The 288,358-nt window shown below is 32.7% G+C and overlaps 3 protein-coding genes across 3 annotated transcripts; 2 read left to right on the top strand and 1 right to left on the bottom strand.

Annotated features, from left to right (window-relative positions):
- Positions 1-77,596: 77,596 nt before the first annotated feature.
- Positions 77,597-189,675, top strand: LOC129224991 (centromere protein F-like). The gene is made up of 37 exons (XM_054859538.1): positions 77,597-77,758; positions 83,573-83,749; positions 85,079-85,262; positions 93,410-93,534; positions 95,072-95,219; positions 97,651-97,774; positions 98,939-99,242; positions 100,375-100,521; positions 103,656-103,823; positions 103,988-104,134; positions 105,866-106,063; positions 108,354-108,500; positions 117,461-117,658; positions 117,774-117,920; positions 118,889-119,086; positions 119,243-119,389; positions 122,986-123,183; positions 128,326-128,523; positions 128,668-128,814; positions 129,492-129,689; positions 132,209-132,355; positions 134,877-135,098; positions 135,653-135,787; positions 137,529-137,726; positions 141,585-141,782; positions 141,943-142,089; positions 146,359-146,556; positions 148,418-148,564; positions 149,325-149,471; positions 153,236-153,379; positions 156,158-156,215; positions 169,116-173,458; positions 174,158-174,451; positions 179,643-179,831; positions 184,211-184,348; positions 185,680-185,924; positions 189,606-189,675. Exons 1-36 carry the CDS (start codon positions 77,597-77,599, stop codon positions 185,896-185,898), a joined length of 10,386 nt encoding a protein of 3,461 aa, XP_054715513.1. The 3' UTR covers positions 185,899-185,924; positions 189,606-189,675.
- A 14,699-nt stretch (positions 189,676-204,374) lies between these two features.
- On the top strand, positions 204,375-218,253 carry LOC129225079 (indolethylamine N-methyltransferase-like). Its single transcript, XM_054859633.1, has 3 exons — positions 204,375-204,573; positions 215,121-215,328; positions 217,777-218,253. The coding sequence occupies exons 1-3, from the start codon at positions 204,420-204,422 to the stop codon at positions 218,207-218,209; spliced, it is 795 nt and encodes a 264-aa protein (XP_054715608.1). The 5' UTR covers positions 204,375-204,419; the 3' UTR covers positions 218,210-218,253.
- Positions 218,254-260,825: 42,572 nt separating this feature from the next.
- On the bottom strand, positions 260,826-288,103 carry LOC129224989 (uncharacterized). The gene is made up of 16 exons (XM_054859537.1): positions 288,081-288,103; positions 286,415-286,545; positions 281,486-281,693; positions 277,136-277,218; positions 276,944-277,020; positions 275,761-275,838; positions 275,562-275,667; positions 275,394-275,448; positions 275,187-275,298; positions 271,689-271,804; positions 269,047-269,134; positions 264,558-264,602; positions 264,425-264,441; positions 263,995-264,157; positions 262,270-263,065; positions 260,826-260,950 (listed from the first exon to the last, which is right to left on the bottom strand). The coding sequence occupies exons 1-16, from the start codon at positions 288,101-288,103 to the stop codon at positions 260,826-260,828; spliced, it is 2,223 nt and encodes a 740-aa protein (XP_054715512.1).
- Positions 288,104-288,358: the final 255 nt, after the last annotated feature.

Raw genomic sequence — 288,358 nt, 5'->3', positions numbered from 1 at the left:
CGTGGGAGGGGCCCCAAGCCTCTCCTTTGCCAAACATTACCAAATATCGTCTAAAACAGCTTTTTAGAACTATAATTTGAAAAAACTTCCGGGGGAGGGCAGCGGATCCCCCTTCCTAACATTACTAAACCTTTGTCTAAAACTGCATTGTTGGAGTTCGAATTTCGAAAAATTGCCACGGAAGAGAAACGGAAGATTTTGATATCTCTAACATTACTAAAGGTTGTCTAAAACTGCATTTTTAGAACTACAATTTCAAAACAGTTCCGAAGCAGTCACTGGCCACCCTTTTCCTGACATAATCGAAGCAATTTACAATTGTGTTTTTAGAATTTCAGTTTCAAAAAATTTCCACGGGAGGGTCACCAAGCCTCTCCTCTCCCTAAAATTAAAAAAGATCGAAAAAACTGCAAATTCGTAAATTTTTCGGGGAAGAAAACCCAGAAACCATTATTTTTGAGTCAATATTATACTTACTATGGGGGTCGTATTGCTTACATTGAGTGATGATTCCCACGCTAATCAAAAGCTGAATCCCCCCCTCTCTCTCTGTGTATTAAAAAATATATTAAGGGGAAAAAAGGGGGGATGAGAGCTAGCTAAAACTCATACCCTTTCCCTTTAGATTTTTTTAAACTGGCGACGGCTATGAAAAATTGAATGTTATCATTTTAACTGGGGCTTGTACATAAATTACAAATGTAGCTAAACTAATTTTAGTATTAGCCTCGATTATTCGCAAGATCCTAAATTTTTTACAAAAAACTACTGCTTGCACTTTTAATTGCAGTTGTAAATGTAAGCAGTTTGTTTTCGCATCTGTTGTAACTTTTTTTTTTTTAAATCTCAAGCAACTTGATTTTGTTGAATTGGATTGCAAATGATGCAAATTTAACTGACAATGTGTGACTCTTAAAAGTGTTATGTTTCACCTAATTTAAAAGAAAGAGAGCAGTGAAATTTGGGGGGGGGGGGTGATTTTGCGCCATTGAGCTTCGGGGGGATGGGCACCCCTGTTTGAGTTATGACTTATGAGAGATACATACGTACATCCAGCCGCAAGAAACAACGCAATAATTAACATGTTTGGTACCTGAATGCAGTATTAAAAACTCTTTCAGGGGTGACTAAAATAGAAATTCATACTGAAATTTAAGTAAACAATTTTATATGAAAACAATAACTCCCTTTACTTTGTATTAAAAAGTAAAACAACTAAGGTCCTTATTTTTCAAAAACATCGGCCAATTCCATCGACTTTCCGATGTTTTATTAGGCCGATGGGCCGATGTTTCCTGCAAGTTAGCATCGGCCGCCGATGCCGATGCCGATGGCTAAATTGTTGAACCATCGGCGCCGATGCATCGGCCAGGCCGATACATCGGTCGAGTCCTAAAATACATGTAATGAATTACTCCAAAATTATTTCTGTATGATACAAAACTTTGCCATTACAAGAATTTTTATTAAATTTTAATTAATAAAATAATATAAACTTAGACATTTGTATAATTATGAATTTTATTTAACATAATGAGACGTTTTCAGTATCTAATCTTAAGTGTTAATAGTTATTGCTTATTGTGATATTATACTACCTAGTACACAGCATGCACCAAGTCATCCACCTCCGAATAAGGGACACCTCTATTTAAGGGACAAAATGTCTGGTCCCCTTAGTGTCCCTTATTGAGAGGTTCTACTGTATATATATATATATACCCCTCCCCCCTTTTTTTTCCTTATTTTCCGCAAATTTTTTAAATACAAAAAGTGAAAAAGTGTACTTGAAACTTCACTAGGGAAAAGAACTTGCTTCTTCTCGTTCTGAAAGGAATGAGATCCCAACTTCTCAACACAACTTAGTGAAATTCTCTTATATATATAATAGCAAATTCACTGATCGAGTAACGCTCTGACGTCATAAACAATGAAACTGGAGCCATAGCATGATGATTTGATAATATTTTTGGTAATCTTTGACATGTAGATAAATGCTTTATTGTGACAAGGTTGAACTCGATCCGGTAACTTAACTGTTTTACTGGTAAGACTGCTTTTAGGGCCGCCTGGCTTGTCTAGTAGTCAGAGAAGTCTGACTGTGACAGGAAGGTTCGGGTTCGAATCCCGGTTCGGGCATGGACGTACTTTCTCTTTCCTGTTCTTGTCCTTTTTATGAGTGAATGTGTTGTTGCGCTGTGAATGGTTGCCTACCCTATTAACGGGCTCTTACGGCATGTGTGTACTGTAGAAGTCGGACTTCACACCAAATTACGGTACAGTTGGAAAAATGGAGCAGCGCACCCCAAATTGCCAACCTAGTAGCACACGACAACAACAACAACTGATTTTAGGTGAATGAAGAATAAAAAAAGTGGTCAGCAATGAATGCTACCTACGGAAGTTTAGGGTAAATTCACTGGAGTTAGGGTTAAAATTTTACGCATCGACATATCACTAAAATTGGTTCGTTGAAATGTAGAAGCAATTTTCACCCGTCATACCTTGACGGGCGATTTTCTAGTAGTGAGAAATAACTATGTCTAATTCGCACAAAATTGCAGATTGCACTTCTTAGTGGCTTTTAATGCTGCCATCTAGCGAGAGTTGTTTTACATAAGATGTATTATTTTATTGAAAAACCACTTCCGAGGGAACGATCTGAACTTGTTTTTGGAAAAACGATGTAAAGTAAGTAATATATAAGTATTTATAAGTAATAAGTAATTTTACACTATTCATTCTTTCTAAAAACGAGTAAAAAACAGCTCATAATACTTTTTTTATCTTCCAGACGCAAATGAAATAGGATCCCTACCGCGCGATTTCTAATCTTAAATATAGATTTGGAAAGTATTATGCGAGAATGGGCTTGACCGCTCCCCCCCCCCCCCAAAGTAAGGGTATTCAGAGATTTTTTCCAACCCCCTCCCCCTCGTGATTCTTACGTAATTAATGAATGGTTCCTTAATATGTAGGCGCACCAAATGACTAATTTTTTACTACGGGCAACGGGCAAAGCCGTGCGGGTACCGCTAGTACCTAATGAAACCAAATTTTATTTAATTTTTTGTTTAAATTGTATTCAAATTATTTTAGAAGCAGGAAAAAAAAATCGCCACGCTATCTACAGCACATTATATAAATATCCCTAACGACTTAAAAGGTGTAGGTCGAGTTTGAAACACTAACGCTAAATATTTGTGTTGCACTGTAGTTGATAAAAATAATGAATTATTGTTTAACAATTTCGCAAATTTAATCTTTCATCCAGTTGAACATGTCTAGTTTGATTTATGCTTAATTGATTCCCTTAAGCAAAAAAAAAAAAAAAAAATCTTCGACTTCTTGCACATAATCATTAATTTTCAGAGTAGAACTATTTTTGATAAAAATATGTTCCCTAATATTTTGAGTTGCAGTAAAAATAAATAAGAGCGAGTTGCTGCCGTTTTCATTCCCAATATTCAATTAATCGCTTTTAGAATATTTCCATCCTAAATGGCTTGTTTTTTACTTAACGGATTGTCTTACATTTTTGTGCAGGGTTCAAACTGGGGAGCAGGATTTTACGATTGCCCCCAACTTTTTTCTAAAATCCCATTCAATAAAGATCCCTTTACGTGCTGTTCTTGCAATTCACAATTGGCGGACATAGGTTAAAAATGTAGCAATATTTCTCATCTTTGATTTTTCTAGTTTCCATATTTATTTTAAGAAGAATGCGACCAGTATACATGAAATGACTTGAGATAATTTTCAACTGCCATCTTAATATTAACAATGAACAGAAAATTTAGTAATTTAGCCACAAAGAAACAGGAAGAAAATATTGAGAACATCTTTATTCTTTGTATTTGATTGAAATGATGGTTTTAAATTATCGAATTTATATTGACCTTGCATGTGCATTAAATTAGCTGTGTTTTTTAATGCTCAATGATCGTTAAAATGCGGAACACATTGTTTTTGTGAAGTTGCGAAGTTTTTTTTTAATTAAGTATAGCCAGGTGCGTATCCCGAAGGTGGTTGGTTATGATGCCCTATCACTGTTTCTTCCCCTTTAAAAGAGACCAAAAATAACCCAAAACTGCGTTTTGAGGCCTTATTTTTCCAAAAAAAAAATCGCTCCAAATTATTTGTGAGAGAAAAACCGCATATGAGGCAGTGAGAAGCAAAGGGGTGTAAGTGCCAAAATTAAAAATTTGGAGATAACCAGCAAAAATTGAAGGAGAGCCTCTCTTCTATTTTGGGGCAACCTTTAGAACTAGTAGCCCTGGTAAGGTGCTGCTATACTGCATGATTTAGAAGAAACAAAGCAATAAAAGGCTACTTAGGACCACAACTTTTAACGCATTTTTCTCAAAACTTGAAAATGTCTTCCATTGATTTATATGACCTCCCCTCCCCCCACCCTCTATTTCCGATATTGACCTCCTCTCTCCCACGAAAAAAAAACTGAACCCGCCTTTGAGTGGGCCTGAACATGCAGAAAGATAAAAGTTTTTCCTTCAAAGTATATACTTTCTGAAAAAATAAACAAGAGTACCGTGCGAAAAAAGAAATTATTACTTATTCAATGAAAACTTAAAATATTATTTAGCACAATGGAATCATTGGTTTTAGGTGCTTAGCACAATGCATAAAGATTTCTGCCATGATTATCATTAAGTTTTTAATGAGTAATGAACAGAACTTGTTGCATTTATCATTCTAATGATCAGTCCTCAGTATCAAATCTAAAAAAATGATTGGAATCAAGTCAAAACATAAGATGGTTGCAAAACCATCAATTTCTGCCGTTTAAAGTATAGAACATTGAAACATTTTTTCCGGAAAAATGTTGGCGGTTATTTTATCTTTAATTTTTATAATTGTTGTTTTACTCAACATTATACATAACACTGAAAAGTAGCTCTGTTGAAAACTCTTCTTTGGTGCTTACCTGAGAATCACACGAAATGTTCAGCAATGAAAATTTCTTAAATAGGTAGCGATTGAAAGAGCATATATATATATATATATATATATGTAAAAATTATTTGCCCTCGTGCCTCCTCGAGATATAAGGTCTTAAAGCCTGCCGAAATTGATGAAAAGCGTCAAACTAAGGATTTCGTGGGAAATGGATCACACAATTTCAGTCTGCATGAGGCAAGACATGCATCTACAAAACGTCCCCACGAAAGATGTCATCCATTACTCATTGACACTCGCTAAATTTGGCAATTGGCAACTTCTTTTAAAGTTTCGGCTGACTTTAAAAACTGTTATTTCGATAACGGGGACACGAGGGCAAATAGTTTATGCGTCCAGAAACATGCTCTTTCGATTGCTACTTATTTATTTATTTTACTACACTATCGTATAGTTTTCTGGTCTCAGAAATTTCAAAATTTATATTCACAGGAAAGTAATGATATCTTTTAAAAATTCAGTTGCCAACTACACTGTTCTTGCACACTATTTGTCATGTTCTTAAAGAAGTTGTTTTTATTTCAGCTCTAAAGTAGAACATTTCGCTCAAATTCAAATCCTAGACCACTAATGAAATAAATGGAAAAACAGTTTAAGAAATACTTTTTTTTTTCGATTCCTAAATCCAGTTTTAATGATAGTTTAAAACTCCTCATTATCGCAACTGTAAAATATTTTCAAAGCTTTTAATTCCATGAAAACTGCTATTCAATAGATGCTTTAATAAATCACATCTCTTAATTTATTTAAACACAGTAAATGTATTTTCCATACACAATGCAATATTTTTCATACATTTTCCAATGAAAATACATCTTCAACAACAAAAAAAAAATTTACAAAAGTTTATTTCAAGGTATCCTTTGGAAATTACCTAATAGTTTTTTAATACTTGAAGGTCAAAAATACGTTAGATGCACCATGCAATTGTAGTAAATTTATTCAAAATTTACGATCCATCGAGATCAAATATATTTGAAGTTGAAACTTGCAATCGTTTGTATTGTATATACATTTTAAATGTTCGTGATCCATTAGGCTTAAGAGCTTTAATGACACTATATACACAAATTTAAAATACGTAAAATATTTAATTCTTTTTTTATTTAGTCTTATTTTACAAAGATTAAAATTATATTGGTATGTGAACGCACACAAATTTTCATTAACATTTTTGAAAACAATGTTAAACACACAGTTAAAAACCTTTTAATAAAGTTCAATAGAAAACTAAAACTCGTTTTAAATTTAGAATAATGGTGAAAGTAATTCAAATAATTCCATTTAAATACTAAATGAATGGGAAAATCTCCTGGAAAAAAGGAGCTGAAATTCTTATAACTGTTCATTGGCTATTTAAAGTTCTAATTTATTCCTACAATTGCTTTTTGTCACCATAGCCAGAAAACAAGTAATAAGGGATTTTGGAATTTATCAATGCTTTTATAAATTATGTGTGTGTGTGCACACTTTTACAAATAGATTATTTTTTAACTGTTTAATCGTTGTGTGACATTTTCATTTTAGTGCACAGTAAAATGTCTGGCTGAGGATCGATTTCAAGAACCTTTTTTTTTCTCAATACAAAGGACTTAAACATGTAGGTTTTGAATAAAATAAGTACAATTCACAGAAATTCAACAGAAAAAATAAATATTCAAGAAAATAAACTGTCCAGAGTGTATGTATCTGAAACAACCCACATACACTCTGGACAGTTTGGCTATTTAATATACATAACAGAGCTAAATTTAGAAGATTTTTTACATGATAATATTTTAAAAAAGTATGAAATGCTTGTGATATAATTCATAACTTCTTTACACAAATAAGAGCAATGTTAATAAAATTTAACAAAAGCACTTATTAAAACAGGAAGTTTTTGACAGTATGTTTTTGCGAAAAAGTTGACATTCATATACCAATTGTAAGATCTATTACCATTATGGCATAATACATGTAACTTTATGCCATGATAAGTTTGTAAAAATGCCCAGAAGAGTTTTCTCAGGAAATGTTTTTTTTGATTAAGAATTGTGTAGAAGAGCAAAAGATCAAAAACCTTTATTCGAACAAAGATTCTGGAAAAGTTTTTTTCATGTGGACTTCAAGAAATCGCAAAAAAACAATGTACTTGAGATCACACAGCTCCTATTTAAACTAAGTATTTATCTTCTAGATGTTACGTTGCATCTCTGCTAATTAAATCGGCACCTGAAACAGTGTGAAAAATATTATCAGTTTCAAAAGAAACAATTATATAGAAAAAAAAAACAAAAAACAGAAAATAAACTTTGAACCAGGGACACTCGTTTCTCTTAATTCTAATGCCTTTTGCTAGATTATACTTTCTATATTCTTGAATTCTGATTCCTCATCTTTTTTAAGGATCATGACCACTAAGAGTATCAAACTATTTAAAAAGCTTTCATGGAAATCAGTTCCTAATCTCAAAAGAATTTTAAATCTAAATATGTTTTATTCTACTCTTGATTCTGGTAGCATTTGCGAACAAAAATACTTACAAAGGGCTTTACTGCACAAGCACGATCGTTGCAAGGAAACAAAACTTACAACAAAAAGAATTGAAAGAATCGAAGAGCAGCAAACTAGGGAAAAAATAGTTTCAGTATTTTAAATGATTTTTGCTTTTTTTTTTAAAGATTAAGTTCCTACAGTTAATTTTATTTGGCTTCATGGATTTTTCAATGAAATTTTTTTCCCTCTCATGTACACAAAGGTATTAAAGAAGAGATTTATATCACACTTCCGTTTTCGTATACATACTATTTAAATTCAAAACAAAAATTAAACATATAGTTACTTGAATTCTTAGAATGTTTTCCATATGTGTTAGTTTTCATGCTTTTCGAGTTTTATGATATATTCTTTTTTGGAATATCGCCCATTTCACAACATTAAGGCAAAAGAGCACCACGTACGCCGAATTTTTAAGGAGGTGAATATCAAAAATCAGAAATGCGTAATTTTTATTCTAGTTGAGGATTTGGAGTCTCACAGTGTGGAATTTGTGAACAAGATATTTCAAATCGGCTTTACTGCAACAAGCACAAACCTAGCAAAAAAAAACTTACAGTAAAGGGAGCAAAAGTATAGAAACGTCAGTGGTTGGAGGAGGGAACCTGGTTTAAATAGCTTTTATGAATATTATTATTAGCGTTAATTTTCTTCAACAAAATACACCTGAGAAAATTTTTACTTGCATACTTTTATTCCATCGAAAAAAAAAAGTTTTGTGTGGGGCTTTAATTCTGCTCAAATAGTGTACCTTGAAACTTTTAGCTCTAGCATCATTTTCGGTACAACTTCAATTTTAAAATTATCCTATTCATAAATTTAGATAGTACTTGTATTATAGCAGTTAATTTAAATTTTCAGCACAGCATAAAAAAGTTATTAACTCACTAAAATGGAATTTAATTTTCGTCGAGCAAAAAGAGAAAAAGTATAGACTCTTAATGCAAAAAAAAAAAAAAAATTCAAATTAAAAGAAAAAACCATTTAAAGACAAAAGAGCAAACATAGCAAATTGTTCTTTACTATTTGCTCTTCAGAAAAATATATACCTTATTAATACTCTTAATTCACTTATGTGAAAATAAGTAAAGTTATTTTGAATTTTTGAAATTTTATTTATTTATTTATTTTTTTGAAAATAAGTAAAGTTATTTTCCAAACATGTAAAGTAATGAATGTAAATCAAACATTGGCTTTATTGTGCTTGTAATTTTTTGTTCCTTCAATTATTAGCCTTTCCATAAAATTTTATTTTACATTATGGTGACAATAATTTACTTGATACTGCGAAGCTTGAAAATTCTCACCATAAAAATTTTAATATTAACGATAACTGTACAGAGCTACTTACAGAATCAAAATATGACTATCCAGTTTAAATAGAGATTCTGCACATCCCAAGCATTTAAATTTTTTTTCAATGGGATTTCGTCCCTGTTGTATGGGACATTTCTTGACTATAAAACACTCTTCAAGTTTTGATTTCTTTGTGTCCTCAACTTTCTCACACATATTTAAATTTCAGGCAAAATGTTGAAAACTATTCAAGCAAACGTTGATCTGAAAAGGAAAAGTAAAATTAAATTTCAGATGCTTATTAATTTAATACTACAAATAGTCGAACTAAAACATCTTAAAGTTGATCCTGTGTGACCTACCAATAGAATGAAATGATGAAGATCAAGAACTGGAGATCAACATATTTTTGAAAATGAATCTCTTGAAGAATGATTTGATGCTCTCAAATTGAACTTATCCATAACATCCGTTTCCCTTTTCATCAAGGAGAGCATATGCTACCGTAGAACCAGGAAAAGTTTTGTTTACTTAATGATATATTTCCCTACACCAACAGCCTACGAAAAGGAGTTTAAAATTAATTAGTAATAATTAATTGTAAACTCTTTAATTAATTATAATTAGTTTATAATTAATTAAAAAAAGCATTATTCAATTTGAAACAAGTGCATTGTATTTTGAACTAGCACATTAAATAAAAACATACTGAAAACTGAAAAATGTATACAGCTCTTGAAAAGGTACTGTTTTTCCATTAGTGCAGGAAACAACTTTTGTCTAGTGGTAGGACTGTGAGTGAAGTGTAGCTCCTGGGGTTGGACGATAAATTATTTCTTCTACATAACTGCTGAGTTGCTGCAGGAAGACTTTAAAACACTGAACACCAAAGATTTTTCACATCACTTGTCATCATTCTAACCAACTGGCAAGATCTTCAACAGATAATCAAAACAACTAGATAACTATTGTAAGAATGCAAGTTTTAAAATGGAGAAGATTAAGCAACAAAGAACCATTGAAAAAATGTTTTCATGGATAACTGAAAATATACTATACGGGCCGGCCCATAAAGAAGTAAATAAAAGTGGTAATTCTCATACATGAATAGTAGCCATCTTGAACAACAGAGAAAAAAAACAATAAATGAAGACAGAACATTAAATGAAATTTATATAGGATTATTATATTAGGATTATTATATTATATTAGGATTATATAGGATTATTATATAGAATTATTATGCATGAAATTTATATAGGAAAATTTGAATAAAAATACAAATTGAAAAAAAAGTGTGCCTATCTATTTTCAACCCAAAACAGTATTAGAAAATAGACTTTGAAAAATAAATAACCTTAATACATATTTAATTGGATCTGAGTGAATGAAATTTTTAATATAGTAAGTAATTCAAAATACATCAATGAGCAGAGAAAAACAATAAAATACCAATGTGACACTGATTGCTACCAATAAAATACCATTAATTCATATGCATAAAACCATTTTATTTCAGAAATTAAAGCTTATAAAAATCTGATGACAAAAACTTTACACTAGATGAGACAGGTAATACTTTCAATGGAAAGAGTTGTATGATTGAGAACTAAACATCATATTATTAATGAGCGAAGCGTGACACAATTGATTACTGACTTTAGCAATACTAACAGGAATATAACTAAATATTAGTCACCAGAGCAAATACACTGTGTACTGTTTTAATAGCTACACATTACAAAGAGCCAACTATCTTTTGATAATACACGAAACAAATATTTCCAAACCAATCATCTCTTTAAGCACTTACGCATGAGAAAATAGTGTGCAGGCTTCAAAAGAAAACTATCATGTCTCTTCAACTTAAACATTTCTGAAGTATAACTGAGTGAAATGAACATAAACAAATAACAAACAAGAATAGGATCAATTGTATAAGGAAAAAACAAGTACTAAATGTGTTGCTGATATCAAAAAGTACTAATTATGCAGCAAATAACCATTAACAGCAAAATTATATTCAGCAAATATGCAACAAACAATGGCACTTCTTAGCACAGACGAATGTACTACACTAAATTTTCATTACAGGTAAATCATGAATCCTTCTCTTAATGTTTTTTTGAGTGTCAGGGAGCACTTAAGTAAGACTATAAAATATATACTTCAAATTACCAAAGAGAACTTACTTAAATTAAATTAATGTCAGAAAATTAACCAACACTAAATTTTAGTCATACTGAGAAACAAAATATTTTAGGCATAAAAGAAACAAGTTAAATACAACATGTTAATAAAAGCAAGAACAATTAATTACATAACAGTCATTAGTAACAACACTTTTCAGAAAACAACAGAATACAAAATTCATATATTAGAACCTAATTCATATGTTACACTTCAATTACACTAATTTAATAAACTGTTTCCAAAATATCTTTGAAAGGATATAGAAGAGTATGTTTTGAGATACTAAAAAAAAACTGGTCTCCAAACAGAGATTAATTAGATTAAATAAATGTTAGAAGGTTAACCAACACTTACTTTTAGTTATACTAAGAAGAAAAGTGTTTTAGGCAGAAAAACAAAGCATGTTAATAAAAGCAAGGATTATTAGTTGAATAAATATCATTAGTAATAACACTTTTGAGATAACTACAGATAACAAAACTTACAATTTAGCAACTGATTCATATGTTACATTCTATTTATGCTAAGTTAAGAAACTCTTTCCTGAAAACTAAAACAAAATATTTTAGGAACAAAAGAAACAAATTCAACATAGAATGTTAATGAAAGCAAGGAGTATTAATTAAATAAGTCATTAGTAACAACACTTTAAAAAAACAGCAGGCAATAAAACCTATAATTTAGCACCTAATTCATAAGCTACATTTCTTTTAGCTAAGTTATTAAACTCTTTCCTGAAAATTGTAAAAAAATTATTTTAGCCATAAAAGAAACAAATTAAGCATAGCATGTTAATGAAAGCAAGGCGTATTAATTGCATAACAGTCAACACTAACAACACTTTTTTTGAAAACAACAGACAATAAAACTAATATTAGCACCTGATTCATATGTTACACATCATTTACACTAATTTATTAAACTGTTTCCAAAATACCTTTGAGAGGTAACAGAATAGTATTTTTTGACACCAAAAAGATTACTGCTACAGTCACTGAAGAGAGCTCAATTAGATTAAATAAATGTTAGCAGGTTAACCAGCACTTAATCTTAGTTTTACTGAGAAACAAAATGCTCTATGCACAAAAGAAGCACATCATGTTAATGAAAACAAGGAATATTAATTACACAACAATCATTAGTAACAACACTTTTTAGAAAACTACAGAAAATAAAATTTATAATTTAGCATTAGCACCTGACTCATAAGTTACACTTCATATATGTTACATTACAAACTATTTCCATAAAACTAAAACAAAATATTTTAGGCATAAAAAAAAACAAATTAAACACAGCATGTTAATAAAAGCAAGGAGTATTAATTGAATAACAGTCATTAATAACACTTTTAAGAAAGTACACAAATTAAAACTTATGATTTGGCACCTGATTCATCTGTTACATTTCATTACACTAATTTATTAAACTGTTTCCTGAATACCTTGGAGAGGATGTTGAATAGAATGTATGAGATATCAAAAATAACTCTGCTACAGTCACCAAAGAGAGCTTAATTAGATTAAATAAATGTTAGAAGGTTAACTGATTCTTACTTTCTTTTATACTGAGAAGAAAAATATTTTAGGTACAAAAGAAACACATTAAGTTAATGAAAGGAAGGATTATTAGATGGATAATAATCATTAGTAATAACACTTTTGAGAAAAGTACGGAAAATAAAACCTGTAATTTTGCACCTAGACATAAGTTACATTTCATTTATGCTAAGTTATGAAACTCTTTTCTGAAAATTGTAAAACAAAAAAAAATTTAGGAACAAAAGAAACAAATTCAACACAGCATATTAATGAAAGCAAGGAGTATTAGTAATAAATCATTAGTAGCAACACTTTAAAAACTACAGGCAATAAAACCTATAATTTAGCACCTAGATCATAAGTTACATATCATTTGTGCTAGGTTATCAAAACTCTTTCCTGAAAAATGTACAACAAAATAGACCTAATACATAAGTTACATTTCATTTATATTAAGTTATGAAACTCTTTCTTGAAAATTGTAAAAAAAATATATTAGGCAGAAATGAAACAAATTAAACACAGCATGTTATTGAAAGAAAGGATTACTAGTTGAATTATTATCTTTAATAATAACACTTCTTAGAAAACTACAGACCTAATACACAAGTTACATTTCATTTATATTAAGTTATGAAACAATGTCCTGAAAATTGTAAAACAAAATATTTTAGGCAGAAATGAAACAAATTAAACACAGCATGTTAATGAAAGGAAGGATTATTAGTTGAATTATAACCATTTATAATAACACTTTTAAGAAAACTACAGACCTAATACAAAAGTTACATTTCATTTATGTTAAGTTATGAAACTCTTTCCTGAAAATTGTAAATCAAAATATATTAAGCACAAAAGAAACAAATTAATTACAACATGTGAATGAAAGCGAGGAGTATTAATTGCATAAAAGTCAAAACTAACACTTTTTTAGAAAACAACAGACACTAACATTCATATATTCGCACCTGATTCATATGTTACTCTTCATTTACACTAATTAATTAACTGTTTCCAAAATACCTTTGAGAGGATGTAGAATAGTATGTTTCGAGATACCAAAAAATTACTGATACAGTCACCGAAGAGTGCTTAATTAGATTAAATAAATGTTAGAAGGTTAACCGATTCTTACTTTCTGTTATACTGAGAAGAAAAATATTTTAGGTACAAAAGAAACGCATTAAACACATCAAGTTAATGAAAGGAAGGGTTATTAGTTGAATTATAATCATTAATAATAACACTTTTGAGAAAACTACAGACCTAATACATAAGTTACATTTCATTTGTGTTAAGTTATGAAACTCTTTCCTGAAAATTGTAAAACAAAATATATTACGCACAAAAGAAACAAACTAAACACAACATGTTAATGAAAGCAAGGAGTATTAATTGCATAACAGTCGATAGTAACCACAATTCTTTAGAAACCAACAGACAATAAAACTCCTATTAGCACATGATTCGTATGTTACACTTCATTTACACTAATTTATTAAACTGTTTCCAAAATACCTTTGAGAGGATGTAGAATAGTATGTTTTGAGACACCAAGAAGATTACTGATACAGTCACCAAAGAGAGCTCAATTAGATTAAATAAAGTTTGAAGGTTAACCAACACTTACTTTTAGTTACACTGGGAAGAAAAATGTTTAAAGGCACTTAAACACAGCATGTTAATGAAAGCAAGGATTATTAGTTGAATAATAATCATGAGTAATAATACTTTTTAGAACACTATAGACAATAAAACATTGATTTTAGCAACTGAATCATATGTTACATTTCATTTATGCTATGGTATTAAATTCTTTCATGATAATTTTTTAAAAAAATATTTTAGGCAGAAATGAAACAAATTAAACACAGCATGTTAATGAAAGGAAGGATTATTAGTTGAATTATAATCATTTATAATAACACTTTTAAGAAAACTACAGACCTAATACATAAGTTACATTTGATTTAATTTAAGTTATGAAACTCTTTCCTGAAAATTGTAAAACAAAATATATTACGCACAAAAGAAACAAACTAAACACAACATGTTAATAAAAGCAAGGAGTATTAATTGCATAACAGTCAATAGTAACCACAATTCTTTAGAAACCAACAGACAATAAAACTCCTATTAGCACATGATTCGTATGTTACACTTCATTTACACTAATTTATTAAACTGTTTCCAAAATACCTTTGAGAGGATGTAGAATAGTATGTTTTGAGACACCAAGAAGATTACTGATACAGTCACCGAAGAGTGCTTAATTAGATTAAATAAATGTTAGAAGGTTAACCGATTCTTACTTTCTGTTATACTGAGAAGAAAAATATTTTAGGTACAAAAGAAACGCATTAAACACATCAAGTTAATGAAAGGAAGGGTTATTAGTTGAATTATAATCATTAATAATAACACTTTTGAGAAAACTACAGACCTAATACATAAGTTACATTTCATTTGTGTTAAGTTATGAAACTCTTTCCTGAAAATTGTAAAACAAAATATATTACGCACAAAAGAAACAAACTAAACACAACATGTTAATGAAAGCAAGGAGTATTAATTGCATAACAGTCAATAGTAACCACAATTCTTTAGAAAACAGCAGACAATAAAACTCATATTAGCACATGATTCGTATGTTACACTTCATTTACACTAATTTATTAAACTGTTTCCAAAATACCTTTGAGAGGATGTAGAATAGTATGTTTTGAGATACCAAGAAGATTACTGATACAGTCACCGAAGAGTGCTTAATTAGATTAAATAAATGTTAGAAGGTTAACCGATTCTTACTTTCTGTTATACTGAGAAGAAAAATATTTTAGGTACAAAAGAAACGCATTAAACACATCAAGTTAATGAAAGGAAGGGTTATTAGTTGAATTATAATCATTAATAATAACACTTTTGAGAAAACTACAGACCTAATACATAAGTTACATTTCATTTGTGTTAAGTTATGAAACTCTTTCCTGAAAATTGTAAAACAAAATATATTACGCACAAAAGAAACAAACTAAACACAACATGTTAATGAAAGCAAGGAGTATTAATTGCATAACAGTCGATAGTAACCACAATTCTTTAGAAACCAACAGACAATAAAACTCCTATTAGCACATGATTCGTATGTTACACTTCATTTACACTAATTTATTAAACTGTTTCCAAAATACCTTTGAGAGGATGTAGAATAGTATGTTTTGAGATACCAAGAAGATTACTGATACTGTCACCGAAGAGTGCTTAATTAGATTAAATAAATGTTAGAAGGTTAACCGATTCTTACTTTCTGTTATACTGAGAAGAAAAATATTTTAGGTACAAAAGAAACGCATTAAACACATCAAGTTAATGAAAGGAAGGGTTATTAGTTGAATTATAATCATTAATAATAACACTTTTGAGAAAACTACAGACCTAATACATAAGTTACATTTCATTTGTGTTAAGTTATGAAACTCTTTCCTGAAAATTGTAAAACAAAATATATTACGCACAAAAGAAACAAACTAAACACAACATGTTAATGAAAGCAAGGAGTATTAATTGCATAACAGTCGATAGTAACCACAATTCTTTAGAAACCAACAGACAATAAAACTCCTATTAGCACATGATTCGTATGTTACACTTCATTTACACTAATTTATTAAACTGTTTCCAAAATACCTTTGAGAGGATGTAGAATAGTATGTTTTGAGACACCAAGAAGATTACTGATACAGTCACCAAAGAGAGCTCAATTAGATTAAATAAAGTTTGAAGGTTAACCAACACTTACTTTTAGTTACACTGGGAAGAAAAATGTTTAAAGGCACTAAAACACAGCATGTTAATGAAAGCAAGGATTATTAGTTGAATAATAATCATGAGTAATAATACTTTTTAGAACACTATAGACAATAAAACATTGATTTTAGCAACTGAATCATATGTTACATTTCATTTATGCTATGGTATTAAATTCTTTCATGATAATTTTTTAAAAAAATATTTTAGGCAGAAATGAAACAAATTAAACACAGCATGTTAATGAAAGGAAGGATTATTAGTTGAATTATAATCATTTATAATAACACTTTTAAGAAAACTACAGACCTAATACATAAGTTACATTTGATTTAATTTAAGTTATGAAACTCTTTCCTAAAAATTCTAAAACAAAATATATTACGCACAAAACAAACAAACTAAACACAACATGTTAATGAAAGCAAGGAGTATTAATTGCATAACAGTCGATAGTAACCACAATTCTTTAGAAACCAACAGACAATAAAACTCATATTAGCACATGATTCGTATGTTACACTTCATTTACACTAATTTATTAAACTGTTTCCAAAATACCTTTGAGAGGATGTAGAATAGTATGTTTTGAGATACCAAGAAGATTACTGATACTGTCACCGAAGAGTGCTTAATTAGATTAAATAAATGTTAGAAGGTTAACCGATTCTTACTTTCTGTTATACTGAGAAGAAAAATATTTTAGGTACAAAAGAAACGCATTAAACACATCAAGTTAATGAAAGGAAGGGTTATTAGTTGAATTATAATCATTAATAATAACACTTTTGAGAAAACTACAGACCTAATACATAAGTTACATTTCATTTGTGTTAAGTTATGAAACTCTTTCCTGAAAATTGTAAAACAAAATATATTACGCACAAAAGAAACAAACTAAATACAACATGTTAATGAAAGCAAGGAGTATGAATTGCATAACAGTCGATAGTAACCACAATTCTTTAGAAACCAACAGACAATAAAACTCATATTAGCACATGATTCGTATGTTACACTTCATTTACACTAATTTATTAAACTGTTTCCAAAATACCTTTGAGAGGATGTAGAATAGTATGTTTTGAGACACCAAGAAGATTACTGATACAGTCACCAAAGAGAGCTCAATTAGATTAAATAAAGTTTGAAGGTTAACCAACACTTACTTTTAGTTACACTGGGAAGAAAAATGTTTAAAGGCACTTAAACACAGCATGTTAATGAAAGCAAGGATTATTAGTTGAATAATAATCATGAGTAATAATACTTTTTAGAACACTATAGACAATAAAACATTGATTTTAGCAACTGAATCATATGTTACATTTCATTTATGCTATGGTATTAAATTCTTTCATGATAATTTTTTAAAAAAATATTTTAGGCAGAAATAAAACAAATTAAACACAGCATGTTAATGAAAGGAAGGATTATTAGTTGGAAAATAATCATTAATAATAACACTTTTGAGAAAAGTACAGACAATAAAACCTGTAATTTAGCACCTAAGACATAGGCTACATATAATTTATGCTAAGTTATGAAACTCCTTCCTGAAAATTGTAAAACAAAATATTTTAGGAACAAAAGAAACAAATTCAACACAGCATATTAATGAAAGCAAGGAGTATTAGTAATAAATCATTAGTAGCAACATTTTAAAACTACAGGCAATAAAACCTATAATTTAGCACCTAATTCATAAGTTACATATCATTTGTGCTAGGTTATCAAAACTCTTTCCTGAAAAATGTACAACAAAATAGATCTAATACATAAGTTACATTTCATTTATGTTAAGTTATGAAACTCTTTCTTGAAAATTGTAAAAAAAATATATTAGGCAGAAATGAAACAAATTAAACACAGCATGTTACTGAAAGAAAGGATTACTAGTTGAATTATTATCTTTAATAATAACACTTCTTAGAAAACTGCAGACCTAATACACAAGTTACATTTCATTTATATTAAGTTTTAAAACACTGTCCTGAAAATTGTAAAACAAAATATTTTAGGCAGAAATGAAACAAATTAAACACAGCATGTTAATGAAAGGAAGGATTATTAGTTGAATTATAATCATTTATAATAACACTTTTAAGAAAACTACAGACCTAATACATAAGTTACATTTGATTTAATTTAAGTTATGAAACTCTTTCCTAAAAATTCTAAAACAAAATATATTACGCACAAAACAAACAAACTAAACACAACATGTTAATGAAAGCAAGGAGTATTAATTGCATAACAGTCGATAGTAACCACAATTCTTTAGAAACCAACAGACAATAAAACTCATATTAGCACATGATTCGTATGTTACACTTCATTTACACTAATTTATTAAACTGTTTCCAAAATACCTTTGAGAGGATGTAGAATAGTATGTTTTGAGATACCAAGAAGATTACTGATACTGTCACCGAAGAGTGCTTAATTATATTAAATAAATGTTAGAAGGTTAACCGATTCTTACTTTCTGTTATACTGAGAAGAAAAATATTTTAGGTACAAAAGAAACGCATTAAACACATCAAGTTAATGAAAGGAAGGGTTATTAGTTGAATTATAATCATTAATAATAACACTTTTGAGAAAACTACAGACCTAATACATAAGTTACATTTCATTTGTGTTAAGTTATGAAACTCTTTCCTGAAAATTGTAAAACAAAATATATTACGCACAAAAGAAACAAACTAAACACAACATGTTAATGAAAGCAAGGAGTATTAATTGCATAACAGTCGATAGTAACCACAATTCTTTAGAAACCAACAGACAATAAAACTCCTATTAGCACATGATTCGTATGTTACACTTCATTTACACTAATTTATTAAACTGTTTCCAAAATACCTTTGAGAGGATGTAGAATAGTATGTTTTGAGACACCAAGAAGATTACTGATACAGTCACCAAAGAGAGCTCAATTAGATTAAATAAAGTTTGAAGGTTAACCAACACTTACTTTTAGTTACACTGGGAAGAAAAATGTTTAAAGGCACTAAAACACAGCATGTTAATGAAAGCAAGGATTATTAGTTGAATAATAATCATGAGTAATAATACTTTTTAGAACACTATAGACAATAAAACATTGATTTTAGCAACTGAATCATATGTTACATTTCATTTATGCTATGGTATTAAATTCTTTCATGATAATTTTTTAAAAAAATATTTTAGGCAGAAATAAAACAAATTAAACACAGCATGTTAATGAAAGGAAGGATTATTAGTTGGAAAATAATCATTAATAATAACACTTTTGAGAAAAGTACAGACAATAAAACCTGTAATTTAGCACCTAAGACATAGGCTACATATAATTTATGCTAAGTTATGAAACTCCTTCCTGAAAATTGTAAAACAAAATATTTTAGGAACAAAAGAAACAAATTCAACACAGCATATTAATGAAAGCAAGGAGTATTAGTAATAAATCATTAGTAGCAACATTTTAAAACTACAGGCAATAAAACCTATAATTTAGCACCTAATTCATAAGTTACATATCATTTGTGCTAGGTTATCAAAACTCTTTCCTGAAAAATGTACAACAAAATAGATCTAATACATAAGTTACATTTCATTTATGTTAAGTTATGAAACTCTTTCTTGAAAATTGTAAAAAAAATATATTAGGCAGAAATGAAACAAATTAAACACAGCATGTTACTGAAAGAAAGGATTACTAGTTGAATTATTATCTTTAATAATAACACTTCTTAGAAAACTGCAGACCTAATACACAAGTTACATTTCATTTATATTAAGTTTTAAAACACTGTCCTGAAAATTGTAAAACAAAATATTTTAGGCAGAAATGAAACAAATTAAACACAGCATGTTAATGAAAGGAAGGATTATTAGTTGAATTATAATCATTTATAATAACACTTTTAAGAAAACTACAGACCTAATACATAAGTTACATTTGATTTAATTTAAGTTATGAAACTCTTTCCTAAAAATTCTAAAACAAAATATATTACGCACAAAACAAACAAACTAAACACAACATGTTAATGAAAGCAAGGAGTATTAATTGCATAACAGTCGATAGTAACCACAATTCTTTAGAAACCAACAGACAATAAAACTCATATTAGCACATGATTCGTATGTTACACTTCATTTACACTAATTTATTAAACTGTTTCCAAAATACCTTTGAGAGGATGTAGAATAGTATGTTTTGAGATACCAAGAAGATTACTGATACTGTCACCGAAGAGTGCTTAATTAGATTAAATAAATGTTAGAAGGTTAACCGATTCTTACTTTCTGTTATACTGAGAAGAAAAATATTTTAGGTACAAAAGAAACGCATTAAACACATCAAGTTAATGAAAGGAAGGGTTATTAGTTGAATTATAATCATTAATAATAACACTTTTGAGAAAACTACAGACCTAATACATAAGTTACATTTCATTTGTGTTAAGTTATGAAACTCTTTCCTGAAAATTGTAAAACAAAATATATTACGCACAAAAGAAACAAACTAAACACAACATGTTAATGAAAGCAAGGAGTATTAATTGCATAACAGTCGATAGTAACCACAATTCTTTAGAAACCAACAGACAATAAAACTCCTATTAGCACATGATTCGTATGTTACACTTCATTTACACTAATTTATTAAACTGTTTCCAAAATACCTTTGAGAGGATGTAGAATAGTATGTTTTGAGACACCAAGAAGATTACTGATACAGTCACCAAAGAGAGCTCAATTAGATTAAATAAAGTTTGAAGGTTAACCAACACTTACTTTTAGTTACACTGGGAAGAAAAATGTTTAAAGGCACTAAAACACAGCATGTTAATGAAAGCAAGGATTATTAGTTGAATAATAATCATGAGTAATAATACTTTTTAGAACACTATAGACAATAAAACATTGATTTTAGCAACTGAATCATATGTTACATTTCATTTATGCTATGGTATTAAATTCTTTCATGATAATTTTTTAAAAAAATATTTTAGGCAGAAATGAAACAAATTAAACACAGCATGTTAATGAAAGGAAGGATTATTAGTTGAATTATAATCATTTATAATAACACTTTTAAGAAAACTACAGACCTAATACATAAGTTACATTTGATTTAATTTAAGTTTTGAAACTCTTTCCTAAAAATTCTAAAACAAAATATATTACGCACAAAACAAACAAACTAAACACAACATGTTAATGAAAGCAAGGAGTATTAATTGCATAACAGTCGATAGTAACCACAATTCTTTAGAAACCAACAGACAATAAAACTCATATTAGCACATGATTCGTATGTTACACTTCATTTACACTAATTTATTAAACTGTTTCCAAAATACCTTTGAGAGGATGTAGAATAGTATGTTTTGAGATACCAAGAAGATTACTGATACAGTCACCGAAGAGTGCTTAATTAGATTAAATAAATGTTAGAAGGTTAACCGATTCTTACTTTCTGTTATACTGAGAAGAAAAATATTTTAGGTACAAAAGAAACGCATTAAACACATCAAGTTAATGAAAGGAAGGGTTATTAGTTGAATTATAATCATTAATAATAACACTTTTGAGAAAACTACAGACCTAATACATAAGTTACATTTCATTTGTGTTAAGTTATGAAACTCTTTCCTGAAAATTGTAAAACAAAATATATTACGCACAAAAGAAACAAACTAAACACAACATGTTAATGAAAGCAAGGAGTATTAATTGCATAACAGTCGATAGTAACCACAATTCTTTAGAAACCAACAGACAATAAAACTCCTATTAGCACATGATTCGTATGTTACACTTCATTTACACTAATTTATTAAACTGTTTCCAAAATACCTTTGAGAGGATGTAGAATAGTATGTTTTGAGACACCAAGAAGATTACTGATACAGTCACCAAAGAGAGCTCAATTAGATTAAATAAAGTTTGAAGGTTAACCAACACTTACTTTTAGTTACACTGGGAAGAAAAATGTTTAAAGGCACTAAAACACAGCATGTTAATGAAAGCAAGGATTATTAGTTGAATAATAATCATGAGTAATAATACTTTTTAGAACACTATAGACAATAAAACATTGATTTTAGCAACTGAATCATATGTTACATTTCATTTATGCTATGGTATTAAATTCTTTCATGATAATTTTTAAAAAAAATATTTTAGGCAGAAATGAAACAAATTAAACACAGCATGTTAATGAAAGGAAGGATTATTAGTTGAATAATAATCATGAGTAATAATACTTTTTAGAACACTATAGACAATAAAACATTGATTTTAGCAACTGAATCATATGTTACATTTCATTTATGCTATGGTATTAAATTCTTTCATGATAATTTTTTAAAAAAATATTTTAGGCAGAAATGAAACAAATTAAACACAGCATGTTAATGAAAGGAAGGATTATTAGTTGAATTATAATCATTTATAATAACACTTTTAAGAAAACTACAGACCTATTACATAAGTTACATTTGATTTAATTTAAGTTATGAAACTCTTTCCTAAAAATTCTAAAACAAAATATATTACGCACAAAACAAACAAACTAAACACAACATGTTAATGAAAGCAAGGAGTATTAATTGCATAACAGTCGATAGTAACCACAATTCTTTAGAAACCAACAGACAATAAAACTCATATTAGCACATGATTCGTATGTTACACTTCATTTACACTAATTTATTAAACTGTTTCCAAAATACCTTTGAGAGGATGTAGAATAGTATGTTTTGAGATACCAAGAAGATTACTGATACAGTCACCGAAGAGTGCTTAATTAGATTAAATAAATGTTAGAAGGTTAACCGATTCTTACTTTCTGTTATACTGAGAAGAAAAATATTTTAGGTACAAAAGAAACGCATTAAACACATCAAGTTAATGAAAGGAAGGGCTATTAGTTGAATTATAATCATTAATAATAACACTTTTGAGAAAACTACAGACCTAATACATGAGTTACATTTCATTTATGTTAAGTTATGAAACTGTTTCCTGAAAATTGTAAAACAAAATATATTACGCACAAAAGAAACAAACTAAACACAACATGTTAATGAAAGCAAGAAGTATTAATTGCATAACAGTCGGTAGTAACCACAATTCTTTAGAAACCAACAGACAATAAAACTCATATTAGCACATGATTCGTATGTTACACTTCATTTACACTAATGTATTAAACTGTTTCCAAAATACCTTTGAGAGGATGTAGAATAGTATGTTTTGAGATACCAAGAAGATTACTGATACAGTCACCAAAGAGAGCTCAATTGAATTAAATAAAGTTTGAAGGTTAACCAACACTTACTTTTAGTTACACTGGGAAGAAAAAGGTTTAAAGGCACTAAAACACAGCATGTTAATGAAAGCAAGGATTATTAGTTGAATAATAATCATGAGTAATAATACTTTTTAGAACACTATAGACAATAAAACATCGATTTTAGCAACTGAATCATATGTTACATTTCATTTATGCTATGGTATTAAATTCTTTCATGATAATTTTTTTAAAATATATTTTAGGCAGAAATGAAACAAATTAAACACAGCATGTTAATGAAAGGAAGGATTATTAGTTGGATAATAATCATTAGTAATAACACTTTTGAGAAAAGTACAGACAATAAAACCTGTAATTTAGCACCTCAGACATAAGTTACATTTAATTTATGCTAAGTTATGAAACTCTTTTCTGAAAATTGTAAAACAAAAAAAATTTTAGGAACAAAAGAAACAAATTCAACACAGCATATTAATGAAAGCAAGGGGTATTAATAATAAGTCATTAGTAGCAACACTTTAAAAACTACAGGCAATAAAACCTATAATTTAGTACCTAATTCATAAGCTACATATCATTTGTGCAAGGTTATCAAAGCTCTTTCCTGAAAATTGTACAACAAAATAGACCTAATACATATGTTACATTTTATTTATGTTAAGTTATGAAACTCTTTCTTGAAAATTGTAAAAAAAATATATTAGGCAGAAATGAAACAAATTAAACACAGCATTTTAATGAAAGGAAGGATTATTAGTTGAATTATAATCATTTATAATAACACTTTTGAGAAGACTGCAGACCTAATACATAAGTTACATTTGATTTAATTTAAGTTATGAAACTCTTCCCTAAAAATTGTAAAACAATATATATTACGCACAAAAGAAACAAACTAAACACAACATGTTAATGAAAGCAAGGAGTATTAATTGCATAACAGTCAATACTAACAACAATTCTTTAGAAAACAGCAGACAATAAAACTCCTATTAGCACATGATTCGTATGTTACACTTCATTTACACTAATTTATTAAACTGTTTCCAAAATACCTTTGAGAGGATGTAGAATAGTATGTTTTGAGACACCAAGAAGATTACTGATACAGTCACCAAAGAGAGCTCAATTAGATTAAATAAAGTTTGAAGGTTAACCAACACTTATCTTTAGTTATACTGGGAAGAAAAATGTTTAAGGCACAAAAACATAGCATGTTAATGAACGCAAGGATTATTAGTGTAAGAATAATCATTAGTAATAACACTTTTTAGAACGCTATAGAGAATAAAACGTTGATTTTAGCAACTGATTCATATGTTGCATTTCATTCATGCTAAGTTATTAAACTCTTTCATGAAAATTGTAAAACAAAATATTTTAGGCAGAAGTGAAACAAATTAAACACAGCATGTTAATGAAAGGAAGGATTATTAGTTGGATAATAATCATTAGTAATAACACTTTTGAGAAAAGTACAGACAATAAAACCTGTAATTTAGCACCTCAGACATAAGTTACATTTAATTTATGCTAAGTTATGAAACTCTTTCCTGAAAATTGTAAAACAAAATATTTTAGGAATAAAAGAAACAAATTCAACACAGCATATTAATGAAAGTAAGGAGTATTAATAATAAGTCATTAGTAGCAACACTTTAAAAACTACAGGCAATAAAACCTATAATTTAGCACCTAATTCATAAGCTACATATCATTTGCGCTAGGTCATCAAAACTCTTTCCTGAAAATTGTACAACAAAATAGACCTAATACATAAGTTACATTTCATTTATGTTAAGGTATGAAATGCTTTCTTGAAAATTGTAAAAAAAAAAAATATATTAGGCAGATATGAAACAAATTAAACACAGCATGTTATAGAAAGAAAGGATTACTAGTTGAATTATTATCTTTAATAATAACACTTCTTAGAAAACTACAGACCTAATACACAAGTTACATTTCATTTATATTAAGTTATGAAACACTGTCCTGAAAATTGTAAAACAAAATATTTTAGGCAGAAATGAAACAAATTAAACACAGCATTTTAATGAAAGGAAGGATAATTAGTTGAATTATAATCATTAATAATAACACTTTTGAGAAAACTACAGACGTAATACATAAGTTACATTTCATTTATGTTAAGTTATGAAACACTGTCCTCAAAATTGTAAAACAAAATATTTTAGGCAGAAATGAACTAAATTAAACACAGCATGTTAATGAAAGGCAGGATTATTAGTTGAATTATAATCATTAATAATAACACTTTTGAGAAAACTACAGACCTAATACATAAGTTACATTTGATTTAATTTAAGTTATGAAACTCTTTCCTAAAAGTTGTAAAACAAAATATATTACGCATAAAAGAAACAAACTAAACACACCATGTTAATGAAAGCAAGGAGTATTAATTGCATAACAGGCAATACTAACAACAATTCTTTAGAAAACAACAGACAATAAAATCCATATTAGCACCTGATTCATATGTTACACTTCATTTACACTAATTTATTAAACTGTTACCAAAATACCTTTGAGAGGATATAGAATAGTATGTTTTGAGATACCAAGAAGATTACTGATACAGTCACCAAAGAGAGCTCAATTAGATTAAATAAAGTTTGAAGGTTAACCAACACTTACCTTTAGTTATACTGGGAAGAAAAATGTTTAAGGCACAAAAACATAGCATGTTAATGAAAGCAAGGATTATTAGTTGAATAAATATCATGAGTAATAACACTTTTTAGAACACTATAGACAATAAAACGTTGATTTTAGCAACTGATTCATATGTTACATTTCATTTATGCTAAGTTATTAAACTCGTTCATGAAAATTGTAAAAAAAAATATTTTAGGCAGAAATGAAACAAATTAAACACAGCATGTTAATGAAAGGAAGGATTATTAGTTGAATTATAATCATTTATAATAACACTTTTGAGAAAACAACAGACCTAATACATAAGTTACATTTGATTTGTGCTTCTTCTAACGTTGTTTTGTCTTACCTTAAACACAACATGTTAATGAAAACAAGAAGTATTAATTGAATAACAGTCAATACTAACAACTATTCTTTAGAAAACAACAGACAATAAAACTCATATTAGCACCTGATTCATATGTTACACTTCATTTACACTAATTTATTAAACTGTTTCCAAAATGCCTTTGAGAGGATGTAGCTTAGTATGTTTTGAGATACCAAGAAGATTACTGATTTAATTTATGATAAGTTATTAAACTCTTTCATGAAAGTTGTAAAAAAAAAAAGAAATACATTAGGCAGAAATGAAACAAATTAAACACAGCATGTTAATGAAAGGAAGGATTATTAGTTGAATTATAATCATTAATAATAACACTTTTGAGAAAACTACAGACCTAATACATAAGTTACATTTCCTTTATGTTAAGTTATGAAACTCTTTTCTGAAAATTGTAAAACTAAATATTTTAAGCACAAAAGAAACAATTTAAACACAGTATGTAAATGAAAGCAAGGAGAATGAATTGCATAACAGACAATACTAACAACACTTTTTTTAGAAAATAACAGACAATAAAACTCATCTGTTCTCACCTGATTCATAAGTTACACTTCGTATATACTAATTTCTTTAACTGTTTCTTGAATATCTTTGAGAGGATAAAGGAGAGTATTTTTTGAGATACCAAAAAGAATACTATTATGCTGTAAATGACCATTTATAGCAACAAATCTGTTTAGAAACTACAGATTACAAATTACACAGTTTACTTCTTTGTACATTAACTATGCTTCATTCGCACACTAACCACTCAAAAACCTTCTCTGATTACTTTTTATTCAGCCCCCTAGAGAAAATACCCTAATGTACCATAGAAGTGCACTAATACAGACACTAAAAGGGACCTGCATGTATTTAATAAAATTTAGAAGATTATGAAACAACCTGAATTTTATTAATTATCCTGAAAACCAAAAAGATAGAAGTAACATTCAATGCAAGATTGTCTAATGATGAAGGCAGAAAATGCAAATTACCATGCCTTAAAGTTGACAAGAACTAACCTTTACTTATTCTATATATTTTTGAAATTCTTATAATAAAAGCACCCAGCTTAACCCTTTTAATTTAACTACATGTGAACTTAAACCTACTTTCCTGGAAGAATTGGGCAGGTTTTTTGTCTTGGAAAATTACACACTATAAAAGTAGTTAAGCGCCAGTTAATATTAACTAAACTTCATTTAACTTGAAACCTCATATCCTTCTCTGAAGATCTTTCAGAACCTCAGTGGGAGTGCCTGGTATACCAGAAAGGTGAAGTGGTATCATCACAAATTCAAGCATGCATGTGTTGGACACAAATTAGAATACTATAAAGGAACCAAAATTTAAAACATTTTCTTTATAATCAGAAACAAAAAATATAAGCAAAGCAAGAAAATTTAAAGCTGTACGGTAGTTAAGGAAATGAGTATTAATTACGCAATAAATTATCATTAATTACAACAGGAAAAATACGATGAAACACACAGTTCAAAACCTGCTGCATTCGCTTAACTTCGGTCACTCTATTCTCTCAAATCCTTCTCTGAATACCTTTGAGAGAATCAAGGAGAGCTCCTGGTGTACCAGGAAAACAAATCTTCTAGTCATCAACGAACTAAAGAGCCCCTAGTAAAAAAATGAAATTCAGAAGATAAACAATCAACATTTAGTGAATTTTGTTACAGTGTAAAACCACAAATTAGACATGAACAAAAGAATATAATTTAAGGTTGCATGTTTAAAAAGAAAAGAGTGCTGAATTTAAAAAAAGTATAACTGCTGATCATGAAGTTATACATTCATTTTTAAAACTCACACTATAGAATCATGGACACAGTACAGGTGAATTAGTTGCCCTTCATTTGCACTAATCCTCAAACTCTTCTCTGGTTGTCATTGAGATCAGAGAATTGAGTCACTCTTGGGTTAGAAAATTACTATCTCATATTGAATCAATTTTCATTATGCTGAAAAAAAAAGGCATGTAGAAAAAAAATTTAAGTAATGAACAATTTTAACAAAATTAAAAAAAAATTGATTTGAACAAAAACCACGTTACATTGCAAGCATTTAAACACATTAATGAAAACATTTTCAACATTATTAGGTATTATAATGTATCTCTTACTACTCAACTAAATTTATTTACATATACTTACAAATAAACAATACACCCCCTCCCCCCCTGATGTGCAAACTTGGCATCAAGAAGTCATACTTCAAAACTCCAATTCTTGGAAGCACAATCTCATCTTGTTCGTCAAGGAAACTTTCAACCTTTCATATGATCTTCAAAATGGAAAATATGCCTATCTAGTGGAAAAGAAAGAAGCAGAAATCATTTTTTGCAATAAAAAAAACCTTCTGGGTCCAACAAAAGATCCATGTATAGCATTAACATTTTTTTTAAAGGGAAAACCTATTAATGTTTGATAATGAAATTTTTCTACTTTAGGACGAAAAACTAGTAATTTGAAAAGTAAACCCAATTAAAATTGATGGTATTTAGAACAAAAACCACCTCTTGTAGACAACTAACAAAACTATTTCTCTTTGCAATTTCCCTCGAATCAGAGCTCTTTTTTTTTTTTTTTTTTCAAAACAGCTGCCTTCAGAAAGCTTGAAATGGTAAGTCTCAGACTTGAGCTAGTTGAAACCTGTAATTGTTAAAACTTAGAGCATGTAAATATAAAAAAAATCAGCATATCAATTTTTTCAATTAAAATATGAGAAAAACATAAATTTAATGCCAAACATATAAGAGGAATAAATGGAATAGGCTCTGATCATAAAGAGAAATGTACAATAAAATATGAACATTCAAAAGAAAATATTCTTAATTATCAGTAAGACAGCTACATGTTATTATTGATTATTATTATTATCCACAGAACTTTGAAAAGGCGTGATTTCTTCAAATGTTATCATATATTAAGATGTTCAAATAATTATTTATTCGCCAACTGCAGAAAATTTTATACTATCTACACTTTAGCCAAAAAAGATTGAAGTTAATAATTCACATTTTAATTCTACTTGTAAACATACCTGCTATATATTCTACTCTATCTTCCACTTACTCTCTAATAATCGTCCCTTAATAGAATTGTTAATAGAAACGTTGAAATATCACATGCTTATTGAAGATTATCAACGTTGAAGAAACTGATCAAGTCACTAAAAAGATTACAAAAAGTAAACATTAAAATTTCGAAAAAATAACTACTTTTTATAGCAAGAGTTTTGATACTTGGCTAACAGCAGCAATTCTCTATCTGACTTTAAGTAAGGCGCCAATTCCTTTTCTAAAATGAATCTTCACAAATGCTTCCTTTTGACCCCGAGATATCGTTTGTTAGTAGAAAAATCTAAAAAGATGAAATGATTAAAAAGTAAAACATGAAAAACGCACAAAATTTTGGAAAATATATTCGGTAAGAGGTTTCATATTGAGTTTTTTCCTCCAAGATTCTCTTTCTGAATCTGAATACTAACTTAAGTAAGCCGATTTCCCTCATGAGATGGAACTTCAAAACATTTTCGCATTGACTGCATTATATCATGTGCTGATATGAAGATAATCTAAAATGATTAAGTCACTAAAAAGAGAAGACAAAAAAAGCATAGAATTTAGAGAGAAAAATTACTTTAAAAGTAAGAGATTTGGTACGTAGTCATTTAAGATTCACTTTCTGAATACTATAAGTAAGGCCATATTTCTTTATAAGATGAAATTTCATAAAATCTTCCCATCGACTATGGGATATTACTTGTAATTTAAAATTGTTCATCGTTAAAAAAAATTATTTTATTCTATATAAGTAAATTTTCCAGAGACCCATTCCAAGCCCGTTAACCTAAAAAAATTGGAAGGCCTCTGGGATGCTAATTCTATGGGATATCACGTGCTGATCTAAAATTAATTAAAGCTATAAATTCACAAAAATAAAAAAAAATCAAAACCTTCCGGAACAAAATATAAATACTTTAAAAATAAAGATTTGATACTTGGCTATTTTCGCATTGACTGCGGGATATTGCGTGTTGAAGATAACCTGAAATTAAAAAGTCAAGACCACTTAAAAAAGTGCATTATTTTCGAAAAAAAAAAGCATAAATTTGCAAAATGAAGTTTATATTTAGCTAATAATAATTCCTTTCTGAATGCTGCCGCATAAGTAAAGTTCGACTTATAAAAAAAATATTTAAAAAAATCCTTCCATTGAACAAAGGATACGATGAGCTACTAAGTTTCAAAAATAATCAGTTAACTGACAAGAAGACAGAAAGTACACAATACAATTTTGAAAAAAAAAAAGTTTTTTATACATATAAGCAGTTGGTAACTCAGCTGTCTTCTAAAATAGTCCATCTGAATATCATCGTATGTAAAGCTCGACTCCTTTACAAAATGACACTTGATACTTTCTTCATGTTTATTGTTGGATATCATTTCCTGCTGGTCTAAAATTATCTAGTCACTAAATAAAGAAAGCATGAAAAGTACAAAATTTTTTTGGAAAAAATAGAAGCAAAAGGTTCGATACTTAACAATCTTGCAAGATTCTCTCTCTCAATACCATCACATGCAAAGACATTCCTTTACAAAATATCATACTTCAAAAAATCTTGCTATTGAATACATAATATCATCGCGTTCTGGTCTGAAATTATCTAAAATTTAACAAGTCATTTAAAAGAAAAAACTTAATACAAAAATATTTGAAAATAAATAAAATATTTGATACTTAGCAATCTTCCAAGATTCTTCCTGTAAATACCATCGTATCTTAAAGCGATCCTTTACAAAAGGACACTTCATTGAAACTTCGTATTGACTGCAGGATATCGTCGCGTGCTGGTCTGAAATTGTCTAAAATTTACTAGGTCATTAAAAAAAAAGAGAAAAAGTTCAAAAATATTTGAAATAAATAAATAAGCAAAATATTTGATACTTAGCAATTTTCCCAGATGTTTCCTTTGAATACCATCTATTTTAAAGCACTCCTTTACAAAAGGACACTTTATAAAATCTTTCTTTTGACTGCGTGGTTTCGTCACGTGCTGGTCTGAAATTATCTAAAATTTACCAAGTCATTGAAAAGAGAAAGCGTAAAATACAAAAATATTTAAAAATAAATAAATGAAATATTTGATACTGAGCAATCTTCCAAGATTCTTCCTGTGAATACCATCGTATCTTAAAGCCCTCTTTTACAAAAGGACACTTTATAAAATCTTCCTATTGACTACAGGGTATCGTCGAGTGATGGTCTGAAATTATCTAAATCTTACCAAACCATTGAAAAGAGAAAACGTAAAATACAAACATTTAAAAATAAATAAGTAAATAACTAAATAAAATATTTGGCACTTAGCAATCTTCCAAGATTCTTTCTGTGAATACCATCGTATCTTAAAGCACTCTTTTACAAAAGTAAACTTTATAAAATCTTCCTATTGACTGCAGGATATCGTCGCGTGCTGCTATAGAAATTATCTAAAATTTACTAAGTCATTAAAAAGAGAAAACGTAAAAAATACAAAAATATTTGAAATAAATAAATAAGCAAAATATTTGATACTTCGCAATCTTCCAAAATTCTTCCTCCGAATACCATCGCATCTTAAGGCACTCCTTTACAAAAGGGCACTTTATAAAATCTTCCTATTGACTGCAGGGTATCGTCGAATGCTGGTTTGAAATTATCTAAAACTTACCAAGTCATTAAGAAGAGAAAACATAAAAAATACAAAAATATTTGGAAAAAAAAAAGATTCTTAGCAATCTTTCAAGATTCTTCCTCTGAATACCATCGCATTTAAAGGACTCCTTTACATATGGGCACTTTATAAAATCTTCCCGTTGACTGCAGGTTACCGTTGAGTGCGGGTCTGAAATTATCTAAAGCTTACCAGGTCATTAAAAAGAGAAAACATAAAAAATACAAAAATATTTGAAATAAACAAATAAGCAAAATATTTGATACTTAACAATCTTCCAAGATTCTTCCTTTGAATACCATCTATCTTAAAGCACTCCTTTACAAAAGGCACTTTATAAAATCTTCCTTTCGACTGTAGGATATCGTCGCGTGCTGGTCGGAAAATATCTAAAATTTACCAAGTCATTAAAAAGAAGAAACATAAAAAATACAAAAATATTTGAAAAAAAAAGGTAAAAGGTTTAACACTTAGCAATCTTCCAAGATTCTTGACCATACTAGGATTTGAACTATGACTTTGAAACAGCTCGGTCTGGGGGGCGGGGACCTCCAAACCCCCTCTTTGCATTACTGGCTGCTTCATCATAGCATAGTTATCGTGTATGCGCGTTATCTACTTGCTTAAAGCTCCTCAACTCATTCTTTTTGGTTCATGTTGCAGTCTAACATATTCAAAATATTTTTCTCTTATTCCCTTCATTAGGCTCATACTTCAAATATTTAAAATATAAAGTCCAATTTCAAGTTTCACTTTCAGAATTTCTTCCACAGTAAGAAAACTTCAATGTATCTGTAGAGATGAGGCTGATACTTGCCGGACACTAATTTCATCTGCCTCGACAAGCGAAAGGCAGTATAATTCTGATTTAAATTAAGAAACCGCAGAAAGACTGACTTTTTTTCCTCCAATCTCTCTCTGAAAGGACATTTAAAGTCAACTCAAAGGGCACCCTTTTATGGATTTTTTTTTTCGGTCGTTTGCTCTATTTAGAAATGTAATGCCCTGTAACGCCGTTCCTCGCAACCCTACCTTTTACAATTAGATTATCTCGCCATAGCGGCAAAAGTTAGACTATTACAAAAAGAAAATTAAGATATAATTTTTCGTCCTGGCAGCAGAAACCGCGCGACGCTGTGACGCCCGTCGCAGTTTTTTGAGGTGGTCTGCAGACTATTTCTAAATTGAAAATATTTTTTTTTCTTCGTTTTCTGCAATAATTTCTGAAATTCAAAGCAGAAAGTAGAGTTCAATTTAAAAAAAAAAGAAAAAAAAAAAAGCCCCTTAAATCTATGCAGGAGTCCTCAGTGGCCAAGAGATAAAAAGCACTTGCTCCCGCAGCTACCTGTGCCTCGTTTTTATATTTTCTTTTGAAGCTTTTTAGCCTTTGTTTTACTTGTAATTTTTTAATTTAGCATTTTATTTTCAATCATTCCTTTTTTGCTAACGCATAGTAAGTGTTACAACTAATCTAATGCTGGTCTACTTCGCGAACTACTTTTATATTTTTTAAACTCTCAATTGCAGATTACTGAAAAAATTCTAATACCAGGTTATTAACTACTGAATTTGTCGTGATGACGTCAGGATTTAATTCGACTTGCTTCATCCAAGAAATAACAGAATTAAAAAAAAAAAAAACTTCGAGAGACTATTTTAAAAAAAGTTCTTTTGTTCCTTTGAGTGCATTATGTAACTTACTAAGCATTTTGTAAAAAAAGGTTTTTATTTTTCATTTTTTTCCAGACGGCGTTTGCGCTGAGCTATTGTTTCTTCAGTTTTGCCCATTTTGATCAAAATAATACTTTTAGAATTTCAATTTTTAGCGTTAAGTTGTACCTTAAAATTAAACAAATCATTTAGTGAAATCTCGAAGTCTCTAAGTAGTCTAGTTGCTGAGATATAAGCAAAAGCACGTCTTTAGAATTTCCGTGACAAGCATTGAAGGTATGTAAAAAGTGCTTTAAAACTTCGGAAATAACTTTTCCAAAAATAAGCATCGGCGATGGAGCGGTAAGTATAAATGGGCAAAAAATGTGCTTTAAAAATTATAATCCTTTTGAACGTTTCAATCTGCGTAGGGGTTTCAGAAAAGGCTGAAAGGTGCATTTTATAGGACAACAAAAAAGCATCCAAAAAGTCGAATGTCAGAACAAGATGGAAATCTACACCGCTGCAGTAATGTCCAAAGACAAATCAAACAGTTGATTTCACACGATGTGATATAAGATACGCGAGTGATGACGAAGACGAATTTTCCTGATTTAAAAAAAACGAGCTGATGTGTGCATCACATGTCTTCCTATTACTCCAATTTAATGTCATTTTCTCACTATTTGCAGTTTTAATATGATTCAATAGTTTACTCTCTAAATATCACCAACAATGGCCAAATTGAAACCAGATTTTAAAAAATAATAATTTTTTTAAAAAACGCCTAATTTATCGACAAGTTGGCGACAAAACTTTGCGACCAAAAGACTGTATATCGCCAAGTGTCCGCCATATTATAACACCACTTGAGTTTACATCGAATTTAACAATGATTCCCCCCCCCCAAGGGGCAAGACTCCCTTTGGAGCATCCGAATGCAACCAAAACAGAAGGTGCACAACTAGACCCCACTAGGAGTCTACGTACCAAATTTCAACTTTCTAGGACATTCCGTTCCTGAGTTATGCGACATACATACACATACGTGCATACAGACGTCACGAGAAAACTCGTTGTAATTAACTCGGGGATCGTTAAAATGGATATTTCGGGTGTCTGTACATTCCTAGGCACATATCCACGTATGGTCGGGTGGAAAAAACTCAACATTCATTTGGAGATGAGCAAAATGGAAATTAATGCCGATTTTTGGGTGAAAATTTTTTCGCGAATACAATACTTCCTTTTTTGTAAAAGGAAGTAAAACCATGATGTGCGTCGGAATTAGAGAGAATGTTTCAAAAAAAAAAAAAAAAAAATGTGTTGTTGCTTTTCATGGCACTTGGGAGACAAGCCCAATTCGCTTATTGAGTACAGGTTTCCTGGTAGAAGAGGGTGGCTCACGTGATAGCGAGGGTCTCATATAAGGAGGAGTCCAGAAGTGAAAGGTGGAAGTACCACCACCCCCATAATTCAAACATAGTTCTGAAAGAGAGAGAAACTCTCCTGGAACTCTGCACTCATGATGACTGCTAGCTGCGTTATGACTTTCCGATCCACTGATTTAGAGAGCATGCCCTTGCGGCAGCATCGGGCTCCGCACCCGAAATCCTCCAATTCCAAATCTTATATCCTCTCCGTAAGAATACTCGTGGCCTCTGTTAAGAGGAAATTTATGCTAAACAAATAGTAAGTGGGGCAGGAAATGTATGCTCAAAAGTCATCGAGTGACTCATCATAATTTGACGTATCTAATTAAATGTTGCGATGTGCAACCAAATTTGAAATCATTTAATTTTACTCAATGTTTAAAAGCACAGCAAATGCGTAGAACTGATATCAGGAGACACTGCTGCTTTTATTAATTTCTCAAAAATTAGTAAAAGGGTACGCGAATATCATTTTGACTTTACTTAGTGCTTGAAAAAACACCAAATGTGTCATTTAATGTCGAAAGAATTATAAAAATTAATAAATAAAAAAATATGAAATAAAATGTAAAAAAAATTAAAAAACAAGATTTGAAAAATATATATATATTAGCTGCCAAAAAAAAAAGGAAAAAAATAAGTAAATAAAACTAACATTAATCAAATGTGAAAATAGTATTTATCATTTGCAAAAAAAAAAAAATAAATAAATAAAAATAAATGAAAACAAAATTAAAAAAAAGAAAAGATAACACATACAAATTGATCACGTAACTTGCAATCTACCACTGGTGCGGCAACACATGGTTTGATTCAAACTACACTCAACATATAAAGCAAAGGATCAAAAGAAAATCAAGTTAGAAACGCCTAGCCATGGCAAAGTGAAATCAATAAGACATCTTCCTTGCTCTATAACAGAAAAAAAAAAAAAAGAACGAAATCGTATCCTCCATAGACTAGGTGAAAATAAAAAGGGTGGTGGCTTCAGAATAATGAATATTGTTAGATAGACATTTCATCAGAACCTTAAAATGAATTAGAATGCACTGTAGCACACATGTAACTGAGATACTAAAAGGACGAGTAAAATTCGTCAATAAGAAAAAAAGAAAGTCACAGTTAATATCATAAGTCATTTACTATCATAAATGATGTAAAATGTAATAAAACATTTAGAATAATGTTTAATTTAATGATAAGGAATTATAAAGAGTTATCGCATCATACTAGATGTTGTGAAATAACAATGAGATGAGAAACAATCACAATCATCCTTCGAAATAACACCAATCGTCATGGGGTTTTGATATTTTTTCGTGAAAAAATTGAAATGTAGGGACAGTAAGAAACTGTAAAAATTACATTATTTCTTCAGACAAAGTCAAGAAAACTCGTTTCAAATTTGTACAACTCAAAAAACGCCATCACTTTCTTATGACGTAACAGAACAAACTAGCCATATTCAGGCAAAGCAACACATTCTGCAATAGTGCTCGCAAAAATCAAATAATTCAAAAGACTTTCCAGACCACTTTCTTTTGTCAAAAGAATTAATCCAATTTCATAGTAAAGGAAGCAATTTTCAATAACCGACTTCAAAGAAAACTTGTTCGACCACTAAAGTCAAGAACAATACAACTGATTGACGAAGAATATATTTGATATAATCCATACGTAATTGCTTTTACAGCAAAACAAGAAACTGTTGAATGGAACAATTCCGCTATTCAATCTTTAAACAGAAAAAAAAAAAAAAAACTTAAAAACTTGATTTTCCGTCCCAAACTCTTAAAATAAATTTTCTACTCCGCAAGGAAACCAGTCTTAACGAAAACTTATCGATAAAATTTCGAATTTTTTTTGACAGCTCAAAGCCTTAGTTGATACAAATGAATATTCATTAGTATTCAGATGAGAAATTTGGTTTCAGATGCAATGTATGGCAAAGACTCAAAAGTAAACGACATACTAATAAACATGAAATAGCCACTTTTACAACACTAACACAATAACGATGTTTGAACGATTGAAACAATTACTAAATCAACTACACCATTTCGTTCAATCAATAATTCTGAAACAAACGTTCCCACTGGAACATTGCCGAATTTGATGCTGCAAGAGATCCACAGAAACTAATTCAGTGAATCAACCTCTAATTCTAGTCGTTAAGACAATTCAAAAGCCTAAACGAAAGCTAATTTCAGTCAAATCGTCAAAGCGTAGTAATTTTCTAAAGAAATCTTCATAGAACTGAAGGAATCTGTAACAGAAAAAGCAAAGTTAAACAGCTTATAAGCATTCAAAAGGTTCCATTACACAAGTTTAAAATAAATTCAGTTTAAATTTCCACACATTTATTGAATGTTTTAATACTAGATGTTACTTTGCTACCGGGGAAAAAAAGGTCAAAGGCAATAATGCATAAGAAAACAGCCTGTTTTAACTTTTAAACATGGCTTAGCCTACAAACAAAACAAAAAAAAGTCCAAGGATGCAAAAATGCCAGTCCGTTTTCCTTCAGGTAGTATCGAAGTTGGTGTCGAACTTCGGTTCCCGTTACCATGAGATGTAGTAGTGGGAGTCGTAACAGGTGTTCCAAGTGCACGACCAAATTCAGCATCAAATCTGCAAGAAACAAGAAATCAGAATCCCCCACTTTAGAAACGATTAAATGCAAAAAGTTAATACCTACGAAAATTTACTTACCTAACACGAAGCTATCTTGTCTTCGCTTCTTGGAAAGGTAACGACACCGGTTAGCGCAGACCATTATCGTTACACAGGAGGATAAGCTAATCAAATTACTAACAAAACTTATGACGTAAAGGAGGATTTTCGGAAAGATAACAATTTTCCAAACAATACATGGTAATGACAAAATCGGCATCATAATACTTGGTGCCCCTCACCAAGGCTCAAGAATCCCAAGGAAGAAAAAAAGAACTCGGACACGTTTGAAACGTACACCCTGTAGAAATTTTTCAGAGTTTACGTCGCAAAAGAATCCAAGCTGAAAGCCAAAGGCATGAAAACGACGTACGTCCACTGACATTCATTGCAGTAGGCATACGGGCGTTAACACCCCTTTAATAACTAATTTCACGCAGAACAACGAAACGACAGTTTGCTTGGCACCCCACCAAGTCTTACAAAACCCAAAAGATTTTATGTTTAATAAAATCGGTAGGACATAAGCAAAAAAAAAAAATTTTTTTTCGCGCCTGACAACTAAAGAAATTGTTTGATTTCGCATTTCGTACGCGATATTTTCAGGGGTGCCCACGATGAGGGGGGGGGGGTTGAGCCCGAGTCATCTAAATGTTTAGGAGGGTGTTTTGGGGGGTATTTCGTTTTCCGAGGTTTCATTATAGAGGTTGCTACGTAGACAACGTGTACGTAGCAATTAGTCATTCTTAGAAGAGGGAAGAGGGCACCCCTGGCACTAAAATAACATTTGCGTACGAGAATTTAGCAGAACTTTTGTGATTTTCTTCATCTGTCATACCTGCTTTATCACACGGCAGCCGTTTCTAAACTTCAATATACACTTCAACTGTATCCTCCACCTATAGCTTAAAACCTCGCCCCAATATAGTGGTTTAACCACTATATTTAAACCGTTTAATTTTTAAAAATTCAACGCTTGAAGCATAATATATTCTTAGATAAGCATTTTTTTTCTTTCGCGTACGTGTCGGCTGCCATCTGATTTGAGGGAAGAGGCTTCGAGGGGATAATTAGATCCTTTTTTTTTTAAAATTCAAGTATATCATTCAGTAGCACAAACAACCCATTTGAATCCTTTAAGGTAAAAGTTCAACAAAACACTTCATTGCATGAAATTAACAAAATAATGACTGCATAACAAAATAATGCATAAAAAGTTAATTGTGGGAACTTGCAGCATCCTCCCCCCTCCCCTAGCTAAAGAAGTTTCAGTTTTACTACCAATTAATGCTTGTTTGCAATCACGAATTACAACATTTTAAGCAAATTTTTTTTGCTAAAATTCTCAACACACGGTTGAAAGTTCAAGTTCCCACAATTACCTTTGAAATACACTTCTTACTATCCATTTGCGCCACGGGTCTCCAGCTGAAATCAAAGCAGTCATCCAAAGGGGGGCGTTAATCCCTCCTCCCTGTCTGCGTAGTGTAGTGTGTGGCCCACGCCATCCCCCACAGGGCTTAATTTTCATGGGAGCTAGCGAGAAATCAGCTCCTGTTCTTTATACCTAAGAGACTTTGTACATGTAGAACCCGTTTACATTGACCAAAAAAGCAGACGCACTGGAGATATTTTCTGCCCGCAATAAGAAAACTCCTAGTACCAAGGGTAAAAAGCTGATCATTGCGGGTAGAATTCTTAACCCACTCCTTGGCAGGAGGAAAACTGGTTAGTTCAAAGTAGTATATGAGAACTGCAGGTCATTATGTAAACGGGAGTTATCGGAAATCTATCTTCCCGGCTTTAAACCGGTTTATCGCATTATTAATGCAAACGGTCCAGAACTTCATCCAAACTAACAAATTACGGCAGATATTGAACTATTTTCTAACTAATTAGATATTAGAACATAATATATTTATATAAAGCCTAAAGAAGGTAAGGCTATTGCCTTTTATTTCTGATTAAAAACTAAGCCCTGTTTCCCCTCCGGAATGACAAACTTTGTTGACTCACATGAAGAGGCGATCCCGCTCGACGTGGCGCAAGTCAGCCAACAGGAACCCTGGAAATTTCTACAAAAACATTTGCATTCTACATTTACAGAGATACTCTATCAAAACAAGTAAATTTTTCCTACTAAATACAAAATATAAGCATTCATTTTTCTCCTAGTAAGTATCATTATGATTTTTATTAACTTAAAGGCTTTATTTTTTTAAATGAGCCTAATGGCCTTGAAATTAACATTAAAAATATTTTCTTCACTTTATCTCTTTTAGCTGAATATTAAGTTCGTTGGTACTCATCAGCAGGACTGAATTTTCAACATAACAGACAAATATCACATTTCACACATTGGTATATTTTGAAACTGATTGCAATGAAGGTTTGGAAGGAACGAAGTAACCCCAGAAGCCAAAAGCATAACATACATACAGTTAATCATATATATACTCATAACATACAGACAGTTAATTATATAAACACATAGCATACATTTAAATGCATATAAAAGGCACGAAATGCAATTATTTCAATTACAAGAAAAATTTTCATTCTAACTACCCTAACAACAAAAAAATTTGAAGTATCATTAAGCTAGAGCAGTAATAGAACTGACAAAAAGAGAAGATAATTTTGACTGTTCTATGGATAATGATACTCCAGATTTTTTGCTTTTAAAGCTGTTACAAGCGGTATTGCGTTGACTGGCAGTCTCCAAATTATTTTATAAGACAGTATAAACAACCTTTTTAAAAAGTAACAGCTTTTCTCAATATCTAAGACTATTTAAGAGGAAATAAAAGGTTTTGTTTAAAAACTCACGGCTACCACCAAGGAGCTTGCATCAGATAGGAGTTAAAAGTCTAAGAGTTTTTCGAGATTAAAGTCTGCTTGGTAATGAATATTTATACGTCCATTTATCTTCATTTCTTGAAATTCAATGTAGAGTCAATATATTTGTCGAGTCTTATTGGACGTCATGTTCATATTTCAGAGGCACTAACTCTTAAATATCTCATACATATTTCTCAAATGCGTTTTTTTTTCTTTTTTAGGAACACTATAGCTTCTAACTTCATGAGTAAGGCATCATCCTCGTATATATAATAGCGAATTCACTGCTCGAATAACGCTCCTGACGTCGTCAGCAATGAAACTCGCTCCACGGCATGATAATTTCATAATATTTTTTGGTAACGTTTGACGTGCAGGGATATGCTTTACTTTGACTAGGATCAACTGGATTCGATAACTTAGCTATTTTACCGGTAAGGCTGCCATTTTAGGAGAACGAAGAAACGAAAAAGTGGTCAACAATGAACGCTATCTTCTGGGGTTAATCCACTGGAGTTAAAATGTCAATTATAAAACTATCACCTAATAGGCAATGTCTTCGTTCAAATGTAGAACCAATTTTCACCCATCATACATCGATTTTCCAGTTTGAAAGATTTTTTCACCGCTTTCTGAGAAAAATAAACTCATTTAAACGATTTTTCGAAAAAAAATCGATTTTTTTTTCTGTTTTTCATAGCACTTTTCGAAGGAGATCGTATTAGCTCAGTTAGTTAGAACGTTACTTAAGTAACGAGATAGTCAAGAGTTAGATCTCCAACGGGCCGAGTTATGTCATTTTGAGTGACTTATTTTCCTCCGCAGGAATATGATCCAAATTTCCAAAAAACAGGCAAGTTGAGGATATTGATTGATTTGCTTCTAGATAATATTATCTTCTGAAGGAGCAGAGTTAAATGTCTTTCCTAAAAAGAAAAAAAAATTGTAAAGCAAAGTTGTAGTTTACTTTTATTAGCAGAAATAATACATGATGAAATGAGCTTAGTGAACGCAGAGATGGCAGTAACATTGAATATAGATAGGCAGGAGGCTCATCCGTCAATAGAAAAAAAGTTCGTTGTGATCTTCGGAGTGTAAGCATTTGATTTTTTTTTAACACTCCGAAGCCGCAACTAATTCATTGATTAAAGGGTTTCCTGTCAATCGCAAATGACAAGACTTTTTTTTACATTCATTTTCTATTTTATCGACTAAAATATTAAACTTTGTTTTTAAATAGGAAAAAATAAATCCTTCACAGAAATCAACCATTTAACTGATTTGGAACTTCTGAAAAGGGAAAATCTTAGATTTAAAAAAAAGGAACAAGAAAACAGTAACGGAGAAATAGCATTAAAAACCTTTATCATTATAATTAATCGGTCAAATATCTTTTACCAATGAATCGGTAATCTGCCAATTCGCTTATCGGTGCATCCCTATGTACAACAGTAATTGTTTTTGTAGCAGTAAGTCTTTCTGATTCTGTACATGGGCATAGCCAGGATTTTCGTTAGAGAGGGCAAGCGTATGCGCAACAGGATTTGTTCTCCCCCCCCCCCCAGTTCTCGGATTTTCCCTCTAGTTGAGGCTAGAGTGCCTTGAGAACAGAGTGGCGACAACAGCGGTGTTTTTTTCCCCCGGTCAAGCGCGGTCGCAACTTTCGTCCAGATGCGAAGAGAAAATTTTGACCGTTTGGCGATTTGCCACCAAGCGTGAATCGTTATCGCGGTTTTGGCAGCAGACGTGACTTCAGTTTCTGAATCATTTGGCAGAGGCTATGAGTTTCTCTCCATTCTTTCTTTTCACTTATCCGCCAAAAACAAATACATACATAAGATTTCTAAGAAAAACGAATTGAAAATGACAAGCGACATCACCATTTTCTTTACATATTATGTATGCGTGAATGAAAACAAAGTAAATGACAAATTTTAATTTTCTCAAGAGAAACGAATCAGAAAAGACCATTACTTTAAAAATTAAAAATTAAAAATTTTAAAAACCCCCGACTGAGTCGCAACTGTAGAATCAAGAGGGAAAATTGAAAAACCTTTTAAAAGCCTTATATTATTAAGAATCATTGTCAAGTATTTTATTTGCTATTGAATAGAAACTGGCAACATACTAAATTTCCTTGTCGACCAACAATGAATTCGTTTATCAATCGCGTGAATAAAGGCTTAATCGTTATTAAAATCTTCTTTTAAAAAACGTAATAATTCGAATTCTATGAAATATGGAAGTTCCAAACACATTCTATCAGACGCGGAAAAAAATTCTCTTTATTTTGGTATTAAATTAAAAAAAAATTAACTATGTTTTCACTGCACAAATTGCGAAAAAACTTTTAGACGGGTTTAATTAATATCTTCCTTAATTAATGTGATCCAAAGATGCAACCTAGCTAAGAACACTCTCGATCAGTTCTCCTTTCGAACATTTTTTTTTTCAAAATCGGTCCATCCGTTTAGGCGCCAGAGTGTCTCAGACAGATACACAAATACACAGACACGTCAAACTTATAACCCCCTTCCATTGTTTTTCGGGTGTTAAAAATGAGTCTTCTTGAAAAAAAAAAAAAAGCTATGATAATTGTTTTTCAACGAGAGAAAGTTCCTCTCGAAGCAAATTGGGAAACATAATATATCTGTAGCTGGGCGGTTCAAGGCAAATCACCTGATTCAAGATCGAGACTTTTGCACTATCTTACTCAACATTTTAAACTCTATTTAGAAGTACAAGAAGAAGTATCTGCTAAGATTTCAATGAACTAATTTTCATTCTATAAGCTCATATATGGCAATCCCATCGAGTAATAAAAATTATCAGAAAAGAAAAATTTCTAACTCGTCTCTTGACTTTATTTTTGTGACTAAATTCCCTTTCCCTCCCAGGTACAGATACATGCATACGAATAAGTTTAATTAATTTCTGCTATATCCAATTTTTACGAGAATAAGCGTTGAAAAAATCAAAACAAACTATTAGCTATAGATAACTGAAATGTACCTACTGTTTTAAAAATGTTGAATTGAGCAATCTTGATAAAATAATTCAATTATAGTTTCTCACTGTATAAATGCAGACAATTTCTAAACAAAATAAAAAATTCACTTTTCGAATGGTTATCGCAACGTATATTAAAAAAAAAAAAAAAAAAAAAAAAAAAAAAAAAACTTCAAGGAATTTTAAAAAAAAAAGTATATCGTCAGCTGAATGCTACAACTAGGTAACTGCAAATTTGCGTAAAGTTGAATGTTTTACGAAATGGTGGTTTAATGATATATTAATTTCGTGAAAAGATACTAATTCCTTGAGTTTTTTTTCGAAACAGTATGAAAAATTCTGATACTTGCGTACTTTACACTATGAATATGAATGATTTAAATTAATTTTAAACTTATTTAATTTTGAACATTCATACTGAGTTATTGGAATTGAGTTTCACATCCCCCCCCCCTTATGGTTTATGTGTGTAAACAATAAAAATGTGCACTAGTTTCAATTTTCTCTATACTGAATCATAAATAATAAGCAGCTTCATAGAATAAACTTTAAATAGCTTCCATATAATAACTAATATATATTTCTTTTTCTTACAAACAAGATGCATTTTATTCTCAGATAATTATTTCATTTGAGTAAAAATATTACGGGATGAAACCCATTTACAAGCAAAACTAACTTCTAAAACCCGAAAATCAAACGCTCCTGAAGCGGAGAATGGTTGCCGCAACGTTAGTGAAGCCAAAAAGTCTGCCAACACTATCGAAATCCAAAATCCCAAGATCAATGCTCTATAATTAAATCAATTTCTCGCTTAGAGTTCCAAAAATGATAAAAACTGATAGTCCATACATTTATGCACTTGAGACATAAGGTGAAATGTCAGTACAAAACTGATTATTCACAAAAAAAGCGTTTTTCTGAAACCTATCCAATCTTCCTATGTTAAGTCTACGAGACTTTCGTCAAGATGCCCTCCGGCGGACAGAGGCGCTTCCCCGCTTCTCAGGGGGGTGTGCTTGTCGTCACTCTGATCATTCAAGGCACTCTAGTTGAGGCGAAGTCCTAAAACTGCTGCCGTTGCTATTTTTCTTCTAGATCCTAAATAAAATATAAGTTTAATACTGAGAAATTCTGAATTTAATTTTTTGTCTTGAAGGAAAAAATACAGAATGTTATCAAGTCCTAAAAACAGTTTTAGAGTCTTTGATAACATCAAAGGAAGGAGGGAGGTATGGGGCCCGGGGAACCTTCCCGGGAAATTGTTCTAAATTGAAGTCTGTTTCAGGATCTACCTCCAAGTTAATTTTTAAACTTTCTGTCAAATTTCAATTTTTCTAAAAGGGGTATGAGGTACCTTATCAGCACTTTTTTTTTTGTTTAATTGAAATCGCTTTTATTTAATTTTTGGTGAAGACAAAGGACCTGTGCTTCTTGTAAGAAGATTTCTGAAATTGAAGCTTTAAAAACTCAATTTTAGGCTATATTTAATGATTTGTGACATTAAGGGAATCGAGAAAATTCAGGGATTCTCTGGAAGTTTTTCGGATTTCGGAACAAGCTCTGCAATTTCGTTTTAGGAGAGCTTTGATGATGTTAGTACATTGGTCAGAATTTAGGAGCTATTGACAGCAATTTTCTGACATTGGGGTTTTAGAAATGTAATTTTAAGCTATCTGGTGAGAGGTTCGTACGGAATAGACTATCATTGGAGGCTTCTTCCTCAGCACTTTTTCGAAATTTAAGGGCTAAAAATGCATATCTTTGTTGGTGTTAAGAGAGGGGGTTAGAGAAATTAGAAGTTGTTAACAATAAAAAGTTTTCATATCTTTGGGGAATTTACGCATGGGAAGTGGGAGGAGGGGGAGGATCCGACCAAAGTTCCAAAAAATCAATTAATCCTATTTTTAGTCAGACAAGGAGGAAGAGGCAGTTTAAGTTTTCTGGAGAAACAGGTATTTCTTACAGAAACATTAAATCCCTAAATGCAATGTTTCATCATCTTTGATGACATTAGGGGAGGAGCGTAAATATCAGAGACTCTCCGCTAGGGGGGAGGGGAGCTCACCGGTGATTCCGTACATCTTAGTAGCGTATTATTAGAACTTACAGAATACAGTAAAACCTCGATTTATACGTATTCACAGTTTAAAAAAGACAACTACTTCTTAACTACATTAATATAAGCAAAAACTAATTTGTGCAGTAAATGTTACACAAGTCAGAAAAAACACTGTATTTGGTAAGACAGAATAGAGTTAACTAATCTTCATTGTGTTGTTATTAATATTCTGTTACTGGGGCATTCCACGGTATTTTTGACATTTATGTAGAGTCCGTAACGTGACCTTTTTTGCCATAACTTTTTAATTTACTGTTTGATTAGCATATTATTTTATTTTGATCTTTTCCTACCAATACACCAGCTCAAATTGAAATAATTTGCAAATCGAACGGTAAATTAAAAAGTTATGGCAAAAAAGGTCACGTTACGGACTCTACATAAATGTCAAAAATACCTTGGAATGCCCCTACTGCATTACAGGTAACTGTTTTCTGTTCTTTAGCTTCCAATGGGGATCAAGAATTTAAAAAACTGCTTTTAGTTTATTTCCTTTTTCCTTGGCAAGTTTTAGTTTTTATATATATTTTTATTAATTCATTTGTATAACATGTGGGAGGATGAGAAAAAGTATATAGTGTATGGAAGTATATAGTGTATAGTAAATTAAATATTTTTTACTCAAACCTTTTAAATATGTTTTTAATGGAAATAGGTGGTGTAAGTCTAAATTTTTACACTGCGAGTTCTCAGTCTAATTTTTACACGAGTTCTGAAGGGTTAAAAGATAATTACTTAATAAAATACATGTTTTTCTAAACATACTATCGCTTTTGAATTTATGGCATTTCGCAATAATAGTAATAATAATTAATTAATAGTAGAATTATTCAGTGCTTCAAAAAATATTGGTTGTTTTGAAAGAAGCAGAAAGGATAAATGTATGATCATTTTGTGTCTGAAAAAGAAACAGCTGTTTCCGGTGACTTTTTGCTACTAAAAAAATTAACAGAATTTCAGTAAACGACACCGGTCGAACGAGATGCCGGTTCAAATACTTTCGTATAATCAAGGTTCTACTATACATGTAAAATAAATTTGAAATCGCTAATCATAACATCAAAGCATAGCAGAAATGAGACAATTATTTATTAAAGAAAATTATGTGTGTTTGCAGGCATCAGTAATTCAACTGTAAAGTTGAAAAGCCGAAAATGTATTCCGGTACCGACGTGTTGCTGCACAAACATTGAAAACTTATCGTAAACAACGAGCAGATGTTAAGTGATTTCATTTGTGGAGTTTTGATGTTGCTTCCCCCCCCCCCTCTCATCGGAAGAGTCGGATGCATAAATATACAGCTAAAATTTAGAATATATCTATTCATATTAAAATGTAAGAAATAAAAAACCCCGATAGAGCTCTTAACATTCTATTCTTCCCATTAAGTTTTTTTAAAAAAGAGTTTACATTTGCTTTTCTCTTTACTAATAAGAAAAAATTACTCAAATAGTAAAGATTTAATTTCTTAAAATGCGTCGTTCAGTGTAAAAATGGTTTATTTCCTTGTCAATGATTTTACCATGACCAGGGTTGGGTTTTGAAAGTCAGAAACTGGTTTTGGACAGGAGGTGATTTTTTACCGTCCAAAACTGTCTAAAAATTTCCAAAAGTGTCTTAAACTGTCCAAAAATATACTGAAGCTAAAGGGGTCGGATCTATTCAATTCATATTGACTGCAATGTCCTTAATGATAAATATAAAAATAAATAAGTTTTAATTATTGAGTAGACGAAACTATTTCTCTCTGAAATGCTCATTTTAAAAACAATTTTTCGAAACAAATTATTGACATTTTTCTAAAGTAGATTGGTTTTAATAAATATAGTTTTAGATCATAAAACTTCCCCATGGTCAAAAGAAAAAAAAATCTACATAAACTGTAAAAGCATTTATATTTTTACCTAAGTTCAATAAATTGTCATTTACAGCATTTAAATCAATATTGCACTATATTTTAAACATTTTCATTCGCAAGTAATGAATAAATATGGGAAAATTTGGTTACTATTATTTTTTTTTAATATTCAAGCTCATGCATACGAATTGAAATTTTTAATGAAGAATTCAATTTCTATTTAACTAGGTTAGAATCAGCTGCATAAATAAGTTATATGTATACTTAAATATTCACATTGAATAAATATTGAATATATAAAAAATTACTTTGATACATTTTATTCCATTTTTAATACATTTTCGCATAATACAATTTCCCTAAAATTATAGTTTTGGACTCGTTCGGACAGTTTTGGACCGGACGGTAAAAGCCATGGTTTTTGTCTTATTGAAAATTTTTGCCCAGGGGAAAAAATAAAGTATTCAGTTAATAGTAACTACGATTTAATCATTAGATCTATTACAATTTATCTTTCGAACTGTGCTTTACATCGCTTTTATTCCAAAAGGCGTAATTAAATGTTAGTCCATTTAGCAAACAAATGTGCATTTTTAAATTATGAAGGTATACTACTTTTACAATGAACAACACATTTATGTTGCAAAATGAAGCAAATGTGAAAAGTGCCGCGAAAGAAATGCACTTGTGCTATTGAAATATTTACTGACAAAAATAAGCACTAAAATGATGAAATAATGTTTTAAAAATATTTCAATGCAAAAGGAAAGGTGAAGATCAGACCCTTTTTTTTGGTCACCAAAGTCAGATAGACTGTTTAAGAATTCCACACAGATTTTTATTAAAGACATATAAACAATTGTTTTACAGCAAGAGAAATGCTGCAATACATTTTTATTTCGTTTTTTTATATATATTACAAGTATTACAAGTGTAATTAACTACTTTCATTGAAGCAGAATGGAACACTATTTTCCATTAAATTCGAAAATTTTGACTGAACCATTCAAAGCCTAAATTAAAAGCAATATGACCACAGATCTCCGAAAATTTGGAGCTCGTTACACCTTTTTCACAAATAATTCAAACCACTAGTGCAGCCAGAATTAATCGACAATGTATCAGAAATGTATCAGAACACCAAGTGCTCCGGAGGTTTGACTCCCCCTCCCCCGCTGCGCCACCGACTAACACCATCTGAATTTCAAAATTGAAGAATTCATACAACAATTTTAAATTTCAAAAATTACGTGCTTCTAAATTTGGGTTTTCATATAATAATGACTTGTGTGATAGCCGAATTCAAAAATTCAGCAACGTTGGAAAGAATTTTGAAAATGAAACTTAAGTCGAACTATCGAACTTTGTTGCATAGAATTTTAAAGTACGGCTTGACGTACAACATTTTCAACAGTGGACTGCAAGTGCTTTCTTTTCTTTTGAAATGCTCTCAAATAAACGCAATTCCAAACAAATACCAAGTAGGCAAATAGTAAGTATAGTCTGCCAGCATAGAAGCTAATAACAGAAAAATAATTTTGTGAAAATAAATAAACGACTTTACTAGCATACATTCAATTTTTTTTCTTTTAAAAATATTATTTTTCAAGTGTCTACAAACGAAGCCATAATTTACCTTCTGTGTGTGTGGGTGGGCGGGGGGGGGGAGCATAATAATTTTTAAATGTATAGAACTGACAATAGTGCTGAAACCAAGAGTTCTGGGTGCTTGACCTATAAAAAGCGTCTTTTCGCCGTTGCGCCTTTGCAAGTATCATTTATAACTAAAACCGAAAAATTCTTCGTAAAAATATAAAACTTTAGATTTTAAAAATAATTTTAAAGTTTTGGGGAAAAAAAGAAACTTGTTTCAATTCAATGCAAAAAAAAAAAAAAAAAAAAATTGCTTTTATGAAACGTTCTAAAACTCACTTTGTTTTGAAAAGATTTAGGACATTGAAACATTTACTAAAATTCATGTTTTGGTAACACTTTTGAACAAAAAAAAGAATATACTAATAATAAAATGTATGAAATTAACACGTTTTAAAAACAACGAATAATTTGGTTTGAAAAATTTAAATTTCATCTATATACAATTCTAAAGTAGAATTGTCCGGAATTATTTTAATCGATTTTTGTGATAAAATGCAAACGGTAAATTAAAACAATCTACTACATAACACCTTTCATTAAAATATTTTCATCAAAAGAACAATTTACACGAACATAATTTACTCATTGAAATGCTATGTAATTGTTCTATTCAATATGAATTCTAAAAATTTAATATTTTATTTAAGCTAAAAGTGTAATAACATATAAATGAGATTATGTTAATGTTTTATAAATTATAAAACTGAATTCAATATTATTTGGAACGTACTTACCTCATTCCAAACTTGACTAACCAAATGACACCCGCGTACGCATCTACAAACTAAACTAAAATGGCAGAATGGAACGATGCGGCAGTTTATATACTCGGCGCTATCACAACAATTTTGTAACTGCGGGTAGCAAACGATTTCAATGTTTAAAAAACAGGAACGACCCAATATTTTATGCTTTCAAAGAGCATTTTTAATAAAATGGAAATGATTATATATTTTATATATTCTTCCATTTTTAATCATTGGAACTTTCACAAATTTTTATATCTATTGCTTAAAAGATTTAGTTTAATTCAACAATTAAACATATTCCAGCTGTTACTTTAAAAAAATAATGGAAAGCTAAAATGTGTTTTTGTTATTCTTTCGTTTGCGTTTTTCCCCCTCTACAAACAGATGCGTTTGGCATCAAATTTTGCTTCTGAAGGGTTATTCCATCTGTCAAAAGATTTAATATTTGCAATACACATATTGAATTTTAAACAAACGAACATATTTGCAAAAATGTTTTACGAATTTTTCTTCGCATTCTAACGTCTCAAATGTAATGAAAAATGATGTTCCAAATAACAAGAAGTTCCGTCTAGGACTAGACGAGCCTACTTTCCCGTATACCCATACTACTTTCAAGTACCTGATCAATATTCTCAAAAATAGCTAAAATCGCAAATTTTTTCAAACATATTTTTTTTAATATTTTAAGCTGATTTCTAGGAATAAAATATTCCTTACTTTTCTTCAAAAAAACGAACAAATAAAATAGCAGCACCTTTTAAACAAAGCAGCTAATACACTTCTTTCCATAAAAATTTTTTTTTAACAGCTTTCAAAACGAAAAATAATAATAATAAGTTCATTAAAATAAATACATCATATAAAAAAAAAATCGTTTCTTTTTCCCCTGTTGCCAAAAGTAATTTTTTAAACGAATTAATGCACTTACCAAAATTAAAAAAAAAACAATAAAATGTCAACTTAAAGAAATAATTTTAATTGTCAAAAAAAAAAAAAATCGTCTGCACATATTTTTCGAGTTTATTCACCGAAAACTAAGTACCTAAATTAAAACTTTAGCGTGAAAATAAAAACAAATCATATCAACAATAATTATTTCACAGTTAAAACCACAGCAGCGGAGTCGGAGTCGGAGTCAATCTCATTTTGGGATAAAAGAGTCGGAGTCGAATATCCAAGAATCGGAGTCAGTCATTTGTCCTCCGTGTATAAATGTTTGCCAAAGCTACGAAGTCAGAGTCGAAGTCGGGGAGTCGGAGTCCGATTAATTGTCGGGAACAGGAGTCAGAGTCAGTGTCAGGTGCCCCTAAATTCTCGGAGTCGGAGTCGGGAGTAGGTCGTCAAGAGCTATTTCCAACAAAGTTTGTTTGAAGTAAATCCGCCTTTAAGTTCGGAATCTATATTGACTTTCAGTTTCCCCTTAGGCGCTAATGTTAAGAGATTTGAACTGTTCAAAATTGAACGAAAACTTGTTCAAATCAAAAAGATATTTTCGATACATGTTTTTTATCAAAAGTTTTTCCCTACAAAGTTTGTTTAAAGCCACTTCGCTTCTAAGTTCAAGATTTATTTTTGATTTGAATTTCCCCGTAGGCGCTAATGTTAAGTTTTTTTGAACTGTTCAAAATTGAACGAAAAATTGTTCAAATCAAAAAAATGAATTATGGGAATGAGATGTCCTCGCCGAGATCTTTCTAACAAAAAAAAATTTGTTCGAATCGGACTATTCATTCAAAAGTTATTAGGGGGGGGGGGACAGACAGACAGACCGACAGACATTTTTCCCCATCTCAATACCCTACATTCCAATTTTTAATTTTTAAATATTTATCTAACTATTTTATTTATTTTTGCCTTTTTTTTTGTTTTTCGGGATATTTTTAAGATGTATTAAGCCTTCTTTCATGCTTTTTTCCTCTTTCTCTGATTTTTACTGGGAAAGTAGGCTAAAAAGTCGTTTCTCTACCAAGAAAGTTGAATGAGCCACCGACTCTGCGGTACTTCTCAATGTAAACCACACGCCTCCATGAGGGCATCTCTTAGGGGGACAGTAATAAAATGAATTATTAACTTTTTGTTTTGATTGTGAGAGTGATTACTTTTTATCACATGATGAATCAATTTTGGTTCTTGGTTCGTTTACAGACGAACTCATTTATAGTAACATCGCTATAAAAGACTAATTGGCTATAACTATTCTTGTCAGACGTCCCGCTTTTGAGACAAAATCTCGGTGTCCCGTCCGGTTTACTTCACGTCCCGGTAAAAGATAAATTTGATAATTAATGACCAACACAATCTGAAAATAATTAACAGTGAAGGATTATTTCATTTAATTACTTAGTCATTTGTGACATTGACATGAAAAATTATTATCGGTTAGCTTGTGAAGATTTTTACTACAGAAATACTTTATGTAAAAAACTCGGGAGGTTTGATCTATAGGGAGACTTGACCCATGAGGATTTTTTCCATGAAAAAGGTTAGGGAAAATTTTAGTCATATCACTGGTTGCCCAGTCACACAGCAGTATTTTGCAGGGACAAACCATTTCAGAATTATCAGTGGTTTTTGAAAAATTCAGTGTTAAATAATACTGCACCCTTCAAGTAGAATATGAAGATTTTGGAAGTTTTTAGATTTCAACCTAAAATTTTGAGAGAAATGAATTTTAAAAGTATAAATGATTTAATCACTTTTCTAGCTATGTATTGATATGCAATAGTTTTATATCTTTAATCTAAGTTGTTAAAATTTTAAGGTAAAAAAGAAAACTACCCAAGGAGCTTTGACCCAAGCTAACTAGGGAGGCTTGACCCAAAGACTAATTTGATGTTTTTGTTTGGTATGATGTTTTTTTAATGAATTTTTATTTTTGAGTAGATAAAATGCAGTAATTTAGGCCGAATGACTTGATTTTATTCATGCCGCAATAACTTTAATATTGTGAATAATAAGGTCTGATTTTTTTTTTTAATGAATAACTATATTATATGATATTTTGGTCTAAAAAAATTGTTTTTATTTAACAAATAACTAAAATGCTAATAATCTTTAAGAAACCCAATAAGTTGTTACTTAGTCAAATGACTGAAATATTGCTTAGGTCTGATCTGATAAAGTTTTGCATTCGACTTTTGCTTTCCTGCTGATTTAGAGTAAGATTAATTAAAAAAATATGTAAATAACACCTCACCCCCCACCCCACAAAAGAGTGAAAATTTTGTATATTCACTCCAAGTATCACTTATTAAAACAAAAAACACTCTCAAACCTGCGTTTTTGATTTCAATCTCTATGAGTTTTCCTACTGATATGGCGTAAGATTAATTCATATATATATATATATATATATATATATATATATATATATATATATATATATATATATATATATATATATATATATGTGTGTGTGTGTGTGGGTGTGTGTGTGTGTGTGTGTGTAACATTTCACCTAAAGAGTGAATATTTTGTACATTCACTTCAAGTATCACTTTTTAAAACAAAAAACACCATCAAACATTGCGTTTTTGATTTCACTATCTGTGAGTCTTTTTACATTCATGAGGTGCTTCATGTTTCCCGAAGTGTTGGGTCAAGTCTTTAAGGACACTAGGGTGGTTCAAAAATACGTGTAAAAAAAGTTTCTCCTCGATACCGGGACACCCCTCAATACTTTTAGATTTGTGACTAGAAATATACTGGAAGAATTTTATCTTCCTATTTCAGCTGAAAGAGGATGCTCAACCCCATCCCACAAACTTCAATAGTATGGGGAGGGGGTTGAAAGATGCATCGAACTGAAAAAACAATGCTACATATTATAATATACACTATAAATATGCATATACATTGAACAAAAACAATTATTTATATTAAAAAAAAACGCCTGGGGAAATTAAATATTTCTCAATTCGTGGCATTTTCTATGCTACGGCTAATGTTAAATGAAGGGGTCGTTGAGCACTGTCTTAAAATTTGAGTAAGAAGCTAAAACTTTTACAGTATAATACTTTTAGTAAGTGTAAAAAAAGTAGGGGGTGTCTTGGACTCCAGCTGAAAAAAAGTTTTTTTGAACCACCCTAAGGGCACTTGACCCATAAGCATTGAGGATCATAATTTTTTGTACCATCTATACTTAGAATTATTCTATTAGTTTTAACCATAATAATGTGCAAAACGGCAAACTATTTTTTTTTTCCTAATTCGTTCTAACTATTCTACAAAAAAAAGGGGGGGGGGGTCAAGTCTAACTAGTTTCCCCTATGTAGGGTAGGTGTTGATAGTAAACTTCCGCAACTTATAGTTATTGTAACATTGTGGTCAATCAGTCAACATTGTGTTTGTAACGTGTTGTGGTCAACATTGTGCGGTCACTTTCGCGCTATATTAAATTGGAGTCAAAAATGGGTTGTTACCTATGACCCATACAAATTTTTGGTTTTTCTGATTAGTAATTACCGATAGATTTGCAATTTAGCTGATAAAAATAATTGCTGGGTTTTACGCTATTTAAGATATATACGGATAAGGACAGGTGAGTACTTTTTGAAAACACTTGGCAAACTTTTTCATATCATTGGTTTGTTGTTGTCAAATTTCTCAGTCGTATTGAACTTAAATCTCTCTTAAATTTAAGCATAAAACTTAAACTAGTATAAAAATACGAGTTTCCTCTCCACTAAAGGATGATTAGTAGGGTTGCTTAGGGGAAAATGACAGCCTAATTTTGAAGAATTGATTTAGTTGATTGAGGTTTCGCTACGATTGAGGTTGGCTGTCTGAGTTAGGGGCCATTCATTAATTACGTAAGGATGATTTTGGCAATTTTTGAACCCCCCCCCACTCTATGTAAGGGTATGTAAGATTTTTCAAACCCCTCCCCACAGTTTTTAAGTAAGATTCTATTTTGTTTTCAATAAAATGTTATTAGTAAAAGGATCAGTTACAGTAGAACTCCCAGTTTGACGTAAATCAAAGATTTTTATTTTTCAACAGACGAGTTATAATATTTTATTGCTGTCAACAACATAGTTACTTAAATATATCAGCGAATCATATAATTAATAGAAATAACTTACCAGGAACCGTTAAAATGTGAATTGCAAAATAATCTTTTAAATGAAAAAAAAAGGAGAAAACTAAATGTCAAGAGTCCTCAATGTTGAAAAATATCGCATTGAAAGCCTTAACAGATCCAAAAATTTGAAGGATGAAACCAAAGATTTAACTTGATAAAAAGATTGAAGTTCATGCATTTTATTTTCACTTATACAAATATTAAATGATCTGTAAGTCTGTGTATGGGTCTCGGTGTGAGTCCGATGTGCGGATGAATGTTGAATGTTTACAGTCAGGAATTTTGAAAAACGGGTAGTCTGAAATCTGAAAGGTAGAAGTTGCTCTTTGAAGGTCCTCTAGAAAAATATTTTATATTTTCTCCTTGTTTTGCAGATTTTCTGCTATTGTTTTTATAACCTCTGCTGAGTGCAGAAAAAAGTCAATGCACGATCAGAAAGAGCTCATTAAAAAGAAGTGCTTTGATTTCCTATCGTAATATTACACATTTTTCTATTATAATATTTTATTTTTCGCAACATTTTGAAGTAAATAATGCAAAAATTTACTCTCATTTGAAAAAAGAAATGTCAAAAAATATATGACTTAGTGTGAGGGCACCAGTAACAGACAAGGGTCCAGTAACAGACAGTCATAAGTTTGGATGAAAATAATAAGAATTATAGGCGGATTAAACTGATGTTGCTGTGGACCAATGAATACGGTGCAGTCATCTAGTGTTATCAGAGTGAATTTCATGAGTCAGTATGTATTAACAAGGCATTAGTGGAAGGTTATGAACAGCTACCTCGAGGTTAGCTGGTGTTTCATGCTGCAGCTAGCTGTTTACGTTAAGAAGGTGAGTGTTTTCAACCATCATTTTGCAATAAAATCTCGACATGAGTGCATGCTGGAGGTATTTTTAATGTTTGAACTATGCTCTTATAAGTTTTCTCATCATTTTCCACGTACAATCACTTCTAATGTGAGTTTTATCTATGTCTCTTACTCATCCCCAGAAAACTCACTTTTCTAGTATATCAGACACCCATGTCTATTGTTGGTCCTTGAAGCCTTTTTTATTTTCATCTTTTTTTTCGCTTCAGATGAGGTTATTCATTGATTTGATTATGCCTACAGGTTCAATATTGAAAATCGAACAACGTGACTAGTCAGGGGTGCCCAAGGGGGGGGGGGGATTTTTTTTCCAGATCTTTTTTTTTTCTTTAGAACATGTAATTTTTGAATTTTGGAAAGAAAAAATATTTAAACTTATTCAACAAAAAATAGATGCATTAATAATACTTTTTTCACGTACTCTTCAGGGCCGTCGCCAAGAAGGGGGGGGGTGCTCTATACCCCCCAGTTTTTCAGAAGTGGGGCTGCCAATTTCATTTTAGTGATGAAATCAAACGAAGAGAAAGGAAAACTCTTCATTGTTTTAAAAGATTAAAATAGTAATTATAAATGAACAATTGAAATAATAGTGACAAAAAGTATTTTTTCTGTAAAATTTGAATAGGAAATGTAATCATAAAATACAATTTGGGAACATCTATGATTCTCTTTTATTGAGAGTCGCGGAAATGTACGCTTCAAACATTTTTATTAACCAAAAAAAAAAGCATTCAGTACAGTACACTCTTCACTAGGCCGCAGAATAGGTATGTCTGCCTAGTCGAAAACTATGGGCTCGACTCAAATTAAAGTATTGTGCATAGAGTAAAATTAGCATAATGGGAGGGAGGAAAGGCGACAAAACTAACATGGTGCACGCCTAGTCTCTCCGCAGCAATGGTTATACAAAACTATGCTTCATGGTTCTTCAGTTTAAAAAAAAAAAAAAAAAAACATAAATAGATAGGACAGCTTTATTGGAACAGCCCATAGAATAGGTATCCTATTCTAAACATTCCTATATGTTTTTTTTTTTTTGATGAAAAATATTGTCCTGAAAATCATTGCTAAGTGGAGAAAAATGTATGGGACGCCGAAATAAATTAGAAATAGAGAGAAAAAAAGAATAATAACAGTTAAATGCAAATAGAGATTCAAGGTATTGTAATGATTACTTACACCAAAAGTTCTAAATTTTTGAATGTAAAAATTGTAAATAGATCACAGCTTAATCAAGAAATGCAGGTGGCATATTTAAAATAAAATGAAGTGGAATAGAGACCTAAGGTATCGCAGAAAATGACCACATCTTTTCAAAATGTTCAAAGTCCTTTTTCTAAGGCCGCAAACGCTTCTATTGCCAAGAAAGCAAAAATATTAAGGGGAAAATTGAAAGTTTTATCATGGAAAATCCAAGCAAATAATCGTGTTTGGCAAAGGAAAATTAGAAGAAAATATTACCACAATATGTTTATCAGTAATTAAAATTGACAATGAAGATAGGAAGGACGTAGCCAAACTGAAAAGAAGAGTGGGGAACTCCAAACCCTTCTTTTTGCGCCCCCAACGCTGGCCTGGAAGTGAGTTTTTAAAATTTAGGTTTCGAAAAAAATCCCGGAAAAATGTTCTCAAATCCCATCCTTTAGCCTAACGTCCTTAAAGATGACCTACACCTGAGTATTTAGGACTGCAATTTCGAAAAACCATGAGAGTGCTCCCGACGTAACCTCCGAGAAACGCCCTCTCTATTAATACCGACGTTACCTCCGAGAAACGCCCTCTCTATTAATCATTCATCCTGAAGGTCGAATAAATTTCGTCTTTTGAACTTTAATTTAAAAAAAAACTCCCTGAGTTGTCCCGAAACTGTCGTCCTCCAAATATTACCGAAGATCCTCAAAAATTTCATTGTTAAGGCGTCAATTTAGAAAATTTTTCAGAGGAGAGATCTCCAAAACCTTCTACCCCTAAAACAGTATTAAAAAATCGTCTACGATTGCTTTAATTGAATTTCAATTTTGAAAATTTGCCAGGAGAGGACTCCGAATCTCTCCACCCATTAACATTAACAAAAATCTTCTAAAACTGCGGTTTCTACGGATCGAAATTTTTTTCCAGGGAATGCCTCTCTCTTTCGCCAACTTCATCGAAAAATGTCTTAAATCTCGCTTTTAGTGCTTCAATTACGAAACATTTCTGGTCACGAGCCCCTTCACCCCCCCCCTTTCATCGAAGGTTGGGTTTAATTACGTTTTCGGAGCTTTGATTTCAAGAAACTGGCGGTGCACTAAATTTTAACAAAAAGGTCTACAATCGCGTTTTTAAGACTTCAAAATTTCAAAAAATTTCGATGGGGGTGGGGCACTTCTCTCATCCCCTTAATATCACCATAAATCGTCTAAAACTGCATTTTTCGACCTACAATTCTCAAATTTTTCACGGGGAGAGCCCCCAGACCCCGCTTTACGTGTCACAATCAGAAATAATTCACAATTGGGAATGCGTGCTTGAAGTTTGCATTTTGAAAAATTATAGAACGATGACCTCGAGTCTCTTCTTCCTTTAACATCACCACAGATCGTCTAAAACTGTGTTTTTCAAATAACAGTCGTCAAAATTCCCGAGGGAGAGCCCTTGGACCCCCTCTTCGGAACATAAATAAATATAATGTACGATTGTGTTGGGAACTTAAATTTGGAAAAATTATCGGGAGACTCGATTCTGGAACTCCTTTTCCCTTTCTCCCAAACTTAAAATATAGTTTAAAACTGCGTTTTTATGTCTTCAAATTGCGAAATAATGCAAGGAGGTAGCCCACCGACACCCCCTAATTGTGACTGAATATTATCCTTACGATTATTTATATTGCTAGTGCGAAGGTCTATTAATATGACTATCCCCGGCTAAACCAGAAGCCAAATCTTCTCTCTCTCTGCACATTCGAACATGCGTTTAAAAAAAATTAAGGGGCCGCCAAAAGCGTACCCCCCTCTCCAATTTTTTGAAATAGCAACGGCCCTAGTACTCTGTCCAAAATTTAATGACCGTGTCTCTTTTTCAATGAAAGGAGCATCACAGACGGCATGACGGCATGGAGTTGGTGTCCATTTCAAAGATGGATCAGAAGATTTGATTTCTTTTTAATATCTTATAAATTTTCTGGAAGTAGCACAATTCTGGGTGATGAATACGTGTGATAGTGATGAAAGGGAGGGAGGTCAAAAATGTTTTATTGTTTGTAATAATTATGACCAGTATGCTCTAGTCTTTCATTGATTCATTTGCACCTTGACAATCGTTAAGAACTAGTTTTGAAGTCCCTCCAATCGACAATTAATATATTTTCTTCATTAACTAGCTTAAACTTATGAAGAATTTTTCTCTCTCTCATTTTACTTTACTCTCATCTTCTCTACCATTTTTAAACTGATTGTTTCAATTTATCATTAGATAATTTTTATTAAAACTTTCAGTGATGTTGGTTTCCGCTGATGAAGTAGAAGAGTGTTCTTAAGGTGTTAAATTATTTTTCGTAAATCATGTTTACTTTTTTCCATATCTGATATGTATAGAAGGATATTTGATTCGTTAAAATTCTCGAGTTCTGATTTTCGATGTATGCAGAACAGTTGAATCCATTTTTGAGGATTTCTGAAAAATATCTGTCATGGTGTGTGTGATCCATCTTTTTTTGGCTATGCGACTTCAATTTTGGAAAACTTCCAGGAGAGCGCCCCCACTGTAACGCCAGAATGACACCCTCTTTATTATCAAGAGTCGTCAAAATTAGCGTTTCTCGTAGTGTAATTTTGAAAAATTTATAGAAGAGAGCCTCTGATTCCCCCCTCTTTCCTTAACACGATCAAAGACAAGCCTAGAATTGCGTTTTTAGAGTATCAATTTCAAAAAATTGCCGGGGGAATGGCACCGAAATTCACCTTCCACTATAACATTATAAAGATATATCAAAACTGCCTTTCTAAAGCTACAAGTTCGGAAATTTAAGTGGAGCGCCCTCTCCCTCCTCCCCTTTCTCGTCAACATTATTAAAAAGTCGTCTTAATTTGGTTTTTAAGGCTTCAATAGCGAGAAAATTCTGGGAGAGCTTCCGAAAACACCCTCTTTGTCATTAAGAGTAATCTAAAACTGCGGTTGTAGTACTGCAATTTTGAAAATTTTTTAGGAGAGATCCCCTGATTACCCCCTCTTTTCTTAACACGATTAAAGACAATTGAAGAATTGCGTTTTTGGTGTATCAATTTCAAACATTTGCCGGGGGAATGGCACCGAAATTCAATTCCCACTAATATTATCGAGATCTATCAAAACTGCGTTTTAAAAGTTACAAGTTCGAAAATTTAAGCGGAGCACCCCTCTCCCCCTCCCCCCTCCATTCTGGTCAACATTATTAAAAAATCATGTTAAATTTGATTTTCAGGGCTTCAATTTCGAGAAAATCCTGGAAGAGCTCCCGAAAACTCTTTTTCTTAACGCCACAAAGGTGGCTACAATTGCGATTTTAGAACTTCAATTTCAGAAAACTGCTTGTCCTCCAACCATAGATAGCGTTTTTAAGACTTTAATTTTGAAAATAATCCAGGGGCGAGCCTTAGGATTTCTTCTTTCCTTAACATTACCACAGATAGTCTAAAACTGCGTTTTTAGAACTACAATTTTGAAAACAAAGGAAAGCCCTCCTTAACACAACGGTAGACTATTTACAATTGCGCTTTGAAAGTTTCAATATTGAAAAATTACCGGGAAGGGGGCCACCAAACCTTTTATTCTTTTAACATCATCAGAGATTATGTAAAATTGTGGTTTTAAAATTACAATTTCAAAAATTTTCTGGGAGAGAAACTCCCCAGACCCCCTATCTAATTGACAATAAATTTCCGTTTCACGATTCATATTGTATACATCTAATAATGACTCCATCGCAAACCAGAAAGTTGTCCCTGTAATTATTCATACGTTTGAAGAAAAAAAAAGTGTTGCAAAATTCAGGGGTACCCAAAACTTGTTTACTCAAGGTCCACGTTTCAAAATTAGGGAAGGCAAGGCGGGTCAACAATCCAACAACCTTTCAGTTCAAATGGTATTTGTTAGCGCTACCCCCTCCCCCCCCCCCCCCCCCGTGAATTTGACTTGAAATTAAACACTTTAAAAACTGTTATGTTTAACGCAATTCGAAAGCGGGACAATTTTTTTTTTGGGGGGGGGAATTTGCGTCATTGAGCTTGGGGGGGATGGGCACCCCTGTGACTAGTGTCAGACAGGGTGTCTGTTACTGGTACAAAAAGGTGTCTGTTACTCATGCCATAATTTTTTGGAACCTCAGAATAGTGAATAAATCTCTTTTTTTTCTTCAGTTCAGGATGCTCCCCCCCCCCCCCGCCAGGAAGTTTTCTTACAGTGAAGAACAGATGCAAGCTGCCTTATTGGATGTAAATAGTAATGGTATGAGTGTTGCCGCTTCAGAAAGGAAAAATAGAGCCCCACGAGTAACACTTTTGAACGAAGTGAAAGGGGTTTATACTAGCACAAGAAGGATAGGTCCAGACCTAGTGCTTTCAAAGGAGGAGGAGAAAATACTCGTACTCTGGATGGCCTCATCATCTAAAGCAGGGTTTCCGATATTAAAAGAAGAAGTTTTAGACAGTGTGTAGCTGCTCTTGAAGGAATTGGGGAGAAATAATTCTTTTATTGATAGAAGATCTGGGAAATCATGGTAGAATGGTTTTCGTTAACGAAACCCTTCAGTCGCTCATAGGATCAGTGAAAACCTCACATTATCCCGTTCAAAAGTAATTACAGAAAGCTCTAGGCAACCGGTTCAAGACCGTTTACAACTATTCAAAAGACAACAATCATCTTGGCACTTTAGAAAATCCAAATTAAATTTTTAATTGCGACAAAACTGCTTTTTGTTTTTTAACCCAACGATATCCCGAGTGCTTGCAATGAAAGGTGACAAAAATGTATACCAAGTTGTGAACTATGATGAAAAAGAATGTGTCACTGTTTTATTCGCTGCAAACGCTGCTGGGCATCTTCTACCACCACCAGTGATCCATAAATACGTAAGAATCCCAGATAGCATTAAGTTGGGGACAAGGGCGGATACAGAAAATGTTCAAGGAGGGGGCGATCGTTTTTTACTGTTCACTCTTTGGAACTTCAATCTCTTAAAACTTTCGAAGGAGTGTACTGAACACCATCGCTTATCCTTATGTAAACAAAGGTGTCCTATAGTTGTGTTTCTTTCAAAACATATCCAGGGTGAGCCTTTCAACCTATCTCTAATTATCATCTAAGATCGTCTAAAATTGAGATTTTCGAACTTCAATTTCAAAAAAAATCCTATTGAAAGTTCTAGTCCCCATCCCCAGAGTAATAGGAGATGGGCTACGATTGCGTTTTCAAAACTTCAATTCCGGAATAGCTCCCTTTCTTCTAATACCATCGAAGATTATGTAAAATTGCGTTTTTGGAACTTTAATATCGAAAATATACTTGAAGAAAGTACTAGTTTCTCGGCTCAAGGAGGGCGCGATCGCCCCCATCGCCCCTCCCTTGTATCCGCCCTTGGTTGGGGATTAGAAAAGTCGGATTCTGGGTGGATGACAAACAAGTCGTAGTTCGAATTTTTGGCCAATGTATTTCAGTCATGGTAAAAAACTCAAAGACTGGATTCAGTTGAGCAATCATGAATTGTTTATTGTTTTCATTTGACCTTTTAATGACGTTCCCATCATTTTATCCCCCCCCCGCCTTCCTCTGCAGCGTCACCGTCTCCCGGCCCCTCCCGATGCTGCTCCTTTAGCGAAAACCATCTCCAGTCCATATCCTACACACACGCATACATACACGCACGCATGCCTACACACATGAATTCCTACCCACTGTCGCATACATATATACACACACACAAACAAACGCGCGCGTACATACACACACGCACACGCCTACGCAAAGACACACGCCATCATACACACACACGCACACGCCTATATACATACACACACACACGCTCGTGATTGAGAAAAACATAACTTAAATTTAAATGAACAAAAATTCTTTTTTTTTTTTTTTTTGTGATGAAAATTTTCTAGTTGGGTAGGTATTCAATTACTGTTCATTTGAATTTGTACTAGAAACAAAGAGCATTTTCAAATTTTTAAGAGAAAAAAAGAATTTTGTCTATTACTCACCCTGTCTGTTACTCATCCTTTTAGCCTGTCTGTTACTGGGTATCATCAGATTTTTCGGTGTCTGTTACTGGGGTTCGGAGCTTTCTTCGAAATTTAGCAAATAAAAATAGAATTGGCTAATTCAGAGGATCTAGAAGCAGCCAAACGTTAGATGAGATGTTGTTGCATGGGAGAAAAATAGTTTTAAAAATCTAATTGCAGTTAAAGGGTCAGAAACTTGAGTTAACCTGAGAGCGATGTCTTAAGCATGTCTGTTACTGGTGCCGTTACCCTAAATGGCTACTAATCATTTTAAAATAAATTTAAATTAAAAAATGCTCCTAAACTTGCCTGCTGACCACATGCTGCCCCTATTTTTTTTTTTTAATTTCCATGTCTAGTTAACATGATGTGATTTTATTAACATTAATTTGAACATTGGCTGAAAGAAACTGCATGAAGTTTTGAAGTTATTTTTGGAAAATTAGGAAAGAGGAGAAAAATCGTCTCTCAGTTATCTAAAGTCAAAAAAAAAAAAAAAAAAGAAAGAAAAGAAAAAGAAAAAGGAAAAAAAAGGAACGGAGGAATTGGTAGCATTAAAGCAATCATTGTGATCCTTGATCGGCTAGAGTCGATTATCAATAGCCGATTAATCGGTAATCGGTAATCGGCCAATTTGCTTATCGGTGCATCCTTAATCCTCATATAAATAATAGCTAATGATCGAGTAACCCGCGTGTTTCAACAATCAAACTCGTTCCACGGTATGATAATTTGATAATATGTTTTAATAATGTTTAACATGCAGGGAAAGGCTTTATTCTGACAAGGCTGAACTCGGTCCGGTAACTTAACTGTTTTACTGGTAAGACTCATTTTAAGAGAATGAAGAAACGTAAAAGTGATCCACAACGCTATCTACTGGAGTTTACAGTTTAGGGCACTGGCTGTAGTTGAGATTACAATTTCAACCATCAAAATATCACCAAACAGGCAATTGCTTCGTTCAAATGTAGAAGAGTAGAAGCAATTTTCACCAATCATACCTTGTGACGGGTGACTTTCTAGTAATAACAATAATAATAATAATAATAATAATAAATAAGTAAATAAATAATAAAAAAGCAAGTAAACAAACTTGAATAAATGGGTTAAAAATTTGAACAGAAGTATTGCAGCAGCTAAGAACAAAAAATAATCACTCGTTTCTAAAATCTTTATGGGGCGGGGGAGCAAAATTTGTCGATCTTAATCTGTATAAATTCACAAATAAATAATGAAAGAAAGAATAAAATAAATAAATAAATAAATAAATAAATATCGTCTCTCCAGAAATGATGAAACAGGGATCCCATTTTCGTGACGCTTCCAAGTAGGCTGAAGTTAACGTTCAAGTTCACTAAACTCTCGAAAAGACATATCCATGTTAGACATTCTAAACTCCTTCGAAAAGCATGAAAGAGAAGTATTCTTTTGAAAAGAAGAGACCCTATCACGGTGTAACAACGGTCCATTTAACTTTTCGTCAGAGAGTATTTTTTATTCAGTGTCAGTAATACAGTAATGCTATAGAAAGTTTTTTTTTTTAATTTTTTTTATTTAACTGGAGGGCTCCATTACCTGCTCGCTGCCGCTCACCAACCCCCGAAGATTGCTGCGCAAATCTTATTTGATTCGCACAGATTTAAACCGTCTAGTTGAAATAATCAGATTAAAAAATGCTTTGTGAGTTCCGTTTCGAAAAAAAAAAAAAAAAATCCCCCTCTCCCTCTCGTAGAAAATGAAATTTAAGTAAAGAGCTACTAATTAGAACACAATCCCGCTCCCCAGAAGACAAAAAGAACTTGACTGAAATATGCATAATGGAGGTATTAAAAAGAAAAAAAAGCAAAGCGCTTTGAAAAGCACCCCTTTCCCGGGTTCCGAACTAACTTGTTCCAACTTGCACAGCAGCTATGAGTGCTATGGAGCTCCTGATCATTGCAAAACGGTAGTTTTGGACGCTTGAAAAACTGCTTTCGAATTCGTGGTCTCTAGTGTATTGCTCTTTAGCTCCGGGCTCGAATTAAAGGGGTCTAAAGACCTTTAACCTTCAAAATTTTTGATTTTCTGGAAAATTATATGTTATGCATAATTTAATTCTGAACAATTTGATACCTTGTTTATTACCTTACGCCAAAAACTTTTCAAGTTATCGTATAAATGCGTAAACTTTTCCCGTAGAGATTTATGTTAACAGCAGCTGTTTAAGTCCCTTTTTCACAGGTGCCGGTTTCTTCGGTTTTCTCGTTTTGCGCGCATGATATATTTCAGAAAGTTTCTTATATATTTCTGTTAAACTTTTCATGCATGTTTAACTGGTATAGTTTTATGATCTAAACCTAAATTTTAACAAAAAATGAAGGTTAATATTTAAACAAAAAATATTTTTGCCCAAAATTTTGGAAATTTTCGATTTTATAAAGTTTCAAAAAAAGAAATAAATAATTTTTAAAAAAATAAATAAATTTAGGTTCAGGTCATAAATATAAACCAGATAAACATACATTAAAAGTTTTACGGCAATATATAACAAACTTTCTGAAATATCATGCGCGCAAAACGAGAAAACCGAAGAAACCGGCACCTGAGAAAAAGACGCTTAAACAGCTGCTGTTAACATAAATCTCCATGGGGAGAGTTCACGCATTTTTACGATAACTTGAAAAGTTTTTTGTGTATGGCAATAAATAAGGTATCAAATTGTTCGGAATTAAAGTATGCATAACATATATTTTTTCCGGAAAGTCGAAAATTTTGAAGGTTAAAGGTCCTTACACCCCTAAGTTGAGCCTGGGGCTTTCCGCTAAAATCAACACCATTATATCTGCTGTTCTAATCAATTGGGAAAATTGGAACAAGCTTCTTTTGATGCAGAAAAAATCTCCTTTGAACGATATCGAAAAGTTAAGGGGTGTGGTATATCTTTCGCTTCTTTAGTAGGCAAACCGCCTGGGGTTCGAAGTAGTTTTGTACAAAATTTCAAGGCTGTAGGTGTTGTAGGGTGTCCTGGACGCAGGCCCGCCACAGACTTCCTAACATCATTTCTTTGATGTTACTTTTTTAACATATAGATATAATCCCTGGATTTTATTTACATATGATGAATTTTTTTTAACGTTGTTTAACTATCAGACATGGGCGGAGTTAGACTTTTGTCTCTAGGAGGGTGGCTAAGCCCCAGGGCCCTCATTTGGGGAATCAGGGGGAGCTAATTACCACCCCCCCCCCACCGGATTTCATGAACATGTTGAACATACATTTGGTTATGTATTTTGTTGCTTTCTTCCTATGATCTGTATTGAGTATGTACCATGATCCCCCCTCCCCCGTGGAAACCTTTGAAATGACAGGCCTGCTAAGCCCCCAACCAAAAATAGCGCTAAAATTAAAAGATGAAACAAATGTGTGCGACAAGTTTGGAAGGACGATGAAAACTTTAAACATTGAAACTGGCCCCGTTTCCCATCGTCCCTCAAGTTTTATATCTTTTTTTTTACAGAAAAAAAGAAATCGGATGAATTTATAAAGAGTAAGATGATTTTAATGCGAAAATTTTATGTGCTATTTATTGCTTAGTGAAAGGATACCCTAAGTGACGTGAAAGGAAGGATGGAGGGCGTGTTAGATCCATCACTCCTTGGAAAATTTTCAAAATTGAAGTCTTCAAATCGCAGTTGTATTCAATCTTTGGTGTTGTTTGGAGCATAGGCGGATTTAGGCCGAAAATTTTGGGGGTGCAACAATAACAAGAATCTGGGGGTGGGGGAGGGGGTTTCATGGGACATGGGGACATTCATCTGACAACAAAGCAGTGGCGAAATCAAAAAATAATTTTATGGCGGGATGCACTTTTAATTCTAAAAAACATGATGTAAACAATATTTAGTAACTATAGGGGATCAGCAACTCTTAACACTTCAAACTGCAGAAAAAGTCTTAAACGAAAGTCGGTGTTGTTTGAAGCAAAGGGCGAATACAGCTTCTGGTTTGGAAGGGGATTCACGCCCCAGAAAAAATTTGCAATAGTAGTTTTGAAAACGCTGTTTTAGAGTTCTTGGTGATATTTTAAGAAGAAAGGTACATAGTGCTGCAAGGCTATTTTTAGAAATTTAAGTCTTATAAATGGATTATAGTCCATATTGATATTTTGGTTTATAAATGAGACTCACGGACTGTCCCCAATCAATTTTTTGAAAAACAGATAGAAATATGTACCCCCTCCCCCCACACTACCTCTTTAATTTTTCATAATTGAAGTTCCAAAAACGCTATGGTGGACAATTTTTGATGCTGTTACCTGATGGGGGTGTTCTGGAGCTTTCTCCTGGAAAAGTTTCGAAATTGAAGTCCTAAAAACGAAGTTCTTATGCAATATACTCCATGGTATTAAACGAGGATTTCAAAGGCTGCTGTCCCAAAAGATTTTCAGTTAAATGTTACAAAATGGTAGTTTTCAAAATCAAAATATTTACAATCTTTGATGATATTAGAGAAAGGAGGACGGAGGCCCTTGTTTGAATATTTTCCAAAATTAAAATCTTAAACACATGAGTGTAAGACCATATTTCGTAACGTTAAGGACACTGCAGTATTTCAAAACTGAAGCTCCAAAAACGCAATTTTAAACGCTTTTCGATGTTTTTAGGTGATTGGAGGATCTTCCTTGGAAATTTTGCGAAAGGGAAGTCCAAGAAACGAAATTTGAGATACTCCGTAATAACTTTGGCTGGAGAGAGGGCTTCCGAGAGGAAAAATTTTGAGGACTCATAGAAAAAATAAAACGAAATCGAAAAATAAAAAAAAAGGGGGGGGGAGTAGGAAAGAAGAGAGGATTGTGCGAGGAGGGGGGGGGGAGGCACACAATTCGCCGCCAAAAATCTGAAGCTATTGAAAATTTTAAATGTCAATATTTCTTTTTGGAGGAAATTAACACTTTTTCCCAATATTACTTATTTTTTTCTTCTTAAAATAACTGCATTTTCCCAAAATGAGATCTTTTCTTCTCTTCAATAATGAAGAATATTTTTTAAAAAACATCAACTCAGGATTTTTTGGGGAGGGTCACCAGCATTGTGACGGTTCCCCCTGAATGCACCACTGCAGCAAGAAGTCCGGGAGTCCTCCTTCAAAATTTTTTGAAAATTTACCTTAAAAATGTTGGTTTTTATTTGATTTCGGAGTAGATTTTATTGATAAAGTTCGTTGCAATACTCATGTTTTTTTTTTTTTTTTTTGGACTTGATTGGCCATAGTTGTTTCAAAATAGAAGAATTGGTATTGATATACCAATAAATACCCAATTACAGAGCATACAATTATTCTATTCTACTACACAACACTGAACAATAAATTTTTCCAGAAATTTCTTTATTTGCATGAAATTATTTATTACTTTTTTTTTTTTAATGGATAAAATTACTTTAATTCTTACTGTGAGCAGTTTTGAGCTCGCTCACTGTTTTTTCTCGCACTAGCGACGTGTGGTGATACAATGGCTTTGTTTCAAGTAAATTTACTAGTATAGCAGCTATTAAATCCCCCCCCCCTACAACTGCGTTTCTGGGTGAAATATACTGAATTATCTTTTTTTTTTAACCCAACCAAAAATTTTGGGGGTGCGGCGCACCCCCTGGCACCTCCATAAATCCGCCTATGGTTTGGAGAAGAAGTAGGGGGAGGGGGAATCAGGAAAGTTTCAAAATTTACATTAGAAATCACACTTTCAGTCACCTTTTGGTAACATTAGGGAGGTTCCCTTGTAATTTTTTTTTTTCAAAATTAAAGTCAATTTTAAGTTACCTTTGGTGACTTAAGAGAGCTGGGGGCTTCTCCTGAAATTTCTCCGCTGTAGGAATATGCCTAAAAAGCTTAACTGTAGGCTGTGGGCTATCTTTGGGGGAGACGTTATGCTAGTTGGAACGAAGTGGGAGGCAATGATGCAACGAGTAGTGGTTTGGCTGAATACCGAATACTCAGTCATAATAAAAGCCGAAATTTGTCTACTCGGCTGCCGAACAGTCAATAATTTCTATTTTTGTCAAAAGGAAAAACGCAGGTTGCTTTTAAAGCAGTTTTGTGTGATTAATAGTTAAATATGCATTATAAAAGGTTAATAACAAGGATTTGAAGCACATTTTTAAAAATTTGCTACTATAAGTTTAAACTGGCCATATTCCGCCGAAAAATTAACAAAAAGGGGAAGATATTTCCTACGCAACAATTTTTACTGACGAAAGTTCTAGATTTAAGCTTAAAAATAATAATTTTCTATATTAGCATTATTTCATAAAGCTTCTCAATTAAACAAGAAAGAGAATTTAAATAAACTGAAATGATTCGGCATGTGGAATTGCATCTCATAAATTTCTATCCTTATACACATGTACCAAAATTAGCGGTTACAAACAAATTTCCCTACTAGAAAATTTAATTTCCTGAGGTAATATAATAGAAGAAAAAAATTATGCTTAGTTAAATCTGCAGACAAATTTGGTGTATGTGCTATGAAAAGCTCCCTTGGACAAAATTTGGAGACACACTCTTTAAAAATTAAAGACCACGAGCGCTATATTACAGTGCAACTGTTTTTGATACCAGATTCACATTGCTCTTCAATAAATTCAAGCGAAGGACAGAGCAGTAATGTAAAATAATAAATACAAAATTACTTGTTGGGATATTTTAACGAAATTGCAAAGCAGCCACAAAGTGAAGCGTCGACATAAACATCTGCCCTAAATGAAATGAGAGAAATCGATTATTATGCTTCTTAGAATCGTTATTGGACAGAACAAAATGGTCTTTAAATAAATATAAACATAAATGACAAATGAAGTGGTGAGAATAAATTCCCTAACCTATCCCAATCGGCCAGAAGTACAGGTGTTCACTACGTGCACCAAGAATAGTCCCAAAATCTTTTTTTTTTTTTTTTTTAATGGAGGGGGGAAAAAAAAGAAAATAAAGACATATCTACTGAAAATTCTTTTTTTCAATTTTTGCCATTTTTTTTTATCATAAACTGTGTTTGTACAGAAAAAATTTTGCTCTATGAGCTACATAACAGTTAACATTTCATAGATTATTTTTGAAAATGCCATGTAACAAAAATTTTAATGATAATTTTTGTGTTATAAATCGTTATATTTAATAAGAAGATAAGATAAGGTAAGATAAAATTTATTAACAAACAAAATACACATACATAACAGTAAGCAAAATTAAAAAAAAGTAAAGTTAAAAAACTTACAAATTATAAAACATAAATTACAAACTTCATAACAAAACATTAAGAAAATCTTAACTATAGTTCAACACGAGTTAGTATTAAATTCAACACTAAAGAGCGCCAAAGGCACTGTCCGCAGTGTTTTTTAATTGATTTAAAATTGATTGAAAAAAATAATGATTGAATTTAAGAAAAAAAAACATTTTTAATTTTTATGCATATTTTACTGTGAGAGAGAAAAGCTAGTCTTTGCCTCATGTATGATTTATAGTTGTATTTTATCTACTGAAATTCTTGATAAATTGTAATTATATTTTCCAAAGATAAAAGGAATGTCAACATTCTTTATATGTGAGGAAAAAAAAGAAAAAATAACAGATTAAAAAAAAAAAGAAATCATAAGCATTTTTCACAATGCACTTAAAAGGACAAAATTACTTTTCTGGGTTTGAAAGGACAATTTAACTATTCCTGTAGATTTTAAATATTCTAAAGAAATGACACCACAAACGAAGAAAAGTGCGGTCAAGTCATGTTGAGAATTATCATCATCATCTAGCTTTCAATCATAAAGTTGAGTGTTGAAACATGCATAATTTTCTTAATGGAAAGGTTTAGTTTGTAATGACTTGAGCCGCACTTTTCTTCGTTTGTGGTGTCATTTTCTGGGAATAATTGAAAACTACAGTAATACTGAAGTGGTCCTTTCCGACCCAGAAAAGTTATTTTGTCCTTTTGAATGCATTATGAAAAATGCTTAGTATGTTTAAGAAAATCTGTTCTTTTATTATTTTTTTGAATGTTTAGGAGCTCTAATCAGAAGTTTTTGGAATTTGAGCCTCTGAAAGCACAATTCCAAAAATATCTTTGGGGATACTAAGGAAAGGGGTTGTAGATTCTGAAGCTCTAAAAGCATTAATCCTGATAGCACATGTTAAAGTTCTCCCTGGTAATGTTAAGAAAGATAATTTTTAGTCATCTTACTCTTTTTGAAATTGCTAGGAGAGTATTATTTTTTTTTTAAAAGAAAAGAAAAGTGTCTTTTAACCTTGTTTGTAATTGTACTTTTTTATTTAGGGGGGGCTAATGAATTGTCAAGGGGGCTTTGGACTTAGCCCCCTTAAGCCCCCCCCCCCTCAACTCCGCCCATGCTATCAGATAACTCAACTAAATAGGAAAACAAAGTACTTACTACTATGAAAAAAATATCTATCTTGAAAAATAAAATCATATGAAATTAAGAAAACTTTGATTTTGTGTGATGAAATGATGTCTGGAACTCAGCTGATTTATTGTATTGCAAACGAATACGTACTTTTGAACCTTATTACTCACGTGACGGAAAGGGGTTAGACATAGGCGGATTTAGGACTGAGTTCCTAAGGGGGGGGGGACAGGATTTTTTTTTTGTGGAGCAACATTTTTAATTGCCCTCCCCCCCCCCCCTCTCCCACGTTTCTGTCTCTTTTCTGTGATGCATAAGGCCATTCTTTACTTTTTTATGTGTCATTTTCATTACTGTGTGTAATCATGCTATCCTTTTTGAATTGACCTTAAAAGAGCTGGTATTAAGAGAGTGACGCAGGGCTCCCTTTTAAGAGGGATATAGAATATCTCTAATTTTAGGGGGCCCGGATGTTACTCCCCCAGAGGAAATTATATAAAATGGATATAAAATTCTACATTTTGATGTCTTAAGAGGGTTAATTGGAAATAATAGGCAAATATTTTTTTAAAAAAGTTTTATGCTTTAAAAGTGCTTTGTGATTCAAGTTAATACTTTAAAAGAAATGAGATTTAGAGAATAGGTATCAAGAGAGTAACTACCCATTTGAACAAATCTTAATTTATACACTTGATAAGAAATAAAATTGAAGCACACTTTGCTTAGGAGTTTTAAAGACTTGTCTAATTATTTTCAAGTTTTGGTTGGTTAAATTGGGTTTTTGGCTCAAAAGCCCTGGTAGGCTGGCTATACTGCGCCATTTCTTTTCAGGGTTTTTAGAACCTATCAATAATTTGCACTTTCCAGTCTCTGGAATTGAGTAGTAGATTATACAGTTGTACAGTATTGTTCTTTGTAAGAAACGGCTATTTTAAATTTAAAAGAAAAAATTAATTTTTTTTAAATTTCTCATCACAACTTTTTTTTAATTATAAGTAGTATAGAAAACGAAAAGGAATAGGGGTAGTGTATCATTTTTTTCCCGGGCTAAACAGATTAACAATACGCAGTAAAGGTAAGATAAAAGCAATCAATACAAAAGAATTTCCAAAATTCTGCTTTCGGGATTAAATAAATAGCAAGAAGCATGTGAGTCACAAAAATTTATTTCAAGTAATATGTTACAAACGCGAGAACCATGATTTTTACATTTTTGATGCAGGATGTAGCAAGGAGCTGAATTTGACACATTTTGGCGTTCCTTCCCCTACAATTTGTTAGAAAATTTAAAATTTAAGGTTTGTAGCCACACGTTTCCAAATATTCAAGATTTTCAAGTACTTGAAAATGAAATTAGTTTTTCAAACACTTTCCATTTTTTTAAGGAACGAATCACAATTTTTTGGGAGTTAGGGGCCCACTTCAAAGCAGGGGCCCTAAGTTATAGCTTGTTTATCTTATAGGCAAATCCGGCCCTGCATGTAATTCACTCTTACCTGCAGATTTTTGTTTGATTTTTTGTAATTAAACGAAAATTCGTCAGTTTTTACAGTTAAAGGATTTTTACGATGTTACCAATCTGTGTAAGGTTTTTATCGGTTTTTATCAAATTTCAGCAAATTTTTCCAAAAGTTTTGATGACTGAATTACTCATATTTCAATAATGACAATAATAACTGTCTCATTTAGACTTAGATGATTATGACTTATCTTAATTTTTAAACAGTATTTAGAAAGTAAGGAAAATGGTACTTTCCCTCTAAGTAAAAAGATTCAATTAATCAGAATGTTCAGATAACTGAAGTTTATTCAGTTTGCGATAGTATTTATTTTTCTTTCTCAAAAAAAAAAAAAAAAAAAAAAAGAAAAAAAGACAAGCCGAAAATTTTTCCAAGCGCATGAAGTACAGTTCTAACTATTAGTTTCATATATACAAATTTTTTCCTTTAAAAAATAAAAACACAGTTATAAAAACATTTCATCAGGTAATAATGCGATCTTACAAGAGTTGTGCTACGGTGTTTACTGTTACATTTGATAGTATTTTGCTGTACAAAAACCTTTTAGCTATGTACTTCTTTTGCAATAGCATACATTTCAAATGAGCCAATTTCATTTGAACGTGTGAATCCAGAAGGTTCTTCAAAATCTTTCGTCTGTAATAACTCAAAACATCTAGTTTTTGAAATCACGCAAATTGAAAATAAACATCCTGAAAAGAGAGAAAACAAATCGTAACGAGTAGATCTCTCTGTTAGCACAAATTAGGGAGGGGGGAGGGAGGGTCAACGTCAATTATTATAAGTGTTGCAGCTGAATGCATAGCTCGTTTAGCCTATATTTTCATTCATATACTTGCCCAAACGGTTTTCAGTCCAAAATAGTGAATTTAGACCAATTTTCAGTACCCCAGTGACAGCTGTACTGTATTTATTTGTATTTAACGTTCGGTTTTTTTCTTTTTCTTTATTTCTCCTTTCAGAAAAGGACATTCGATATTCTCTTCATTTTAATTGAACTATTCAAAAAAGAAACGAGCTGATGTGTGCATCACATGACTTCCTTTTACTCCAATTTAATGTCATTTCCCCATTATTCGCTATTTTAATGTGATTCAATATTTATTCTCTAAATATCACCAACAATGGCCAAATTGAAACCAAAAAAAAAAAACTCCGCCAAATTTGTCGCCAAGTTGGCGACAAAACTTGGCGACCAAAAGACTGGCGATATATCGCCAAGTGTCCGACAAATTATAACGCCACTTGAGTTTACATCGAAATTAACAATGATTTCCCCCCAAAAAGGTGCAAAAGACCCCCTTAGGAACATCCGAAAGCAACCAAAAGGGGAGGTGCACAACTAGACCCCACTACGAGTCTATGTACCAAATTTCAACTTTCTAGGACATACCATTTTTGAGTTATGCGAGATACATACGCACATACGCACATACGCACATACACACATACGCACATACATACAGACGTCACGAGAAAAGTCGTTGTAATTACCTCGGTGATGGTCAAAATGGATATTTCGCGTGTCTATACATTCTTAGGCACTTTTCCGCATGTGGTCGAATCGAAAAAAAAACTCAACATTCATTTGGGGGTGAGCAAAATGGAAATTAAGGGCGATTTTTGAGTGAAATTTTTTTCGCGAATACAATACTTCCTTTTTTGTAAAAGGAAGTAAAAATCATGATTTTTTGTTATAAGATTTTGGAAGATAAGTTGTTACTGTATCAACTCCTCCCAAAACTGGGGGGCATTGCCCCTTTTGCCCCCCCCCCCCATAAATCCACCCATGCTCTTCTGAACTATTCAAAATAGAAAAAAAAAAGATTTTTTTTTCTTAATTTTTGGAAGATGTGTTGTTACTTACATAAAGTCCTCCCAAAACTGGGGGGGGGCATTGCCCCCCTCTGCCCCCCATAAATCTAGCCCATGGGGTTAGACATAAACAAATGAGTATCATGTTTTGGTTGATTGTTTGCATTATCCCAATACCAAAGTTTGGAATTTTGAACATGACTTTTGTACACCTGACTAGAACTAATCGAAACATTGTTCGCAGTCGTTTTATGCAGGGGTGGATCCAACTTCTTGTTTTGCAGGGGGTCATAAAAAATATGAGAGCACAACTCAGAGGCTCCCCTCCCCAGTCCATGACGTAAACTGAGCGATTGAAATTTTTAGGGGGAGGGGTACACCACAGCATTTAAGGCTGAGGGAAGGGGGTGCACCATTGCCCTTGGGGGGCATTATATTGCCCCTCCCCCTCCTTACGATTGTCACCCGTTGCTGATTGCCCCTCCATACACACTCATTATGACGTTGTTTTGTTACATACTGCATCCTCTGCTGCAAAGCATTTTGTTTTATTTAATATGAATACGCTAGGGTTCCATTTGGGACTTTAAAATGAATGCAAGCAATAACATAAAAATATTTCCTGGCATTAGAGTGAAAGGAGAAGGTGCTTTTAACTTCAAACTTTCATCAGTTTCATATGCGTCGATGTCTAATATACTGTAACGTATTTTGAATTTGAAATTTGCGTTTGGCAACAAATAGTTTCAAAATTTTTAACCAATCGTTTAAGCGAATGAAAATTGTGTATAATTTGACTGTGGTGATGTCGATGTTTTGTTAAAGTGTTTTTAAATGTTTCACTCATTTTAAATATTTATGTATATATATTTACTCTGTTGATTTGATAGGATATTTAAAGTAAACTGAATGTGTTCTTGTGAGTTCTAAGCTTTGTATTGCAAAAGCTGTCCAAAAATGTAAGTTGCGCGTTGCAAATTAGTTGAAAACGTCAAAAAATGTCATATAGCTTTTTATTAATGAAATATATTGTTGTTTGATATGAAATTGATTTATTTACGCATTTTAAATGTTTTAAGCTCTTATGTAAAAAAATTTTATGTCATTTTTGAGAAATGCTGGTTTTTTTTTTTTTAAATCTCACCTTGGATTTCATGATGTTCTCGATGCATAGCATGTACTCGGAAAAATCTTGATTTTTCTGAATACTACAGTCTTAATTTTGTTCATATCATATTCTCTAAGGCGAGCTGACTGGGATACCATCCATTTTTACTGTTGTCTTGTATGGCAAAGTAAGGTGAGAGAAAAGAAAAAAAGGGAGAGAAAATATAAATATTTCTGGAGGCGTGAGTCACAACCTTGGCAATGTCAATGGCTCTATCTGAGTACAAAGTTTCCATATTGCAGTCATAGCTAGATAATATAGACGCACTCCGTGCGCGGACTCATTTGATGCTGTGCGGACATATTTGCTGTAGATATGTTCATTGATGAAAATTGTTAATAATATCCATACTAAACACTGCTTTAGCTTTAAAATTTGAAATTAAATTAATAAAAAATGTTCATTATTGCTTTCACGAATACATGATGAAAGCAAAAGGCATTTTCTTACTAAAAATTTTATCTGCCGACTGCATGTTGATTTTCATTCTTACTGATAGTTTTGAGCTATGTGTGCAGACACTTTATATTTTCATCTTACCATGGTGTCTGCTTTCCTCATATGTCCTGGAACCATCTGGCAGGATCTTCGTACCCTTATATTGTTGTTCTAATTACTCTGCTGTAATTCAGTTCTTTAACCGAGGATTTTTTCTTTGGGTTTGGACAAGGTTTTTGTTTTACGACTACGTTGGCATCAAAAACTGTCGTAGATGAAGTTACAGGCTGAAGTGTTCTGGCTTCATTGGCAAGGGAATCGGCCACCTTGTTCCCTTCAATGTCATCATGGGCTGTGATCTAATCCAATGTTATTCTTCCTCACTAGTTAAAGATTCTCTTCTAAGGTTAAAAATTCTAGGTTATTGGGAATGCATGGGCAGCAGGTTACCCCTTCAGAGGTTTTTTTAATTTTTATGCAGGGTTTCCTTTGTTTTGCGAAGGTGTGACCAAATTTCCTGGATTGGCTTGTGTTATCAAGTTCTGAGACTCTGCGACAATGCTGTATTTCATTTTAAAAAAAGTGCCTTGTATGAATGAAACTTTTTTTTTCTCAGTGCAATGGACTGGGCCTACTCTCAGTGGAAGCAGGAGCTTTCGTCTACAGCTCTGCAGAAAGTGAATGCCCTGGAGGAAAAGGTAGAAAAGCTACAGAAAGAGAAACAGCAGAAGCAATTTCAGTGTGAACATTTGGAGCTATCACTTAGTAAAGAGAAGCACAAGGTATTTTATTGCTTATCATTTTAAATTGTTATGGTCACAAGGTGAGATAAATTAGGTATTTATTTTAATCGACACTTGATTTTTATTTCGGAGCCGTCTCCCCCATCAGCAGAGGCCCTCATCCCAAAACAAGATTATAAATTTTGCTTCAGATATTGAAAGGGAAAAATAGGAAATTAAATCGCTCAACTGCTGTATTTTACTTATGTTAAAGATTTAGGATTCTTTTAACTCAAAGTGAAAAAAGTCATGACTATTTGTGCTAACTAAATACAGTTGAACCTGTTTATCTTAAACCTGCCTACCTCAAAAATCTCTCTATGTCGAAAATTTTCATTTTCCCTGTGTTTATGGCATTAATTAAATGTTTCCCCCCATACTTATGTCTAATGAAAGTTTCCAAAAACCTTTATGTTTCGAATCCCGACTACATTTTTTTTGAATTAGATCCCCAGTGAAGTGATCTTTATCAACTGTGGGACTTGGAGACAAGTAGCAATTTACCTGTATAAGTGGTCATAAAATCCTCTAAGTCTTGTGAGACATGTAGCTCAAGGAAAACTATATTGTACAGCAAGCTAATTTTCCAGCAATTCTATCCACTCAGAAACTGAGAGGAAGGGGGCATTGTTGAACAGTGAAAATGCTTCCTGAGTTTTACCTTCAAGTCATTGATACCGGTAAAATATTTGTTATCTGAGTTTATATCCTTTTAAATGTTCTCATTTGAATTTGAGGAAAAAGTAAAATTTTCAACATTTTTGAATGGTCATCATTGAAAGATAATTTTTGTCCTTAAAGGTATACGTAAACTTGCCATCAATATAAACATGAAATTTTTGTAAGACGGTGTAATCAGGGCCGGATTTGGAAGTGGAGGCCCCGGGACAACGAAGGAGTGGAGGCTCCTAATCACGGTTAGAAAAGATTATCATATTTTCGAAAATATCCGATACTTTGATATATATCCGAATATTTTGATATATATATGTATATATCCCATATTTTCAACCCATGAAAGTTAGGATATTTCGTAAAAATTTTATTGTGGGGGCCCCTTTGTTGTGGAGGCTCAGGGGCAGGTGCCCCGCCTGCCCTCCCCTAAATCCGGCCCTGGGTGTAATCAAAACATGTATTAATATAGAATGTTGAGCAATATCAATGCAAAACAATATGTTAACTCTTTGACCTTGTTCCAAATGCTTATTTGCATGACTTTTATCAGAACCTATGTATCTCAAAAAATCCATATCTCGAATTTTTCTTCTGTCCCGGGAAATTTCAGATAGACTGGTTCGACTGTATTGGGGGAAAATTTAAAAATGTCTGTCCAATTAAAAAATGTATTTATATGATATGGAACCAGTCTAACTCTGATGACTTTTCAACCATCCAAAAGTAAAGCCATTGAAAAGTACTCTTCTTTTGCTTCTGGGAAAGAATGTTTGATCAAAAAGAAGTAGAAATCTATCATTTGTTGAGCGAAACTGCTTAATCTTCTATAATCAAACCTCTATTTTCATCATTTTATTTGGTTCAATGGTGTCCTACCTTTTTTTACGCGAGAGCCACATCTCTTTTTAAGATTCTTATTGGCCAGAGCACATATAAAATTTAAAAATTCTAAAAGAGTAAACTAATTAATAGTGGGGGACACGAAAAACGAAAGAAAATAATAAACCAAGAATTGTTGCTATTTACTTGATGCTTATTTTAGGAATGCGAAGCTTGAATCTTTTCCACAAAATAATTTTAGATTATTTGAGTCCAAGTTTGAAATTAAGGATAATTGTGGATTTTGATTTGTAAAGTTGAACAACATAAAGGGCCTCATAGATTAGTTTTGCAGACTGCATGTTTCCCATGGGCCGTAGGTTGGACCCCGCCAGTTAAGTTTAATCTATACTGAAGCAGATTTGTTGAAAAGTTCTGAACCTTGTTTTTTAAATTTAGATAATTAAATATATGAGTTCAAAAAACTTAATATTTAGTTTTTGTATTTCATATGTCTAATGTTATTCATTCGTCAAAGCAGAAGAGTGCCAAAAAAAATTTGTAATTTGTTAAAAAAATTATTGATTTTATATAATGTTAGTAGATTTTTAATTCTGAAGGCAGATATTTGTTTATCTGCCTTTTTTTATCCATTTATGTATTCATTAACTGCACAGTGAACATATATTATTTGTTTTATTGTTTAAATCAACTTTAAGCAATAAATTATTGAGTTTCAAAGTACATTATTATTGTTGCATTAGGTTCATCATCATTTCAGAAATTTCTGTTATTGTAAAAGATAAAAGGTTTTAAGGGGACACTGGACGTTCAAAAAAAAGAAATTTTTGTCAAATTTTTGAAATTTTTATTTTTTGAATTTATTTGAATATGAGGACAATTTTGTGAGTTTTGTTTTATTTATTATAGTATAGAGAATGACTTAAAATAAGTTTCAGTGTTGTGAAATCAAAATAATTACGCAAGGGACTTTTCAAAGTTTTGTTAATTATCATTAAGGTTATTTACATTTTTTTAAATAATTGGGTTTCTAATTAAAATTTTTTTATGAAATTTTATAATTAAGCTTGTACTAGTGTTTAAAGTATATGGTTAAAATTTCAGACAAATCCGTCAATAATTAAAAAAGTTTGTTTTCAAGGTCCAGTGTCCCCTTAATTAGTGAAGTTCTGGATATCCAAGGGAAAATAAGGATCTGTGTCCATATCCGTTACTTTTTCGACGGATCTTAAACACATCTTTTCTATTCTGAAAATTCTTTAATATTTGAAGAAAAGGCTGTTAGATTCCATTTAAATTGGGTTTTATTCCCTATTTAAATTATAAAGTATCATTTCCGAAACCAATTTGTATCCTCCTCCCCCTGTTGCAGAAAGAAAGGGGGATTAGTTTTAAAATTGTGTATCTGTGTCTATTTGTGGCATTGTAGCTCCTAAACAGATGAACCGATTTTGATTATTCTTTTTTTCATTCAAAAGGCGAGTTGATCAAAAGTGTTCTCAGCTTGGCCTCGTTTTTGTAGAACTTTAATTACCAGAGACATTAATTAAAAGTCGACCAAATCTTTTTATAATAGGGAAGTTTTTGATTTTTCAATTTTCTTTTTATATGATAGAGTAACAGGTATGAATATCATAGGCAGACTTAGATAAAATGAAAAGCTTTCTGCGAACACAAATCTTAACTGGAAAATTTTCTGCAAATAATTATTTTGCCTAACTCGCCCTTGAGTAAAAAATTAAATTTATATTCAAATAAGAAAGAGACAAAAAAAAAGTGCTTTAAATCATTTAATTTTTTTTATAATAACATATAGTTTGCTTATTTTTCACCAACTGAAGAAAACTGCCAAAGCCATTATTTTTTTTACACGTGTGCTTTAAAAGGCTTTTGGAGAAAGGCTTTTACAGAAACAAACTCTGGGATTTTCTTAAAAATTCCCTTTAAAAAAGAATTTTTTTTTTTAAATTAACGTTAGCAATTTGAAAAAAAATTTCTGCAGAGCCAAAAATTTTTCTGCGAACGCCGTTCGCGCGTTCGTCTATATTATGCAAGACTGATCATAGGTGAAAAAACTTTTGCGGTACGATAAGTAGTTTTTTTTTTAAAATAATTTTTTAAGTTCAAGCGATTGTGACGTCAAATGGCACCGGAAGTGACGTCATGCGCTCTTCCGCCGCGGGAGAAGCCGAAGGACATGTAGTTGGCTTCGAAGACGAAATGTAAGGCTTATCTCCTCGCATTTAACTCCTCGCGTTTCTGGAACATTAAATCTCTCATCCTCTCGGAAATATTCGAATACCATCATTGATGTTACTTGAGGAAGATTATTAGATTGTGTTTTAATGAACCCGGCCTCCATAATATGTTTAAAAGGATTATTGAATTTCTAAAAAATTAAAAATATCAGTGCGCTCAAAATGTCCATAGCGAAAACAAAGGATCTTCGGCAAAAGGCTGCCCATTAGTGCCCTGTGATGTAATCTCGTGACGTTTCAGAAGAGCGCACTTCTGCGCATGGATTTTTAAAAATTCATTAAAAATCAATCATGGTGTTTTAAAATTTGGCGATGGTGAATTTTTTAGTTTTGAGGGTCAATTAACAATATCCAATAGTCAAAATAGGAACATTTAATAGGTTGCAACTTCCCTATTATGGTAGTAAAAACTTACCTGTGCGTTAGAAATATTGGCTCTAATTGAAAGGACGAAGTTTTCTGCATTTGATATTTGTTTGGAACTTCCAAGTTATGTACAGGAGGACAAGCTAGAATCTTGTTAAGTAAATTTTAAATGCAAATCTAAGCCTTTATATGCGTGATTGGTAGCAATTTCATAGTTGAAAGATAAGGAGAAAAGGCTCAATGATTTAAAATTTCTATCTGCTAACTGTTCATATTTGTTGACAATGTGTGTTCTGACCTGCAAAATTCATCTTCATATGAGGTCAGCCCTCTGGGACATGTTTTTTTTTCTTTAAATTTTTTAATTCAATATTGGTTTTTGTTATTGATTTGGAGTTCGTGTTATTCTTCATTTTCGTTTTTCTCGTTATCCTTCAAAAAAAAAAAAAAAAAAACTAAAATCTCTATGTACTCTTTGTAAAGGTGTTCCCGGCTCTCTTATCTCGTCAGTTGGTCTAAGTTGGGTGGAATGGGTCAACACTGGTTTTATGCTGAAATAAAACGCAAAAAATTATTTCTAGCCTGTCCAGAAGCAGCTTCACACTCTTGCTCCTGTATCCTACATCTATCGAGCAAGCTAAAAATAATTTTTCACATTCTATCTAAGTGTTAATGCAAAGCTGACCCATTCCTTCCAACTCTCCTTCAATTTTAACAGACATTTTTTTAAAGAGTAAACCTTAGTCTTGATTATATTTTCGCTGTAGATGACATTTTTTTTGAAAAAACAGTGCCAGTACCCTGACGGGAATACCTTCGGTAGCAAATTTTACACTTGTGTAGTTGATTTTGGTAAAAAAGTTTTGAGATCCGTATCCGCGGATCCTGCATTAATGATCCGAATCCGTAAGTGCGGATCTACTTTTTTAACAATCCGGCACATCACTAATTTTAATACATACTTATGAATAGTTAATAAGAAAAGCACTAATAAAATAATATAAGTGTACAATAATAGGACTACTATTATCATTTAAAATTAGCAATTTTTGTTTTATACATTTCCAGTTTAATATTTGTATTTAAAATTTGATCTAAATCTAAAAAATTTAACGTAAATTTAAACAAAATTGATTTTTTCCTACCCTTCTATGCATTATACAACTTTCTAATCTATAAAAAAAAAGAAAATATATCTATAGACTACAATCTTTTTAAAATTGTTATTTCCTAAACTTGTTAACTCTCTACTTAAGTCTCTTATTTGTGAAATGTATGTTTGCATTTGACTTACCAACCAAATGAAACATATTTCCTTAGATATGCAGTCAAGACCTATTTTTTTTTCCTTTATTGACGGAAGAATATTTGCTTGAAAATGCCCAAACTACTTCATTATATAATTTTTACTTACTTTTTATGATATTGAACTAATTTTTCGTTTTGTTACTCATTGATGTTTTCTTTTTTTTTCTTAAATTTGTGGTTTTACTGAAAGTAATTAAAAATTTACAAAAGGATAAAAAAAAATGATCCTAAGCAGACGTATTTTGACCCAAGATGGTAGGAAAATCAGTCAGTGTTAAACAATTTAAAATGTAGGTTCTTTTCTTGCATCTGTTTATTATTACTTTAAAAATCTTGGTCTGGGCAGTTAAAAAGATGTTTTTAATAGGTAGAAGATGTGAAACAGCAAGTAGCTCAATTGGAACGTGAAGTACAGTCCCTTGCCGACCAATGCAAATTCAATGAGCAGAAGAACCAGAAATTGCTGACTGATGTGCAGAACAGGGATCAACGCATCAACAACTTGGAAGGTCAACTCTGCCAAGCAAAGAAACAGACTAGTCGGGTAAGACTATCTTTGAACTTCAATAGCAATCTGAGCTACCCTGGAAAAAAATACATTTCACATTGTGTTTGTATGTCCTCATTTTTAAGGATTTTAGGCAAATGAAACTATTATTGCATAATGCAGTCCTTGGAAAAAGTCACCTGCACACAGTGTTATAAATAAGAATTTTAATCTAGGCATCATGATGACTCCTAGTATGACACATCAATTCCGAAAATTTTCTGTGGCTTATAATCTTGTATTGGCAAAAAGTCATTTCTTCTACAGAGAATGCATTTAAAAAAAAAAAAAAAAAAAAAACAGCAAGACTGAATTTAGTCTGTTTAATAATGCATTTGAAATAAAACTATATCAGTGTTTAGGTCTTTCAGTTTAACTGCAAAACATGTTAGGAGGAGTTGGAACACGTTAAACCAGTTTCAAATTTTTTTATTGATATTTTTTATTTTAACTTATGATCAACCAATTTCCGTTTAGTCCTGCTGAGCCTGTAACAAAATCACAGGGAACAAATATAGTGAACAAATTTTATTGCTTTTTTTTTTTTTTTTGTTTTTTTTTTTTTGTTTTTTTGCTGCTGAGTCATTTTTATGAGTCTGCTACTTTATTTTTTTCAAATGAATTTAATGATGAATAAAGTAATAAATTGATTTTTTAATTCTCCTGAAGTAAGTTCTTTTAAGGTCATAATTATTTGTAGTTTCTTTATTTTTTGGAGTAAAGAAAATTATGACAGCATTTCTTCAGACCAAGAAACCAAGTTGTTCCACTTTTAGAAAACCTGCAAAAACCGAAAACTTTTAAAAGAATAAGAAAGGCAAAATTCTAGTAATAGTAACAGTGAAGTTGACGAAGACCCAGGTTGTGCTGATTCTTGAGAAAATGTTGATGGTTCAATCATAAATAGCGGAAAAGAAGTTTTTCAATTTTTTATTTTAATATCTTATATAAATTTTTCCCCCATGCTTAACATACGCACACCCACAAAAAAAAAAAAAAAAAAAAGCTAGTTACAGTGATTGATAATATTTATCATTGAAATTGTTTTGAACTTGTTTACATACTGCAGACCACATACCTTATGCTGTGGCACAATAGTCTGCTTCACAAAGCTTTGTTAAAAAAGGAATGTAAAAAAGTTAATGAATTGAACATTTTCAGTAAAAATCTGGGATGATGGGAAATATTTGATGAAAGTCATGGTAGAAAATCAAGTTGCTCAATTAATTTTTAGATGAGATAAGAATGTGAAGTAGAAAAGCAGAGCTATGTGCTCCATCTCCATTTAAGCTTTTTGTCATGCTATATCTTTGCAAAATGTTACAGTTGCATCAGATGGAGAAAGACCTGGAAGATCTACAGCAGTTGCGAGAATCGGCCAATGAAGAGAAACTCAAACGAGAGCAGAGTTTGATAGGAAAGCATGCTGATGTTATTTCCAAACTGGAATGCCAGATAAAAGTGTTGCAAGATAAATCTAATTGTAGCAATAAAGAAAATACTACTAATGGTAATTAGAAAATTTTGCTCTTTTTAAACTTCCTGATTAAATATATTGTCAATTTTATTGTATCAACATATACATACAGTGGGATACAGCAGGCAGCTATGATCCTCTATACTGGCATTTGCCGAGCAAAGGGTGTTTTTTTAGAGGTATAGAACTTTAGGTTCAAATAAAACACCGTAAAATGATGTAAATCACCATGAGTTTGGCTTTATTCGAAAGATGATTCTTTGCCATTTTTATTTAAATGTGATTTCTGGTATATGGCCACTTTGGCTGGCTTGGAGAAAGTCTAATCAGGAAGTCCTATTTTCTATCACTATTTGCAGCAATGGGGGCCGTATGTGAGTGATATGTGGCGAATGTTCTCGTCCTAGGCGTCAATCGTCTGTGGCTTATTGGTGTAGACTTGAGACTTCACACAGCCCCACAAAAAATAGTCCAGAGTAGTTAAATCGCATGATCTTGCAGACCAATTCACGGGTTCATTAAGCGAAATTATTCGTTCACCGAAAGTTTCTTTCAATAAATCAATTGTGACACGCACTGTGTGGCATATTGCACCGTCCTGTTGTCTATTCATGATGAAATGGCAAACTAAACTAAACACAAAACAAGTGACAACTATCAAAATGGCCCACAGATCAAACAGTGTTCTCGACTTCAAGTTCTATACCTCTAAAAAAAGCACCCTTTATGTTTCCTAGCGGCCTAAGATTCCGCAGAATATTGCAAAGATTTTCACAAGACATAAGGGGGCATGTCTTGCGAAAAGCTTTTAATTGTATAACATGCATAATTATAAAATGAAATATTTTCCCCCCGACTTAGAACTGTATTCTGGTTGGGAGGGAATAGGAAGCAGGTATGACTGACAAGAATCTAGTCTAGAGTCTCTAAATGGGGGTTACAAATTTTAAGGGAAGGGCACGAAGTGTTAAATAAATTTATGGGATAACTGATAAACCTCTGGGCTAATGTAATGAAATTTTTATTGATGCTTTGTTCTTTTGGATTTGGTTGACTAAGCTGCTAGTTCGATTAAGAGAATTTCACTGTATTACTAGCTTTAGATTCCTCATTTTCAATCCATTTTACTAAATTTTCTCATTTATAAGCCATATTTGGAGCCTCATCTGTTTTTAAATTTAAAAAGTTGAACCAAAAAGTGATTCTATAAGTCAACGTAACTATCTCAACAAATCTATATTTTTGAGCTAAACTCAATCACCCCTGCCTGAAAACTGGAGGAATAAGTCTGGAAATACCCTTCTTATGCAGTTATTATAGTATCAATTGTTCATTGTGTTAGAGCTAAGAGGCTAGTTCTGTATTGTGCCTTTTATTAGACATTTTCTTGTGTGCAACCACTGTTTAAAGAATGCTTCCTAACGAAAGTTTGTTAATTGGTTTTAGGAGATATTTCTACAACCTTGTCAAATGATATAATAGCCTTGAAGGAAAAAAATTTGCAACAAGAAACTATTATTCAAGAACTCAAAGCAAAGGTAACTAAATTCTGTTTGTACCTGGGTGTTTCAAAGATTTAGAATTTCTCTTTATTAGATTGTCAATTAATGTGATAACAATTTTTCATGAATTGATCTTTGCCAGCTGTTATTACTTGCTGTATTAATCTAATAGGCTAATACAGTCAACCCTCGTTTATTGCGGTTAATTCGTTCCAGGCTTTACTGCGATAACTGAATTTCCGCAAAGTAGGATTCTGTATTTATAAATCGAATATTTTCCTAACTAGAGCGCATAAACTTACTTAGGACAATTTAAATAGGTTTTTAACATAGTTTGAGCCCTCTAGACATGAAACAGCACCCTTAGCCCCCATTACATTTGCGTTACTTAATATATTACACAAAATATGAGAAAATGAGATATATTAGACGTAATAGATATCACATAGTTATTATTGGGAAATAAAACTACATACACACATGCATTTCTTACACACTACTAATAATCTATGAAAATAGTTTAACTTGTTCGATGAAGATTTAATTGCAAGTTAGTAACCGTATGTGCCCCCGTTTTTCTACATTTATCCTCATTAAAGGTATTGCGCATATAACTTAAAAGACTAGTGCACTGTTGAACACCATTTGCAGATTTATTTATCCTCTAGTGATTTATACTTTCCAGTTATAGTGTTTAACGGGTTAAATGAAATAGTGATTCGCTACACTTTCTTCGGCGATTTTATACCTCCACTCTCTCAACCAGTATAACTACAGCCCCTCAGAGGAGCTTACCTTTCTTGAAAGACATACTTTGTTATTCTTTTGTCGGAAAAAGTTTATACGAGTGCATAAAAAAGGCTAATTACTATATTTGAGGGGGAAAAAAACGAAAAATCGCGATGTAGTGAAGTTGCGAAAGTCGAAGCGCGGAGTAGCAAGGAACGACTGTACACAATATTCATCATTGTCACCTCTTTAATGTTATTTTCACTGCAAAAAGTGATACAAATTGTCATTATAGTGTGTTAAAACATACGATTCAGAGTTTTTTTTTTTCTTTCGCTTATATTAAAAAAATGATAATAACAAATAAAAATCAGTTATTTAAGGATAACCATGAATTTGCTAAATGCTTCAAAATTTAATATGTTGAAAATTACAACATGTATCGCAGAACAACATCTGTATTATTGAATACTTTTTAAGTTACTTTGTACAAATAAAGTCTTTGCTGTTCAAAAACACCTTACTCCAATAGATGCTATGAAAAGGAATGTTAACACTTTAAGGTCTATGCCCGAGCGTCACTTGGGTTGCCATTTTCGGCGAAGTGAACTAAGCCTGAGATCCTCTCGGGGTCAGATTTCAACTGTCTTAGCTATAAAAGTACGAGTTATATACCTTTCTAGCCTTTTTGGTTATTTTAAAAAAAGATAAACCTACGAGAATTTGCAAAGTTTGCAGCAAAAAATAAAAAGTACAAACTGGAAAAAGAATAAGGAAAGAAACTCGAACTTATTGTGAACCTTGTGGTATTGCTCTTTGTGCTAACCCATGCTTTGAAATGTATCATACTAAAGCAAATTTTACCAAATAATGTTTTTTCGCAAATAAAACCTTTTCTTAGATATTTGTTCAAGATTTAGGTAAGTTTTTAATTAAGTCTATGCAAACTTTTATGGTTAAAAATGTTTTCCTATGTGGAACTTTTTTAAGTTTCAAACATGGTTTTTTTCGATAATTTCTTATTGATGATTGATTGTCATTTCATTCAAATAGTTCCTTTATTATGAAAGAAAACATCTGAAAGTATGTAGTAAAAAAAATTACTTAAATACACATCTTCCAAGTATTTTTAAAAAAATCAAGCAAAACGCCAAAAACCCCCAGTTCGGAGGGAGATACGCTTTCGAAATAGCTCAGACCTGAAAGTGTTAAAGGAAAATTAGTATAGTTAAGATAACTTTCTTTTTACAAAACGAACAAATTGGAAGTTTGTTTTGAAAATCAGAGTACATAATGAAAGAACAATACTTAAAGTGAAACTTGCATAAAAATTCTATTTTTCATTTTTGGCAGAAAATTTATCTTTAAACAAGCTTATGTGTACATCACATGACTTACTTTTACTCCAATTTAATGTCATTTTCTCATTATTGGCAGTTTTAATGTGATTCAATAGTTTACTCTCTCAATATCACCAACAGTGGATAAATAGAAACCAGATTTAAAAAAAAAAAATCACTAAGTTGGCGACAAAACTTGGCGACCAAAAGACTGGTGATATATTGCCAAGTGTCCACCAAAGTATAACACCACTTGAGTTTACATCAAAATTAACAATGATTTCCCCCAAAAAAGGGCAAAAGACCCATTTTGGAGCATGTGAATGCAACCAGAGAGGGAGGTGCACAACTAGACCCCACTAGCAGTCTACATACCAAATTTCAACTTTCTAGGACATTAAGTTTTTGAGTTATGCAACATACATACGCACATACATACATACATACATACAGACGTCACGAGCAAACTCTTTTTTTTTCTCGGGAATCGTGAAAATGGTTATTTCGCGTGTCTATACCTTCTTAGGCACTTGTCCACGTGTGGTCGAGTCGAAAAAAAAAAAACTCAGCATTCATTTGGGGGTGAGCAAAATTCAAATTAAGGTCAATTTTTGAGTGAAAATGTTTTTGCAAATACAATACTTCCTTTTTTGTAAAAGGAAGTACAAAGGTGGAAAACTTTAGCTTTTTTTGTTTGTACTTATTAAACTAAAATTAAAAGAACATTGTCAATGTATAAAAATAAGGAAAATTGACTGAACTTTATCTGGCTCTTTTATTAGCCATATTTTACTTAAATAGATTTTACAAACAAAAAGAGAATAGCTAGAAGTGAAAACAAAAGGAAGTTAAACTACTAAAAATAACTTTTATCTGTGTAGATATTGTGGTTCTAGGCTCTGGGGTAGAGCAGACAATTTTTACTCTCTTATGTTTTTCTTTTCATTCTCAGGTTGTTATATTTTTTCATGAATGAATATTACTATAGCTCGACCACAAAAAAAAGGACGATGACCTTGAACCAAATACATCATTTCTATCATTTGTAATAGATTGTTTGTTATTATTTTGGAATAGATAGGAATAGCGAGACCATGCCTCCTACTGTTCGGTGCTTTCTGGCCGATTCTACCTATTACAAAAGATACAAATGATGTTTCGCTTCGAGGTCATCCACCTTTTCGTGGTCAAGTTTTACTTATAAAACAAACTTCAATTCTTGTGTAAAATCATTTTTAGCGCATTCTGTTTCACAATAAATTTTTTGCAGCTTGTTGAATATTACATGTTCTGACTCTCTTTCCCCTCTATATGTATATAAATCTGTATGGAAAATGTGACTAGTGCTTACTGTAGTTGGGGAGATGAGAAGATAGAATGCTGCCATTCCCAGAAAAATTTGGTTTGTTAGAGTAAAACAATGCAAATTCAATTTAAGTTAGTTTCAACTGATTCAAATTGATCTTGTTTAGCCTACCATAGTATCTATCCCATAAAAAAGTGTGTTCCACTAAAGATGCTTTCTCCAACTACAACAATAAATATAATGCTGAAAAATAAATGCATGATTCATTAGCAAAAACCTGAAGCAAACAAAAATTGGCTAAAACTTGTAAAATGAACAAAATACATGAATTGAGTGCATATCAAGAGCTTGTATTTTTAGAATAGTTTTATTAGGTATCATTTTTTGTTTTCTTTCAGGTATTTTTATTGTAAACAATGGTGATAATTTTGCAGTGTAACATTGAAAAATGTGAAAACAAGTCAGTGACTTGAAAATAAATAAATTATCTAGTACCAAGCTGTAGGGATAAGACATTTGACCAATGTAAACCAATATTTTACATATGGGTACACCTCTACCCATACATTACATATTATGGATAAGTTTTTTGGAAACTAAACCAGAGGCCTAATTTATTTTTAAGTTTTAGGAAATATTAATACATTTCTTATACTTTTCAGTATTTTAGTAATTTTTTTTCTTTTTTATACTTTTTCTCCAAAATTATACTTACTGTGCATATATTGTAATGAATTTTTTTCGATTTACATAATTTTTAGATTAATGGAAATCTCTTGAATGTCTCTTCTACTGTGAACTCGATGGATACCTTTCAGACTCCTTCCAGGGGAAGCAATCTTCAAAGAAATAGTAAGACATTGGAAAATAAAAATCATGACTTTTGATTTAAGTATTTCTGCCCATGTGATTAAATTTACAACAATCTTTGACTATTAATTGCAACCTGAAATTAACCATTAGCTGCTTTTTTACTTTTTTATTAAATAGCTCATTTCGGACATTAAACATCAACCAGCCAATAACCAATTTTTATTTAAAATTGAAAGCAACAAGCCTCTGTCTTTATGTGCCCTTTTTATAGTGCTGAAATGATTTAAACATTAAGCATTTTATTTTATAGTATACATTTCACAAACTTATAAGAAAATCAATTACTTTATACCATTTCACTAAATGATTAGAACAGGCATGGCTTATTGAAAAATATATATAAATAAATAAATAAAAATGACTATTAAGCCAGGGTTTGATTCAGAGTTTTTTAAGGGTCTGAATTTTGTGGATATATACAGATGGGTGACAAAATAATACAAACACCTATGAAATAAGAAAAAAGCTGTATTAGTAAGTAGCTGGACCACCTTTGACTTCAGGAGGGAAACCAGCTTAGACGGGAGAAGAAATCCACTTTTTTTTTATGTCATAAAATGTTGGTGAAACTATTCAAGAATATGTTGCTGAAATTAGAAAAACAAATTCTGATTAGTTCCGATACTATGAGCAATTAAGTGACTGTGGAGATTTGAAAATGTTCACAGCAGTTTTTTTGAGCAATCACATTGATTATTGTTTTCATTTGGTCTTTGAATGACGTTCCTTTGATTTTATCCCCCCCCCTCTGCAGCACCACCGTCGACCGGCCCCTCCCGATGCTGCTCCTCTTACGAAAACCGTCTCTAGGTTGCGTCCATATCCTACACACACATACGCATCCACAAATACCCATACAATCATGCCTGCACACAAACACATACACACACACACAATCACAATTGCAAAAAACATAATTTGAATTCAAGATGTCAAAATTCAAATTAATTTTATAATTTTTTTTTCAAATGTGTGTGTTTTTTTTTGAAGCAACTTTTTTTCAACTGTGTTTACTTTAACTGGGAAGAGTTATTGACTAATTGTTCTGAAAATTTGTGTGAATTTTCTGCACTCCATTATAATCTATATACAGTGTAACTTCGATTTAATGATTTCCTCAATTTAATGATACATTTCACTGGTCCAGATTTGACTGCATGGAATGTCTATGCTCCCCGAATTACAATATCCTTGATTTAACAATAATTTTTTTCAGTCCCTTGACAATCATAAAATTGGAATTATACTGTGTATGAAACTAATTCGGGGATGATATTATTAATAAAAATATTTTTTTTAATACAAGAAATGTGAAAAAAAAAAAAAAAAAAAATGATAGAAAAACATTTATTGCAATCAAACGTCTCAAAAACATGTAATTTTCAACTTTTTTGATCACAATTAGGTTTATATTCTTAGAAAATATGTTAACAAGAAAGAAAAATTGTAATGATTACAGATAAAAATTGTGACTTCCGTAAAGCGCATCAGCAACAAGCTCTGATGGAATTGCTCAAACGTTCAGAATTGTTAAGTTAATCCAATTCAGAAATTTCTTTCATTTTAGTCTTTCTGAAAATTTTAGCTGTCATATCAATTAATTTAATTCTTAAATGTTGAATATTATTAATAATATAGATCTAAAATATTTTTGGTAAAGACAATTTCCTGTTTTCCAATTTTTCATATTTTTGCATATATTTGGAAATGCAGATATCTTTTTACATCCTCTTAAAATTTTATTTTATTGTTTATTTTTTCACTTAGAATATTAATTATGAGGAGATTTAGAGAAAATGCCTCTTTTTTAGTTTTCATTAAATATCCAATAAGAGAATGTTTTTGAAATCCAAAGATTGTCCAGATTAAATTTAAAATAGTGAAAAAAAAACTAGAGCTTTTGATAACCCTTCTTCTTGATCTTAAAATGTAATGCACCTATTAATTAAATATTGTCATTAAAAGTTTAGTATTTATTTATGTTTTGTTAAAAAGTGTATAAATATAAATATGTTTTAGCATTTTTGTGTTAATTTTCTTTTTCTTTTCATGGTTATTTCTTTATGTTCGTTAAGCATCAAGCGATCTCCCCTTTGCTCATTGCTTAGCACTATTTAATCTGTTTTCCATACAGTGATTGTGTACCTTGCTATCTATTTTCCCCTTCACTTGCTCAACACAACATGCCTTATTCATTAATATTTATATTAGTTTTTTAATATTGATTGCTTCTAACTAACTCCTATTAGCATCTATATATATATATTTTATGTAGCTTTGTTTTTTTAACCACAAATGGTGAAATATATTGACAAAAAAAAAAATCACTTGCAAAATAAAATCCATGTCAGAAAGGGTTAATTATATAGGGTTAGTCTGCAAAATGGAACAGATATGCAAATAGTATGAGAGTGATTGTTTTACTTTCAGGCACTCCTGCATCAGCCGGGAAATCATCTCTTAGCTTATGGAATAACTTTGTGACTCCGATGAAAGACAAAAGCTATAGACATCGCAGTGAGTCTGATGGTTTTGAAAACACCACAAGTGATAAGGTAAATTTTTTTCAAAACAGTTCTTGCCCCAAAGACGCTTATCTCGTACTCAAACCAATGTAATGCTCATCCAATCTGAAAACTCTTGAACATAGGTAATCCAGCTACCTGATAAACATAGAAATGAATGACTAATGTAAGACAATAATTAATTAATAATTACACTAAAACCAGAGGAATACGACACTTCAAAGGGAACAGAATGCATTTTGACTTCAGCGGATATCGACTTACTGAGGTGCCACGTTTCAGTAAGTTAATACACACGTTCTACGGTACGTATGGCTGGGTTGTAGAAAAGACTGCTTTTTCTAAAAAATAAAATAAAAATAAAAAAAGCCAGACTGGCCTCTGGAAAATCTTTATTGACTTTTTTAAAATTATATACTTCGCTAATCACCTATGTATTTCAAATCAAATTAGGATGACCGTCAGTAAACAACCAGAGTTTATTCAAAATTTATTTAATTTTCCTATTAAAGTCTCAGGAAAAAATTGGAAACTTGCCTAAACATCAATCAATACGTCAGGATTAACACTAATTTAACATTTTTCTGTATTATTTATTAAGGGGGGGAGGGCTGGGTAAGGCTTGGAAGAGCTTTAAATTATAGTTAAATTTGGCGAAATCTATGTCAACTTTATTAATAGGAGGTTAGCAGTCATAGTATTGACCTCTGTAGACTTCATTTCCACCCTGGATTCTGTGAGATTTGTAAAACATGTATAATTTTTTTATTGATTTGCTTTCTTTTTCTCACTTTTGAGGCTATAATACATGTTCAACATGAGCAACTGTTCAAATAGTATGTATACCATTTAATAGCATGTCTTATAAAAAACAAACGGCTTTCGATTTCCTCAAAAACAATTTTCATCTAGACGTGAAGCAGTCAAAAAGCATACTTATGGGCATAATGTTTATGATCCCACTCTTGCTTCCCCCGGATTCCAATTTTCAAAAGTTGTTTCAAATGCTTCATTAGAATCACTCAATGAAAATCAAGTAATTATATCAAGGTGTAAAAAATGAAAATAGTCCCCAGATGTGAAAAGCAAGTAGTTGATTTAGAGTCGTAGTAAAAAAATGTAAATTGCAAGATATGAGTGAAGTGAGGTTAAGGAAAAGACTTGACAGTTTTTGGAAGAGATAAAATACCAACTAAACAGCTCAAGGAGGCTCGTTAACAGCATGTTGATACGATTGTGCACACACTATGTTTTAATGTCTCTTGAATGTTTCTATCACTTTAGTAGCTTTTAATAAATGTTTTTTTTTTTTTTTTTTTTTTTTTTTTTTTTTTTTTTCAAAGTTGTTTATTTCAGGTATTGGATTTTCAATCTTGCCTTAAAAAATTTTCGAATTCCTAATTCAAATGTTTGTTGTTGCTCTAAACTAAACATGACGAGCATACTTTTTAAACATCATTCATTTAAAAACTATTTAGAAAATTTGATTTTAGGTGTGCATGTGTTTTTTTTTCTTCATTTATTTAACTTATAAAAAATCCGCTGCTGCATGTTGATATTTCCTTAGGAACAAGCTCTTCAGAAGCGCTTGAAACAGATCAGTCAAGAATTGGACTGCCAAAGGCATAATTTTGAAGCAGCAAAATCCACTATGGAACAAAAATTTAAGGATACAGAAAACTCTTTGAAAGCAGACCTGAAGAACCAATCACAAGGTATGTAATAAATTGGAATTTATACTCTTAAAATGGTTTCAATTTATACCACAAAGTTCACCCTAAGGAAAAAAATAAAAGCGAGAAATCCCACCCTCACCACCATTTTAAGTAGGATTTTTGAAAATGGAAGTGAGAGCAGCCCCCTCTCCCCCCAGCTTATTTTATTGTTTGAATATTTTAGATAAGTATTGAGTTGAATGTTTGTATTTAATAAGCATTGCAACAAAAGAAAAAGTTCAGTTTGTTTGCTAGAACAGCGTTTTATTAAATAACAATCTGCAGAACCCCAGTCTTCCATGGAGATCATTTGGGTTTTATACATCTTACCTGGATTCTATGTCCTTATTTAAATTGAAGCGTTAAAAAAATCAATAAAAGTAAGGTTTGAGCGAAGCTTTCCCCCAGTCTTTTCTGAATGAATTGCAGAAAAATATCAAAACAAATGGTGGATTGATAACTCATATACTGCCAATATATGATTTAAACTTTGTCATTTGTTATCTTAATATATAAAAATCTTCTGTGCGGACATTTGTCACCATAAGGCTTTTAAATGGCTGGACCGATTTTGATCAAATTTTTTGTGTGTAATTAAGTTGTGGCAAGCATGGTTTCGAAACGCGATGGATCGGATCGGAAACGTTTTTGTTAGTTAATTAATTAATTTAAACATTGGATGGTTATATCTCCCAAATGATCAATATTTATTTTAACATATTGTTGAGCGAGAACTGAAATAAATATTTAACCCGTTGCCAAAGGACAATAAGAAAGTCAGCTCTGCTTTTTGTAGTGAAATTTCCTACTGTGAAAGGTCAATTGAGAATAGATAAGACGTAGAAAGAGAGAGAGAGAAACCTTCATTTCTTGAAAGCTACGATTTAGGTCCGATGATATATTTTAAAGTAAGTACTGGAAGGGTTTCACGCAAAACGTGTATTCTGTCGTCGTAGTTGAACCATGTGACCAGATCGGTGCTTTAGGTTTTCCTAACCAAATGATCAGAAAGTACCATACCTAGCAACATTTGTTTCTCGGCTGAAATCTATCTGAGTTTCGCACCAATGTCAAGAATACTTTAAGGATTATCTAACTAATCAGTACATTATTAAAGGAAAAGATGATGGAATTTAAAGACGAAACAAATTTTATTTTCGTCCAGATAAATTACAACAGGGTAGTTCTGTACACAAAAGATCAGTGCAGTGGAAGATTTTTATCTTTGGTGGAAATAACTAAGTAGGCAAGTTATCTATGAAGTTCCAAAAGTTTTCGTTCAAAAGATCAGACTGCTAATCGGTCGGAGTTGGCTTCGCTCACTGATCGGTTGAATTACAGTAACGTGGTGGCTTGGCGACTTTGGCTATAAATAATAGAGTTGCGTGATCATTTGTTTACATTTTGAAGCTACTGTTAATGTAATTTATTGTATTTTTTTGTTAATTTGGTGAAATATTTCAAATTTCAAAGAATTAATTTTTGTTTTTAAAGAGTGTTTAGTCATTTTAGTTGACGAATGTTTATTTTACATCGGGAATAGGGGAGGGATGAGTGATTTTCGCTTATTCAAAGAACTATTTTTACCTTTATCATTTTTTAAACGATATCCTTTCGATTGTTTTATTCCTTTTCATACGTGGGATGTTGCAGCGAGATTTTCCGTTTGTTCTAGATGGGTAGTTAGCTTTTTACACTTAATATCTGAGGCCGCTTTTTATCCTTTGAGTATGGCTGAAGGAACCAACCATGAAGAACGGGAGAAAAAATAGTTTATTAAACAACTGCTCAGTGGGCAATAGATAAATCAAGTTGTAATGAATATATGCATTCTGACACCAAGCAGCTTAAAACATTTTCTTTTTACTTATTTTCACCAACAAAACTTGATAGTTTATAGAGATTTTTTAACTTTTCAATTTACAAAGTTTGAACAGAACAATGTCTGTCGGGTCCTCTAGTAGAATATAAAACTTCAATTGAAACAACATTTGATTCATCTTTGAAACATACATTTAAATCATTGTTGCGATTCTGGAGCAGTTTAAAAGATGAATATTTTCCAATTGTCACAAAAATTGCTGTTGGCACTTTTACCTTTCTGTAACTACAACTGTTTTACCAATTCTGTATTATAAACGATATTCTCAACTTGTGTGTCAATAACAATAAAAAATAATTAAATACAGTAACAGAGTTTACTTAACCTAACATAAGAATTCAACTTTCATCCGTTAAGGCCTAATATTGAGTTCATCTGCAGATGATAAAATCAGTACACATTTATAGTTACAAAACAAGACTAACGACTGCTAATTTTGGTCAAGGTATATCCTGTATTTGCTTTTATGATTTTTCTTGTCTGTTATAGAGTTTTTTCTTACATAAATATATTTGATCTATTTAATTGTTCTCACTGATGTCTTTGCAGTTATTGCCGATCTGGATAAGGAATTGAAAGAAACAAAAAACAAATATTTACAGGAAGTGAACCATAATAGTAAGAAGTTGGATATTACAAATCTTCAATTACAGAAAGCCATAGAATTGAAAACGTAAGTAAAATTCTGTTTTTTTCCTTCAAATTTTTGTCGTTATTAGTATAGGCCATGACTAAATAAAGAAGGGCACAATAAGTGAGACACCATAATCAAAAGTATTGTTCCATGTCCCATTTGTATGAGTTGAAATCAACTCGATAGCAGTGACTGGTTTACCGTGTCACTATTGCGAGGGGCCCTCGCAACGAAGGAACTCCTAAGATGATCATTATACCTGCTTTTCAAACTCTTTGATTTCAAAAGTAATGAACTGTGGGGCCCCCAAAAATACAGCGTGATGGTCTATCAAACCAGCTAATCCTCAATATGGAAAAAATCAATTGTGTATTCATGTGTAGTAAGCAAATTATCTGAGCTAGGAAGTCATAACTACTTGTTGTCTGAGCTCTCATTGATACTGTTATAAATTTTTACATTAATATTGCCTGCAAATGTTACGCATTAACCCTTTTTAGACAAGATGCCTTGATATGTATGGCAAACTGCAAATATTCTCACAACTAAGAGTGACAGATATGAATTGTTATTCAATTGACTCTCAGGACATGGTGGTCCGTGGAAAAAATTTTTAGTCTGTAAAACCTTATTAAGTAATACCGTCATCTCCGGAGAGTACTACTATATAATATCATATTTAAAAAAAAAAAAATACAAGTAAAATATTTGCTTCTTGGATTGTCTTACTGCTTTCTACAGCCATTGCATTAAATTTTAGTTTTCTTTATCCTTAGACTCTAAAAGTATTAAGTAAAAGTTTTTTTTTATTATTAATTTCAAAATTCGTTAAATATCTTAAAGGTTTATAAAAGTATGAATGGTTTCGGACAAATTATACATCGATAAGATATCTGCAATTGTGATGTCAGTTTCTAAAACATCTGAGCCTTCCTATTTTAGATTCCTATTCCTATTAAGCTTAAAGAAAGTACATGTTTCTAATAGTTAAAAGTATATTATTTGAGCTGTTGGATAAGGTAACAGTTGCGTATTATAATATAGTTAAACTGTTCTCTTTTGGAATTTATTTTAGAAAGTACTAGGAAATATTTAGTTTTAGATGGGTTTTTAAAATTTTAAAATGTTTTTTTCCATGTGTATAAAAAAATAATTAGTTATTCAAAATGCTTTTTGTGATCATACATCTTTCCATCTTTACAGACAACTTGAAAAAGATCTAAAAAGTTTCGAGTCAAAATTCAGTGCCCAAGAAAGCCGCCTCATTAGCAATGATGAAGAACTGGCTCGTCTCAAATCGGCCTGTGAGGCTTCTGCAGCAGAAAAAACAAGACTGGAAAAGGAGTTGCGAACACTGAATACACGCAATGCTTCGCTGCTGGAAGAAATGAAAACGCTTCAGGTACAACTTGAGGGAAGTACAAATCTGGTCAAGGAGAAAGAGACTTCCTTAATAAACACTTGCAATGACCTGAAGGCTGCCGTTAAGAAACAAGAGGAATTAACGGTAAGATTTCTCTTTTGAATGAATGCAAAATGTCTTGAGAACAATACGTTCAATATCCGTGTTTGACCTGTTACACAATGATATTAAAGTCACACAAGCTGTTAAAAAATATATTGTTTATAAAATGCCATTAATTTTGAACACTATTTTTTTATTAGTTGGTAACAGTATCATTTTTCAGAATGATGCAGCATTTTTATTTTTGTTTTCCATACACACTGACACTTTCAGTAGCCTTTCGTTTGCAGTTTGGTCAAGATTGTTTTTGGTTGGGAATGTAAAACCATTTTCAGTAAAAAATACTTTGATAATTTCTTTCTTTTCATTCCACTGCATAGCCAAGCTACAGCAACACCAAGGGCATGGATTCTCAAAGTAGTTAATACTGACCCCTGGTGTTTATCAAGTTTTCAAGGGGGTTAATGAAACTCTAGAGGTGTATGAATCTTTAGTGATCAAATGTTACTTTTCAGTTCAGTTTGGATAATTGCCCTTCAACTTTGAATTATTCAAGTTGCGCTCTGCATCAGTTAACAGAGTTTGCTTGAAAGAAAGAAAGGAAAAAAAAAAAGCATCTAGCCAAACACTCTACATACTTGCATCAAATAAGGAAATTGTCTTGCAAACTTCTTTTTACGTGCATTTTGTTCCATTTATGACATATTTTCCATGCTATCCATCATCAAAAATTGGAAAGGTTTTTTCAATCCACCCTAATGCATAATAGTTGAAAAACTTATGTCTTGGCCACTTTATTAGCTGCATTCTGTTGGAAAGAGTTATTGAAAAAAATTATTTAGACATAATTTTTATTTCTTTAGCTTTAAATCTGATGAAACATGGATTCTTGATTTCTATACATAATGAAGGAAGGAATTAACTATTAATCTTTCACCACTATTAAAGACTGAAGGGGGAAAAATATAGCAGCTAATTTTCTTTTATGATTCTCCCCATTTTTTAACAGCGCTGGTTGAGGGGGGGGAAAAACTTTGTTTTTATCAGTTTTTTTTTTAAATTTGGGTTTCTCTGTTCTTTCAAACTTTGCATCGAATTTGTGCAAAAAAAAGAGAAGAAAAAAATCACAACTATTCCAGAATGGCAAAAATTAATGTTTCTTTTTTAATTTCAGAGACTAGTTTCAGCTCAAGAGCAAACTATTTACACTATTCAGAGTGAAAAAGCTGCATTTGAAGATGCACACAACAAGTCGCAGTCTCTAATTGAGGAACATAAAATTACAATGAAGAGAATGGAAACTGACAGTGAAGCACTGGAGGTAATATTTGAAAATGGAATCATGTAAATATTTATTAATAACAGCAATTTTTACTACCATTAAAAAAAACGTGTTTAAAAAGATTTCTAGTTAAGTTTAAGCATTTTTCTTTTTCTAATTTAATCTATAGTTAAATTGAGGAATTGGTTCTTTCCTTTATCCTTTGTAATATGGAAATATTTTAAAGACTTAATTGTGGGAAAAACATATATTTCTACTGAGTCATTCCCCGAATCAAACAAAACAATGCCATACACAGCAAGGATGTTACAAGCTTCCTTCATATTATCACCCTTTTTGGCTTGTTCGATCCCCTGATTTGTCGCAAATCGAGCATATCTGGGATTACTTGGGTGGTTCTTAGACAGCCTATGGCCTCATACATTCGCTTTACAGGTGCCCCAACAAAGTTTTAAAAACTTGATTCATTTGAGATTTTTTTTCTCTAATAAATGATCAGTTTGGTTACATTTTGTAATCATTCTTACATTAATGCTTTCTTTACATGCATAAGTTTTAAGAAGAAAAAATACAAGAATTAACCAAAAAACCACTATTTAAAAAAAGAACCTTTTGTATTTTTGCTCAATATGCTTTATATTAGCCCACTGTCAAAGAAATAATAAGTAATATTGAAAACCAATAGTAGATTTTTACAGGCTGCTGTAAAATAATGTAAGCCCAGTTTGCCATGTACAAGAGAAATAATCCATAAATTCTTTTCAATGGAGTATATTTTTGCATCTTGCTCAAGAATCATGTTTTTTTCATTTCCATGATTTTTTAAGTTTTGTAAGCAAATAAATTTTCGTTTATTTTCATTCAGTTTTAGTTTGAAAATACAGATGAGGCCATATGTTTCATGAATGGCTAATAAATCATTTAAACAACTGTAATAAAACATTTTCGAAGAGGAAGCAGTTTCAATAAGTTATCTGATGATGAAAAAAAAACTGGTATTCTTTCAAAACTTGTTTATTATTCTAGAGTTGAAAATTTAATGAATAAAATCATTTTTTGCTTACTAGTGGAATTTCACCCTTTAGCTTCATGGACTTTGGCAAAAAACTTTCAACTTTTTTTGTTTTTGGTTAATTGCATGTGTGGTTCTGGCAACTCATTCTAGGTCTGTCTTTTTTTTTTTTTTAATGTAAAAGAATGTTATATTGTATTACATCAGTATTGTTAATTAATTATTTAATTTTTCAGTTTTTAGAACTTGCACTAGTAATGGTTAATTCCTTTGCTACATCAAATATACATATACTCTATTTTGGTGATTTGTAAATTTGAATGACCTTTCTATCATGCCGAATGTTTAATGTTGGTTAAAATCAATTTCAGGTGATTATAAATTTTTTATTGATTTGAAGTTTCTAAAGTATTTAGCATTAAATAACATTTAAAAAAAGTTTTTAAAAAGCATAGTAACCAATTAGCCCTTTTACTTTTTCTGTATCTAACCATGTGATACTATTTCTTGTAGAAATGGCATCTCTTTTTACTTTCTTCTATATCTAATATATAGAAGAAAGTATTGGATTCGTGCAAATTTTCGAATTTCGAATTTTGACGGATTCGAACATTTTGAGGTGTATTGAGTCCATTTCGACTATTTTTGGAAAATGTCTGTCTGTCTGTGTGTGTATATGTGTCACGTCTGTGTGTGACCAGTTTTTTGTGGCCGCTCTACAGCAAAAACTACCGCATGAAATCAAACGAAATTTGGTACACATATGTGCCGCTATGTGAACTTGTGCCCATTGGTTTTTGGCCCGTATTCCTCCAAGGGGGGTGGAGCAATGGGAGGTTTTTTGAGTTGCGCGTGCTTGCTGTTCCTCAGGAAGTAACTGGCAGAACAAACAAAATTTGGTCCATATGTTGCCAGTAACAGGAACAGGTGCTGATTCAATTTTGGTGTCAATAACTCAAACGGGGGCTGAGCTATAGAATGTTTTTTGTCATCAATTGTGACTGCTGTATCTCAAGAAATAATGAACGGAATGAAAGAAAAATTTATCAGCAAGTAGCCCTTAGTGGGTATAAGAGCTGATTTTATTTTGGTGTCAACAGCTAAAAAAGGGATCGCGCAATCGCCCGTTCTTTTTTTCTATTGTGAGTGCCCTATCTCAAGAAGTAATGCTACGTTTTGGTTGAAATTTGGAATATATGTGAATCCATATGTAAACAGGCTTTGGTTCAATTTTGACGCCAATCGCTGCAAGAGGTGTTGATTTTTTTTTCGAATAAAAATAGCTTTATTGATGCAACAATAAGAAAGATTAATCGTAATAGATTGTCGTCTGCGTTTTTCTCGTGATTTTAATTGTATGGAAATGATCGGAAATATTATCTCAATGATTTAAAATTTTTAACTGTTGCCATCTTATGTTTGTTAACAAATAAAATATTTGTAATTAATTCAAGCAAGGCTTTAGAAATAACTTTCAATTTTCACTCTTTGCTTTGCTGTTGCAATAATTCAGACATTGGGATGGTCGTCAAGTTTTTGCATGTGTAATTTTGTTTTTGTTGGGAATATTTCTTCCTCGTCGAGCATGCTGAGGGATCAGAAAAAAAAAAGAAAAATATAGAAGAAAGTTTCGTGATGGCCACAACATACTAGTTTATTCTTGTTCTCTCAATCTACTCCAATCTGATAACTGCTGATTTTCCCTTTATTTCCTCCTTAGTATTCTCCTCCTACCTTCCTGTAGGTATTTTGGTTAAAATCACTGTCATTTGACCTTATTTTCAGCTTAATATTTTCACATTATATCGCATTTTACAACTTCTTTCTTTGCTAATGTTTGAACTCTTTGCATATGTTTTAATTTGGGAAATTTATTGCTTCTGTTGGTGCAACAATGTTTGATTATTTTTATTTTAGTTTAACCATATATTTATTTATTTATTTTGTGGATAGGAGGGATATATCTCTATTTAATGTTCGACATTTTTTCAAATCTCTGTAGGCTTTTATTTCTTCCTCTTTTTTTTGGTGTAAACTTCATAAAAGATATTATATTTTGGAAAAGTATGGATTCCTAAGTTATTAGAATGAGCATCAGTATTAAACAAATTTTTTTGCTTGACAATACACAAAACAAAATCAAGTACCTTTTCTGTTTTAGGCAAAGCTAAAAGAAAAGGAGTGCTTGATTTTCAACCTTGAGCAGAACCTTAATGACATGGCCCTGAAAGAGACTTCACTTGCAAAGGAACTTGGAAAGATGGAGAACGAGAAGAAAGCCTTGGAAGAGAAATTAAGTGAAGAAAAAGAATATAACCAGTCTTTACAAGTGCAGCTAGATAGTTTACAAGCATTGAAAGTAAGCGATGGGATAATTTTCATTGTTTTTTTTTAGGTGGCTTTTCCTAATATATTATATGCTGTCTAATGTGTGGAAGAGAGTATAAATCACTAATACTGCTGTTGTAAACTCACGATTTCCTTTCATTTCAGAAGCAAACTTTTACCCAAGGGCAAACTATTTCAACTTTAGAAAATGAAAAAGCGGCTTTAGAAGAAGCACTTAGCAAATCGCAAACTAGAATTGAAGAAAATGAAATTACAATCAAAAAAATGGAAACTGACAGTGAAGCACTTGAGGTACGATTTGAAACTGCAATGTCTTTCTTTTTGGTTGCCATGAAAACTTTTGTTAATAACAGCTACTTTTGCTTTTACCATTACTAATAAACATAGGTGGAAGTTAAATTAGATGCCGAAAATTATGCTAATTTGTTTTTAAAAAAATTTCAGCAAGAAATTTGTTTTGTTTTTTATATGTCACAGTTGAATGAAGAAATTGGATGTTTAAACCAATAACCAACCTTTAATTTTTTTTTTAATTACAATAATTTCATTTGAATAGAAAATTATTAGACACCATATCACTCGTTTAGAAGAAGAGTGCCATAATACGAAATTTTTAATTTTCTTTTTTTTCTCTCTCTTAAAGGCCTTCAAAATAGGTTATCTTCTTTGGAAAATGACAGATTTTTTGTTTGAATATTGACCACAGGAGAGCACAGCAAACTTACTTTTCTTAATGTAAAGTGCCTGAAGAGTTCAACTTCAAACGCTTCCCCTGTAAAATTTCATTTCTTCGTATTGTGGCACTCTTCTTCCAAATGAGCGAAATGTATTTTCAATGAATTCTAAAATTATCTTTTTATAAGAAGGGATTTAAAAAAACTTAAAAGTGCCATTCCAGGAAAAAGTAAACCCATTGTCCCGCATTTGATGGTTCATTCAAATACCTGTATTTCATTAAAAAGTAATAATTTTAAATGTTAATGACAACATTTTTTGCTTATGAAATCACATATAAGTTTGTAATTCGGTAAGCAGAAAAATTGTTCATTAATATTTTAAAGTATTTTTAATAAAAAATATAAGTCATTACGTACAGGATAAAAATGACCGTTCTCCATGGAATGGCCCTTTAGTTTTGCATCATTGAAGTTGAAGAAATATTGCTATTGAAAATAATGTTTAATTTCATGCATAAAATATAAGTGATGAAAGTCAACATTATTAAAGTGCAAAATCGCTAATGCCTAAGCAGTAGTCACAAGAAAAGCTGCTTTGCATCAGAAGCTGAAGACATTTTCTGTGTTGAGAAAGTTTTACCTTCTGAAGCATGAACTGACTCTAAATTTGACATGCAGTATTTTTGATGCTTCGTGTTTTATAGAAGTTAATTATATTGTTTCAACAAAGGCATTTAAAAAAAGAAATTTAATATTTCAATTATATTTATAAGTTTTTCATACAATAACTAATATCAGCAATATACCAGGACATTAATTTCTCAAAACTGAAGCAGGAGGAGGCATTTGCCCCTTTCTGCGCGCCCTAGATAGGGCCGTTTCCATGGACACTATCAATCCCGGAAAAAACCTGCTTTTCAACGCATTCCAGTTATTTGCGGGATATATGTGGAATTTCTCTATTCCTGTTAGCTACTGGAGTGAAAGCGGAGTTTTTACCCAGAATGCATTACACGAAACAAGTTCGTCTATTAGCTGCTAAGGATGCTGGGTAAAACCGTTTTCTGGAAAAACCTCTTTTTGTATGGAAACGGGGAATTTTTCAATCTTTTTTTTTTTTTTTTGCGGAGCCAGAGTGGGGGTTTACCGGGTCGAAAAGTTTGTTGTGAACGCGGCTAATAAGGGACCTGCATAGGGCTCTCCACTGGAGCTTCTGTAATGCAAGTGACCCTTCATTGAAGAAGGGTTTGCACCCCTTCTACAATTATGGAATTAAGCTTTAGAAAGTTAATCAAACTTTTTTCCTTAGCAATGTGTTTAATCAAAAGTGCTTTTTCTGTTTTAGGCAAAGATAAAAGAACAGGAAATCTCCATGCTTAACCTCGAAAAAGACTTGAATGATATGATCATGAAGGATATTTCTCACACAAGTGAGTTCCAAAAAATGGAAGTGTTGAACAAAGCACTGGAAAAGGAACTGAAAGAGCAAAAAGAATGCAATTCTTCATTTCAAGCACAACTAGAAAATATAGAAACTCTGAAGGTAATCACTGTACTATTTTTCTTTATATGCATTCAAAACTACCATGGGGGGGGGGGGCAACAAAACCATATGCTTTAAACACAAGTTTGCCAATTGCTCCACGTTTTGCGGAGTTGCTCCGTAAAAATAGCAAAACTCTGCAGCTCCGCAAAGAAGTTACTTTCCTCCGCATTTTTTCTTTGGTCTTAATTGGCCAGGCTTATTAATGATTTTAATAAAATTAAATTTATTATATTTTGCTAGGTTATTATGACAGGCATGTAAATATGGGAAATTAAAGATGCTTATACTCAAAGCATAACATAGTGTTTAAAGCTGTTTTATTTATTTAAAAAAAAATAATTTTTGTTCTTTTACTTGAAATGATTATCAAAGCTCAAAAAAAAAAAAATAAATAAATAAATAAAATAAAAATAAGCGGTTTGATTTTTTTATATTGATTTTTATATAAAATTTTGAGCTGCTCCGCAAAATTTCAAAATGTTCCTCAAAATCACCACAGATGCTCCTCAAATAGTTTTTCTAAGGTTGGCAACCCTGTAAACAACTTAGAAGTCGTCTTACACACTGAAGAGATGCACCAAATATATTTGGCTGGTGTTCAGTATACTTTCAGTGTCTATTTAGTATTGATAGACAAACTGAATAATTGATTCCTCCAAATACTTAAATATTCGGCAATTGAATAGTATACAAATTTAAATATTCCACAATTAGTAAACAAACACAACTTTTTTTTAATGCAATGAATAGAAGTTACAGTATAGTACCATAGTTCACAATTCAATTTACTACTTACTAGTTTTATCACATTCCTAGTAATTTTAATTTGAAAAAAGCATTAGACTTATATTAAATTTTTTACTTTTTAATTTTTCTTCAATCTTATGACCCACACATAAAACTTGCTTTTCTAACTCATTTAAATATGAAACAATAAACAGAAAAAAAGCTTAATATTAAATTAAAATTCAATTAACTGCAATTGTTTTATAAAATATGCAGCTAAAAAAATATTATTTCACACATGTTTAAAAAGGTGATTAATAATACATTTTAAAGGAAAAATTCTGATGATAAATTTTGCTTTATTTTAATTTAAGAAGTTTTACACCATATGAACTATTAAGTATTGTTTAAAAACAATTTAATTAAATAAATCTTTGTGATCACAGTTTAATAACAGTACATTACTGTGCAGGAACATTGGGTGTTCTGCCTTTTCAGGTTGTAATTTTTTATATTGTACAGTAATGGAAATGTTCTGTTTTATGATTTATTTTCTAACACAAGCCGTTTACTTTTCCTTTTCTATGCTTTCTCATGTTATCTAGAAAAAAATTAAATGCATTTAAAATTTATGTGTTCCAACTCGTGTGATTCATCTTATTATGCAGTGTCAGACTTTAGCTGTTTTTATTTATTTATTTATTTTCAATTTTTAATGTAATGTTAATTTTGTTTATTTTTTTTTTATTTAAATCATGAGTGGGGAAAATCTTAAACTTAATCAGCAATTTTCAAGTGGTATCTCTTTTTCATAGAAATTTATATCAACGCATGGATATTCTGCTGTTTGCTATTTTGTTTTTGCTATGGTAAATAAATCAAGCAAAATTTTATTTTGAAAAGTCTAAATAAACAACTCATTTTATTTCAAAGTAACTTCTTTTCAAAGAAATTTGCATAAGTAAGAAGTGCCTTGAAGTATTGCTGTAACAGGATTTCACTGTATTTAATTATTTATCTCTTGGCTATACATCACACATGTGGTAGTTTTTACAAAATCATCAAATCAGTATATTACCTGACCCCCCTCCCCCCCATTCAACTTCGAAAAAAGGCCTGTACACAGAAATATGCAGTAGATACTAATATGTAAAATAAATTGGTGCTTCTGTTTTTTTTTTTTTTTTTTTGTATTCATAATTGTATGGAGTATGGATTCTTGTATTATATCCTTGCTTTTATTATTCTGCTGAAAAATGAAAGAAGGTATTAGTATTTCGCTCTTCTAAAACTCTCACAAGCATGTTAATATCACCTTCTTTTTGTAATGTTAGTCAAAAACATTTTATCACTTTATTTTTGGCATTTTTCCCTCAATTTTTTAAATGATGCATTTATTATTTGTGGAGGGGGGGGGGAATCACGATAATTAGGGCAAGCTTAACCTTGCAGCGTCGTAGTGCTGTGGTTAGGATCTGCATAGCCTTCACAATGCTGCCAAGTTAGGTTTGCCCAAACTATAGTATAGCAGTCAAAAACTATTGACTCCTTTTCATTTCAGACCCAAGTTTTAGCCCAAGAGCAAACTATTTCTTCTTTTGAAAAAGAAAATGCTGCTTTAGAGGAAGCACTCTGTCAGTTACGAACTCAAATGGAAGAAAATGAAATTTCGCTCAAGAAAATGGAAGCTGACTGTGAAGCATATGAAGTAAGGTTTGAAGGTCTTCCTTTCTGATTTGTTGTTAAACATTTTTTAGTTACTGTTACTTTTCCCAATGAAATCTTTTAAAAAAGAGATGAAAAAGACTCAAAGAAGAATGTTGTACAATAATGGCCTTTTTTAGAACAGGAGTCTTGAAACTAAGGCCTGTGGACTGAATGTGGCCCACTTGCATTTAAAATCTGGCCTGTGGTTGCGTGGGCAGCCATTCCTTGGGAATGAATGAATACTGCATTTCAGGTTGTTTATAAGAAAAAAATAATAGTTAAAATAACTAAAAAAACACGCTTTCGTAGCAAAATGAACTAAAAATTGAAAAATAATCTTTGGATGATAGTAGATGACCAATCACTTAATTTTAATGCAATACAAAAAACCGTGGGGTGCTGTCTATTTACATTTTTGCTTAGACAACAAATGGTAGAAATTCAAGACAACTGATAAGAAGCCCACCACGCTTTTATGTATTACATTTGAAATTAAGTGATTGGTCAACTACTACAGGGTGGCGACAGATCAGGGAGATCAGGGAAAAGTCAGGGAAATATCATGGAATTTTGAAAAAATAACAAAAAATCAGGGAAAATTGATTTTTTTGAAGAATTTTTTTTTTTTTTGCTTTACAAAATTAAGTACTCTTAATTCCCTACGCATTTTCCGCCAATTATCTGTTCAAAAAAAAAGTAAAATTAATGAGGTGCGATTATACACTGCCGCATATTTGTGCATCTTTTTTCCTCAACGTCAAAGTATTGAATCTTACTTATTAACCACAGGATGAACTTCCTAAGATTGCTTTTGTGTCTGTTAGGTTGTTTATTTTACCTAGCTTGAAATTTCCTTTTACGCTTTCAATGCTACGTAAAATAAACAACCATACAGGCAAAGAGGAAGCCTTCAATTATGCCTTAGCTCCTTTGCCTTTATTCCATTGTCTCAAAGTAATTAGCGTACTATAATCACGATTTCAAGAAGAAATCTTTGATTTTTGAATTAATACTATAAAAGCTTAAGAGTTATTACTTCACGTTTTTAATTTAATTTCTAAAATTGAACTTTCAATTAAAAAAACTTTGTTTTTTGCCGTTATACTATTTGTTGTCACCGTAGGTTTTCTTTTCTTCAGACTTTAGTGATTCCTTAATTTTATAACCAAGTTGTATTCTTCTTTTATATATTTTGAAATTAACTAATTGCTTTTTTTTTCCTCTTTTTCCCTTGCATTTCAAAGTAGTTTGTTACAAAAGCAATCTAAGATTTTTTCTCATTACATACTGAAATCATTTGAAATAGAGTTAACTTGTGTACTTAAGAAAATATCTTTATTCTTTTATTGTTAAAATGCTGTATTCATTCATTAAAACCTATGTTCATGATTAGAGAAAAGCTCCCTATGAATGGTTCTCAAATGGTTTCATCTGTTTTGCATAAATATGTTAATTAGTTATATAAGAATAACTGCATTACTTCTATTCTTTCACTATTACTTGTTATTCTTGCAACAATTATTATACTGTTTGAAAACTTAGAACTGAAAAGTAATTGAAATTATTTTGAACAATCTTAAATACACATGTTTTTAAAAGTAATTTTAACAGTTTCTTGAATTCTTATGCTAAGTGGTTTCTGGAAGTAAAGTTTTTTTTTTTTATTTTCTGTAATCTTTCCATTGTATAAAAATTTAACCCATTAAGCGCCAAGTCTCCCATTTTGGGAACCTTCCATTAAGATTTTTTTCTTCATCAAGTAATTAAGATATCCTTTTGAAATTTTTTAAAATGAATGATAGAGAACCAAACTTTACTGGTAATTTTTTCAAAAAGGTTTGGAATGTAAATTCTTTTTTGAAAAATTTTCAAATTTTGCGAAAATTTCTTGTTTTTGCATTATTCGGGGAAAAAATTCCCTAAAAATAATAAATGTAAATGCAGGAAATTAGGAACATGGAATATGAAGCTCAATAGACCTTTTTTCAAATCACAACAAACAGCGGTCAAGAAAAATAATTTAAAGGAGTTTTAGAGGACTTTATTTACTGAAGTCCCAAAATGGGAGACTTGGCGTGTTCTGATTAGCAGAGCAAGTCTTGCCCAGTAGAAATCGTCTTCACCCATTTTGCATGAATGAATTCTCCCCTTTTTTCCCACAGCCCCCTTTGTAGTTTCTCATTGTAAACACTCTTTTGTTGTACAAGGTCAAGAGCAAGTGCTTTTATCAAAACAAGTAACATTCCATTCGTTTAGAAGAAAGTTCTGAAAAAACAGGGGTGCCAATCCTCCCTAAGGAGGATGACGCATCTCTCTGAATTTCTACAGATCATGAAAGAGATTTCCGTAAAAGGAGTTCAAATTCCCTTTAAAACTATTCCTCCCCCCTCTATAAAAATATTTTGTATCTCAGTCAGCTCCATGCTCCCCTCCCCCTTGAGGGCGCTCCCCCTTCAATTAAGGAGGTTGAATTTGAATAGAGAAATTTCTTCACTTGTTTTTTTGAAATCAAAAATGTAGTAAGAACTTTTGACTTTGCTACGAGCTGCAAATACTATTAAAATAATATATTTTAGTTCAAAACAAGATGTGTGCAGTATCACTTGTTTGTGAATCGCCAAATTCTTTTCAGATAGTTGAGAGAAAAAAAAAACTTTAATCGAAATCGTTTAGATCACATATAATGCGATAACTGTCTCACTCTACATTATTACCATTTATCGTAATTTGTTGGATGAAATCGGAGAAACTATGACCGTTGATAATTCCTCAATGCGAAGCATGCTAGACATTTATATCTAAAAACATTATGATGATGAATAAATCATGTCATCAAACATGTTGCGAAGCAACCGAAATGTTGACTGCAAAAAAACCCTTGCCTATAATAACACAATTACACCATCAGGGAGCCCAAAAATATCTTAGTTCCATTTTATAAGATACATTTTATATAGTGAGTGCTTCATGTCATTGTCATTTACCATTCCTCGATCCCCCTACATGGTTAATAGAAAAAAGCTACCTCTTCTCTTTTTGTGTATGAAAATCCTAAGGCTTTTTGCTAAAAGGTAGTAAAATGTGTGGGAAAAGTTCAGTTTTGTACAAAAATGTATAAGAAGAAGGAATGCAACAAGAATGAAAACCAGACACGGAGTGATGTACGGGCAGAGGGAGGGGGGGGGGAGACGTTCTTAAAGGCTCCAACGGCTCAAGAAATTTGAAATAACTAGCATACTAATACTTATTAATGTTGCAAATATACACTGCTAGCCTCTGGGGCTGGCCTCCACAGCTTTTGTTGCAAGGGGGCCCAAGTTGTATAGCTTTGGATGTCATGAAAACTTAAAAGTTCTACATTTTAAAGCTTGAATATGTTAAATATGTACATAAAGTACCAATACCTAGCCATATTAATTACATAAAAACGATTTTAGGGCTTTCTAATTGGATTTAGCCAGAAATTATTCAAGTGTCAACATAGTGGCAGTCATATGTATGTTGTCCCCATTAAACGCCAAGTCTCCCATTTTGGGACCATACCATATCTCCTAACCAAATAAATATTTTTGTGAAATTTCAGCTATACTTGATTAGAGATGTGTATTGAATACCAAAACACATGAAAACTTAAGCGTTTTCAATGTGGTTCATATAGCGGCGCTTAATGGGTTAATATACTGTTTTGTTGGTCATCCCCCCCCCCCCAAAAAAAAATTGGCTTTTTTTTAAAACCATTTTATTGAAAAAAGTAGCATCTTTTAAAAATCCTTATATATTATTTCTGTAGCCTGTTTTTGGTTTCTACGCCAAATTTCCCTCAATTCTTGATCGATTTCTTTGATTTACGGCTAATTTTATAGCTTATGGTGCTGGCTACTGACGAAAAATAGACCCAAGGTCTAAAAATTGTTTCTTTTAGCCGAAAAACCTGTTTTAAAGGACCAGAATAAGGTTTTCGGTCAAACTTATAACTTTAATTTGCGCCGTGACCGACAGAGCTGAGTAGCTTGATCGGCAGAGCGTTCTCTTCGTAACCAGGAGATTACGTGTTCGGACCCACGTCTGAACAATCTGCAACAAAAAGGTAGAGAAATATCGCGCATTACATGAACACTGAATTTAATGAATAACTACTATGAGGGAATAGAATAAATGAGAAGGAAATGCTCCTTGCTGATATGAAAACATTCAGTGATTTTGTGCTAAACTACTTCGAAACTGCACGTGTTTTTTTTTTTTTTTTTTTGAAGCTTTGGCTCTGGAAAGAAAATTAAAGCATAATGTAAGCGAAAATATAAGTAACAGGTTTAAGATTTCAGACTACAATAGAATTGTTTTTTGTTCAGAAAAAAATAATAAATCGTATATTGAAATATATATACTTCTAATGAGTTTTTGACTCTTTGTACAAATAAAAAAAATTACTATCTCAATTTGAAGGGTAAAACATATATTTTTTCTTCTTTTTGCAAAAAAAACAAATAGCTTATCACATTTTTACTACATTCGAAAAGCTACGCTTAAAAAAGAGCATAGTTCAATTTATTTTGTATTTTAACCGTGCTGTTAAATGATGAACACGTGCTGCCATCTAAGTCATAACGGTTCAAGCAGCCTGCGGTAAGAAATTGTAAAAACTTTCAAGAATAAAAAAATGTTTCTTCAATATCTTATCTTTTATATTATACCCTTCTCATTTTAAAACTTATCAGGCTGGCTAATGAAGAAAAATAGACTTACGGTCGAAAAATCAAGTTTTCGAAAACGCCCCTTGCTGTTTCGAAACCTTGATGCTGCCTGTAGTTCTTATGCATTTTTTAAAAGCAAAGTTCTAAAGCAGTTTTCCATTTTTTACGTCGCTTTCCGCAAAAAAAGAGAAAAAAAAGAAAATTAATTTGAATTCTGAAATTTTGAATTCAATTTATGTTTTTCGCAATCACGAGTTGCGACAGGACCTGGTTATTTCCCTACTCACTTGTTTCTGACACGGCTCCTGTCCCTCCAAGTTTACCTCTCCTCTTGAACGGAGACGTGGGTATTATATGTGTATGTGTAGGCTTTTGTGTGTGCGTAGACCTGTGTGTATGCACGTTGGCGTGTGTGTATGTGTGTAAAAGCGCTGTGTGTATCTGTGTGAGTGCATATGTGTATGAGCGTGCATGTGTTTAGGACGCCACCGACTAGGAGCGGCTACCGGGGGACGGGGTCGCACCTGCAGGTGACGGTGAGGACTGAAAAAGGCACGGACACCAAAGACGGTCAAATGAAAACAACAAGCAATCGTGATTGCTCAAAAAAAAAAAGCCTGTGTGTGTGTTCATATTTTAATAAAGCTTAAAAGCACTGGACTTAGTTGTTCGGTTAAATTGATAAGTTTTTTTCGGCAGAGCGTTCGGCTATAAACTATCTGAGCTTTGGGCAAGTTTGGGCTGTCCGAAAGAATATCAAATTTATATTAGTATTACGCATTACATGTACTCATAACATACAAACGTAATAAAATAAATGCAGTGGGAATGCTACTTGGTGTTTCGACTCCTTTATGCAGGCTACAGTTATCATTCGGATAAGTTGACTGTTAATCGAAGAGTGTTTTCCCTTTTTTTTAAATTTTTGACTACATCCAGACCACTCAGCATAATGTAAGCATAAAAAAGTATTAGATTTACCTAAAGGAAATATTTTTTGTGCAGAAAAACATTTTCATTGTATGCTGAAATGTAGATGTTTCTAATAGCAGTGTTCGACCTTTTGTACAAATGAAAAAATACTACGCCAAATTAAAACTACAAGTTTCACCCAGTAAACCTTTAATTTTTTATTCGCGCGAGTACGATATAAAGCATTAAAATTATTATCAACTTCATTAGCAAGAAATCATTTTCTACTCCTCTGCTTTCTGCTGAAAAAAAATACATTTTGTCCACGTTCGAAAAATTACACTTAAAAAACGGACTCAGTTCAACTGGTTTTGGTTTTGAATTTTAAGTGTTCGATTAAAAGAGAAACATGTGCAGGCATTTAAGCCGTAACTCATAAAGCAACCTTCTATGTGAAATAGTTCAATATTCAAAGATAAAAACACTTATTTTCAGTCTAATTTATTACTTCTCTAGAATGTTCATTTCAACCGCTACGTGAGATCTTCGTCATTCTTTAATCAAATTCCATGCTTTTCGAATAATTTTAAGTCGTATCATGCTGGTTAATGACAAAACATAGAAGCATGATCTTATTATTATTATTATTATTTTGTCAAAATGCTTTTTTGCTGTTTTTTACTACGCATTCCTTCAATGAATAGCTTTCGAAAAGGAAGGCGCAATTGCTAGGTTTGTTGGGGTGTCGGGCTGTTAATCAGAATGGCGCCAATCCGAATCCGTGCCAATAAATATCTCTTTAATATTTCTTTTTTTTTCCCGTCAGATGCTCACATGGGCAGGACTGTATTTGCCACAACCTGTTTTTTTACATGCACAATTATTGCTTTTTCACGAGTCACTGCTCAGCCACACTTTTAATGATATTTATGTTTGAATTGAAAATATGTACGACCAAAAGATGAGCGATGATCAAATTATCACAACGTTGTATTTAACGAGGTTTTGTTACTGATGTCTTTACATTACATGCCTTCTCTTCTGCGCTTACTTTTTTTTCGATTCTTCTTCATAATGTTCTTCCTTTGAAATTCTTAAAGAGCGAAATACTTTATGAAACGATTCGAAGCACAGTGCGGAGTTCCGCACGGGTCGACTAGTATATCTTTAGTTCAACAACTTTACATAACTTAAAACGTTTAAAATACTGCATTTTATACAAACAAACAATGGATTTCAAGTAAAGCAAAGAAAGAAAACCATTATCATTGGTAACGTAAATCAGGGAAATTTGGTGAACTTAATCGGGGAAATCAGGGAAAAGTCAGGGACCTTTTTTGCACAGTTCCTGTTGCCACCCTGTACTATCATCCAAAGACAAATTTTCACTTTTTAGTTCATTTTGCTACGAAAGCGTGTTTTTTTAGTTTTTTAAACTATTATTTTATTTTCTTCTTTTTAGTTTAACTTGTTTCACGAAAAAAAAATATTCATTTCAACATTGTTCAAAATCTTTTATATGCATGAAATTTGCCCAAAAAAAGCGACTAAAGGTCTTGGGTGGCATTCGAAACGTGGTCTCTCGAACTCCAAAAAGAGCAACTGTACCCCTTATAGTATAAAAGCCGAGATCTAAAAACATTCAACTTCGCTGATAAATTGTCTGTGGTGTAATTGTCTGATCCAGCTAACCCATCTCAGTCATCGATGTATGTGTGAGGAAATCATATCTACATTACTTTTAAAATTTGAGATGCATTTGAATAAAAGTTTTGTTCAACAATGGTCTGATCAGCAATGAATTTCCAATTAAAGGCTCACCTAAATTTTGGCATGATATTAGTTTAAAACAATTATATTTCATGTTCTAATTACCTTGGAACATTGGAACAAATTTTGTCTGATGCAAAAAAAATTGAAGGTTTTTGTAGATATTAAATAATTTTTGTGAGCATTTTTTAATGTATTTTTTAAATTTTTCCTTTTTTCACATTGTTGGATTTATGCCAAAATATTGATTAAAATTGGAGGAAACTAACAATTAAAAGAGTTAATTAATTAATTTGATTATAGAATATTGCATTGTCATCGGGTCTGAGGTCACGTGCCAAATTTCAAAAGAATCCGATAGCAGGAAGTGGGCAAAATTTGAGCTGCAAGATTCCGTTACAAGATACATACATACATACAGGTGAAGTTAATAAAAGCGTGTTAATAATAAAAATGAAGGATTCTGTCAGAGATCTTGAACTAGAGTGTTTGTTTTAGGACGCGTTTGACTAATCTGAGCGTCTAAGATTTTTTAGTTTCAAATCTATAATGGTATTCTTTAGAATAGTCATTCAATTTTCCCCTAATAAATGTGCTTAAAGCAGTAAAAGTATACTTTTGAAATGTTCAAGGGTACTATGACTTATCCTATTTTGAGAATAGATCTTGTTCCTTTGCACCTAGCACTAAGTTCCTGTATACAGTCTTAACATTAAAAATTTTGACACTTTGACCATTTGGAGATCCCTGGTTTGGAATACATTTGTAAGATAACAGTGAATGGTTTCAGGGACAATGATGTCAACCACTTAGCAAAGGATTAGTCACATTGAAATGTTTGAAAAATAAGCCAATTAAAATTGAAATAGAAATAAAAGGCAAAATTGCCCTATCTGAGTAGGTTATCGAAACCATCTCGAGTTTTTCCTCTTTATGAATGAATAAGTATGATTTGATTAATTATAGCAAAAATGAATTTCAATCAAAAACGAACAGTTGTATAAAGACTCATGACTTTGATAAAGATTTGAACTAAGATTGCATTTATTATTCAGTTATTCATGTGTTAATTATGTGCATACGCTTAAATTTCAGCAATTTTATTGCTTTTATTTAGTAGGTAAAAGCGCTTCATTGCATTAATTTTAAAATGCCCTTTTTATATATTTTTTTCATACAAAGATGGATCTACTTTTACTGTATGTTTGAACTTTATTTAGAGCTTTGTAATCATGTGGTGTTCCCTTTTTTGGTGGGGGGAGGAGGGCATCATTAAAAACCTTTTTTTTTTTTTTTTTTTGAAAAGTATTGGCTTTTAAGTCATTGAGTTAAATTACAAAGTGCACCAGATTATGGTTCAAAATTTTTGCTTGACATACACCAAAGCAATATAAAGTACATTTTCTGTTTTAGGCAAAGCTTTTTTTTTTTTTTTTTTTTTTGGTGAAAACGTCATCAAAGGCATTTTATTTTGAAAAGTATTGGCTCCTAAGTAATTAAGGAGAAATTGAAATGTGCATCAACGTATGATTCAACATTTTTCCTTGACAACGCACCAAAGCAAAATAAAGGACATTTTCTGTTTTAGGCAAAGCTGAGGGATAAGGAGTGCTCGATCTGCAACCTTGAGCAGAATTTGAAAGACATGGTCTTGAAAGAGGCTTCACATGCAAGTGAACTTGAAAAAATGGAAAGCGAGAAGAAGACCTTGGAAGAGAACTTGAGGGAAGAAAAGGAAAATAATCAATCTTTACAAGTGCAGCTGGAGATTTTTGAGACACTAAAGGTAAGCAATGTTTGTATTTTTCCATGCATTTTTAAGTGCAATCCCTGATTTGTGGAGGAAATTGTGATCAATTATATTACTGTTGAAAACTCCTGATTATTGCCTTTTATTTCAGAGCCAAGTTTTAGCCCAAGAACGAGCTATTTCATCTTTTGAAAGAGAAAAGGCTGCTTTAGAAGAAGCACTGTGCAGGTCACGAACTCAAATTGAAGAAAATGAAATTTCTATTAAACAAATGGAAGTTTACAATGAATCTTACGAAGTGAGGTTTAAAAAGGGCTATCTTTTAAATTATTCATTAAAAAAAAAAATTTTTAGTAACTATTACTCGTACTAAAATAAAATTAAAAAAAATCTGATAATGCATTTAGAAAATGTGAGTAAAAATGAATGCTTTCTGAGACATTGGTTTTAGCACCTTAGCAAAAAGTAATTAGTCACATGTAGTTCAAAAATTAAAATGTTTTAAAACAAGCCAATTAAAATTTAAATGAAAATAAAAGGCAGGAGTGTACAAACTGAGAATGTGATCCAAACTGTCTCAGAATTTTATTCTTTTTAAATAAAATTGACATATTTTGCTTATTTATTTACTAGTTTGTGTGAGCCATAATTTAGATAAAATTTCACACTAAGATTGCATTTGTTCATTTTTAAGTAATATATATATATATAGATTTAAATGTTAGCATGTTTGTTACTTTAGGAAGTGCATCAAAATTTTAACTGCATTAATTTTAATCTGCCAGTATTTTGTTCCCTTGTAAGATGGGTCTTTACTGTGTGTTTGAACTTTATTTGCTTCGTAAGTGTTTATATGAGGCAGTGAGAAGCAAAGTGGTGTCAGTGGACATTTTCAAGTTTTGAGTACAACACTTTTAAAAATAACGTCCTAGGTAGGCTTTTATTGATATTTTTTTTTTTTTTTTTTGTAAATCATGCAGTATAGCAGCACCTACCAAGGCAACTAGTACTATCTCTTACCCAAGACAAAGGAGAGGTTCACCTACCATGCATACTGGTTATCTTCAAATTTTTAATTTTGTCACTTACATTCCTTCGCTTCTCTCTGCCTCATATGTTGTTTTGTTTTTTGGTAAAAATGCCATTAAAGGCAATTTATTTTGAAAAGTATTGGCTCCTAAGTAATTGAAATGAGCATGAAAATATCAATCAAATGTTTGCATCATTATGCACCAAAAGCAGAATAAAGTACCTGTTCTGTTTTAGGCAAAGCTAAGAGATAAGGAGTGCTCCATCTGCAACCTTGAGCAGAACTTAAATGATATGCTCCTGAAAGAGGGCTCACATGCAAGTGAACTGGAAAAGATGGAGAGCGAGAAAAAAGTCTTGGAAGAGAAATTGGGGGAAGAAAAGGAGTGGAACCAATCTTTACAACTGCAGCTGGAGAATTTAGAGACTCTAAAAGTAAGTAATGAGATAATTATCTTCTCTCTCTCTCTTTTTTTTTTTTTTTTTTTTTTTAATTTTCAAAATATTTTCAGTGCAATGTCTGATTTGTGGAGAAGGTGGTGGTCACTTTTATTTTTGTTGAAAGTTCATGATTATCGCCCTTTTTTTTAGAGCCAAGTTTTAGCTCAAGAGCAAGATATTTCAACTATCAAAAATGAAAAGGAGGCTTTAGAGGAAGCCCTATGCAGGTTACGAACTCAAATTGAAGATTACGAAATTGCAATAAAGAAAATGGAAGCTGACACTGAGGCATATGAAGTAAGGTTTAAAAGTGGAATATCTTTCAAATTTGTCACGAAATTCTTTTTTAAATATAACACTTATTTTTACTATTTAAAAACATTACATTAGAGATGAAAAGGGCTTTAAGAAGAAATGTGTGCAAATGGGTTTCAAAAATGTAAGTAAATCTGAGTGCTTTTTGGGACCTTGATTTCAGACCCTTAGCACTAGGAAAAATCACATGTGTTTAAAATTCGGCTTTTGTAATCAAATTATATTAATAATATATCAAATTATATAAATTAGTGTATCAAAATTTATTCGATTGTATTAATTTCAGGTCTTATTATCTTCCTACTTTACCTCCTTTTAGCTTAAATCTCTCCTCCTGTTTGTGTACCTTGCTACTTTTTTTTTTTTTTTTGCCTTTCATTAAATTGAACGCATCATGTCTCATTCATTAATATTTTTTTATGTAGCGCATCCAAAAAAGTAACTTCAGCTTGAGAAATAAATGTTAAAAGGAAAGCTATTTATTTCTTTAAAAAATGGGAAAAGTGAGTGGAGAGTTGGTTTGAAAAGACTGTTCAGAATAATGAATTAAAATAGTGATTTTTTTTTCTCCTTTGCATATCTCTTTGTTGTGAGGCCAAAAGCATAAATTTTTCTTTTTTATATGTTTTTTTTTTTGAATACTAGTTCCACACTTTTCTGCAAAAATATCCCTTGTAGTTATGCTTATTGTTTTTTAGTTCCTTTATCTTCTTCCTCTCTAAAATGGATCTATCTTTACTGTGTGTTTTAACTTTATTTAGAGCTTTGTCAGGGTTCGTACGCCCTTGAAAAACCTTGAAAAGTGCTTGAAAAAAAAGAGTTCATTTTCAAGTGCTTGAAAACCTTGAAAAAGTTTTAAAACCTTGAAAAAGTTTCTTAGTGCTTAAATTCTCTCAAAAATCAACGAATTGTGCCTAGAAGTTTTAAAAAAGTATTTCACCAATGCAATTTTCTGAACATGTGTTCAGTATGCAACATCGCGAAAAATTGCGTCCGTGTTTGGGATTACAATCCTTTTGCATCTTGTAAATATTTTGATGTTTTTTACAACCGAAAGATATTTTGACATATGGTACCTTAGATTAGTTTATTTTTTGTTTAATTTCATTAATTAACAAAGAAATTAATTTGGAAACCATGACAACATTGAACTTACTCGGGTTTCGCGGAAAATTGCTCTTGTGTTTGAAATTTCAATCTTTTTGCATCCTGCAAATATTTAAATATTTTGGCTAATCAAATGTTAGTTTCGCATATGCTACCTTAGATTAGTATATTTTTTGTTTAATTTTAATAAAAAAACAAATTTATTTCATGGGAAACATGCCACGTCGAACGAGCTCAGACTTTGCGAAAAATTGCTTCTCGTGTTTGAAATTTCAATCTTTTTGCATCTTGCAAATATTTAAATATATTCACTAATCGGATGTTATTTTCATATTTGCTACCGTAGATTAGCATATTTTATGTTTAATTTCAGTAAAATATAAGTTTATTTTATGGGAAACATGACAACATTAAACTTAATTCGCGAAAATTTGCTTCCCTTGTTTGAGATTTCAATCCCTTTGCATTTTGTAAATATTTTTATGTTTTTGGCAATTAGTAGTTATTTTGACACTGCTACATCAGATTAGTTTATTTTGTTTTTTATTTTAATAACTAAAGAGTTAAAGAATTTATTACCTTGGTCTTGTTTAATTATTTGCTTATTTATTTTTGCAATTTTGAATGATTATCTTTACCTAATTTTTGGTCATAACATATTTAAAAAAAAAAAAATTTAAATTTCAGCAGTTGAGCACCTAACAAATTAACTTAAAGTTTGTATTTTAAATATAAAGTTGATTTATATAATTTTATTTATAAGTACATCATTTTTTTATGTCTGCTAAAATAAATAAGGTGTATAACAGGGGTGGTTGTGTTATGATTATTCACATGAAATCCAGTAGTGCTCGTTTTTATGCTTTTACCTCCCTATATCTCCAATTTTCCCCTTTTCCTCAAATGTTCAAAATTACTACTTTATTAAGGTTGTGGGTACTTGGAGCTTACTGAAAGAGGCTTTAATCAGCAAAGGGGTAGATAGCTTAAGGAGGGTCATTCATCTTCATTTGGATCTAATAAATTGACCAGTACCAGCCTAGCTAGGCCCAGTGCCTGCTGCTGGTTATCAACAGGCACTGGGCATGGTATTTCTATGCAGAATATTTTGACTTAATAAACTATTTTATGAATTGTATGCATAGCAAAAGTTATTGTTGTACATATGTATATTCAAGTAACAGGGTCTTAGTTTTAAAAATTATTCCCCCCCCCCCCTTGCCCCATTTTGCTCTTTGAAACTTTCAGGTAATTTTTTATGAACTCACAAATTACAATTACACCTGAATATTATTGCCTTTCTAAATTTAAATTCTAATTTCAACAATAACCCTTTTTTCCCCCAAAATAAAACTACTTTTGTCATAATATATGTCAACTTCTTGTGAATCTTTTCAATTTTGAAATATGGCTCTATAAATCTGAACTTGCACATTTATTGTTTATTGCAAGTTTATCAATGAAAGCTGAATAGGCTCAAGTTTGCATTCACAGTATTTATCACTGCTTAAGCTGCTTTTGTATATTTTGAGGTGTAGAGACTGGACTGTGGACTTTCATCAACTTATCTTACTTCCTAATTTTTAAATTTACTCGAGGACAGTTGAAATGCCTTATTGGCTGAACAGCTAATAAATACATACGAATAATTGATTTGCATACTTATAAATGATTTGCAAACCTAATATTTTTAGAACTTAATAGTGCAAACTGAAATAACTTTCTAGTTAGTGTTTTTGTCCTAACCGCCCTCATATTGTAATAAACCACTTTATAGCTATTGGAAATAAATGTTGAAACCGGGGGGCGGGGGGGGGGGAGTGACTTCAAAAACTCCTCTCTGGCAATGCCATTGAACTTGGGTATTTTAGTTTCTTCCCATAAAAGTTAAAAGCACTTATGAAAGGTTTTTTTTTAAGTATTAATTTGTTGATTCTAGAAAATATACAAACCTCTGACTGCTGCAACCTTTGAAAAACCTCAAAATTAAACCTCTTGGTATCTGCTTCTCTTTATGACCAAACTTTTCAAACATTTTCAGAAAAACTTTCAACGCAGTAGATCTTTCATCAAAGCGTCTCTCGTTGTAGAAAAAGCAATTTTGTTTTCCTATACTTTTTTGTATTATTGCCTTATTTCTATGTGTTTGTAGTAAATGAAATCTGCATACAATATTTTTAGTACAAATTTATGATATTGCCTTGAAAACAAAATTTTTTACCTTGAAAAGTACTTGAAAAGTGCTTGAATTTTTTTCTGCCTAAAGGGTATGAACCCTGTTTGTAAGCCTATATGTGTTGTTTTTTTCTTTTTTATCTTTTTTGGGGGGGCGGGGGGGGGGACAGCTTTATTAAAGGCATTTTATTTTGAAAAGTATTGGCTCCTAAATAATGAAATGAGCATCAGAGTATGGGTCAAAATTTATGAATCACAATATATCAAACCAAAATAAAATATATTTTCTGTTTTAGGCAAAGCTAAAAGATAAGGAGTGCTCCATCTGCAACCTTGAGCAGAACTTAAATGATATGCTCCTGAAAGAGGCCTCACATGCAAGTGAACTGGAAAAGATGGAGAGCGAGAAAAAAGTCTTGGAAGAGAAATTGGGGGAAGAAAAGGAGTACAACCAATCTTTACAACTGCAGCTGGAGAATTTAGAGACTCTAAAAGTAAGTAATGAGATAATTCTCTTCTCTCTCTCTCTCTCTCTCTCTTTTTTTTTTTTTTTAAATTTTCAAAATATTTTCAGTGCAATGTCAAAAAAAACCCTTCAGAAGGTATTTTTAATTTTAAAAAAACCCACCAAATGGTAGTTTTCATCAAAAAAAAAAAAAAAATCCAGTGTGGATTATTGATTAAAAAAAAAAACCTCCAGAAGGTATTTCTGGCTGCGCTAGTGCCCAAGCTCAAACTATTTCAACTTTTGAGAAGGAAAGAGTGGCTTTAGAGGAAGCAATAAGCAAGCCAAAAAATCAAATTAGACCACATACAATTTCTATCAAGAAAAGGGAATCTGACTGAAGCATAAGGTTTGAAAGTGCAGATTTTTTTTTTTTAAACTACTTTTACTGAAGTAGAACATCAAAATTCCAAACTCTTTGCGACCCCTGCCTTACATGGGGGGTTACGTTCCACGATAAAGCAATGTAAATCAAAATTGCTTAAATTAAGACTGTAATGTTTAAATGGGGTATGGTTCCATAGATTAAAAAAAAGCTACATTCTAGTGGTTAATAAATATATAATAAATTAAATGTATAATTATTTCAATAACTATGTTAGATGTGTATAAAGAAAACATGAATAAACTTACTGTAAGTAAAAATTGTTGATTCTGATAGTCTGTTAGGAGTCTATCATTTTTCTCTAAAGTTCTTTGTTGGGCCTTAATTCATCCATGATTCTTGGGTCTCTTCCTTAACAAGATCTTCCCTCTCCCTCAGATAAAAAAAAAAAAATTGCCATTGTCAAGGAATGACTCAAAACTTTCAAAAAAACTTTTGGTTGTGTGTCATCAATGTCAGTATCCTCATTGGTTTTGTCCATTTTTGTCACTTTCAAAAACTCTTCTTTAGTGAGCTCTGAATTGTGTGAGCTTAATTACTAAACTTCTGGACGGAAAGTGTTCTAAAATCAATCGCAAAAAAAGTCTCCAGTTACCCAAGTTCCCTTATTAGCATGTTAAAATGCAGTTGATTGGATGTTATTTAATCTCAGGCATTCAGATTTTAGAGAAGAAAATTTTAACTGTTTGCAATGCTGCTTCGTTGTAAAACCAAAACTCATACACATAGAACAAAACTAATGCATCAAACCTTGAACCGTGTACATTCAAAACTGGGTAAAATAAACATGCATAAAATAAGGGTCTATTGTACAGGGTGTTTCAAAATGAATAGCGGGGTTTTAACATGTTGTAATATTTATTACACCAAACTTACAGCCACAAGTGATATATCAAATGAAAGAAAAACTCAAACAGTTTTTTACATAATAGCCTACAAGTGTTCAATGTGAGCACCATTCGTCACTCGGCACACGTCAAGAAAAAAAGTATGGTGAAACAAAAGAAATTTCCTCATATATAATGCAGATATTACTAGATTCTAAAATACATGAAAAAATGAAAATTTGACCAACATTTAAACTTGCTTTGTTATACATGCATATGATGCATGTATGACCATGTTACTTTTATACGGTCTGTTAAATCAGGAAATTGGGAATTACACATTTCTTCATTCGAAGATTTCGTTCCCTATTTCTTTGCTTTGAATTTAACAAATTATGCAAGTATGATATCATGGTACTTGACTAATATGAAGCGTCTTAAAGTAAAGAAACAAAATCTTCGATATGAATTCATGGAAGGCAATTGGGCTGTTTTGTGCTTTAGGGTCAGACGAAGTTTTGGAGCAAGAGAAAATGAGTATGAAAGTAATTGGTAGAATAGAAAATACATAACTCAATAGAAAAATAGTTTAGCGTTAAAGAATAAACATTATCATTTGACAGGTTCAAGAGGAAAGCGACTACATGAAGATGTGCAATGTATATATAGTGCCATCAGAGAATCAACAAGCCCTATAATATATGAAGGAAGTGAACTTATTAACACAAAAAAGTCTGAACATAATGAAGCCATACAAACAGATGTATTTAAGGCATTTTAAGAAAGGCGGTGACATGTACGCCACTTTCAACCGAGAGAGAATTAAAACTAAAAACACAAATTTCTGGGCCCCGATGAAAAAAGAAAAGCTAAATCTATGTAAAAATAGCACGAAGAAAGTCGCAACAAATATAGCTGGCACTGTTCTACAGTTAAAATCCATTCGTTATTTAAACTTCTGCTAGTTGTATCGAGGAGTGGAACAGATATCGATTTAAAAACAGCATATGAATTTTAGACTGTTCCACAGTCTACGTTTAATCTGGATGGGTAGGTAAAATTGTCCCAAAACAAATTAAAGTTAAAGAAGGTTTTAGAAGAATGTGGCTGAGGAAAAGTAGACAGCAGCATCGAAAATTCTTTGCCAAACTCCATGAAAGACACAAGCATACCGAAGCAAATGAAAAGAAAATCTTACAGTGTTGCTGTTCTTTATGGAATGGCACAGCTACAATCATAGAAGAAACCAAAGTAAGTGAAATCATGTAATGATTTTGCTGCAGAATTTAATAATAAGATCAAGGAAATTCTTTTAAATTATGATGAAACACACTTAATGTTTGACATACGTATATATTGAAAACTCGCTAAAATCTGCCAATTTGCCATGCGGTAAAAGGAAGTACATTAACACACATTGAGTTCAAAATAAACGATTGTACTAATATTAAAAACGTACACATGAAGACCCTACTTTCTCATGTAAAAACAAAGGATAACTTAACAGCTTATATGGCGGATAAATCGTTAATACACACACGCAGCATTGAAAAAAACCTCATCGTTAGGCTGGAGAAATGAAGCTAAATCATCATTAAAAAGTGATGTGACTGCACTGCAAAGCTGTCATGGAGAGGCGGTAGTTAAAATAGTACTGGACTATTTTCATGCTTCTAGAGAAAGAGCAACCAGTACTCATATATATATATTCGCCTGACACCAATGTATTTTTGCTAGCATTGTTCTGGTTAAAATCATGTCACTGTCCATGCACACTTTTGACTGGTAGATAGCAAACGAAGAATGACCAGCATTAAGACCGCATTATTAGGGCGAGATAAAACAAGAGGAATATTATGACTCTATGCTCTGTCAGGAAGTAATATAACAAGCTCACTTGTTTGGAAGGGAAAACCTTCTTTTTGGAAAATTTATAAGATGGCTGACAAAGATACTCTCGACGCTCTGACTCATCTGGGAGTCAACTGAAGAATTCGGTACAAATGATAAAATTGTTATTGAAAGAAGGCTTTATTTGTTCTGTATATGTGCCGCTGACAAAGATTTCTGATATTGGAAAATTTCTTTGGTTCATGTTTTCCAAGCAGGAGACTCAAAATGAAACTTTGCCTCTGCAAGAGCATCTTTGTTTCGTTACATTTTAAGAGCGTATTATCAGGTATTGAAACGGCGACTTGCTGACCATCAGCACCCGAATTCAACATCACCGTCAAGAGAAAGAAAACTTCTATGTTCCAGTTATGTGTAAAATTTTTTGTGCTCCTGCGTCCATTTTGAAACTAGTTCGATGCAGCTGCATATGTTTCATGTAAATGCAAATCTCAAAATATTTTATGCACTGAACTTTGTATGTGAAGATGATGAGGACTTATGTGAAAATCATAGACAACAAAGCGATATTGATAACTCTTCAGATGAAGATATTTAAGTAAGAACTGTTTGTTTGCCTTTAAATCTATATTTTGAATTAAAATCAGAGTTTAGATAATGAAATCACTCATTCATTATTTGAGCATATAAATAAAATTATCATTATATCTAATATTAAGTAACGGAAGTTGTAATTTTTTTCTGCATTGAAAAAAAAATGCTTCTTATAACCCCAAAACGCATGTATGCAGATTATTTTACAGGTTTTTTGGAATAATAAATTTGATTTTATCGTACAAGCTTTCAAAAATATTTTTTTAACTGTTACTGGTTACTAAAAATCTGCATCTAAACAAAAAAAAAAAACTTAAATGAATAACTTATTTTAAATTGGCAATTAGTTTTCAAATTTGAAATATAATAGTATTAAAATATTAAATATACAAGATAAGTTGAAAAAAGGGCATAAATCAGTATGCCTCAAAAATCAGTTAAAACCGATAATTTTTGATCAATATCTAGTGCAGCCGCCATTTTGGATTCATGACGTCACACAGGCCATCTGACACAAGTTCAAGAAAAACACCCGGTGAGGCATAGTTATGTAGGCCATAAGGAATGTGTTACGATTGGTCTCACAATTTCCTCGCGAAATTTCCCACGGAGTGTCTTTTTCCTTAAGTATGCAACTGGACTAATATCGTTTTAACGTGTGCCGAGTGACGAATGGTGCTCACATTGAACACTTGTAGGCTATTATGTAAAACTGTTTGAGTTTCTCTTTCATTTGATATATCACTTGTGGCTGTAAGTTTGGTGTAATAAATATTATAACAAGTTAAAACCCCGCTATTCATATTGAAACACCCTGTATCATGCTCCACCTTGATTACATATATACTTTGTTTCATTTCTTGAATCATTGTATTCAAATATTTATTTTACAAAATGTATTTATTTATATTTGAGCAGTTCATTATGGATCATTCTTCATAGGAGTGCGTTCAGATTTTTGATCTTCTGATTTTTGCATTCCACTGTAATTAAAAAATTTAAATTAGAGATGAAAATGACTAAAAAGAAAAAAGATGCGCAGATGCATTTCATATATTTAAGTAAATCTGAATGTTTTCTAGGTCCCTTAATTATTTACTAGTTTTGATAAATTTTTGCATTAAAGTTACATTTATAGTTCATTTCTTCCTCTTTGAATTGTATACATATGTTCAAATTTCAGCAAGCTTTTTGTGTTTATAAGTGTCAAAATTTGATTGTTTTAATTTTATGCTCAATCTTTTTTCTTGTACTATGGTTCTGTCTTTACTGTATACTTTAACTTTATTTAGAACTTTGCAAGTGTATATGTTTTTTTTTTTTTTTTTGGTGAAAACGTCATCAAAGGCATTTTATTTTGAAAAGTATTAGCTCCTAAGTAATTAAGGAGAAATTGAAATGTGCATCAAAGTATGATTCAACATTTTTCCTTGACAACGCACCAAAGCAAAATAAAGGACACTTTCTGTTTTAGGCAAAGCTGAGGGATAAGGAGAGCTCAATCTGCATCCTTGAGCGGAACCTAAATGATATGGTCCTGAAAGAGGCTTCACATGCAAGTGAGCTTGAAAAGATAGAGAGCGAGAAGAAGGCCTTGGAAGAGAAATTGAGGGAAGAAAACGAATACAATCAGTCTTTACAAGTGCAGCTGGAGAATTTTGAGACACTGAAGGTGAGCAATGCTATATTCTATTTGTATGTTTTTTTTTTTTTTTCAATTTTCCATGTATTTTAAGTGCATTGTCTAATTTGTAGAGAGTATGGTGATCAATATTATTACTGTTTGAAAACTCATGATTATTGCGTTTCATTTCAGAGCCAAGTTTTAGCCCAAGAGCAAGATATTTCAACTATCAAAAATGAAAAAGTAGCTTTAGAGGAAGCACTATGCAGATTACAAACTCAAATTGAAGAATACGAAATTGCAATAAAGAAAATGGTAGCTGACAGTGAAGCATATGAAGTAAGGTTTGAAGGTGGAATGTGTTCCGGTGTGTCATGATTTTTTTTTTTGTATTATTAGTTTATTTTGTATTATTTTAAATTAGATATGAAAATGACTTAAAGCAGAAATCTGCTGATACATATGGAAAAAGTGCTCAAAAGTGAATGGTTTCGAGGACATTGGTTTTAGCCCCTAGGCAAAAGCATTACTTCACATTTAGTTCTAAAAATTCAAATGTTTCAAAAGCCAATTGAAATTTAAATGAAAGTAAAAAATAAGAGTGGCCCCAATTGAGTATGTGCTGCACTGTCTCAAATTCCCACTCTTTTTAAATGAAAATGAAGTGTTTTGCTTAGTTATTTTCTAGTTTGTGTAGCCATAATTTAGATAAAAATTTTGTAATAAGATTGCATTTGTTCAGTTTGTATCCTTAGCTAAGTGTATAAAAATTTATTTAACTGCATTAATTTTAATGTGCAACTTTTTTTCTTGTAAGATGGGTCTTTACTGTATGTTCAAACTTTATTAACTTTGTAAGCGTATACATGTTGTTTTTCTTTTCTTGAAAAACGTCATTAGAGGCAATTTATTTTGAAAAGTATTGGCTCCTAAGTAATTAAAATGAGCATCCGAGTATCAATCAAAAATTCTTTTTAGCAAAGCACCAAATTAAAATCGAGTATTTTCTCTTTTAGGCAAAGCTAAAAGAAAAGGAGTGCTTGATCTATGACCTTAAGCAAAACTTAAATGATATGGTACTGAAAGAGGCCTCACGTGCAAGTGAACTGGAAAAGATGGAGAATGAGAAGAAGGTCTTAGAAGAGAAATTGAAGGGAGAAAATGAATATAATCTGTCTTTACAAGTGCAGCTGGAGAATTTAGAGACACTGGAGGTAAGCATTGGAATAATTTTCTTTGTACGTATGTATTTACAGGCGTCCCTCGTATAACACAGTTAATTCGTTCCGTGTGGTATCGAAACCATGTTATACCAGACTTTTTCAAAAATAGCTTTTAAGCTTATTTTGTACGTTAATTAATTATGTATATAATCATGCCAATATGTATCGTGTTGTATCGAAACGTGTTTCGTGTTATATTGAACCCTTGTTATCTGAAACTTAAAAATAATGTAAATCAAGGAACAGTAGTTGTTCGTGGGAGGGGCCAGAGAGGGCCCCTCGCTTTTTTCAGACAATTTATAACTTTTTATTTATTTTCCTTTTTTTTCGAGCGTACGTGCTTGAAATAAAAAAAGGGGGACTGTACCGTATTTTCCTGCGTATAATCCGCAGAATATCTGTTTAAAAAATTTTAAAAGTTATCTGCATTTTTTCCTTTAACACCAATGCATTGAACCTCAATATTTACAGTTGGATTCACAGAGACCGTGACCTTGCCTGTATTTTGTTTATTTTACACAGCTTGAATGTTCTTCTTACGTGATTCAGGCTGTGTAAAATAAACAACATACCGTAAAAGAAGCCTTCATATGCATAACATTAGCCGTATTGCTCCTTTCTTAACTTTGTCTTTAAGTAATTAGTGTACTATAACAATTTAGAGAAGACATCATTATTTTTTATATAAATTTGAAAAACTTTAAAGGTATTGTTTCTCGTTTTTAATTTGGCTGCTAAAATTTCATGTTAAATCAAAACCTCATTTTTTTGCATTGTATTATCCGCGGATTATACGAAGATTTTTTTTTTAGACCGATTTTAATACTTCAATTTTGATAGCAAATCTAGGGCAGAGCTCCAGAACCCTTTCCTGTAAAAATCTTTAAAGTTTGACTACAATTATATTTTTTGGAATTGCAATTTCGAAAAATTGAGAAGCGGGAGGAGGAATTAATCTCGATTTATTTTTTAAAAAAAAGAAAAGTTCAAAATTGAGATATTTGATGAGAAAATCAATCAGATTGATGAGTTTTTTTTCCCTATTGTGCCCCCATCCCCATAAAAAATATTTTCTAGTTGCGCTACTGTGTGTGACGTGCATCTACGTATAGTTACAAGAAAAAAATTTTAATTCGAAAAATGTCTTCCCATTGTCACACAAAAATTATGACTTGTTTTAAATTACTGCTCATGTTGTGTTAATGAAAATGTGACAAGTTATCAATAATTTGAAGAAGGGGGGGGGGGGAGAAAATAATAAAAAAGATATTTTTTCTCTTTGTCTGGATAAAAAATCTGAGTCTGCCCTATGGGCGTCGGCAGATTCATATGCAGAAGGTTACACCCACATGTAAATCCCTAAGGATTTTTTTTTACTAGTTTTTTAATTTATTTATTTTTAGTTTTTTAAAATTTAGTTTACCTATTTTTATTTCATTAATTTTAAAGCTTTCATCTTTGTTAAAGTTAACTAAATTTTTTCATATTTCTCTAATAACATTTTTGCACTTTTGTAATTTGGCCTTGCCTAAAATAAAATTAATTTTACTCATTCAAAATAATTAGTTTTTAAAAGATTAAAAATAATATTTTTATTAAATATATTAGATTAATATTGCTTTTTAAAATTTATTTTGAACAGAAGGGGGGGGGGGTGATCCCCCCTCCCTTCCTTCTCCGAACTCCTCACTTGCAGCCTCTTACCAGTGCTGCAAGGGAGGTGTACTGCAGCGCCGGAAAGTGTACTGGACATAAATGTGAGATTAATAATTTTCTTGATGCATTTTGTAGCTTTTCCCTATCGGATTAATTAAATTTTATTTTTGAGAGTCAGGGAGTGAGAGTGCACCCTGCCGGCAATCATGGACATAAACATGATACTAAAAATATCTATCGTGATTTACTTAGTAGTTTAAGTATTTTGTAACTTATCCTGTGTTTAAAATGAATTTAATTTTATTACTTTAACAGAAATAATTATTTTAAGAAAGAATAATTATTTTAAGAAAGTTTATATAAAAAAAAAAATATTTTTAAGAAAAATTCTTTTTTTTTTTCAAAAATCAGAAGAAGGGGGGGGGGGAGGGGGGTTGAGTGCACCCATGATCTGGCCCCCTCACTTTTTCAAAGCACGAGCCGCCACTGTCAAGGAGTGTGTACTGTATTATATCAAAACCAAGTTTCATAAAAGCCAAGTAAAAACTTATTAGAGTTATCAAACATTAACAGAATGTATTAAACAAAAATGAAATTCCATCTTTTTTTAACGATAACATTCGCGTTACATCAAAAACATGAAGTATTAGTTTCATACCGTGTAAGATCGAATCCGCGTTATAATAATGGCAAATTTGGCACCGTGTAATATCGAAACTGTGTTGTATAAGCACTGTGTTATACCAGGGATGCCTGTATTTGTTTTTTCCAAATATTTTATGTGCAATGTCTAATTTGTGGAGAATTTTGTAGTCACTATTTTTGTAAAACCTCACGATTGCCTTTCATTTCAGAGCCAAGTTTTCTTGCAAGAGCAAACTATTTCAACTATCGAAAATGAAAAAGCAGCTTTAGAGGAAGCGCTCTGTAAGTCACGAACTCAAATTGATGAAAATGAAATTTCTATCAAGAAAATGGAAGCTGATAGTGAAGTATATGAAGTAAGGTTCAATAGTGGAATGTTTTTCAGATTTGTTGAAGAATTATTTTTTAGTAAGAGCTACTTTTACTAATTAAAAAGTTTGTAATAGAGATGAAAACAACTTAAAGAGCAGAAATTTTTGCAAATGTGTTGGGAAAATGTAATTAAAAGTAAATGCTTTCTGGGACATTGGTTTTGGCTCCTTAGCAGAAGGATAATGTTCAGAGTCAGTTTCAGTTTACAAAATTAAAATGTTTCAAAACAAATCCGTTAAAATAGAACTGACAATAAAAGGCGAGTGCTTTAACTGAGTATGTGATGGGAATTGTCTTAAATTTAAATTCTTTTAAAATAAAACTAACAGATTTTGCTTAATCATTCGCTAGTTTGTCTAAGATATAATCTTACATAATTAAAAATGAGTGTATGTATCTATGTCCGAGTTACTTCTCCCGAACATCAGTGAATTTACTGTCGAACCAGGTATCGATTGATTCAAAGTTTTCCTGTCTTTATGTTGGGCTATTTAACATAATCCTCCGATAATAATTAGCTGAGAGATTAATTAAAAACTATTTATTAATGACACTTAGATTTCGACATAAAATCCCTATTTTTTGAAGGCTTTCCTCCATTAAACTTATTATTCAGCACTTCATCTCAACTTTCCGTAACAATGCTTTTATTAAAATTTGTAGCGTGAAGAAAATCATTGAAAAGAAAGATCTGTTGCCATTTTTTTCTTGAATATCAACAAATAAAATTATTGCTTTTGTTTTGAGGCTCTTCCTGTAATCAGGAGATTTAATATGTTTCCTTTTTGGTTATTTTTCCGCAATCTGCCACAAAATTTTACTGTTTTTTTTCCTCCCCCCCCCCCTTTTTTGTTCAAGCCTGATTGTTGAACATGTGTCACTTGACATAACTTTTATTTTCGATGTAGACCGTGACAAAGCAGGTGTCGCAGCTAGTTTAGATAAAATTTTCTGCTAAGATTGCATCTATAGTCCATTTGTTCATCTCACACAATAAATACATTAAATTGTTTGACTTTATTATCTTTAATATGCCCAAGTATTTTTTCATCTACTATTATATTATTATTTACTTATACAGATGGGGGACAAAATAATATGAACACCTGTGAAATAAGGAAAAATCTTTATTAATAGGGGGTTGAACCACCCTTTGATTGAAGAACAGATTGAATGCGATGGGGGATAGATGCATAAAGGTCGTGGACAATATTTAAAGGAGTATTAAGCCATTCCTCCTGCAGAATGGTCTCTAATTCCGAAAGTCTGGATGGAGGTGGAAATCCGGAACGAAGTTTGGACTCTAAATGTTCCCATAAATGTTCAATAATATTTAAGTCCGGAGACTGAGGGGGCCAGGCGAGATGTGCAACTTCTCTGTCATACTCTTCGAACCATTCTTGGACACATCTGGCAGTGTGTATGGGGGCATTGTCGTCTTGAAAGAGCGGTCGCTCTCCAGGGAACACAGTCTGGACAAACGGATGGACATGATCCTCTAGAATGCTCAGATAGTGATTAGATTTGACACATCCATGTAGAATAACAAGTGGCCCAAGACCACGCCAAGATATCGCACCCCATACCATAATTGAGCCACCCCCATGCTTCACAGTCGGCAAGAGGCATTCAGGATTAAAGGCTTCTGAAGGGGTTCGCCTGACATAAACACGCCGGGTAGTCTGAAATAGGGTAAATGATGATTCATCTGACCATATTACCTGTTGCCACATCTGTGGGGACCAAACTTTGTGGTCTTTGCACCATTGGCGTCGCTTGAAAGCATTAGTTGCTGTCACCAAGGGTTTTCGAATTGCCACTCTGCCATAAATGTTCGCAGCATGAAGTTCCCTTTTGACAGTTTTTGTTGAAACGGGGTGCTGGAGATGGCTGTTCATTTCAGATGTTATTTCGGATAAGGATTGTTTGCGCTTTCGGGCTACTATGCACTTCAAAGCTCTTCTACCCCTATCAGCAAGCTTTGACTTTCGGCCACTGTGGTGCTTTGAAGACGTCGTCTTACCTTCTTTTGTGTATGCTGTCATAAGCTCTGACACCGTACCTCTTGCACACCCCAAAAGCTTTGCTGTTTCCGTAACCGATACTTAACTTAAACGCACCCCAACAATCATTCCTCTTTGGAACTCTGTAAGGTCTGACATCTCAACTTATTACAGAAATTTAGAACCAAGCACGCAACATTTGTGACTACTGTTGAGACACTGATAGGTTCCTCTTCACGCTCACCAGGTGGCAGACTTCTGTTGCAGGTGGCGTGGCTGTACTATAGGTGTGAAATACGGCATACTTTTTCATAGGTGTTCATATTATTTTGTCCCCCATCTGTATATTAACTGTATGTTTAAACTGTATTTAAAATTTTGTAAAAAGCAGTATATTTGGAAAAGTATTCCCTTAAGTAATTGAAATGAGCATCTGAGTATCAATCAAAATTTTTGTTTAGCAAAACACCAGAGCGAAATAAAGTAATATTTCCTGTTTTAGGTAAAGCTAAGGGATAAAGAGTGCTCAATCTGCAACCTTGAGCAGCAGTTAAAAGACATGGTCCTGAAGGAGGCTTCATATACAAATGAACTTGAAAAGATACTGACGGAGAAGAAAGCGTTGGAAGAAAAATTGAAGGAAGAAAAGGAATACAATCAGTCTTTACAAGTGCAGCTAGAGAGTTTCGAGACACTAAAGGCAAGCAATGTGAAAGATTTCTGTGTATGGATTTGAAATAGAACTGGGAAAAAAATGCAAATGCATAGATTGTAGACTTTTTTTATGAGTCATAAAATATACCATTTCAGCTATTGTACTTTGAAGCATCATGTAGGCAGAAATGCTCCTTGTAGTAGTGCAATTTTTAAAAATTTTTTATTTTAACCACATACATGCATGACTGATTAACAATTTAAAAATTATCTAGGTTGAAAAACAAAAAGATTTTGTTTCTACATCAAACATCATTGCCCTTTTTTTTTTTTTTCTAACATAATGCTGTAAATTGATTTTCAGAAATTAAATACATTTTTGTTAACATCATACATTATCCACCTCTTGGATTTTGGTTCTTTTACTGCAATCAATTATTCCTCGAATTGAAATTTAACAAGCTAGAAACTTTTTAATTTGTCTTGCTACAAATTTAGTCGAATATGGATTCTTAAAATTTTCGACTGTGTTTGTATGTATCTGAGTTTTGCTTTGTATATATTGTGTTTGATAAATTCATTTTTATTTCTGATTGTGAAAATTGAATAGCTCTTTTTCATTAGAGGCAAGAGCAGCATTTTTCAACTGTGGAAAATGAAAAGGTGGCTTTAAAAGATGCACTGGACAAGTTAAAAACCCAAATTGAAGAAAATGAAATTACTCTCAGGAAAATGGAAACTGAGTGTGAAGCATATGAGGTAAGGTTTGAAAGTAGAATAACTCTCTTTTAAATCATCATTAAAATTTTGTTTGTAACAGCTTATTCCACTAATTAAAAATTTAGTTTGGAGTTAATAGTAGAAGTAGTGTTGTAGTTGGAAAAAGAAATGCTTGAGTTGGGGAGGGGGCTCACTAAAAGAAAGAGTAATTTGAAATCAATTTAAATTACAATTTCATTATTTTTACATTAAAAAAAATCTCATCTACTTGTACCCCCCCCCCCCCCAACTACAGTATTGAGCAGAAGTATATGCTAAACAAACAGTAAAACCTTTACGATACTTTAATTAAAAAAATAATGGTAAGAAGCAAGTTCTCAATTTGTTTTGAATTTAATTTATAACTAAACTTGTTGCCTAAATATTTTCTATAGTTATGATTACAGTTTTCTGCTTCAAATTCTTTTTATGATTTAATAGGCATGTTTTAGCTAGATTTTTAAACCTGCATGAATTTAACTATTGTACTCACTGTGAAAGATGTTTAAATGTTTTCTGAATGCCAATATCATTGTAGATTAAAGACAAGTTTTCTGTGGCATTTGTTTTCAGCATCTTAGGGGCTGTCCATAAATGATGTCACTTTTTTTTCTCAACTTTTTGAGCGCCACCCCCTCTTTACAAAGTGTCACACTTCATCATACCCCCCTGTCACATATAAGGCAACAATTTCACATACCATCCCCCCCTCAAAGCATGACATCATTCGTGGATAGTCATTAGCTAAAGAATTAGTGATATTTGATTTGAAAATCTAAATGTTTCAAAACAAGCCAAATAAAATTGGAATGAAAGTAAAATGCAAGGTTGTCCTGATTTGAGTATTTCATCGAAACATTTTCTCATTTTTAATGTTTCTGCATAAATTACCATATTTTGCTTATTTAAGTACCAGTATGTGTACTGCGTAGTTTTGATAGTTATGCTTTATGTTTATAATCCATCATTTAGCATGAGATAGGTTACATTGTGTACCATATATTTAGGTATAAGAGTTGCAGCTCTTATGTTTCAAAGGTTTACAGTCTGCCGATGCAGTGCACAGTTATTATTTTGATTTATTTATTTAGCTATTAACATTTGTCACCTTTTCGGGTGAATGAACTCTTTTTAAAAGAAGGAAAATAAAATGTTTTGAAAATATTTCAAAATTGATCTTAAATGTGTCCAATTTTTATGCTTGTGTATGAAAAGGTTTCATTTTTGCTAACCTGACTTTTGATTAGGATTCGCTTTAGCAATTTTAATATTAATTATTACTTTTAATCATGATTAATATATGAATAAAATTTTCCTTTTCACAATTTTGTCGCATGGTTATATGAGGCAATGAGAAGCAAAGGGATGTAAATGGATATTTTCAAGTTTTGAGTAAAACACATTTAAACATAATGTCCTATGTAGGCTTTCATTGATTTTTTTCCTAAATCATGCTGTATAGCAGCAACTACCAGGGCTACTAGTACCATCTCTTGCCCCAAGACAAAGGAGAGGTTCACCTACCGTGTGTACTGGTTATTTCCCAATTTTTAATTTTACCACTTACATCCCTTTGCTTCTCACTGCCTCATATGTTTTATTTTTTGGTAAATATGCCATTAAAGGCAATTTATTTTGAAAAGTATCCCTTCCTAAGTAATCAAAGTGAGCATCAGAGTATGAATTGGAATTTTTGCATCATTATGCACCAAAGCAGAATAAAGTACCTGTTCTGTTTTAGGCAAAGCTAAAAGATAAGGAGTGCTCCATCTGCAACCTTGAGCAGAACTTAAATGATATGGTCCTGAAAGAGGCCTCAAATGCAAGTGAACTGGAAAAAATGGAGAGCGAAAAGAAGGTCTTGGAAGAGAAACTGGAGGTAGAAAAGGAGTACAACCAATCTTTACAACTGCAGCTGGAGAATTTAGAGACACTAAAAGTAAGCAATAGGATTTTTTTTTCTTTTCTTTTTGAATTTTCCAAATTTTTTCAGTGCAATGTCTGATTGGTGGAGAAGACGGTGATCTGTAACTATTTGCATGTTTTAAATTTTAGCAATTTTGACGCTTTGACTAGTGTATCAAAGTTTGTTTGATTGTCATAATTTAAATTAGGACTCGACCGATGCATCGGCGCCGATGGTTCAACAATTTAGCCATCGGCATCGGCGGCCGATGCTAACTTGCATGAAACATCGGCGCATCAGCCTTAAAAACATCGAAAACACGATGGAATTGGCCGATGTTTTCGAAAAAGAAGGACCTTTGCTATTTTATTTTTCAATGCAAAGTAAAGGGAGTTATTGTTTTCTTATATAATTGTTTTCTTAAACTTTAGTATAAATTTCTATTTTAGTCAACCCTGAAAGAGTTTTTAATACTGCATTCAGGTACCAAACAAATTAATTATTGCGTTGTTTCTTGCGGCTGGATGTACGTATGTATCTCTGATAAGTCATAACTCAAAAATGGTAAGCTGTGGAAGGTTAAAATTTCACATGTGGGGTGTGTGTAAGTTCCAGTTGTGCACTTCCCTTTTTGTTTTTGATCGGGTAATCTAAAAAGCCTATTTACTCATTTTTTTGCTGCTATTAATTACTTATTTCAATACAAAACTAATATAGCGTCTCAGACTGACGATCATTTGGTGATACACTCTATAACAAAAAAATCGACGCACCAAGAAGGATTCATCCGATTGAGACGAAAATTGGTGGATAAGAAGACAATGCACAGAATAGTAAATGATTAAATTCTTAGAACAATTGAATAATTTATGTCAGAGGTACAGTAACAAGTTCAATAAGGTATTGACCCGCCTCTAGCCTAGATACAAGCTGAAGCACGACGTGTGAAACACCGATAAAGCTCCCGGAGGTTGTCCTGCGGTATTTCCAGCCAAATTCGTTCCAATTGTCGGACGAGGTTATCAACATTCCTTGCCAGATGCAATCGCCATCCCACCATATCCCAGACATGCTCGATGGGAGAGAGATCTAACGATCTGGCAAGCCACGGAAGAGTTTGACATGGTTGCAGACAGTTCGTAGCAACACATGCCGTATGTTATCCGACATTGTCCTGCTGGAAATCAGCCGAGGTTACTGCAAAAGGAACAGCAACAAAACAGGTGTTATGATGTCGTCGACGCACCACTGTGCAGTAAGTGTATCTCTAATTACGGCCAAAGGGGTCCAGTTATCAAAGGAAATGGCACCCCAGACCATAATGCCTTGTTGAGGGATAGTGTGGCGTACAAAAGTGAAACCAGGATCCCTCCGCTGCCCTGGGTGTCTCCAAACACGTCTTCGATGATCGTCATGACACAATTGGAAGCGGGATTCGTCGCTAAAGACTATACATCCCCAGTCGACACCATTCCAACCTAATCGAGGCAGTGTGTAGGTGTCAGTGGCAGGTGGCGTAACGGTCTGCGCAAGAGTGGATTTCGTTGTCGCAACCGCCTGTAAATGGTCATGATGGACACTAGTGTATGGGTTGAACGTCTGGTGGTTCATAGCGATGAAGAAAGTGCTGTGACAGCTGATTGGACAATCACTCTGTCACCACGTTCTGTTGTAACCCTAGGTCGACCTCTAACATCCTGACGCTGAACTCTGCCATTTTCCACCCATTCTTGCCAGCATCTTTGAATCGCCGCATCGCTTCGACTCAAATGACAATTGATTCTCCGATTTGACCAACCGGCTTCTTTCAATCCAATGATATCACCTCGTTTAAACTCTGACAGTTGCTCGTAATATGCAACGAACCATGCGGCGAGGCATTTTTAAGTTGTTGAAAAGTAATCTGAATCGCAATCAAACTGAAAGTTTTAACAGCTGTTGGAGAACTGCTCTTTATATACATCTGCTGGATGCGCATTTTCGATAAGCTGGAGCTCAAACTATTCATTCACTGGACACCAAATTTTAATCATTTGCACATCTGGTCAAAACAATCATGCATACAAAATTTCAAAGCAATCGGATGATTGTTTCTTGATGCGTTGATTTTTTTGTTATAGAGTGTATATTGCCAAATTGGAGACCATGGAAACAAATATGAGATGGCGAAACCGGTTTTTCTGTCACTTTGTTAGATTCCTGTTGAACCGACGATAATTTTTAGAACATTTGCGTGCCCCCTCCCTGCATTTCTGAAATTAAACTCTAGTTGCACTTTCGAGTTGTTTAAAACTAACACCATTCATTTTTTGATTACAAGTCCTTATTCGTCGAAAGGAAGTAAAGAGAAATTAATGAATGATCCTTTAAATCCCTGACAATCTTATCAATTAAATTCCGTTAGATTTTTTTTTTTTTTTTTGCCATCGGCCAAGGGCATCGACCATCGGCAATAGGCCACTTGGAGGAAAGCAATTGGCCAACAATCGGCATCGGCCCATCAGCCAAAAAATGCCATCGGTCGAGCCCTGATTTAAATGTACTCATGTCAGGGTTTCAGCTACAGTCGCATTTTTCGCAAAATGCAAAACTACTATCTAAAGTACAAAAGTAATGCAAGTCATTTTCGCTTTTTTGCTTAAGAAAAAACTAATTAAATAAGCAATACACGATCCCAGAGCATGGAGATATTCAACTTATTCTTACTAAAAATCTTAGCTAAGGTGTCAAAATTACTATTAAGTTCAATAACGATTAGTCTTAATGAGCATTATGTCCTGTCAATACTGCATGTATTGGGAGGAGTGGACTAATTCACTTTTAAAAATAAAACTTTTGTTTTCTCAATAGTAAGTATACAAATCTATTTTTTACTTCCTTTTACAAAAAGGAAGTATTGTATTCCCGAAAAAATTTTCACTCAAAAATCAACCGTAATTTCCATTTTGCTCACCCCTGAATGAATGTTAATTTTTTTTTTTTTTTGACTCGACCACATGTGGATAAGTGCCTAAGAATGTATAGACACGAGAAATATCCATTTTGATGATTCCTGAGTTCTCAAGAACGGTATGTCCTAGAAAGTTGAAATTTGGTACGTAGACTCCTAATGGGGTCTAGTTGTGCACCTCCCTCCCCTTTTGGTTGCATTCGGGTGTTTCTAAAGGGGTCTTTTGCCCCTTTTGGTGGGAAATCATTGTTAATTTCGATGTAAACTCAAGTGGTGTTATAATTTGTCGGACACTTGGCGATATATCGCCAGTCTTTTGGTCCCCAAGTTTTGTCGCCAACTTGGCGTCAAATTTGGCAGATTTTTTTTTTTTTTGAATCTGGTTTCAATTTGGCCACAGTTAGTGATATTTAGAGAATTGAATGACATTAAAATTGCTAATAATGGAGAAATGGTATTAAATTGGAGTAAAAGGAAGTCATGTGATGCACACATCAGCTCGTTTTTTTTAAATTTCAAATAAAAATAGCAACAACATATTTATTTCTTTAAAGATATCATGGCTGAACTTTGAATTTAGTTTTCAAGTGTAGCTGAAACACATTAAGGCATTTAGAAAACTATGTGAATAACCTCCGACAATTTGGCATTTTACTAAAGTTTTTCCCCCCATTTTAACTCTTTAGCAAAAAATCTTTTTAACTCAGCTTAAACCCTGACCCATGTTTTTCTCTATGCAAGATAAATCTATATATAATGAACGGTTGAACGGTAGAACTTAGTGGGTGTATATTAGTTGCTACTTTTTTTGTGATAAAAACATCATCAAATATGTTCTATTTCGGAAAGTATTGGCTCCCATGTAATTTAAACGAGCAATATCAATCAAATGTTAGCTGGACAATACATCAAAGCAAAATAAAGTATGTTTTCTGTTTTAGGCAAAGCTAAGAGATAAGGAGTGCTCAATCAGCAACCTTGAGCAGAACTTAAATGATATGGTCCTGAAAGAAGCTTCATATGTAAGTGAATTGGAAAAGATGGAGAGTGAAAAGAAAGCCTTGGAAGAAAAATTGAAGGAAGAAAAGGAATACAGTCAATCTGTAGTTTTTCAACTACAGAATTTAGAGACACTGAAGGTTAGCAATGTGATAATTTTTTTTCTAATATAATATTGTTATATCCCCCCTCCCACCTCCACCACTTGTCCTAGTACTTAAAGTGTGATGCCGAATTTGTGGAAGAGGAGGGTGATTGCTATCCTTACTTTAGAAAACTCATGACTGTCTTTTATTTCAGAGCCAAGATTTAGCTCAACAGCAAAGCTTTTCTACTTTTGAAAATGAAAAAGCAGCTTTAGAAGAAGCACTCAGCAAGTCACAAACTCTAATTGAGGAAATTGAAATTGTAATCAAGAAAATGGAAGCTGACAGCGAAGCATATGAGGTAAGATTTGAAATTTTTTTTTTTTTTTTTTTCGTGAAAACATTTGTTAGTAACAGCTACTTGTACTTTGAAGAAAAAAATTTTGCAAATGGGTTTTTAAAAGTTTAAGCAACAAACTTGCTTCTTATGTAATTTATAATTAAAATTAATAAATTGGTTCCTAAATTTATACTTTTGAATGTGGAAGTATGTTGTCAATTTTATTGGTTTCATAGCATTACATGTTTCCTGTGTTAGTAGCAGCAGGGCCGTATCCAGAGGGGGGGGCCTGACGCCCCCCCCCCCGAAACCCGAAATGTTTTGTACCGGGAATGTTTTGTACTCCAAATTGTTTACCCATATTTTCAACCCTAGGTTTAAAAATATTGGGTCCCATTTAAGCTCAGGCCCGGGCCAACAGATGTCCCTTCTCCCCTCTGTGCACGACCCTGCCTTCCTCCCCCTAAAATTCTTATAAAACTTACACTGTACTGATTTCGAGCCGGGGACTCCCCAAAGGCTGGGCCCCTAGTTTCCGATTAGGCGAGTATCTTGTTACCAAGATGTGCCAAATTCAGCTCCTTGATACATCCTGAGTAAAAGATGCAAAAATCACGATTCTCGCGTTTTTGTAGTATAATTTTCAAGATCATTTTTGTGACTGATATGTTTCTTGTCTTGCATTTATTTAATGCCGAATTCAGTATCATTCAAGTTCTTTTGTTATTGCTTGTTTTTTTTTTCTTACTTCTACTGCATACTGTTAATACCTTGAGGGAAAAAAAAACACTTTCTCTACTCTCTTTCATTTTCTGCAGTACTTGTGATTGAAAAAAAAAAGTTTGTTTCGAGAAATATTTCGTTGCATTTATTTTTAACTTAAAACGGGTGTGTCTTACCAAGTTATTATCATTTTGTAAGACTGTGCAATCAACTTTTGAAAGGTGTAAATAAAGAGCTTCAAATAATTTCAACTGTTCGCTAGTCTTTGAAAATTATTTAAGTTTTTGAAATTCCTTGAAAAGTTCTTCAATTTTGTATCTTATCAAGAAAATAAAGTATAAATTGTCCAAATGGCCAGAATATTACTCTTCCGTTCTTATTTTCTGAATGTCTACACCATTTCTTTTAAACTATTTTGTACAATTTTCATACTGCAGGGCATTTAATGAAAAAAATGGGAATAGGGGAAGTGATCAAAAACAACCTTCACTAAAAGCCGATATGTGCAGATGACGAAGTGCTTCTCTTTTCTCCTCTCTCGTTTTTCCTCTCTGTCCATTAAGTTCCATGATTTGTCGAGCAAAGCAATTTTTATTTTGTTTGATCTTGATTTGAAAAAGAATGCATAACTTTTAAAAAGACTTTGTTTGCCTAGTTTTTTTTTCATATTTTTGTAGTCTCAATTACCTAATATAAAGCCTCAAAATACAGATTTTTTTTCGAAAATTTCTCAGGGGGAAAAACCCCTGGACCCCCCGAAATTATGGATGTTCTACATCCGACTTAAAAGGACACTCTCCTGTTATCCTTACCACTACAAGGTGAATAAGAAAAATAATAAGAAATTAAAATAACGTCCAAACAGTGGAATCATTAAAAATCGAGACAAAAAGTCTTCTATGTTAACATTTTTATGCGTTTGTTGTGTCTACATATACTATATGTGTGTGTGTGTTAGGGCAGTGTGCTAATCCGGGCCCCTCCCGAAAAAAATTTCTGAATACGGCCTTTGGTAGCAGCTGCAGATATACAGGCTTGGGGGCCTGTCCTAATACCTTTTTGCAGAACTTCATAGCAATGAACAGAACTTCACAAAATATTTTTCATGCTTCTTTTTTGATCCCCTTCAGGGCCCCTAGCAATTGCAACATTTAGAATATAGTAAACCTGTCACTGGTAGCAGGATTATTTTTCTAGATTCTTTAACATTCAACAAAATCTATTCAAAAATAGCTATTTTACAAGTTGTAAAAAGATCTTCCTTGGATGATGCTATAGGATATTGAAACTTAAATAGAATGTTTTCCACAACATCAGTTTTCAACACTTAAGCAAAAGAATTAATGACATTCAATTTTAAAAATTTAAATTTTTCAAATCAAGCCAATTGAAATGAAGAAAAAATTGCAATATTGCCTGAATTTGAGAATGTGATAGAAACTCACTGTTTGCTCTTTTTGGATGAATGAATATATTTTTCTTATCTAGGTATTAGTTTGTGTAATGCATAACTGCAATAATTTGTAATTCTTTAACATGGATCATGTAGAATGAGATAATTTATACTATATAATTAGTGCTAATTAATCTTTTTTTTTTTTAGTTTTTAAACTTTCACAAGTAATGGTAGTTATAGGTGGGTTTGTAGATGTGCAAATTTGGATGAGCCTTTTATTCTTCCATTCAAATTCATAGATTAAGATTTTTTTTTTTTTTTTTTTTGAGACTTATTATGCATTTTTTCAGCTGGTGTAATTTGAAGCAATGTGTATGTGCACTAGGGTTATGACATAAAATGTTATTTAGCCTGCAGCAGAAATCAATGAGCTTTTTAACACATAATCAAAAAATAACCTAGCTCAGTTCGAAAAAAATTTCCACACCCATAGCATTGTAAATTTTTGAACTTGATTACTTTCAAGTCAACTTTAGACAACTTTCAGCAGTCAAAATATAGATAGATGGTTGAGTTAAACTTCAGATTTGAATATTTATGTTTTGCCTTTCTGGTGCAATTCTACCATTAATTTCACCCTCATACGACAAAAATATTTGTTCCTATAATGTATCAACAACAAAAGTCAAGAGCAGCTCATAACTATAGAGCAATTTGATTTCAAAATTTTATCCAGAAAAACCAGGCTCCTCTCATGTATTTAAATGAAGGAACACAGTATTTACAATAATACCGTCCATTTAGGAATGAAGAAGTACCAAATGAGATCATGTATAGCAAACGGGTTCTTTACTGAGGATATATGATGCAACTCATATGCTTGCAACATGCGATGTTTCCAAGATTGAAAAAAAAAATTTTAATAAGAAAAGTTTTTTGGACACGAGGCTTATAGCAATGAGACTGATACATGTGTTTTGCATCAAAAAATAAGTGAAAAATGGGGAGGGGGGCCAGAAAAAGAAGATCGTTTTTGATGATTTTTGAACTATATTAGGGAGGAATACTCCCATCAGTCTACCATTTACCTACAAATGTTCATGCTTTTGAACTTTTCACTTCTCTAGCCCTTCAGAAGAATGTTAAGGGTTAATATGATGCTTCTTTCCCCTCCATTTAAAAATGCTTATGGAACTGAAAAATTGAAAAAAAAAAGGGGCGCTGTCTCTAAAGAGGTGCGTGGGGGGGGGGGGTTCATATTTTGGATTCAAGAGGTCCTTTTGCATAAAAATCTGCAAAAATGGTATCAGAAGCATTTTGGAAGGTTTTTTTTTTTTTCTTTTTTTGCCATGCAGTGCTATTTTAAGTTTTGTTAGCTTACATTAATTATTTGGTGGACTACATTTTCAAAAATTGTTGGGGTGGGGAATCAATGTTACTCTAGACTGTCAAACGCTCATAATCCTCTTTTGTTACTGGAACAAGAACAAGTTTTTATGTGTGGAAAATGAATCAGCTTCTTTAAAAGAGCACTCAGGAAGTCACAAACTCAAATTGAAGAAAATAATACTATATTCAAGAAAATAAAAGGCGACTGAAGCATATGAGAAAGATTTGAAAGTGGAACTTCATTTTAACTGGTATAGATGTTTGCATTTCTACTCAAATCTCTGCTATAACCCAAATTCATAGGTAGATTATTATTGGAATTGTGTGGTACAAGATCCAGGGACTATAAAAATCGTGTGTAAATGGCAAAAAGATTAAAATAAGATTCTAATAAGATAAAAATTGTTCTTCCTTAAAAATATTTTCTATATTAATGCGTAATACTTTCTACAAACAGTAAAAATCTGCACAGTACAGTAAAAATGTTTTGTATTTATGCGTAACAGAACTTAACATCAATAAAGAACAATTGTATGTATTACAAAGAAAGCACAAAAAAAAAATAAATAAATAAATAAATGAAAAGATGAGCAAATAAATAAAACTAAAACAAATGAGTAGGTGTATATGCATTGCTACTTTTTTTTTAACAAAAGCATCATAAAAGACGTTTGACTTTGGAAAGTATTGGCTCCTAAATAATTGAAACAAGCATGAAAATATCAATCAAATTTTTGCTTGACAATACTATAAAGCAAAATTAAGTTCATTTTCTGTTTTAGGCAAAGCTAAAAGATCAAGAGTGCTCAATCTGCAGCCTTGAGCAGAACTTAAATGATATGGTCCTGAAAGAGGCCTCACATTCGAGTGAACTGGAAAAGATGGAGAGAGAGAAGAAGGTCTTGGAAGAGAAATTAGGGGAAGAAAAGGAGTACAACCAATCTTTACAACAACAGCTGAAGAATTTAGAGACACTGAAGGTAAGTATTGTGATAATTTTCTTCTTATATCAGGGTTCGTACTTCCTTAAAAAACCCTTAAGTAACCCTTAATTTCATCAAGCAAAATTAAGGTCCCTAAAAAACCCTTAAAAAGTCCTTAATTTTCTGAAAATTTCCTTAATATTTTAACCACTGTATCAAGTTTGGTCCCCTTTTTCTTATTTTTTTCGTTTTTACCCCTTCAATTCTTTATAATCCGCGATATGTGCCGAAAACGTATGTTTTGGAGACATGCCGACCACGTTAAACACGTGCTTCGCCGAAAATTGCTTGCCTTGTTTGAGATTGCAATCTTTTTGCATCCTGCAAATATTTCAATCTTTTTAAATGTTGGAAGGTTTTTTTACAATATGCTACTTTATATCTGTTTATTTTTTTCATTATTTCAATAATATTTTTATTTCTTAAATTTATTTTAGAAAAAATGCAAAAGACTATCGAAAAAATATGGTCCAACTCCCAGTCTCTGATTGTATTTAAACTTGTCATGGTTACTATTTTTATGTATTTGAAAAAGCTTTCAATATATTTATGGTGAATCTCTAAAGGTTTTGGTTAGGCTTTACAGCCTGTAAAATTTTTTGGAATTTAAAGATTAAATAAAGCAACTTCAGTTTTTTTTTTTTTTTAAATCGTGAAATAATATGAAGTTTTTTAAACCAAACTATGAGTTCCATTGCAAGGAAAAAGGATAATCAATTATATATATATATATATATATATATATATATATTTATTTTCAAATGTTTTTTTGTAAAAGAAATGTTAAACCCCCTCTCCCAATATATATATATATATATATATATATATATATATATATATATATATATATATATATATATATATATATATATATATATATATATATATATATAAAATATTTATATTATTGAGTGATACAGCCAAGATTGAACTCTGGCTCCATCAACCGCTTTATTCAAGGACTCAGGAGTTAGAAATTGCTTTCTCTCTTTCAAAATTTAAATTTATATAGAAATAAACAAACTTGCGAGAAATAGTATGATATAGCAAATTTGTTCGAAATAGGATTTTAGTAACAATAACAGATCAAAAGCAATAATAACAAAACACTAGTTTAAATATCTTGAAGAAAAAAGATTTTAGTTATTTTCCTTCAATTTGCCTCTCATTCTAATCATGTATGCCAAATGATAATGCTTTAATATGCAACTAATTTTCTACAGCTATCCCCATTTTCCTAATCTTTTTTTATGACTGAAATTTGAGAATTAAATGTTATTTTTTAAGAACAATATGTGCTATCTATTATATTAATTACTACCCAATCATTTCAAGCCTAATTAATAAGGAAAAACTTTCGTATTATGTTTGAAACTGGTTAATTCGCCATTTTTTGTTGAATTTTGGAATGTCATGGACTCAAAGGGCACTCATGATCTCATCTCATTTCTGCTTGATTTTAAGAACTCTTTTTTTCTTGGGGGGGGGGGGGGTTCTCCATTTTCCTCTTGGATCACTATGATGTGAAATTTTAAAATTTTATTCACCGATAATGGGACATCCCAGTTGATTGGGCCTCTCCCTGCTTTTTGGAAACTGATGCACTTGTGCATGTGTATATATATATAATATGTGTATCATATACTTTGCCCCCCCCCCCCCCCGGAAAACTTTAAAATGGTATACGCAAAGCTATCTAGTTATTTTCCCGATAAGTCCTTTTTTTTGAGAGAGAGTCCTTAAAAAGTCCTTAATTTTTACTTTTAAAAATGAGTATGAACCCTGTTATATATTTTTCTCCCTAGGTGGCGATTGCTACCCAATCTTTGGAAAACTAAAGTTTGCCTTTTTATTTCAGAGCCAAGTTTTAGCCCAAAAGCAAACTATTTCTACCTATGAAAATGAAAAAGCGACTTTAGAAGAAGCACTCAGCAAGTCACAAGCTCAAATTGAAGAAAATGTAATTATAATAAAGAAAATAGAAGCTGACTGCGAAGCCTTTGAGGTAAGGTTTGAAAGTGGTTCGTCATTTTCACTGGCAGAGATGTTCACATTGAATATAGATACATGCAGAGCCCTGATAAATTGTTTGCATCGCAGATGTGTTTCCAGTGGATGTGTGCATTGCCTGATAACCATTAATGTTCACTCTTTGCCTGTAATTTGATTTAAATTTCTGTTATTGATTGAATATGCTACAATAGAAAAACCCTAAGTGATTAAAAGTTTATTGATTTATAGGTTTATATTGACCATAACTTAACACTAAAATGGGGAGAGCAATCGGATTTGTCTGATTGCATCATCGGCTATGTATAGAGATCATTCGTTTCATGTGATCAAGTTTTAAAAATAAAGTTTGTTGGCTATGACATATTTTAATCTCAAAGTTTGAAATCCCCCCCCCCCCCAATATTACCTAAAAGTGTTTACTGCTTTTCAAATTTGCACATTCAAATTATAAATAAATGTTCGTTAAACCAACATTCCCCCCCCCCCCCCCCCCATATGTATAATTTTAAATTTTTCCTCCAGGAACTGAGTGATTCTAACAAGGCCTCGTTTTAGGCTTCCTGTCAAATGAAGTTCCTTTTAATTGTTGCATCTCTACACCTTTAACATTTTGTTTCAAGTTCTGCTGCTTCTGACTACTTGGGGTCGGGCCTGTGTCCCCATTGGATGATTTTTCTATGTGCTTATATTTCAACTAGGCTTCTATTATCTCTTGCAGGCTTCACTAAATTTACTTTCTGTTTCTTTGTTAGGTGCAAATTGAGATGCTGCAAGAAACTATTTCGAATGTGGAATCTGAAAAGGCATTTCTGCAGGAAGAATTGGCAAATGCAAAATGTGAGATGCAAGAGATTGGAGCTTGGATTAGTAATACGACAACTACTGCTGAGGCATGTGAAGTAAGATCATGATGAAAATCTGATAATCATTTTAGTTTCCCAGCCATCATTCAGAGACAGTCTTGTCTTTTATGTTCCTGCGGCTTCATTTACGGTTTGCTTACAATTTTGTTAAATATGCTTTAAAAGAATTTTGCGTTTGAGCAATGGCAAATTCAGTTGCTTGAGAGCCCGTCAAATGCATTTTAAAGGCCCCTTTATATCAGAACTGTAAAACATTAATTGTGAGCTTTTGTATCCCCTTTGAGGACCTGTGATCATGGGAACCTCTTGCAGATAATGACATGATAAACCCGCCACTGTATTTGAGAAGGTGAAATTATTATGCAGATAATATTTTGTGTAGATCATGGGCGCTCATATATATGATTTTAGATGGGGACTAAGAAAGTTTCCATGTTTCAAGTCTTAATTTAAAGATAAAAACTGACTTTTTCCTGTTTACGAAGTAAAGAAAGTATTTTACCTGTATTGGTGAAGATTTTTCAGTTTCAGAATTTAGACAAACTTAACCATTGTGAGGGGATTTTTCTTTGCCTTTTTCTTTAGAAGATAGGTGGAAATCTGTTGCCTTAAATACATTGTTATAATTATGAAAGTAAATTCAATGCAGATTAAAGTTATTAAAATTTTTAAAGTTAAGAAATTTGTAATAAATTATTCATTACTGACTTATGTTGAAAGTTTCAGTTTTTTTGGGCTCAAAATGTGTTTAAAATTATGCTGGTATTTACTACTATGACTGATTTTGATTTTATTTGAAAAATCAGCTAATACCATCCTAGGTGAATCCAGTTCCTGTTGCTGGTTTTCACTTTTGAATTTATTACTAACATTAAAAAACTTTTTACATTAAACTGTTTTTGTAATTCTAGGCAACGGCTTGTTTAGATGAAAAAAAAATTCTTAATATTTGTCTTAAGTTGTGAAGTATAGGATTATTTCATCAGTTATTTTACGGTTCTCTCGAGCAATTTTTATGGGTGTAATATAGTAGACAGTTGTGCGTTAACCGTTTAGTAAATGCTGCCTGTTTCCTGTAAAACCAGGGTTGAAAGTTTCCAGTCTCTTGATAAATTTCTGTCATTTTCAAAAATTTTTGAACTAGAGTAAGACAAAACAAGAAGAAATTTAAAGAGTTAGAACTTATCTAATTTAGTTATGTGAGAATTCAGGGAATGTTTTAAGTAAATTAGCTTTTTTATTTAATTTGTTATCGTCTGATCATATCAAAGAGAAAATTGTTCCTCATAACCTAATGATGAAAAATAAATACTTAAATGAAATGATAATTTGTTAAAATTTATTTTTCAAGCAATTATAATAATTTAAACATCAAGTTCTATTTTATTTACTTAAAAACTATTTTTTGGATACATTCCTTTTTTGATTAAAACATCTTCAGAATTTTTACAACTTTCACCCCTGTATAAAACCTAAATTTCAACCTTTTCAATGTTTTTTTTTCTTTTCCAAAATTAAAAAAAATGGCAAGTTAAAATCATTAGCAAGTAACCAGTTTTGTTCGTATAATTCATTTTTAAATTATTCATTTTTAATTACTGGGTGTGTAAGCTACTGTTCTGCTTTGCTTAGCACAAAAGTCATATCTACACTTTTTATCAAAATTGAGTTATTGTCATAAGGTGGTTCTTTACTACATATTTTACCTATATAGGGTTGGTTGTGGTAAGTGGGTCACCCCCCTAGAACTGAAATATGGATAAAGTTTTCAAACTTTTTTGGACTGATTATGTTAAATTTCATCACAGTGATTACTGAGGACGAAACTATAATGGTTCTTCCTTAGCCAACTTTACATGGACACACTCATTTAGTGTTTCCAATATCTTTTTCAACTTAGTTTTGGCTAATTCACCAAAAATGATCTTAATCAACTGTATCACGTTCATTAAAAACATCTTTATATGTAAAAGCAAAATGTATACAGTAGACCCTCGTTTTATGCGGGGGTTACGTTTCACAGAAGTGCCGCGTAAATCGAAACTGCGTAAATTGAGACCTAATAGTCGTGTTAAAATAGGGGCTAGGTTCCGTTGATAAAAAAAAATAATTCAGTCTAGTGATGACTAACTACATAATAAGTTTAATGTGTACTTATATCGATTTTTATGCACAACATGCATAAAGGAAACGTAAACTAATTTTGTGTTCTGTTTAAGAAGAGCTGGCTACAATAGTCTTTTGGCAGTCTTTAAAAATTTTTCTCTGTAATTCTTTGCAGAGCATTAACGCATCCATGATCACTTGCGTCATTTTCATGATAGAATCTTCTTTCACTAACAAATCAGAATGATTATTTCTATTGTCTAGGAATGGCTCAAAATTTTCAGTGTGAATGTATTTGGTTGTGTATCACTGAAGTCGGTATCCTCGTTGGTTTTAGCCTCCATAGTCACTCCTAAAAGCTCTTCTTCCAGTGAGTTCTGAACTGTGTGAGTTTAATAACTTTACTCCTGGAAAGAGCTCTGCAAGCAATCGCATTAAATGTCTCCAGTGGCCCAAGTTCGGTTATTAGCATGCCAAAATGCAGTTTATTACGTGTAATCTACTATCTTTAGGAGTTTGCATTTTGAAAGAGAGGAAAATGTTATCTGTTTGCATCGCCACATCCACATAAAACCGAAACTCATCCGCGTAAATTAAAATAATGGTGTCAAATTTTAAACCGCATAAAACGAGGGTCTACTGTACCTATAGGCTTTTAATAAATTTCACAAATAAAATTGTTTTGTTTTTCGTTTTAAAATTTTTCGTTATACAGATTTAAAAGACAGTAAATATCTCACAAATGGATGCATTTACAAAAAAAAAGGAACACACTAAAAATTTACATATGTCATCCCCTTTTTTAGATATGCTTCATTTAAATTTAAAAAAAATGGAGCTGACCCACTTACCCCTCACTATAGGGTAAGTGGGACATCAATCCGATTTTTTACAAAATATAATCGTAAGAAAAGTTAAAGTTTTTTTTGTTTTTTTTTTCCGAAAATAATGATGAACTTATGTTATTTAATGATGAACTTATATTATCCCAAAATAAAATAAGACAATAATTTTCAATTTTTTTGTTTCAAAACTTTTAAATGGTTTCAAAAACATACCATTCTTAAAAGGGATCCCACTTACCCTAACCAACCCTACAATGTTTTATAGTAATTTGTGAATGGGAAACATTTAAAAAAAAATTCTGAAAGAAGTGGAATCTGAATCAAACATATGGAGCACAGCTGCAGATACTACTTTTGTGCTTTTCATGGCACTATTGTTGGGGAAAGGGAATTAAATTACTAATGGCAACTTGTTAGAAAGCTTTTTGTATAGTAGGTCCTGTTTCTTTTGTATGTATCCTTTTCCTATAAATTTGTTGTTTATATCGTTTACACACACTCCAAGGTCCCCACTCCTACCAAAGCTGTGCTTTCCTGGTTGAAGGGGGTTATGCCTTTTACAGAACTTGACAAATACTGGACACCAGGTTGCTAAGATTTTCGCACTAGTAGTATAATATTCTGCAGTTCTATAGTATGAGCTAGTACCTAACTTTTTGCCTAGTTAACTAATTTTTTTAAGTATTTTTCAACACCTGGTATTCACTGTAAACATTTTTCTTGTTTTCTATTTATTTGTATTTCTAAACATTTGAAACCTTTAGTCTTTGAAGATTATTTTCTGTTTCAAGCTCTCTTTTCTTGTGATAATTACATGTATATCATTATTTCATATTTGATTTATTTCAGAATAGAATAAAAGAACTGGAAAATATATTCAGTAAGATACAACAATCTCAGGACTCGCCCAAAAAATGCGGCAATGAACAAGAGGAGTTGTCTTCAATTGAAAAAGGTGGATTGTTATTGGGATCCATAGCTACTATGCGAAATGTAAGTCTAATCACTTGTACCAGAGGCGTAGCTAGACCCGACTTTCGGGGGGGGGGTTACTTCTTTATATATATATATATATATATATATACATTTTTTTAGTATTAAAAAAAATAAGAGGGAGGTGAATCTTACATACTTTGGAATGGGATGCCCCAATTCTGATGCTTGTGTCAAACAAAACAAAAGCAAAGATTTCTTTTTTTTTTCTTTTTTTTTAATGTTCTGGAAAATTCAACTTTTTTTTCTTTTCCCTCCATTTAATTTAAAGTGAAATTTTCTAGCAGCGTCTTGTCAAAACTAGTCTATCCAAATCAAGGTTAAATCACATATCTGATGAGCGTGTGCCGTTCATTTCAGTATGACTGCTTAAGTTAGAGGCTAACACACATCTACAAAAGCTGGCATCCCTGAAAGCTAATAGATACTTTCATTTCCGCCTGTAAACTGGATGTTTGACTTTCAATATCATTGGTGATTAGACTATAAAGACTATTTTTACCCAACTTGGTTTGCACTAAAAGTATGAAATAAAATAAAAAAGAAAGACTTCTTGAATTATAACCAGCAAAAAATGAAATTGCTTTTCATATCGTTATATTTATATGTTGATTTTTATGTATTTACATTTATGCTAATTCTAAAGCAGTTAATAAAATTTGAATAAAAAAAGTTAGGGAAGAAATATAGGCGGTAGAAAGTTATTCGCACAAATGCATACCATCTGTTCTCCATTCAAGTCTTTATTTTTAATTTTATTAGCTGCTTTAGAATTTATATAAATATCTATTTAAGAGAGCAACAGCAATTTTCGAGTATTATAAACAAAAGTCTTTTTTATTTTCTACTTTTCAATGCGAACCAAGCTAACAGAAATAATCTCTGTTACTTATAAATAATCTCTATTATTTCTGTTACTGAGCTCCTCTAGTAGCCTAAGCAGGGATAGTACAATAGACCTGTGGTTCAGACGACGTTAACTTTCTTTTTAGAGTAATCCTTTTCGTCATTTTAATTTTTTTTTTTTTTTTTGGTTTAAAAAAGCTTGTTATCGGTTTTGCTCGCTTCATTATGCAACAACTTTCACTTAGAATGTACTATTTTAAACAGACTGTACGTTTCCAAAAGAATAGGTAGTAAATACTGGCTGAAAAATCAATGTGATTGCAATGGATACTCTGGTTAGCAAAGGTCGTTTTGACTATGATCTATGACACACATGAGACCAGACCAACAAAAACCTCTATCGTCTCGAATTCTGGTTATGCTATCACTTTCGGTTTCAAAGCCCAATGATCTTTAAAGAAGCAAACAAAAACATTTTCTTCAACTCAGAAACAGAGGAATTGTCTTCAAGAGCTGAGGAGGCAGTGGAAAAAAGGGAGAAATGCGTTCCACGAATAAGCTTTCCAGGAAGATTAACCAAAGGACAGTCGTTTCGCGCACTTTCTTGGAAGAAGAGTAAATGGGTGATATTCACAGGTTTGACATGTAAGATGAACATTTCAAGTTCATGGTTAAAGGTCATTCAAATTAAAAGCCATTTCGCTCTGTTATCTGGATTAGTACTGTTCTTTGGTTGCTGCTCTCTTTCTTAAAATTGTGATTGATTTCTTAGAAAACTGAAACGATAGGAGTGAAAAGAAAGTATAAGTTTTTTTCAAGTGATGAAAAAAGGAAAACTGTAGAATACTGACCAAGTTAGATTTGCAACAATTGCTAACCTCAAGAGGATAAATAATGAATCAAAAAAAAAAAAAAAATCAGGGACCAAAAAGCAATAAAAGACTTTCTTGAAAAAGATATGCTTAAAGTTTCTTTTACTGTCAAAATGATTCCTTAAACTCGCAATAAAGCACTTAATAATGTAATAATAGAATAAATACCTAACAAAACTAATAAAGAGGAATTTTAATCAAGAGCCCATATTGTCTTTAGTATCGATTTCAAATTTTCACCATCATGTTTCAAACTTCTATAAAAAGTTTCTTAAAGCCCCCGTATCCAAAATCTCTTTATCTCAATTTTTTTTCTTTAATGTGAAATTCGATATATATAGATTCGACTGTATGCAATATTCCCACTGCGCGGCCCATAAAATTAAACATATTTAACAATTTGCAGAATGTATGACAAAGAAAGGCTGCATATACGTGGATTTAATAAATCAATCTCATTTCTAAAGCGAAGTGTCAAATTTCACTCAATTATAAAAAAATTCTCGCAGCAGAGGGAGGCGTCTTTATGCTTGAGGGTCACACACGGAGCAGATTTTCAATGGCATTGGGGGGGGGGGGAGCAAAGTGAATTTTTGACCTTTGTTACTCAGAAAAAAGTCGTTTTGATTTTTTTCTTTTTTTTTCTTTCTTTTCTCTCTTCTTTTTCCCTTTTTTTTGAGACTAACATTTCGGGGGGGGGGGGTGTCCCCAAAACCCCCCTTAGCTATGCCCCTGACTTGTACCCTGATGTTTATTTAAGTTATCTTTCTCTCATTATCGGAAAACAAGCAATTTTCTAACATAATTCAGATAATGTGTTTCATATTTTGACGATAGTTAATGGTATTTTTTCCCTTACTTCAAAGAGATGTTTTTGTTTGAAATAATTTGGAGCAGCCATCTTGTGATAGCTTTATGTTGCAAAATCATTACTGGCATAGAGGAAATTAGGCTTGTTTAGTTATAATCGAACCTTATGTTGTTGAATGTTAATTACAATGGATTTTGTCAGACTATATTTGACAAACATGTTTTGTATCTGCAATATACTGACAGCTAGGTTCTCACATTCAGAGACTGCAGCTTCGTCCTGGTTATGAACTCATCGGTTGGGAATAGTGAGAAACCGAACTGGAGGTAGATGTCATCTCATTGAAGCCAAGAGTGACAAAAAATTAGTAGCAAAAACTCGAATTAAGGGCAGTAATTTGCTGCTTAATTCCCAAACTTTGCCTTCAATTTACAAGTTGAACCGCACCATGGCTGCAAACTCTCGCTGGTGAGCTCAATTTACTTTTGCTTCCAATGTTGACGCTCTCAACTTCAATGAGATTACATGTCCCTTCAGCCGGTTATTCGCTATTCCAGATAAGTCCATATCCAGGGTGAAACTGCAATCTCTGTATATGTTGACTAGGCTGTCAATATATTGCAAGAAGTTCTGCCTTAGCCCTGACTTAAGGGCAGTAACTTACTGCTTAATGTTTTGTATATATTTTATCGGTAAAAAATACCATGTATACCATATTGATATAGTAAATCAATAGCTCTTTCATTCTTGCTGTATATTAATATTAAAAATTTAGAAGAAATAAAATTAATCATTCCAATGTCAAGGCTGCCAAATGCTACATATTTGCCATTTAAACTATGCATTTATCTAGCGTACTATGCATCTCAAAACAAAAACTGCTTTCATACGTTGTGAGTAATTACTTTCCATGTTTAAGATTTCAATCATTTTGCACCTTATATTTTGATATTTTGGACAGTTGGAAGTTAATTTAATCCTTGTATATGGAAGATAAGCTAATCTTTATATATATATATATATATATATTTTTTTTGTAATAATTATGAAATAAATTTATTCTTTTTGTGAAGATGGCAGTATTGAACACATATGTCACGGGACATTGTTTCCCGTGTTTGAGGTTTCAATCCTTTTGCATCTTGTAAATGTTTTAATACTTTGAACGTATACAGTTGAACTCTCTTATAACAGTTGTAAAGGTTCTGTGATATTTGCTTGTAAAAAAAAAAAAGTTTGGAAAAATCATAAATTCATTCATATCTGCCGTCTGCTTTTATTTCTGTACAGTACCAAAGAAGTTAGTTCAAAATGCTTTTAACTGTGCTATTGTCTCTTCCTTTTGTTTTTTATTGTTTTTGAGGAAAAATCATGTTCCGAAAAATATCACTATTTGCTCATCTGGCTTCGAAACTAGTTAGAAGTTTTTCTGCTCATCAAAAGCTAATTGAGTATGTTGCAAGCATTGCTTTTGGTTATTTTTAAAAACCTGTATTAGTTTGAGCTACAATATTCTTGAAAGTAATAACATAAGTGTCAATACATGTTTTATTGTTAAATGCTACTCTACTGCACAAATTCATAAAAAAGAGCCATCATCACTTACATTCAGAATTTATAAGCCATCACTAACTTTCAATTGACTTTGGAATGTCAAAGGACTTTTCCAAGAAAAGGTAAGGTAAGCTGGAAGTCAATAGAAATTTAATGAACCATAAAAATATTAAAGTCAGACCAAACAACGTAAGGACAACGTATGGATGAAAAGACATCCGACAAATCGGATGTCTTTTCATCCATAAGCTCATTATTTTTTGCATTGAAAAAGGCGTTCCCTGCAACGCCGAAACACGTGTCTGCTGTAATTTACAAATTTGTGCTTCTACTTACGTTGTTTGGTCTGACTTTACTATTCAGCACAAAGGTATTTATTTATCATAAAAATATTGTTCGCTCTTGTTAAAAGCGAGTTATGCTCTCATAGACTTAGCATTGTACCAACCAAATTTTTCTAATTTCCTTGTTAAAAATTTGTTAAATGTGGGCTTGTTATACTGCTGTGATAAAAACAAAAGTCGTATCTGCACTTTTTATCAAAATTGGGTTACGGTCACCAAGTGATTCTTTGGCAGTCCTGCAATGTTTGACACTCTTTTCTGAAATGTCATAAGGAGATCAGTTAGATCACTAGATGACTAAACTCAGAGCCATAACCAGACTTTTGTTTTGGAGAGAGTTTTACCAAACACTTGAAATATATTTGATCAATTAAAATTGATTTAATTTGTATGTTCTATTGGTTTTTGTTACAATAGATTAGTAAATGAAGCCTTGCTGCTTTAAGGGCATTAATATAAGCTCTAATGTAAAAGATGACGTATTTATTAAATGAAGAAAAAATAATTTGATGTGCACACTACATGATTTCACCCCTGTTTACTATTTAATGTCATTTTAATAATTTAAAATAATAGACGCATGCACTCACATAAACACGCCTTCAAAGTAATACTTCTTAAATTCATATTTTTTGACATTTTTAAGTGTTAAATAAAGTGTTTGGTGCTTTCAAAATTAAAGAATTTTATATTTATTTTTATTTATTTATTTTTTGTCAAATATTCAAAATCTGAAGGGAACACTATTGTTTTGTAAGAAGTGATGTTTGCAATAACAGCAAGAAAAATAAATTCCACAGATAAAGCATTGAGTTTGTACAATTCTTCAATAATAATTTCATTTCTGAAACGAAAATTTAAATAAATAGTAAATAAAATAGTAATAATGATTTTTTTCAGCAGAAAATAAACTAAAAAGTATTTTTCGTAAAAATTGAAAAATTTTGGTGGTGGTTTGAACTCTAAAAACCCACCCTTTTTCTACTGCCCTGGCTAAACTACAGCAGCTTGTGGTCAAACAATTACCAAATTTGAACATTAATGTAAAGGAACTGCGAAACTGAAATTAGCCTATGGTGACTTTAAACGCATGCAGACCCTCATCATACAAAAGCCACAAGAAGCAGGTATCTCAGAAGCTCACAAATAATAATGTAAATATAATTTACTTTGACAAAAGTAAAATTAGTTCCATTTAGCTATTCTGATAAGTAAATCAGATACAACTTCAATATATTTTTAGCTATGACTTGATTTATACATTTTTAAGTTAGTTTTACTCGAATTTTTGTTGATTTTCTTTATAAAAATTTGCTGAAAAATTACAATGCTCTGATGTTGAGGTTTAATCTGACTTAAGTTGGATCAAGCATTGTCAAACTTGTTGACCATGGTGCAGAGACTATAGAATTAAAGACAATACAACAAAGCTCTTAGGTCTCTTATTTTGATAAAATCATGATATCACTGTTTTTCATCTCCACCCCCTCCCCCTCCTTTCTTTTCTACTAAGATTCTGAGTTGTGCTTTTAAGCCTGTAGAGAATAACCTCCAAAAACAAATACGCTTCCCTGTGTGCTCCTCCCCCTTTTTCCTATGCTGCTTAAATGGCCTCATGTGCTACACATGGGCTCATTTCAGGAGAAACGTGAAAAATATATGACAAACTGTGATTTTATGACTTCGGTTTTTCATGTTGTAAGGTTGGTGTTCTCTCAAACCAACCAGAGATGCAACTACTGCAATGGACTTGAGCCATGGGGGGGCAGAGGGGGGCAATGCCCCCCCAGTTTTGGGAGGACTTTATGTAGTAACAACACATCTTCCAAAAATTTTAAAAAAAATTATTATTTTTTCTTTTTTGAGTAGTTCTGAAGGGCATGGGTGGATTTATGAGTGGGGGAGGCATAGGGGGCAATGTCCCCCAGTTTTGGGAGGACTTTATATAGTAACACCACATCTTCCAAAATCTTAAAACAAAAAAATCATGACTTTTTCTTTTTTGAATAGTTTAATGAAAATGAAGAGAAAAGCGAATGTCCTTTTCTGATGGGAGAAAAGAAAAGGAAAAAAAAAAAACGAACATTAAATACAAATAGTACAGCTGTCACTGGGGTGCTGAAAATGTGTCTAAATTCACTATTTTGGACTGAAAATCATTTGGGCAAGTATATGAATGAAAATATAGGCTAAACGAGCTATACATTAAGCTGCAACACTTATAATAACTGACGATTATTTTAACAAATTAGAACCTACAGTAAAGGGGGGAAAACTCCCGCCCCCCATTTGCGCTAACAGAACGATCCACTCGTTATGATTTGTGTCCACATTTAAAGTATATTTGTGCATAATATTTATGTTCTTAGTAGATTAATTGGCCTTTTGAGAAATTCTAAAAAACCTAGTTTTTTTCCCTTCTCTCTCTCTCTCTCTCTCTCTCTTTTAAAAAGAGAGAGAGAGAGAAAATAAATACCATCGCAAACTGAATAAATTTCAGTTATCTGAGTATTCTGAATAAATAAATCTTTTTACTTAGAGGGAGAGTACAATTTTACTTACTTTATAAATACTGTTTAAAAAGTAAGGTAGTCATAATCATCTAAGTCTGAGTCAGTCCTTGTCATTATTGAAATCTAAATAATTGAGTCATCAAAAGTTTTGGAAAAATTTACTGAAATTTTATAAAAGTCTATAAAAACCTAACAAAGATTGGTAAAATCGTAAAAATCCTTTAACCGTAAAAACTGACGAATTTTCATAAAAATTACAAAAAATCAAGCAAAAATCTGCAGGTAAGAGTGAATTACAAACAGGGCTGAATTTTCCTATAAGATAAAGAAGTTATTGCTTAGGACCCCTGCTTTGAAGTGGTTCCCTAACTCCCAAAAAAAATTTATGATTCGTTCCTTAAAAAATCGAAATTGCTTGAAAAACCTAATTTCATTTTTAAGTGCTTGAAAACCTTAAATATTTGGAAACGTGTAGCTACAAACCTTAAATTTTAAAATTTCTAACAAATGGTAGAGGGGGAGGAGTGCCAAAATGTGTCAAATTCAGCTCCTTGCCACATCCTGTATTAAAAATATAAAAATCATGTTTCTCACGTTTGTAACATATTATTTGAAATAAATTTTTGTGACTCACATGTTTCATATCTTGCTATTTATTCAATCCCGAATGCAGTACTTTGGAAATTCTTTTGTATTGGTTGCTTTTATCTTACTTCTTCTGCATATTGTTTATCTGTTTAGCACGGAAAAAATACACACTACTTCTATTTCTTTTCGTTCTCTGCCCCACTTGCAACTGAAGAAAAGTTATCATGAGAAATCTATGGTTTCTTTTTTCTTTTAAATTTAAAATAGCTATTTCTTACAAAGCTAGAACAGGACTGTAAAAATTTACAATCAAGTACTAAAATATCAGAAACTGGAAGGTACAAATGAAGTGCGTTAAATAATTTTATTTATTCTAGAGTCCTAGAAAATAATTAGATAAGTCTTTGAAAATCCTAAGTAAAGTGGGTTCCAATTACTTCTACACCATATTGTTAATCTGATTAGCCAGGAAAAAAATTATACACTACCTCTATTCCTTTTGGTTTTCTGTACTTCTTATAAATGAAAAAAGGTTGTTGTAATGAGAAATCTATTGTTTATTTTTTCTTTTAAACTTAAAATGGCTGTTTCTTACAAAGTTTGAACAATACTGTACAACTGTATCTTTGTCTATTCCAATTAACCAATTAACCTACCCAATAAGGGTTCAAAATGCAGAATTTTATATCCATTTTACAAAATTTCCTCCGGGGGAGAAACCCCCGGTCCCCTAAAATTTGTGATATTCTATTTCCCACTTAAAAGGGAGCCCTGCGTCATTCTCTTGATACCAGCTCCCTCTCTTAAGGTCAATTCAAAAAGGACAGCATGAAAACACACATTAATGAAAATGACACACAAAAAAGTAAAGCATGGACTTATGCATTACAGCAAACAGACAAAAACATGGGAGTGGGGGGCAATAAAAATGTTGCTCAAAAAAAAAAAAAAAAAAAAAAAAAATCCTGCCCCCCCCCCCCCCCCCCAGGAACTCAGTCCTAAATCCGCCTATGACTTGAGCAACTGTAGTTTTGGTTCCATCCATCAGGATCCAATCTAGCCAAAGTCATGCCTAGTTTTTGGTAAAATTTGGTGTTCCTCCTACAAAAAAATCCACACATTTTCAAAGTAGTAGTTTGCAAAAAGGGGAGAAAGAAGTTTATCCTATTTTGGTGCCCCTAAAATTGTGGCACCCAGGTATGGGGACCTGCAAAACCACACATTAATTAGACTCTGCCAAACACCGCATCACAACTTTCATAGTATTGCAATACAAGTGACCAACCATCTTATCTATTTAAGCCAGCCTGGCATGCATGAAACTTCTTACAGCCATTTGTTTAACTTACACTATTCTTGACTAAAAAAACTATTGCAGAAACAAAACTTTATAATGAAAAGGAAAGAAAAATTTGTAAAAAAAAAAAAAAAGAAGGGTGGGGGCGATTAAGACTATGTGGTTAAACGTAGAACTGCACTACAAACCAGTTAATTTGTTTTTATTATATTTCCTAATTTATACTTCAGTCTGCCTTATTTCCATTTGATTAAAATAAAAAAATTCTTTTTTTTTTTTTAGACAAATGCAATAAAGCAGCAAAATGCAAAAGAATTCTTATATTCTGATATGGAGGCAATCATATCCTGTGCAAGTCCTGACGTCACTTTGTCTCGGTCTGAAGTCCCAGAGGAAACGTTTGACCTCATCCAAGAGATTTCTAATCAACTGTCCTCCTTACGACTGGAGTTGATTTCAAAGATGAAATTTTACGAGGTGTGATTTTTTTCCTGTTCAGCTAACTTTATAAGTTATTACTTCTTGTGCAGCTATCTTTATAAGTTATTAGTTCTTCACGCTTTAGGAAACCTACTTTTTTTAAATTTGTATTTCAGTAGCTTTAATGAAGCTTATGTCTGCTTGTTGTAGAAAAATTAGCAGAAGTCTTTTCTTATTATTACTGGTATTATTATTACGTAAGTTTTATGCAAACCATATTTGTACCACTGCCAAGTCTGAATTGAATACAAAATGCTTGAGTAGTTCTTATAGAACCACCACAGCACATGTCAATGCTCACTTTGCCAGGGCATTGCAACTACAGTAAACCATTATTAATTTAATAACCTATTACATTATTATTAACCCACCATTAACATGCAGTTTAAGTTTTAATGTCCGTATTTTGCTTTTTGCACACAAGTTTTTATTTTAGGCTGATGAGGCATTGCAAACATATAAAGTTTTCCCCGTTTTCAAAATACAAACTCCTGAGATTGTAGACAACATGCAATGATTTGCCATTCGATTTGCTAAAAAGCAAGCTTGGGCTATTGTAGACATTTTTTTCTATTGGTTCCAGAGCTCTTTCCAGTGCTAAAGTTTTTTAACTCATACAACTCGGTGCTCAGTGGAGAAGAGTTTTAGAAGTGACAGAGGAGAACTAAGCCAACAAGAATACCAACATCAATGACACACAATCAAGAACCCTCATATTGAAAATTTTGAGCTATTCCTATCTGCGGAAGACAACACCTAATTAATTAGGTCTCAATTTATGCGGTTTTGATTTACGTGGCATTTTATGTGTAACCCTTTTGTAAAACAAGGGTCTACTGTATTGCAAATGGCTTGTATGCCACTATTGATCCTAACATTTCCGCCACCCTACCTTAACCACAACTCACACATCCCCCTCTCCAAACATGAGGGGTTGGTTCGCCCCACCATAGAATTAGTAACCTGCAATCAGTAGATACAGTAGAACCTCGATTAGCTGAGCTCTGATTATCTGAGGTTTCTGTTAACCGAGCCGATAATGAAGCCTACTTTTTGTAGATAAGTAAGCCCTGAGAAAGATAAGACGTTTCATTTCTCTGTTGTTCAGGTTTTTTATGCCTTTTTTTTTAAAAACAAGAATGTACATTTAATAAAATAATGAATTTTTAATTAGAAAATAAAAATATTTTTTGGAATTTTTTTTTCTGTATCAAACTTGATATTGTAAAAATATTTAATTGAATTTTTAAAACTAACTACAAGTTATTTCCACTTTTCTTTTTTTAACTGTAAAACATTTTTTATACGTTCATTTTCATCTTTTAAGAATATTCTATTGTGTTTTTATTGATACTTTTTGAAATTTGCTATCCTGACAAGTTTTTGTAAAGTTTCTATTAACCGAGATTTCCGACAACCGAGGCACTAGCGGTCCCAATTAGCTTGGATAATCGAGGTCCTACTGTACTTTTGAAAAAATATTTGTTGCCACTTAAGCCAATCCTTTTATTTTTTATTGAAATCACTAGCTGTGCAGGGTTGCCAACAGCTCCGCAAAAAAGAGCAAAACCCTGCAGCTTAGTTATCTTGCTTCATATTTCCCGACCGAGCGTTTTCAAGCATTAAATAGTGTTTAAAGCAGGGTTGGATTTTGAATGGTCTAAAAATGGTTAAAACTGTTTTAGGGCAGGACAGGTGTTTTTTACTATCCAAAATTGTCTAAAACTGTCCAAAAGTGTTTTAAACTGTCCAAAAGTATGCTAATGCTAAAGGGGTGTAATCTAATCAATTCCTCAATTCGTATTTACTATAATATTTGTAATGTATAAATATAGATATTAATGAGGATTGATTAATGAGTATTAAATAATAATTTTATCAAATGTTCATTTAAAACATATTTTACTTTAAAAAAAAAAAACAGCCAATAACTCGATTACATAAAAACTTCCTTATGTAGCAATTGGTAGAATCATGAAAGAAAATTCACAACACTACCAAAACAATTAATTTCAGTTCCATTTATAACTCAAAGAATAAATGTACAATATTTAGGTGCAAAAAAAAAAAAATTAATGAATTTTTCAAATAAGTTTTACATGATGTTTTAACGAAAATTATTTTTTAAATCATAGATTTAAGAACAATAAATTGCTGATTAAATATATGTGCTTATAACTTTTAAAACTTGTACTATTTCTTTTTTTTTTGGTTCATATTTCTAACATAATACATTTTGTAACTACAAAAATTGTAGTTTATTGCATTTTGGTCAGTTAGTGCACTATATTTTGAACACTTTCTTTTGCACACATGCATAAATGTTGAAAAATTTGGTTGCTTTTTTTTTGGGGGGGGGGGATTCATGCATACAAATTAAAATCTTTAATGAAGATTCAACTTTTACGTAGCTGGATTAAAATCATTGTAAAAATAAGTGACAAATATTTATGCTTGAATGTTCACATTGAATAAATATTTTTAGAAACATAACTTTAACATTTTCTTCTGCTTTGATATTTTTTCACAAAACATAGTTTTCAAAAAATAGTTTTGGACACTTACGGACAGTTTTGGACAAAAGGGTTTTGAACAGGAAGGTAAAACTCTGGCCAACCATGCTGTCATTTGCACACATGCATAAATGTAGGAAAATTTGTTTACAATTATTTTAAAAAAAAATTACAATTGTAAGTTTTAATCAAGAATTCAACTTATAATCAGCTGCATACATGAGCACCCATATGCAAAATTTTAAGGGGGGGGGGCTCAGATATTTTCTTTATGATTTAGCAGGATATTTACCCCATAGAAACCAATTTCAGTACAGATTAGAGTTATTAAAGTTTGACATTTTTTTCTAAATTACTCATTAATTGCTGGAAAAGAAATGTTTTTATATTTTCACAAAGAAAAAAGCACTGAAAGCAAGGAAGTTGCAAATTCTAGGGGGAAAGGGGCTTGAGCCCCCTCTCACCCTTGGCTGCGTAAATAAGTTGAGTGCACACATTGAAAAAATGTTCGATACAAAAAAAATTTTTGATACATTTTGTTCCGTTTTTTCGTCGTTTTTCACAAAAAAAACAAATTTTTCAAAAAAAGTTTTGGACACTTTTTGAAATTATTTTTTAATAGAAACTTTAGCAAAGAAACAATCTTTGCCATGCATGGAAGAGAACATATTTCTTCACTTTCCTCTACTGCCTTTCACTTTTGTTGCTTCCAGGAAGATTCAAAGTAGTGTACATCTTATCTGTTCCATTCAGAACCCGTACATACCAGCACTTGTTCCCAAGAGAAGTGAAAGAATTCATACCTATCCTCTCACCTCATTAACTTGAAGGGGGTGATTTGTTTAGTGACAATCTTAGAAGAGCCCTGGTGGGGACAAGTGCTTGCAAATGTCCTTTGAATATTTTTGAGCTTTCTTTTTTTGCGTTTTTGACAATTTAGTTGTCCAGTTAGCAAACTTTAAATTGTGTTTGTCTTTCAAAGTGAGTGTTGTAAAGAAATTTAATGAAACCCTTCACTGACTAAAAAGAGCTTCAACTGATCATTTTAAAATTCTGGAATGAACTTTGAAAGGAATTCTGAGAAGAAAGTTAACAACTCTCAAGTATCTCATGAACTCGTTTTAAATTTGATGATACAGATCAGAGGTTGCAAACGTTTTGGCCTGAGAGCCATTTTTGAAAATTTCTCAAGACTTGCGTTCCTGTATTTAGATAATACAGATAGCTTATCGTACAAAATGCATTTAAAACTCACAAGCATGTTGTTGTATTAGAACTTATTTACACATGTAATAATTATATTTTTATTTAAGATATTTTATCAATTCTTAAATAATTTTTGTTGGATTAATCAACACTGGAAGTTAAGTGATTTCCTCTCTTAGCATCAAAACTAACATTCACTATTAACTGTATTAAAGCATTTACTGATAAAAGTTACTTTAATATTGATTCCGAATTGCTTTATTTAAGTAGCTACAATCTCCATGATATTGAAATTTTCTTCATTAATCCTCTTATCTGTTGTTATTCTTCAGGAAATTCCTCTTTTTCTCAGGAATTTACCTCTTAGAAACGTTTTATCTAAACTAATTAAGTCCCTTAGTAACGTAGGATTGTTCTCCAATAATTTTTTTAGTTTGCCTATTAAGTTTTTTGATGGGGGGGGGGTCTTACCTTCCTTAATTTACCCATTTCTAATGAAACACAAGCACAAAAAATTACAATGAAATGTTTTAATGTGAGATTAAGTTGTATTACAGAAGCTAATATGATGCTATTACATATTTTAGCAATTGGTAATGAATTAATTTTACTTTGTGCAATTAGAAACTGACAAAATGTACACTCCTCAAAAGCAAAATCGCAGCACCAAGAAATGCAACATTCAAACAGCGTCCGCACATCATGTTCGCCACGTCAAGCGGACACACTCGCGTTTTCCGAACAGGGGGAAGCGTTCATACATTCGAACGCGCGTAAAGCACATGTCGATACTCTCACCCAATAGCGAGAAAGCTCTCATCTCGTGGAGACCAATGAAATGCGACTCCCAACTCTACCGACGTCAGAGCCATCAGATATCTGGTTTCTAGGCACGTTGACGGGTCCCGCACAATACGGCTTGCTGTCATGGCAACGCCGGCTGATAACTGGTTTTAGGGAGAAAAGTATACGTCGGTGACGGATGTGCGGACGCAGTGTGAATGTTGCAAAAGAGTGCTGCACCCATGTAGTTGCATCCATACTTCATTTTGGTCTCCATTATTAATTCTCTTTGTCGAAAAATTCGTTAAAATTCAAAAAATTCATTATTGCTCAAAAAGAATAAAAATTTAAATCAAGCATTTTTTGAAAAATGTTTGATATTACATGGTATTGGGTTTTTCTGATTAAATAGCATGAGTCTATCAAAATTTGTTTGAAAAAGTTTAGATGTTTTACTTTTCTTTACACTCAATATATATCTGTATTGCAGTATAATAATGTAAATAAATGCAGGAATTTTGTGTGAATAGAGTTCCCTTGAAAACAAAAAACCAGGTAAATACCCTTTTTGTGTACTCATCCAGGTATATACCGTGGGTAATTGCCCTTAAAAATAATTACCTAGGTATTTTATATTACTATGTACTACCAATTGACTTGTTTAAGATTTTATAACCACTGAATTAAGCTTTTAAAATATCATTGTAGATTTAAAAATAGATAAATATATTTACAAAAAGTTTAATGTGTACAACAATGTTAAAAAAAGTACAAATTTTTACCCAAAAAAGTGCAGACATGTGTTTTTTGTTGAATGTCCTTATATCCATAAGCTCATACATTTTTACCATTGAAAGAAGCATTCTTTATAACCAAAAAACATGTCTACATTTTTTTTTCTTTCAGATTTGTGCTTTTTTAACATTGTCTTATACATTTTAATTGTTGTGTAGATAATTGATTTTTTGTTTCTTGAACTTATTTTCATTTAATTCTTATTCGTTTATTTTCTCCAGTCTCAAGTGAAACTTAATTTGGCAAAGAAAAGTGACTTGAAAATTCTGTACAAAAATATAATCTGCTCACGAAGAATCTACAGAAAAATTTCAGTGGTGGAAAAATTCTTGGCTCTTGGGTCTGATCTTTCTAAAAATTACTACTCCAATGCTGATAAGGAATTAAAAAAAATATTGATGTATAACTTGAATGTCTATTTATCACCAAGTGATGAGTTAGATCATCTCTTGGATGATGTCTATAAATTCTTAGATTTTGAAATGAATCGTAAAAGTTTACTGTTTGGTGCTTTTAACATTGCTCAACATCTGCGCATGAAGCATAGAAAGTATAATATGATTCTTGAAAAGTGTGAGTTCTTTCAACTAATGAAAACACCACTGTTGACTCCTAAACCTAATTCGCTCTTATCACCTCGAAGGCAAGAATTGCCAAGATCAAATGTCTTCATTATGAATTTCAATATCAAAAATGCCACTTTCTTGATCGGTTTAAAAAACCTGTTAAGAAATGTAGACTTAAAACATGTTCCAAGAATTTTAAATTTCTTACTCCCTAATTTTGAGAAGATAATCTGTAAGAAAATAACAGTTGAGACCAACATTGCCTGGGCAATGAAGGCTTGCTCAAATAACATGCTAACACCAACAAAGGAGTTTGACAAAATGAAGAGTTTCCAGTACGATCAGGAACTCTTCCACTGGGCAGAACTGCTTGAAAATGTTTTTCACTTTATTGATCAAGCCAAAGAACTAGATTTAGAATCCAAGGAAAGTCGCCTGTTTGAATTACTCTTCAACTATAACCAAGATTTCTTTGAATTAGTACAAAAGCACCATGAACTGACTGAAAATTTGAATCAATTTTCGGGACATAAAGCAAAATTATATGATAAATTCATTAGTTTTGCAGAAAAACCTTCCTTTCCCAGTAACAGTTGTTTGCAAGGACTTTCCTCAATATCCACTGAAAAATCTGAGTTGGTCACCAAGTTGCAAGCCTCTTTGAATGACAAGGACAATGTTATATCTGATTTGAAGGTGAAAGGAAATGAGTTTGAAAGCATGTTGAAAGAAAAGGATGATTTGATTGTTGAACTGAATTCCTGTATAGAAGAGTTACAGTCATCTTTAATTGAGAAAGAAACCACAATTTCAGAAATGAATTCTAAAATGGCTGAACTGGTGACATCCTCTGATGACAAAGATTGTCGAATTTCCCAAATGAGCCTTAAAATGGATGAACTCCAGTTCTCATTGAATGAAAATTCTGAATTGGTTACCAACTTAGAAGCCTCTTTGAATGACAAAGACAAGATTATATCAGACTTGAAGGTGGAAGGAAGTGAACTAGAAAGCATGTTGAGAGAAAAGGATGATTTGATTGTAGAACTGAATTCCTGTATAGAAGAGTTACAGTCATCTGTAATTGAGAAAGAAACCACAATTTCAGAAATGAATTCTAAAATGGCTGAACTGGTGACATCCTCTGATGACAAAGATTGTCGAATTTCCCAAATGAGCCTTAAAATGGATGAACTCCAGTTCTCATTGAATGAAAATTCTGAATTGGTTACCAACTTAGAAGCCTCTTTGAATGACAAAGACAAGATTATATCAGACTTGAAGGTGGAAGGAAGTGAACTAGAAAGCATGTTGAGAGAAAAGGATGATTTGATTGTAGAACTGAATTCCTGTATAGAAGAATTACGGTCATCTTTGAATGAGAAAGAAACCATCATCTTGGAAATGAGTTCCAAAGCAGCTGAACTGATAACGTCCTCCAATGATAAAGATTGCCAAATTTCACAACTGAACATTAAAACAGATGACCTCCAATCATTGTTAAATGAAAATTCTGAATTGGTTACCAACTTACAAGCCTCTTTGAATGACAAAGACAAGATTATATCAGATTTGAAGGTAGAAGGAAATCAACTTGAAGGCATTTTGAGAGAAAAAAATCTTTTGATTACTGACTTGAATTCCTGTATAGCAGATTTACAGTCATCTTTGAATGAAAAAGAAACCATCATCTTGGAAATGAGTTCCAAAGCAGCTGAACTGGCAGCGTCCTCTGATGATAAAGATTGCCAAGTTTCACAAATGAACATTAAAACAGATGAACTCCAGTCATTATTAAATGAAAATTCTGAATTAGTTACCAACTTACAAGCCTCTTTGAATGACAAAGACAAGATTATATCAGATTTGAAGGTGGAAGGAAGTGAACTACAAAGCATATTGAAAGAAAAAAATCTTTTGATTAATGACCTGAATTCCCATACAGAAGATTTACGGTTATCTGTAATTGAGAAGGAAGCCACAATTTCAGAAATGACTTCAATAACAGCTGAACTGGTGCAATCCTCTAATGATAAAGATTGCCGAATTTCACAAATGAACATTAAAATGGATGAACTCCAGTTCTCATTGAATGAAAATTCTGAATTGGTTACCAACTTACAAGCCTCTTTGAATGACAAGGACAAGAAAATATCAGACTTGAAGGTGGAAGGAAGTGAACTAGAAAGCATGTTGAAAGAAAAGGATGATTTGATTGTAGAACTGAATTCCTGTATAGAAGAATTGCGGTCATCTTTGAATGAGAAAGAAACCATCATCTTGGAAATGAGTTCCAAAGCAGCTGAACTGGCAGCCTCCTCTACTGATAAAGATTGCCAAGTTTCACAAATGAACATTAAAGCAGATGAACTCCAGTCATTATTAAATGAAAATTCTGAATTAGTTACCAACTTACAAGCCTCTTTGAATGACAAAGACAAGATTATATCAGATTTGAAGGTGGAAGGAAGTGAACTAGAAAGTATTTTGAAAGAAAAGGATGATTTGATTGTTGAACTGAATTCCTGTATAGAAGAATTACGATTATCTTTGAAGGAGAAAGAAACCATTATCTTTGAAATGAGTTCCAAAGCAACTGAACTGGCAACATCCTCTGATGACCGAATTTCCCAAATGAACATTAAAACAAATGAACTCCAGTTGTTATTGAATGAAAAATCTGAATTGGTCATCAACTTAGAAGCCTCTTTGAATGACAAAGACATGATTATATCAGATTTGAAGGTAGAAAGAAGTGAACTTGAAAACATATTAAAAGAAAAAAATCTTTCGATTAATGACCTGAATTCCTGTACAGTAGAGTTACGGTTATCTGTAATTGAGAAGGAAGCTACAATTTCAGAAATGACTTCAATAACAGCTGAACTGGTGACATCATCTAATGATAAAAATTGCCAAATTTCACAAATGAACATCAAAATGGATGAACTCCAGTCATCACTGAATGAAAATTATGAATTGGTCACTAACTTGCAAGCGTCTTTAAATGAGAAAGACAAAGTAATTTCAGATTTGAAGATGGAAAGAAGTAATGTTGAAAACGTTTTGAGCAAAAAAGATCATTTGATTACTACTCTGAATTCGTCCATTGAACAACTACAGTCATCCTTAAATGATAAACAAAATGATGCAGCTTTGCAGTTGAAAAGTAATGAAATTCTAGAACTTTGTACTAAACTTTCTGAACTTGAATCATTGTTAAATGCCAAAGAAAATTTAATTTTGGAAAAGAATACCGAGATAACTGAACTTGAATCTCGTTTAGCAGATACTTTACTTCTTCAGACAAATTCTGCAACCATTGAGTTTCAGTCGTTGCTGAAAATTATAGAAATTTTTATTTCGAAATTCAATAACTTAACTGCGCAAACCCAGTCATCATTTAATCATAAACATCTTACTACATCAGAAATAGACCTTAAAGTAAATGATTTTCTTGAATCTCTAAATTGTGAAGATGAAGATGCTTCTTCACAGAGAGATGTTCAACCATCTTTAATCCATAAATGTGGTGAGTTATCAGAAGTTCTGTCAAGAATTGCTGAACTACGGACTACTCTGAGTCAGCAAGAGAGTTCAATTGTTGAATTGAATGTCACCATTGAGCAACTTAAGTATTCTCTTTCAAATAAAGACCATTTGCTATCAGAATTGAAAACTGATATCAGTGAGCTTCAGTCATCAATCAATAACAAAGATGAGACAATTTTAGAACTAAATCTAAAGATACAAGAATTGCAAACTAATTTAGAAAACTGTGAAAAAAAGCTACATGAAAATGATGTTCGTTATAATGAACTGCTCATGAATTGTGAGAAAATAGAAAGTAACTTGAACTTGAAAGAAAATGAAATTTCTCGCCTGAACAAAGACTTTGAGGGAAAATGTTCAGAAATTGAAAACTTGAATATTGAGGGATTGAATTATGTAAATGAAATATCTAGCTTAAGAGAGGATATGAAGCAAAAATGCATGGAAATTGAAAGTTTGGACATAAAGTGCTCAAATTATGAGAGTGAAATAAAGAAGCTCAGTCTAACATTGGAATATGAGAAGAATTTGGTCCGTGAACTATCATCAGAAAAGGAGAAGTCCTCGTCGTTGGCCAACGATGAATCTAATGAGATTGAATCATTGATGAAACAGGTTGATAGTCTTAAGAAGGCGAATGAGATGCTGAGTATCACTCTTGAAAATGTAGAAGAAGAACTGCAAGCTGTTTATTCAGAAAAGCAAAGCATTGCAGAAAGCGTCGAGAAAAACCTTTTGGAAATTGAGGAGCAGAAGCAAGTGATTGCTTCATTGAAAGAAGAGAACGAAAAGGAAAAAGAACTTGTGTGTAAACTGCAATCTTCACTCGATAAATCTGTTGAGGATTATAAGCATATACTGAAAAGAAATAATGAGTCTGAAATGGATGTGAAAGTTCTAAAATCTGTGCTGCAGGAGCATGAAGTTTCGTTGCTTGAAATAAATGGCAAACTCAAAGAAAAAGACTGCTTGATGAACAAATTAAATAGTAAAAATGAAGATCTCAAACAAGATATTGAGTTACTTCAGGTAGATTTGGAGATAGAGAGAGAGAATAATGTAATATTGAAAGAGGATTTGGCCAGTAAATCTGCCGAGATTGAACTGATCGCCAAAGAGAGAAATGATTTGGTCAATCAGCTGGAATGTTGCAGGCAATCCAGGGAGGAAAAGGAAATCATCATGATGAATGAAAGTGATAAGAAGCATTTTGAAAGTGATATTGCAAAGCTTAAGGAGGAACTTGCGACTCAGACAAAAGAAAATATTGCACTTGTTAGTGATTTAAAAAGTAAAACCTCCAAGATTTTAAAGCTGGAATCCGATCTTATGATCCATTCTTCCTCTAAAACTTTAAATGTGAGGCATTTCGAAATGTCGGAACAAAATGGAAATTTTGTGAGCGAAATTCAAAAGGAAGGATATGAAATCGAAATGATTTCAAATGAGGTGCAGAGTGAAAACGTCGGCAAGCTATCCAATGTCCTGGATACGAGGACTGCAGGGAAAAGTTTCATGGGATCGGAAGCAATTGAATTTTGTGTAGAATTAAAGAAACAAGCAGAGGAAGATTGCTCATTTCCAGAGCTGAAAGAAAGATGCACAAATGCTGAGCGAATGATCTGTAATCAGTTACACCTGAAGGAGAAGTTTTCGGACATGATGAAACGTGTCAGTCAGTTGTCTATACCTGACAAAGTGCAATTTACAGAACATTACAATGCTAAAAGAACTAACTTAATATCAGATTTGAAGGATAAAATAAAGGATAGAGAATCTGAATTGAAACTTTGTAAGGAAAAACTAAAAACTGCAAAAATAGAGAAAGAAAAATTAATACAAGACAAACAGATTCTTCTGACAAATAATAAAAGTTTGAAAACTTGGGAGTCAAATATTATTGCCTGTCTTTTGAAATCTATCCAGAGCCATAGAAATCAGGAACAAATTGAGGGACTCAAAGCACAGCTAATATCCATGCTGCAGAAAGCTGAAAGCTTTTCAGATGTGAATTTAAACATACTTTGCAGTTTCTATGAACAGTGCTCAAATTGGCAGGAAGACTTTCAATCTAGATTTTGCATCGTCATCAAGTCACTCGAAGATTCCGTTGTTAAAATCAACGATCTCTGCGATTCCTCGAAAATAGAATGGCCAGGTGGAATTGGACCAAAAATCGATGAAAATTCATCTGTGGATGCTTTACTGAATGTATTGCAAAGAAGTGAGTATCTGCTAAAATGTTATTGTGAGCCTCTGAAAGACAGAATTGTAAAAAAAGAAAATGAAGCTCAAGATCTGGCTGAGAAGTTGAATGGAGTCAAACAATTGGCCTCGGCAGAAACTGAAAAAGTAAGTTTATTTAATTATTTTTATTTAATTAATTTATTTATTTTAAGCATAGTTGTACTTCCTTTTGACATTTCCATCACTTTTATCAAATTATTTTATAATTGACTTTCCTACTTATATAAACTTATGGACTTTTTTCGTTTTTTCCCCCAGTTTAATTTCCTCAACAATTTCTCAGTTAAAATCTAACGAACGTGATAATAAATTCTTTTTCCTTGTGAAATCAAGATCATGTAAATGTTACGTATTTGCCTTTAGGTTCAATCCAGATTCTTCAATGCTTTTTAAGTTTTTTTACTGACAAAAGTTGCAAAGCAGATATAATTCAAGAAAAAAGTGCCCCCAGGAGTGAATGCTCACAAAAAAAAATCCCCCCCCCCACCCTTGATTCTGAAGTTTCAAGGTCTCAACTATCCTTCCAGGGCCCAGCTTCACCACTCTTGGAATTTGTTTCTCCTCAGGAAAATATTACATTGAAGATTGAATAGGACAATAATGCAACTTTATTTGTTTTTCATGAATGGTTTTGACAAATGTAAAGAACTGTGTGGTAGAAATGTGTAAAGAACCATGTGGTAGGGACTTTTTTCCCCTTATTAACTCAATGAAAGAAAATTAGATAACTTAAATTTTTGTTTTGTGACAATGTTAAAGTTTTACTTAGGCAATTTTCCAAATTTTTTAATTAGGCTCAAGGTTACTAAAGGTTTCAAGGTACCTTTAGTAACGGGCAATTTATACCCCTTTAAACCTCCAAATTTACGAGAACTACCTCTCAACACAAAGTAGCACGTTTTGTGCCTGTCCCCCTAAAGTTGGATGGAAATTGAGTATAGTGTTAGGGAAAGATGGGGTAATAAGAGACGAAAAAAATTTATAAAATGTATACTAATATTCCAAATAATTTGAAACAAGTACCTCATATTAACTGAATTAAATGCACTCCTCTTGATTTTTTAGGCAATTATTTAACTTAAATATTTTGTTAAAAAAATGTTTAAAAAACTCTTCGTATTTAGCAAGTTAAAATCATGTAGAGTAATGAGAGACATCTGCAAACAATCCCAAATCCACCCATATTTTTAAATTTTTGATATTTTCATCATTTAAAAAAATATATATTTTTTTCCCAAAATTTAATGTTTACAAATGTGTTTGTGAAATTCATTTCTTATAATACTAGGTCCTAAATAATATAGTATTAGACTTAATGATAGTTCTAAATAATGAACATAATCTAGGGATTGACCAAAAACATCAATATAATTTTTAAAGTGGTCAGAAAATATTTTAAAACTTCTCTAAACTATAGTCAAAAATAAGTAAAAAAAACTCTCTTTAAAGTTATGTATTATTAGGGATTTTTTTGAGTCCCTAAGTATAAATGAACTTAGGCTATTTATTGTCTAATGAAGCATTACTGATTTAATAGTAACTTACAGACATTCTATGCATAAAATCATACATTTATAATATCTAAATATGGTCTACTCTGATGAGTATAGCTGATTTTAGATTTAGGCTATGTTGAAAAAAAAAACGATTCTATGAACTTGCTAATCTCAGACTAACCATCAAACTCATTGAATTTTACCTAAAATTAACAAATTTGTTAGAATGGGATAATAAGAGACAGGCCCACAACCTGTAAATAAAGAAGTATTATGTATTTTATATAGAATAATTGGACGAGGAGGCACTATTTAGAAACACAATAATTATTTTATTTACAAGACGAATTATCATCACCATTCCGGAACATGCCACACTGAAATCGGACGATTTCGAGCTGGCATACCTTTTGAGCTCGAGTTGAGTTGCAACACAACATTAAAAACAATTATTACGAAAATAAAATACGTGGACTGATTATGTACGCAATTAGCTTTCAAGATTTCAAAAAATAGTACATCAATAGTCATAGTCTTGGTCAGAAGTTTACACATTAATAACTCCCGAACACTTCACCTACAAAATAAAAATAAAAAAAACGTTAAAAAAATCGCGAACTTTTTTAAAGTAAGTTCAACGTGAAGGTTTTTTCATTGCATGAAAAAAGTTCAAAACATGTTATAAACTTTTAAGTAAGTGCATTGTAGTAAAGTATGCATATGGTACTAATTATGTTATATATTTTTAATGTTGTCTAAGTTTTTTTTTGTGATTTTCTCTTATTACTACCCTTGTCTCTTGTTACCCCAGCCTCCCCTATCTAAGTTTCAAGTTTGCTTATTTTGTTTGAATCCTCTCGACCTTGCTTGGCAGGAAATAAAAGCAGTAATTATTGCCAGCTTTAAAATTAATGTTGACCTTTAATTAACTGTAAAGGTATCAAAAGTGATGGAGAGGTGTGAAGAGTTAGTAGTGAAGTGCCAAGAAGTGGGTGATCGCAATGAACTCCTGGAAACAAACTTGGGAAACCTGCAGAAAAAATATGATTCTCTCTCACTAACTTGTTCTGAAAAGAATAATCAAATCAAGGACCTGGAACAAAAAGGAATGGCATTGAGTGAGGAGGTAAGGAAATGGTATTTCTTGCCATGAGCAATTTTCCAGTATAAATGTAAGTTGCAACCTGTTATATAGTGAAAATTGAACTTTGTGTTTTTTTTTTAATTTTTAAGTATTCTGTTTTCAATAGCTTTTTTTTCTCAACTGGGCTGCACAAGAGGCCTTAGCTATTTAAAGACCTAGTGCAATCCCATGGCCATGGCATCCAGTCTTTTATGTGCCACCATCAAGGTGTTCATGTCAATGGCACAGGAAGAGGGAGAAAGACTACTCCACTTCTCCCCTCGAATGGTTGCAAGACCTTCTTGGTTCAGGTGGGAGATGTGGAGTAACTAAGATTTATTTTAAATTTTAAGAACATCATTGAAAAAAAAAAAATCTTGAACATAATTGATTGCAAATTTGTGAAGAAAAAATTGAAGAAAGCATTGATATAAATTTCACATCACACAAATTCAAAGTACAAATGAGGCAGTGAGAAGCAAAGGGATGTAAGTAGCAAATTAAAAAAATTAAGAGATAACCAGTACAAATGGACAGAGGAGGTGAACCCCTCCTCTGTCTTGGGGCAAGAGATGGTACTAGTTGCCCCCGGTAGGTTCTGTTACACAGCATGATTTCGAAAAACTTTTCAATGAAAACCTACCTAGGACCTTATCTTTAAACACATTTTACTCAAAACTTGAAAGTGTCCACTTACATCCCTTGGCTTCTCCCTGACTCAAATGATGTCTGTCAAAATTGAGCAAAAATTCAGAACTTGCAAAAGTTGATTAATTACAAAATAAATAAAGGTCCCATAACAGATTAGAAATATAATTCATAACATAAACAGACTTGATAACAAATAAATGAACAATTGAATAATCAATATTAGTAATTCAATGGCACAGAGAGTTTTGATGCCCAGTTTCCACCAAATAGTAAGCAACTGATCTCTTGTGATTCAGAGGAATTTGATTTTGTGGACAGAACTAGATTTTGATAGGCACTCAAGTTATCATTGCATAAACATGACGCAAAATCATGCGATATGGTTGGTGATCTTTTAATGTCTCGTAAATCTACCAATAAACCACTTGGACTGCCGTATTAGAACCTGAAACCAACAATGACATACGAGATCAGCATCTAACCAGTATGCCACCTAGTCCCTCCCCCCCCCCTTCCTCCAGAAATCTTAAGTTAGGTTTTGATTCTTTGAGTTTAATTGAAACAAGATGTCATGGATTATCAACTTTTCTAAAATGTCTGATTTTAACAAGTCCTAAACAAGCTATGAAATTTAATTGCATCATTCATAGAATATTATTGTTATTTTAAAAGGAGTTTTCAAAAGATGCCTAATTTTCAATTTGAGTTGAGGTTTAAAAATGTATACTTACTTTTGGTCTAAACTATCATTCATGATTTGTAGTCTTTTATTTTCTGAAAACGTTTTGTTTTAATTTTTTTTTCGGGCATAATTTTTTTTTTAATTAATGTTCCAGTATACATTAAAATTATATTGAATTAACTATATGAGGCCCCTAGTTTCAAAACCGGATACTTGCAAAAAATTGGATTTTCTTTTTTTTTTTTTTGTTAATCTTGTAGAAAATCATAAGGCCTATTTGCCTGCTCAATATTAGGTTCAAAAACCGCTTCTTTCTCCCTTGAAATGGGGCCGGAAGGTCTGCTTCAGTTTCAAAACTGGACTTTTACGTCTCCTGTAAAATTTGGTTATCTACAAGTATCCGGTTTTGAAACTAGGGGCCTCATATGTGAGCACTGATTTGCAAATCTCAACCTCCATCCCGTACGCACCTACCAAAGCAATATTTTTAGTGACTAATGTAATAAATATTGCTTTAAAAGTTTTTGAATAACTTTTTTAGAGGTTATCCACTTTAGTGCAGAAACCAGTCAAGCAATTTTGCTTGTCTGGTTTCTGCACTAAACTTTTTTGGGGGGGGGGCGCAACCTTTGTTCGACGACAAAAACCTTTTGTTTTGTCGGTATTACTGTTCTGAATTGTTTTTATCTGAGAAGAATTCCATCATGCTGCCCATCTTGATAGACCTAAAGGTACTGAATAAAAACCATACTATTGAAAGATTTTGTATGAATCTTTGTGACAACAGACGTGTTGATAGAATCAGTCACAACTTTCCTGTTTGAGGCACTCATTCTTCCCTTGCAACAGAGACTTTGGAATAAGAAAAAGGTTCGTTAAAGTGTTGATAGAGTTTATACCGCAGATCAGAGTACATTAAACTAATGATAAAGGCCCAGTAAATCAAACTGTTTCGATGGATTCGTATAGGTTCATATCAATAGAAGAAAAATCAAGATATAAACAATCATGAAAGGTATCTGGTTGGTGGTGAAAATTTCTGCAACAAAATTTTACTAAAAAATTTTACTAGTTGGAAATTGTTGTTTTTTCTTGCAGTAAATATTTAATTGTATTTTAGTACTGAATTTTAATGTCTCAAAAACTTTGAAACTACAAATTTCTTTTTTGTTACTTTGAGCTTTAGTTTTCATCAATATTTTTTGAACTCCTTACAAACAAATGCAGTTGACTCTGATAAAATCTTAGTGTTTTTTTATTTTTTTTAATTATTAAATAATGGTAAAATTGCTCGCAATCAGGAGAGAAGTTAGCTTTTCAATTAATTTTGCTCTTTTGATGAAGGTATCCAAACTGACAGAAGAAACCAAAGAACTAAACATGAAGTGCGAAGAAGTTGGTTGTCGCAACAAACTCCTGGAAGCTGACTTGGGATGCCTACAGGAAAAATATCATCACCTCTTGGAGAGATATGAAGAAATGAAGAATGAAATCGAGAAACTAGAGCAAGAGAAAACATTGTTGAGTGAAGAGGTAAGGAAACTAAATATTCTTTATAGAAAGTTAACTGGTTGTTCTATAAATCTGAAGTACAACAAGGTCTATGTGCAAGTAGAATGTACTATTCCATGCTTCTGTACAGGGCAGCACAATTAAAGGTTTGTACATGGATATGTATATTTAAATGGAACACATAAATCAAAATTTATACGCCGCATATACTCTTGTATAAGTCAACTCCCTACTTTTAGGAAGAAAATTGGGGGGGAATCAAAAACCCACATATAAGTCAAGCCCCCTACTTTCTAAAAAAAAAATTTTAAACGTTTTTCCGCTATATTTGAAAAAAAAAGTTATAAAAAGAAGGAAAATGAAATATAATAAAAATTCTTAAGTTAAAAAACGTCCCATTTTTATTTTTTTGTGCAAATAGGGTTCACTTTTGCGGTCGCTATTTTTGTAAAGGATTTGATTTCGCTGTTATGATTTTAGTTACTTTTTTGTTTTATTTTGAATTTAAATCAATAATATTTTGTGCTGTAGCCATATTATATAATTTTTAAAAAATGAGCATTAATTAGAGACTATCGGAAAATTTCGCGAATGCGGGAATTCCCGAACTTTTCACATAGTTGGACATTTTCTGTAATTATTTAGTCTTTGTTTCAGTTACACCATGTAAAATTATTACAGATTTTATCCCAAGAATTGGTTTTGGAAACATTTTCTGAAATTCTGCTCCGCATATAAGTTGACCCCCTATTTTTTAACCTCACTTTTTGTACTAAATTTCTCGACTTATGCGTGGTATATATGGTAATTGAAAAGTTTTGATATGACTTTAGGCCAGTGGTATCCAACCTGGGGGCGATTTGATTCCTCAAGGGGGCGACAAATTCTTAAGAGGCAATGAATATTTAAAAGACAAAATCATAATTTAAAAAATCCAGTGCATATCAAAATTGAAAACATATATGAAACCGATTGTTCAGAGTTCAGAGAAGGAATCACAGGATGAAAACAAAACAAATTTAAGTTTAAGAGCTTCCTACTCAGACTTTGGTTGAAACCGTAAGAAAGTATTTCATGTATTCATTGCCAAGTTTATGAACTTTTAGTTTGATTTTTTTTTTTTTAATTTATTCACAAGTGTCAGTGTTTTTAATACCCCATACTCCAATTTTAAAAAATATATATATTATACTTTCATAAAAGATGAACTTCGTTTTTTGAGAAGTACGTCAACGATCTTCATTAAGTACTTCCCTTCTAATACCTATCAGTTCGTTTTTCAAAAGAGGAGAGAAAGAAAAGTAAAAAAGTTACTTTTATGTATTTATTTTTATTTTTTAGTTTAAGAATGATTGGATGAAATTGCTGACAATTTTACATTTTTCTTTAATTTAAAACTAGGCTAATTTGATATTATTAAAAATCTATTTAATATCAATGTCCACTAGTGCCAACTTATAATTTTTCAAGGAATAGGGGGGGGGGGAATTGATAGATGTCAGTCAGCCTCTGTCTCTAGAGGGAGACAATAGGCTCAAAAAGGTCGAGAACCCGTGTTCTAGGCCTATTTAGCTGTACAAAGCAACTTTGTCTTTTTCAAGTATGTTACAATTTTTGTTTTGTATACACTTTATGTATATACACTGGTGTGCAAAAATTAAGGACGAAGTCGAAAAATTAGCATATCAGCTGAACGAAGAGGCAGAGCGGACAGAAAGACCAATCAGGAGATTAAGTAAGGTGATGTACAGTAGCACATGCGCAGATATGCAGGCAGACGTAATGGGGGAGTGTCTGAGTAGTATAAAGCATGTTGTCGGTGTAAGATCAGTATTTCTGGCAAAGAGATTGCACGCCGTGTAGCAGTTAAAATCACCCCGAGTTGCTGCCTCAGCGAGGAATGGCGAATAATCAATCTGTTAGACGACATCTGGATGTTTTTACCCGAGGTGGAATCATTGGGAAGTTGGGGGAAGGCCGCAGTGTGACAAGTGTGGCTTCAGAGTTCGGAATTGCTCACAGCATCGTTTCACGACTTTGGAGACAATTTCAAACTACAGGAACCGCTATCCGGGGGTTCAGTAGTGGTCGTCCACGAGGAACCACACCCGTAGATGACCGGTATATTGTCTTACAGGCCAGAAGAAACAGGCGGCAGACAGCGGGAGAAATCGCTAGACACACGACACAGGCGACTGGACGACCGACATCGCGTTTTACCGTGGCCAGAAGACTGCACGGTGGTTGTCTGCTTGGACGACGCCCTATGCGGTGTGTACCACTAACGCCTGCCCATCGGAGATGGACAGGCGTTTTGCAGGTGGCCAAGGCGTTCTCTGTGGTGCCGGGAACACCGGAATTGGAGAGACAATGAATGGGGACGAGTACTCTTTACAGATGAGAGCAGATTCAGTCTGAGTAGCGATTCTCATCGCATACTCATCTGGAGAGAGCGGGGAAGCCGCAATCATCCCTCGAACATCATTGAAAGCGACAGGTATGGAGGTCACGGTGTTCTCGTTTGTGGAGGCATCATGCTTGGTAGTCGTACAGACCTTCACATCTTCGACGCAGGTTCAGTCAACGGGACCCGTTATTGTAACGAGATTCTTCTTCCATATGTGCGTCTTTTTAGAGGCGCTATGGGTCCGCAGTTCCTTTTCATGGACGACAATGCACCATGTCATCGCACAGTAGCTGCCGAACAGCTCTTAGAGAGTGAGGATATTGAACGTATGGATTGGCCGGCACGATCTCCGGATCTCAATCCCATCGAGCATGTATGGGATTTTCTGGGCAGATGCTTGGCAGCTCGTACCTTACCACCAGTAACAATTCGGGAGCTTCGATTGGCGCTGCAAGACGAATGGGCAGCAATGCCTCAACAACTCATTGACACCCTCATTCTCAGCATGGGCAGACGCTGTGAAACCTGCCTAGCAGTCGGGGGAGATTATATCCCCTACTAAAGACCGGATGTTTCTTGCTGGACACCCATCACAGGGATGTTTCGACCTTCAGTGGCATTGCGCTCCTTGCTACTTTTTCAATAAAGCTTCTTTTTATCCCGCTGATTTCTCTTTTAGTAAGTGTTGCTTACATTACACATGTCCTTACGTATTGGGGATCTTACGGTATTAAATGTGTTGATTTGGAAAGCTTTTGTACAAAGTTATATTGAAAAAACCATCTCGTCCTTAGTTTTTGCACACCAGTGTATTTCTATCCATATATCTTTTTGGAATATATGTTTTGTCTTAATGTCACAGGTTTATGAATGGATAATCAGTGGAAAGGAATTTTAAAAATTATTATTAATTATCTATGATTATGAAATGAAGCTAGCTGTGAGTAATTGCTGCTGTATGAGGCATGATGAGTTTGTTTGAATTTTGAGAGTTTGATATTTTCTTCATAAGTGATCGAAAGCTGATTAGTGCAGTAATAAAATTAAAGATTGTTTATCACTAATTACCTTTGTAGTGCACCAAATATTTGTGGGTTTTTTCTGCTATTAATTTCTGCCAAGAATTTAAAAAATCCAACATAAACTCATAATTATTTGTCATTATATTAATAGTATTACACAATACACCCTTGTGAAAATTAATGGAATCAAGCCAATTTTTTTACAAAACCACCTTTATTTACCAGTATGCCCCCCCCCCCCTTTTTTTTGTACAGCACCACTTTCACTCTACTGGGCATAGAGTCAACTAGAGTTTTGCACTTTTCTTTGATTTCTTGATCTCTAAACCTTGTTTTTAGCAAAGCACAAATCATTTTTTCGTTTGTTGTGAAATCAGATTTTCACTCAATGTCACAATGGCCTGCCTCTTCCGTGGAGAAATATCCATGGCAAACAAAAAAAAAAAAAAGAACCGGATTGAAAAAAACAACAACAGTAAAAGTATGTCGAAATTTATAACACTTAAACAAAACACAATATTTATGACAGAAAAAAACGAGGTTATAGCGCCTTATCAACTGGTAGGCTAAACAGCTCTTATAAACGAAGATTGAACAACCTAAAAAATTCAAAAATTAAAAATTCCCAACTTGATTCCATTTATTCGCACAAAGGTGTATTGTTTGCAACAATTCTTTAAAAACATGCAAAGTTTTATTTATTTATTTATTCATTTAACTTTATCTTGTAATTGTTCTCAGTTCCATTGTAGCACTAACAAAAAAATATGTTAAATTGTATTAATACCAATGAATGTTATTTAAGTAGTCTTTTTTGAAACTTGAGAATTGGTCTCTTGCATAGTATTGTTCATTAAAGAATTTGGTCTCCACCCCTCATCCCCATGCACACTTTGTTTTCCAATGAATTTAGATATGATTCAGATAAATCCAATTATATAAAAGTTCAAAATTTTTCCATTTACTTGCAGATGAAAACAGTGGCACAAGAGCAAAAACTTCAGCTAGAGAGCTTGGAAGAAAAACACAATCGCATGGCTGAAGTCTGTGCAGAGAAACAAGCTGCAATTGAGAAGTTGGAGAAAGAAAAACAAGAATTGGAGGAAGAGGTATCTGATTTAATTTAAAGACTATAATTCTAATTTTTACCTCCTGGTGAGAAAGGAATGCATGAAGATAAAAGAGCAGTCTAGGATAGTCTAGTTTCCTTCTTTTATGAGCTTTCTATTTAGAGTAAAAAAATAAGAATACTTTTATTCAACATTCTTTTTAAATTGAAGTATTTTTGTTACTGTCATAGAGCTGCTGGCATACATAAAACAGTTGGTGGGCCACGGTCACAAGGTTGGGGAACCCTGTTCTAAAGGAAAACTAAAAGCAGCAAAATAGCTGAAAAAGTCGTATTTGTATAGATACTTTAGTGAAATTTTAACTGTCATACTTTACTTTGACTCACTTATACAAGTATGTCAAATGATTATTTTGTGAAGTGAAATAATGAGGCAAAGTCGCCGAGAGCCAAGGCGGGCCTCTTGTCAATTTGGTCACCGTGCCCTGTTTCCCCATAAGACATAAAATGTATGCTACTCTGATTCCGAGCCTTCTCCCCCCTCCCTCCTCGCCCCAAGACTCCGGCCTCTGATTTCGGACTGTAATGAGTTGTCCATTGAAGTTGTGCACATGGATGCCATAGAGGCATAACCTTGTCCATGTTAAGCTGTTAAGTTGATTTCAAGATTTGCCGATATATGTCCAATTATTTTCAGAGCTACAATATTTGCGATCTAAAAATCGTATTTATCAACCTTATTAATAATTTTCATTCATCATTAAAAATAACAAAAAATTGATGTACATCAATACATTTTCAATGTACTTTATTATATCATTTAATATAAAGTAATAATGTATGTTTATTTTTTTTTTATGTATTTATAAAATTATTATCATAAAAATGCCTTTAATAAAATTAGTTTGGTGTTATATTTTATTTTTCAGTATTAAATTTTCCCTTTCTCCAGTGATTGTAATTGTCATTCATAACATAAATACTACTTAAAATATATATTTTTTTACACGGCATGTAAAAAATAACAATTACAGAAACTTTAATCTTAAATCTATAATTGCAATAACTATAAAAAATAAGCAACAGTGCGATTTGCGCTAGTAGTTGCTATTTAAAGAATTTAGTTTGTGTTGATTGAAAATATCAGATACAGTGGCCACTGTTTTCGAATCACGTTTGTTCTAAAGTTTTGATTCCATAAAGCGGCCAATTCAATAAAGCTGAATTTTGTTCTGTTTTTGACAATTTGATTTGTTAAAGCGGTTGATTCAATTAACCAGCGTCCACGGTACTTCCAATATTTTGGAAAATATATTTTGAAACCCTGGTTGTAATATCCATTAACTGATGCTTATTCAATTTTTTCTATAGGCAGATGATCTGGCAGAAGCTGTGAAAGTGGCTCAAAATGAGCTGAACAACATCCCCGATGACTTTGTCTGTACCTTGAAAGAGCTCGGGGACGTGAGGCGTATGCTGGATGACACTCGTAAAGAGAACCAACGATTGGAGAAACTCCTGTTTGTGACAGAGCAAGAAAGAAGCTCTTCGAACCTAAGTAGAAATGTCTCCCAGAAAGACACAGGTTGAGAGATGCCTCATTCCATCATTTTAAGGTTATTGTTTTTCTTTTCTTATTCTTCTATATACATTAGGGCAGCGGTCAGCAACCTAAATTGACCGAAGATGGACTTGCTGAGTTTGGTGAACACAAAGATCGACTGGTTGGATGGGGGGAGGGGGTATATACTAGACTTAAAAGGCTGTGTTGCACGAACTGTTAAGTAGAGACTGCTGATAACAAATTGTTGGTAGATTCTTATCAAAACAGACTTTGATGTTAATTAAAGAGTTGTTTTAAATTGCTAAAATGATTCTATGTGAACAAATACTGTTAGCTTACATCAAAATATTTTCAGGCAACTTTATTGTTTGTTTTAAAATTTAAAAAATAATGACTAAAAATTCCAGAGAGTACAAAAAGTTTGGAAAATTTTCAAATAACTATAGATTCCCAGGGCTGCAGAGTCAGAAAAGCGACTCTCTCCGGAAATTTTAGATCATTCAACTCCGACTCCATCGCCCTGATTTTAATTTTTGTCCCAGAAAACAATGGTTATTAATGGTACTCTGACTCAGAGCAAACCCCAAAATATTGCCATGATCGACTGAAAAGGGCTCCAGATCGACGGTTTGCCAACCGCTGCATTAGGGTGTAAATATGGCTAGTTTTAATACCAAAGACCTGCTCTGGACATATCACACATCACATTACAGGATCCCCCATAGCCACTAGCTCTGCTGCTGAAAACTTATGTGTATTTTGAAATACTTTCGTGTGTGTTTTAATCTGAATTTCATAAATGCTATAACAATGATTTAATTATGTTTATGTATTCCGCATTTAAACTTAAGGAATTTTTTTAAACATTTGTTTGTTTCTGGAATTTTCTTAAGCTGCATAAAAATGGAGAATGACCACGTAATTCACAAATCAATTTCATTTGCTCAAACTACTTTTCACCATAACATAACAAATGTATACATGTGGGCAGAAATAAAAACTAGCAATTGATTACAGATGACAAAATAATGTTTTTAAGGAAAAAAACCAGTAAGATCAAAAAATCCATTTTTTTTTTTATTGCCATAAAATGTTGGTAAAACTATTCAAGAACATATTGCCAAAATTTCAATGTATAATTCTGATTAGTTCAATCCTATGAGCACTTTTGTAACTGCCCGTCAATTCAGCGCCGAAGTTAGAATGGAACGATTACTCGGGTAATTCCTTATTCAGTTACCTGGCTCAACACCCCTGTACTAGTAGATGTTAGAGAAGATAGAATTTCGGTCAATGTTCTTTATTGGCCTTCAGTAAGAGATACTTAAAGGTACTTACTGCCTTGAATTCCTCGTTTTTGCAAACACACTTTTCTCGAAAAAAAAATTTCAACTGGCTGGCATTCTAGCTCAAAATTTATTGACCAATCATTCTGAAAATTTGTGAATATTCTTTATTAAATTACAATCTATATGAACCTAACTCTACAATGATATTATTGTTGAAAATATTTTTTAATGCAAAAAAGGTGAAAAAAATGGTAGAAAAACATGACATTGTGATCTAACGCCTCAAAAACTTTCAAATTTTAACATTTTGGGTCACAATTCGGTTCATATTCTTAGGAAATATGTTGTTAATGAAAAGAAAAAAGTAATGATTACAGATAAAAATTACGACTTGGGTAATGTCCACCAGCAAGAAACTGATGGCGACCATCCACTAACATCAGCTTCTAACTCCACTATTTCTGGTGGAAATGACTTGAAAAAATTACAAAGTGTACTTCAAACATGAGTAAAATATCTTCCAAGTTTGATCAAATCATGATAATTCTTTATGTGTTTCAAAAATTCATGCAAAACACTAATATTTAACACTACCTCCTAAGCTGGTTTTCCCCTTAAACAACTCGAACCACCAAAGCATTTGCCTCAACCCTACTGCAAATGGCGGGTTAGTGTACACCTCAGTTTGCTTGAAGCACATGTCTAAATGTTTGGCTGTCATTGGCTGACGAGAGTCCTAAAGAACTCAGTTCAGGCAATCAGCAATGCTGATAAGAAAAACCAGTTCTCATGCGAGTATGATTTGTTAAGAAGCATGCGACAGAAGCTTTACTTGAGGCATTCAACTTTCTTTGATTCTTCTAATTTATGTTCAGGGCTGTCCCAAGGGCGGGGCAATCTCCTGGGGCACCACGAAAGGAGGGGGCGCCGCAAGGTGCTCCTCGTTTCGACGGAACACGACGACATTTTCACGAAAGGCGCCCCTCATCGTATAAAATGCCCCAATTGTATAAAATTAGGGGGGCCTTGCGGCTCCTCCTCATTTTATGTATTGTACGTAGATACATAGTCATTGACGCAAAAAATAGAGAATCATTGCAGTGATTTTCTATTTCGTATAGGGCACGAAAATATTCCTCTCTAAATGGATACAATTTCTGAGAATATAACTGTTTAGAATCAAACAAAAGGCACTTCTCCTTTGTCTAGTTCTCACCAAATTTGCTTGAATTCTGCCCCTGCGTGTGTAGTGACTTAACCATTAAAAACGTTTTAAGGGAGCACATTCAAAAAACAAAAAAAAAAAAATTCTTTCTGATCGGATAGAAAAAAAGGTCAAAAGCTGTCCAGTCAAATTTTTGAAACTTTTAGCCTTAAAAACGCAATTTTAGCCTTAAAAATGCAATTAAAAGCCATGTTTATTGACGTTACGGTAAGGGAGGGAGCTTCAGAGACTGTTTTCTATCAATTAACTTCTTTAAATAGATTTAAATCAATTCTTTCTGCCCCTGCAAGTTTTCGAAATTGAAGTCTCAAAAACGCAACTTTAGATAAACTTTGAAGATTTTATGGATAGGATAATCTGGAACATTTTCCAGGAAAATTGTTCAAAATTATGGTTTAAAAAATTCAAGCAATGTTTTACATTCAGAGGCTATTCAACTTATTTCAAAGTGATTAACTTAATTTAGTGTTATTTAAAATCCCATTGCTTGTGATATTAAAGAAAGGCGGCATGGGGAAACTTGCACGAATATTTTCTTAAACTTTTGTAATAGTTGCCAGTGATTTTTCAAAATAAGAGCTCCAAAAAAGCTATTTTGAGCAATTTTCAATGTTGTTGAGTATTTGTGGACTTCTTTCTAAAACTTACAATTATTTGATGCAAAAGAATAACACCTTTAGTTATAACATATATGAAAACTGGTATTAAATTCGTACAGGTAAAAACAAAAAACTCTTGAAAAGAATCATCGGATGAGTCCAGATCGAAATTTAATTTTGATGCAATTTACTTCAATAAATACATTTATTATTAATAATCAGCAAATTATTTATTCGTGTTTTTAGATCAATATGAATAACCAACTCAGTTTTAATTGTTTGTTTTTCATCTAGTGGGATAACATTTTGCTAGATAAATATGGATTTTCAACATTTCCATTTCTAGAAAAGTTTTTGGGGCATTAATGTTTTACAAATATTCAAAACAGATTCACTGCTTGTTTTAATTTGCATTATGCATAGCCCTCTGATTGTTCTGTTCATTAATATGTAAAAAAAAAATAGTATGTATTATGCATTGATGTGACAACTAACTTGATTTTTCTGTGTGTATAGAGGGGAGGGCCAGGAAACTTTTACCTGGGGCGCCATCAGCTCTTTGGACAGCCCTGCCTGTGTTCATTGGTATTTTAAAAATAAACTCTGTTTCTCTTTTACAGATCAGTTTGCTGTGCCATCTCAACCAAAACGTAGTTTTTGCTTCATGATGCCCAGAAAGTTATTTTAATTAAATGTTTCTAATGAAATATTCTTTAATAAGAGAATTTGTTTTTATATATTTTTGTAATATACTGTATTTTGTACATTAAATATTTTAAATTATAGTGAGTGTTTATTCTTTCAATGCACAATGCAATTTCTATTAGATATTGTAGATGGAAAAATGTATCCAGTGAACCTCCAAATTTTCAGGATGAAGAAGCATTTAATATACTAAACAAAACTCTAAATTTTATTGAATGGTAAAATACGAGCATGGATACATACCTGAACAATTGACAACAGTCATTAGGTATAATTTTTGAAACCAGGGTAAATACAATTGAGCTCGCTTATAACGAGACGAAGGACCTTTGATATCATTAATGGAGTTCTAAAAATAATCATAAAAATTCAAACATACCTTTCTTGTTACCTTTTTATTTCAAAAGGATTTCTAAACATGGGGGGGGGGCGAATGTGCAATATATATATATCAAGGGCACCCATATGCAAAATTGTAAGTGGGGGCTCAGATATTTCTCCCATGGGTTTCCCCCCTCAATGTTTTCCAAATGGAAACCGATTTCAGGACAGATTAGAGTCTTTCAAATTTGAAGTCTTTCAAATTTGAAATTTTTATTAACTTATTCATTAATGGCTGGAGAAGAAATGTTTTTACATTTTTAAAAAGAAAAAAGTACTAAAAGCAAGGAAGTTCTAATTTCTAAGGGGGGCTTGAGCCCCCACTTGCTCTGCTATATGGGGGTATGTTTGTATTTGCAGCATTGGCATGCATAAAATCAAAATATCAAGTGAGACACTGAAGGTATTCCTAGATGAAATTTGTCACAGTTACAACCTAAATATTCTAAAATGTTCCCAGGCAAACAGTGGCAACCCTCCCATTGATGTTGTGAAAGTGTCTAAAATTGCATCCTAACCGCATTTATATTCTAGATTACTTCAAATTAATTTGCATTTAGTTCTTTCATTTCCTGTGCTCTAATAATATGTGCAAAATAGAATTACAGGTATGTGTTGTTTTAGTTTTTTATACAAATTTATATGTATTCAGGGACAGATGCAGACTAACATTTTAAGTGGGGAGATCGTGCTCAAGAATGAACCCCTATGAATTTCCTATGAACGAACCAACGGTTTTAGGAACGAAAAATTTCTGAAATCACTTGGGTATCAATGAAAAGCAACAAATTGGCCAGGAATAAGGCACCTATTAGGGCAAAACTGTTACTTTTTATTTTCATAAAAAATGAAAAAAAGTAATATTTCAAATATTTACTTTAAAAATTAATGGAAAAAATTACTGAAATTGTTTACATTTCACTCGTTAAATATTTGAACACAATGTAAACGAGTAATATTGTCAAAAATTTAGGGCTGTCATGACCCTCCCCTTTATTCCTCCCTGTCTATATTTTAATTGAATAACCAACTTCTACTATCCAAGCCAGCTTCAATTTCAAATTCCAATTATACTACTGTATCGACCACATATATGGTTATGGTGGGGGGGGGGGTCGCTGTGCAGTAGCAAAGAAGTTGGTTAATTTGCTTTGAACCATTTGTCTCCTTATTGTATTGGTTTTTCTAGAAATGTTCGTGACCCCCCCCCCCCCCAAAAAAAAAAAAAACATCATCCCCTGGCTTTAAAAATAACTTGAAGTTTTTTTACATATCAAAAGCTATTGACTACAATGAGAGTGGTTCACTTGAAAATCTTTGTTATCTTTGTTGCTTTCATTATTTTTTTCATCATTGCTTTTTTTTCATGTTGCTTCTTTCTCTCTCTCATTAATATATTTTTTAAATTTTCAGGTAAATCTTTGAATGCCACTCTTAATACTTTGCTGTCCCACATTGTGCCTCGCGTGCCGGGAATTGGCCATCCCTCTTTTAAAGCATTGATTTTCTTTTAATCTAAATTTTTGTATGTGTGAAAGCGAAATAGAAAAAGCAGTAGTACTTAAAATATTGTTATGATTGGAAAGGAACAATATAATTTAAATACCTTCCAACTAAAATAAAATTTAGATCTAGTTGCAGGGGTAGGAGTTGTCCTAAAATTTCGAGTTTTGTCCTAAAATTCCTAACATTTTTAATATTTATTCCCTTCTTAAACAGAAAAATTTTCACCTAAAAAGAAACTTTTCATGATGATATGCCTATATTTTAGGATAAAATCAACTTTGCAGACCTTAAAAAACTTTGCGAAAAAAAACTTTGTCTAGAAACACTAAATTTCATGTTGATAAAATGTTGATCTTATACCCAGTGGCACAGCTACAGTGTTTGCTGCCCAGGGCAGTTCCTCAATTAGCTGCCCTTATGTTGTGAATTAGCTAATACATGAAACTGGCAAAATTGTTTAAATTACAAGAAGTTCTATCTAGAACTAGACGAGCTACTTTCCCGTATACCCATACTACTTTCTAGTACCTGATCAATATTCTCAAAAATAGCTAAAATCGCAAATTTTTTCAAACACATTTTTAAAATACTTTAAGCTGATTTCTAGGAATAAAATATTCCTCACTCATCTAAAAAAATTAAAGCATAAAAAAAAAGCAGAAACTTTTAAACAAAGCAGCTAATACACTTCTTTCCATTAAAAAAATCTTTAGCAGCTTTAAAACGAAAAAATAATAATTAAAATTAATAAACTCATTAAAATAAATACATATCAAAAAAAAAATCGCTTCTTTTTCCCCTGTTGCCAAAAACAATTTTTTAACTGAATTAATGCACTTACCAAAATAAATAAAAACAATAAAATGTCAACTTAAAGAAATAATTTTCATTGTCAAAAAAAAAAAAAATCGTCTGCGCATATCTTTATGTAGAAACATAAATGACTTCGAGTTTATTCGCCAAAAACTGATTACCTAAATTAAAACTTTAGCGTAAAAATAAAAACAAGTCAGGTCAACAATAATTATTTCACAGTCAACACCATAGCTGCGGAGTCAGAGTCAATCTCATTTTGGGGTAAAGGAGTCAGAGTCAAATATCCAAGAATCAGAGTTAGTCATTTGTCCTCCATGTATAAATTTTTGCCAAAGCTATGAAGTCAGAGTCGAAGTCGGGGAGTCAGAGTCTGATTAATTATCGGGCACAGGAGTCGAGTCGGAGTCAGGTGCCGCTAAATTGTCGGAGTCTGGAGTTTGGCGTCAAGAGCTATTTCCAACAAAATTTGTTTGAAAAAAATCCGCCTTCAAGTACGGAATCTACATTGACTTTCAGTTTCCCCGTAGGCGCTAATGTTAAGGGATTTGAACAGTTCAAAATTGAACGGAAAATTGTTCAAATCAAAAAGATATTTTATATAAAAGTTTTTCATCAAAAGCTTTTTCCTACAAAGTTTGTTTGAAGCAAATTCGCCTTGCAGATCGGAATTGCCTTGAATTTCCTCGTAGGCGCTAATGTTAAGTTTTTTGAACTGTTCAAAATTGAACAAAAAATAGTTCAAATCAAAAAGTGAAGTATGGGAATGAGGTGTCCTCGCCGAGATCTTTCGAACAAAAAAAAGTTTGTTCAAATCAGACTATTCATTCAAAAGTTATTGGGGGGAACATACAGACCGACAGACATTTTCCCCCATCTCAATACCCTACTTTCCAATTTTTAATTTTTCAATATTTATTTAATTATTTTATTTATTTTTGACTTTTTTTTTTTTTTTTGTTTTTTGCGATATTTTTAAGATGCATTAAGCCTTCTTTCATGCTTTTTTCTTCTTTTTCTGACTTTTGCTGGGAAAGTAGGCTAAAAACTAGAAATTTAATAGAGGAAAAAAAGACATAATTTATGTATTTGCAAAAGAAAAAAAGGGGGGGGGGAGATAAGGCCTCATACTTCGAGAAAATTGCTAAATTTATTTCAAAAACCGCAATTTTTAATAAAGTTAGGAGAAAGGGCAAGTTGAATTAGCTCCAGATTTTTTTTTTTTTTTTTCAAAATTAGTCTTTTTTAGTGTTTCTTCAGTGGGCACCGCAAAGAAATTTTCTGGAAATGGTCAGATACTCGATTCAAAAAATTTAAGTTCTCTAATGTGAAATTTTAGGTTATTTTTGGCAATGCAATTGCATGCATATTCTGATGCAGTTGTAAGCGTTAGGGAAGAGAGGGGCGCTGAGGTTTCTTGCTGGAATATTTTAAAAATTGAAATTAATTTTAAGGATCTTTGGTGGTTTGCTGGATATGGAAGGTTTGGATTCTTTCTTTAGAAATGTTTCGGCACTGAAGTCTCAAAAACGCAATTCTAGGCTATCTGAGGTTACGAGTTTCACTAACCACTAAAAGCACCGAAAATGTTGTGAAGGCAGGCGGCTTTCTTCTGGAAATTGTCACCCGACTTCAGGCTTCTTTTTTTTTTTTTTGATAATGTTAGGCCCTCGAGGGGGCAGAAGGAGGTTTCCCACCCAAAATCTTTCTTTAAGTTGAAGTTCATTTTAGGCTATCTTAGCGATCTCTCTCACCTGTGCAAATTCCAAGAACGAAATTTTGGGGATGTTAGGAAAATGGTGTACAGCCTTCCTCCCTCGGAAATTTTTCAAAATTTAAGTGTCCAAAATGCAGTTTTAATCTTTGGAGACGTTAAGTGCATGGGGGGAGGAGGAGACGATTTCTCTCGGGGGGGAAATTTAAATACTAAAAAGGTATTTTAGGTTCGTTTATCTTTAATCACAAAGCTTTGTTAGGAAATCAAGAATGGTCAGGGTTCGAATGTTGTTTTCACAAATGGATATTGAAGTATCAAAGTTTTAATATCGTAATTTTAGGCTATGTTTTGAAACTTTAGAAGAGGGTAGGAGTTTTCTCCAGGGAAGTTTTTAGAATTAAGCCTAAATATATACTTTTTGGCGATGTTTGCTACGTTAGAGGAAAAGGCAGAGTTTGGGACTTTGCCCAGAACTACTTAGAAGTCTAAAAACGTATTTCTAAGCTATCTTTAGTGATATCAGAAAAAAGGGGAGAAAGGTTCTAGCGCTTTCAAGCATTAAAACATTTTGAAGCTATCTTTTGCGATGTTAGACTACAGAATAAGGGTGGAAGAGGTTCCCAACCAAAATTATTTGAAACTGAATACGCTAAAACTCAATTTTAGACTATGTTTAGCCAATTGACGGACCAAACAAAATGCTGAAGTATAAAATTCGCTTACCATTCTTAAGCAATAGACGAACATAAGATCCAAAGTTTTGGGATAGATTTTCTACTCTCAAAAGCGAGAAAACAGAGTTGGGAACTCTTGTAATGAATGAGAAATCAAAGCAAACTCTGAAACATATAAAGCCACTCCTGTGATGAGCAATAAACGGGGACGGTGCCAGAGGACTGGAAGCTGGCTAACATAACGCCACTCTTCAAGAAGGGGTCTAAAGGTATTGCTGGGAATTATAGACCTGTAAGTTTGACTTCGGTGATTTGTAAGATTTTTGAAACTTTGATCAAAATTAAGATCATGATGTTCTTAGAGACTAATAGTCTTCTGACTAGTTTGCAGTATGGTTTCAGGAAAGGTAAATCCTGTACTACTAATTTATTGCATTTCTACGACAAGGTTACCTCAGCTTTAGATAACAAAAAATGTGTGGATGTTTTTTATATTGATTGTCAAAAAGCTTTTGACAAGGTACCGCATGTTGCTCTTCTCAGCAAGTTAGCTGACATTGGAATAGGAGGAAAAACTTTACTTTGGGTTAGAAATTGGCTTACTGGTAGGAAGCAAAGAGTAGTTGTGAGAGGAAATCATTCTAATTGGAGTGATGTTTTAAGTGGGGTTCCTCAGGGATCAGTTTTAGGGCCTTTTTTGTTTATTATATTTATGAATGACATCAATGAAAATATTTCTGGAAGCATGAATTGTTTTGCTGACGATGTAAAAGTTATGGGGATTGTCGAAAATGAAGAACAAGTAAAACAGCTGCAAGAGGATTTAGATCATATTACTAAGTGGGCAGATAAATGGGGTATGGCAGTTAATGTAGGGAAATGTCAAGTGCTACACTTAGGTCATGGAAATAAGCGTATGAGATATCGTTTACAGGGTTCAGTCATAAATCAGGCAGAAAATGTTATGGATCTGGGTGTCTTTATAAATCATTACTTCAAGTTTAGTCAACAGTGCAGTATTGCTAGTAACAAAGCCAACAAAATGCTTGGGTTCATCAATAGATCTATTTCAAACAAATCTAAGAAAGTTCTTCTGCCTTTATATAGGAGTTTAGTTAGACCTCATTTGGAGTATGCTGTTCAGTTTTGGTCGCCTTATCTGAAGAAAGATATTTTTGTATTGGAAAGGGTTCAAAGAAGGGTAACTAAATTAGTAAGGGGACTCTCAGATTTAGATTATGATACCAGACTTAATAGGCTTAACATGTATAGCCTGGAGCAAAGGAGAGTCAGAGGGGACATGATTCAGTTATTTAAATTTATCAAAATGAAAGATGTAAATGGATTAAATTTTTGCGGGAAAAGCAGGACAAGGGGTCATTGTTTTAAGCTATTTAAATCTCAGGCTAACTTGGAAATCAGGAAAAACTACTACTTTAGCAGGGTCGTGGGCACTTGGAATAGCTTACCGGAAGAGGCGATAACGAGCAAGGGAGTGGATAGCTTTAAGAGGGCCATTGATCTTCATTGGGGACTAATTAATTGACTAGGACCAGCCTAGCTGGGCCCAGAGCCTGTTGCTGGTCGTCACATTTGTATTTGTAAATTGTTTCGTGTACCATTTTACACTTCCCCCTCTCTTTCTTACTATTGTCACCCTTTTCCTGAATTAAAAGAAGAAGGAAGTTTTTGTTTCACCAGGAGGTTTTCAAGAAACTCTCTTAAAATCCAGCGTTTACTTTTCCTTATAACGAAAATTGGAAAACTTCATTGTGATCTTCCTCCTGGAGTTAACCTCTACAGTCTAAAAAGACCATTGGTCCCATGACTTTCCACTATCTCAGAGAAAAACAAGGAATTGCACATAGCTCTAATATGCTATCAAGAAAAACTCTTGTTTTGTATAGAAGTAATTTAACTGGTATAGTGATACAAAAGTCTTACATTTCGAAGAGATTTTCTTTTTGTTTGCAGTATGAAATAGAAACCATAATTTCCTTATCTGGAAAAAAAAAAATTTCCCTCATCAAAAGGGTTAACTTGCCGCTCCACCCTAGCCATCACGCTACTGCTTATACCCTATACCTATAAGTATCAAAAAAAAGTTTATTTAGATTAAAAAACATTTAGGTATCCCACACTAGACCTAAAATTTATAATTTTTCACAAAAAATTAATTTTTTTCTATAAATTTTTAATTTTTTTTTAGAAATTATCAAGGTGAAAAAATGTAGAGCTTAGTAGGTAAAATTAGCGTTAAATAAAAATGTTTGCCCTCCTGCACTACTTGAGTTTCCTACGTAGTACTCAAAAGATTTTTCAACTTTAAGTTAAAGTTTTCATTTTGAATGCATTATTTTTTATTTATTCCTTTGCAAATGTTGATTTAAAAATGTGTCCGCTAATAATTTTTGAACTCTTGAATATAATATTATTTAAACGTTGAAATAGAATATTATTTAAACGTTCAGTGATCTCTCGCTTATACGCGACCTCTGTTATACGCGTTTTTCACTTATGCGCGTTTTTCTCATGGACCCGGCCAGCGATATAGGAAAACAATGTTAACTCTTGTTCATTTATACGCGAAACCTAAAATGCACTTTTCACTTATGCGCGATAAATTTTTTTCAATTTTAGTTAAATCGCCTAATTCACGCTTTGCTTATCGGAGGATTTGTACCCTTCTTGTTCTTTCTCTTGAAATACATTCATACGACGTTATTCCATTGTTCGGATTCTTCAAAGAACGTGTGTGTGTGTGTGTGTGTGTTTTTTTTTTTTTCCACAAGTGTGCAATAGGGGGTGGAATTCTTGTGATTGACTTCGAGAGGGGAGAACAGGTTACATACAAAAAGGTTGACGTCACTAAAAATCGTGCTCAAGTGGTACGCGTTGACATAGCCTATCGAAAATCTTTTACATCCTCCCAGACCATAGCACTGATCACGGAACATTTTTTTAGGTTTTGGGGAATTCGCTTACGTACTGTACAGTGCATAAAAAATGACAAAACGTACAACTTCAAATTTGGCTTTTTTATTAAATCACAATGTATAAATGGAAGTTATGTGCGAATTTATTCATTAGTATTAGTAGTATACTATTAGTATTACTATAACTGATGTTAACTTATTGCATTTCAGCTAATTTTTGGGTTTTTCACTTATACGCGAATTTCACTTTTGCGCGAAAATTTCGTTGTCCTGTTTGGTCGCGTGTAAGTGAGAGATCACTGTATATAATTTTTTAGAAGATGAATAGAAGAAATCAACTAGTGGAAAACAAAATTTAAATATTAGATCTCCTGCTGGGAACATAAATAATTTTTTTAAATTTGAATGAGAGAGAGAGAGAATATTTTTGTGGTACATGTGGAGCATAGGGGCAACGTTTTATCAACATGAATTTTCGAAATTCTAAAGTTTTTTTTTTATTTTTATTTGGCTAAGATTTGCGGCGGTCTCGCTGGTACACAGTGCTGGTTTACAATTTCAGACAGAAGTCCACACGTGTTGCCGTTGTTCAAATTTTCGAAACTTTTTTTACAATTGTTTTGAAATAAATGGAAAGATCAACTTTCATTTTTTTACAACACACTAATGTACACGTAGTAGTAATAAAATGCAGAACTGTAATATTACTACTGTGCGGTAGAAACTAGGTATTGGTCAAATTTTGCCTATTAACCGGCGGAAAAAAATCTCCCCCCCCCCTCCCCCCCCAAAAAAAAACTTTTTTGAGTGTTCTTTTAACAAAAACTTTGATGTTATTATTAAAAATTAAATGAATTAACAATCAGTAAATGTAATTTTCTGCAAAACATTACTATATCATTAAGAAATGAAAGCGAACATGTATTAAAAACGAAACAAAGTTTTGAAAGTGCGTAAAACTGAGTGAAATATTAAAGAATAACTCTCACAGCTGATATTCACATGACAAATATTTTGGTAATTGCAATGCAAAACACATGAGAAAGAAAGCATCCCTCCCCCCTTTCCAACCATATATTTGCAATAAATAAAAAGATTTTTCAATATACAGTAAAACCTGTGAAGTTGACAACCTGTCTAAGTTGACCGCTTTTTTCAGTCACAGAATTAGCCCTTACTATCATATAAATCAACCTTTGTAAGTTGACCACTAAAGTAGTGCACCGCAGGTTGTCAATTTACACAGGTTTCACTGTATATCCATATCAAGTCAATAATTATAGACCCTCTTTTCACATCACCTGCCTGGCAGCTACTTCTTGTTTTTATGTTATTAATGTTATTTCTATTTACTTTTTTAAAGACAGAAATGTAACAGAAATAATCAAATGTGGATAAGATCCCACTGCAACCACCCGTTAACTGTCTTCAACAAAAAAAACAAAAAGCTTCCTTCTGATTTTACTTTATTTCTTAAAGAAAATCATGATCATCTCTTAAGTTTATGTTCTGATACTTAAACGTTCCATTACATCATCCATTTTACAATATATTCTTTAAATTAGGGTCAGATGGGGTGGAATGGGTATAAAAACAGGTATTTTTGAAATGATTACCAAACTATTCAAATCTGATATCCAACATCATATTCTTATCAAATACCATTTTCTATATTCGTTAACAAATAAAGTGCTGAACCACTTAAGGAATGGTGTTTAAAGTAATTTTAAATTTTCGCCCTTGGTTCTGCTTTTGCGGAGTATAATGGACTCTCTCTATTTTGAACACTCATGGGACCGAACAAAAGTTTAGGTTTGGGGGTGTTCATTATCACGGGACGCGGGAGCGTCCCGGCCGCCAAGAGAACCAAACGTCAGCAGCCAACAAAAGCAAATCCACCGCCAAGAAAGACGAAAGAAAAAAGCGACTAAGGAACAGTTTACACGACAGAATAGTTGGGGTTTTCTGGGTTTTTCGCGCCTACGTATCTCAGCCCCATGAAGACCCCCGGAGTTGATTTTCGGTATACTCAATCTCTACTGGTCCCTGACGACATAAACCAAAATACAATCCCCAGGACAATCAGGGGGAGGAGGAATTCAAGTTAGAAAATCGCTGTTCAAAAAAGTTTTCTCTTTCTTTAACAGAGCTACAGCCCAGACGAAAAGACGAATCAAGCTGAAATTTCGCACACATCCTTGTGCCCTACTGATGTGTCATTTGACCCCCCTCCCCAGGGCCTGATTAACGCACGGTCCGGCGGGTCCACGGACCTGGGCACCACAAATTTAGGGGCACCAAAATAACCTAGCCTAAATTCACTTACTTCCTTCCTTTTTTTAAAGCTCATTTTATTTTTTCTCAACTTTAAGGGAGAGGGGGCTCAAATTTTTTTAAAAATCACCTCAAAAACTCATAAAGTTAAAAAAAAATTCGCGTAAAGAAGTCCTTGTCCCTTAGCTCTGGAATTTCAAAAAAAAAAAAAAATTACTCGGATGACATAGATGAACATTTTCCAGAAGAATTAACACACTTTCAAATTTTTGCAAAAGGTAATCCTTCTGCTGGAGAATGTTTTAAAAGGATAAGATCACTAAACATTACACCTACATTTCCGAATGTGGATTCACTCTTGCAGCTTCTTCTTACCTTGCCTATCAGCAGCTGTTCCAGTGAACGTTTCTTTTCATTTTTGAAAAGAATCAAAAATCATTTGAGAAGCTGCGTTTCTCAGGATAATTTATACAGATGTTTTCCTTATTGACAATTGAAAATTCTGTGACATCAAACATAGGTTTCGATTATTTGATCGACATATTTGCCTCTGTTAAAGCCAGAAAGAAGCCTTTTTAAAACTTAAATATCAGAATTAGTAAGATTTTTTTTTTTTCAGTTTTAAATTGTTTTTTAACTCTTTTTCGCCTTAAGAGGCAATTTTAATTGTGATTAGTTTGGTGACTATCAAGTGTTTGGTATTCAAATCCCAGGTTTCCTTTTAAATGTAGTAATGTTCCTTTAAAATGTAGTTTCTAGTATATTAGGCTTCTAGCATGAAACATTGACTTTAAAATTGTGCGGATTTTCTCATGGGGGGGGCACCAAATTCTACTCAGGACCTGGGCACCAGTTTGGCTTGATCGGGCCCTGCGCCCTCCCCCTAGCCCCCCGTTTTTACCCCCAAAATTGTACCTTCCCGGGTCCTTCCCAGAAGGCTATGGTAATGATTTTTGGTATGCATATTCTTGAGGCGCCATTGAGTACATATGCGAAAATTCAACCCCCAGGGACTTGATGGACCGGAGTAATTAAAGTTTGAAAATCACTAATTTCCCCTAAATTCTTGTGTACTTACTCTCAGCTTATAGGGTTTAATCTCTGACTGCAATTGCAGGGCTAGAACAGATCTAAGATCTAACAATTATTTAAAAGTTGACTTTGGAAATGAAATTCAATCAAGGCTAATAAAACAGATCCAACAGTTGAAACTAGACTTGAAATCGTGGATATCTCAAATTTGCCAGAACTACTGCGCATGCGCGCACACTTAGCTCATTAAGCTTTCTGTTTTAGGATTCCATGTTGTTTGCTTATATTTAAGCAGAGAAACAAATTAATGAATGAGATTAGAATGCTGCCCCCTTCCCCAAGTTTTGCCGATAAGAAATTTCCTTCCCCCTGTTTTTCAGTTTTGGTGTATTTCAGGGGGGGGGGATTTTAAATGTCGGTGCGAAACTGGGGTTAAAACATTAGAATATTTTACGTGACTTATTATATGAAACAATACGTAGATAAATATGATGCATCTAACTTTATAATTGAAAGCGAAAAATAGCCTTTTTTATTGGTTTGCTTATTTTCTAAATTAATGCATTTTTCAGAAACATAACACATTAGGAACTGAAAATATATGAAATACGTGTATGGATATCCGTGTTTTGCAGTAATTTGTTAACAGACAAAATTTTTGCAATTAATTTAATCAAGACTTTTAAAGAGTTAAGTCCGCGTGCATCATGCTCGCGGCAAATCGCATCGCTGTGGCAAATTTGGGATATCTGCCATTTGACGTCGAGTACAGTTGCATAGCTCTTCTGACACTTTCAAATTTAAAATATTTAATGGATTTTTTTTTTTTTTTTTTTTTTTTTTTTGTGTGTGTGTGTGTTGTTTGGTAATAACATGCGTTATTTCGTCTTTTTAATGAACTTTTAAACAAAACTAGGCATTAAACAAGACAAAGAACTTCACCAAAAGAAAGATAAATCTCCAAACAACTAAAATTATCTCATAAAACGTAAACTTAAAACGTAAATACGATGTTTTTTCTTAAAACGTAGATGCGATTTAAGAAAAAAAGTCATAAAATAAAAAGTGAAAAGCTAGATTAAAATAGCCCGCAAGCTGTAAAACATTTTTAAAAAACCTTCATGAAAATGCTGAATAATCCGTCAAATAAAGAAACTAATAGAATTTATTACGAAGTTGTAAAATACTCGAAACAATATAATTTAAAACGTAGTATTTTTTATCCAAGAAATTTTCTATGCAACAGAGAGGATACAAAGATTGCAATAAAATTTAAACAGCCCAATTCTCGCAAAACGAACATAGAATCTTAATAGTCAGAAAATAACTTGACGTAAAATTAGGCTAGCCATTAATTCTTCCTTAAAAACACAAAACAGCGTTGTTTCAATTGAAAATTTTCTGATTTGAAGTTCTCAATTCTAAAAATACAGACAAAGTAATGATATCCATGCAAAAAGATGTGATATCTCATCAAAAACAACCCTGTTGTAAAAATTTCCCCGCCAAGAAAACCTTTAAGTTTTCCGCACAAAAAAGAAAAACTGCATCTTAAACCCAAAAACCCTCAGCCATAAAAAGTTATGATATCTAGTTTGCCCGCCAAGTATCTGCCAAACTATTATCCTCCCTGTTCTCCTCTTTCATCACATCTACATCCGTTAAAACCTCCTCCCACCTTCAACTCTTCAGAAATATGGATAGATCCTTTAAATTGTTTATCCTGTTTGGTGGGAAGCTTCCTCTTCCTCTCTCCCTTAATGCCGTTTAATCATTGTGATAAAACTGTGAATGCATTTCAGGCTTTCTAACTTATTCATTTTGGAATTCCCGAATGCTAATTATGAACATGTTCAGTATATAGGGGGAAATTTTCGGGATGGCTACAATATACTAGTGTTTTGGTGAAATAAGAATTCAAAATCGTAGAATAAATTGAGCAGATTCTCATGAATGTAAAACCTACCAATTTTTCCATTGATTAGAGGAAAAAAAAAAAGGCTTTTCCATAGAAATGGAATATTTTTGCTCCATGGAAAAATGGACTAAGAAATAACCACGGTTAATAAGAATATGTCAATATTTTTTGTGAAATAGTCATATAAAATGTAAAAACCACTTTGAAAACACAAACACAAAATTGCTCCATGTGTTTTGCCATTGCCAGAACCCTTTTTAATGCAAAACGATCTAATCTCAAGGTACTCAACAAAAACCATGATCTTATACTTAGTTATTAAGAAGTAACTTTTAGCCCCAATAAAAAAGCTATAAATGGGATTAATGGCTTTAAAATTCACTTTCAGGAAATAAGAACCATTTATCCAGGGGTACCCACTTAGGGGGAGTCATGGCGCAGACTGCGGCATTGATTTTTTTGGGGTGGGGAGGGGGTGTTTTGAGGGGTATTTTTCTGATTTTGGGGTGCTCTTGCTTTTAGGGGGTCTTTTCGTTATTTAAGGGGTGTGCCCTATTCTCTGAGGGGGTGGGCACCCCTGATTTGTCAACAGTGTTTTACTACTAAATCCTTTTTTCTCTAGCGTGTGTGAAAAAAAAAATTGTCATTAAAATTCAGCGACTGTGACTTTATTAAATGTAATTACTCTTTAAGTGTCTCCTTAATTATCTTTCTATAGATTGCAGACAAGTGTAAATTTTTAATTTTTACAAATTGTTACAACATACATCAAAAAATATGAATAGCTAAAATAAAGAAAATAGTTTTATATGTATTATGAATCTTATTATAATAATAGATATCATTAATTAAGATTTAATGAATTAGGATATAATTATGGAATAATTATTAATATACATATTAATAATTATTCTATTACAGATGCAATCAGGGCCCGATTAAGATATCGAGGGAGCCCAAGGTCAAATACTTTTTCAGCACCCCCTTGAAGTTAGAACTTAAAATTTTAGCCATGGGCTAAAAAAAATTTCTGCTTCCTTGATCAGGGCCTACTTGGCCTATATGCCCTGGATGCAATGACTCTAACCGTTTTCTGAGAGGAAATGCTCAAGATGCCCTTGTCATTGAACTCAAGTAAGTTAAGTACACAGAAATGTGCATTAGTTGGGGAGATAAGAGTCGTACCTTTCATGATCGCCGAATCATTTAAGCAGAAGAAACAAAATTATCTTTCTTCAACAGAAAGTTCCGAAGTTTCTAAACAACCCTCTTATCTCTAGCGACCCTAAATATCCTCCAAGGCATCTGTGTCAAGTCCTATAAACATCTCATACATCATATGTAGATTTCGATTAGATTGGAAGAAAAGATAACCGAGAAGCGAAGAATGGATTTTCTTGCTTCTTGAAAAAGTAAGAAGATCTTTCTACAGTTCTCGTGTGCCTCTGTTCGAAACTGTCAATAAGCTAGTCCTTATAATGGATTCTGTGGAGAAAAACATTAAAGAAGCATATCAACAAAATTTAACGCCTGAGGAATTTCAAAAGTTTAAATTGCAAGGTTTGAAGGAAGAGAAATCGGAGAATAATTATGATTTTTGGTTTTCATGTCTATACAAGTTCTTTTCTTCAGGTAAGCACTGTCCAACTTATTGATATTCTAGAATAATTACAGTGAAATCTCATTTATTGTTCGTTTAATAAGCGTTCTATTTTAGGTATAAAGATTTTTAATGTACTTCAAGTACATTTAAAGTTTCCGATTACTGAAAAAATTTCCGAAAATTGCTTTATGTTTATTTAAACTTGCGAATTTACAAAAGATTTGTATTGTTTCGTTTTCATAACGTTTACCTTCAAATTAAGTGAGTTCATATGATGCTTTTCTACAGTGGCGGCTCGTGGGAGGGGCCCGAAGGGGCCCTGGCCCCCTCACTTTTTTCAGACAGTTATTTATAACTTCTTAATTTATTATCTTTTGTTTTTTGTGTGTGTGTGTTATGTGCTTGAAATTAAAAAAAAAGATTGCACCGTATTTTTCTGTGTATAATCCGCGGATTATCTGTTAAAAGAGTAAAATTAATGCTGATTATTTGTGTGTGTGTGTGTTTTTCTCTCAACACCAACGCACTGAACCTCAATATTTACAGCAGGATTCGCCGAGACCGTTACAAAAGAATCCGTTACCCTGCCTGTATGTTGTTTATTTTACATAGCTTGAATATTATTAATATCTTTCGTGATTTACTTATTAGATTAAGTATTTTGTAGTTTGTCCTGTGCTTAAAATAAATTTAATTTTATTTATTTATAACAAATGATATTTTAAGAAAGTTTAAATGTTTCTTTTTCTTTTCAAAAACCGGTGGGGGAGGGCTGCGAGCAGGGACCGACTAACTGAAATTGAGGCCCAAGGTTCACAATAATTTGGAGGCCCCCTGAAGGCTATTATTTTTAAAATATGTGTATTTTTTGTACAGTTGTAATGCTATGCATAATTCTTTAAGTAATTTGGGGCCCGTTAGGAAGAGGGGGCCTAGTAGGCCTGTGCGGTAATCAGGTCCTGGCTGCGAGTGCACAGAAGATCTGGCCCCCTCATTTTTTCAAGGCACGAGCCGCCACTGCTTTTCTACCATCAGAAAATTTGAGGAGACTTTTGTTTTTACATTTGATATTCGGCACCTTGCTGCATTGAAATATTAAATTACTCCAATTTTAACTTAAGCTACAAATTCTTTGCCCTGGGCCTGTGCCCATGTCTTATATTTGGCCCTGGTTATAGTGGCCGGAAGAGTAATAACTCGAAGCTTATATTAACTTAAGTTTCGCTGACTGAAGAATTGTGATTGTCACGGCATAGTTTTAGTGGAAGGAGAAGGAGAAACTAAATGCAAAACAAATATTAAATAATATAGAGACGACGATAAAAAAAAGGGGGGGGGTGAAGAAATAGGTTTCGATTCGAAAACTTTTGTCCTCAACTGTTTTGATATATTTTAACGTATAATATTTGCTTATTTTGAAGGGTTCGATTTCCGTACTAATATTTTTTCAAATTTTAAATAAAAAACTTTCCTTTTTCTTTAACGTACAGGACGTGTAGTATCACTAGTTTTAAGAACATAATCGTTGAGTTGAGCATTCTATTTCATAAAACTTCACTTGTTATTTCAAGTGTTCTGGTAGCGTGCCGTTTTCAATGCTGCATTGTTTCAAACATTTGTACTGTGTAAACCTGGAATCAAAAAAAAAAAAAAAATATTTTCTTCAGTATTTGTTAATTAAATTTTTAAAACACTTTTAGCTTCTTTTTTAAGGATTTTTAAAATCTTCAAAGGTTTTACAGTAAACTCCCGATTATCCGCGGAATTGGGTGGCGCGTTAACCGCGGATGAGCGAAAACCGCGGATAATCCGAATAACAGGTAAAAAACTATACTAGCGCACTCTCAATAAGGGACTTTCAAATTTGACGAAATTTTCTTCGTTTTTGACGAAACTACTTCCAGGGATATGCTCCGAGCGAACATTTCGTCAAATTGAAGAAACTGCTTTTGTTAGTGGTTTGAGGATGCGAATTTCGTCAAATGTAATGAAATATTTCTTCATTCTAGTTTCGTCAAATTAACAATCATTTTCGTAGTTTTGAGAGCATTAATTTCGTCATATATGAGGACGTTAATTTCGTAAATTTTTAAGAAAATTTATTTCCTTTTTTTTTTGCTTTGAGCACATTCGTTTTTTTTTATATTTGCGAATACAGTCGAACCTCGTTAATTCGAACACGCTTAAAACAAATAACTGCTGAAATGAACTTTTTTGCAATCCTTGTCTTATTGTTTATTGTTTTTTGGATAAAGCGAACCACGTTTTATAATAATCGATTTTAATGGTCCCTTTAAGTTCGTTATAACGAGGTTTGACTGTATTTTATAAGATTTGTGTGCGTGTGATCAAATTCTAACTTTAGAATCTTACCACCGTAGTTTCCCACTTTATTGCGTATAGTCACTTTCACAGGCCCGTCATTTACGGGGTGAGGGGGCCAATTGACCCCCCCCCCTCCCGTCTTTATTTTTGAACATTCATGTTTTTACACATGACTGGCCGTTGTTTTAGTTCGTTTTCTGTAAAATTTTTATTGAGTACAGACTCTTTGTCATATTTGGAAAAAAATTGAAACAACGGGCCTGCAGCCCCCCCCCATAAAAAAGACAAGTAATTGTTAAAAAATGAGGCACATAAAATATGTCAAGCAAATTTTTATTTATGTAAAATTGCAAACAAACAATTTCTTAAAAAAGGTAAAACAAATCATTGCAGATTAAACTCCCCATGGTATCTAATTAAACCCCCCATAATGGGGGTTTTCCTTCAAAAAATCTAATTTTTGTCGGATATTTTCCAAATTTGGCACAGAGGTTCGTTATTGGAGGCTCGGGAATTCACACAAGGTCGTTTATGTCCCTCTATGTGGGGGCGGGGGGGAGGGACAGACAACCCCGCATTGGGGGTTCTCCGTATTAAAAAAAGTTTTTGTCTGATCTTTCCAAAATTTGACACATAGGCTCTTTGATGCACGGAGATTCACGCAGGGTAGTTTTCGGCCTTCTATGGGGGGGGGGGGGTTAACCCCTATGGTAGTTTTCCTACAAGAAATCCAGTTTTTGTTGGATCTTTCCGAATTTGCTAGAGGTTTGTTATTTGATGCTCAGGAATTCTCATAGGGTGGTTTTCTTTTCGCTATGGGGGGCAATCCCCATACGGGAGGGGTTCTTATAAAAAAAACAGTTTTTATCATATCTTTTCCAAATTTGGAACAGAGGTCCTCTGATGCTCGGGAATTCACACATGGTAGTTTTCAACCCTCCATGATGGGGGGGGGGGGGTGGGGGAGCAACCCCGCATTGGAAGTTCTCCTTATATATAAAAAAAGTTTTTGTCTGATCTTTTCTAAATTTTCCATACAGGTTCTTTGATGCTCAGGAATTCACGGAGGTTAGCTTTCGTCAATGAATGAGGGGGCAACCCCGATGGGGGTTTTCCTTGAAAAAAAATCATTTTTCGTCGGATCTTTTCCAGATTCGGCCCAGATATCCTTTGATGCTGGAAATCCACATAGGATAGTTTCCCATGGGGTAGTATTCATATGGGGCATATATCCCATGGGGGTCCATCATGAGGTATATTCCATGTGATTAAAGAACCTATGTGCCAAATTAGAAAAAGATCTGACGAAAGCCTGGATTTTTGTAAGGAAAACTCCCCTAATTGCGGAGGAGGATGCCCCTAAAGCGAAAAGAATATTTCAAACTGTTTGAATTACATCGCTACATCGCGATGTAAGGATGGCGATGCATCACGATGTAGAAATTCCTACATCGCTCTGCCCCTACTGGGAATATAAAAGTGCTACTTCCTCAGCAGACATTGGGTACTGGAAAAATAAATCATGTGCCACTTTTATGCACAGTTAGATTGATATATGCTCGGGAGGAAATTGCTGAGAAGTTTCTTCTTCATTGCATCGCATAAAAAAATTCCAGAAAAAAAAAAGATTTTTATCCAATTTATACCAAATTTCAAAAAAAAAAAAAGTACAATAAAATGGACAACTTTAAGTTAGTATATATTTGTTCTAAAATTAGATACAGAAAATAAAATTAGATAATCTTAAGAAAAAGCTTTCCTTTTTCTTTTTCCAATTAATTATTTGTTTTACTAATTTTGCTTGTATGTAGAATGTTTATTTGGCCAAATTTATGTTTAATACTGGAACTTTATTATTGCATGCATTTCATACTTCATACTTTGAAAACAATTCTCTGCCAAAATTGCAAAAAGGTATTTGAATATATAAATCTTAAAAAAATGCAGACGTGAAATAAATCTTTTGGTAAAATTAATTTAGTGTAATGTTTGTTAAATAATTATAAAAATATACCTTTGCTTTTTACCCCTAAGTTTCTATTTTTATTTCCAAACATGTGTAACATGAAATCAATGTATAATATACGAACATTTAGAATATTGTTATAATTATGAAAAAGTCTTCGTCTGTCCTTGTTCTGATTATCTCCGTGATGCTGGATCCATCCTAAAAAAGTTTTAAAAAGAGAATATATACATAATAAGAAAAGTTTAAGTCCATAGGTGTATGCCCTCATGCACATGGATCTTTTTTCTATTCCGAGGAAAGTTTTACGATTAAATTCAGCAATTTATTTCTGAAATAAAACATGTTTTCACGATTTCTTTCAAAATCTGAGTTTTTTTTTCTTAAGTTAAAAAGCTACGATTCGCTTGTGACTTTGAAAAGCATCTGATTTAATTTTCATATTTTTCCAAATATATGATTATTTCGATGCTGACAGCTTTTTATCAAGCAGATTGCAAGAATGAGTTATTTTTACAGCGGATGAACAAAATTTTTATTTAGGCAGCTAGACTCTCAGTTAGTTTCTGAAATTAATTTCTGAATATTATTCTAGAATTAGAGTTTCTTCAATTTATCGAGAATCAGCATTATTTGGCCATTAAACGAGTTAATTCTTTTGCACATCAAGTCGTAAATTTTCATTTTTTTGAGCTATAAAAAAATCAAAAGTGCGAAAATTGTTGATCTGTGATTTTTTTTTAAGTTTATTTTTTATTTTAACCGATAGCCAAAATACACCTTTTTTTTTAGATTTTCGTGTTTCGTTTTCTTCACGAATGTTTTCTGAAGTACTCCCCCCCCCCTACCCAAATTAGTTCCAATAAAGTAGTTATGAATTAAGTAGTACTGAAACTGGTGATTATGATTTTATTTGCACTTTTTTTCAGAGATTTTTCTGTGCTATGTTATCAATAAACAACATTTACCTACCGAGCTTTACCTCCTTAAACCACTACCAAATTAAAGTCAAAAAACCCAGGGCTCCAACACTCGAAGCCACGCTCCATTTCATAAACTGACTAGTAATTACATAAAGCTACCTTCTAGCTGATGGATAGGGATTTAGTAGAAAAAAAACTGATTATTCTGCAATACTGGGGGTAGAGTACTTACAAAATGGGGCGTAGCTTAAGGGCGTGTGTACTTAGGATTTTTTTAACTCAGCTGGTAATGATTTTAAGAGGGAATGCTTGCCAAGTAAAGTTGTTAATTGATAGTATAGTATCTTGAAATTTTTGAAAAATATTCGAACAAAATCATAAAATCATCAGAACCAATCACTAGTACAAAAATATTCAAACGTAGCTTTACTTACTAGTTTGGGACGGAGACGAAGGGAGTATCACCTTTTAACTAAGCATATTTGATTTTTAAAATATGCAATTTTCACGCAGTAAATAAAAAAACGCCAAGGGAGAAGAGCTGCCAAAGATAGGGGAAACCCAATAAAAAAGTGCATTTTCTTGTTTGTTTGTGTCTTGAGAACTAATTGACTGATATCGATGGATTTTTTTTCAAAGGTATATAATGAAAATAGGGACTAGTATGGTGAGCAGAGCTTGTTACATATATAAAGCTTATCATATATTTTCATTATCCTTTTAATTTTTCATATATTTTCCATTATCCTTTTAATTTTTCATATATTTTCATTATCCTTTTAATTTTTCATATACTTTCATTATCCTTTCAATTTTTCATATATTTTCATTATCCTTTCAATTTGTCAATTGAAGTTCGGTTAAATTTTCAGACATTTTACTTTATATCCAGCAAAATCACAACTCCAACTAAAAGATTTAGATTTATTGGAAGTTCATCTATAAAATGCTTCTTAGTCTGATTTAATGTAGACCGGGATTTCTCACTTTTGGTTGTCAATATCTTGAGGCGGCAAATATGGCAATAAAATTAATGCTGCATTTATTTTAGCTATAGAAACTATGTATAATGAAAAAATTCATAATTATGACAAATCATGTAACACAAATTGACATAGAAAAACTTATAAATTTAGTGCATGAAGTGGGAGAATAAACAACAAAAAATGCTTATTATTGTTATTACAATTTTCAAACATGCTATACTATCTTTTCTTTTTAAATCGAGGTTAAACATTAAAGCTTCACTTCAATAATTTATTTTAATTTGCGGAAAAATTGAAAAAATATTGAAAATATTCTGCTGAAATATCAAGCACAAAGATAGAGTTCTTTAGGGAAATTAATATTTTTTCTATCTTAAAATGATTTTATCAAATTGATATTACTTCATGTTTTATGCAAGTAAAAAAAAAAAAAGGCTGCACAAATAATGAACATAAGCACTTATTGCTAGAAACATCTGCCGCAAAGAAAGAGATTAGATAAACAACGTGGGGTAAGCTGGTAAGCATATTGGGGGATTGGTATATAGTATTTGTTTAAGAAAATAAAAATGCAGAATGAAACAAATTTGAACTATTAAACTAAAAAATACACTTCGTTTAACAGAATTATTTTTGTAAAATTCATGGAAAAGAATGAAAACTCATAACCATGTAATATATTCCATGTTGAAATTAAAAACTTCAAAGTTCTATACCTTTTATAAAAGCGCTGTATTTATCATCAGTGTTAGTTAAGCTACGGTGGAGGGTTTTTTTTTTTCGTGTAAGTTTAAATTCGTACAAACTCTTTAGTCATGTTTGTAATTTTTTTAACGAAATAAAGGAAGTACGCTTTTGGAAACAAATGTCAACGAACCAACATTTTCTTTTACAAAAAAAAAAAAAAAAACACTTGCTAAGCCTAACGTGGAGGTGACTCAAAGTTAACACACACAGAATTCTAAACCTAATCGAACCGTTCGTTTTCAATTTTAATGTGTTTTAAATACAACTATAAACACAACACTAAACAAAAATGTAACCATACATAAAAGAAGGCACATTGCACATACAAATTTCAATAAATACTAACCTTTTTTATGAATCTTTTAGAATAATTGAAGTAAGATAATTGAACGAGCAAGTACAAGATTGAAACGAAAACTCCCAGAATGCACTGCAATGTGACGAAACCGAGACGAAATAATTTCGTGAAAAATTTGAGATTTCTGGTTTCGTCAAATATCACGTGATTCAGTGACAAAAAGATCGTCGAAAATAACGAAATAGTGCTCGAGGATTGCCGAATCGTTAAAATTGAGCGTTTCATTTTTGACAGTGCGTGTACGATATTTTGTAGTAAGTTAGCGCCCTAAAGCCAGGGCTAAGGCAGAAATACTTAAAACACACCGCCAGCTCAGTTATTCCATCCGAAGACTGCAGTTTCGTGCTTTTTAGCACTCATCAGCCCGGAATAGAAATCACATGAGCTGGAGGCGAAAAATCTCTTAAGGGAGCCAAGAGAGCCAAACAAACTGGTAGCTAAAGCAGAATTAGCAAACCAGATGAGCGACCGCAGCAATGGTGCGGTTCATCTCAAAGATTGATGGCAAACCTAAGGTATTTTGTAGTAAGTTAGCGCCCTAAAGCCAGGGCTAAGGCAGAAATACTTAAAATACACCGCCAGCTCAGTTATTCCATCCGAGGACTGCAGTTTCGTGCTTTTTAGCACTCATCAGCCCGGAATAGGAATCACATGAGCTGGAGGCGAAAAATCTCTTAAGGGAGCCAAGAGAGCCAAACAAACTGGTAGCTAATGCAGAATTAGTAAACCACTTTTATTAACTTACTACAAAATACCTTAGCTTTGCCATCAATCTTTGAGATGAACTGCACCATTGCTGCAGTCGCTCATCTGGTTTGCTAATTCTGCAATAGCTACCAGTTTTTTTGGCTCTCTTGGCTCCCTTAAGAGATTTTTCGCCTCCAGCTCATGTGATTTCTATTCCGGGCTGATGAGTGCTAAAAAGCACGAAACTGCAGTCCTCGGATGGAATAACTGAGCAGGCGGTGTATTTTAAGTATTTTAAGTGTGTACAATAGCTAAAAAAGATGAATAATACTCACACATACATTTAATTTAAAGCTAAAAACATTGCTATATTGCATCTACTAACATTAAACGTAAAAAAAAAATTAAAAGCTAAACTCGAACAATTACACAATCATTAGTTCAAAAAACATTTGAGGCAGTGAGAAGCAAAGGGATGCAAGTGGACTATTTTAATTTTCCAGTAAAATGCGTTTAAAGATCAGATCCTAGGTAGGCTTTCATTGAAATTTTTTTCTAAATCATGCTGTACAGCAGCACCTACCAGGGTTAAGTACCATCTCTTGCCCCAAGACAGAGGAGAGGTTCACCTACCATTTGCACCGGTTATCTCCAAATTTTTAATTTTGCCACTTGCATCCCTTTGCTTCTCACTGCCTCATTTGATGACCGTTAAGGAAAAAAAAAAAAAGCTGAAAAGACCCGCGGATAATTCAACCGCCGATAATCGGGAGTTTACTGTAATGAAAAAGTCTTTAAAGCTTGAAGCACTTTTATATATATATATATATATATATATATATATATATATATATATATATATATATATATATATATATATATATATATATATATATATATATATATATATATATATATATATATATTTTTTTTAGCAATCACGATTGCTTATTGTTCTCATTTGATCGTTTTTGATGTTCCGTGCCCTTTTCAGCTTATACCAGAAGCCTCTGCAGCACCACCGCCCACCGTCCTCTGCAGGCGGCGCGGCGCGGCTGTTCCGGTCCTGAGCTATCCGCTTCACCTGGTCGGAGGCGTCCATGTCCTACACACACGAACGCTCACACACTCACACACATACACACACACACGCCTACGTGTATATACACAGGTCTACGCACACACACAAGCCTACACACTTACACACACAACTATGCACATGTAACCGCCCAGGAGGAGAGGCAGGCTTGTGGGGGGGGGGGGACAGGAGCTGTTTCTAAAAACAATAACTCCAATGAGTAGGGTCCTGTCTCAGTTCGTGATTGCGAAAAACATAATTTGAATTCAAAATTTCATAATTAAAATTAATTTTTTTTTTCTGTGAATAACTTATCGATGTGGTTTCTAAATTATAGCCGTGGCATGTGGAGGCATAAAAACTTTTATTTCTTACACAAATCTTTAATTCATGCGAATTTTAAAACTTTATTTCATTTTCAAATCTTTCTGTCGAAGAAATGTTTTTTGCACCCAAAGACTTTGCTTTTCAAATTAGCTAATGAATTCCAAAAAAGTTTTTTTTTTTTTTTTTTTTTTCATTTTTACCAAAGTAAAAGAGAATCTCACATCTTATATTAGCATCTCCTCCTCCTTCCCTCTCTGATTTTTTTTTTTTTTTTTTTGTTCAATAATTAGAAGCTGCCTATAAATAGGTTTCTTGAAGGGTTTTTTTTCCCATCTCTTTAGCTTTGTATGTAATAAATATACAAAAGGCATTTTTAAATTAAAACCATTTAGTCGTTTTCTGTGTCATGTAATGCTATAAATTAATATATGATAAATTTTTGCAACAACTGCTAAGAAACAATGTCTGGTAGTTCATATTGTTCCACTTAACAAATTCTGACGTTGAAAAATACCACTCTAAATACACATCATGGTTGACAAAGTAGAACATGGTCAAATTTGACCTATTAACTTTTAGCAAATAGCCAGAGAACTAAATTGAGATTCTAGTTAGGAATCGTACCTTTACTAAAAGTTGTTTTTGCACTTTTTTTAAAAAAATTTACAATGTTGCTACCGAATTGGGTTTTAAAAATTATTTGTGTACTTTTTTGTTACAAATGTTTTGTACTTGCTTCAAATTGTGTAGAGACAGTGTACAAAATTTAAAATTTTGTTACGAAACCGTGAATTTACCTGATACAAAACTGATCATTCTCATACAAAACTGTATTTTTACTCATACAAAACTGTTCGAACTGATTCAAAACCGGCATTTTTGCTGATACAAAGCTGATACAGAAATAAATTTTTGATTTTCTACCCCTGCCATATACGCGATACACAAGTATATATTGTAAATTCTTTCTTTTTAAAATGCTTTTTAATGGATATTTTCTACCCTGATATACCCATGATGAGTTAGTCATTGTTTCTAAGTACAGCGTTTACGAAGGTTCTGTGTTCCTGAGTTATAGATTTTTTTGACACAATTTTTTCGGGGTGTGGCGATAATGCCGATGCGGCGTTTCTACCGGAAGTTACTGAGCATAATCGTTTTTTGCATTGTTGTTTTCAGGAAAATGGAGTGGCAGTCGGTTACTAGATCTCGGAAGTGGACCTACTGTGCATAACATAGCTACAGCTAGTGCTTTTTTGCCACACATCATTCTAAGCGAGTTTGTGGAAGCCAATTGCCAGCAGTTGAGAAAATGGCTCAACAAAGATCCAGAATCCGCTGACTGGACTCCCTTTTTCCGTAGGGTAGCGAGAGCCGAGGGACGAAGGTAAATTGCTAATGAAATAGGTTTTGTTTGATTGTCACGTGACATACGATGGCGTGGGTACAGAAATAATTTTTAGAAAGAGCGCCAATGAGTAAAAATTGGTTCCTCCTCTTAAAATATTCCATCACATGGTTCTCCTAATACCATTTTTGCTGATTCCTATGCAAAATGCTTCCCTGAATCCAAATGTGACCACCTTTTCCCCCATCACCCACCACTTTTTCACGGTAGCCTTCTCACCCTCCCTCAATGTTTTTCAGTTTTTGACAGTTTCATTGATGTTATTTTTGTTTGGAGGAGAAGGGAGTGCTATATTAACCGTTGACATTCTTCTGAAGGGCTAGAGAGGTGAAAGTTCAAAATTAAAAACATTTGTAACACATCGGAGATTCATGGAGGTATTCCCTCCTAAAACATTTTTAAAATCATCAAAAACGATCTTTTTTTCCTGGAAGTTTTTTCACAATAGCTTTATTTTTTTTTCGGAGTAAAATCATAGTATCAGTCTCACTCCATCGAGGCCCATGTCCGAAAAAATGTTTAAGGTGTAAAAAAGTTTTTAAAGAAACTCTTGGAAGCATCGCATATGCTCCGTACGAGTCGCATCTTAGATCTTCAGAGAAGAATCTTCCGGTGTTATTTATATTCATTCAAGTTACATTAACGCATACATAATTAAGATTAAAAATGAAATTATGCATGCTTATAATATACAATTAGCGTATAGTCATATTTCTGGGGGGTCACCGTCCTCATTGTTTATCTCTTCTTGATATATTGATAAACAGTACAGTAAATACCTTTTCAATACTTTAAGATAATGAAATAAGAAATTAATTTTTTTTTTTTGGAAATTCTTACTTTAGCATGTTCTAGCAACTAGGAGTTTTACACCTCAATATCTCGCGTTTAATATATATATATATATATATATATATATATATATATATATATATATATATATATATATATATATATATATATATATATATATATATATATATATATATATATATATTTACAGCCACCCACTCCCTCCCCCCATTCAATTGCAGTTTTGCATAGAAAAAAATGATGAACCATTTCCTTACAGCACTAAATTTGGCTAAATTTTCGGCATTCATTTTCTTTTTTTTTAAGGGCAAGAAAATATAAAAATAAAAATACTATTTTCGAACCATTACGTATACATACATGCTTTGACAAATAATTTTGTTGAAACATTAAAAGAATAGTTTAAAGTTAAAACTATCTTGTGTTGCCGTATGACGTAGGAAAAGTACTATTGGGTATTCAGTTCCTATACTAGGGACTGAAACCGTATCGTTTGCTTAAAAACAGCGGCTCTTATCACAATGTTAGAAATTTTGTTTCAACAACCGAACAAGCTTTCACTAATAAATGGTGCTCATTTGGCGCAGACAACTGTTGGTATTGATTTTATCGATTATGAAGGTGTTACAGGTTTCACAACAACATCATAATCGTTCAACTTGGTAAATGAGCATCATTTCTTGATGAAAGGATGGATCAGAGTTTTTCAGTGTACTAGATCACATCGCACATTATAATTTAGAGACTCCCTTGGACAAAGTATGTAACTCATAACCCAATTCTTATAGACTTGTAGGTTGGTTGTTAAAGTTGTCACTAATACTAAAGCAGCATTGCCCAGCTTCTCTCGTATCACGCCAATCTGAAATCTTTTTCAAATTGAGAACAATGTCATTCATTAGAGGTGCAGTGAATATGCGAATAATCCGTTAAATATGTAAAAAAGTATTAAATAGCTTAGAGAATGAATAAAACTTGGCTGCATTCAAACTGTAGCTATAACAATAATTGTGTATGTATAAAATGTATGTAAAAGCTAAAAAAAAAAAAAGTTTCACTCATTATTCCTGCAAAACTATTTGCTGAAACCTATCAAGCTAGTTACCTCCTAAAAAGGCATAGGGGAGTAGAATGATTTCGAACAAGTCTGGTCCTGTTACTCGTTTACGCGCGTAAGTAGTGTAGATCTGAAAATCAGGCTTCAACTAGTTAGGTTTTTATGACTCAGGGATGCCCCTCTAGGGGGGAGGTGTTTTGAGGATATTTTTTTAATTGGGGGGAGGGAGCTGTGTGACCAAAGGAGGTTTGATGCCATTGGAAAGAATGGAGGGGGAAAGGGGAAGAACAGCAATGTCTAAAAGTAGATTTTGACGCTTGTTAAGTAAAAATATGTGCATTCAGGTGACAATGCCAAAAAAAAAAAAATTCTTTTGTGAAAAAGAAAAGCCGCGGATGATTAACAGTTTACTGTGTTTCAACAAAATACGTTAATCAAACGTAGTTTTATTGCCTTCTCTTGAGTTTGCAATTAATGTTGTTAGACGTCAAAGTGGCAAATTTTACTCATGTTTTTACACCATAACTTTGCCTTACTTAATAATATCATTTTTTTAGTGATTTAGATGCAGCATGCTCGGAAATTGAATCTCGTATTCGATCTGCAGTCAAAGGTGTCATCCACTGTGATGTCCTGGACGACAACGTTATTGCGGAGGAATACCGCAAAGTTCCATACGACATCGTCTTGACGGCGTTGACGTTCGAGACTGCAGCTGTGAACTGGGAATCCTACTCCAAAATTCTTGGGCGCGTCAACAAGTTGCTCAGGGTCGGTGGCAAGCTGGTGATGATCGGAGTGACAGGGTGTTCGTATTGGAAAGTCGGTTCCAATAAGTTCCATTGTTTGCCGATGGAAGAAGAGGATATAGAACGGGCTTTAAAGCTCAATGGATTTGGAGAGATTCATTGGACATTGAGGGACAAGCCAGATGGCGAGACACCTTTTGATTGTAAGAAGGTGTATTTTGTAACTTGTACCAAGCTGTAATTTTGTGTGTTGTGACATAAATTTAATGACTTCTTTAAAAATTAAAATTTTAAAATACAAACAATTGATCTGAAAACTATCAAAAATTCATTGTGTTGGAGTTAAACTATGGTTTACGTGAATAGTCAACATAAGTAAAGCCATTTCCCAAGGCAGTGAGTAGCCTAGTGGAGTGGAACTTTGACACAAGATCGAACAGTTTGAGGTCCGCAGCCACCAAATACTCACTGAGTACATGGGAGTAAAGCCCTGGATCGTGACTTCAGTAGCGACACGTCCGCAATCTTGCGGCTAAACGCCGCGTTTTTTCTATGCCTGTATGGTGAAGTAGTGTCCGTTTTTCAGGAGAAGGCACTTCGCCACGCCTCCTCGAGCGCAGAGTTCCATTTTACGTGGGGGTAATCGGTACGCAATCCACACGCTTCTAAAGGGGACAACCAGACAGCTTTAATTTGGGCGTGCATTTTAATGTGCAAAAAATTGTTTGTGTTCTTTACATCACTTGCTTCACTTCTGTTGTCATTTTAGTTATTCTTACATTTTAAAAACTGCTGCTTTTACAACAAAATGCTATGATCCGAATATACCTTCTGCCGAAAACAGCGAAATAGAATCATCGGATACCACGTGACGAGGGAGGAGTCAAGTGCCTTCTTGTGAAAAACGGACAATAGCGTGTTTTATTTCTTAATTGTGGTTTATTATTTACTCTACATCAATCCACAATCAAGACGCACACCAACCAAGAAGCAAAACACGTTACTTCATCATAGCAGACATATTTAGAACTAGTGGAACCCGCACGGCTTTGCTCGTAATAGAAAAATTAAAAGGTCTTTTGGTTCGCCTGTATTCAAAATACAAATAATGTATTTTGAATTTTCTCGCCAATTGGCTTGTACCCATGTTACGGTTCCATGTTATGATAAGTTCGTAATTTACTCGTCCATCTTATGATAGTTTTGTTCTTAAAATTGGAATAGAAAAAGAACCGCATCGAATTTTCGAAAAATCGCTTCGAGGTGCACGCCCCCATGCTACAAACTAACTTTGTGCCAAATTTCACGAAAATCAGCCGAACGGTCTAGACGCTATGCGCGTCACAGAGATCCAGACATCCAGACATCCTCCGGACAGAGAGACTTTCAGCTTTATTATTAGTAATAATAATAAAGAAGAAACGGAGTTTAGCCCCAAGATGACGGACCTGTTGCTACTTCTACGATCTAAGACTTTACATGGGAGTACGTGCTCGTTAAATCCGTTGTTCCCAAAAGTCTTAGGGTCAATCGCTAGCAGCAGTAACCAGGGCTGTGGAGTCGGAGTCGGAGTCGGACTGATTTTGGGGTAAAGGAGTCGGAGTCGGAGTTGTTAGAAAACTTGCCGACTCCGACTCCGACTCCGGGTTTCTTTTTTTCTTTCCTTTTCACTGACTCTCCTTGCATTTTTTAAAAACTGACTGCCAATTGGTTCAATTACATGTATAAAAAGATACTAATGAGAAAATAACTGCCATTATGGCAATCAGCTAGCCTGAATGCTTACCGAACTTACTGTAGCCGTCCTCTAGTTAGCTTGCTTTTTAACTTAACTAATAGCGACTGTCAGCAAACGGTTTTGTTGCCCAACATTTTCAAGTAATCACTTTCAAATAAAAATAGAAATATAGTGTTTTGTTCGATCTCAGTTATAAAATGGCGAAAGAAACGTAACAAATTAATAAGTCGAGGCCCGTAGCTAAGGTTGAAATGTTTAAGGGTGATCGACAAATTCAAAAACGTTCTGGCGCGAAAGCACGAATCCAAAAGATCCAATGAAAAATAATCTAATGTTTTTTTCTTTATTAAGACTATTTCTATAAGCTTGGTTCTCACTAAAAAGTATGGAACAAAATAAGTGTAAATGATTTCTTGATTGCAACACTCAATAATTGCAGCTAATCTTAAAATCTTAATATTAAGGTTAATTCTAAAGCAGACAATAAAATTTAAATTAAAAATTTAGCGAAGAAGAAATATAGGTATAGTAAAAGCTATTCGTACAAATTTGTATAGCGGCCGCATTTTGTGTAAAATTAGCTCCTGATGTATATGTGCCCTATTTTCGTTGATGAAATATAATTTAAAATATATTCGCGAAAATTTTCAGAATTAAAGTACTTATAAACTCTGAAATTAACTTTGGGTGTCATCTACCTGATGGGTGTCACCCAGGGAAAACCACCCCCTCTCAAGAACTTGGATTTAGAAAAAAAAAAGCTTTTTTTCTCTCAAGTTACAGCTTTCAAAAATTGAAAGCACACGATTTGATCAATATCTATTTGTTAAACATTAAAGGGGGGCAAATTGCAGATAATCCTTTTCAAATTTTTTAAAAGGGATTTTTAAGTCATCTCACTTCTTAACTCGTAACTGTTGGAAAATTTGATTTTTAAATTGAATTTCTAACGTTGTATGCGTCTTGGGTTTACAATAAAAAACAAAATGCGAAATTTTCATGAAAAAGGAATCAATATTTCAATCTCTGTTTAGAGGTTTTCCCCCTTCCCCTGAAGGGAGAGAGGGAGTTGAAAAAATACAATTAAAAAAATCAAAAACATCCGGAGTCGGAGTTGGAGTTGGAGTCGGAGTCGGGCGTTTCAAAATCCAGGAGTCGGGGTCGGCCATTTTCCTTCCGACTCCGCAGCCCTGGCAGTAACCACGAGTGCAGGGTACATGGAAACTTTCTCTGCGCTGCAGAACTCTCCCTAAGTTTTGAAAATGGTGAAGGCAAAAAAAAAAAAAAAAAAAAAAAATTAACTCGAATTCTGTAATTTTGAATTCAAATTATGTTTTTCGCAATCACGAGTTGCGACAGGGCCCTACTTATTGGGGGCTATTGTTTCTAGAAACAGCTCCTGTCCCCCCAAGTCTATCCCTCCTCCTGAGCGGTTACGTGTGTATAGTTGTGTGTCAGTGTGCAGGCATGTATGTGTAGGCGCGCGTGCATGCATGTGTAGGCTTGTGTGTGTGCGTAGGCCTGTGTGTATGCACGTAGGCGTGTGTGAATGTGTGTAAAGGCTTGTGTGTATGAGCGAGTGTGTGTATGTATGTGTGTGTGTATATGTGTGTGTGTATGAGCACGTGTGTGTGTGTAGGGTGCAGACGCCATCGACCAGGAGAAACAGATTCCAGGAGTCAGTGCTCGGAGCCGCACCTGCAGGAGGCCGGTGGGCGGTGGTGCTGGTGGCCCTGGTTCAAGCTGAAAAAGGCACGGACCTCAAAAACGGTCAAGTGAGAACAATAAGCATTCGTGATTGCTCAAAAAAAAGAAAAACGTCCAGATGAACGTCCAGATGAGACGAATTTATCTGAATGAGGGGGAAAAGTAAAAATTTGATGCGTGTATTCCGCTCATTTGAATGAGACTTTGCTTCTGCAAAAGCTGACATCGCTAAAAATAATAGATTTGTCCATTTTTGGCTGTAAAACGGCTGTTTGTCTTCCCATACAATCCGTGGTCAGACAGTACTGCCCTTTATCTGTCCACGACAGAACAATATTATTGAAGCAAAAAGGAAAAAAAAGTATTTATAATTTTCATTGTTATTGAGAAAAAAAAACGTTTTTCTGCGATGCGTAAAAGCATGCTACAAAAGCTCCAACAATTTGAGGGGGGGGGGGGATCAAATTTATTAAGCTGCTATATGGCTCCTGAGTGTATTTGGTATAAGTCATGAAACGTCGCGTTTCATATCTCGATGAATATTGGTAGTACTAATGTAATTTTTTCGCGTTCGAATTGTTTCTTGATGCTTGTAATTTCTCTAAGAATAAGGGGAACATAGGGACCATGCAAAAGTTAGGTTTCGTATTTTTTCACTTAATTCTTTTTGCGGTTCAAACTTCGATATCTTAACTCTGCATTTCATTTTGACCATTACTGCAATTGAAAATATGTATCTAGGACTAACGGTTTCAAAAATAGAGCTCTTGCAGATTAAACGGAGACAAGCTGTACATCTATGTCATCTTTTGATTTCTTTTCAAACATTTATACATACATATTATGAGGCTCTGGCAAATTGAGCTCCGACTCTGACAATGTTTACCTCTGTTTCGGTAAATAGGGAGGGGTAATTGGCGCTAAGTTGAGTTGAGAAACTTTCTTAGTAGTTTTCAAAAATATTCCAACTACAATCCGAGCCAATAACACGTCTATTTTTCACTAAACTCCCCTAATATATATATATATATATATATATATATATATATATATATATATATATATATATATATATATATATATATATATATATATATATATATATATATATATATATATATATATATATATATATATATATATATATATATATATATATATATATATATATATATATATATATATATATATATATATATATATATATATATATATATATATATCACTTTTGGGGACATTTGTACATTGCACTTGTTACACTTTTATTTACATTTCTATCCGTTCCAATGAAAGCTTTTGAACGAGTACCGTGAAATTGCATTTAAAACTACTTTTATAGCTTGACCACGGAGAGAGGGTGGATGAACTGGAAGCGGAAACGGACCGCCTCATTTTATAATAGGCGAGATCAGCGAGATCGTGCTAGCAGAGAACGTGCAAGCAGTAAAGATTTAGCTGAATGAGATTTTACGAATCCTACCTATTAAAAAATGAAGTGGTCCGTTTCCGCTTCCAAGTCATCCACCATCTCTCCGTGGTCAAACTATTGCAAAAATTCCTTTTAACCCTTCTGATCAAAGAGATTTTATTGGAAAAAAAATATCAGAAAACTTTCTAATATTAAAGTAGAACCTCTTTAATCGGAACTAATTGGGACCTGGGGGAATTCGGACTATCAAATCGTTCTCAGCTGGAACGTGGCTAAAATGGATCATGAGTGGAACAGAAAAGAAACGAATGCTCTGCAGTGTAAAATAGTTTTTATTAATTAGTAGTAAACATAGAATACCAAGAGCATTACAGTAGAAAAAAATGTAAGCAATAAATATACAATGCAGTTCTTCAGAGCATAATGTGCTTATTAGTCAAAATTTTAAAAAGTCACTCAGTTTTCACTTGCATAGTTTGATTTTGGCAGCCCTGTTGTTATTGGCGAGATTTGGCGATTTCTCACCAAAAATGCCGATTTGGTGATGTTTCTTAAATTTCACCACAATTCCATGAGCATAATGTTAAATGGTGCTTAGCAGGCTGCATACAGGTAAAGTTTCAAGAACTACGGTAATTTAAAGCAAAAACTAATGGAATCAACTCCAAATTTAGCGAGATTACAACAAATTAAGTATATATAAACATAAAAATAATTACTATATATTAACAAAATTTGTAAAAATATGTTGGATCCAAGAATTTATAACATTGATACAGAATTAAGTTTCGTGATAGCCATATTGTCTAACCACGGATTGTATGGAATTGGCAAACGTCCAGTTAAGACGATTCCATTTGAATGAGGGGGGGGGGGGGGGGGGAATTTGATGCGCATGTTCCGCTGATTTGAAGTAGACTTAATTTAGGGGCTAACATACATCTGCAAAAGCTGACATCCCTAAAAACTAATAGACACGTCCATTTCCGCGAGTAAACTGGATGTTTGCCTTTCCATACAATTCGTGGTCAGACAGTAACGAACTAGTTTTTTTTTCTTCTTGGTCTCAAATTTGTTTCAAGGCAGTCAAAATTCTAGTAAGCAAAATTCGGATTTACATGTTTCCGCTGCGTTCGGATTAGAGAATGTTCGGATTATGGGGTTGGGATTAAAGAGGTTTTACTGTACTAAGATAACACGTTGAATGAAATCTCCTCTACCTAATTCCATGCCGCTACAGTAAAGGTTCAATCGCTTCTTGGGCGTGCTCAGTAATCAGTTGATTCTTCTGTTGGCGCTTCAGTGGAACTTGCATCCTTTAACTAGAATCAATAAATGCGAAGATAAAAATGAATATGCATAAACTATTTAAAATTTCTGTACCTCAGAGCCAGAAGAACATAAACCACATTAAGATAATTTTACAGTAGAGAGGAAGGACTTCTTCTGGCGAATGTAAAGGATGGGACGAGCACTCTTTTAACCCTTTTTAAAAAATTAAAAAGGATTTTTTTTAAAGAATTACGTTCACATGGTTCGATGCGGAATAGGCTTCCACATACAAAGCACTAATAAACAGAAAATTGCATTTTTTAGACTTACGTCACTCTGGCTCTGAGGTACTGATTTAATTTTTTAAAAACCAAAAAAAAAAAAAGAAGAAGAAGACGAAACGAACTAACTTCTGTATAGAGTGTCACAGAATTAATTCAACCACCAAGAGTGAAACATTACAGTCGGTACGTAAACCACGTTACGGTCAGTACGTAAACCACCCCGTTCTTGATTGCAGTCCGGACCTCGAGTCTAATGTAGTCTCTCCACTTTTTTCCTAAGTTTAAGGAACACTTTTGGATGACCAATGTTTCCGGAGCGACGACGAAATCAAAAAAACGGGTGAAACGCTTCCTCAACGGGTTGGAGAATGCTGTGACACTCGATACAGAAGTAAATGTTCCGTCGACAATAATGCACAGAAAAAGCTAGCGATTATGTATAAAAATAGAGAAACGTTTTTTCTTTCCAACGATGTAAATTTTAATGAGAATAGACAGTGCAGTATATTTTTAAAATTGATGGAAACCTTACTTTTGGATCAACCATCGTATATACTCGCACAATGTAAACAAACGTAGAGGCAAAACTAATCCAAATGTATTTGGAGACATTCAAAATGCATGTTTTTGGTTGCCTACAAGTTTACATACCAAACTTACCAAAATACTTTCATATATCAAGAAAAAAAAAACTGTACGTTTTGGGGTAATTAAAAATGAAATTTATGCTGAAATGTGAGTGATGAATGTTTCATGAAGACAATACATCTTCTTCATTGTGCGAGGAAGTAAAATGTGCACATCTTTCTATCGTCTAGATAGTGAATATTTTAATCGCTAAGAATTTTTCGGATAATCCGAATTTTTGAGTAATCCGAGGTAACGTGGGCCCCAATAGGGTTGTTTCCTTCACTCAAAAGTAACACTTTTAGCCACTGAAATTGATAGAATAAGCAAATAAATAAATAAATAAATAAAAATAAAAATAACATGGACCCAGAAAATACTTTTATTTTCCAACAGTTATTTCTTAATTAATTTTCTAAAATGCCCGATTTTTCAAACAAAGCGTCGTCTTGATGAAGTCACAAATGATGCTCTTTGGCTCATCTTTCTACCGCATTTCCACGTTATGATAATCAAGAGCGAATGGGGTCGTTTCCAAAATTGTAAAAGTATTTTTTCTGAAAGAACATGCAAAAAAAAAAAAAAAACACGAAAGTTTTTTATTTAAAATTTGAAAAAATATTAGTACGCAAATCGAACCCTTCAAAGTAAAGAAATATGATACATTAAAATATATCAAAATAGTTGAGGACAAAAGTTTTCGAATCGAAACCTATTTCTTCACCCCCCCCCCCTTTTTTTTTTTATCGTCGTCTATGTATTATTTAATATTTGTTTTGCATTTAGTTTCTCCTTCCCCTTCCACTAAAACTATACCGTGACAATCCCGATGGGGTCGTTTCCAAAATTTTAAAAGTATTTTTTTCTGAAAGAATATGCTTAAAAACATTGGATCTAACCATTTTTTAAATAATTAGGTAAAATTTAATATTTTTAAAAAATTACTTAAATCGGCGCGCTTTCATTGTTGATGCTTCTGTCCGATGACATCACAAATGATGAAATGCTATTCTGTGTTGCCATTCACAGAGCAAAATATTTAATTCGCATCTTTACTCGCTTGTATTGGCAACGATATGGTTGATAGCAAGCGTAGAGCGCAATTTTACTTCGCTTCTTGATTATCATAACGTGGAATCGCGGCAGAAAGATGCGGCAAAGTGCATCATTTGTGACGTCATCAGAACCACGCCTTGTTTCAAAAATCAGACATTTTAAAAAATTAATTAAAAAATAACTGTTGGGAAAATGAAAGTATTTTCTTGGTCTATGTTTTTTTTTTTTTTTTTTTTTGCTTTTTCTCTCAATTTCAGTGACAAAAAGTACTACTTTTGACTGAAGGAAACAACCCCATTATGATAATTAAGAGTGAATATGATGATCAAGAGCGAATTAAAATTGCGCTCTACGCTTGCTATCAACCATATCGTTGCCAATACACGTAAGTAAAGATGCGAATTAAATATTTTGCTCTGTGAATGGCAACACAGAATGACATTTCATCATTTGTGAGATGTCATAGGCAGAAACATAAACAATGAAAGCGCACCAATTTACGTAATTTTTTTAAAATATTAAACTTAAACAAATTATTAAAAAAAATGGTCAGATCCTATGTTTTTAAGCATGCTCTTTCAGAAAAAAATACTTTTAAAACTTTGGAAACGACCCCATTACCTTAGATTTTCAAGACTCTACTGTACTAGAATTCGAAAAAATTTCACGTTGGCATGTTATATGAATAAATTGGAAAAACTGAAACAGTGCCAAAGTATATGAATTTTCTAAATGTTTCATGGTTTACGAATATATTAATCATCTCTTCATCAGAAACTGTATTGTTTTTGTTTTTCGTTATATTAGTAAGGCTGGTCTTTATTGTGCTATTTTTTAGTTTCAAAGATTAGGTTAGATTTAGCCGTAGAACTATTGCTATTTTTATTACAGTAGTAATTTTCTCTTTCAGAATATTTTCATTAAATTTCCCCTTTTCTACAATTTATCAAACCTTTACATGAAAGTTTTTTTTTTTTTTTTTTTTGCAAATTAGCAAAATAAAAGCCCTAATAAAATTTCTACTAGTTTCTTCAATGGAGTCAAAACTTTTGTGAAATTTAAATCGTGTACCAAAGCTCCTCAAGTCTTTAAAAGTGTATTACTGGTATAATTGCTTTAAATACAAAACAAATTAATCACACTTTTCTCAGCAACACACACACAAACACGCAAAAATAAAATTAACTTTATGAAAATGAATTTTTGCTTTTGACATCCGACAAATTTAAGTACATAAACAAAGATTGCTCGTCGTATTTATCAGCTGCCCTTGTTTAACTTTTGATATCGACTATATCTTAGCGATAAATTTCAAATCTGTCGGCAATAACTGCATAATTTAAGTTTTGTACTTTAAGTGGACGTACCACGCTTTATTTTCAACATTATGTTAATTATGGTTGAATGTTTGTTATACGCAGTTACCTTGAAGACTTAAGAATCATAAACATCGGTAGAACTCGATCCATGTCGTAACACAGCTGAATTCTGTGCCTTCATCTCACAGATGTTTCGGAGATGTTCTGTTACAAAACACCCTCGAGAGCATGGCGCAGAATCAAGGCCTGACTGTCTAAAAATAAGACCCAAGGCCCACAATAATTTGGAGGCCCATTCTCTATTCTATCATTTTAAGTCAACGCAAAATAATGTTTAACTTTTCTGCAGTGTCGTAATATCTCCAGCGGGGCCCTTGTATATAGCGCCGTGGAGCCCTGTGCAGTCGCACTGTTTGCCCATGAATATCTGCCACTGTTTTTCATATTCATTTTATAACTTAATACTTTTCTCTTTATATTAAAAAAAAAGTCAAATGAAATTCTGGCGCCTGCTCCAACCTCGAGGCAAGGTGAAGTGCACCTGGGGTTTTATTTTTTAAAATTCGAATTATTTTTTTCGTAATTAATTTTTTTTAACTCAAATTTTGCGTAAATTGCTTATTATTGCCTATTAAAGGGTGAAAATTACTTGCACATATTAATATTGTGACGATTTCCAAAAACACCTTGGAAACAGCGGAGATGACCTTCAGAGAGAGGCGCGCGTGACCAACGCAGGACCCCTGGTGCGCTTGACCCCGAATGTCGCCCCTCGGTCTGGGTGTTGAATGGAGCAGTGGACACGGTCTGGCCTTTGGCGGTTTCGCCTCCTTTCAACACGGACTAGAGCGCGGTACTTTGTATCTGGTTTTTTGCCGCGGACCGTAGGCGGGACGCAGACCAAGTGGAGCCAACGTGGTAGCAAATGGGAATTGCTCCCTGAACCAGGAGTCGATCGCCACGCCATCACTCATCCAATGAAATTAAAATTCTGGACAAGACACACGCCCCTTGATGAGAAGGCGAGAAGGAAAAAAATTCAAGATTAGGGGACTTGGAAAAAAGATCTCGGAGAGATCGGACGCGTCCGAAGGGGAAGAGCTCACGCGAGCTGGACTTTGATAATGTGTGACTGGCCTCGGAGATAGACCTCGTCGTGAGGACCGGTTACGAAATCATGTGTACCACGAACATTGCTGTTTATATCTGTAAATAGTTATTTTAACCAAGAGAAGTACTCCAGACCGAAATGGTGTACAAGTATATTTATATAAATAAAAAATTTGCAGTAAAAAGACTGAGTCTGTGACAAATAGTTCGCCGCCGGATCCCATGCTACCAGGTGAACCCCCAAATTCGTCACAATATTATATGTCTTTAGAAAGGGTGGAATTTTATGCGTTCTACACAATTTGTTTCAATGCTCTAACTTAAATACAGCGGGAGTTATTTGCGTTTTTAGCTCGAACCTTTTTATGCTTAGCTGAAATTTAGGCACTACTTTCTTCATTTAATGTATCAGTAAAAAGTGTCTTCTTTTTGACACCACTGGAAAGAGCGGTTTTTACTCCAGATCAAACTCGACCAATGGTCGAAAAACTAAGCTTCTATCTCCAAAGGAAAAAAGTTACAAGCCGTTTTAATCAAATTTTAAAAATCTCATCTACATTCAAATTATTGATGTTTTATTTGGCGTTGCCATTATTACGTCTTAGATTCGTTTGTTTCTTCTTTCTTATTCACAAATTTTAAGGGTTTCGATTTTAACGGAAAATCTTTAAGGCTCAACTCAATTCAAGCCCCGAGCTAAAGAGCAAAATATATTACTGGAGACCACGAATATGAAAGCGACTTTTCAAACGTACAAAACTGCAGTTTTGCAAAGCTCAGGAGCCCCTTAGCCCTTATGGCTCTGCAAGTTGGTACAAGTTATTTTTAAAACAATAATGCGTTTTTAATCTGTTTCTTTTTAATTGACGGTTTAAATCCTTGCGAATTAAATAAGATTGGGAAGCAATCTTCGGGGGTTGGTGAGTGCCAACGAGCAGGGGGCCGAGCCCATTAGTAAAGCACAGTTAAAGTAGCAAAGAGGATATTCGCCCCTCCTCCGCCCATACGAATATTCAATATTAAAAAGAATGGTCATTTACCAAACAATTAATTTCGCATGAAATTCAAGAAATAACGCTTTCTTACTCATTTAGAACCATTTAAAAAAGAGAAATACTAATACAATTTCAAAAGAGTTTTTTTTTTTTTTAATAATAAATTGTTGATTTTTTTTTAATTATAATTTTCTAAAAAATGCATGATTCTTTAATGCTATGCATAGGTTTTTCAAAAATTTGGGGTCACTTTGGACGATGGGGCTTTAGACCATGGTCTACTTGACCTGCGCGGTAATCAGACCCTGCGCTGTGTAACTGTGTTCAGCTGTGTAACGACATGGATGGTGTCCAAACCGACGTTTATGGCTCTTAAGGTTTCACAGAATCTGTGTATCCAAACATACAACCAAAACTAACATAATGTAGAAAATAAAAGTGGAAAGGGGGGGGGGGGGTTAGCCCGTTTCCAGGTCACTCAATACTTTTTCTAAATAAATACGATTTATTGGCGATGCAACAATGCACGAATGCAACCACCCAAAGTCAATAGCCCTTTAAATATTTTTTCTTAATCTGAAATGTTAAAATATTGAAATAAAATAACTGGGGGCCGTGGTGACCTTATCGGTAAGGCACCGGGCTCGTACCAGGAGAGTTCCTGACTCGATGCCAGCCAGTCAAAGGTCCTCCATGTTCGCTGATGATGACCGGGGCACGTTAAATATGTCGTGGTCTTAAAACCCACCTAGTGAATCAATACCTATGCGGGTGCCGAACCAGGAGTTGTTCGACTTCTGATTTAGTTCTGAATAATCGAAATGTTGATAGATGGTGCTTCCATCTATCGTGTGCTGTCTGAGTCAGAACGGGCTTCCACCTTAATGGTGCTCGTTAAACGGAAGTCGTACTTCTCTGCCTTAAATCGAGTAGCATTGCTTTACGAGCTTGGATATCCAAGTGGTATCAACAACAACAACAACCATAAAATAACTCATACACTAATTTCCATTAAAAAAATTTCGTTACTCGTGGTGAATAAATTTGAAAATCCCTATACAGTCGAACCCGCTTAGTGGAATAGCCTCTTTACCACAAAAAAATATTCTAGTAAGCGGGATATTCCATTAACCGGGATGAAAATACAGTCAAGCCCGCTTATTAGAATATCGGTTAAAAGAATATCCCGCTTAATATAATACATTTTCAACGTACCGAACCATTGTAATGTGGTATTTGCATCCCGGTTAATGGAATATCCTGTTTATTAGAACATTTTTTCGTGGTAAAATGGCTATTCCATGAGTAGGTTCGACTGTACCACATTACAATGGTTCGGTTTCGGTACATTGATAATGTATTGTATTAAGCGGGATATTCCTTTAACCGATATTCTAATAAGCGGGGTCGACTGTATTTTCATCTCGGTTAATGGAATATCCCGCTTATTAGAATATTTTTTCGTGGTAAAATGGCTAGTAACAGTAAACGGGTTCGAGTGTACCACATTACAATGGTTCGGTACATTGAAAACGTATTATATTAAGCGGGATATTCTTTTAACCGATATTCTAATAAGCGGGCTCGACTGTACTTACCTTGAAAACTTGAAAACCTTCGCCTGCTACGCAATCACTTGCTTCACAATCACCTTCTTGAAAATCTTTAAGAATATGGCACATTCTCGTAAAATTCTCCGGGTTTTCAGGCAAGTCTTCAAGAGCCAGCCCATGGCATTCGACATTCTGACGGCAATTTTGAAGACACGTTATCATAAACTCATTTTCGATTGTGTCCAGAATCCAATCTGCATGAACTCCGTTGTTAAATGCGAATGAATATTCGATCTTTGAAACTTCGAATCCTACTGTACTCATAATTTCTCCCAGCATTAGTAGGATATGAAACTTTGCGAGTTTTTGAACTGGATACATCTTCTGGTATTGTACCGTTCAAAACACAGCTATGAAAATATTATTTTAAGTTATTAACTTAAAGTTGTCCGAACTTTGAAGAATAGTGTGGGCTATCGAAACTCTGTTATATTTATGTTTAAATTCTGACAAAATAATCTATCGATTAAAATAATCCAGTATTTTTTTGGAACATAAATCAATTCTTAAATAAACAATTGATAGACTTAGGGTTAAACAGATAAGGAAGAATAACTTATGAAAACTCTACAACAGCAAAAGGAAATATTTCGATGATAGAACTCCAGCTTCTTTCTGAGAAAGCAAATTTTTGGACACTGTATTTTATGTCTGGTTTCGCGCAAATAGTCTGTTAGAATTCTAATAATGTATTTCTGCAAACTTGTACATAAAACTGACCAAAGTATTTCAATGGGAAATTCACCAATCCCAATTCAAATAATAAAGTACAGCAGACCTTAGCTCCGCCTACTTTAAGTACCACTGAAACACGAATCTCACTCCTTTAGAACAATTCGCTTTGCCAACAATTACTTCGAATTAAAACTATTTCCATAGCAACTGATGATGAAACAACGAAAGAAAATATACATATGCCATAGATAACACGTAAAGTTTTACAAATATTAGCACACGCAGCTGAATTCGAAATTAGATGACACTATCACAAAACGAAGCAAATCCCTAATTATATATTTATTAAATCTTAAATAAGCGCCCATTTGTATTGCTTTGATGAAGAAGACAACACAATGTTATGCAACATAAAAAATTCATTGTTTAGACAGATAATATGGATGGCATTGCATTTTGCTGCTAGGAAAGTAGTCAAAAATTATCATTTTTCATCCTCAAATGGCAGGGAATTAAGACACTGGCGGCCCAGAATTAACTAATGGCTTTTAGTTTTAATCTTTTTTTTTAGCATTTAGTAATAATTTGAGAAATGTATGAATTTATTATGGCAATAATTGATGAGTTTTAGATTTTAAAAAAGTACAATTACTACAGATGAAAGGTTTAAATTGCTACTTCGTGTGACTAATGCTTGGCATACGTTGTTTTTGCATTCAGACAATACTTTCATCTAACTTTAAATATTATTTCATGAAAAAAAGTGCTTGCTATGTTTTTTCTATTGTTTTACCCAATGGTTTCACAGCTAGTCTTAAAAAAAGAGAGAGTATTTTTTTAATATGTTATCCTTTTTGAGCAGTCACGATTGCTTATTGCTTTCATTTGACCGTCCTTGATGTCCGGTTCCTTTTTCAGAATGGACCAGGGGCCTCTGCAGCACCGCCGTCCTGCGGAGGACGGAGCTGCTCCTATGGTCCTAGCTTCCACTAGCAGCACTGTCCACCGGAATCCCCTCCGCCTAGGCTGTGGCGTCCATGTCCTGCATACACACACTCCTACATAGACGCACGTCTACACACAAACAAGTCCTTACACACATACACACGCGTAAACGCCCAGGAGGAGGGGCATGCTTAGGAGGACATGAGCCGTTTCTAGAAACAATAGCCTCCAATGAGTAGGATCCTGTCGCAATTCGGGATTGCGAAAAACAAAATTCGAATTCAAAGTGTCAGAATTCAAATTAGACACACACACACGCACATATATATATATATATATATATATATATATATATATATCTTTTTTTGTTTGTTTGTTTTCCTCACTATTTAACTTTTTTTTTATTCTCTATTCCATCAAATTCCAGCAACTTTTACCGCATAGTTTCTCAAAATATGTTCTTGATTCAAATTCTTGATTTATGCTAAAGAGATAAGTGAAATGATAAACTGTGCTTATAGCGGGAAGTGCCACATTTGTCGCTACGGAGCACATTTCCACACGTAGCATACAGGGTGCGGCAAAAAAAAAAAAAAAACTCGGACAAGCAATTTTCCATGTAACTTTATTATTAACAAAACACAAATAATGATAATATGGGCAGACGTTAGCAATCAATAAATTTCATTGGTTTCAAACTGGCCGCTTTTTGCAATGATACAGAGGTGCAACTACTTGTTGAAATTTTCAGTCAAAGGCCGCAAGTCTTTTACCTTTGATGAATCCTATTCCCTCTAAAGCAATTGGTTTACAGAGGCCAAACTTTTGTGTAGTTTAGGGTAGACCTTTGACTCTAAAATAGGCCATACATTGTAATATATGGAGTAGAGGTCTATCAAGTTAGACTCTACAGAGAGTCCACTCTACATGCCAAAAACAACGTACCTTACACCACTCTTGACTTTATGACCATATGAATTCGTGTGGAGTTTAATGAAAATGTCCAGTCTACATTGTTGAAGGCTCTTAGGCCCACAGAAGTGCAACAGCTTCTAAACTGTCCTTCTTTTTCACTTTTTGATTCATTTTACGGCCCTCATCCACAAAAAATAGATTTTTTTGTCGCTTGCGCTAATTCCATCACAGATCAAGCCTAATTTCGAATTTTGGCAATGTTTAACATTTTCTAAGGTGCTTGGAGTATCTACAGACCAAATCCTATCGTTCTGGGTGTTATGAGTTGGTTGAATGGCAAATCAGTGAAGGGTATTTCTTCCAGCACAGACTTGCGGTCCGTCTCAAACGTTTCCGGCATCTTTGGAGTCATACAGATCTGTTTTCTGCAGCAAAAGGCTGAACTTTTTGGAACTCGTAAAGCATCTGTCCGAGCTCTGTTTCTGTCCTTAGTCGCACTTATCTGTCACAATTTCCCGCCTCACGAAAGACTTATCTCTCGTGGAAACCCAATGATTCCTTAGAACTAACTTTTGGATGGCCTGACGATTAAAGGAAATGTTCACTGTTCATTTTTGTACACTTCCTGGATGCCAACTATCATTTCCAAACTACTTGAAACGGCATATGGCATCAAATACTGTTTGCAGAGGTATAACAAGCAGACAAACTTTCGTTCTCATTGGTAAAATAACTTTAAAATGGCAGGTCTTTTCTTAAAATTGAAAAAAAAAAAAAAAACAACAACACATAAACTAGGAGATATACGTTAAATTACGTATTTTCTAATAAAGTGAGGGACAAGCATAAATAAAGACACTCATTAAAAAGGAATTAGTTAACATCCATTCGATGATGCAAACTTTGTGCGAGTTTTTTTTTTTTGCCGCACCCTGTAAACAACGTAGATAAAGCACAAATAAGCAATTGATTGCTCATTTGTGCTTTATCTGCGTTGTTTACTACTGTTTTTAAATCGCACAAAAGTGTTTATTCATTGTGCCCATTTCTACATGGTTGTCATGTACCGAGAATACTGTAGCACACGGCAAGTTGTTTCTTTTGCATTGACACAACGTTAGAGGAGAAACAACTTCTACAGAACCGTCATTGAGAACCACGAAAAGACTGCGGCTAAGAATAAAATTGTGAATTTGATAAAACAACTTTTCAGAAATCTTATCAGCGATGTTTTACGTTGCAATCTTGGTATAGTTCGCTATTAAACTGGACTTTCCCCAACAAAAATAATAGAATTCCTGTACCCCACTTCAAAATGTGTAACTTCAGTAAAATTCAGACCTTTATTTAAAATCCTCCTACATACAGAATAATTTAGCAGTGAAACCTAAAACAATGAATAAATAATTGAAGTTATTGTTTAAAATTCGCATGGTTCTTTGTAAGTTTTCTTCATATTATGCGCAAACCGAAACTTCGCGGAAATAAAAAAAAATTTGCATTTTTTCTTGTTATTTCTATTTTTAACCGACTTCAGAAAGGAGGCGGTTATCAGTTCATACCGTGTGTATGGTTTTTTTTTTTTTTTTTTTGTCTACTCACAGTTTCTCTCCTAGTGAACCAATTTTGATTATTCTTTTTTTAATCGATAGGGAATGGCTCAACTTAGGTCCCATTACTTTGTTTGGCCATATTTGTTCTTTAAAAAAAGTTATGGTCAAAAAACAGTAAATTTCATGCAATTTCCCTATTAAATGATTAAATACAAAACCCATTGTTACAAAAGGTTGGTGCCATTAAACCGTAATATTAATAGTAATTGTAGTGATAATTTTGAATGAAGGCTTCTCTGAAACAAACATCAAATTTCTTCAGTGTCATTGCTCTATAGTGGGGGTAAATCTAACGTGGAAGCGAAGTAATGCAGTGATTAGGATCTGTGTCAACTATAGTAGTACATATTTTTAACACGCTTTTATTAGCTTCACCTGTATGTATGTATGTGTGTATGTATCTTGTAACGGAATCTTGCAGCTCAAATTTCGCCCACTTCCTGCGATCGGATTCTTTTGAAATTTGGCACGCGACCTCAGACCCGATGATAATGCAACATTCTATAATCAAATTAATTAATTAACTCTTTTAATTGTTAGTTTCCTCCAATTTTAATCAATATTTTGGCATAAATCCAACAATGTGGAAAAGGAAAAATTAAAAAAAAAATACATTAAAAAATGCTCGCAAAAATTATCTAAAAATATCTACAAAAACCTTTAATTTTTCCGCATCAGACAAAATTTGTTCCAATGTTCCAAGGTAATTAGAACATGAAATATAATTGTTTCTAAGTAATTTCATGCCAAAATTTAGGTGCGCCTTCAATTGAAAATTCATTGCTGATCAGACCATTGTTAAACAAAACTTTTATTCAAATGCATCTCAAATTTTCAAAGTAATATAAATATGATTTCCGCAAACATACGTCGATGACTCACAGTAGCTTCCCATCGGGGTTCCCTTGTCTTAACTTTAAGATATTACCTCGCACTAGTTTTATAAATAATTTCGTCGCCTGATAATTCTCCAACATAAGACCAAAAAACAGAAAAATAAAATAATAGTTTAGAAAACTAAAAAAACACGCTTTCGTAGCAAAATGAACTAAAAAGTGAAAAATAATTTTTGGATGATAGTAGCTGACTAATAACTTAATTTTAGTGTTATACAAAACAGCGTGGGGGACTTCTTATCAGTTGTCTTGAATTTCTTCCATTTGTTGTCCATGCAAAAATGTAAATAGACAGCACCCCACGCTTTTTTGTATTACATTAAAATTAAGTGATTGGTCAACTACTATCATCTAAAGATTATTTTTCACTTTTTAGTTCATTTTGCTACGAAAGCGTGTTTTTTTATTTTTTTAAAACTCTCACTATTATTTTATTATCATTATCATCTACGCCAATAACAGACGATCTGAGCTAAGTAAGGAGATACAGGATTGCATAACAAGCAACTTGTTATGCTGTGAAATGTAAATTACTTAGGGAAAACGTAATATTTAAATGGTTATAATTAAATTAACACACAAATGAATTCCAGGGAGGAACAAAGATATATTTTTAGTGTCAATCGCTTAAAGTTAAAAGAGCATTTTTATGAAAAATATAAGGTGAAGTTTCGTTATTTAGTAACTTCTTAATATTTCTGAAATACATTTACATTAAAAAGAATAAAATATTTTTTTTTTTTTTGAGAAAAAAAAAAAAAGGAACGGACTTCACAAAATTGCTCTAAAAAGTGAAAAATAATTTTATTCTTTAAACACCATCGATAATATACTTTTCAACATAATTTTTGAAGTTGGCGCAAAAACGATAGATAAAATCATTCACAGCCATAACTCAACGACAACTATAAATTTAACCAGGCCCAGTTTCTTCACTACCACATACATTATGCATTGATGATAGCATATTTGAGTAACGATATAAATTATTTTTCCTAACTTTGGATGATTTTCTGAAAAACGAGCTGATGTGTGCATCACAAGATTTCCTTTTACTTCAATTTAATGTCGTTTCCCCATTATTGGCAATTTTAATGTGATTCAATTCTTTACTCTCTAAATATCACCAACAGTGGACAAATTAAAACCAAATTTTAAAAAAAAAAATCGCCAAATTTGTCGCCAAGTTGGCGACAAAACTTAGCGACCAAAAAACTGGTGATATATCGCCAAGTGTCCGACAAATTATAACACCACTTGAGTTTTACATCGAAATTAACAATGATTTTCCCCCAAAAAGGGGCAAAAGATCCCTTTAAGAACATCCGAATGCAACCAAAAAGTGAAGGTGCACAACTAGGCCCCACTAGGAGTCTACGTACCAAATTTCAACTTTATAGGACATACCGTTTTTGAGTTATGCGAGATACATACACACATACGCACATACATACGTACATACGGACGTCACGGGAAAACTCGTTGTAATTAACTCGGGAGTCGTCAAAATGGATATTTCAGGTGTCTGTAAGTTCCTAGGCATATATCCATGTGTGGTCGAGTCGAAAAAAAAAAAAGCTCAACATTCATTCGGGGGTGAGAAAAATGGAAATTAAGGACAATTTTTGAGTGAATTTTTTTTCGCGAATGCAATACTTCCTTTTTACTTCCTTTTACAAAAAAGGAAGTATTGTATTCATGAAAAAAATTTCGCTTAAAAATCGGCCTTAATTTCCATTTTGCTCACCCCCGAATGAATGTTGAGTTTTTTTTTCGACTCGACCACACGTGGATATATGCCTAGGAACTTACAGACACCCGAAATATCCACTTTGACGACCCCCGAGTTAATTACAACGAGTTTTCTCGTAACGTCTGTATGTACGTATGTATGTGCGTATGTGTGTATGTATGTCGCATAACTCAAGAACGGAATGTCCTACAAAGTTGAAATTTGGTACTTAGACTTCTAGTGGGGTCTAGTTGTGCACCTCTCCTTTTGGTTGCATTCGGGTGTTTCTAAAGGGGTCTTTTGCCCCTTTTTGGGGGGAAATCATTGTTAATTTCGATGTAAACTCAAGTGGTGTTATAATTTGGCGGACACTTGGCAATATATCGCCAGTCTTTTGGTCGCCAAGTTTTGTCGCCAACTTGGCGACAAATGTGGCGATTTTTTAAATTAATTAATTATTTTTTTTAAATCTGGTTTCAATTTGGCTACTGTTGGTGAAATTTAGAGAGTAAACTATTTAATCACATTAAAACTGCCAATAATGAGAAAATGACATTAAATTGGAGTAAAAGGAAGTCATGTGATGCAAACATCAGCTCGTTTGTAAAAGGAAGTAAAAAAAAAACGAGCGAATCATGGTTACACTGGATTTTACTTTTTGTTTTTGCGCCTACTTCAAAAATTATGTTTAAAAGTATTATCGATGGTGTTTAAAGAATAAAATTATTTTTCACTTTTTAGAGCAATTTTGTATAGTCGGTTCTATTTTTTTTTTTTTTCAAATTTTTTTATTTAGTAATAGTTTTCGAAATTATATTAAGTATTGGAATAGATATTTAATCGCAATGCAGTGAAATCCCGTTACAACGGAAACCAATACAGTCGACTCTCGCTACAACGCGATCTGACTTACGTGAAATGGCTATAACGCGACTTTTCCAGGAGCAACGAATTTTAGAGCTAAAGCGAATTTCTGGTTCTCAACACGAAAATATTTGTAAAGCTAAGTTTCGCGTAATGCTAAGTTTCGGCTTTGTTATTGACTACTAAACATTCACTTCGTGAATGTACTTTCATCCTTTCAGCATCACTGACTGCGCAAGTTCCCCTACACCGCACTATAAACATGGTAGCTTTATTAGTGTGTATAATATCATCACTCCTCATTTTTCATTTATTTATTCTAAATATGAAAGGTGATGAAATATTGTGGCACCTAGGCACGCTGTTTCATCTAAAGTTAGAAGATGGAAACAAAAACGAAAGTGTGCGACAATTTAAGAAAAGGTACGAATTCTTGATACTCTTTAACACCTAGAAACTGCGCCGAAGGTAGCACGACAATAAGGTATGAGTGAATCTTTCAAACGTATAGTTAAATGTCAAGAAAAGGCAATCCGTATAAGTCCAGACCTTAGTTTTAATATGAAACTCGCAGAGTAGTTTTTAAGCAAAATGCAAACAATACGAAATTGGAATCTGCTCTTCCATTGTAGATTATAGATGCCTGAAAGAGGGGTGTTATCATAGATTTAAATGTTATAAAAGTAAATTCGAAACTATTGCATTAAAAAATATATTAGAATGACGATTAGAGATTGCGCAGCATAAATCATCTTTAATTTTTAAGATATAAATGTAACTTTTTGTATCTACTGTATAGTACTTCTGCAGTGCAATGCATTGTTATTACTACATACTGTACGTACCGTAGTTTTATTTTTATGTCTCTCTCTCCCATTGATCATTGACTTTATGCATCGTAACAATATTTTAAGTTGAATAATGCAGCTTTTTTTAAAAAAAAAAATACGGTAAAAATTTAGCTATTTATGTAAGAAACGGTAATATATAGTTAAAACATGGTCTAAAACAGTTTAAAAGGTGTTTAAAAATGTCTAAAATGATTGGGTTTATTAATTAAAAAATCATACACACAACACTTTTCCGCAACGCGAAATTTCGTCTTACTCGAGGAGTCTTGGAACGCATCCTTAGCATAAGTCGGGATCGACTGTACAACGAAAGATCCATTGCAACGAAATAAATGTTCAGTCGCATTTAACTTGCCCTTACATTGCAACGAAATTCTCGTTACAACGAACAAAATTATCGGTCCCTTGAAGTTCGTTATAACGGAATTTAACTGCATCTAAATAGACCATGCGTGCAGTGACCGATTAAACCAGCGCGGGGCCTGTAAGTAATTCTTACCAATGGACCATTGTTATCATCATATATATAATAGCGAATGATCGAGTTACGCTCCTGACGTCATCAACAATGAAACTCGCTCCACGAGATGATAATTTATTAATATTTTTTGGTAAGGTTTGTCGTGTAGGGAAATGATGTATTTTGACGATGCTGAACTGGATCCGGGTAACTTAACTGTTTTACTGGTAAGACTGTCATTGCAGAAGAATGAAGAAGCGAAAAAGGGGTCAGTAATGAATGCTATCTACTGGAGTTTAGGGTTCATCCACTGGAGTTCGGGTTAAAATTTCAACCATCAAAATATCACCAAACAGACAATTGCTTCGTTCAAATGTTGAAGCAATTTTCACCCGTCATACCTTGACGTGCGATTTTCTAGTTGTATGATAATAAACAATAGTGAAATTCTTCATGGTTACGGGTGGTGCACTTATAATGCATACACGCCCATTCATACATATTATAGATATAATTATTGAGTTCAATAAAGGTTATGATCAACTTGTATTGTCTCTCGGCTCCGCATCACTACGCGTGTTTGGAGGTTTTAATTCCAAAACAACAAATTTTGACGACCTGAAAGACAGGGTTGGGGGGGGGGGAGGGTCTGGGGGTTTACCCACGGAAAATTTTCGATATTTGAGTTTTAAAAACGAAATTCTAACTACCTCTGCTGACATTAGGAGGAGGAAAGATTCGGGAGCCCTTATTCGGAGATTTTTCGAAACTGAACTCAGAAAGCACGACGAATGTATCCCACCTTTGATAAGGTTAGAGGATTTAGTTGTTAAAAAAAAGTGCTTTTTTATGTTCTTTTTTTAAAACTTAATTGTTTCTTCCAAATGTTTTCATAAATTTTACTTTTATTGCAAAGAGTAAATTCTAATTACTGCAAAATCATCAGTAAGTATTTAGAGATAAATTATTGATTAAAAAAATTAGAAACTTATTTTTTTTAAGGCAATGCAAGTATGCTAAATATTTTTTCTTTTGCTTTTTTTCTTTATTTAAATCAGTGACATTTCTAATCAATGCAGCTTTTCCTATTAGGTACATAAATATACAAGACAGACCAAATACGTTTTTCTTTTGCATTTGAAACTAGTCCAAAAAGCATACATCAACCAAAACTTCATTTACTATCTAATTTGCTTGATTATATAAGATTTATTGTGATAGATCATATATCATTAAAACCAAGCGATACATAGTGCATATAAATCTAAACTCTAAAATATCTAAATGACAAATAGAAAACGAGCTTATGTGTGCATCACATGACTTCCTTTTACTCCAATTTAATGTCATTTCCCCATTACTGGCAATTTTAATGTGATTCAATAGTTTACGTTCTAAATATCACCAACAGTGACCAAATTGAAACAGATTTTTAAAAAAAATCGCCAAATTTGTTGCCAAGTGGGCGACAAAACTTTGCGACCAAAAGACTGGCGATATATCGCTAAGTGCCCGCCAAATAATAACACCACTTGAGTTTACATCGAAATTAACAATGATCTTCCCCTAAAAAGGGGCAAAAGACCCCTTTAGAAACACCCGAACGCAACCAAAAAGGGAGGTGCACAACTAGACCCTACTAGGAGTCTACGTACCAAATTTCAACTTTCTAGGACTTACCGTTCTTGAGTTATGCGACATACATACGCACATACATACATATGTACATACAGACGTCACGAGAAAACTCGTTGTAATTAACTCGGGAATCGTGGAAATGGATATTTCGCATATCTATGCGTTCTTGGGCATTTATCCACGTGTGGACGAGTCGAAAAAAAAAAAAAAAAAAAAACTCATCATTCATTCGGGGGTGAGTAAAATGGAAATTAAGGTCGATTTTTGAGTGAAAATTTTTTCGCGAATACAATACTTCCTTTTTCGTAAAAAGGAAGTAAAAAAAGTTCAAGAGCACTTAGAGTAGGCATAAAATGACTCTAATACCTACACATTGTGTGCACCCTCGATAGACGATGCAGTCAGAGCGAGGGGAAAAAAAGATGTATAGAATTTTGAAAGCAGAAAGTATCCATGTAACTCTGCGCTCAACAGAGTCACAGAAGTCCCAGAAATGTTAACCTTTCAAAGAATTTTTTTGATCCCAATTTAATTAAAAGTAGTCCCTGCATGAATGATGGAAGAATCAATAATCATTAATTTTTATGACAGCCTTCATTATTGAGATGTGTTAACAGGATATGTTCATTTAAGTTTGTACTGTTAAAATGAGGAATACATTAGAATTGAGTATTTTTTAATTCAGGTTTTTATTATTATTTTTTTTAATTAAGAAATTGCATTCCTAAACACATTATATCAAGAAAAATGTATACAATAGGAAACATAATGATTTTCTGAAAATCTATGTGACCTAATTTTATAAGTGTTCCGCTGATATAATCAGTGGTCCTCAATAAAATGGAAAAAATATAAAAAATTAAATGTTTGCATTCGATAACTTATAACATAAAGTTTGAACTTTGGAGACGCATGTGTCTCATGGTCCTTTAAAAAAATAATAAAAAAAATTTTAAAAACATGCTTTTCTTTTTTTCATTCAAAAAAATGAACTAAAAAGTGGAAAATAATTTTCTTTTATCACAAAAAATTTATCCTATATAACACATAAGTTAACATCAGACCTATTGTATTACGATACATTGAAATTATCATTTAAATTTCTGACTAAAAAGAAAAGCGTGGGCGCCGTATAACCCGTTTTACACTAATGAAAATTAAAAATTTAACATCATACACATGGAAAAGCAATTATTACCAGATGAATTAAATTTAAAGAAATAAATTGGTATGCATTAATTTATTATATTAGACTTAAGAAAATTAGAATGGAATTATAAAAAAATCACATTAAAAATTAAAACATAAACATTGAATTGAAGATTAAATCATTAAGATGGATCAAGATTCATATAAAACTACAATAAAAATATTAAGAGTGTTATAAATACACACACCAGCATTATAATAAATTACTAAGTTAATTTTTATTATATTACGGCTCTGAAGTATCATAAGTGTAAATTTTTTACTAATTTTTAATGTCTGATTTTAAAAAAATGTTTCCACTTGTAAAGAGAACCTTATTGCAAGGTACAGTGGTTATTGACACGTAAGTTTAGTAATATGAACAATAAATAGTAGTCGATTGAAAATTGAATTTTAATGTTCGCATATACTTATTAATTATCCTTATAAGATAATTAAAAATATTTTCGATAACTTTATGATAAGGCGCCCACGCTTTTCTTTTGAGTCAGAAATTTAAATGATAATTTCAATGTATCGTAATACAATAGGTCTGATGTTAACTTATGTGTTATATAGGATAAATTTTTTGTGATAAAAGAAAATTATTTTCCACTTTTTAGTTCATTTTTTTGAATGAAAAAAAGAAAAGCATGTTTTTAAAATTTTTTTTATTATTTTTATTTTCTACTTTTTAGTTTTAATTACAAAATACCAATATTTCTAGTATATCACATCACTAGACACATGCAAAATGCTACTTTTTCCACACCACTTGAGAGGTAAATAGTCAGAAACGTTTTTTTTTTTTTTTTTTTTTTAATTGTGGTTTGCCCAGTAGGTCTAGTCCACATTGAAAATTCAAGCATTTTTGACAGTACTATTTCGTATTCTTTCATCATTTTCACTGTACCTCCGCATTCTCTCCATTTCCACAAGAGCATCATTATTGCAAGGCTTCTTGCCAGTTAATTTTGTGCAGTCGAGCTCTTCTATCCGGAGTCCAGCAAGAGATCTTACTCTGCTCAAGCTTACGTACGCTTGTCCTTCAGCAAATAGTTTATTTCCAAGATAGACAACTGCATAGTCCACAGTACTTCCCTGCATTTTATGTACAGTTGAAGCCCACGACAAAATCAACGGCAACATTCGCCTTTCAGCAGTTCCATAACTGTATAAAGCTGGAAATTGAATGGATTTCGGCTCGATTTTGTGTATGCCGTCTTTACCGAAATTGATGAGAACAGATGGTATGTCCTCGGCATACACTTGAGCTCTGCGAAAATATGGCCAAACAATCTCTTTTACAAATCCTATAGCTCCATTAACAAGACCTTTGGTGACGTCAATATTGGCTCTTAACATAACCTTAGCTCCTACGAAAATTTCTAATTCTCGCGGTAAACCTCCGGTCTTGTTAATGTCTTTTGAAATGATGCTATCGATACTTGTATTTTCGTTGAGTTTTTTTGTTGCATCGATTAGTTGATCTTGGGCACGAATTTTGTAGATACTAGTATTTTTGCTCCTGAAATACTGGAGAACTCGATTGTTATGTTCATCTACCTGCTTGTTAGTTGGGTAGATTCTTAAGGCTCTTTCAATGGAAAACTCTCCATCCATATCAGAACTTTCTCTCTCAAGTAAAACAGCCATATGCTGTGCCGAGAGTTCACCAATTCTAAGAGCATTTAAGAGGTCAACGAACAACATGTCTCCTTGCTGTCTCATATTGTCCACCAATTCTACCAAAGAAAAAAGTTTCCATAAGTCAGTAGCAGGAATCATGTGCTCGGGCTGTTGGAATATTTGTCTTCCTCTCACAGGTGGAAGCTGCATTAGATCACCAAATACTAGAATGTTAAGGCCTCCAAAAAAATTGTCAGTGTTCTTTAATTGCCTCAAACGCGAGTCAATCATGCATAGCATCTCGTACGGTACCATGGATATTTCATCAATGAAGAAGAATTCAATGTCTGTCCAAAGTCGACGCATAGGTTGGAGAAATATTCCAGTTAGTAAAGGCATTTCCACAATACGACCATCTTTTTGAACTGGTAATTTCAACGAGTTGTGTAATGTGGATCCTCCAACCAATCGTGCAGCTACACCTGTTAAAGCACATACTTTGACTACTGGCTTGGCGTAACATCGGATGACTTGATTTTTCAGTAGATTGAAAAGAAATGTTTTTTCCAGTGCCAGCTTGGCCAGTGATGAAAAGTCTTTCTCGGTGTTGGCTGCCACCCAATTGGTCTTGAATACTTGATGTAATGTACTTGAATATGTCTTTTTGACGCAAGTTCATTGCTTGGACTGCATTTTGAAATTGAATGTCGTCCATTATTTGTTGTTCCAAAACTTCTTCGTCAACGTCTTCCTGCAATTCAAGCGGTTCTGCATCGAGTATTTCGAATGCGTGAGCTTGGTTAAAGGCATTCTCCAGTTGTCTATCTCGTTCTCGATATTCTTCCATTTGCTCGCTGTTTCTTTTTAAAGCCTTTTCTCGAGCAAGAAAGGCTTCTTTTGAAGAATTAAATCCTTCAAGTAGTTCTTGCTCCGAGCGGTAGGGCATGTATTGCAGAAGAAGACTATAGTAAAAATTCTCCGGATCAGTAGAGGCAACGAAGTATGGAACTCTTACAACAGCAGTTACATTTCTTATTTCTATTTTACAATTGTCCATCAAAGTAATCAATTCTTTTTTTTTTCTCTTATGGGGAACATTATCATTATAAACGTCAATGTCAATACTCTCCTCAACAAATTCTTTGCTTTGTGGTTTCGCGTAATATGGTTTAAATTTCATGGCGAATTCCATCAAGGTCATGTTCGCAAAGTTGAAATTTTGATGCTCCAGAGGTCTTTTTTCGTATCTATCAAAGATGTTTGCGCACAGTCCGGTGTTATCTCCCGCTTCGTTGAATTTTAATACTCTGTATCTTTGCTCGGGTTTTCTGGTGTTGAGGAAAACACATTGTCTTGAACTGTCTCGTAAATTTAAATGGCAGAGTCTAAAAACACACTCGCATGCCGAAACTTGTCGCTCACTCATTAGACGCATACATATTTTGAAAAGTTTGCGAGAAATATTTGTCTCATCTCGGCGGATTTGTTGAATCGCCTGTGCAATGCTGGAATTTAACTGTGTGTGTTCGGACTTGGATATGTACTTAGCGACGTAATATGCTATAGATTCATTGGAGCCACATGGTTGAATATCCATGTTGCCCTTCCATATCAAAAGAAGTGACTTATTATAGTTATTCACATAACTCTCTTTGGGTCGGCGTTTCAAGAGGCAAATTCTTCCACCGTTACGAATGAACTCATCTGATGTATGAGCGGTGATGCGTGTTTCAGTGCAAACTTTTCTGGGAAAGTTGAATCGGCAGGTATCAGAGTTATTTTTCTCACACGTATGCGTATGATGATGTATTTGGCACTTTTTGACGATCTCATAAAGTTCATCGTCAACGGGGGGTAATTCACAGGTCAGAACTTCGTCAAGTTTTAGGATTCCTTCAGGTGTTTCGAACGAAGGATGATTTTCAATCCAAATAATCATGTGCAGATGGGGACTGCCACGATTTTGGAACTCAACGCGCCACCAGAAGTCATTTACTTTGCCACCCAAGATTTTATTGTTGCGGAGGATTAACTTCATGAGAGCATTTACTCTGACCATAAAATGACGACTAACAATCACTGGATATTGTTCTATAAGGCGCTGTGTCGATATAATGTCCAAGTCATTTGGATCTTCGTCGGAGCGATCGTCGACAATCAACAACGCCTTTTTCATGTCAGTCCAATGCAAATCATTACAGCTGAAGGTGACAAAGTAAGTTGGTGGCCCCAGACATTTAATCTGGGCTACGAGTTCATTTAAAGCCCCTCTCCAATAGGCTGCAAAACCTCTCAAATTTCTTAAATACAAATGAACGTCTTCGATCATGCCATCTTGTCCATGAATTTTTTTAGTACAAGCAGATATGGTAGATTTAACTCGTTCATATTCGAACATCGATAAAGCATAAAAGAGATAATCATTGCGTTGAAATCGTAAATCATTGCCTAGAATTCGGCTTTGAAAGTAATCTAATGCAGTGATACTGACTGCTCTTGATGTTTTAAAGCCATTTATGCCATACGGAAACAAGAAAAACCAAGCTAACTCTTCAGCTTTCAGCTCATGTCCGATATTAACAATGTTATCACGAGTCTTTCTTCTGATTTCATTGATATTTTCGTTCAACTCGAGTTCATCTTCAACATCTGGTTGAGCACAGTCTATCGGTGCCATTACAGATGTTTGAAGCACCAGTGGACAGGAAGGTACTTGAGTTTGAGGTTGAATGGAGTTGTGCAATTGTGGATGATTTGCTTTTTCAGCCAAAATATTTTGATTTTCCACTGATTCATCAAAAATTACTTTGATATAGTCAATTGTAAATTGCACGTTACGAGATCCAGTCGCTCTTTTGCAAATACGTACAAGTTCTTGTAGTGTACGTGACTGAATCACACATGCTCTTCCTGATTCATCTCTGGCACTTGCACCTTTTGGTCCACATGAATGCGAATCTGTAAAGTAGTACATATTGTTGTAGCACATGACACCATACGACTTTCCCGATGAAATTAAAATACCCGCTGTATAATTTTGGAATAGTTCTGACAGTGCTTCATGTAAAGTATAACCAATATTCCCTTCGTTCGCTGCATCATTGAGAACTCCATACAAACGTGGCTCATCGTTGTATTCCAATGTAAAATTTCTGCCAAAAATGGTTACACCGTGTTTGATGACATTAAAATTTTTAACCAATAAAAAACCATTTACTATTTCGAATGCTTCTTCGTGTCCTTGTTCAGTAAGAATGCGAACTGTTTTGTACAAGTTGTCGCCTTCAATCATGTTCATATCTAAAATATTTTTTGTCCACAAATGAGGGGAGATTATAGAGGCCTTTGTGATGTTGGCCAAAACCATAGCACAGCACTGAATTCCTGGAAAATTTTTGAATGTTATTTCATTAGCTTGATTCCATGATGCTCTTAAAATTGAAGAATTATCGTTCAACTGAACATATGCTGTAGGTTGTTCATTCTCGACGTGGACAGCTTCTATGACTTCATCTGCCACTCTAACTAACGCGCTATTATCAAGTTCGACGTTATAATCAATTTCAACGTCACAGTATAATGGGTTATTTCGGATAAGCCATTGCAGAGCAGCGTAAACTCGATCGCGAGAAATTGAAAACTCCCGTGTGATGTCTAAGTTTTCAAGCCTCTCGGTTATTACGATGATTCCTGCATCATCTGGAGATCTGGGAAGCATACGTGGCAATTTCTCACTAATTTCAAAGATGTCTTGTGCAAAAAGAATAGCTTGACCTTTGAAACCATACTGGCCGTATAAACCGCTGAATTTAATGATCTTGACGAATGGTATTATACGAGACAGTAGTCGTTGCTCAGATTGCGTGAGCTCTTGCAAAACATTCGGCACTTCTCCGGGATAAAGATTATTCCAGTAAGCCTTTGGTGGTGAGGTCGTTTTACGACTTATAATATGGTTCTTGCAACGATGACACAGCACTAACTGGTCTTTTTCGATCAATTCATCGGGAAGAAATTCAGGTTTTGGAGATGGTAATTTAAACTTTAGAACCTGGTTTGGATAGCACCTTTTAGAACAAATTTGACATACATTGTCACAAAATGAGTTTATCTCTTTTTCAAAAGTAGTAATATCAGCATTAATATGTTGACGGTATTGTTGTTGTTTGGTTAAACGTATTGTATGTTCTTCAAGACTTTCGTTGTAACGATGTTGGCAAATTCGAAAGCGTTCATTCGCCAAGCGAAGTGTACGTTCTTTAAGCGTTTCACTTTCTCGTTCTACAGTACGAAGTTGAGAAACATGCTGACGGATATATGCTAAACGAGCATCATTTTCTAGAACTTTGATCATTTGACGCTGAGAACTTCGCTGCTGTTGAATTGCCAAGCGAGCTTCGTGTTGTTCTTTAGATTCTTCAGCTCGACGTTCAGAACTCCGCTGCTGTTCAATCGCTAAGCGAGCTTCATGTTGTTCTTCAGATTCTTCAGCTCGACGTTTAGAACTCCGTTGCCGTTGAATCGCCAAGCGAGCTTCGTGTTGTTCTTTAGATTCTTCAGCTCGACATTTAGAACTCCGTTGCTGTTGAATCGCCAAGCGAGCTTCGTGTTGTTCTTTAGATTCTTCAGCTCGACATTTAGAACTCCGTTGCTGTTGAATCGTCAGGCGAGCTTCGTGTTGTTCTTTAGATTCTTCAGCTCGACATTTAGAACTCCGCTGCTGTTCAATCGCTAAGCGAGTGTTATGTTGCTCTTCAGATTCTTCAGCTCGACGTTTAGAACTCCGCTGCTGCTCAATCGCTAAGCGAGTTTCATGTTGTTCTTCAGATTCTTCAGCTCGACGTTTAGAACTCCGCTGCTGCTCAATCGCTAAGCGAGTTTCATGTTGTTCTTCAGATTCTTCAGCTCGACGTTTAGAACTCCGCTGCTGCTCAATCGCCAAGCGAGCTTTACGTTTCTGTTTGGATTCATTTGCTCGACGTTCAGAATTTCTTTGCCGATCTCTTTCTTGGCGAGCTTTACGTTTCTGTTTGGATTCATTTGCTCGACGTTCAGAATTTCTTTGCCGATCTCTTTCTTGGCGAGCTTTACGTTCTTCAGAAATCTCGATTGAGCGAGATTGTGAATTTTTCAACCTATTTGCTGCTAAGCGAACTTTACGTTCTGAAGGGGTTTCGTTTAAACGACGTTGTGAAGAACGTTCCCTTTCTGTCACTAATTTTCTTCGTTTGGATTGAACATCTTCGTTAAGCTTCTTAGCTGCATATTTGTCACGAGCCTTTTCCAACCTTCTTTTGCGCTGCGTTGCTGTTTCTTTTTTTTTCATTGTTAGTCACTTCTTTTTGGTGGTTTAGAGTGTCTGTAAGAAATGTTTTTAAATTTTAGTTATATATTTCGTTTTTTTTTAATATTTTTTTTTAGCCCCCGAATGTACCGGTCCGTCATCATCGACCTAGATGTCCAAGTCCATACAAGGTTGCATCGTGCATCAAGTTTAAAAATTAATAGCACCCTGGGACATCTGGAAGTTGGTTTAATCAAAATTGTAAGATTTGATAAAAATTCAAAATTATTTTTATTTTTAAAAATAAATATGGTTTCATAAATTAAAAACTGTATTAAAAAAAATAAAATGAATTTAAAGAAAAAAAATTTTCGTGCTGCTTATTGTTACAAAATAGTTAATTTAGTTATATATATATATATATATATATTTTTTTTTTTTTGACCACCGGTCCGTCATCATCGACCTGGATGTCCAGGTCCAAAATCATGATGGAACCTTGTATTGTCATCAAAGACGAGAGTTTAAAAAAATAGCACACTAGGACATCTGGAAGTTGGTTTATTCAAAGTTGCAAGATTTGAAAAAAACCCGGTTATAAAGACAAAAAAACAAAAAAAAAACAGGCTAACATTTTTTTCTCAGTATATGCATGCAAACATGTTTCCAGCATTCCAAACTGAAGGAAAAAGTGAAATTAAAAAAATACGTACAAAGAGTGAAGTTAAAGCAAAGCATGTAACCACCCGAATATACCGGTCCGTCATCATCGACCTGGATGTCCGGTTCCAAAAGTCATGATGAAACCTTCTATTGTCATTTAAGACGAGTGTTTAAAAAAATAGCACCCTAGGACATCTGGAAGTTGGTTTAATCAAAGTTGCAAGATTTGAAAAAATCCGGTCATATAGACAAACAATTTTGTTCAGTATATACATGCATGTAAACATGTTTCCAGCACTCCAAACTGAATTAAAAAGCGAAATTATAAAGTTACGTACAACGAGTGAAGTTAAAGAAAATCATGTAATAATAATAACAGCAAAAAAGTGTAGCAAGCTTGACTTTTCAATTGATTTTGAAAAAAAGAACACAAGAAACAAGTAGAGATTGCTGTAAAGTACTTAGTGGGGTTAACGACAACTTAAAGATATTTCAAGTTCACACTACCCAAGAATAGAAACAAACTTACTTAAACTGAAACTCAATTCATCAAAGATAAGTCAAAACAGGGGTTATTTTCAATGGTCCGTCGTTTGAAAGGATTAGTAGCTCGACGTATAGCTTGCTCAATCACAAAGCGAGCTTTATGTTTTTGATCGGATTCATTTGCTTCACGTTGAGAATTACTTTGACGATCTGATTCTTGGCGAGCTTTGCGTTCTTCAGAAATCTCGATTGAGCGAGATTGTGAATTTTTCAACCTGTTTGCTGCTAAGCAAAGTCACTTTTTTTGGCGGTTTAGAGTGTCTGTAAGAAGACTTTTTAATTTTAGTTACATATTATGTTGTTTTTTTTTGACCCTCGAATATACCTGCCCGTCATCATCGAATTGGATGTCCAGGTCCAAAAATCATGATGGAACCTTGTATTGTCATCTAAGATGAATGTTTTTTTAAAAAAATTATCACCCTAAGATATCTGAAAGTTGGTTTAAAAAAAGTTGCAAGATAGGAAAAAATCTGGTCAAACAAACAAACAGACAAACAATTTTTTTTCAGCATATACATGCATGTAAACATGTTTCCAGTACTCCAAACTGAAGGAAAAAGCGAAATTAAAAATTTACGTACAACGAGTGAAGTTAAAGAAGAGCATGTAACCCGCGAGTATACCGGTCCGTCATCATCGACCTGGTTATCCGGGTCCAAAACTCATGATGGAACCTTGTATTGTCATCCATGACGAGTGTTTTAAAAAAAAAAATAGTACCCTAGGACATCTGGAAGTTGGTTTAATCAAAGTTGCAAGATTTGAAAAAATCCGGTCATACAGACAGACAAACAAACAAACAAGCAAACAAACAAACAAACAAACAAACAAACAATTTTTTTTCAGTATATACATGTATGTAAACATGTTTCCAGCACTCCAAACTTTAGGAAAAAGCGAAAATAAAAAGTTACGTACAACGAGTGAAGTTAAAGAAAAGCATGTAATAAAAAGGACTAAACTGTGAGCTTCGGGATGCAAAAAGTTTCAATCGGAATTCTTGCGCATCGAAGCTTATTACTTTGCGCATTGATAAAGGAGCCTCTTGTATTCCTTAAATACACGACGGCGTCATTTTCCCGATTTCAGCTGCAATACGTTCGTTTTGCCCATTTTACTTGAAGAATCTTATGCGAAAAACAAGCTTTTAGATATGGCTCTCGCGTGTGGCTTTAATGCGTTTGCATTTCAACTCAAGAATATGCGATTCCAATGGGGCTGTTTTCTTCAGTCAAAAGTACTACTTCTAGTCACTGAAATTGATAGAATAAGCAAAAAAAAAAAAAAAAAAAGCATGGACCCAGAAAATTTTTTCATTTTCTCCAACGGTTATTTTTTAATTAACTTTTTAAACTGTCCGATTTTTCAAACAAGACGTAGTGTTGATGACGTCACAAATGATGCTCTTTGGCGTATCTTTGTACCGCGTTTCCACGTTATGATAATCAAGAAGCGAATTAAAATCGCCCTATCAACCATATCGCGCTATCAACCATTCTTGCTATCAACAATATCGTTGCCAATACACGTGAGTAAAGATGCGAATTAAATATTTTGCTCTGTGAATGGCAACACAGAATGGCATTTCATCATCTGTGATGTCATCAGCAAGAAATGTAAACAATAAAAGCACATCGATTTAAGTAATTTTTTTTAAATTATATACCCTGGGTATTTACCCCTAAAGATAAATACCCAGGTATTTTACATCACTAGCTGACTCTGAGTTCAAGTTTTGTCATTACTATTAAATTACTCTATTATCATACTTGCCAACCTTCAAAGAAAGAAAAACAGGAGATTCCACTAGGCGATAGTTATATAGGCGATTCACCAGAAACAACAGAATTATTAAATTATGCTTTTAAATAACATGAATACTAAATTTAAAGTGTAATGGGGATTTTTCACAGATGTAAGCTAATTGGTAGCAGCAAGAAGAACATACTGCAAAGGAAAAACCAAAAAACAAGGAGTGAATTTGCTGAAAGTTTCGTACATTCCCCAGTCTCTACCAAAAAAGTAGCTACAAAAATTTAATTACTAAACTCCGAAAAAAAAAAATCAATACATGATTAAAATAAAATATAAATTAAGTAGGTATAGGGTAGCTCATGTTAAAATATCTTCAAACTTCCGAAATAAATGAAATATTTCCAAGATGCAAAAGGATTAAAATCTGCTGCGATTTTCGGCAAAGCACGTGTTTCGTTGAACATGCGAAGTGGTAAGCTTCGAAAAAATTAATTTTAACAAAATGAGTTATTAATTGGAAAAATTCTCATTCCCTGACATTGGTAGACAAGAAAAGGGCAGCATCTATTGACAAGAAAGTGAAACTTTTTCATGATTGACTGAAAAAAGTGCAAAAACGGGAGAAAATCGTAAAAAAACCGAAAATCGGGAGATGGAAGCAAAAAACGGGAGTCTCCCGTTAAAAACAGTAGAGTTGGCAAGTATGTATTATGATGAACAGTGGGCTTGCTCTATCAGAACACTGCCAAATGTGAACACACCAATAATCTGAACACATTCTAATGGTCCTGGTGAATACATACGCATTATCCAGTCTCCTTCTATAATGAACACCCCCATAATCAGAACACTTTTGTATGGTACCATGAGTGTTTAGAATAGAGAGAATCTTTTGTAATGTTTTCTGAGGGGGAAAATATACATTTCAAATGTGAATGGTGAGGCCGGATTCTTAAAAGATCGTGGATGTCCTGAAGCTATGCATATTCTTTTTTGTTTTTGAGAGTCTTCCTACATACTCTTTATAGATAAGAAATTTGTTTTCATTGTGCATATACAACTAGGACTGTAGAGTCAAATTAAAAATGACTGACTCTTGGCACTTTAAAGCCTTTGACTCCAACACTTTCACCCCAAAATCATCCACCTCAGACTCTGCAGTAGGGTGGGCAGGGGGGGGGGGGAAATCGATAAGCAACTTCTAATAGCAAAAAAAAAAGCTGTGTATTGCCATCCTAAACATGAGAAAAAAACTGAAAAAAATTAATATTTCTATCTTCAGATAGTGCATTGGCAGCAAAATTTGAAAAAAAAAAGGTAAAAAATGATCCATTTTCAAATATCTTTTAAAAAATCCAAATGTTAAAGTTTTTTAGTTCTAATACCATTTTACTGCTTTCTTTTAATACTCCTTTCATATATCTTTGAAAATACTTACATTTCTTTACAGTTTTAGTTCATGCATTAGCCGCAAAGTTACGTGAAATTAACTAAAAATCCATGTTTTTAGCTTAGGTTGCACATTGCAGTATTTCTTCTTTTTGATCCCAGTTATATTTTTTTTACAATAAATGTGCACAATACAGCTCTTTGCTGGAAATGTAATCATATTTTGTTGCATTAACAACCCAGAACCCACCTAAGCAGGTGGTTGTACTTAGTGTTTCACCCTACAATTCCCAAGAAGAGTAGTTATTTACGGAATTTATATACTTATTTCTGTGAAGTAACTTGATTGGTGACTCAATTTTTACAAAGATGATTGCGAGCATAAAATTTTTCACATTAATCCATATCTTGTCTCATCCCAAGACACCCAACCTACGAACTCACTAACCAAATACAAATACAAAAGTGACGACTAGCAACAGGCTCTGGGCCCAGCTAGATCAATCACACTTGGGCAGTTGAATGGATTGTGGAACTGTTGAGTGAATCTTCAGAAATTGATTTGAGGCATTAAGATGCAAAAAATGGACTTATATGAAAACCCTATATTTGCCAACATCAATGCCAAAACTGTGTCGTAAGTACAACTTCAAACCTTGAAAGAAATATAGAAACTTGTTTAAAATAATACCGTTTTTGTGAATGTAAGTCACTTTAGAAATATAAAGGTCCTGCAAATGACTACTGTTCTTGGAAACTGCAGGGCAGAACTACTACCACCGACTTAAGGTGGATTCTGGGTTGTTAATGCAATTAAATATACTTGCATTTAAAGCAAAGATCTGTATAGTGCACATTTATTGTAAAAAAAAAACAACCTATAACTGGAATTAGACACACACAAAAAGAAGAAATACTGCAATGTGCAAAATAAGCTAAAAATATCGATTTTTAGTTAATTTCACGAAACTTTGCTGCAAATGTGCAATCTAAAAACTATAAAGGAATGAAAATATTTCCAAAGAGGTATGAAAAGAGCATTAAAAGAAAGCAGTTAAACGATATTAGAATATACAACTTTAACATTTGGAATTTTAAAAAAATATTTGAAAATGGGCTCATTTTTTATCTTTTTTTCAAACTTTGCTGCCAATGCGCAATTTAAAAACATAAATATTAATTTTTTTCATTATTTTTCCCTAGTCTAGGATGGCAATACACAACTTTTTTTTTGCTATTAGAAATTGCTTTTAGAAAATATCCTTTTTTCGGCCTACCCTACCCTGCAGTCCTGGTAGAATTGCAGATTTGGAAGGAAAATGACAGACTCATTCTTAGATTCTTTAAACCTTCAACCCTGACTCTTTTGTCCCAAAATCAGTCCCAGTCCAATAGCCTAGGATACAACCTCTTCCTTAAACCTTGATACTCCATAATTACCCTCAACACAGAAAAACTACTACTTTTCCACACTATATAAATTTTGTTTATTGATTATTTTGAAGATTATTCACTTTACATCAATTTGTCGCTCTAAAACTATATAAACAAGAACATACAATAGAGAATTAATAAGAGTTAAATGACCAACACCACGTAGAAGCTATAGAATAAAAAATACAACATAATACAATGTGGAAGGCACTTCAAATTTACAAAAATGTGTATAACATTAAAAACTAACTTTCAGCATTTATTTCTTTTTAGAAATCAATGCTCAAAGCAAGAAAGGAACATTTTTTCTTGGATAAAGCATTTGTTTATTTGCTAGTAACAATGTATGAATATCTCATGCATGTGACATACTTTGAAATGGTATGCCCTTATTTTGTAACTTCAGGAAAGTTCCCCATTAAAATAAATAGCAATAAGATTAAGAAAGGAATTCAGCAAAAATTTGATGGATGGTACATAGATCCAAATACATGGCTTGAAAAACTAGAGAGAAAGATTTTATATGCATAAAAAAACATATAAAAAAATGATATAAAAAGGCCGTATAAAAAATCATACATATAAAAATGTTCATACTAAGATCTACTAACCTATAAAATGTACAATTAAAAAAAGAACTATGTTAATAAGCACAAGTGGAAGTGTAAAATAAAATAAAAGAAAAAAAGCGAAAACATTAGCAATAGCAGAGCAAAATGAGTGTTTAATATTTATGAAAGGACAAAAAAGTCAATGAACAGCAGCACTAATAGTAAAAGGACACAATTTAAAAACAAAATACAATGAAACTTCAATAAGTAAAAGTTGCAGAGAAAGCAAAAAGAAAAAAAAAAAAAAAAATGAGTTAATAAAAACAAAAACTACAGAATAAAATACTAGCACTGAAAATTATTAAATTTATAATATGAGCAAATATTGATAGAATCAAGCAGATTATGTATATATTTTACATAATTAATCTATACTAATATTATAAAGAGAGAGCGGATTTTTGTGTTTATATGTTCGAGGTAATCTCCGGAACCATTGCACCTATTTGAAAAATTCTTTCACTATATGAAAGGTGCATTCTTCCTGAGTGGCAAAGGTTATAAATTAGGCATAAATGTATTTATACCCTTTCTTTAAACAAATAGTTTGTCTTCACTACCAGTTCACGTTTCCTACTGCTTTGTTCTTATACACGTAAAAATGATCACCGTTTGTTCCACATTGGCCATGAAAGCGTGGTTAAAGATTTCTGTTGAACTAAATGCAGAGGGATGGAAAAACATGAACGAAAAAATCACGATGTCCGAATAAGATCCCACATAGAGGATGCGGTGTATAGCATTATATTAGTCTTGGACATTGCCAGCCATTTATTGTCAAAGAATGCTAATACTTTTAAATTGATTTAAACGAATAATAACTGACATTCACTTCGAACAAATTAGTTCTTGAACTCAAGTAGAACAGATAGACATTAAGAATCCGTGTTTCTAAAAGTTGCAATCTTGCATACATTTCGGGCTATTCTTTAAGTTTTTTATCCATACTAAAATCGAAAAGAGAAGCATTTGCTAATGAATTCACTTAAGTACATTTAGTTTAGAAAATTATTATCTCAAAGAGAAATCATGCATAATTACTGTACATTCAAAGTTATGAGTTCAAACAATAACAAACAAAGAACATTCGATAGGAAAGAAATTGAACAAGAGAAAAAATGTATATAAAATAGTTTGGAGAAATATTCTTCATGGTGACTGCATTTAAAATGATATAATTAAGCAATACAGGCAACAAACATTCCAACAGAAGGAAATTGCCAAGGGAAAAATGTAGAGGCGTGTGAAGTAGAGTTGGAAGAGAACGAGTACAAGAGGTTGCAAGTCGCCATGGAATTGAAAACGACTGACCTCTCACAGTAGACTATACAATATTCTTCCTACTAGTCAATTGGGATTTTGTCAGTTAAAAATGTACATTGCACATTTTCCTGGTCTAACATATTTCCAAAGTCTTTTGACACTTAAAGGTCCTGCCAACCTATCAAGCAGCATGTATAGAACTCGGATTTACAGAGGACGGCAAACTTTGGAAACTAACCTTATGTGACACATTTAAATTTCTGACTCTGCTCCTAACACAGAGAATTGTTTATAACTGTTTAAACTTTTATGTCAACTTTTAGATTCTATTTCTTTATGGCAAGCATTTGAAAAATATCTCTAAGACAACATATTGCAAGGAGAGCGTTAGCCGAAGCAATGTGAATGTCGTTCAATGTCAAACGATATAAACCAAAGCCTAATTCAAATAAAAAGCAAAATTTGTCAATGAAGCCGAATTTCAATAGGACAGTTTTGTTTTCCACTGCCGCAGGGAATCAACGAAAACAATTCAAAAGAAAAAAAAAGATTAGTACATGAAAATCAGAAACGCAAATTAATGTTTATCGCACTCCTGGTGGAAATGGAAAAACTTAATAAATTCAACACTAGTCAAAGCTTGATCAACAAGCTTTTGCAATGGTTTTTCATGGAACTGCCAGGACTTTACTGAGGGGAAAACTGACCACACATTCCACATTTAATTACTTGGAAAATCTCCTTCATTAGATCTGCATATTCCACAAGAAAAAACCGGCAATTGGAAGAATTTCTTCAGAAGGATGTCTCATGGTGTAGGATCAATGTTCAATGAGCCATTGTTCGGCTATAGAAGGCATAGATAGAACCCAAAAAGGTCGCAAAGGTTCAGACAAAATTATGGGAGGTGTCACCTTCGTATTTGACAGTGAGTTTCACCAAACTCTTCCCGTGGTACCGTAGAGGAACGCATACAGATATACTTCAAGTCTGATTAAAGTCGTCCCCTCTCGTATTTGACAGTGAGTTTCACCAAACTCTTCCCGTGGTACCGTAGAGGAACGCATGCAGATATACTTCAAGTCTGATTAAAGTCGTCCCCTCTGCAATCTCTGTATTTGAAGAACAACTATAAGATCCCCGTTTAGGAGATCCAGGTAAGCATTACAAGAGCCTTTTATTAAAAGTAAGTAAAAATACCTCGAAAATGGTGTCTTATCAAAATTGATGAGTTGGGAAATCCTTTCTGAATGATTAAATCCTCAACGTTTGTCCTGAAACCAAGACTGTCAAAAAAAAAATTACATTAGATATGCGAGAGGGCTAGAACTACTCTTCATTCTTTTAAAATTACAGGCAATATTTCAGTAATTTTATTGGTCAACTTTATTTGTCTAACCTATGCAATAGGGAGTTCAATCCCAATTAAAATCACTACGGAATACTCTTACAACACCTACAGCGGATCAGTTGGCTCATATTCCTTGCATCCTTATGGTCCTTGCATGTTTCCTTCTCCAATTTAAGTAATTACAACTCCCAATGAAAAGTTCTTAAGTACGTTACATACAAGAAGATTATACTGCTCAGTAGGAAATATGTGGTGGTCTCTCTTGATGAGGAAATGAGGCAAATCAATGTGTTTCAAACCTCATAAAAACGAAACAAAAAATGTTGCTTATTATTAAATTTTAAATTGAAAGTGCCTGCATAATATTTTTCAAAGACAGATCGTTTCCTAACCTGAACAAGATCGGAACGGGCCGCTAGTGCGTAATAAAAATAATGTAAATCCAAGAGTTTGTATAGGTTGGAAAACAAAACTAAATTTTAGTGCTGAAATATAAATTTTAACTTAGTTTCTTTTTTAAATCAGTAATCAATTCTGAGCAAACATTTGTTCTTTCAATAAACAGCCCTTGGGTACTTTTAACACTTCAAAGGAAGAACTACAGTAAAATCCATAAAATATATGTTTGAAGAAATGTTAATTTTCTTCTGTAAAAAGTTTCATTCATTTTCTAAGTTTATGTCAGATATTTATTAGATTCTCTTTAGCTGACATGGTCATGGAATAAATTTTGGTTAATTGAATATTTCGACTCCACAAAATTCGGCTTATTGAAAATAACTAATTCTCCATTCAACAAGACAAAAATAAAGATACATTTTGGATTGTCAAAGTTTTCGGCTCATTGAAGTTCGAGTTACCAAAGTTCCACTCCTCAAGCAAAATAAGGTGCAAGACAATTTCCCTATAACTAATAATTCCTACAAGATATAATTCTAGAAATAATGTCATTTTAATTTTTAGGAAATCAAAATATATGAATACTTAAAAACGTTAAGATACAAATATATATCTGAAAAAAAAAAAAGAAGGAGAAGAGGGCAAATGAAAAACATCTGCATTTTTACCTTCATGAAGATATTAAACATTTGAGAAATAGTGGTGTGATGCACTAGTATAGGTTACAAAGGAATCCTTTTCATCTGTAACTCAAATTTATACATTGAAAAAGAATTTCCATATAATCCCAAAATACCTAGAGACATTTAACAGTTTTTGAGGATAACAAACAAGTCGTGATAGCTCAAAAAACAAGGAGCGACTAGAAGCATACAACTTGCATAGATATGAGACAATAAATGGTCCAGATTAAAAAATGTACATTGTAAATAAAACGTAAATACATTTGGAAATCCTTCTCTCAATAAAGTGCACTGCTTCACTTCCTTAATCACACTACACCACAAGGTTTACAAACAGTGTCCACTTGGTCTTTGGTTATAATTCTAATGACAAACATTCAAACTAGAAAGTACACAAAGCACTATATATTCGAATTTAAAAGCAAAAGCTTAACATGCTAAAATATAATACTTTGAATTAACAAGATAAATAAAATACTTATCAAATTTGCAATAAAAAGGCAATAACATCAAAGAAAACCTAGAAAACTTGTGAATTAGCAAAATTTCTGTTTCTTTCCTCGTTTACATTCTAGTGAACAAATTCTTTCACGAAAAACCAATAAACAATGAATGTTTTTCTTTTTTCAATTGAATAATTAAATCCAAGTGGTAAAATTGAAACTCACTTGAAAATACTGCTGTATTTTGAATGCTTTTCATTCATATTAATATCATTTAAATTACGTAAAACAAGATTTCAAATTTATACAAACACATACACACACACTTAAAACACATTTTAAAATACAAGTAGAAATCTGATCAACAGATAAAAAAATACAAATATAATTTGATGTATTTTAAAAGTAACTCTAAAATTTTCAAACATAATATTAATTAAAAAATATTCTCAGGATGATTATGATTAGAGAACAACTTCATAAATCTGTACTTCCAGTTGATAATTCAATTGATAAATGAGATAATTTTTGTACAGCTTCTTCCATTTCCGACAATGCACTGACAACTTTACTTTTTTCTGCCACTGAATCATTACTTAAAACTGAAAAAAAAAAAATAATAATAATAATAATAATAATGTAAGTATAAGAAGGTAAAAGCACATTACAATATGAAAGAAGTTTTGGGCCTTTATATAGCAAAAAGAAGGAAAAATGGTCTACCCAGAAATTTTCACAAGAACCACTCACTTTACAGATGATATTTTCTTTTGAATTTTAATTCATTGCATTTTTACAGATAAAAATGACAGAATTTCGAATTTTCTTGTTAAAAACCTTAAATCATTGATCTCAAATCTTTGAATTTTTTATTATTTTTCTTTTAATATCATTATCAGCCAAATTTAAAATGTTGAGTCAGTTATTGAGTGCAGAAACAAATCATCAAAACATTTTCTTTTAACATCGCTCAACTGAAAACAAAATTTTAGTTTAGTTAAGATCTAAAATTTTCATTAAATATTAGAACATTTTTTTTACAAAATATGAGTAAGAAATTGTTAAGAATTTTGATAAATAAAATTGTGAAGGAGGATTGGGAGGGATGATTGAAAGCAAAATTTCAGAATGGGAATGCACATAAAGGTAAAATAATCAAATAATATTGGTACTTCTCTTCCAGTTATTGACCCCCTCTCCCCATAAGGAAGTGTGTTTTCCATTAAAGTTTTTTTCATCTCATTTTTATTTCACGTAATTAATATTTTGAAATATTTAAAAAAATGTATTTAGAAAAATCAAATTTTGTTTTATTTAAACATCACTCACCAAAGGAAAATAACAAAATCTGTTGGCTCAGTTTAACAACAAAAGAAATTCTTGGTTGTATTGATAATTAACAGGAAAATACTCATAAAGAATAATCACTAAAGAAACTTTTGAAGCACAACATGTGACAAAGAAATTGCGAAAATTCTTTGTGACAAGATAACTTAGTTTTTATTTTTACAAAAAAAAAAAAAAACTTTGCTAGGTGTTAAAGCAGTTACGTAAATAATAATCGTAAGAATGTTTTCATGGTTTTCTTAAATAATATTAAAGAAATTAAAATATTAAAGAAAATAATTATTGTAATCAATGGATAGTCCTTTGAGAAAAACTATAGGAAATTATAAAAAGTAATTACAAAATTAGTGCAAAAAGTGTGCTTATAAAATGCTATTATTTAGGAAATTTTTTTAAGACAGGCAGACATTTAAAAATCTTCAAGGACCGGCCAAGTTTTTCCTTAGATTGGTGCTATTTTGCCTGACTAGCATATAAATACCTCTGATCCAATATATAATAATAAATAAAATTAACAGAGTAAAAAAAAATATTATATCACTTCAAAAACATAAAGGGACTGTGAAAATCTTACCAGATATTTGTGGGAGTAAATCTTCCAAGTGCTGAATCATAGCTTTCAACTCCAGTTCCATTGTCTCCAAGCTGCCATTACTGTTAAAAGCAAAATTTGAATTCTCTTGCTTATTTGAAGAAAACTCTAAGCTGCCACTTTTGCTGAAGATAAACTTCGAACTTCCTTCCTTGAATGTTGGGGATACCTCTAAACTGTGATTTTTACTGAAGGTATACTTTTGTGCATCTTTAGTGGCCGTAGGAGATGCTGTTAAACTGCAGTTTTGACTAAACACAAAGTTCGAGCTAGCAGTTTTCACCGGAGACAAATCTTCTGGATTGACGATACGGGAAACGCTGTTTCCAGATAACTTTTGCTCGGTAGTATCATTGAATTCGCTAGCTGAATATAAATAGATAGGGCTTATTTTGCTGGCATCGTCTTCAAATTCTGCCAACTTTATTGATAAGTTGGATGGAGTAGAACCATTCAGAATTCTAGTAAGTCCTAGTGATATACTAGGATTCTGACTCAGAGGTGAGGTAGTGCCAGCTGATGAATCAAATTCCTGTTTTCCAGAAATAGCTGTTTCACAATCACTAGACAAATTTAAAGAACTGTGTCCTCTCTGTTTTTCAGTACTGTCTAAAGAAGACATGCAGAGATTTTTAAACTGTTGACTCATTCCTTCAGGCAGCACTGCAGAATTTACAGGTGTGCTCTCTAAATAATGATCCTTCATGCTAAAAGGAACATGAGGCACTGGGGAAATGACTCCCGTTTCTTTTGGATCTGCTTTTGGTGTCTTTAAATTCTGAAAGATTATAAGAAGAAAATAACTATGAGCTTAAATAGAACTACTTATTTTGAAAGAAAGAAATAAAAGGAGGATATTACTAAAAATGTAATAAAATTAAAAAACAAGACATGAATTGAGTTTCAGTTTAAGTGGATCAGGTCACAATTCCAAACATAAATGACCATAATAAATTTATGAACAACTAAGAAAAATTTTGAAATGCAGTTTAAAATTAAAACTTCTACCAATTTTTAGGTGCTTGAAATATTTTTTTTAAAACTAAGTTTAAAAATTCATGTAAAGATACAATGATTTGTATCACAAATTTTAATTTTAACATAGAATAGTCGAGACAAATTTTATGACATAAACCCCAATCAATCATTTATACTTAACATACAATGATTTATCTGTCATCATTCTGCCATAAAGCTGCATGTTTTGTGATGCATGTTTCCATACTTCACTATTCTCTGTTGGGGTAATTACCTAAAGCTTTTATTACTGTCAGTACATTTAATTTATAAATGCAAAATTCAGCAATATATCTTTACTTAGCAGCGACTAAAATAAACAAAACTGAGCCATCTACGGGGGTTTTGAAATTTCAATGAGTTAGCAACAACCAAGAAATTAAAATTTACTTTAGTGCACTTTTCTTGCCTTACAGAGAAAATGAGAAAAATAGGAGCTTTGCTGGATATGAAGAAGCTTTAATGAAGAACATGTACCCCCTGTTAAAAGGCAAATGTGCCATCAAAGATTGAAAGAGAAAATAAATTAAACACATCCCTGTTATAATCAAGAATCAGTCTTACTAAAATATTTCTCTCTAATTAAAAACCATGACAATGAGATACTTGTTAAAAATAAAATAAACAATAATAATAATAAAAACAAGCGAGCTCAAGGAAACAAGGTACGTACAATAAATAAAGCATTACCTTTAATAAATCCTTCAATCTACCAAGTTGTATGTCTAAATTGTAGTCAAGGCACTGAAGAGTATCAAAATTACATGTTTCTGCAGATGTGTTTTTCAAATTGATGTCTTTGTTTTCTTCTAAATCTTCTTTCTTTTTCTTTTCAGCAGCAGTAAATATTTGCCTGCAATCAAATGTTCAACTCCCTGTTTAATTTAAAAACTATACTTTCTCCACACACATCAAACAAAATAAGAAATGCTTTTGAGAATTTTAGTTTTTTTCAAATCATAAAATACAAGTTGTTTAACAGAATTTTAACACAACTGTTTTAATCTTTTATAAATAAATATGGAAAAGACCACCGAACTGAACTACGTAAAAGAACAACTTTATTTTGTTTGTTCTTTTTTTTTTTTTTTGAAAAAAAAAATGCATCTAAATATTTTACCAATGACAAAAATGCCACTATATGATAAATAAATTAATTAATTAAATAGCTGTAAAACAATGCAGTATAAATGAAAAAAAAAACGCTCTCAAAATTTTAACAATAAAAATAAACAAATAAATAAAATAAATACTTGCCTCTTCTCATTTTCAATCTTTGTAATAATACTTGTAAGCTCCTAAAACAGATAATTCAATGTAATTTAAAAGGTAGCTTGATAAAATTGAAAAATATGTTTTTTCATTGGTCAATTTTTTACTACACTGTGCCCCCAGAACAGAAAAGATTTTTTTCTACCATTTGTACTAGCTACCACAAAATTTTTAATTTTAACAGTTACATCCCTTTTGCTCATAGGTGCTTCAAGCGAGATCTAAAAAACTAATACTTAGCACATTTATTATCATCATTTACGTCAATACTAAGGGTGATTCCACCAGAACATGCAGGACATTTATACACTATTTTTTATTTTCAAAGTTATACAAATACAAAAGTGACGACCAGCAACAGGCTCTGGGCCCAGCTAGACTGGTCCTAGTCAATTTACAATCCCCAGTGAAGATCAATGGCTCTCTTATCTCTATCTACTCCCTTGCTCATTACCACCTCTTCCGGTAAACTGCTCCAAGGTTCCACTACCCTGCTAAAATAATAATTTTTCCTAACATCCATGTTAGCCTCAGATTTAAATAGCTTAAAACAATGACCCCTTGTCCTGTTTTCAGTGCTAAACTTCAGCCCCGTAACATCTTTCATTTTAATAAATTTAAACAACTGAATCATGTCCCCTCGGTCTCTTCTTTGCTCAAGACTGTACATTTTTAGCCTTCTAAGCCTAGAATCGTAGTCTAAATGAGAAAGTCCATTTATTAGCCTTGTAGCTCGCCTTTGAACCCTTTCCAATGCATTAATGTCTTTCTTAAGATAAGGAGACCAAAACTGAACAGCATACTCCAAATGAGGTCTTACCAAATTTCTATAGAAGGGCAGAAGAACTTCTTTAGATTTGTTTGAAATAGATCTATTGATAAACCCAAGCATCTTATTGGCCTTGTAACTAGCAATGCTGCACTGTTGACTAAACTTTAAATCCTGACTTATTAAGACCCCCAGATCAGTAACTTTGTCTGCCTGACTAATGACTGAACCTTGCAAATAATAACTTGTACGCTTATTTCCATGCCCTAAATGTAGCACTTGACATTTCCCAACGTTAACAGCCATACCCCATTTATCAGCCCACTCCGTAATATGATCTAGATCCTCTTGCAGCTGTTTTGCTTGTTATTCATTTTCTACAGTCCCCATAACTTTGACATCATCAGCAAAACAATTCAGGTTCCCAGAAATATTTTTGTGAATATCGTTCATAAAAACAATGAACAAAACAGGCCCTAACACTGATCCTTGAGGAACCCCACTTAAAACCTCACTCCAATTAGAATAATTTCAACTTACAACTACTCTTTGTTTCCTTCCGGTCAACCAGTTTTTTACCCAAATGAAAGTTTTCCCTCCTATTCCAATATCAGCTAATTTGCTAAGTAGAGCAACATGCGGTACCTTATCGAAAGCTTTTTGAAAATCAATGTAAATAACATCTACAGGCTTCTTATTGTCCAAAGCCATGGTAACTTTGTTATAGAAATGTAATAAATTAGTTGCACAAGATTTACCTTTCCTGAAACCGTACTGAAAACTAGTCAATAGATTATTAGTCTGTAGAAAATTTACTATCTTAATTTTTATCAATGTTTCAAAAATTTTGCAAACCACCGAAGTTAGACTCACAGGTCTATAATTTCCCGCTCTCCCTTTAGACCCTTTCTTGAAGAGCGGTGTAATGTTAGCTAGCTTCCAGTCCTCTGGCACTGTCCCCGAGTTATAAGAAGCATTGAAAATATTTACGATTACATCTGCTAATTCCTCCGCACATTCAACTAAAATTTTTGGATAAATATTATCAGGTCCCGGAGCCTTAGTCTCTTTAATTTTTTTCAAATGAAGTAAAACGTCATCCCTGGAAAATACAAAGTCCTCAAGCTGTACTATAGCTTGTGTCTTGTTGGTGTCAACTGTTGAGATACAGTTATCGTTAAAAACACTCGAAAAAAAGTTATTAAGAACATTAGCAATATCACTATCGTCCTGAATTAAAATTCCGTGCTCATCAACCAGTGGCCCAATATGACTATTTCGAACTTTTCCCGAATTAGCGTATGCAAAAAACCTCTTAGGATTCCTGTTTATATTATCTGCCAGTCTTTGCTCCAACTCACTTTTCTGAATCCGTACCAAATACTTAAATTTACGCCTTGCCTTACAATATTGGAGCTTATCTGCACTGTGACCAGTTTCTCTAAACCTATGAAAAGCAGCTTGCTTGTAATTTAGGGCGTCTTTAGTTTCCCTGGAGAACCACATTGGCCAAATTTTAGTGTTGACACTCTTTCTCCTAAAAGAAACATGATACCCAAACGTTTTCGCTAGCTTTTCCTTAAACTCTGCCCACTGAAGATTCACATCACTATTGTCCAATCCCGAAGAAAAAATTGCATTCAAACTCTGCCTAAGTGCCACAAAATCAGTATTTCTGAAATTGGGCACAAACCTAAAATTCTCTACTATGTGCGTGTCAAATTTAATCCCAAACCTAATACTGTTGTGGTCACTGTCTCCAATGTGTTCCCCTACACATAACCCCTGAACAGAACCTTCCATATCACAGAAAACTAGATCCAAAATCACGTCTTGTTGAGTACCCTGAGTTACAATTTGATCTAAAACACAGTCACCAATTATTTTCAAAAATTCTTCTTCTCTGCTATTACTATGGTAAAAATTATTCCAATCAATTCCTGGAAAATTGACATCTCCCATTATAATGACTGACCCCTTGCTTGAAATGTCACTAATAATACTAAACAACTGTTCATCTTGACCCTGGCTTAAGTTGGGTGGCCTATAAATGTTCCCTAAACATAGTTTATTGCCCTTATTGCTCATCAACTTCAGCCAAATCATATCAATCTCATTAAGTTTATCATTAATTACCAATTCATTGCAAGTTAAAGTGTCTCTGACATAAAATAAAACCCCACCACCTCTTTTACCTACTCTATCTTGTCTAAACAAATTGTACCCAGCAATAGATAATAAATCATCATCACTTTCGGTAGCCCATGTCTCGGTAACTCCAATAATATCCAACCTCTCGTCTATTGTAATGCTTTTCAATTCTTCCATCTTGTTCCTAATACTTTGAGCATTTCTATAAAAAACCTTAAGTAAGCCCATCTTACTTTTATTTAATGCTGCACGATTGTTTGAATCCCAACTGTTAAAATCTTTTCTCTTATTAGCCACCCTATTTCGGTTTCTACTAAAATCCCAATAGTTAGTACCCATTCGAATTCCACTCCTTAAAGCATGCCCCCCATTCCAACTTAGTTTTTTGATTCTGAATCCTCTAAAACCAAACCACTAACCATTTTGACCCCCGTAGAGCTCAGATGCAGGCCATCCCTAGCAATCCAATCGCGTTTACATTTACTCCACACATCAATAAACCTGATACTACGCTTAACGCAAATTTCCTTGAGTACCAGGTTCATACGCCTAGCCCGTTGGTTTAACCAGCTCCTATGCACTCCATACCTGGGAAGCAAACCAACCACTTGGACATTTGCCGAACAGTTGGTTGCTTTGTCCAACAGGGAATCCCATTCCTTTGTAAACTCATCGTTGTTACTATGGGCTACATCGTTAGTTCCCACCGTTCTTTTTTATTAGATCAGCACCAAAAAATCCTATATTGGTTACTTATTTTACATAATCTTATAAAACAATCTCAATTTTATAGAACTTATAAAGTGTATGACAACTGAAATTTCAAACTGTCACACAAGCTACAAATTTTATAAATAATTAATTATAAAAAACTGAGAATAATTATATTGTTCATGTAATTGTTTCATAAGAGTATGTAAAATTGGATAACAAAACATCCAATGCATGATTTTCTCGATGCTAAGTTAATGAAAAAGAACTTTGAAAAGAAAAAAAATAGCGTAAAAATGTCACACACATTACGGTGGAACAGTCCAGCTTTTTAAGATTTTGGAGGCCAAATATTTGATTAATACTGAAAATAGGTGTATCATTTAGATACACCTTATATATAACATAAATATCCAACACTTTTAGAACTTATTTTTTTTTAAATTTAAATTGGATTTTATTTTTTATATGTTTTCTGAGATTCTTTAGGAATTTCAGAAAATAATTTATTTAGGGTACAGTTGAAAGGGTACTGCTTTGTATTGACTAGAATTTTAACCATGCTTTTGCTTAAAATCTTATTCAATGACCATCATTTATGAGAAAATAGCAGAATGAAAAGTGTAATGGAATCATATCTTAATAAAATTAAGTAATTCAACTACTGAGAATCTGAATTTTTTTCATTACCATTACCATTAAAATTGAGCAATTTGCTCATATTGCCTCATCAATAGTAATAATTTTAAAAAGAACAGCTTCAGAAATTTTAGGTCATAGTTCTGTACAGTTTTTTTTTCTAAAAACTAATAACTATGCATAAAAAGGGGGAAACATACCCTAATAACGTAAGCTCCTGTGGTTTTTTTCAAGGTGCCACAAACTGCAACTGAATTTCTCACTGAATTTCTTGCACTTCCAGGCATACTGATGAAAAAAAAGAATAAAATATGACTAAGATAAATTATTAGTTATGGGCATGTTGAAAGAATGGTATGGATGTGGATACAAAAGTATTACATGATGATGAAAAGATGTGGATACACATATTACAGTTATAGGGAAAATTCTAATGACATTACAATTTAGAAATTGCACTTTTATAGCTGTGATAGTTTCATTCATTTCCAGTTATGATTTCTACATATATTTTTAAATAAATTCAAATACAGTGGAAAACGTTTAACACAAAGCTGAAAGGAATGGATATTTTTTTTCATGTTAAACGAATGTCGTGTTAAAAGATTTATATTTAAACTAGAGGACCCGACAGACGTTGTTCTGTTCAAACTTCATAAATTGAAAAGTAAAAAAATTTCAATAAACTATCAAGTGTTTGAACCATTTTGTTGAAAAAAAGAAGTAAATAAAAAATGTTTTAAACTGCTATGGTGTCAGAATTTGTATATTTATTACAACTTGATTTATCTAATGCCCCCTGAGCACTTGTTTTATTAACTTTTTTCTCTCGTACTTGATGGTTTGTTTTTTCAGCCATACTCAAAATATAAAAACATCCTCAGATATTAAGTGTAAAAATCTAACTACCCATCTAGAACAAACGGGAAATCCCACTGCAACATCCCCCATATGAAAATGAATAAAACAATCGAAAGGATATCGTTTAGAAAAATTATAAAGGTAAAAACAGTTCTCTGAATAAGCAAAAATCACTCATCCCTCCACCCCCTCCCAATGTAAAATAAACATTCTTCAACTAAAATAATTAAAAACTCTTTAAAAACGAAAAACAATTCTTTGCAAGTTGAAATATTTCGCCAAATAAACAAAAAATACAATAAATTCATTAACAGTATATTTAAAATGTAAACAAATGAATGCGCAACTCTATTGTTTATAGCCAAAGTCGCCAAGCCACCACGTTACTGTAATCCAGCCGATCAGTGAGCGAAGATAACCCCAACCGATTAGCAGACCGATATTTTGAACGAAAACTTTTAAAACTTCATATATTGCCAAATCTGTTCTTTCCACCAAAGATAAAGATCTTCCACTGCACTGTTCTTTTGTGTACAGAATTACCCTGTTTAATTTATTTGGACGAAAATAAAATTTGTTTCATCTTTAAATTCCATCACCTTCTCTTTTAATAATGTACTGATTGGTTAGATAATCTTTAAAGTATTCTTGACATTGGTGATAAAACTCAGATGGATTTCAGCCAAGAAACAAATTTTGCTAGGTACGGTACTTTCTCATCATTTGGTTAGGAAAATCAGAAGCACTGATCCAGTCACATGAATCAACTACGACGACAGAATACATGTTTTGCGTGAACCTTGCAGTACTTTACTTTAAAATATATCACTGGATCTAAAATAGTTGCTTTCAAGATATGAAGACTTTACTCCCTCTCTCCACGTTTTATCTATCCTCAATTGACATATCACAGTAGGAAATTTCATTATAAAAAGCAGAGCTGGCTATTGTCCTTTGACAACGGGTTAAATCTTTATTTCAGTTCTAGCTCAACAATAGGTTAAAATAAATATTAATCATTCGGGAGATTTTGCTATCCAATGTTTAAATTAATTAATTAATTAACAAAAACGATTCCGATTCGATCCATCATGCTTCGAAACCATGCTTGCCGCAACTTAATTACATACAAAAAATTTGATCAAAATCGATCCAGCCGTTTAAAAGCCTTATGGTGACAAACGTACGCACAGAAGATTTTTATTAAGATTTAAGTGTGCCGTATACAGTCTGGATTGCTATACCAGTTTGAGTAAACCGATTTTTCATGTTAAGCATTTTCGTGTTAAACATATTTCACTGTGCTCCAACTCGACCAGTTATGACTGAATTTGCTTAGTTATAATACTAAAAACTAGCACGGAAACAGAAACAGAGCAATGTTGCGACACCTGTTGTAGATTTTTGAAGAGGTCTGCAGACTATTTCTGGAAAACTAGTATTGATCATGCTAGCTGAATTTATTTATTTTCAGGAAATAGACCAAAAGAGTATTCAACATATTAAAACACTTATTTTTCTAAGCTCAAATTTTTAGTACCTTGACTTACTGATTTCAACAACATCAAAATTTTATAAAAGGTTAACTAATAATTGCTTTCAAAAAATTCATATAAACAACAAAATAAGTAAATAAATACAACTTGTCTACAGCTTCATGTTTTATTTATCATTTGCCAAATTTAATTTGTTTCATGACCAATCCTAAATAATAATTTTGAGTAAATTGGCCAAAAAATTAATTCCAGCAATATGAGCCCATAACTAATCTACTTACTTTTAATTCACTAGTTATTGGAAAATTAGCATAAAGGATTTTAAATATTTGAATTAATTTCAAAAATATACCAATATGAACAAGAAGATTTTTGTGCTTTTCTAATGCCTAATTTAATTTTTCACACAGCGGGTACACTTAATGCCAGTATGGGAAGTATTTAAAAATTAATTTTTATTATGAATTGATAAATCATTACATTACCTTTCACAAAAAGTTTCCTCATCAAAACTCAAGTACGACTTTTGAGGACACCGAGCAAAGGGCAATTTGTTTTTAATAGCAGTCATGGTAGCCTTTGTTTCTTGCCAAGCCGATGCCTATATGACAAAAGATAATTTTAGATAATAAGGATAAATATTAATATAAAAGTGCTTTTTTCCAGAAATATTTGTTAAGATGATAACGCTAAAAGTAAATTTTATTTTGAAAGCAAAACAAAATTTAAATTTGAAACATTTTTCAAAAAGAACTTTGTTTTTGCTGTGTTTCTTTCATTTTACTGAGAATATAAATAAATAGATTATGTAGCAAAATAGTTGCAAGAGCTATGCATAAAATTAAAATAAAAAAAAATAATGAAATAAAATTACTTCCCAAAAATATATTTCGAATTCATTAAAAACAGGTCTATTTAAATAGCATTACTTTTCTATGACAGAAAACACAAGTGATTCACCAAATAATGTAACTACTTTAAGGCAGGGGTCTGTCCAGGATTTTTCACAGGGTCCGTTTTTTGTGAAAAATCAAATGATTTTGTGAAAAATCAATTAATTTTGTGAAAAATCAATTTTTTTTTTTTGGTAAAAACGAAAGTTAAGACTCTTGAGATGGTGGAAACTGCATCATCGACACTTAAAGTTGAGTGTTTTCCCTCTTTTCTGTTGAGAATATCATTCTTGAATGTTTTTCTAGTATTTGGGGAGGAGGGAGGCATCGCTCACTGGGAGATGGGCACCCCTCAAATATTCATATTTATCAACCATTCTATATCATGTTAAATTATACTTGAAATGTTATTTGTATAGTATTTAAAATAACTGTAAGAAAAAAAATTCAGTCAGGGGTTTAGCATTTAACTTTTTAACCCAAGACACTGTTTAAGAGCACAGAGTTTCGTTTAAAACTTATAAACTCCGTGATTTTTACAAAAATAAAAAAATATTTTATTTGTTTACCTCTTAGCTAAGCGTACTAAACGTCGAAAATTCGAAAAATCAGATTCCCATAGGGGATGCAAAGAGATTGCAATCCTCAAAGTAAAGGCATCGAAAGTATAAAAAACGGCTTGTAAAATAAATATTTTTGATAAAATTATTTTAGAATTACATTTATAGAGTCCTATGATAAACATATCATTAACATCTGGACACAGTTGAAGCAAAAAAAAAAATAATAATAATAAATAAATAAAATAAAAAAAAAATCCATCGAAAATGGAATTCCGCTTTAAAAACTTGAAATAAGCTTTGTTACAAAAATAAAGAGACTTTTCATTTATTTGCATCCTAATAAAGCAAAGTTAGCCTGAAAAGAATAAAATATGATTCTCATATCGGATGTAAAAAAATTGCGTTTTTCAAAATGTAGACATCTATAGAAAAAAAGAATGGTAAAGAAAAGAATTTATTTAAAGTTAATTAACCTTTTTAGCATCGAAAAACCAAACCCATATAACTTTCTCCCAAAATAACAGTTTAACATTGCACCTCCAGACGCTAAGTGGTGATAAACAGTTAAACATTGCACCGCGAAACGCTAAGTGGCGATTAGTTAGAATTTGGTAACCCTATCTGAAGCGATCACACCCCCTCCTACTATCCTTTGCAGTTCTAAGTTCATTTCGCTGTATATTATTGATTAAACCATGAGTGAGGAGAAAAGTGCTTACTACGCCTATTCAGAGAATGTTGACGCTTTTTCAAAGAAGTTTACAACAACACCGCTGCATAAAACAAACTAGCAAAATTATAAACCAAACTGACTTTCAGCTGTTAATTTCTTTCAAAGAAACCAATAACAGGCATTATATTATTTGGCCGTAGTAATTATTTATGGCTTGAAGGAGCATCACAAGAGTGTCAATTTTTTTTTCTTTTGCAAAATTGGCTGATTTTGTATAGGTTGATTCCTTTAATTTAACTTTAAGAAAGGTTCTAAACATTATCGTTTTTATACAGGAAATATGTTGTATTATTTTTATTTGAGATTTGCTCGTTCAATTAACAATTTGTGAAAGATCCGTTTTTGTTTATCAGACTTTTGTGAAGGGTCAGTTTTGGTTCATTGGATTTTTGTGAAAGGTCCACTTTGGTTGATCGGATTTTTGTGAAGGGTCCGTTAACGGACCCAAATTTGCTCTGGCCAGACCCCTGTAAGGGGTGACTTGAATCAGATATTTCATTTTAATTACAATTAAATTCCAGTTCGATTAAAATTGCACTCCACTATTTGCTACAAAAATAACATCCACTTGCTGATATGTTCAGCATATAGCCATGAAAATTACTTTAAATATTAATGGTATTTAGAAATGATAGACACTAATTTAAAGCAAATGAAACTATAAAATGCAAAAGAGAGCAATTTATTAATTCAGCAGGCTGTAATTGCAGAAGGAAGAAGCATTGGCAGAATAAGAGTGCACTAAATAAATTGTTTTCTCATTTATGCATTACATTTTGATTCCATGTGAAAACATCAAAATTGAGTAGAATAATGAAATTAAACTGATTAACATTCTTTAGTCTAGTGCTGAAATTTTTCTGGATATTAAGAACTAAAGTGTCTTTATATACACTGAATTTCTGACACATTCATTCATTCAAAAAAAAAAAAAAATACTAATTTTCCAACAAGCTTCTTTGTATAAAAGATTCAACAAAAAGAAGAAAAAAATCTTTATCTAGCTTGAATGAGTAAACTGCATGAACTGTGAACTCATTAGTAACAAATAAAAATTATCAGGAAAATTATAGGCTAACAATTTAAATTTGGCGCAGCAGAAATTTAATTATATTAGAAATAATTGATTTAGCCATACTGCCATACTGATTTAGCTATGCACAAAAGTCATATCTGCACTTTTTATCAAAATTGAGTTATGGTCACCAGGTGGTTCTTTATAACATAATTTACCAATATGCAATGTCTTTAAAAAAAAATCTGAAAAAGTATAATCTGAATCAAATGTACGGCAGCAAAAAACTTTAAATAGCAGCTTCTCAATTTGAGCTCAGCTGCAGATACGACTTCTGTGCCGTATACTGCCATGGGCAGGTAAATGAGAGTATCTGCAGAAATGAATTTTCGAGATATTTGAAGAAACGCATTTTGGAATCTGTACTAACAATACGGAAATGTTGGAATGAAGACTTTTTCAAGTTTTTTTTTCAGGGGAAACCAAAGAAGCAAGCTTGTACAGTAAAGCTATTGCACAATAGATAACAGAAGTGCAAAAGGAAAAATTTGCAGTTACTGCCCTCTCCCTGCCCATGGCAGCATAGAGCTCTTGATGAGATAAAGCCAGCCGATTTACTAGTCAAGTTTATTACGTATCTCGATTTTATTTTGATTACATACTCATGCAAAGCATTAGTAGTAATGTCATTTACTATATTACTACTAGTTTTTCACTGACATTTTAGCCTGTCGCGATTAGAGGCTGAGATTTAAAAAAAGAAATCGCAAGATACTTACAGGATAGCAAAATTCATGAACAAGATGACTCTCTTTGTGGTTCTTATTAACGTGTCCACGGAGGAAACAATTTGAACATAAATTGTAATTAATGCAATGCAGACATCTGTACCTGAGAAAAAGATAATAGAAAAAGTCAATTTTGATACAATGTTTTTTACATTTGAATAAACTAGTTCATGCATTAGCTTGATTTTTAATGATTACCTTAAACCTTGAATAGGATTAACTGTACAAAAATCACAGCAAACCGGGTGAAGAACTGAAACAGAAAATTTTCATACTTTGAGAGAAAAATACAGAGAAAGAGAAAAAAAAAAGCTCAAATTTTAACATTAAAAAAAAAGACTAAAAAGAACTATGAATGCGATTTACTTGTTTCGGAAACAGCAATTCTGTGAAGAGTTGAGATCCAAACAGTAGTTTGTGGTTCAAGGGAGAGCCATTTTCTAAACCTCTTTTCAGTAACTTTATTTTTGCACTAGTAATATAAAAGGTAGCATAGTGGAATGAACATTCAGAAAGCTAAACAAATCCAATTAAATACAAATCTAAAGTATTTTTTAAAACTTACAAATTTCAGGCAGTGCCTGACTGCAGTCGATACTAAATGAGATCCAAATGTCACTTGCTCGCCAACAACTTCTGCTAGCTGAAATAAAATAGTGAATGATCAGTTCAAGATCTAAACCAGTGAACCAGAAAAGGGGGAGGGGGGTAAGGAACAGGAGATCCTAAACATTCATTCTCAAAGTCTGGATAAATTTGACAAAAAAGGTGAAAATAGCTGCATAACTAATTCAACTAAAAGAAGAAATTGATTATATAATAAAGCAAGTGTGGTAACTTGCTCATCAATTCGATCAACTTTATGCATTAACAATGTGCTACAATTTTCAAAATTTTTCTTTTGATGTGTGGTAAGAAGAGAAGAAGATAAAGTATTTAAAGATCGAGTGATTTAGAAATTTATTCATTAAATGACATAAAAGAAAGTTACCACAATAACTACAGTAAAAATAAAGGAAAATACAGTTGATTATCTAATCAAGGGCACACAGAAAAATCATCCTTAATCAGAATTTTTCTACAAATAAAATGGTGGGTAATGACTATGAACAGTAGACTAAAAAGAGAAAGTCGTTAAACAGAACCAACTGCATTACAAAGTTAAATCGCAAATAGCAGAGAACAACATACACAGGTTTTGGAGAACAAGTTCATTCATAAGCTCACCTCTTTTGCATTGAAAAAAGGTTCCCTGTAACCCCAAAAACACATGCATGCAGTTCCCTCCAAAACTTGTACAATTTAATGTTGTAATATTTTCTTTTACTTTTCTGCACAAAGGGTTTTTTTTTTTAATTTTTCACAATAAAAAGGTTAAGAGTTCAATTAATACAAAGTTTAAGCCTTTTTAATTAGACAGTCATGTAGTGGAGTAACACATTGACAAAAACCATCATTATGCAAATGCAGAGACAGAATGGTACTACTTTTTTGTGATGTTTAGGTACTGAACAGTGCAAGGAAGCCTATGTGCATTGAGGCAGCTTTAAATTAGCTATGTGAACACATAAACATGTTAGTTTGCACAGATGAAATTAAAAAAAATAAACATACATTATTTTTGCAAAAACTAATCTTCTGCATTGATTTTCATTTAATCATTTTTTCCAACTAATATCTAAGCCTCAGCCATCATAAATATTTCAAAAGATACTACTAATTAAATTGCATTATTAAAAGACATTTACTTGTGACAATGATTTGAGAAGTAGCTTCAAATTTTGTTTACTCATTGTATTCCCAGTAGAGCAGTGATGAAACAGATCTAAAATGGAATGAAAAGGTGAATGGAATAAAAAGTACATAAGAGCAAATTTTAACATGAAAATTCAATACTGGAATGAAAGAGTAATTAATTGCAATAAGCACATATCACTTACACTTATATTTTTCTGAAAGCTTTGCAGCAGCAAAAAGGGTGAGTGTTATCTTTAGTTGCACCAAATGCAGAGGTTTTTCATCTCTGAAATGATTAAAATAAAATAGTAAATTTCAAACTGAACTTCAGGCAATGGGTCCAATTTTTGCATATTTTAAAAAACATTTTTTGAAAAATCAAGTCTTTTTGTAAAATTTTGAAGCGTAAACCAAAAGTAATCCATCAATATTCAGTAAGTTGCCGCCCTATAGCCAGGGCAAAGGCAGAAATACATGAAATACACCGCCAGCTCAGTCAATTCCAGCCGAGGACTGCAGTTTCGTGCTTATTAGCACTCATCAGCCCGGCATAGGAAAGTGACGAGCTGGAGATGGAAAACCTCTTATGGAAGCTAAGAGGGCCAAACAAACTGGTAGCTAATGTAGAATTAGCACAGAACAGCCGAGTGACTGAAGCAATGGTTCGGTTCAACTCGAAAATTGGTGGCAAGGCATGGTATATTCAGTAAATTACAGCCCATTGTCACTTTCCTATGCCGTGCTGATGAGTGCTAATAAGCACGAAACTGCAGTCCTCGGCTGGAATTGACTGAGCTGGCGGTGTATTTCATGTAATCCATCAATATATATATTAGATCTCCGATAATATTTTATTAATAAATAGTTTTTTGAAAGGTCCGCTTTGGTCAATCAGAATTTTGTGAAGGGTTAAACGACTTTTGAGAAGGGTCCTTAAATAGATCCAAATTTCCTCTGGCCAGACCCTCGAAAACATAATAAAAAATTCAGTACCCGTTTCTTTTTAAAATCTTTCTAACATTCAATAATCATGGTCCTGTCAGTGGTAGGACCATGTCCACTAAATGATAAACTCTGCAGAACAGCACGCATATACTCGGGCTTGCCACAAGGAGGGTTAAAAAAAACTTAAATTCAAATATCAGGAAGAACATAAGTATCAAAATATTTTTAGTAATACTTAAAAAATTAAATCAGTCAGATTTTGAAAACAAATCTCAGTCATCCTTTTTTTTGAGGGGGGGGGAGGATCCTGAATTGGACATCTGAAAAAGGCCCCACACAAGAGTCATTAATGATAAAGCAATCCCCCTTCAAAAAATATTAAATTTTTAGCAGCTTACAAAACTATCTAACGGCATGAATTCTTCTGATATAAGATTTTCATATACTTAATTTCATATTGGGACAACAATTCTTATTTGAATTTGAGTTATTTTGAGATTCATTTCTTTTTTAACAATGCAACTACATACATAGACAAACTATGTATAAATAGACAGATGTCAGATACTTAACATAAAAAATTGAAAATTATCAAAAATGGACATTGGTAACTTTTTTGCATAAATCAATTATGAGACAAACATAATAATTAGCAAAAATGAAAAAAAATCTGATTACTGTAACAGTTGTAAATTTATGAGCTTCTTAGCTTTCATATAGAAAGTAGACTTTCAAAATTTTAAAGCATTGCTGTAATAGAGCAAACATTTTAACATCAGCTATTGTTTTTTTTTCTGTTGTAGTTTTAAATGAACTACTATTCTGAATAACTCAAAATATATTAAAATAAAGGTACAAACCTTTTTTTTTTTTTGGGGGGGGGGATTTCATTAGGCAAGAATATTGGTGCATACCAAATAAAATTCACTTTTTGAAATGTATACAAAATAGTCCTAAGAACTTGATTCCCCAAATACCCCTCTCCCATAATATTATGAAAAATTAGAAATTGCCTCTTTTTTTTTTGGTGTGTGTGTGTTGGTACTGCTAGCATCAGCCACAACATATAGATCATCCATCCACAGTAGTTTTTCGATAATATTTTACCTTCTCAAAATAAGGATTAACCCAAATTTATTGGTTCCAAGCTAAACATTAGTTTATTTGGTTAAAAATACAATGCTGATATGATTTTTTCAAAAAAAAAGAAAGAAAAAAAAAGAAAATGTACTTGATTTTGTAATGAAAATTGCGACTTGGTGCAGAATTCCAAAAAATAAATATTTTGTAGCCTGATGTAGCATATCCTTCGCCAAACTTCAAAAAAATTTTAATACAACAATATTAGACTTTAACACTAGAAAGACGGAAGCGGTCATTTTGACCGCAAACTATTTTCAAATGCTCATATTTGCTGAGTTTAATTTTCAAACTCTTTTTCCTTCATTGACTTTTCCTAACTATTTATTAAGATTTTACAACAGTATTTTTTTTCCTTTTAGGATTATTATTATAGTCGCTATAAATGTTTATACCTAGAAAGACTGACTACGGTCATTTTGACCGCTAAGTGAACCTTTCTTTATGCATCCGTTTTCTTCTTTTTTCGCTTATCAGTTGTATGTACTATGGACTATTGTTAGTTGTCAGGGTGAGTAATCTTCTTTTGAGCTTGAGTAGTACCTGCTGGTCAGGTTTAATTCTTTTAACTGTTAGGAAAATGCGAAACACCTGCTGGTTGCATGGTTTCAGTTTTCTGCTATCTGCACAGGGGGCAAAGTTGGGAAAGGTAAATTTGAAAAGCATGTGACTGGACACGTGAAATTACTTTGGGTCTAAAAAGAAGTAAATATAAACAGGTAAATTACAAAAATGTTTGCTGCAATTGTTTTGTGCACCAAAACATGTGCTTTGCTTGAAGCATTGACGTTTATTTTCTTCGGTGATAATGAAGTGCTCAGTCACATAATTATCTTCACGATGTCGAGATGAACCGTTGACAAGCAAAACTTATTGGAACATTAACTCCTGAAACTGTTGCAGATTTATATCTAAAACAGATTATGGTTTGAATGAACAGTCTGACTTATCTGAAGAGAAATATATTTCTAGCGATGAGAATAGTTTGCTTTCATGAGATTATTGCGAATATTTTTCGGAGCCTAGATTTGCAGAAAAGGATTGTTCTTCTGTGTTAGAATGAGAAGAAACCTCGCTAATAAAAACTGATGCTCAAAATTTAAAAAGTAGTGAAAGAAAGATTGAAAAGGGTCCGACGCCGAAAAAAGAGAAAATTTCAAAAACAGAACTCCTATTTCTTCAATTTCCGCCAAGTCATCCCCACTGATCAATTTTGCTGCATATAAATAAGTAAGTACCTCAGGAAAAAGATTAAAATAGTGTGAAATTAAATTATGCGGAACTAAAACTACGAGCATTTGTTCTAACTTCCAAACAAAAAACTGTTAATGACTAATATACAGGTGACGTGATAACATAAGTATTTCGAAATACTGTAAAAGATAGTAATGTACGGTATCTTGCGATATTAAGATATTTTTTAAATCAAACACATGCATGGTTGATTATAGTACTTGTTAGTTATTACATGCTAAGAAAATTTCCTCTTTTTTGTACAAATTTCCTCTTTCTCAATGCCAATTGTGTAAAGCATGTGTATTTCACTTGATCGAACGTAAAATAAAAAAAAGCTATCTGACACTTATTTGCAGACTATATTAGGATTAAATTGTTACTTAAACTTTGATATTATGAAACAAATCTTTTCTATGGCTGAAAATCCCGAAAGGAGGAAATTTCTATTGTTTTAAGTATGGCGGTCAAAGTGACCGCTGCTCGTCTTTCTAGGTATACGCAAAACGCCGTCTTTCTAGCGTTAACATTATGGATGGAAATTTGCTTTGCTAATCATTTATATGAGGGAAATTCTACAGTTGAACCATTTCCTAAATATATTCTGAATAATCACAAAATATAACTTTTGCACATAAAAATCTTAATATAAAGAGTAAACCAGACAATATTATGTATTAAGACCAAAACAAAATATACCCGAAAATTGTAAAGTTACTAAAAGAATAAACAAGACATAATTTAGTTTTTGATTAGAATCTAGGACTTTCTTATACATAACCAAATTACTCCTGAATCAAAAAATTTATTTTAATGTTTTTTTTTTTTTTTTTTTGCAGCAAATAAAAGTGAACAATGCCAAAACGATGCAAGATGAATTTGAAATGGCATTTGATTAGAAATTGTGATTGAGACAGTGAGAAGAAAAGGAATGTAACTAACAAAAAATTAAAAATTTCAAGATAATCTGTAGAAATGGTAGAAGAACCTCTCTTCTGTGTTAGTGCAAAGGATAGTAGTACTAAAACCCCTGGTAGGTTCTGTAATACATCATGTTTAAGTTAAAAAAAAAATCAATGGAAGTCTACTTAGGATGTGAACTTTGAATTCTTATTTTCTCGAAACTTAAAAAAGTCCACTTACATTCCTTTGCTTCTCACTGCCCCAATTATAAATTTTTGAATACCTCATTTAAAAACAATTCAACAAAATTCAAACCACGCAGTTAGACTCACTCAATAAATGTGTTCTGCAAAAATGAAAGAAATAGGCGGCTCATAACATTAGGTTCTTCAGCAAATCCAACCTTTTTACCAGCTTCAACATACAAGGTACTAATGAGATTTTCTGCCTTTTCAGCTGATATTAATTCATTTATCGACTGATTGCCACTTTCATAATCTTTGAATACGGAGTTCACTAGTGAGAGATCAATCATGTGCACTACAAAACAAATAAATAAAGCAGGGTAAGTATTTAATGAAATTCAGCATATAAGTGTGCAAGGCAATAAATAGAGTCAATAAAAAAATAACAGTTTAAATATGTCCCAGTTAAAAACTAGAATCCGGTAAAAAATAAATTAAAAATACAGTAAACTCCTGGTTATCGGCGGTCGGATTACCCGCGGGTCTTTTCACATTTTTTAAGGGGGGGGGGGGGTGCACCAATATTATAGTCATTAAATGTTAATTTTTGAACTTATGATTCATAATCATATGAATCATAATCATCATTCATTCTCTTGTTCATTTTTAGCTTTTACATGTATTTTTTACATTCAGTGTTACCATTTTTAGCTATAATTTAAATGCATGTGAGAGTTTTATTCATGTTTTAAAGCTATTTTATACACTAGTATTGTGTATACCTACTTTTCAGATTATCCGCGGTTACCCTGCCAACCTATTCCAAGGATAATCAGGAGTTTACTGTACTACACAGGCCTCTCTCGTATGACACAGTTCATTGTACAACACAGTTTCTATATTACACGGTATTAAATTTGCGAATATTATAACACGGTTTCAATATTACTTGGTACCCAACTTCAATTCAATACCTCACAGTTCTGACATAACATGAATGTTATCTTTTTTTTTTAAAAAGATGCGATTTTATTATTGTTTAATACTTTCTGTTTCTGCTTGATAACTCTAATAAGTTTCACTTGGTTTCTATGAAATTTGGTTTTGAATAACACGGTACACATCCTCGATTTAGGGGAAGGTGGGCCACAGTGAGACAAAAAAACACATATTTTTCATTTTTTTTTATATTGGTAAGTTCTAAAGCACAGAAACAAATTTGATTATATTAAAGGTATCAAACTATAGTACATTGCACCAAATTTAGCCCATTTAATGTTAGAAAAAAAAAGTTATGAGACTTTATTAATTTGATAAAAAGTATCACAATGTGGCCCAGTTATGGGCCAATATGAGACAATAAGTAGGGCCACAATAGGACAGCTGAATAATCACTGTATTTTTACTGAAACAGGGTTCGTACTCAATTTCAGAAATAAAATGAAGGAGTTTTGGAGGAGTTTTGAAGGAGTAAAATGAGATTTTGAAGGAGTACTAATGGGCTGTCCTTAAATAATGTCACACTTTTTTCAACATGTTTGACCCCTTTCCCCTTTGTCACAAAGTGTCACACTTCATCTTACTCCTTCTCTTATCACATGTCATATTTTTTAAAAACATATTGTTAGAACTGCGTGATGTTACTTTTTGTCACTCTCCCTCTCTCTTCCCCTTGTCACATTTTCATGAACCCGTCTCCCCCTCAAGGTCACTTGTGGATGACTCATATCATAACGGTGATTTGCTGAACAATTGTTTCTTTTTAACACAATCACTTAATATAGTACAACTGCTTGTGTATTTTTAAGTATTTAAATAACAATTGACAAACTGACTTTTGCAGCTGAGTGTGAGGTGGAGGGAAAAGCAATAATCATAAAACTTGAAAAAAAAAAAAAAAAAAAAATTAGCCAAGCACCATTTAAGCATGGTTTACTTCATTTATGAAATGTCTTCGTCATCTAAAACATTTTAACCTTAAACTTTTATAACTTCTATGGTCAGTTTGTAAATCACATCTTTATGAAAAAATAAATATACGAAATTACTACATTAAAATCACCCTTATACCTTCACCCTTGTGACAAAGTTGTCAACCGAAGTATTTCAAGCTACTGTCATACAGGAAGATTATGTCTTGAACTAAGAAAGAAGGAGTTTTGAAGGAGTTCAAACCAAAATGAAGGAGTTTGAAGGGCCCTTCAAAAAAGTTTCCTAAATGAAGGAGTATTGGAGGAGTTTTGAAGGAGCGTACGAACCCTGTGAAATATTGCCATCTGATACGCTAATTCTCTTAAATCTCTCGTACTTTTTCCATAACACATTTTTGAACTAGAACCAGAGTAATAAAAGCTTATCCTCTGACTCAGGCCCAGGATTGCAAAGAAACATATTATTTTTGCTTAAAGCATATTTGAAATGTTTAAAACTGTTTTTTTTTCCCTTACATACAAAAGATTTTTAATTACAGTAACCAAAAAAAAATCATTAGGATTTAAAAAACAGGAAAAGAATAAAATAATAAATGCCAAATATTAATTGATGATTAACTTACATAATTATTTTGTACAAATATTAATTATAATTATAAAGTTCTTTGAAATGAGTACCATGTTTGGCAACCTTATTAACACCTAACTGGTTTCTAGTTTTGCTTTGTGTTCAAAGCTGTGAGTAAAATAAAAAGTTCACTTGTAATAATTAGTTATAATAAAAATATTTTTAAATCAAGCCTATTTTTTATTGTTAGATTTCGTTTTTGTAAAGTAAAACAAGAAGTAGATAAGTATTTTACACTTGCTTACTGCTGCTTGGGCCAAAATGAGACGTCTCATTGTGGCCCAAAAAATTTGTCTCATTGTGGTCCAAAAAATTTGTTTCATTGTGGCCCAAATAACAAAATAAAGATTTTTGCTTCATATCATTAAAATAAATCATGAGTTAAAAATAATATAGCTGAATAATAGAAGATTAAAGTGTCAGTACTAGTCATAAACTACAACACTTAGCTTAATTGTTGAAGTTTTTCAAGAGTATGATAGATGGAAGAAATTATCCAAACAATTTTCAGTGAGTCCAAACAGTAACTAATTTTTTTCTACAAAACAAAAGCATAGAACAGCATGGAACCAAGAATTTTGTGAAGCATTTTGGTTATGTTTACTCCTCCTAGATGGTGGTAGCTGTCAGAATTGTATTTATTTTTGAATTTACAATGTCTCACTGTGGCCCATTCTCCCCTACATTATTTCTAAGTCTTGTATAACAAGATTCCGATATACCACAAAACACAGTGTCAATACAACACGATACATATTGACATGGTTTTTACTATGTACATGATTAATTAGTGAAAATTAATATGTTAAAAAGTTATTTTAAAAAAAGTCTTGTATAACAGGGTTTTGATATTACACGGAACAAATTAACCTTGTAATAACCTTGGGACGCCTGTTCTGTATAAGCACTTATTTTGGGAGATATGAAGATTTCCCAAAATAAAATTTCAGGAATTCCATATGAACAGAACCGAAAGTTACTTATAAATATAAAGTTGAAAAATTTCATGACGCTTAAATTTTTTGAGATTACAATCGCTTGCAAAAATTGTAAAGGTTTAAGTATACAATTTCAAACCGTCTCACACATAAAACCTAAACCCTTGCAAAAAACTAGTATGTTGTGGCCATCATGAAACTTTCTTCTATATCTTTCTTGTGAATTCTGATCCCTCCCTATGCTTGAAGAGATTGCAATATTCCCAGCAACAAAAAAAATAAAAAAATATGCACACAAAAACTTGACGACCGTCCGAATTCCTGAATTCCCGCAAAAGCAAAGCAAAGAACATCTTGAAAGTTATTTTAAAAGCCTTGCTTGAATTAATTAGATGTTTTATTTGTTAACAAACATAAGATGGCAACAGTTAAAATTTTGAAATCATTGCGATAAAATTTCCGATTATTTCCCAAAAATTAAAATCACATGAAATAAGCAGACGACAGTATTACAATTTATCTTTCTTATTGTTGCATTTATAAAGCTATTTTTATTTACACAGAAAAAATCAGGCCCCCCCCTCCCCCCATGGAGCGATTGGCGCCAAAATTGAAACAACGCTTATTTACAAATAGATTCACATTTATTCCAAATTTCATCCAGAACGTAGCATTACTTCTTGAGATATGGCACTCAGAATGAAAAAAAAGAACGTTCGATTGCGTCACCCCCTTTTAAAGCTGTTGACGCCAAAATAGAATGAGCTCTTATACCCTCAACGGGCTACTTGGCGATAAATTCTTGTTTGGTTACGTTCATTATTTATTGAGATACAGCTGTCACAATTGACGACAAAAACGTTCTATAGCTTAACCCCTGTTTGAGCTATTGACACCAAAATTGAATCAGCATCTGTACCTGTTAGGGGCAACATATGGCCCAAATTTTGTTTGATTTCGACAGTTACTTGCTGGGGAATAGCAGGCACTAATAACTCAAAAAAGGTCCCATTGCTCCACCCCCTTGGAGGAATTCGCGCCAAAAACCAATGGGCACAACTTCACATAGCGGCACATATGTGTACCAAATTTTGTTCGATTTTATGCGGTAGTGTTTGCTGTAGAGCGGCCACAAAAAACTGGTCACACACAGACGTGACACACACACGGGCACACACAGACAGACAGAATTTTTTCAAGAATGGTCGAAATGGACTCAGCACACCTCTTAACTTTCGAATCCGTCAAAATTCGAAATTCAAAAATTTGCACGAATCCAATACTTTCTTCTATATATTAGATATAGAAGAAAGTAATAAGAGTTTTCACAATAGTTAAGATTATTGTAAAAGTTTAAATACAGGATTTCACGCATAGGACTTTCATATAAAAATTAAAATTGAATTTTAAATTATTCTTTAAAATTAAGATTTCATACACATTTTACTGAATAATTTCTTTGAATAAAAGAAACAAACAATAAGTATTATTGATATAAATACCAAGTTATCACTTGACTTTCAATTAATAAATGATTACAAATTTAAATGGATGCATTAAATAAATAGAAAACAATTACATTTTGATGCTTTCTGAATTGTCCGTATTTTGTAAGCAGTACGATATGCAGAATACTTAAAGACTTCATACTGCTTCAGAGATTCAACAATTTTTGAAATTTTTGGAGCTTCTTGAGAAAGATTAGAAGTACTGCAAAAGGAAAAAATGATTACTAAAATTGACAATACAAATAAAGTAATGAAACTAAAAAAATACAATTTTTTGTTTAAAGTTTTGTAAAACTGAAAGGGAAACAACATTTCAGAATCAACACAATTTTGATCAGCAGCCTTAGATAATATATATATAAATATATAATATATATACTAGTAAAAATACCCGGCGTTGCTTGGGTCAGTATTAATTGTGAGAAAAAATGGCTACTTTCTTTCGTTTTTTGTTTTAACTGAAAAACTCAAAACACACCGTTTTGACGTGATTAAAAATTGAGCTTCTTCCTTACCCATAAAAGTAAAATAGCAATAGTGTGAAGAACGAATGAGTATTCATTTAGAAACGAAGGCAATAATTGAAGCATATAAAAATTTGAAAAATTTCCAAAATATCAACTAACAAAAACAAAGATCACTAAAAAAAACTGTGTGCTTTATTTAATTAAATAGCACACACACACACAAAAAGAAAAAAGAAAAACTCTCTGTTTCCATAAGTGTGCAAAAAGTAGAATTTCCAAATGTTCAAATGACTTTAAACCCATGTTTGCTCCGGAGAAGCCTTGATTTAAAATTTTCATTATAATTACTTAATATTGCTGTTGTAAGGCACTGAATTTTTGTAACAATGGGTTTTATATTAAATCATTTAATGGGGAAATTACATGACATTTACTGTTTTCCATCATAACGTTTTTAAACAAAATTTTTTAGGAATAAATTATAGCCTAAGTTGTTCCCTGATAATGTAGCTATCTATGGTGAAAAAATGGTTAAAATCTGCCCAGTAGTTTTGAAGATTACCCCGGACATACATACATACAGGAGTAGCCATTTATGTATAAAGATATATGTATACAGTCGAACCTCGTTATCACGACACCTTCGGGACTGTCAACAAAATGTCGTCATACCTGGGAGCAACGTCATAACCGGAATAGTTTTAAAATTTGTAATTAAGCATTAGTTAACAACAAAATTAGCTTTTATGAATAAATTAATAGCATTTATATATTTTTAATTAGATTAAACTAATGACCATTTGAATTATTGGTAGATGTAACAAAAATTATTTAAAAAACTTCACTCTCTCTCCCCCCACCCCAATTCTAAAATACTTTCCAATAAGTGTTTGCTAAACTTTTGAATAACATTTTTAACACTCCTCCTTTCCACGAAATTATCAGCAAGGAAAAACCAATTCAAGACTCTTCACTTTTGTTCGCAATTTGATTAGATTTTAACGGCTAAGCCCCACCTTTCGAAGGTGAAAACACCCTTAGTAATTCTTTACCCACTTGAAAGTTGTGTGTCCCTTTTCAATCTGATGAGGAGCTTTTATCTCTTTTTCTCTCATGGCAGAAGCTTGTAGTGACCACCTACAGCTTCAGGTAGCTACGGTCTTTCTCTTCTTCTGCTGTTTCCCTCCTCCAGCTTTACAATCCACCAGCTTTGAATTCCTTTCTATTGTCCCTCAACTTTTCAAAATCTGAAACCTGTACCTTTCAGAACTTATCTACTCGTCCCCCCGCCATTCTTGAGGTGTCGTGCCTGGTCAAATCTCTTGTCCGAGTCCAAAGTTCGTACAACAAACATTTCCAGGTGTTTTCATTATTTTACTGAAAATTTGTCGATTTCAAAGGAATTTTTGATCTAGTTAGCGCAGCTCGAAGCGTCGTCGTAACCAGAGTTGCACCAAAAAAACTGTCGTAAAATCCGGAGCCAGTTAATATTAAAATAATACAGCATAAGTTCGGGACTTTCAAAAAGTGACGTGACATCCGGAATGT

This window comes from Uloborus diversus, chromosome 6, assembly GCF_026930045.1.
Source record: "Uloborus diversus isolate 005 chromosome 6, Udiv.v.3.1, whole genome shotgun sequence".
NCBI classification, from domain to species: Eukaryota; Metazoa; Arthropoda; class Arachnida; order Araneae; family Uloboridae; genus Uloborus; species Uloborus diversus.
The sequence above is the reverse complement of the archived record's forward strand: the minus strand, read 5'-3'. Positions and strand labels throughout refer to the sequence as shown.

What these genes read in the sequence shown, in the direction of transcription:
- LOC129224991 (XM_054859538.1), top strand. Translation starts at nt 77,597, where the DNA reads ATGGACTGGGCCTACTCTCAGTGGAAGCAGGAGCTTTCGTCTACAGCT. An exon ending in CTGACAGTGAAGCACTTGAG is followed by an intron (nt 104,135 to 105,865) that starts GTACGATTTGAA and finishes TTTCTGTTTTAG; the next exon opens with GCAAAGATAAAAGAACAGGA. An exon ending in AGAATTTAGAGACACTGAAG is followed by an intron (nt 146,557 to 148,417) that starts GTAAGTATTGTG and finishes TTTTTATTTCAG; the next exon opens with AGCCAAGTTTTAGCCCAAAA.
- LOC129224989 (XM_054859537.1), bottom strand. Translation starts at nt 288,103, where the DNA reads ATGGCGGGGGGACGAGTAGATAA. An exon ending in AATCCTATTCAAGGTTTAAG is followed by an intron (nt 275,299 to 275,393) that starts GTAATCATTAAA and finishes TCTTTTTCTCAG; the next exon opens with GTACAGATGTCTGCATTGCA. An exon ending in TTCATGAATTTTGCTATCCT is followed by an intron (nt 271,805 to 275,186) that starts GTAAGTATCTTG and finishes TTTGTCATATAG; the next exon opens with GCATCGGCTTGGCAAGAAAC.
- LOC129225079 (XM_054859633.1), top strand. Translation starts at nt 204,420, where the DNA reads ATGGATTCTGTGGAGAAAAACATTAAAGAAGCATATCAACAAAATTTA. An exon ending in ATACAAGTTCTTTTCTTCAG is followed by an intron (nt 204,574 to 215,120) that starts GTAAGCACTGTC and finishes TGTTGTTTTCAG; the next exon opens with GAAAATGGAGTGGCAGTCGG. An exon ending in GCGAGAGCCGAGGGACGAAG is followed by an intron (nt 215,329 to 217,776) that starts GTAAATTGCTAA and finishes TCATTTTTTTAG; the next exon opens with TGATTTAGATGCAGCATGCT.